Consider the following 253,476-nt stretch of genomic DNA (forward strand, 5'->3'; position numbering starts at 1 on the left):
AAGCTGACAATGGAAGTACCGAAGGGTAATCAGAAGAGTAGTAAGGGGCAGGGTCAGGGTCGCCAAGAGGATGTTGGGGCCCCGATACAGAAACTTTTTGCCCCCCCTCCTCAACTTGCAAATAGTAAGAGAATTGCGATAGTGGCATCGCCACCAAAGGGGCATGGCCACATAATGTAGGGGGCGTGGTCAACATGGGTCACGGCTGAACTTATTTAAACATGACATATTGCGGGGAGATTCAATTGCCAGCGATGTGGCACGCAGACATCATGCAGCATGCATTGATGACAATTATGGTAGAAATCTCTGCTCATTTTCCGGGGTTCAAGGAAATTTGGGAGGAGATTTCTGTCAAATCTGAAAATCTCTGCCACAAAGTCAAAATGAATTCTCCCATTATGTATCAAAATGGTGTTACTCTCACCTAATTGTAATTACAGCTTTCACAACCTGGTACTGGATTCTTGCATGGATCCTGGAATGTTGTGACCTGTTGGAAAATGTAAATATGGCATACTGAGAAATAAGTGAACAGTGTACATAACACAAATCACACAGTATATATTACATAATTATAATAAAATATTATATTTATCACACCCTCCTCTACTGCATCACACCACCCCCTGCGGCATCACACCCCCCTGCCACATCACAACATGCCTCGCCTCAGACATATCACACCACCCCCTAGTTACATCATGCCACCCCGCAAGGCACATTATGACCCCCCCAGACAGATTATGAACCCCCAGACACGTTATGACACCCTCCAGCCCACCTGTACTTACCTACATGCTGCTGACATCAAAGTAGAAAACATCCTACAGAGTGAGCAGGGAAGTTTGCAGTCTCATGAGATTTCAGAATCTCACGAGATATGGAGTTCCTGGCTTGCTCGGCAGGCTGCTGGATAGTGTGTTCTGTCCCCGCACTTTCCCCGCTGTGCTTAGACAATCACAACTTCTACCCGCCCATCCCAGGAATTCTGCACATGCGCTTCCTGTTGCTGGGCAAGAGGACGCAATTCTGCTTTTCACGGCGGTGGACAGTGATGTGACTGACCGCTGGCTCCCTTATTGGTAGTCCTATGTAAATGTCAGGATGTGTGACTAAGGAGCTTATGGTGGGTCAGGCCGTGAATGGTTACATAAAGGGTAAGGTAACAAGTGACATGGGGGGATCAGTATCTTTTGAGAATCTAAAAGCAATAACAACGTTATTGGGACAGTAACCACTTTATTAGGTACACCTGTATACCTGTTTGATAATGCAAATATCTAATCAGCCAATCATGTGGCATTTACTCAATGCATATGTTAGGAACTCCCAAGTCAGTACAGTGAAACTCGGGAACTACTCAGAAGGCCAGGTGTTCGCTGGAGCCCCTAGTGGTGGGGACAGACTTGGCTGCGGGCCGACCGAGGGTCGAGAAACGTATACTGACTTAAAGGAGTTCCCAGGAGTGGAGTGATTGGTGGACAGTAGTATAAGAAGAATCCTAGGTCAAAAGGTCACAGGCACAGATGCAATATCCAAGGGCAAGCGAAGGGTCAAACTCACAGGCAGAGAAGCAAAATCCGAATTCCAGGCAAAAGGTCAAGGTCAGAAGAGAAGGGTCACAGGTCCAATAACAAGCAGGGCTCAAAACACGGGTAGTCATATCCAAGGTAGCAGGAACCAAAATGGATAGCACAAGCAGGCAGCAGAACTGAGGACAGAACGCTATAACCGGCAGTAAGGCTGCAGACCTCACTGCCCTAAATACCACAAGTCACCAATCAGAGCCTAGCTCTGAGTCTCACACAGCCCCCATGGTAATTGCATTAATCAGCCCACAGGCTGTGTTAAATTACGCGCATGCGCCCAGCCACTAGTACCGCCGGGACGCAGCGCTATATTATCAGTGTCGGACCGTTGCCTTGGCAACGGCCGACCAGGAAGCGGAAGTGACGTCCCGGTCAAGGTGACGGCCGGGACGCTAGCAGGACCAGGAGACGAGCCGCGGCGGCTCGTAACAGCATAAAAGAGAGCAGACATGGTCCATAGGTTTAGTTGTTGTTCAGACCAACTATTAGGATGGGGAAGAAATGTGAAACAGGAGACAGAGGAAGCTTTGCATCTGACACTAATAGCATCCAAAACATATTGCTTACAGAATGGCTTGTGGATTTGCCTATTTGTGATGCAGACTGTCAAAAGTGCCCCTTGAAGTCCTGGAGGTAATATGCATGTGTTTGACATGTGAGAGTAAATCCACATCTGCAGCATGAGGATGGGAATTTTCTCTCTTGTTTTCAATTAATATCCATTTCAGACAATGTATGGCTACGCTGGGTGTGTTTGGGACAGAATTTGGGTCACACACCTCAGGATTAGGTGAGCAAAGGAAGCTATCAAATAGTGGTTGTGTGATGAAATAACCATGCGGATTGGGAGACAGTAATAAAGTTGCTTTAGAATTTATGTCAGCCAGCAATTCTTATTATAATAAGATTTTTACTCACAGTAAAATCCATTTCTCTGACTCCATTGGGGGACACTGCGAGACATTGGGGTATAGTAGTGGGCTCAGGAGTCTTGTCACTTTAACTGCTAAGTCTTTGGACTCCTCCCCTGCTATGCCCCTCCTCTCCAGAGAGATCCTCAGTTTTGAATAACCAAGAGTGAACGTAAAGGAGGTAATAAAACCTGGAAAGGTCTTAAACTATAAAGAACCATAACCAAAGTTTTCATACACAGAACTATATACAGAGCAAGGAAGGGTGCTTGGTGTCCCCCAATGGAGTCAGAGAAATGGATTTTACGGTGAGTAAAAATCTTATTTTCTCTTCCCTGCCATTGGGGGACACTGCGAGACATTGGGGATATACCAAAGCTTCCTCAAGAGTGGGAATGCTCTGGACCAGCTGCACGCATAACCCTGCGACCAAAACTTGCATCAGTCGATGCAAAGCCTTGAAGTCTGTAAAAATTAGTGAAAGTGTGGACGGAAGACCAAGTCGCCCCACTCTACACAACTGCTCCGCCGACGCCCCGTGCCTAGCCGCCCAGGAGGCACCCACTGCCCTAATGTGCCTTCAAATTTTCCGGGACGGACAGAGAAGCTGCAATGTAAGCTTCTCGGATCATGGATGTGATCCACCGGGCAATCGACTGCTTTGAAGCAGGCCACCCTCTTTTATTGGCATCATATAAAACAAAAAGATCTATGGTCTTTCTGACCTGAGACATATGGTCAACATAACCCTGTAGAGCTCGTACCACATCCAAGAGCTGCATAGACCCTTCTAAGGAGTCCTTTTTTGCTCGGAACGCAGGGACAACAATTTCCTGATTTAGGTGGAACCTGGAAACCACCTTAGGAACGAAAGATGGCTTGGTGCAGAGGACCGCCCTATCAGCGTGAAAAATAAGAAAAGGGGGGTCACAGCGAAGAGCCCCAAGCTCAGACACTCTACGAGCTGAAGCTATAGCCAACAAAAATACCGTCTTCCACGGTAGATACCGTAAGTCAATGGACTCTAAAGGTTCAAACGGAGGCCTAGAAAGAGCACGAAGAACCAGATTGATGTCCCAGCGCTCGACAGGATGGCAAAAAGGAGGTTGTATGCGTAATACCCCCTGTAAAAATGTCTTAATGTCTGAATAATCAGCAATCTTTTTCTGAAAGTAGACAGAAAAGGTGGATATCTGACACTTAAGGGAGCCCAGACGTAAACCCTTCTGAACCCCATCCTGTAGAAAATCCAGTACACCGGAAAGCTTACATTTTGAAGAGTGGAATCCCTTAGACTCACACCACACAATATATGCCTTCCACACTCTGTAATATATGGAAGACGAAGAAGGCTTTCTGGCCCTAATCATGGTAGCTATAACATTCTGAGAGAAGCCCCTGGCTTTAAGTTTTAGGGTTTCAATAGCCAGGCCGTCAAAGCCAGCTGATCTAAACCTTGGTAAAGGAATTGACCCTGAACCAGAAGATCTGCCTGCATAGGAAGCCGGAAGGGAGGAGCCCCTGCTAACCATAGCAGATCTGAGAACCACGCTCTGCGTGGCCAAAATGGAGCTATTAGAATAGCGGGAACTGTCTCCCTCTTCAACTTCTTTAGAACCCGCGCAATCATTGGTATGGGAGGGAAAATGTACACCATCCGATATGGCCAAGGGGCCGACATGGCATCTACAATTTCCGCCCCTGGGTCGCTCTTGCGCCGTAACGCGGAACCTGATGGTTCAGTCTGGATGCCATCAGGTCTATGTCCGGACAGCCCCACCGCTCCACCAGAAGGGAGAATACCTGACTGTTTAGAGTCCATTCCCCGGGATGAAGGGTATTTCTGCTGAGGAAGTCTGCTGAGGAAGTCTGCTTCCCAATTCTTCACCCCCGGGATGTGAATGGCTGAAATCTTGGGATCCTGATGTTCTGCCCAAGATAATATGCGTCTGGTCTCTCGCATGGCAGCCGCACTTCGAGTGCCCCCCTGGTGATTTATGTACGCCACCGTGGTGGCATTGTCGGACTGAATTTGAATAGGTTTTCCTCTTAGAAATTCCTGGGCTCCTATCAGAGTATTGTACACTGCTCTGAGCTCTAGAATATTTATAGGAAGAGTGACTTCTTAAGGGGACAAGAGACCGTGAAGCCTCAGGGTTCCTGTTATCCCCCCCCACCCCAACAGACTCGCGTCTGTTGTGACTAGAGTCCAAGACCAGGTCTGTAAGGATTGGCCTTTCTCCAAGTTGGTTTGGGACGTCCACCAGACAAGGGACAGCCTTGTGGGCGTGGACAGACGAATAATCTGCTTGTCTAAATTCTTTTGAGACCCTGACCACTTGAGCAAGATCTCTGCCTGAAGTGGACGGGAATGAAACTGCGCAAAAGGAACTGCTTCGAATACCGAGACCATTGTCCCCAGAAGATTCATGCAACTGAGGACCGAGACTCTCTTTTTTATTAGCATAGCTCTGGATCTCTTCTGCAGAGCTAGGACTTTTTCCCTTGGAAGATAAACTCTCATGGACTGAGTATCGAAAAGCAGCCCCAAGAAACGAATTTGTTGAGTTGGCACCAGAGATGACTTGGGTAAATTCAACACCCAGCCGTGACTCTGTAGAAACTGCATAACTGTCTGAATATGTTGGGATAGAAGAACTGCAGACGGTGCTTTCAACAGAAGGTTGTCTAGAAAACGGATAATTGTTATACCCTCCTGGCACAAAAGACCTGCCATGACTGCTATAATCTTGGTAAAGACTCTGGGAGCGGTAGCCAGGCCGAAGGGGAGAGCCCTGAACTGGAACTGCGCCTCTCCTACTGCGAACCGAAGGAGACTCTGGTGTCCTTCTCATATCTGTATATGCAGGCAGGCATCCTTGATGTCTAAAGATGCCAAAAACTCCCCTTTCTCTATCCCTGCTATCACTGAGCTCAGGGATTCCATACAAAATTTCTGAATACTCAGCTGCTTATTTAAAGACTGAAGATTCAGGATGGGCTGGAAGGGTGCATCTGGCTTTGGTACCATGAAGAGGTTCGAATAAAATCCTAGACCCCTTTCTAGAGGAGGAACATGAACTATAACTTGCGCTGCCAGAAGCTTTAGAATAGCTTCCTGAAGTGCAACACGTCTGAGGGGAGAAGAGGGGAGAGGAGAGGAGTGATGAAGAATCTGTGAAGGGGGGAGTGGGCTAGATCTATAACATAGCCCCGGGACACAATCCCTTGAACCCAGAGATCCGTCGTGGACTTCCACCACTGATCTCTGAATTGAAGAAGACGTACCCCTACCTGATGCTCCCCCCGAGGAACTCTGTCAGGTGGAAGTCTTGTCTGCTGGGTGAGAAGTATCTCTCCTCGCCACACATCTACCTCCTCTGCTTCTATTAGCAGGTGCCCTTGACGCTGAGTACTGTCCTCTGTTAAGGGAACCTCCCCCTCGGGTAAAGCTCTGAAAGGAATGAAACCTACCCTGACGGAGCCTGTTGGAGACAGTAGGGAGAGAAGTGCTCTTTCCCCCCTAGTCTCTTGATTGACCCTTTCGAGCTCCGCCCCGAATAGGGTTAAGCCGTCAAAGGGTAAATTCTCTAATGCTCTCTTAGAGTCTGCATCAATCGACCATAGGTTACGACGAGCCGCTACAATAAGAGCGGAGGCCTTAGCATTCACTGACACCCCATCCATGGCTGCGTTTGCCACATACTCCGAGGTCTCTAGTACATGCTCTGCAAGATTTAAGAGTTCTGTACGGGGAGTATTATCTCTAAGACCTTTAATTAAAGCTTCCATCCATAATTGCACGGCCTTGTTAGCCCAGGCCACAGCCATATTTGGTCTAAACAAGCTTCCCACAGCAGTGTATGCTGAGCGAAGAGCTAAATCACACTTTTTATCCGTGTAATCTTTAAGGGCTATTCGTTCTTGGATGAAGATGAAGCTAAACGGGCTACCGGGGTGTCAACCTTAGGTAATGACTCCCATTTTACTGTGTCCTCAGGTGGCAGAGGATAAAGAGATTTAAATTTTCCCGGCATCATAAATTGTTTACTTGGCTTATGCCAAGCTTCTGAAATAATCTCCAACATCTCTGGAGAATGGGGGAATGTAGCTAACTGAGCCTTAGCTCTTTTAAATATTGAGACACCCTTGGGCACTGAGGGCTCAGGATCAGCAACCCCTAAGGTATGCCTGATTCCTAGAATTAGACTATCCACACTAGTGGAGACTAAGTCAGAGTCATAACGGCTCTCCCCTTCCGGGTCTAAATCTACCTCACCTGCCTCTGCCGAGGAGAGATCAGAGTACTGATCTAGGTCCAGACCTGTATCCGTATTAGCTCTCTTACCCCTCTGGGAAATAGTTAATAATCTATCTTCCCTGTGGGTAGACCCCGCCTGTGATGTGGAAGCGTTTTCGTCAGACTGACTGCCTGCAAGTGTAAGTGGAGTAGTGTTTTCACGTACCTTTGTTACCCACAGCATAACGGTCGTCAGTTTTTCCACAGCCGAAGAGAAGGATTGCAGCCAAGGTGGTTGCACCAGTGCTGAAGATACCTCCTGGACTGAGCTGTTTCGCCTCTGAGCGTCCACAGTACAAGCTGCGCAAAGGGCATTTCGGTCTGTGTGTCCAAAAGAAAGTTTTGTATTACATTTTGCACAGGTATAATACATTGCAGAAGGCACAGAGTGACCCTTGCTTTTAGCTGTCCCCTTCTCAGCCATTGTCCTGCTTCTTAAAATAATTATTAAAAGAAATGCAGACAAAAGGGAGACTGTTAGGTTCTGGAGTCTCGCAAACAATAAGCACTCCTCCTAATGCAAAAGACATGTAAAGTACTGTCTGTGAAAATTTACACATGAAATAACTCACAAAACAATCATAAACCTCCACAAATGACCATAGAATACAAGCCTGTACACAGCAGGTGTCAAGAGTCTACCAGCAGAGGAGAGGCAAAGCAGAGGATATGGGTAGCACTGACACGCTGTTCACTTCAGTGTCTCCACGAGCAGACTCGGTCCTACGCGCAGGAAGAACAGCCTGGGAGGAAGGAAGTTACTGCAAATCTCCTCCCCTTCCTGCTGCATCTGCCCGCCGTGCTTGCCTCTGCATCCTGGCCCCATTAAGCAAAATGACCACGAAAAGCTTGGTGCAGGCTATCTTAATGAAAAGTGCCAAGGAGCGCGCCCCATGTCAAGCGGACTAACTCACCTCCAAATGAGTGTGAGCGCCGCTATGTCCCAAATCTACCACTGCTCGTTGCCATAGGGGCGAACGGGGACCTGCCAGCATAGGACGCGGCAGGGGAGAAGAGACTGATACAGCCTCACTCCCTCTAAACCGCTACTGATGTAGGGAACTGTGGCCGCGAATTCCCTCCGCTAAAACAGGCTTCTTCACACAGCCCCCCTCCACTAACTATGGAAATGCCGGCAGTAGGTGCAAGGTAAAAGAGCACCAGGCTTCTAATACCTGCGCTGGGGTCCCCAGAGAGCAGAGCTAGGTCTTACTCACTGTTTTCTTGGGTCTTACAACGAACCCTGCGCTGCACCTATAGGGAAAGACAATAAAAACATGTAAACCTATAAAAATTACAGAGTATAGGCAGGAGCCTATACTCTAGTGACCTTAGCTCCAAGTCACTTCAAAAAAACTAAGGATCTCTCTGGAGAGGAGGGACATAGCAGTTAAAGTGACAAGACTCCTGAGCCCACTACTATACCCCAATGTCTCGCAGTGTCCCCCAATGGCAGGGAAGAGAAAAAAGAAAGTTTAAGTTTAAATGGAGGCAATTGAAGGTGGGTGACAAAGATGTCAATATGATGAGAGCGGTGGAAGCATACAGACATGGAGGAATATGTGTAGAGGTGTCCTGATGCATCTTTTTATAAAAAAGCAAAACAAATTGGGAAAGCCAATGGAGTAATTAGAGAAGTGGTGATTAAGTGAAAAAGTGTTGGTGGATGATATGTGCCCTGTGTGATAGAAATATGGGTCAAAATGATTCGGGTATGATTGTGACGAAAGTGGCTAAAGGAAAAAGGTTAAATGAACAGTGAAAGAGAAGCAAAATAGTGGTGCCAAGGGTTGCTGAGGTAATTATTATGGGTCATTATAACATGTTGTTATATGTGTGTTTATTTATTCTCTTTCAGATCAGATGGTATTTCCAGACGTGAGTTTAGGTGCCACGCATATGGGGCATGACGTAACAAAATGTAGTGCCCATATGTTGGAGATATGCAGAGGCTGATCAAGCACCCAATGTCCTTGTAAAGGTAGAGGGGTTTAAAGGAATATTTAATAAGGTTATGTGTGAAGTTCCTCAACACCATTGTGGTATGGTCTTAGATGATGGCAGGGAGATGCTGGAGACATGTCACTTGGGAGGCAGTTGGTCAAGTATATGAAGTTATACACATATATATATATATATATATATATCTATATATATATATATATATATATAGATAGATATATATATATATATATATATATATATATAGATATATATATATAAATATAGATATCTATCTATCTATCTATATATAATACATATATATATATATATATATATATATATATATATATATATAAAACGCAATTATTAATGGAGAAAATGCAGTTAGTGTCCTAACTATCATGATCATAACCTAAAAATTCCATTCCTTGTGCACTCCCATAACTTGCCCATAGTGTACAGGGAATGGAATTTTTAGGTTATGATCATGATAGTTAGGACACTAACTGCCTTTTCTTCATTAATAATTGCTGTGGCCCATTTGCATCCACTCAAGTGTTAGTTTCATTTCTTGGTGAGTTTACTGGTATGTCATTAGATAAATGGACAGGAGCATGTTTGGTTCTTAAACCCATTCCCATGTTTTTAATAAAAACAGTTCATTAGGTTTCTGGTCACCTGATTGTTGCATACAGATCTCAGAATGAACACTTTGTATTTCTGATGCCAGACCATATGCTTCAAAATAAACTCTGATACATAAGAAAGCTACATTTGTCTAAAATAATATGAAATTAAATCACTGATGATGAAAATGATGCAGAAAAAATAGTCTGTATGAAGACTTATGTGAAGATTCCGGGTCTTCTGGCCCAATTCTATCCACTACACTCTGGTTGGCCACCCACGGTGCCTTCCTATGCCAGGGAAGTCTACCCAGTACCTTCTAGGATTCGTATTAGTCACTCAGGCAAATGCAGTTAGAAAGTAAAGCAATACATTTATTGCAATAAAACAATCACTAACTTATTATGTACACACAGTAAAGAAATGCCAGGCAGGTTTACCACATCATCTGCCCCTTACCCCACTAGCTTAAGGAGCTACAGTCACCTGGATGTCCTGACTTAAAGACCCATAGAGTTCTTCTCTTAGCTGCTGCTGTAGTCCATTGGTAGAGAACAAAAACTCAAAATCAGCTACACTGCACCTTCCATGAATCAAATCTCAAAATGAATATCTCCTCCCCACCTGGAGTGGCTCCTTATATCTAGAGTCTAATTTCCACAGGGCTTTTTCCTCTCTTGGCAAACCCCTGGGATTCTTCTTGTTAAACATTGGTCAGTGCTGGACTGGGGGGGTTGGAGAGGGAAGTGGTGATGAGCTGTATTTCCACAGAAACTCCCCTGCTAGATGGCCTGTCTGGACTAGTATTGTGAGAACAATGGACACTAATTCGTTTTTCCCCTCACCAGTACCTTGCAAACTTATCCCTACCTATAACCCCACTGGCTTCACTTTAAGGACAATGAATAACAACATCTCTGCCACATCAACAATATACAATAAACAATATACAATGAGCTACAATGTACCCTTATACACATGTAATTAGGTACTGCAGTTGTACTCTTTTGAGCTTGGGAACAAAAGCAAGGTGTAACGATACTGGTGGTATTATCTGAAGCCCAATAGCCGAGTAGATATCCAGAGAGTAGTCAGACGTTTGCCGGGTCGGTACACAAGCAGGTAGTCAGACGTTTGCCGGGTCGATACACAAGCGGGTAGTCAGACGTTTGCCGGGTCCGTACACAAGCGGGTAGTCAGACGTTTGCTGGGTCGGTACACAAGCGGTAGTCACAGATGCCTTGTAGAGTAGCAGGTAGCAGGAGCTGAGCAAGCAGAATACTCAATCATATGTCTGAACCAGGAAGTGCCATTTATAGGCCCAAACAGGAAACAAGATCCAAGATGGTTTCTCTCTGATTCCAAGCGGGCCATCTTGGATAAGGGCAAATCTAAGGGCAAGTTTGCCAATACAGAGACCTCTGTTAGTAGGAGGTGCAAATGTCAAAGTAATTCCTTACACAAGGGCTATTAAAAGTATTTGCTATAATCCATATTATGCGAAAAACGAGGGACAGGCTGGTTAGGGCGATATTAATACCTCGTTTCACCACAACTTACATCTTACAAGACTTGCAAAACTAGAGGTGATTTGGAAATTGTAGTACATCAATCTATATGAAATGATAGTTACATGTTTTATATATTAAATACTGGACACACTACTGTAAATTATATGTATATTAGAAGTCACAGAGGACATCTGTGACAATTTAAAAGTACAAGGTTATAGGTAGTGAACTTTCATGCAGATTACAGAAATCCAAGGTGACTTCTAAGACTCATCATAATTTACATCAGGAGGTGCATTATTCCTTATAACACATTAATTACACCTACGAACAATAAAAGTGATGATAGCAGAACTTACTATTTATAAAGATATTATTTGCATATTATTAACTTTATATATACAGTATATTAAGATCACTAATTTATTTAACAGAAATAGGTAGTAACTTTCTAAGTCTTTTATTTTTTTTGCATTATGGTTCTGATTTAGAGGTGGGTGTAAGTCAAATGTTGTACACATTTCTGTACTGTGCACATGTACCAAAATGCATCTTTATCTAGATTTGTGTATCTTGGACTTGCAGCCCTTAAAATGCACAGTGTGGAAGTTCATAGTGTTTACCATAATACCTTCATAAAACCAATAACGACACGGACACCAGAATAACGTTGGAATTAAAATATATTTATTAAATGGTTAATATTAAACTAAAGGGGCTGAAAGGCGGACGAGAGCAGGGCAGTTAGCAAACACGAAACCAATAACGGTGGAAAGGTCAGACCATTGAACCACCAACCCAGGATTATACCTTATCTATTGGCCGGTGCGAAATATATGTCCAACAGCAAGACTACACCCCTTATTTAAACCGCCAGCAAGATATTCAACATACTGGCCCAGAGTCCCATTCACTGGACCCAACACATGTGGTGACAACACAATCCGAAAGGGGGAGTAGTGACCCATGACAATATAACCCAAGCACCATATGCAAACTTACCAACTGCACTGCTCTCCTACCCACGCTGCAGAGATGACTATAAATGCAGCCAGCCAACCACAGCCCTAAAAATAGGTCTAATTTTCCAAAATAACTGATATATAAAAAAGATAATGCCTACATCCGACAGATGAACTCCGTCTACTCTAAATAGATGAATATATATTCGGCTTTTAACAAAGGATGGGGAATGGAAAAACCTCCAGACTGCCGGAAAATCTTACTCGCCACCTGATTCACTTTTCTAACCACAGAAGAAATAGCCGTAGGGGGCAATTCAGACCTCCATGTCCTACGGGGAACAATGTAGGACCAACAAAACTTTATAGATGGCCAATTCTCTGAGGCCGAAAAAATGTCATCACGAATATTTATAATGAGGTCCAGGGATTTAACTTGCCCAATGTCATTACCACCCAGGTGGACCACGAGGATATCAGGAACTCCGCGAACAGCGATCTCGCAGGATAAAACCGACAAAAACTGCCTCCATCTCATACCTCGACGACCTATCCAAATGACTTCAGCATTCACAGGGAACCACGGGCATAAACGCACAAACTGGTGTCTACCGGCCCAGAAGATATAGGAGTGTCCAAAAAACCACACCGAGATTTTTCTGGTATCAACCCCTACAAGAATAACAACTCGTCACAAACGAATGGCAAATGAAACAACTTAAAATTGACCAAAAACTAAAATCTAATGAAACTACTAACCAAAACAAACAGGAAGGAAAAACCCAGAAACTAACGACAAGGGTGATTTTACTTCCAACATTAAATAGAACGGAAAGGAAAGGCAGCGACCCAGGTGAAGGTGAAAACCCGGAGGGAAAAAGCCCTTCACGCACCCGCAAATAGCGGCGAGCAGCTAGCCCCTGGGTCTACCACCTGAGGGAGAAAAGTGAAGAAAAAGAAGAACTGCGTAAAAGGGAAGCAAACAAATTGTTAAACATCAGGTCTAATGTATCTCTTATAGCAACTAGATTTCCATCTACCTAATGCCTGTGTAGCTAAATTAGAAGCCCCATCTGCTGCTGCCTCTGTCGCTGCGCCAATACGAAAGGAATGTGTTCCGAATTCAGAGGGGGGGAAGCCCAGGTCCTTTAGCGCCTTGCACATAATGGCGTGGAACTGAAACTTGGTAAGCGGGGAACTATCTTTGTGAACTAACCAAGCTTCCGCCTGTGGGCGTGCTTCTGATAACTGATGACATAGCCTGACCGGACAAATCCTATCATTGACCTGCTTTGAAAGGGTTAACCAATGACCGACTCCCAATTGATCTGTTTTAGACCGGGCGATCCTAATTTGAACGGAATCCGAATTCATGATGACATTTCTTGCTAAAATAGCTGACCCTAACTGGTTTTTTGACTTAGCAACCAACTCCCCTACTCTCAAAGTCCAGTGAAAAGCCATGGAAAAGGCAGTGCTAAAAAGGGAAGCTTCAAAGGCATCCATCATAATATCAGGTAGTACACCTATCAATCGGGACAACAAACAAGTGTCAATGGGACGTCTGTGATCTCTTGGAACAGGGTGTAACCTAGCCCACCCTTTCAGGGCTTTCTTAACCAGGAAGGATTTTGTAGGATTCGTTAACCCCCGAACTCTAGACATAAAAGCTATACCTGCTAAAGTAGAAGACATGGACGCCTTGCTAAACCCTTCCTGATAACACCTCAACATGAACTCCTCCATGTCTGAACCATTGGCCGTTAATCGCCTACCAGAAATGACCAAATAACTCTCCCAGTGTTGCCACGCCAACCGGTAAGTCTTCAGCGTAGAGGGAGCTAGGGCCGCTTCAGCCAAAAACCTTAGTCCGGACCGATCATCTGCCAAATATAAAATGGACAATCTATACCTACGGGATTAGCTCTCAGGGCCAGTAATCTAAACCGCCCCCAATCAAAGCGAGAAAGAGAGTCAGCAGTGCCATTTTCAATCCCGGGGACGTGTTTAGCACGAAAATTAATGTCGTAGTCCAAGCAACGAAGAACCAGAACCCGCAATAAATTCACTGCTGGCCTTGAGGATGCACTCTGGCGATTAATTGCCTGGACCACTCCCAAATTGTCGCACCAAAAGGAAACATTATGGCCCTTAAGCTGAGAAGCCCACAACTCCAGGGCCACTATAATGGGAAATAACTCTAATACCAGTAAGTTTTTAATCAAATCGCTGTCAACCCACTCCTAAGGCCAAGAAGCTGCGCACCACTCGCCCTGAAAGTATGCTCCAAAACCTTTAGACCCGGATGCGTCTGTGAACAACTCTAAATCCCTGGTGGAAATAGGAGGGGGAGGCCAGATTCTAATGCCATTAAATCTCCCCAGGAAAGATGTCCAAACCAACAAATCCTGCCTGATCTCCTCTTTAAGTTTGATCAACGCATGCGGCCTGTTCATACCCGCCGTAGAAAGCTGTAATTTTCTACAAAAAATCCTCCCCATTGGAATAACCCTACATGCAAAGTTGAAAAGCCCTAATAGGGACTGAACTTCTTTCAGTTTAAGGGAGGGGGAAGACACAGCATTATCTATCATCCCTTTTAGCTTCATGATTTTATCTGCCGGCAACCTACAGCAGCCCGCCATTGTGTTTATCTCGATACCCAAGAAAGCCAGACATGTAATTGGACCTTCCGTTTTGTCCTGTGCCACTGGCACCCCCATGACTGAGAACAGGGCATGTGCGGAGAACAATAGGTCTTTACATGTTGAGGACTTGGCCGGGCCAACAAACAAAAAATCATCAAGATAGTGAGCGATGCCCTCCTGCCCTGTCCCTGCTTGAACTGCCCAATGAAGGAAGGAACTAAAAGCTTCAAAATAGGCACATGACAAAGAACAACCCATGGGCAGACATCTATCCACATAAAACCCTCCCTTAATTTGGAACCCCATATATTTGAAGGAATCTGGGTGAAGGGGAAGTAATCTGAAAGCGGATTCAATATCTAGTTTTGCCATGAGAGCTCCCGCGCCAAAGTGTCTAACCATCAATAGGGCTTCCTCAAATGATTGATAAACTACCGAGCTTATATCCTGATCGATAGCGTCATTAACCGACTCGCCTACCAGGTGTGACAGATGTTGAATTAGACGAAATTTACCCGGAACCTTTTTTGGAACAATCCCCACCGGGGAAATGACTAAATCTGATAAGGGGGGTGAGCTAAAAGGGCCGATCATGCGTCCTAGGCTAATTTCTCTTTTCCTCCAGGACCTCCGGGAAAATATAAGCTGATTTTAAATTTCTCGCCACCCTGGCCTTGACTGTTGCCCCAATCGGCAACCGGGACCCGTAACGAAAACCCTCCCGGAGAAAAGAAGCCTGTTCTGCATCTGGATATAATCTAAGCCATCTTTCTAAATAATCAATACGAATAGGGAAGGGGCCCTTAACCCATATTTCCGATGCTGCCTTGACCTCTGCCGAGACCGGGGGCACTCCTCGGGCACTCCTTGGCAGAATGTGGTCCGCGGCAATACATACAGCTGTGTCGATACCTACACGTTTCCCCCCCGCCCACAGGACGTATTGTTAAAGGCGAAACATCTGTTCTTGGCAAACTGGGGAGCACTACGTCTCCCCCCTTGCGGAAACCGATTCCCTTGCGCCCCTGGACCGAAAGCTTAGCTTGCGCGGTTAAGTTGCATCCAAATCTCGACGTCTTTCACCCCCAGTGGCATGTCAACACGACCGTCCACCCTCTCTCGAAATAACTCATCATATTTAAGCCAGGTTCCTGGACGATCATTAATAAACTTCTCATTAATGAGGTGCAAATATTTCCAGACCTCCTCATGCGCCTCCGGCCTCGTCTCGATGTAGCATGCCGCAAAGGCACAATAACCGGTCACTCAATTGGGGAAGGTTTTATATGCCTCCTCGCCGATACCCCCTCTTTCGCAAGCTGTGTCTAAACCCTTTTTTGCCGCCTTCGTTATCTCGAACATGTTAACGAACCAACCCTTCCTGATCCTGTCTTTAATACTGGGCCGTAACCCTGCTAAAAGAGCCGTGTTCTCACATAGCACCATAGGGGCTTGAGGCGCTGCTGACTTAGCTGCCATGCCCCGTCTCCCACCCTGGGATCTAGACCTGCCAAAGTGTGTATTAAGCAACTTAATCAGCTTCCGAGGACCCTCACCCGATGAAGAGGGAGAATCCTCGTCAGTGGAGGACAATGGAGGACTATGTGTGAGTTCTTGCGAAATTACAACATCTGACAACTCACCGCCGACGACAGGCTCCGCTTGCGGCCCGGATCCTGACGGCCTGGAAGGACCCGATACTGCTCCGACCTCCGCGGCGTCCGCCTGCTGAGATTCCAGTCCCGCCAGATCGGCTGATGTCCTTGCTGCCGGTGACGGACTATCTGCTGCGACCAGAGCTCGCGCTTCCGCTCCTGGCCTGACACTGACCACCTGTAATGTCTGAGCTTTCGTCCCTCCAACCATAGCTTGCGAATCTGAAACAAGAGGCACGTTAACATCTGACAGTCTAGCTTGCAACCCTGTAGATGAGTCTACCACTGCCACTGAACCAGTGGCTCCTAAGAACTCCTTCTCTAACCCTAAGAACCCTGGTGGAGGGCTCTATTAAATGAAGCACCTGGGCCACACCCAAGTCGAGCAACTTCCCCCCTAATGGGTATATGGGGGATCGGGTAAGAATGCCTGTAAACCCCAGAGGGAATGGGGTAAGGGGGGCCCTCCCCAGCACCCGCCGGGACCAATGACGGCCCACACACCGGGGTACGGCAAATCCCACGCAACCCGAGAGGAATCCACCCTGTCTAACTGAAACTGAGGGGGAGGGGGACGGAGACTAGGATGGCTTAACGGAAAGGGGGGAACCCTAACCTGGAACCCGACCCGGCCAGACCCCGCGAGCCCGCTGAGGGACTGACTACCCCGGGAAAAGTGGCCCCTAGACCCGAAAGGTCCACCCCTCCCCCTCCCCCCACCGGAGGAACAGGAACCTCCACCTGCCAGGGCCTGTCAGAAACTAGCCCTGAAAACCCGCTGACCCCACTAAAGGAACCCGTCATGGAAGGCAGAGGAATGTGGCCCACCCCCCTAACGGACTCACCAACGGGAGGAGGAGGGGGAGGGGGAAGCACACGCGGGATCGGAGGATCCCAAATGACAGGCCCCAAGCCTCTGTAAGAGGACCCAGTTACATCAGACGACCTAGGATTAGAGCATCCCCGGGACACATGGGCTGGGGAAGACTCCCAGCTCCTGAACACCCCATTAGAACCCGCGGGCTGGGGGGCATCAACAGAGGGGCAGGAACTGACCAGGGACCCCCCCTGAAAAACTACCCCCTCAGGAACCACGGCCGACACCCCTGATACCGCCGGAGACCCCGCCTGAGCCGGCGGAATAAGCCCGACAGCGGGGACAGCCCGGGGACGCCTCCCCCTGCCGGCAGTAACGCTCCTGGAGGAGGAGGGGGGAGGCACTGCGGGACCCCCTGAAGGACACGCCGCCAGGGACAGCAGAGGAGACACCCGCTAACCGGGCTGACGGGGAAGCTGGCAGGGACACATGGCCAGGCCCCGCCTCCCGATATCTGGCTGGTGCACTACGCACCCGGCTAGGCCGCGACATGGCGGAAGAGGGAAAACCTGGAGGCTGGGGGATGCGCGCCACGGAGACCCGGAGCGCACGAAAGGAGGTAAATGGTAGAAGAAACGGGGGGGGGAGGAATAAGAAGAGGGGGGAGAAGGGAAAGAAAGGGGGAACAGGGAAAGGAGGAGGGGAAAAATGGAGGCAAAAAGAAATAAAAGGAAGGAGAAAATACACAGACAATTACACAGAGGACAGGGACAACACACAAGCTGCAATACGATACCACAAAGAACTCTCCACAGGCCTGAATCCACCGCACCGACTGCGCCGCCAGGAATCTAACTGCACAGCTAGGAATCCGGAAACAGAGAGGGGAAAATGGTGGAAAACATGACCTATATAAAACTAAAGCCACCCCCCCCCCTCTCTGCCTATTGGTTCACATGTAACATAAGCCCATAGGCTAAACACCTAATCACTCACCCACGTGATTTTAACTGCGTTCAGGCTGATGGCCACACTTCTCTTATACTTGGAGATTTGGAGCAAAGGCAGCAAGCGTAATTTGAATACAGTAAGGGTGTAAGGGGAACACACATAAGCAAAGCATGCTCCCTGGACACATCCCCAGATATGTTTTTGAGCAGGCATATCTTTTGCAAATGCAGGAGACATGGTATAAATATGCATGATGTTGACGATGACACCAGTAGCATTCTCTAGCTAGACACTTCTGATTGGCTGTTTGCATGTAGACACCTCTAGCTGATAATATTTCATCCATAAGTGTTGCACCTGTCTACTTGGAGGATATTTTTATTATTTTCATTTGGACTACTACTATATAGAGCAGAAAATGGATGTGAGTGTTTATATTCAATTACATTTTAGTATGTTGAAAAAGTGACTGATGTTTATTAATAACACTTTCAAGACACTATTCTCTTGTGTATCTGAAATGTCATTGCATTATTATATTGTGTTCAAATAGGGTACTTTGACTTTCACATTTATTACTAACACTGTTAAGCATGAGATGTTCCAATCGAAAAAAGGATATATATTATTTTTATAAAAATAAAAATGCAGACAGCTAATAATATAACTGTATTTCTGTTTACTAAATGCAATACATGAGGTAAATAAAATAAAATCAATCAATAGTCACATAAAACGATCCACAGGCTCATAGGGACCTATATATATGTATAATACAATAGAACAAATATCTCTAGAGAATAGCATGAATATTTGCATGCAACAGATTGTCTCTATGGCCAAAAACGTGTGATGGCTCTGTATAAAAAGTATATATAAATATATATATATATATATATATATATATATATATATATATATTTGGCCAAACGAGCCCTAATCCAGCTGATTCCGGTAACAGGTTTAGATGACAGATTCCCGCAGCCAAAGCGGTGTAGATAATATCAAATGTATAACTCCATTGAGACAGCTGTATAACGATGTATTAATAATGGAGCATACATACAAAGATATTTATCCGCTGTGTGAGTTATCAATTCAGCCGATATGATGTGTAAGGTTGGTAAGTAGATGAACCATATCAGGCTTACCCGTAGCGGGAGATGTGTGTCCGGATCACTATAACGCCGCAGAAGCGGCTCAATGGACTGAAGTTTCCAAGCAGACCTATAGCTTGAAAAAGTCTGCTTGGACAGACGAAACGCGTCGCTGCTTGTCATTTGTTCACCCTATGGAGCATCTACTGCTGATTATTGGCTCCATCAAGCCTCACTGATTAGGAAGAGTGTGTTACATTGTCTCCAGAGGCATCACATTCATTGTGTCCTCAAGAGGACCCTTTCCAGCACTACTTGTGTTTCAGTCCGGACATCATTTGGTGGTGCGCACCACAGAATATTTTCTTTGGAAACTTCAGTCCATCGAGCCGCTTGCACGTCTGAGACATAAATACTGCTGTGTTTTGAGATTGACATATTTTGAGATACCTCAACATACACATGTAAGTATGCATTTTTTGAGTGATAGGGGCATATTCAATTAAGTCAGGAGATCGCGGTTATTCTCCGAAATGGCCGGCGAAGGTACTATCTGGTACTGCAGCAACACCGATTTCCATTCACCCCACATAGCGCTGTGAAGGGAAATCCACCTTGTTGCGGAACCATGTTACTTTACATATCGTGCAGCCGCTGCGCAACCGTGATCTCCGGGCCTAATTGAATATGCCCAATAATATTTTACATGTATTTTCGGGGGGCCAAAAACCTTCAAAAACCAATACAGTTGAACAGTACACTTTTATTATTAACCTTTATTTATAGTGTGACTATATATTATGCAGAGCTTTAGAGAGAATGTGTACTCATTCATATCACTCCTGCCTCAATGAAGCTTAGATTCTCTAACACAGAAACACACCTGCTAGGGACAATTTTATTAATTTAGCTTTGCAGTGCATTTTGGAGAGTGGGGCAGAGCCAGGTCACCTGGAGGAAACCCATGCAAACATGGAGCACATGCTAACTTTACAACAGATAGTGCTCTGGTTGGAGTAAGTCCTAATGGTGTTAGGTAGCAATTCTAGCCAAAGTGTCACTGTGCTGCTCATGCAAAGATTTTGTTGTAACTGCTTTATTGCTTTGTGCATTACACAATCTTCTACTTCTCTTTCTCAGTGGTCTTTCCTAGAAATACACTTATGTTAAAATGTGCTTGTAAGTGTTTTGTATACTTTTATTTTATTTGAGGTCTTATTTATTTATATAACTAACTTTTAACAACAAAAATCATTTATAAGGGGCATATTCAATTGTTTACTTTTGCCGTTGCGGAAAAAGTAAACAGGTTATTACGGTAATTTTAGTCAGATTTCAGCTCGCAGCTCCCCCTCAACCTACCGCTTTCCCCAGCCTGACCCATTTGCGATGACCATAGCCTCTCCTGACATGCACCCCTCCCATTGCTCTTGGCTCTTTACTCCCTAATCGTCTTCTGAATATTCACACTGTTTAACTTCGTGGGCCTCCCCTCCCCCACAGTCCCTCTTGTTCCTATAACCTACTTTTAATACCGCTCTCTAAACCATAAAAACTGGTGACTTTTTGTCTAATGGTTCTTCACTTGAATACGATATATCACAATTGGTGTTTTGGTTTTGCTTTGTATGTAATGCAGTAGTATCGTTCTGCTTTCTGTATTTTCTTTACTGACCATTGAAAATAAAAAATTATATATATAAAAAAAAAAGTCTATTACTAATAGAGATGGTCATTGACCCCCGTGTTTTGGTTTTGGATTCGGTTTTGGTTTTGTTTGGTTTTGTTTTGCAATTTGTTAAAAAAATTACATTTATTGGTGCTAAAATAACATAATTTAGGTATTATTTTATAGCTACATTATTATTAACCTCAGTAACACTAATTACCAGTCATTTTTTATTCAATTTTGAACACCTCCTATGGCACAATATGATTTTCATACACTTGAAAAGAAAAATTGCTGCAGTTCTTGCCAGTGATAACAAAAAGGCCATTGTCATGCCTGGGCATAAGACCAAAAATTGTGTGGATTTATTTTTACACAAATCCTGGCAAGAGTTGTCTATCCATTTGTAGCGTTTTTAAAGCCATACTCAGTAGAGGTAGGGACCTTAACCATTTGGGATCCTCATCCATGTTTCGTCATTTTTCAGCGAGTTCTTGGAAAACTGTTGAGAAAATCAGAAACTTTGGTTAAAAAAAATAACAACAAGCATTCCAGCATAATCTACCTCCCTTCTCTCATCTACATCCCAGCACCTGCAATCTTCCCCCCAAACACCTTCATAATCAATATCCCCTGAACCAACAATTGGCAGTTAAACAATCCTCTGCAAGAGGAAGCAAGAATGAAACTTGTCACCCAGTTGCAAAGTGGATCACAGACGCCCTGGGTACTATGCTAGTGTTAGATCTGCGTCCAATGTCCACTATTAATACAGTTGGTTTAAGACATTTAATTGAGGTGTTCTGTCCTTGTTAGCAAATGTCATCACTATACCATTTTACTAGAAAAGCTAATTCTCTCCTGTACCAGAAAGTTCCTAAAAATGTAATTATTGGGCGACAAAATGGCATTCTACCCACTGTACACTTAACCACAGATATGTGGACAAGCAGAACTGGGCAAACTAAAGATTATATGACTGTGAAAGCCCACTCACTGGGTTGGTCATTCGCCTTCCCCAGTATGGACAGCAGCAGCATGTACCCAGGTACGTCACATTTTTGAGAAGTAGGCTACTCTGTGTATCAGCGGCTTCAGTAAGAGGCATACAGCTGACAAACTGTTCCAAAAACTAAGGGATGTCATTGAAAGATGGCTAATCCTGCTTGGACTCTCCTGAGGATATGTCATTTCTGATTACGACCCCAATATTGTTCAAGCATTACAGCGGGGTTGAATTCCATCACATTTCCTGTTTTGCACACACTATCAACTTGGTGTTACAGAGTTTTTTTAAATATGACATGCAGGAGATGCTGTTTGTGTCCAGAAACATTTAGGGTCAATTTCTTGTTTCTGCAACAGCATGTAGGAGAATGCAGCAGCTGCAAGAAGACTAGCATTTGAGGGGAATATACTTTAGTCCAGCGAAGTAGTTACCTGTGAAGAAAGTGCAGACACGATTAGCTTGAGTCAAGTGATTGCCTTAATAATACATTTTGAAAAGGTGCTACAGAAAATTATAGTGTGCAATAAAACAAATTAAATGTGCTAACTATATTTTAATTGTAGATTAAATACTTAATTTTCTTTGCAAGGATCACAGACTTATCAACATCTTGTTGGGATGTCTTCTCCTTCAGTTTCTCTGGCAACTGCTTGTTTTAAAAGAAATTGCTTTTCCAAGACACCCAGTGGTGATGCAGATGAGTCCGCTCAACATTTTGATATTTGCTGTGCTGTAAAAGAATTGCCCAAAAATCGTGACAGCTCTGCCCTAAAATCAACTAGTCATTCCCTTTGGAAGGCCATTATCGGCAATCACATCATACTACATAGATTTCTATGATGGTGGGATGAATTAGTATTGTTTGAGGAAGATTATCACTAAACCCTGCCACCTCTCCAGTTTCGCAGTGAGCTATGGTACAATAAAATGTAACTGCAGATTTAGACCAAGACTGTCAGCCCTATTATTTCTATTTCAGCAATTACAATTAGCAATGTAGCAATGGAGCTCTTCTCTTTGGGTGTTACCTATATAACACAGCACAATTTGCCTGCAAATTCTACAGACAAGCCTGCTTGTCTTCCTCTTCATCAATGACTCTTAGCAATTGAGCACTCGTCTTTGGGTGTATATTACACCCAAACATTAATAGTGAAAATTAGGAAAAATACAGTTTAATCCCTGATAGGCCCTCCACCATCTTTTGCGTGTTAATAGTAGGATTGGTTGGAGTTATGGTCAAGGTCACACATTTTTTTGACAAATCCTTCAAACCAGCCCAGATGTCAAACTGTTGTGGTCTGCCACCTGCGTCATCCCTGCTTGTGTTTGGAAAGTGCATACTGGTGCCAGAACCTCACGTGCCAGAACTGCTCCCACTGGTGCCACACTGCTGCAGGACTTACACAATCAACCGCATCCTCATCGTCGGATACCCAAATCTACCCCACATCCTCTTCTAAAGACAAAGTGTCATCCTCACTTGGTGTATCACTGGCTACACTCGGGCTGTTCAGGTACACATCAGCAGAACTACTGAAAGGGCCCTTCTTTATGGGTACACTAACAGAATGCTCACGATTAGACATCCCACTGTTGGATGGACTCTCCACAGGGATTGGTGTCATTTGTGAATCAGAACAAACATTATCCTTTAATGCCTTACTGTTACCTTGCAGCTCAGCTTTGACACATAACAGTAGTTGTGCACCAATTGTAGGCTCTGTAACTTTTTGGGAACTGCCACCAATAGCCAAAGGTGAAGACCTCATTCCCTCTTTGCCACTGCGTGTGTAGAATGGCATGTTGGCAATTTTTTTTTTATCGGCACTTAACTTTTGCTCAGTAACACTTCTTTTTCGCTTCAACACAATAATTTTTTTTTTGGATTTTGTTTTTTGGACTGATTTCGAAACACTCTGTAGTTTAACATCGCCTTGCCCAGATGACGTACTGGGAACACTAACATCAAGACTGGAGACAGAATTTGGTTGCTCATTCTGATCATGTGTGGACTGCTTTGAATCCCTTCTGAGTGCCAAGCACTTGTAGTGGTAAAAATTATTTGGTAAGATACTGCTGACAAATATTACTTTTGACAGCCAGAAATATTTATGCACAATTAGGGAGGACACCCCAAAAGCACTGTGGAGTGCTAAAAATTAGTTGGTAGATACTGCTGACAGATATGACTTTTGACAGCCAGAAATATTTATGCACAATTATGGGGGACACCCCAAAAGCACTGGGGAGTGCCAAATCTTAAAAAAATAATAATAAACCTTTATCCTCCTCTCTTCTCTAGCGATTTTTGTTAGAACAATTGCAAGAAGAATATTGGATTCTCTGTCCCTGCTCTGATCAGCCTGTGACTACACCCTGCTCTCTCCCTCTGTCAAATGGCGATGGATTGCTGTGGAGGCAGGTATTTATAATGTTGAAGTATCGCGAGAACCGAGCCCCGAGATCCGACGACGTCACAATGACGTTCGGCCTTGATTTGGATTCGGAGCGGGCGGGAAAGTACCGAGCTACTCAGCTCGGTACTCGGATAGGCAAAGTTCGGGTGGGTTCGGTTCTCGGGGAACCGGACGCGCCCATCTCTAATTACTAATCATAGGTGAGAAAAAAAAATCTTCTGGACCGTTTACCTATTTATATACAGTATGTCTTTTGCAAATCCTAACTTTATAACTGTTAAGTCATGCACATACCTGTTCAACTGATACTTATGTGTTGTCTATATCCGTTTCATCTATACGGGTGTAAATGAGTTAATGGGCAGGTGCTCCCATCTCAACACTTAGTAACATGACCCATTCATGTGAGACAGAGGAACAAAGTGTTATTGTTGTACAATCTCCCCTCCAAAATTGACAGGAGATTAATAGAAATGAGAAGCATGGTTTATTATATTCCTCTGTGATAAGTCACCCATTTCTCCAACTGTTTTCAAATCTGCTGCAGACACCATGCAGGATAAGACAATGCAGATAGGGGTCTCCAGATTAGCACCTGAAAAAACTAAACACCAAAGCTTTTTGGGGTGTTGTCTATGCTGTGCAGGGCAAGCTTGCCAAGAAGTGCTCAAAGAAACAGAGAAACTTCAGAACCTAAACTGGCCTAGGGAAGCTCATCTAGGCACAAGGTTGTCATTTCTCCTAAATTAGATAAGTGCTATTACCAGTTGAAAGTAAGGCATATTTTCCTCTATGTCTACTGTAAATTTCCCTTTTTGGATTGTTGTGCTGTTGGCAATTTCTCAATTTTCTTTTTGCTGAAAGCTAAAGATACGAGGTATGATTCAAGTCGCAATGAAACTTGCACATAAGTTGCATTTGAAAAAGACCTTGGAACTTGTGTGTAGTTACGGACGGATTCAAATACAAGTTTATCTCAAGATAAGTTTCTATTTTAATCAGGGTGTAAGTACATTCTGCTTACATAGTAGTTGCAGTATGTAGATACACAGAACAATCTGTAGTATACACACAAGCCTAAGTACAATAAAAGGTCAGAATGCATAAAAACACGCATCAGTCCCACAGTGTTACTGGTAAATATAACTTGGTTTTGATTTCTGTATGGGGGGATATTATTAAATGGAGTTTCACTTGTCCTAAAAGTTGAAATGTTCATCCATTAAGCATTTACTCCATGTAATTAGAATGGTTACTGTCACAAAACGGGTTTGACATCCCCTTAACCTGGCTGTCCCTTGTTTCTCACAAAATGTGGAGTATAACAACATGTATTTTTTATAGCTGTGTAAATGTTCCCCAGCTCACCAGAGTACAAATGCACTGTCTAATTAGCCATACCTATAGAGGAGACCTTTTCACTATATGTTACTTATTGTAAATATGTATATTGTTTATTGTATGATGTTGATATTGCAGTGAAGCTGTTATTCATTGTTCTTAAAGTGAAGCCAGGTGGGTTAGCGGTTAGGAACAGGTTCCAGGATACAGGTGAGGGGGATTGTAGCTACAGTCATTCTCCCCCTCCTTTCTCTACATTACGTCCTGAACAGCTGAAAGCTAGCTCTGTGTCACTTACCGGAGTGTGAGTGCCTCCACTCTGGTACGTGGTTCTCCATCTTTCCCGCTCACACCTGTGTGGAACCGCGGCCGTCCGCCATCCTGTCGCACTGGGCATGCGCAGGTCCCTTTAACAACTACACCTGATCACTAATGTGATTGATGGATCAATCACCCCTCCCTACTTAAGGCACCTGCAGCCTTAGGTAGTGGCTGATCTTGAAGTCTCACTCCCAGTGAACTTCTATAGGTGTGTGCAGTTTCCAAACTGCTTCCAGCTCTACTCCTGTGTGCAGTTTCCAAACTGCTTCCAGCTCTACTCCTGTGTGTAGTTTCCAAACTACTTCCAGCTCTACTCCTGTGTGCAGTTTCCAAACTGCTTCCAGCTCTACTCCTGTGTGCAGTTTCCAAACTGCTTCTAGCTCTACTCCAGTGTGCAGTTTCCAAACTGCTTCCAGCTCTACTCGTGTGTACAGTTTCCAAACTGCTTCCAGCTCTACTCGTGCTTCAGCTTCCACGCTGCTCCCTGCTCAACTCAGCGGCGGTTCCCATACCGCTACAACGCTTCACTTCTCAGCTTATTCCAGATCTACACAACTGGGTATGCTCTACTGACTATTGCCTATTGCTCGCATACCAGTTGTATCCATTGTTGTTTGCTGCACAGGGTACAAGTAACCATATAGACTGTGTTACTGCATTGCTTCATTTAGGACAAGCTTTCACTCAAGCTACGATATCTCCTCACGCTACTACTTAGCGTTATTGTGCATATCTGCTGTGACCAGCTTCTCCTCACTGCAAGGCATCTACTCCATACAGACTATTCATTGTGCCTTCCATCTCTTCCTCACAAGACATTGCTCTACTCGCGCTGTTTCCATACAGCCACAGTTTGCCTTTCAACTTCACTCTCCTGCACCTGGACAAGTCCTCATTCCTTCTCACAGCAGTGGTACAACTTGCTGCACGCAGACCACTGACTTCCCTGCTACCTACCCGCACCTGGACAATTCCTCCCATCACAGCGGTGGTACAACTTGCTATACGCAGACCACTGACTCTCCTATTACCTACCTACAACTGGATCAGACTCCTCACCATAGCGGTGGTAAAACTTGCTGAACGCAGACCACCAAATACCCTGCTTCCTACCTGCACCAGTACTATTCTTCCCATCACTGCAGTGGTACAACTTGCTCTACGCAGACCACTGACTCCTCCTCTACCTACCATCACCTATCCACGTCCACTCTTCGTGTCTACATTATCTTCAGCCTCCAGTTTACTGCTCCAAGTCGCTGACTTTCCTCTAACCATAGCTGCAAGTCGCTGACTTCCTCAGACTATCTCTACTCTCCTGCTGTTGTGTCGCTCCAATCATTCACCTGCCTGCTTTGAGGTGCGTGCCATAACCCCGCCTCTCTAGCAGAGTTCCATTTGGTGAAACTTGGGTAAGCAACTCCTGGTGCCCGTGACAGTAAGATCAGGCCATGACAGACCCAGGATTGGAACCAACAGCTAAGGAGATGCTGCAGCATCTGATCACTCGGGTAGAACAACAGGATGTTCGGCAGCAACATCTGTTCCAGTGTTTTCAGACTCTGGCCACCCGAGGAGTTCCTCTACAAACTGTTTCAGCGACTGTTGAACCTCAAGCACCTTCTCCTTCCCCAGTGCCATCCCAGGTGTCTACTGCTTCCATGCTACACCTGCCTACTCCCTCAAAATATGATGGAGATCCCAAGACGTGTAGAGGTTTTTTGAATCAGTGCTTTCTCCATTTCGAGCTTCAACCTCACCATTTTGCCACTCACCGTGCCAAGATTGCCTACCTCATTTCTCTGTTTTCCGGACAGGCTCTTGCGTGGGCCTTCCCTCTGTGGGAGAGAAATGACCCCCTATTGGAGGATAGTGCACTCTTCATTTCCACGTTCCGCAAAATTTCCGATGAACCTGGCCGCGTTGTCTCTGCGGCTTCCAGCATTCTCCGACTACGCCAAGGATCACACTCTGTGGCCCAGTACGTCATTCAGTTTTGGATACTCGCCTCTGAACTACAGTGGAACACCGAGGCCCTGATATCTGCCTTCTGGCAGGGTCTGACGGATAAGATCAAAGACGCACTGACCACACAAGAGTTACCCTCCTCCTTGGACGATCTAATTTCCCTATGTCATAGGGTAGACATGAGATTCCGTGAGAGGGAGTCTGAAAGAACAAGCACCTCTAAGAGGTTCACTCGCCCATCACCTCAAGTTCGTCATCTTCCCCCTCCAGTGGAACCCATGGAGGTAGGACGTTCTAAGTTAACATCTAGAGAGAGGGATCGACGAATACAAAATAGACTCTGCATCTATTGTGCTGACCCTACTCACAGCCTGAACTCATGTCCTAAGAAGTCGGGAAATGTCAGGCCCTAACCAGTTCTGGAGAGGTAAGGTTAGGGTCCCTGGACTCCTCTCCATCTTCTATGGATTCCAAAGTGTGTGCATTTGATGTTACCATCTTCTCAGCCACCAAATCTTTTATCTCTCAAGCACTTCTGGATTCCGGCGCTGCCGACAACTTTATCTCCAGTGCTCTTGTTAACCAGTGGTCCCTACCAGTGGTCCCGTTAAAAACCGCCATAGCGGTCACCGCTATAGACGGCTCTCTCATTAATGTACTTATCACCCACTGTACGACTCCTTTGACCCTTCAAATTGGAGCCTTACACCGAGAGGAAATCTCTTTGCTGGTCCTTCCTGCTGCTTCTAGTCCCATCGTTCTTGGCCTTCCATGGCTTCAGCTTCATTCACCACAAGTTGATTGGAGTACTCCCCAAGTCACATCCTGGGGCCTGGATTGTCATCATAGATGCCTAACCCGAGTGGTGCCACTCAAAATCAACAGATCATCTATAACAGCTGGTCCTCCGGGTCTTTCTCCACAGTATGCACCGTTCGCTGACGTGTTCGATAAGGCGCAATCTGAACGCCTGCCACCTCATCGGGCATGGGATTGTCCCATAGATTTACTACCTGGCAAAAACCCTCCTAGGGGCCGGGTATACCCTCTCTCGCTACCAGAGACACAGGCTATGTCAGAGTATATCAAGGACAACCTTCATCGCGGATTCATTCGACCTTCCAGCTCTCCCGCTGGAGCGGGCTTTTTTGTGTGAAAAAGAAAGATGGGACCTTAAGACCCTGCTGTCAGACGCCGTCCCCGCGCCTCCACGCTAAGCAGGGATGGACGTCTGACTCTCCCTGAGCGTACCATTGCTAGGCAACGGAGACGCATCTTCCGGCGGCGGTGTGCGCATGCGCGCCCGTCGCCATGACAACGGGACACGCTGCTGAGACTTTCTGTCGGCGGCCAGACAGCTGGCCGCCGAATCACTGCCCACCAATGAGGGTGAAGCTCTTACTATATATATCCTGCTCTGACATCACTAGGATGCCAGAGCAACTAGTTACCTAGCCTCCAGCGTTCCAGCCATCCTTAGTGTATTCATTCTATTGATTCCCGTTATTGACCTGGCTTCCTGACCTCGCCTTTTGGATCTTCCCTGTGTCCTGCATTGATATTCTTCGGTTTGACCTCGGCCTGTTGACTATCCTCTGTCTCCTGATTTTGTACCTTATCTGCCCGCTTGGTTCTGACTCGGCCTGTACCTCTACGGATTTGCCCTTACCTCGCAAGTAGCTACCTGGGAGGGCCGCGACCTGCACGTCGTTCGCCGCGATGTCCAAACTCCCTTGCGGGGGTCCCTGGTGAAAACCGGCGGCGTGTTAGACTCCGCGCCTCCTTGTGTAGCTGAGCCAATACTTGCAGGTAATAAAGTCACCTCCGTGACAGTTTGCTCTGGCCATGTCGACCGAGTCGTCTAATGAACCTTCAGCACGTGACCTACTACTCCATTTGGCGCATAGAGTGGAGAAACAAGAAGCTGAGCAAGCACAGTTGCTTCATTGTGTTCAAGGAGTCGCCTCACGTCTCGGGGCCCTCCAGGCCTCCATGACCGCAGCTCAGAATGTTCCCGTGACTACATCTGCGGCTGCAGCAACTTCCTCCTCTCCTGCCGTGGCATCCACTGCTGTTTTGAGACTTTCCCCGCCGGAGAAGTTTGAGAGCCTAAGAGATGCAGGGGATTCCTGAACCAGTGTCTTATTCACTTCGAGTGTAATCCAGCATCGTTCCCCTCAGAACGCATCAAAGTGGCTTTCATCATCTCTCTATTATCCGGACAGGCACTCGCTTGGGCTTCCCCCTTGTGGGAGCGAAATGACGCACTGCTTTCCAACTCTTCTACCTTTATTGAGACCTTCCGTAAGGTCTTCGATGAGCCAGGTCGCATATCCTCTGCTGCCTCTAGCCTCCTTAACCTCCGCCAAGGATCTATGACAGTCGGACAGTACGCCATTCAGTTCCGCACCTTGTCCTCTGAACTCAGCTGGAACAACGAAGCCCTAGTAGCGGCATTCTGGCAAGGCCTGTCTGATCGAGTTAAGGACGAGTTAACGTCTCGGGAGCTTCCTACTGATTTGGATTTATTAATCACCCTATGCAACCGCATTGATCTACGATTTCGAGAACGTACACAGGAACGTTCCGCCTCCAGACGGGTCTCTACTCGCCTAGCTCCCATGTTCCAAAATCCGATACTTCAGGAGGAACCGATGCAAATTGGCCGATCTCGGCTTTCCGCTGAAAAACGTCAGCGATGTTTTAAACAGAATCTGTGCTTATATTGCGGGGATCCTGGTCATACCATATCCTCTTGCACTAAAAGACCGGGAAACGCCCCCTCCTAGTCGGTGGCAGGGAGGCCGACTTAGGAGTTGGAGTTACCACTCCCTACACTACTGCTAGCACAGATTGCCTCATGCCCATCTCCTTGGACTCACCTGTCGGCCCCTTTGAGACCTTAGCCTTTGTGGGTTCCGGCTCTGCCGGAAATTTTATATCTGCCACTCTGGCATCGCAACTCCAATTAAATACATTAAAATTGCCTCAGCCATTATTTCTCACCGCAGTGGATGGGACTCGGATCACCAACGGGTCGGTGTCCCACATCTGTTCTCCTATTCGGCTGACGGTAGGGGTGCTACATTCTGAACTTATCGAGTTTTTGGTTCTTCCTCGTTCTGTCAACACTGTCATTTTAGGATTACCTTGGCTCAAACTTCACTCACCCCAATTTGATTGGAATCGTGCTATGGTTAACTCTTGGGGCCCACAATGTTTCAAGTCCTGCTTGTCTGGTCTAAAATCTGACCACTCTACTCTTCCTTGTCGTCGGACATCTCCTCAGACTGAATTACCATCTGCATATAACTCCTACCGAGATGTGTTCTGCAAAACTGCGGCCGAGGCCCTATCTCCTCATCGGGCCTGGGATTGCTCCATTGAACTGCTTCCTGATAAACCGCTTCCCAAGGGCAGAATTTACCCATTATCTCTTCCCGAGACTGCTGCCATGTCTACCTATATATCTGAAAATCTCCAGCGTGGATTTATCAGGAAGTCTACCTTTCCCGCTGGGGTGGGATTCTTCTTTGTCAAAAAGAAAGACGGGACTTTACGGCCATGCATTGATTACCGGCGATTGAATGCCATCACTGTGAAAAACAGATACCCGTTGCCACTCATCTCGGAACTATTTGATAGGATCTCTGGATCCAAGATCTTTACTAAATTAGATTTGAGAGGAGCATACAACCTCATCCGGATACGCTCTGGTGACGAGTGGAAGACTGCCTTTTGCACTAAAGAGGGTCACTTTGAATATCTTGTGATGCCCTTTGGATTGTGCAACGCCACTGCTGTGTTTCAGTCGTTTATTAACGAGATTTTTCAAGACCTTCTCTACGTTTCTGTAGTAGCCTATCTTGACGATATTTTAATATTCTCTCCAGATTTGGCCTCCCATCGTGCTCATGTAGGAGAGGTTCTTTCTCGGTTAAGAACAAATAAGTTATACTCAACAAGTTTTCCCATGTCTCCCCTGTTCCGCATGCTATTCCAACCACTATGGGGGACGAATATGAGGTTAGTCAAATCCTGGAGGAACGTAAATTTCGAGGACGTTTACAGTACCTGGTACATTGGAAAGGCTTCGGTCCAGAGGAGAGGTCTTGGGTTTTTAAAGAAGATTTGCATGCCCCAGGATTACTATCCGCCTTTCTTAAACGGCGTTCCTTACCAGATAGGTCTTCCGATTGTGAGGAGGGGGGTACTGTCAGACGCCGTCCCCGCGCCTCCATGCTAAGCAGGGACGGACGTCTGACTCTCCCTAAGCGTCCCGTTGCTAGGCAACGGAGACGCATCTTCTGGCGGCGGTGTGCGCAAGGCGCGCCCGTCGCCATGACAACGGGACGCGCTGCTGAGACTTCCTGTCGGCGGCTAGCTGTCTGGCCGCCGAATCACTGCCAACCAATGAGGGTGAAGCTCTTACTATATATATCCTGCTCTGACATCACTAGGATGCCAGAGCAACTAGTTACCTAGCCTCCAGCGTTCCAGCCATCCTTAGTGTATTCATTCTATTGATTCCCGTTATTGACCCGTCTTCCTGACCTCGCCTTTTGGATCCTCCCTGTGTCCTGCATTGATATTCTTCGGTTTGACCTCGGCCTGCTGACTATCCTCTGTCTCCTGATTTTGTACCTTATCTGCCCGCTTGGTTCTGACTCGGCCTGTACCTCTACGGATTTGCCCTTACCTCGCAAGTAGCTACCTGGGAGGGCCGTGACCTGCACGTCGTTCGCCGCGAAGTCCAAACTCCCTTGCGGGGGTCCCTGGTGAAAACCGGCGGCGTGTTAGACTCCGCGCCTCCTTGTGTAGCTGAGCCAATACTTGCAGGTACTAAAGTCACCTCCGTGACACCTGCATTGATTATCGGGGGCTCAATGCCATAACCGTAAAAAATCGGTACCCGATTCCTCTTATCACCGAACTCTTTGATCGTATAAAAGGTGCTCGGATTTTTACCAAACTTGATCTCCGTGGCGCTTACAACCTAATCCGGATCAAGTCAGGCGATGAATGGAAGACAGCATTCAACACCAGGGATGGGCATTACGAATACCTAGTTATGCCCTTTGGACTGTGTAATGCCCCAGCTGTCTTCCAAGGATTCGTGAACGAGATCTTCCGGGACCTATTATACGTGTGCGTTGTAGTCTATCTGGACGACATTTTAATCTTCTCTCAAGATCTTGTCTCCCACCATCAACATGTGGCAGAAGTTCTCTCCAGACTGCGGAAGAACCTCCTATTCTGCAAATTATAAAAATGCTCCTTCGAATTATCCCAAATTCCATTCTTGCGATACATCGTGTCCGGAGTAGGTCTGGAGATGGACCCAGACAAAGTTAATGCCGTTCTACTTTGGCCCCAGCCAACTACCCTCAGGGCTATACAACGCTTCCTGGGGTTTGCGAATTATTACAGACGTTTTATCCTGAACTTCTCATCTATTGCTTCTCCTATTGTGGCCCTGACCAATAAGGGCGCCAATACTAAACACTGGTCCTCCGAGGCCCTTCACGCTTTCCAAAGCCTTAAAGAAGCATTTTCTACCGCCCCTGTTCTTTGGCAGCCTGACGTAAACCTTCCCTTCTTTCTCGAGGTGGACTCCTCCAATGTCGGACTAGGAGCTATTCTCTCCCAAAGATCTGAGCAACAGAAGTTCCATCCTTGTGCCTTCTACTCCTGGGGTCTTCTACCCGCGGAGAAGAACTACACCATCGGTGACAAAGAACTGTTGGCAATAAAAGTCGCATTGGAGGAGTGAAGATATCTACTGCAGGGGGCTCATTATCCTGTAACCATCTTCACCGACCACAAAAATCTCCTCTATTTACAAACAGCCCAATGTCTAAACCCTCGACAGGCGAGGTGGTCACTTTTCTTTTCTCGCTTCGAACTCATTATAACGTTCAAACCTGCTGCAAAAAACAGGAAAGCAGATGCCTTATCCCGGGCATTTGCCCCTCCTTCTGACATCCTGGATTCTTCCGATCATCCTATACTGGATCCCAAATGTGTGACTTTGGCTCACTTTGTCCACCAATGTGCTACCGTTTGGGAGAACTCTTGTTCCGCCATCTCTACGCAAGAGAATATTGTCATGGTACCATTCTTCACGCTTCTCTGGACATTCTGGTGACCGAAAGACTTTTGAGATGCTTTCCCGGAGTTAATGGTGGCCTTCTATCAGAAAGGATGTCAGAGAATTTGTGGCCGCTTGTGAGATCTGCTCTCAATTTAAGTCTTCCTGCAGAACACCAGCGGGATTGCTCCAACCACTACCTATCCCTACCAAACCTTGGACCCACATAAGTATGAACTTTGTCACCGAACTTCCTCTTAGCAAGAGATGTAATACCATCTGGGTAGCGGTGGATAGATTCTCCAAGATGGTTCACTTCGTCCCTCTCACCGGATTACCATCTTCTTCTACCTTGGCTGACCATTTTATTATAGAGATTTTTCGAATTCACGGCTGTCCGTCCGAGATTGTGTCCGATAGAGGAGTGCAGTTCGTCTCCAGATTCTGGCGAGCCCTTTGTAAGAACTTGGGTATCCGACTGTCTCTATCATCGTCTTAACATCCCCAATCAAACGGCCAGACCGAAAAGGGTCAATCAAGATCTCGAGACCTTCATAAGAATCTTTTCCTCAGCCAATCAAGATAATTGGGTAGATTTACTCCCGTGGGCTGAGTTTACCCACAATAACATGTACCATGAGTCTTCAACAAAAACTCCTTTTTTCGTGGTTTACGGTCACCATCCGTCTCTCCCAGAGTTTCTTGCCCTCCCTCCCACCCAAGTCCCTGCGGTGGAGAGACTTTGTCAAAACTTTAAAACCATCTGGACTCAGGTGAGATCATCCCTGAGGAAAGCATCAGCCAGATACAAATTCTTCGCAGATAAAAAGAGGCGAGCCATTCCACCACTCAAGCTTGGAGACCGTGTATGGCTTTCTACAAAAAACATCCGCTTGAAGGTTCCGTCCATGAAGTTTGCGCCACGCTTCATCGGACCATACAAGATCACTCAAGTCATAAATCCAGTATGCTTCAAGCTACTATTACCAAAGAACCTCCGGATCTCCAATGCCTTCCATGTCTCTCTGCTCAAACCTCTTGTTATCAATCGTTTTTCTGCTCCTCCTTCTGTACCTAAACCAGTACAGATTCATCAAGAAGAGGAGTTTGAGATCTCTCAGATCCTAGATGGTAAAATTTCGCAAGGAACTCTCCGATTCCTCGTTCATTGGAAGGGCTTCGGTCCAGAGGAATGCTCCTGGATTCGCGCTGAGGACCTCAGCGCTCCAGCCCTGCTTAAAAAATTCTACCAAAAATTTCCGGGCAAACCCGGTTCCAAGTGTTCTGTGCCCACCTTTAAAAGGGGGTGTACTGTCACTCACCGGAGTGTGAGTGCCTCCACTCTGGTACGTGGTTCTCCATCTTTCCTGCTCACACTTGTGTGGAACCGCGGCCGTCCGCCATCCTGTCACACTGGGCATGCGCAGGTCCCTTTAACAACTACACCTGACCGCTAATGTGATTGATGGATCAATCACCCCTCCCTACTTAAGGCACCTGCAGCCTTAGGTAGTGGCCTGATCTTAAAGTCTCACTCCCAGTGAACTTCTATAGGTGTGTGCAGTTTCCAAACTGCTTCCAGCTCTACTCCTGTGTGCAGTTTCCAAACTGCTTCCAGCTCTAATCCTGTGTGTAGTTTCCAAACTACTTCCAGCTCTACTCCTGTGTGCAGTTTCCAAACTGCTTCCAGCTCTACTCCTGTGTGCAGTTTCCAAACTGCTTCCAGCTCTACTCGTGTGTACAGTTTCCAAACTGCTTCCAGCTCTACTCGTGCTTCAGCTTCCACGCTGCTCCCTGCTCAACTCAGCTGCAGTTCCCATACCGCTACAACGCTTCACTTCTCAGCTTATTCCGGATCTACACAACTGGGTATGCTCTACTGACTATTGACTATTGCCTATTGCTCACATACCAGTTGTATCCATTGTTTGCTGCACAGGGTACAAGTACCCATATAGACTGTGTTACTGCATTGCTTCATTTAGGACAAGCTTTCACTCAAGCTACGATATCTCCTCACGCTACTACTTAGCGTTATTGTGCATATCTGCTGTGACCAGCTTCTCCTCACTGCAAGGCATCTACTCCATAAGACTATTCATTGTGCCTTCCATCTCTTCCTCACAAGACATTGCTCTACACGCGCTGTTTCCATACAGCCACAGTTTGCCTTTTAACTTCACTCTCCTGCACCTGGACAAGTCCTCATTCCTTCTCAAAGCAGTGGTACAACTTGCTGCACGCAGACCACTGACTACCCTGCTACCTACCTGCACCTGGACAAGTCCTCCTATCACAGCGGTGGTACAACTTGCTATACGCAGACCACTGACTCTCCTATTACCTACCTACACCTGGACCAGACTCCTCACCATAGCGGTGGTACAACTTTCTGAACGCAGACCACCGACTACCCTGCTTCCTACCTGCACCAGTACTATTCTTCCCATCACTGCAGTGGTACAACTTGCTGTACGCAGACCACTGACTCCTCCTCTACCTACCATCACCTATCCACGTCCACTCCTCGTATCTACATTATCTTCAGCCTCCAGTTTACTGCTCCAAGTCGCTGACTTTCCTCTAACCATAGCTGCAAGTCGCTGACTTCGTCAGACTATCTCTACTCTCCTGCTGTTGTGTCGCTCCAATCATTCACCTGCCTGCTTTGAGGTGCGTGCCATAACCCCGCCTCTCTAGCAGAGTTCCATCTGGTGAAAGTCGGGTAAGCAACTCCTACTGCCCGTGACACTCTGGTTAAAAAAAGCTTGAAATGTGTTCATTTCAGGAGGGGTTGACTGTTATCCCATATCTCGAGCTGGGGCAGGCCAAATAGAATCCATTGTCCTCCAAACAACTGGGTTAGACATTCTGGCAGGGACACAGCAGGGGAGCCACTGTGAAAGGACAGCTGATCCCCACTCCCTCTACATTTCCCTGATATAGCACCAACCAATGTCTAAAAAGGAGAGAGCAAGGGGCTTGCTTAGGGAGTGGAAAGCACTGTTCAAATTTGACACTGGATATAAGCAACCACTCGAGGGGAGGAGGGGTGGTCATTCTGAGGATTGATTCCTGGAAGGTGCAGGGTGGCTGGTGCTGTTTCATTTCTCTATCCATGGGTTTTTGGGTTCTGCAAGTCAGGACAGCCAGGTGACTGTAACTCCTTAAGTTAGTGGGGTAAGGGACAGATAATGTGGTAAACCTGCTGTGACGAGCCACAGCGATTCCCCTAGCCACTGTGACTCACTCCCCCAGGCTGTCCGTGTCCCGGCTGTCTCCGTGACGACCGCAACGTCACATCCAGTTTTGGCCTGGCCGTTGCCAGTTCAACGGGCGTGACACTGAACTGTCAAAATCACAGTGTCCCAGCAGTAGGGACATCTGAGCGTGTGCGCAAGGACAGGGAAGTTAGTTAGCAGCCGCCTGAGGTTGATTTCCCAAGCTATGTTTCCTGACTCCTTATAGGTCCACCAATGTATTGAAGTTGGGGAGGGCTTAGGCTCCCTGCCGGTCATAGCATTCAGTTCCTGGTTGCTGACCTGCTCCTGTGCTGTTGTGCTTATCTCTGGATTGTTTTCTATGTTTGACCTTTGGCTTGTTTCCTGGACTTCGAATATCTGCTCGTGGCCCTGCTTGTAACTAGGATACTCTTGTTTGCTGCCGCCCCTGATCTCTATCTGAACCTGACCTTGCTTACTTCTCTTGACCTTGCACCCTTGCATGTTCCTGACCATCGTTACCTTTTGTCATCACCTCCTTTTTCCGTGCTGCAGCGTTACTCATAAACTTGCACTATGTTGAGTTTAAGACCTGGGGGCATCTGTGTAACTGTGAGCATATCAAGCTCTACAGGAAAGGAGACTGCTATAGATGAAGACCTCTGCTATAAGTTATGTAGGCTTTTGATAATTGCTGATAGCCGTAACACCTGCCTGGCATTTTTTGCTGTATGTATGTAATATTCTAGTTATTGTTTTTATTACAATAAATGTATTGTTGTACTCTCTAACTGCAGTTGCCTGATTGCCTATAAGAACCATTGAAGGTACTGGGTTGGCTTCCCTGTCACAGTAAGATACCCCTGGGTGGACAGCCAGTGTGAAGTGGTTAGAATTGTGCCAGGTAAACCAGTATCCTCACAGTTGCCTATCCATTAAGAGAAAATTCTTTGAGGTTTTTTTGGAAGTGCTCTGCAGTGATAGTATCTTCCTCTTCCTTTAATACCCAAGTCAAGGATCATTGCTGCCTTAACCATGACATCTCTCCATATCGAAAATCAGTACCAACCTCCAGTAAAACACTCTACAAGTTTCATTACATTCCACAAAATCTCCATCTTTAGGGATGTCATTTCCAAATATTCAGGTCAATCTCCAAAATATCTGATAACTTTGCAGTTTTGGTGGCCTTCTCTTCAAAAAGAAAAAAAGATATCCAAAGTATGTTAATTCATGTTAAATCTGTCTACACATTAAAGATCCAAGAACTGTCTCAGTTGCTTTCTGTGAATGATTTTGTTTTCCAAATTCATTTAACTCATATTCAAATATCAATGAATACCTTTAAACTTTGTTTCCAAAAGAGGAATTCAATTTATATAAAAAATCTGGAAGGTCGTTTGTCAAATTTTAAATGTTGAATTATAGTTTACCTCTTCTTTCCATCCAGTAGGATGGAACATACCAACCATTCATTGGAGCAATATTTAACATTTTCTTTGTTAGATCATTGGTTTGATTATTTATTTTGAGCACAATTTACTCATAACAAATCTCACACACATCCATGGGAACATTTTTTTGTTTACAGCAGTCACCCCAAATCCTTTTTACTTCACATAGCTTTAGATACTGCATTGTAGGACCAAAGTCTTCAGTTTCTATCCAACAAATTTGCGAAGAAGTGTATTTTCATTAAATCATGCAGTTTACAAACAAAAATACTTTGAAATCAAGAGACTATAGCAATGTTTATCTGTAAAGTACTAAATATAATACTAATCTGGTTATCAATCAGGAATATCAAACTCCATCTACCTTCAGCTAAGGGGGATCCCAAATACATAGGTCTCTATGAAATTGCTAAAGTTATTAACTTAGAATCATTACTCAAGATTCCTAATGTTTTTGCTGTTTTGTTATTGAAACCAGTTCTTTCCCCTAGACCACCAGCTTCTCTTTATTGTTCTCGCCCAATCATTATTAAATTTAAGTATACTTCATTTTATTTCAGTTTATTTATTTTTCACGTTATGATGTTATATATTCTTATTTGAATAGTTATATATTCTTTCTATCAGAGACATCAATAGTGCTTAGACATTCTTAATCACTCTTCTTTTGCTATAATTTTGAAACCAGTGTATCGTTTCAATGAGAAATACCTGAGTATCAGTTGGTTGAGGAGTGTTGTTAGAATTCACTTATACCACTTTCATACTGCCGCCCCTGCAATATCCCGGGTTTTTGAAGCCGGGTTTTTGCAGGGGCTCGGAGCGTCCCAGCTCAGAAACACCATTCATACTGCACCTCGGACCCGGGAATTTCCCGGGCTGACCCCATTCATACTGCACATGTCTGTGCCCTGGCAATTTGTGGGAGTCATCACCAGAGCAGTTTTCATTGGCTGAAAAATGAAGACTGGATGCTGCTCCAGTGTTTAAATCCTCCTTTCACACAACTAGCATTTCCCAGATATCTCTCTCTCTCTCTCTCTCTCTCTCTCTCGATTTTGGTGCAGTATGAATGGGGTATAACTTATTTCCTTATATTGTCTGACCTTTCCTTCCTCTTCCATTTGTCAATACTTTTATTTTTAGTAATAAACACCAATAACTGCGAGCAGAAGTTTTGGGTGCAAATTTAGTGCAAACGGAAAAGCATTTGCTGTGGATGAAAAGCATATGTTACATGGTTATTTTTGTTCACAGAAATGTTTCTGTGTAGGCTGATATCACACATCTCGAATTGTGGCTTTACATCATCCATAACCTTATACCTTATAATTCATGAAATGCTTTAAAATAAATTTATGATCATTCCGTAAAAAAAAGATTTGGAGAGTAAAACAGATTGTTACATAGAGGTAACCCACATTTGTCATTTCGCAGAATGCCATTCTGCAATGTATTGTAAATTTGTATTTTGCAGAATAAATAGAGCTGTGACAAAAGTGGTCAATTATTTGGGTAGGACTGTGAACACCTAATTTCAGTTTTCATTTGTTTATTTTTACTATTTTTTGGAGTGTAGCATAATAATTCAACCTTGGTCTATGCTAAGATCAACATGTATGATAGTTTTCTATTACTGATATTAAAAATCACTCTTAAATTGAAAGTATTCTTTAATGCTATCCAACAAATCAACCTGACATTCCATGCTTACATTTATCTATAATTTATAAAGTATTAACATAAAGCCATATCTGCTAACAAATTTCCAGGGACAGGTCTGTCATTTTACATCTATCTCAGGAGTCCTGAATAATGCCTTATGCTTTATATTGTTTTTTTTTTTATAATTTTACCCTTCTCCAACCCACTGAAATAATTTCCAGGGGTGAAAAGAGCAAGGGGAACAGTGCCCAGAGCACAGTATCATAATCATTTGATAGGATGGTGTTCTTGTTACCTTTAAATTGCCTATTGAAGACTGATTAGAATATTTAAATGTCAATGAACCTTACACAACCAGAAGAGCAGAATAGTAAAGTATTACTGCAAAGTTTTTACTGCCCGCAATCCTTACTGGTGGACATTACCATGGCTGCCAAGAGGAATTCAGGGCCCCGGTACAACAACTTCATGAGGCCCCCCTTATAGTCGAGCATGCTAAAAATTTTGCGCCTCCACTACGCGGAAGCACAAAATTGGGTGTGTTCATACAATTTGGGCGTGGCTATGCATCATTGGGGCATGGCTAGCAGCTCAAAATCACTAGGCCCTGAATTTGCAGAAGCGTGACATATGTCCATATGTCCATATGTCCAAGCACTCCTGACTTTCAGGACATCTAGTACCACAATGCTAGAAAAAATGCAGTGTGCACAGAAAGAGTTCACAGTCTTGGCCTGCACCTTACATTGGGCAGAACACTCACCAAAAATTGGCATTGTCCCACTAGAATCACAACATTTCACACTCTAACTTGCCTGTTTTTGTCACTTTCATCACCTGTGGGTGCAGGTTTCTTTAGTTGCGACTTGTCTGGATTCTGGAATGCTGGGGGCCCTTGTTGGAAAAAAAATGGGTACATTTAGAGAATTCCAAAAAGCCCCAGCGTTAAATCAATATCACCCACGATTAATTAGGCCTTCCTCCAGCTCCAACATTAAAATAATAGTATTCCCATTTAAGAAATAAACCTATTTCTCACCCTACAACCAGCCCCAGCAATAAACTAATAGTATTTACATTTCAGACATAAACCTATTTCCTGCAACCATCACTGCCATTAAAAAATGAATCGTCACATTTGATAAAGAGACCTCATTCTCCCCAAACTTAGCCCCCACATTCAATAGCCCCCAAACCACCCCATTTTAAAGTAATATTCCTCACTATTACATTGCCCCACCATCACCTAACAAGCAAAATAGCACCCATATATTAGCCACCACCTACCTCACACACACTACATTGCCAAAAGCTCCCTGTGCCATCACAAACACATTATTGTGCCCCTTCATCATCACCACACTGTGCCTCCTTATGATCACACTGCACCCTCCATGCTGCTTTTCCCCCTTCACCTGGCCCCCTTTCATCACACTGTGACATGCTGCTTTTGCACCCATTCACACTCTGCCATGCTGCTTTTGCCCCCTTCACACTCTGTCATGCTGCTTTTGACCCTCTTCACACTCTGCGATGCTGTGCCCCCTTCATCACTCTGTGAAATGCTGCTCCTCCCCTCTTCTTCATCACCACACTGTGCCTTTCTCTCTCTCCCCCCCTCTTCTTCATCACCAAACTGTGTATTTCTCTCCCCCCCTCTTCTTCATCACCAAACCAAACTGTGCCTTTCTCTCCCCCCCCTCTTCTTCATCATCAAACAGTGACTTTTCTCCTCCCCATCTTCATCACAAAACAGTGCCTTTTTCTCCTTCCCCTCTTTTTCATCACCAAACTTTGCCTTTTTCTTCTCCCCTCTTCTTAATCACCAAACTGTGCCTTTCTCTCTCTAACCACCTCTTCTTCATCATCAAAGCAAACTGTGCCTATCTGTCTGTACCCTTTTTTCTTCATCACCAAACTGTGCCTTTTTCTCTTTCACTCCCTCATCTTCATCACAAAACTGTGCCTTTTTCTCTCTCACTCCCTGCTCTTCATCAACAAACTGTGCCTTTTGTCTCTCCCCCCCTCTTCTTCACCAAGCTGTGCCTTTCTCTCTCTTCCCCCTTTTTTCTTCATCACCAAACTGTGCTTTTTTTCTCTCTCCCCCCTCTTCTTCATCAACAAACTGTGCCCTTTGTCTCTCCCCCCTCCTCTTCTTCACCAAGCTGTGCCTTTCTCTCTCTCCCCCCCTCTTCTTCATCACCAAGCCGTGCCTTTCTCTCTCTCCCCCCTCTTCTTCATCATAAAAATGTGCCTTTTTCTCTCCCCCTCTTCTTCATCAGAAAAGAGTGCCTTTTTCTCTCCTCCCCTCTTCTTCATCACCAAACTGTGCCTTTTTCTCTTCCCCTTCTTCATCACAAAACTGTGCCTTTTTCTCTCTCCTCCTTGCTTCTTCATCACCAAACTGTGCCTTTTTCTCTTTCATCCCTCTTCTTCATCACAAAACTGTGCCTTTTTCTCTCCACCCTTCTTCATCATCAAACTGTGCTTTTTTCTTCCCCCTTCTTCTTAATCACCAAACTGTGCCTTTCTCTCTCTCCCCCCTCTTCTTCATCACCAAACCAAACTGTGCCTTTCTGTCTCCCCCCCCTTGATCATCACCCAATTGTGCCTTTTTTTTCTCCCTCCCCTCTTCTTAATCACCAAACTGTGCCATTTTCTCTCTCACCCCCTCTTCTTCATCACTGAAACTATGCCTTTTTCTCTCTCACCCCCTCTTCTTCATCACCAAACCGTGCCTTTTTCTCTCTCCCCCTTGATTCCTCATCCCCAAACTGTGCCTTTTTCTCTTTCATCCCTCTTCTTCATCACCAACCTGTGCCTTTCTGTCTCTCCCCCTCTTCTTCATCACCAAACTGTGCCTTCCCCCCCTCTTCTTCATCATCACAAAACAGTGCCTTTTTCTCCTCCCCCTCTTTTTCATCACCAAACTTTGCCTTTTTCTTCTCCCCTCTTCTTAATCACCAAACTGTACCTTTCTCTCTCTACCCACCTCTTCTTCATCATCAAAGCAAACTGTGCCTTTCTGTCTGCCCCCTTTTTTCTTCATCACCAAACTGTGCCTTTTTCTCTTTCACTCCCACATCTTCATCACAAAACTGTGCCTTTTTCTCTCTCACTCCCTGCTCTTCATCAACAAACTGTGCCTTTTGTCTCCCCCCCCCTCTTCTTCACCAAGCTGTGCCGTTCTCTCTCTTCCCCCTTTTTTCTTCATCACCAAACTGTGCTTTTTTTCTCTCTCCCCCCTCTTCTTCATCAACAAACTGTGCCCTTTGTCTCTCCCCCCTCCTCTTCTTCACCAAGCTGTGCCTTTCTCTCTCTCCCCCCCTCTTCTTCATCACCAAGCCGTGCCTTTCTCTCTCTCCCCCCTCTTCTTCATCATAAAAATGTGCCTTTTCTCTCCCCCTCTTCTTCATCACCAAACTGTGCCTTTTTCTCTTCCCCTTCTTCATCACAAAACTGTGCCTCTCTCTCTCTCCCCCCCTTATTCATCACAAAACTGTGCCTTTTTCTCTCTCCCCCTTGCTTCTTCATCTCCAAACTGTGCCATTTTCTCTCTCACCCCCTCTTTTTCATCACTGAAACTATGCCTTTTTCTCTCTCACCCCCTCTTCTTCATCACCAAACTGTGCCTTTTTCTCTCTCCCCCTTGATTCCTCATCTCCAAACTGTGCCTTTTTCTCTTTCATCCCTCTTCTTCATCACCAACCTGTGCCTTTCTGTCTCTCCCCCTCTTCTTTATCACCAAACTGTGCCTTCCCCCCCTCTTCTTCATCATCATCAAACTGTGCCTTTTTCTTTCCCACTCTTCTTCATCACCAAACCAAACTGTGCCTTTCTCTCTCCCCCTCTCTTCTTCATCACAAAACAGTGCCTTTCCCCCCTTCTTCATCACCTACCTGTGTCTTTTTCACTCTCCCTCCACTTCTTCATCACCAAACTATGCCTTTTTCTCTCTCCCCCCTCTTCTTCATCACCAAACTGTGCCTCTCTCTCTCCCCGCCCCCCTCTTCTTCATCATAAAACTGTGCCTTTTCCCCCCACTTCTGTCTCTCTCTCCCCCAGCTTCTTCATCACAAAACTGTTCCTCCCCCTCTTCTTCATCACCAAACTCTGCCTCTCTCTCTCTCCCCCTCTCTTCTTCATCACCAAACTGTGCCTTTCTTTCTTTCTCTCTACCCCATCCCCTCCCCTCTCATCACGCTGTGCCTTTACTTGCCTCTGTGCCTTTATTACCTTTGTATTGACTTCTTTCACCTTTCTTTTCTTCTCTTCTGTCTTCTGTTCTCTGTTCTCTTCTCTCTTCTTTCTCCTGTGCAGTGCTCCTCAGTGCAAACGGAGGAGTGAAGACGCCAGAGCCGTGGTCATGTGAGTATTTATATACTCACATGATCACAGCGCCGGCGTCTAAGAACCCCTCCCCCATACAAAAAAAAAAAAAAGACAAACAGATTTAAAAAATAAAGCGGAAAAAAAAATGAGAGAAACCATCCTTTCCAGCATCTCAGCCCAGCTGTTCAGTGTGACAAATCTACAAGATCTCTGCTCACTGAGTCACCCTACCTGTACCTGTATTTTTGCATGAAAAACCCAGGAACCATATTACCTGCTGTGAATTGTGACAGATATATTAATACAGATTAGCGGTTCGAATTTGGAGAAATCCGACAGATCAAAGTTGTGGTTTCCGAGTAAATCCGAGTCATCACCTGGTTTATTGCGCCAGAATCGGATCTTAAATTGAGGCAAAATGTGATTTCTGGGAAAATATCGGATCTCTAGAGCTTTGGATCATTATATTTTATATATAGCACTAGTTCATGTTCTCATCTGCCAACTTTAGAACAGAGAGTGTGGGGAGCAGTGTAGCTGCAAGGCTATGCTCATAAAATCGTATTTAGACTAGAGGCTATAGCGTTAGATAGGGTAAATGAGGGAATTTACATAGAAAACAATAAAGTTGCTGTAATTATTTTAATGCAGTTTATGTATGTAGAGATCAGTCAGCTAGAAAAGTTTTCTGATCAATTGGGTATCTGTCAGTCAGAGAGTTTAGAGTAGTGGCTACTAGTTGCTATTAGTTATAGTATATACACATGATACTATTAACATCATTCTGAACTAGTATTAAGTGGAGGAAAATGGGGTCCTGTTGCTGTATGACTCTGAGAAGCACACCCCCCCAAATACAAATATATTTCATGTGTTTTAAAATGTAAACTGTCTCTAGTTAAAGCAATCTTGTGAGAGGCAGTCTCAGTGGCATCTTTATTAAGCAGGCAAAACACAGTGCGATGTTTGACTGTGAACAGCACCCCCAAAAAACAAATATATATTTTTTAAAATCTAAAGTTTTTCTAGTGTAAGCAATCTTGAGGGGCAGTTTCAATGACATCTTCATTAAGCAAGCAAGCCTCCCCTCCAAAAAAAAAAAATATTCCTTGCTTCTAAAATCCAGTGTTTCTTGTGAGGGGCAGTCTCAGTAACCTCTTTGTTAAGGAGGCCAAAAGGGTGTTCTTTGACTCTGGGCAGCCCCACCCCCCAGAAAATTAAAAAGATATATATTTTTTAAGAACAAATTGGCTAAATTTGAACTATTTTGTGGAGCAGTTTCAGAAGATTTGTTAAATAAAATCTGCTCCTTTCCCTCTCTCATTGGGTATTAACCTGGTAACCTGGTGCGGTGGCAGGCAGCTACAAGTAGCTTCAACTTGTTCAAGTAGCATTACTCCTCTTGGCAACCATGGATTACTCTAAGATCAGGAGCATCCCAGTACCAGTATTGGCAGTAGTTTTACCATTAAAACCTCTACTAGTAAATAAGGTAATGCGGGAAGAAAGCATCCCCAAAATTCAGTCTAATAGAAAACATCAGCTTTTGATTTAAAGAGGATTAAGAGAGAGTTTTCTGATAAATGTGGTGATGTGTCCAAAAAAAGGAAAATAGCTAACATACTATACACCACCCACTGGTGCAAAGAGAAGGCTCAGATCATGGCCTTTTTTTGCTAGTAGGGGTCCTGTTACTGCTTGTACTTGTACTAGAATGCCCATTGCAAAAATGAAAGCCCAACCTGGCCATGCATCTTCTTTAACTTTCCATGCACCACCTTCTCACTCAGGGTGTAGGTTTCTTACCGCTAAAACGGTCAAATTAGTGCATGAGGCTGAAGAACAACTTGGGCAATCACAGAATCCTAAGGAGAGTCTGAAGATATCCATGAGTGCTACATGAGAGTCTCATGTTTCAGACTCTGACACTGTAATTATAGAGCAGCCTCCTACACAGATATCTCAACCATTTGGAAATGGTAGTAATGATGATGATTTAAACATAGAAATTGAGGATCATACTTTGGAAGTTGCAAATGTGCAAGAGGATGAGGGGGGGGGGGATAATTGCGGTTCTGAAAATGAATGTGTTGAAAAAAAAAATAATGAGTAGGATGATGACGATTGTGTTGAACTAAGACAACCACCAGCGGTACCACCTCATGCCCATGATAAGCATATTGTAATGCCAGGGTATAAAATTTAAAAAAGCACCTCTGCTGTTTGGAAATAATTTTATCCAAACCCAGACAACATTTATCAAGGCTTCTTGAACCTTTGTGATGCCAAAAAAAGTAGAGGTATGGATGTAGATGGTTAAGGCACCTGCACCCTGTTACGCCATTTTCAGCGAGTTCATACAAGTTGTTTTTCAAAAGGTGGAAAATTGTGTTTAGCAGCAAGCAGCCAGGCATCTGCTAGCAGCCGAATTGATAGAAACCACATGCATTCCTCACTTAATCATCAACCTCCTCTTTATTATAATGTACAGCATCCAATTTTCCAATTTCAACTGACTGCCCTATTGCAGTCCCTGATTCTCAAGAGACAACCTTGCACTCTACAACTGCTGCTGCCAGAGTTGATATATCTGTACAGAAGGCGACCAAGAAGAGTAAGCAGCATAGTTTTACACAATTGTCTGTGAAGAAAGTGTTTGCAAGAGGTATGTAAGTAAGTATGACAGCCAGCATCCTGTTACACAGAAGATCACTAAGGCCATGACAGCTATGTTAGTATTGGATGTGCAGCCAATTTCTACCATCAATACATCAGATTCTAGGCGATTAGTTGAGGTCATGTGTCCAAGCAGCCAAATTCCATCTCAATTCCATTTCTCCTGAAGAGCAATTCCTCAGTTGTATGAGGAGTTTTTAAACAAAAAGTCACTCAGTCCTATTGTACCAACTATTCCCTTAACTATGGATATTGAAAAGCGGTACTGATCATCTGTGATAAGAAGGATGATGATGCGGGTTATTGTCATAATTGAGGAATATGACCAAAGATGCCCATTAGTAAATTGTTAAAATACCCATCTATTCTCCAGTTCAACATCCAACAACCAAAATGTTTGCTTGTGTGGGGGACCGAACAAATTAAGCGCTACAGCCAGAGAAGTGTCAGTCCCTGTTGTTGAGATGCTTGTTTTGTTAAACTTTGTGCATATCCTTTTTAACAGCTGGTGGGTAGGTGGTCCCAAGGAGCATTCCATCATGCACTTATTTATATTATGGCCTTTGTCTATCATTTTGCTTTGGATAAAGAGACTCCTACAAGCATCTTGTGTGGACTGACCTCTGTTGCGGACATGGTCTCCCTCTATGTGAGCGCTAAATCAGATATGAAAAATGTAGCAATAATCAAGTACAGCTGCCATATCCAAAAAATCCTTCTGGAAGGATCACAGCTGCTGTTTGGCTGTCCATTAAGTGAGGAGTGGCCACAGCCCACAATGAAACAGATAGAACAGTCTGGAACATTTCCACAGCACCCCCTGCCCCGATACCCACCCCCCCCACACTAAAAAATTCAGCAGTAAGAACAAACAGAGTAAGTTTTCTCTGAGTGGCAAACTCATCAGCTCCTCTGTGACCTAATGAAACTGAGACAGCCGGTTTAACAAATGAAGTTCCTCGTGGGGATACCAAAGTCGTGTTTTCTGTTCACTGACTACTTGGGGACAACCTCATACTCACGGGCTCAAGCCAAGGAGATGAGGGCTTTGTAGCTGTTGAAGGAATAGGAGTTCATCTTTACTGGACAGGAGCTGTCTGTACTGTGGGCCAGGGGGACAAACAAATCATTATGAGGAGGAACCAGCTGCTATGAAGTGTGGAGTAGCCTGGACACAGCCCACAATAAAACAGTAAGAGCAGTCTGGAACACTTCCGCAGCCTACTTCCCATTCATTCTTACCTCAAATTATCAGTAATCCCAATTCCTAGAGGTTTTTCTATTGGAACACAAAGCAGGAATTTAACATTTACAAAAGAAGTGCACGATCTAAGCAGCAGAACACAGCACCTTTAACTCTAACAAGTAAAACAATATCATAACATATTGCTCAATACCCTGAGAAAACCTCTAGTATAACATTTTTTAAAAACATATAAAAATAAGTATATTTTGCTTCTGAAAAATGAAATACTGGAGTGATTTTCCAACTTTTAAATATTATAATGCAAACACATACAATAATAATCATAAAAATTACTAAATAGTTAGAAAGCAAACTATATTTTGAATAGTTTTAAAGAACATGGATGCATCTAAAGCTTCTAATGTATTTGATATAAGGAAACATAGTTAAGGCAGACTTTCAAAACTACTGCATGTAGCCATCTGCACTAGTTTTTCAATTAAAAATACACACATTATCAGAAAGGGTTATTACTTGACATTTTCTTTTTTTTATTTCCTTAGTAAATTACTGCCAAGAATTCCATGGCCAACCCAAAATGGCTGTGGAACTGTAATTGTATGAACTTGGCACAGGATTCTGTTTTAAAGCAGAGAGATAGTCAATGTAATTGTATGGCATAGGAGCTCCAAAAGGAGCAGATGTCGGATACACCTGTGTCTCAATCTGATTGGCGAAGTTGGCACATGGCTGGTTTGTAGCATAGAAGTTCTGGAGCCCAGGAAATGTAGTAAGGACTGGCCTGCTGTGTACTGTAAGCCATTACACTAGTATTAATACCATAAGTATAACGAATAGTGCCAAGGATTAAAAGATTGTCTGTACTGGGGAAACGGACTGCTCATCGGTGGCATAGCTGGCTATTCCAGTTGGGAGGTTTAGGTTGCCACAGCACAATTTGAGTAGAACTGTTTCCTGGTTTTCCTTCTTGTTTGTGCATGTTTTTTTTAACATACAGGGTGAGTGGGTGGATGGATGAGTCCAAAGACAATTCCATCTTGCACTATTTAACAATATGGCCTTGGTCTTTCATCATCTGTTAAATGTCTACTGATACCGCTGTTGATATAATGACCTTTTATTCTTGCTGCCTCTTCATTTTCCATGAGGCATTCTGTCTAACTTCAACAATTTTATTATGAGTATAGCCCACCTTCATCTATCTACTTGTTGAAATGTCTACTGATGCCGCTCTCTGTCTTATGATCTCTCATTGTTTTTTTAATCCATTGAGTTTTTATTGATTTTCAAAAAAACATACACACAAAAATGTAAGCAGACATAACAGCAACAGCCAACAAACAAACAAGCATAGCATTATATATGAAAAACATAACAGTCTAGCCATACTGCATAACAACAATGGTGCATCTGAAGCTCGGATGTCCAGGATTTAGACAATAGCCTGACTGAAGTAAAGATGCAAGTGACATATAATAAAACAATAATATATGCATGAAAAATATAGAAATGTGTCTAATGACCTCTTATTCCTACTGCATCTTCGCTTTCCATGAGGCATGCTAAAAGCCATCGGAGATTGAAATTTCCCCTGCAAAGTTGCCGGCTTCCAGCGACTTGCAGAAACCGATGTTTCATAGATTAACCCCCATGTCTGTTTTAGTGGCATGAAGAGACCTACACAATATTAGGCAGGTGGTTTTAAGGTTGTGGCTGATTATATATATATATATATATATATATATATATATATAAAATTACCGGAATATGCAGTATATCTGTTCAACTAATTGATTTAATCTTTACAAGAGAAATGTAATAACACCATTCTTTTTATTTAGCCCCCTTGTGTTACTACTGTGACAATTTGTGCATGTCATGACAGAAAAATCCATTCCCCTCCAAGGGACATTGTGGAATATGTGAGGAACCCACAAACAGGTCTCACAAGTGAAAATTTACAGGTAACCATTGAGAGAATTGGCAGTTGGGCTGAGACAGTAGAAGGCAGTTGAAGACAGTTGAAACACTTGCAGGCACTGGTGATAAAGAGGTGCCTGAGAGGTATAAAAAGGAGGAGATTGATCAGTGTTGGGAAATGAGAGAGGACAAGGATCTACGGGCATTCTTCATACCAGGGGGCATGGGAAACCCCTATAAAGAGAAACGGAGGTATTTTCAAAGTAGCAGAGAATACTGAACCATTCCTTTGAATGTCAGTAAGTGTGGAGTCATAAATCCTGTGACACGTGAGCAAGAGCCTTGTTGTCAGAGGACATTGAGGTTCCCGCAAAAGGAATCAGCAGAGGCCTACCAGGAAGGAGGCTTAGGTTACAGACGCCCCATGTAGAAGTTTTATTTAGCCAAGTTTAGTAGTGGAAGACTATTTACAGTGCCCTGTACCCCTTTAGATTTTATTAGTAACGGCAATATTTCAAACCTGAAGAGGGAGCTATTAGAGAGGTTTTTCAAACAGCATACACTAACAAACACCCTTAGGGATATATGATAAACCTGTAAAAAAAAAAAGTAGCCTATGTTACCAGCTAAAACAGATGTGCACCAACGAGTATTATAACAATTGAGTAGCAGTAGACTTTTATCTGGTAGACAAGTTTATTTTTTTCAACCTACTGTTACACTTGCACATCACCTTATACATTTGAGCTATTCTTTACTGTATTGCCAATATATATATATTTATTTATATATTTATTCTATTGCATTTAAAGTTAAATAATTGTTGTTGTCATCTTGGTGCTAATGTATTATCAACTTTAAACTGCTGCTAAAACTTATGATCAGATTCTCTGTAAAGGTCTCTGTAGGTACAAATTATTTCTGGTGGACACCCTCCACATCCCCAGAGAACTAGCAAAGAAGACTTCGAGTGGTGGAGGTAATGGGGCCTAGAGGACAAGGTCACACAAACCGCAATCCCCTTCCTGACTCTCCAGGTACTCACCTGATCCTGAGGGACCATTATGAGACACATCGTGTCCTTCTCTACAGTAATTCGGGAACCACACTTCATGTCTGATCGCCCTAAAGCGTCCGCCATTGCTGAAGCCTCGCCTTTGGTTCCTACAGGGGAAGATACTGAAAAGATAGACAATTTATATACAAAATAACAAACAGTTTGGTGTATTACATGCCAGTGAACACCTCACTAATGATCACCAGTATCCGTCAACACTGAGCCACATTGCAGGCCTCCGCCTGCCGCCTGGAACCCCGGGGTCTAAGCCTGTACTTTAGGAACTCAGGACTTTTTGGTACCCTTCTGGACCAGGTTGAGGTGCTATGTATGCCACTCTCAACCTAATAATCTACTCACTCACCAGGGACCAAAGGTCCGACTACATAAATGGCTAAGTGCCCTCCTAAACTATCAAGACCTAGTGTCCTCTGAACTACAAAGAGCCTAGCACCCATTCCACAGCTATCAAGGACCTAATGCTCACTAATCCAAGGGCCTAGTGCCCTGCTACAATAAGGGACTGGCACCCTGCTACCAATGAGGGCCTAGCGCCCTGCTACCAGTAAGGGACTAGTGCCCTCTTCTACTACCAGAGCCTAAGGCCCAACTACCCTATTGGGCCTTACACCCTGCAAGTTAACTATGGGCCTTGTGCCCAGCTACTGTAGGGCCATGTGACCAGCCTAACTAACTAGGCGCTTTGTTCCCAGCCTAACTAGCTATGGGCCTTGTGTCCAGCTACTATAGAACCTGGTGCCCAGCCTAAATGCCTATTGGGCCTTGCGCCCACACTAATTGCCTGTTGGGCATTTTGCCCTAACTACTGATGGACTTGTGCCCTATAAACTGAAGGGGCCTTGTGCCCCAGCTAAACTGAAGGGGCCTGGTGCCCACCTAAGGGCCTAGTGCTCACTGATGGTCTGGTGCCCACTTAAGGGCCTTAAGTGCCTACTCAACCTTACTAGTGCCAAGACTTATGCCCACTGAGGTTCCAGGGGCCTAGTGCCCGAATTATGCCTACCGGCCTTATGCCCAACCTACCTATAGAGTTTTTGCTTTCCATGCTTGGCGCAGGAAGCTCAACTTGCCCTGGCGTTTTCGGGTCTTACAGACCCTCTAGCCAATGGTGCTTCTTCAGCATGTTGGTGTTCTTGGTGGGAACTCTCTTAGCCCAAACAAGGGCTCACCACTGTCGATATTTTCTTATCCGCCGCTGTCTTCTTTTCTTGATGGGGCAGATCTCTTGACTTCTTCTCCTGACAGGGTAGCTCCTAGCCCTTACAAGGGCTCGCTGCCACTTCCGCCGTCATCTTCTATTCTTCTGGACGTCCCACAATGTCCTCTCCTCAGGGCTCTGCCGTCGTCCTGATCTCAAGATGGCGGCGCCCAGAGGTGAGCAAGGATTAGCTCACCTGTCCAGTGCTGCTGGGACCTGTCAAGAAGAAGAAAATGGATTTACCTACATGGGATCACCGGATCAGTAAGTGTTTTTCTCTCTTCTTATTTTCTGTGCTGTCTTCCATCGTCGCCCCTTCATCATCATCAACTATATAACATTATTGATAAGCGATCCATCTTCAAGCCAATTTTCCTTGGCACAGAATATACCACTTGTAAGTTATACTCTGAATTGAATCCCTTTATTTTTCAACTGTTTTGCTTGTTATGTATGTCATGTCATCGAAGTTGTTCTTAATAGCCTGTAACCACTGTACTTTTTGTATATTAGATCTAAAAATGTAATAGTTTAGGTCCTTATTGCTCTAAACAAATTCATTGCCTGTTTAAAAGAGAGAGATTGCTTGGCTGGATTAATTCTTTAGAAACCAGTGGGTGAAGGGTTAACTGTTTAGCAACCAGAGAACAGAGTGCGCGCAATTGGATAATTAAGCCATAGGTTTGCTACAGAGCTTATGCGTATCTGGTGGCAGTTGCTGAGAGATGTAAAGAGTGTGTCTGTGTTGGGAAAGGGACCAGCTAAATCTGTAGCCTGAAAGAGATAGGTGATAGTGAAGTTTAGGCTGAAATCATGTGTGTTCCCTTACAGTAAGCTTCCAAGTCACAAGTGCGGTTTGTGACTGATAAAAGGGGTCAGGAGAGGTTTCCTGAAAAAAAATTAGAGGTGATATTTTGTTTGACTGTGTGAATATATGATAAGATATTAAATCAGGGAGTAGCTGGAGGGTGGCTTAGCCCATCACGGGTTCCTTGTTGTCCAGGAACCCTCTCACATGAGAAATACACAGCAGCATATTCATCTCCTGGGATGAGGAGAAGGTAGTGTTACATTTAATTTACACAACTTAGTGCAATAACCCTAATTTAGCTGTGAAGCAAAATGAAAGCTTCTTATATTGACTGTTGTTATCCCATACACAAATGCAGCTCCAGAGAACTGAATTTTTTTTTTCTAGTTTTGTACTCTGTTCTTATTGTTCAACATGATTGGTTTTTGAGAACTTGCCATCATAAACCCACTATAATGCCTCCATATAGCCCAAACATGAGTCCACAACCATCATGCTACCTATTTACAACTGGCATCATGCCTCCAAATAGATTAACGTTCAATTACGTGATAGTACCCATGATTCTGCAGCTAAGCTCTCACAGGCAGGCCCTGGAAACAAATGTTTGGTTGCTCAGTGCTAAGGTTGTACTTAACAAATGAAATGATTGGCTACTTAGTACAACTTTAGGAGTGTCTAAATAAGGAGAGTGCTTAAGTTACATTATGTTTAGTTCAATACTTGTCTATGTATTTTAGGATGAAATTAGTTTTGTACAGTGTACACCAAATGGATCCAATGTTTTGTGTAAATGAGATGAATTTCACCTCCGTCATCAACACTGCCACCCTCCCTCCCATCTGCAGTCTCCAGCTACAATAGAGCAAGCTACAAGGTATGAAGTGTAAAAGAAAACATGATGCCCATTTTAGTATTAATCAAATATATCCCCAAGGTCATAGTTACATTTCCAACCTTGAACATGATTTACAGTAGAAATTATACAAGCAATAATTTATATACGGTAATAAGAATAACATCACATTTCTAGAACACTATCAAAATTGCAATAAATGGAGGCATTTTACCATTTCCAATCTATGTTTGCATGCAATGAATATAATGTATCAAAACACAACAGTTATGCAGTATTATATCTATATTTGTTCAGCTACATGTTTATGCAAAATAAAAGGCTGCACATTTTTCACTTTGAATCTTTGATGCCACCTTTATTTCTAATTAGTTAATTGTGACAGCACACTAAGGGGTCTATTTACCAATGACCGCATAATATGAATGAAACTTTTTAATCCTCATCGCATAGATGCGGATTGAAAAGTTTCTCATATGTATTAAAAAATCAACACAGGAACAGCCGTTCCGAAAAACGGCTGCTCCTGTGAAGATTAACCCTTACCTGTTAACACTCACTCACTGAAGTCTTCTCTTCTCCTCCCTCTGCGGTGCTGCTCGCCCCTCTTTCAATCCCTGTGCGCATGCGCCGACCAGTAAACTCGGGCATGCGCACAGAGATCCCTGTCTGACGGAACCTGAGGCAAGTGTGGAGGGATCACATGATCCCTCCACACATGCGCTGTGCAGCCCTGCTCGTCAGAGCAGCGCTGTTTTCAGTGAAACTTTTCAATTATGGTAATGTACGCCAGCTTCAGATGGCGTACATTACCATGATTGAAAACTAAGTATCAGTCATTGATACATAGCGTTACTGAGCACTTCCCATACACTGTTATGGGGAGTGCTCAGTAAACCGATGAGAGAAGCAAAGCAGGAGATATCTGAGATATCTGCTGCGATGCTGCAATAATACATAGTAATTTAGTGGTAAGTCCCCGAAAACCGCTGTTTTCGGGGATTTACCTCTAAATTAGAGGGGAGAGATAACTAGGCCCCTAAAAGAGAGAGTCAGAGGGCCTGAGTCATTAAGGAAAGTAAGGCAAAAAAAAGGAGTGAATGTTCTCTGGGACAAACCATGTTACGGTGCAAATCAGTTTAATATCATGCACATAAGTTAAATACTGGCTGTTTTTTCATGTAGCACACAAATACTTAATAGCTTTATTTGTACACTGAAATTTAAAGTTGATCTCGGACATGCCCTACCCCAACTATAAATCTGTCCCCACATTTTACATTTACCTTCCCCTCCAATGCAACATGGTTTTGCCCGGATACAAAGTTACTCCTTTTTTTATGCTTTACTCTCCTTAATGACTCAGGCCCAGAGTGTCTTAGGTGCTGCTGCTGATTCTCATTAGTATGATTAGCTCTTTGATTATTTAACATGTCCAAGGCCTAATAATATATGTACCTCTAGAGGGCACCAGAGACTGTAATATTTTGTTACAATGCCAGGCACTGATGGGAGGAAATATGTGCTGCTTATCTATCAACAAAACAAGGTTAATTTTACCCTTGGTACAGCTCTCCCAGCTTTTTGTGGTGAGAGTCATGGCAGGATACAAAATATCTCACTAAGAGGAATTTAAACAGCCAATGATTATTCCGAACCTTGCAGTATTTTATCTCCTTACCTTCACTTTGCTGCTCCTAAGCAAGTATATTGAGTGCCCTTATTTGTGTATAAATGTCGCTGCTTGCTGTTTGTTTGTTTTTTGCATGTAAAACGTCTTCTGTCTGTGAAAGACGTGTTTAATGTCAAAGTCTGGGAATTGTACAAGTCTGACGAAGAGCTTACCAATCTTAAATAAGATTAAAAAAGAAGCATTGTGACACAGAGCAAGTGCTATATTTTTGCCACTCTCTATATTTTAAGAGCCTGGATGGAAACAGGGAAGCAGAAGAGATTTTCTGGTTATGGTTGATATCATGTGCAGATTAACCCCTTTAAAAACAGATGTGGTTACATGTCATGGTTTTGTGTTGCGTTCATTTCTCCGGGATTTGCTTCTACATTTATTTTTCTACCCACACATATTTCATATTGTTTTTATTTGAGAACACATAGGGGATTATCTCGTAACATACTGAAATAGTTAGCATTTTACTTTATGTCCACTACTTAGGGAAAACTAGACAAAGCTCTCCCAAAAAAATGTACCACTGCTACTATTACATTTTCTGAGTGATCCCAGAAAATTGCCTTGAAATGAAGTTGTCTAGTTCTCCTGAATATAGGGATTCAAAATGTGTGTATAGTGTATGGGGCCCAAAACAACAGTTATCAGTTATATTTATCACTAAAAATTAATGAGCAGGGTCCTCCATACCCTTTATTTTCATGTCTCCATTCATTTTGTCTGCTTTGTCTGTGCTTGTTTTACGTATGTCTTGTTTTATATATGTCCTTGTCTTCCCTACTGTACGGCGCTGTGGAGCAGTGTGATGCCTTACAAATCTACGATAATAATAATAATATGCCTCTTAGTGAAGCAGATGATACACAGAGTAGCCTGCCTCAGAAAAATGTGACGTACTTGGGTACATGCTGCTGCTGTTCCTGCTGGTGAAGGCGAATAACCAACCCAGTGGGCTGTCACAGTCATAAAATCTTTAGTTTGCCCAGTTCCTCTTGTCTACATATCTGTGGGTAGAATTGCATTTTGTAGCCCAATTATTACATTTTTATGAACCGTCTGGTAGAGGTGAGGAATAGCTTTTCTAGTAAAATGCTGTTGTGATATAATTTGGTAACGGGGACACAAGACCTCAAGTAATTGTCTAACACCAGCTGCATTAATAGTGGATGTTGGACGCAGATCTAATACTAGCATAGTCGCCATGGCGTCTGTGATTCGCTTTGCGACTGGGTGACAGCTTTCAATCTTGCTAAGGATTGTTTAACAGTCAATTGTTGTAAACTACTAGTAGTATTCTTCTTGGTCTGCTTCTGGGATGAAGATCCACCCCCAGCAGCAGGAACAGCAGCAGTGGGCCTAACGCACAAGGATACTTCTGAGGAGCCCTGGATAGGGGAGGAGTCATCTCGCCTTAGAAACTTGGATGCAGGACTAATTCCAAACACACAGGTGTTGGGGGTGTAGATTGCAGGTGCTGGGATCTAGATGAGAGAAGGGAGGTAGCTGACGCTGGACTGCTTGTTGTTATTTTTTTCACATAAGTTTCTGATTTTCCCAAGAGCTTTCCATGAACTCGCTTCAAATGGCGTAACATGGATGAGGATCCTAGATGGTAAAGGTCCCTACCTCTACTGACTGTGGCTTTACAAACGCTACAAATGGCTAGAAAACTGTTGTCAGGATTTGGGTAAAAATAATTCCACACATAAGAGGTGGATTTTTTGGTCTTCTGCCCAGGCATGACAATGGTCTTCTTCTTATCACTGGCAAGAACTGCTGCAGTCATTGTTTCAAAGTGTATGAAAATAATATTGTGATCTGTGAGGTGGTCAAAATTGACTGTAAATGACTTGAAATTAGTGTTATTGAGGTTAATAATAATGTGGAAACAAAAAAGAGCAAAATTATGGGATTTGAGCATATTTTAGCAATTTTTCTAAAAAATACAGATCCAAAACCAAAACACATGAGGGTGGTTTTGCCAAAACCAAACCCAAAACATGAAGCTAACCCAGATCTAAAACCAAAACCAGTTCATGGGGGTCAGTGAGTATCTCTACTTATAATAGCTCAGCTATTCCAAACTGGGACTCAGGTCTGCAAACCTCCTGCGAACCTTAGGTCTGCTAGTACCCTGTGCCTGGGCCTGATTTTGAGATAGGAGCTGTCACTCACCGGACTGTGAGTGCCATTTCCCGTGTGTTCAGGAACCGTGGCCGTCCACCATCCTGAGGGTCTGCGCATGTGCAGCCCTTATCAAGCCTTCAATACCTGTTGCTTTTAATTGATTGGATGATCAGGCAACCCTCCCTATTTAAACCACCTGTGATCATTACCTGGTTGCCTGATCTTGGAGTCTCATTCCCCATGAGTCTCTGAAGGTGTTCCTGTGTTCCTCGTGTATTCAGCTTCTGCTGATTCCTGTTTACTGCTATTGTGGTTGTCAGACCACTTCAACTCTCCTGTGTTCATCGTGCCTGCACTCAGCTGATTCCTATCCGCTGCCTCCGTTACTACTACAGAGTTCCTGCTCACTTCAACTCTCCCGTGTTCATCATGTTTCCAGTTTCACTTACTACTGCTTCCTGAGTATTGCTTCTTTGATTCTGGATTACCTGCCGTGCGCTGCACCAACCTGATTACCGCTTCCACCCTCCAGTGGTCTCTCCTCCTGCCGGCCTTCAGGTATCCCTGCACGTTGCTCTGACAGCCTGCTCTCCTGAACCGCGGTATGCATACTTTCCATTGACTTTGCTTTTGTATTGCATATCCATCTGGACTGAGTTGTGTTCTTCTCCGGAGCCTCCTATCCACTGGAGCTATTGTTACCATTGACTTTGTTTTCTATTGCCTGGATTGCTATTGTGACTTTGTATACTTCAAGCAGCGCTGGTCAGTTATTGTTGTATTGTGGATATCATCGTGGGATCAAGTTCTGTGTGCCCGTGTATACTCTGCTTTACATTCATCTCCTCGTGCCCCTCCTCACATATATATATATAGCAGTGGTACAACTTGCTGACGCAGACCACTGACTCCTGTTCCCTGTGACACCCGTTTCAAGTATCCTCTCACATAGCAGTGGTACAACTTGCTATACGCAGACCGCTGACTCTCACTACCTCCTCGCTACTCCTGGACATTCCTCCTCACATAGCAGTTTCCTTGTCCATCTGGTTCCTCATGTACATTCATCTACTCATTACCAGTTGCTGCTAGTCATAGACTTTCCTCGAGCATTCTCTCACCATCTGCTGTTTCTCCTGTTCCGTTGTCACCCTGCTACCAGAGAACCATAGTACCAGCTATATTACTCTGGTAAGTCCATCATCTGGTGATATCCTGGGCAAAGACTCCTAGTGTCCGTGACAGGAGCAAAGCAAAGAAAAGGAGCAACTTTGCACCTGGACAAACCATGTTCTATTCCAAGAGGTATTTTCCTGGCTGTGTTTTCATGTAGCACACAAATACTTGATAGGTGTATTTTTACACTGAAATTAAAGTTGATCCTTAACATGACCTACCCCAACTATAAACCTGTCTCCACATTTTAAATTTATCTCCCTCTCTAAAGCAACATAGTTTTGACAAGGTGCAAAGTTACTCTCTTTGCTTTGCTCATGACTCAAAATCAAGCCCACAATGTTCAGTTTAAGACCATGTTTGTACACATTGTTGTCAGGAACAGAACAAAATAGTTCCTGATCCTATCGATGCACCAGTCAACAGTGTTCAGGGATGCACAGTAGTGCGGCTCCCCGTGTCCATTTTAAAGTTTGTATGTTTAAATCTACAATATGGCACAGACCGATATGATGCTTGGAAAACTAATTTTGCATTAAGCAGCAAATATATAAAACTGCAAAATGGACATTTTGCTTTTAATGTACTAATTATAATAATTTAATTAAGCAATAAAAAGTAATTTTTGGAGTGTTTTAGGGTTTTTGTATCTTTTAGCTTATGCATCATAACTCAATTGCCACTAGGTAATGATCCTTAAAAGCAAACATTTGTGGAATAATAGTGTGGACATATGTCCAGATTTAGTTGAGTTTTGCACACATTTGACTAAGGTAAGAGTACCAATTCCATTCATTATTTATCTTCTGTGTGTCTGTGTTCACTTATTAAATGGGTAGTATTTGAAGAACCTGTAGCTAATCAGATTATCAGAATGCTCAGAGCAGCACAATAGATGATTGTGCTGATCTTGTGGAAGTAAATAAACTGTCCAATCGTATGCCTGAATAAGTAGGACAGGGTCAGTGTCATAATGTGGAAATAGAAATGAAGTTTAGCAGGAACCTACTGACATAAGCTTGGATAATGGAAGGACCAAGGTTTTACAACATTACAGTAGTAGTGATTTGAGACTTTTTTGATGTAAAACAAAACATCTTTACTAAAACATAGTTCATGCGTGCAACTTGTTAAATTGGTTGTCCAGAATCATCACTCCAGTCTGGTTTCTGATTTTCAAGTAACAGGCACAAGGTGAGACAGCAAAGAGCTGCTAGTGAACTGCATTATAATTGGTTACAACCACTATAGCTACCTCTCATTCAATGAGCTCCAGCAGGCAATTGGAGTTCTTGCAATGATATGGAACCCTAATAATCACTTATAGATCATGTTACTAGCAGCTTCTGGTAGCCAGCAGCAAGGCATGGGAAAAGAGTCATTTTAACATTGGAACTGTACTGTATAGTGTGGACATGGCACAAAATCTCTACTGTATAGTGCGAGCCTGGGAGCTGTGCTGTATGGTGTGAGGTCACGGGTGCTATACTGTATATTGTCTGAGGTGTGGGGATTGTAAAGACCCAATGTAGGCAGGTTTGTGGATTTTTTAAAAAAAAAATTGAATATTTACTTATTTCTAACCTTTATAGGATAAATAAATATTTCAATAAAATTAAATTTGTGTTGCATGTGATGCAATGGACAATTATTAATGGATCTTACAGGGAGGTCGCTCCATCATTAATAAGTGAATAAACTAGTAAGTAAAACTAGTGAATGTGTGCAGCTTACTTTCCGATATCCCTGGCTGTCAGTCTGGAAGAATTCATCATTAAAGGAATTGATGGGGTGAATACATGGGGAACCGTGTGGATCCTGAGCAATGAAAATCTTGTTCCTCGGTGGAATGCTGATTCAACAGTTTTGTACAAATCTGTATTATGCAGAGGAACTGTTAGTACAATATTTTTTCCTCACCAGACTGTGTTTTTTTTAGTTTACTTATTCATATTTAATATAGTTATGCAATTGAGTAGACATGATTATTTTACTGCAGCTATATAGTTTTTCAATTAGATCAAAATCATTCAAGGTCACAGTAGTAGTTAAGTATTGCTTTTATTTTCTACTGATATTTTCAATTGGTTCAGTCATGGAACTACTATCAGTGGCCTGGCCACTATCTGTCACTCTGAGTAACCATTCAATAATCTATATGGTGTAAGTTATTTCAAATATGAGAGACTGTGAATCTATTTGCAATACTAAGTAAAGGATACTCTTCTAAACATACCACTAGAATCATCTACACAATGTAACTACTTTGGACGAACAGTGCAAACAAGAGGTTTAATTTTGTGCAGCGAGAATACTAAAATAAGGGGGGGTGAAGAACGTACATTGTCAAGGGTGTTCCATGTTGTGCAGAGGGATGCATAGTCATGTCTACTCCAAAAAAAAAAAACTTGAGTTTTGCACCAGCTCTGAGACGGCGGAGATCAGATATTATCCTACCATTTTAATGAATGCATTTCGAGAATTAGTAGCACTTTAGTGGATAAGCACATTTCTAGGTGTTGTTTCCCAGTGTTAAACACATTTTCAAATACACAAGAGTGTAATAAAGACAGTCCTGGGGGTAAATGTATGAAAGTCTGTTTTTTTCAACTCGCCTTTACAAGCCAGCGCCGCTTTAAATTTTAGCTGCAAAGTCGCCGATTTCCGGCGAGTTGTAAAAAATGAACTTTTATACATTTACCCCCTGATGTCCCAGATGTCTGTCATAAATAAATTAAAACGAAACGCACCTCTAGTTTATTGAGAGGCATCTCCAGCGACTGTCTACGTGGTGCTTGTAGTAAAATAGGTCCTGCGTTCTTTAAGCCTAGTTGTTTCTTCGGGGTATGGTACTAGGGTAGATCAAACCATCCTGATATACCATTAAGAGTGACAGATGACTCAGTTAAGGGGAGGAGATTAATTTGATTGAGGGAAAAGTTGACAACACCATACAAAAATATCATCATCCTTGTAGACAGAAATACATGCCTGCGCTGTTTGCATATTGTGATATACTTACATTAAAGCAATCAAATAAAAGAAGAACATGCATCTGTATCAGAATTTTTCCAGAATCATTAGCACCATGATACTTGAACATTAACAATATCAACAATTATAGAAACAAAAAATGCTATATTTTAAAAGAGGCTGTTAAGTAAAAACATTGTTCCTTAAATGCTTGCAGTTCATAGAAGTGAATGGATTTCACTGCTCAGGTTTTTTACAGTTAAGTGAACTACAGTACACATATCATACTTAATGTACTAAACCTGATAAACATGTAATGTGCCTTGATCTTGTTTACAACATTAGACCATGGGTGTGCAATATAACCTATTAAAGCTTGCAGATGCCTTTTTTCCTTGCTTCTGTATAGTGTTTGAGCGCTTGTTTTGTGTATTTTCTTTGTGTACTATTGTAATTGTTCTTCATCTAGAGATGTGTTTTAAATTATATAAAAGCAGATTTCAAAATTTTACAACCGTTATCCAAAGGGCATGAACTTTGAAGCCTGTGATATTAGAGCAAGGTATCCTGATAACATTAAGTACTGCCACCTCGGCTTGGTTACAGCATGGTATGGGTAACTCCAGCCAAAACCTTCTTAACTGATTCCCCGGAAACTCCACCACCTGTCAGCATGGATGTAGCTACCTGCTTCCGTGGAGTATCAAATGGTGACTGACAACACTATAACCCACAATGATGGCTCCTTCAAAAAGATTAATGTGCAGTGTCTGATACTGAATTATCTCTCCACTGAGTCTTGTGTCATTGGCTCTACTTTCTCTACCTTTTAATGAACCTCAGATGGCTCTTTATAGCAGAGTTAATGTTACTGTGTTTGTGTGCTAAAGAATTTAAACTGTAAGCTCCACTGTGGCAGGGACAGATGTGAATAATTAAACATGCCCTGTAAAGGTTGCATAATATATGTTAATGCTATATAAACACCATATAAAGGTTAATGAGTTATAAAAATAATAAACAACATTGTTACTTATTGTATAACAATGTTATTGTTAGGCTGCTGGCCTGATCACCAACCCACAGAACTAGATGCCGGAGTTCTTCGCCTATAGCAGCCGCCTTCCCCTTAGAGCTTGACACGCTCAGTGGTACTCGGATGCCCCCAGGACTTAGCTTCAAGTGTAGTGTGGGTTGGTAATGCAGGACCACAGCGGGTCACAGGCAAGCAGGGTAATCGATAAACACGCCAGGGGTCAGGGTCACAAGCACGGTAGCAAAGTCCAAGGTACAGGCAAGAAGTGTCAGGGTCACGAGCAAAACAGGCAGAGTCCAAATAATCCAAGCAGGGGGTCATACATGGGAGGTCACACAGAGTATCCACAGGACAGGGCAATGAAACAGGAGCAGGTCAGCAGACTTGGTTAAACACGCTTTAACCGGCAGGAAGGCTAAGCCCTCCCTGCCTCATACACTTAGAGCAACCAATCAGGGCTTGTCCCTGAAATATACACACAGGCAGTTTAACGACAAATGATTCATCCCACAGGCTGTAACTAATTAATTGGAACATACTGCGCGCGCGCGCATCCGGCTTCCTACATTGTCGGGATGCAGCGCTGAACAAGAAGTTCCGCCACGGCTCATAACAGTACCCCCCCCTTTGAGGAGGGGTTAAGGAACCCCGACACCCAGGATTCCTAGGGAGTTTCTTGAAGAACTCTTTCAGATGTTTTGTAGCATGAAGTCGTCTTTGCGGAACCCAGGACCGCTCTTTCAAACCGCGATTCCTCAACTGTACTAAGAAGTGCAGCTGACAATGCACCTTCTTAGAATCGAGAATCTTCTGAATGGTATATTTTTGAGGTTTGTTCCAATTCTGTACATGCGAACTTGAAGGCTGGGATTGATCTGGGTATAGCACAGGCTTAAGCAGAGAGCCATGGAATGTGTTGGGGATCCTCAACGAACCAGGAATTTTTAATCTGAAAGCTACAGAATTAATCTGCTTGACAATGAGGAAAGGACCGATCAATTTAGGCCCCAGTTTCCTGCACAGCTGTCTGAGCCTAATATTGCGTGTAGAAAGCCACACTTTCTGGCCCACTTTGAGGGAGCAGGTGGTACGGTGGCGATCCGAAATTTTCTGCAAAAAATGAGGCTTGTCTCAACGATGACTGCACTTTTTTCCAGATGACCTTGAGATCACTGGCTGTGGAATACCAGCGGATTTGAGAGAATATAAGAAATTGGATCTGGGATGAAAACCAAAATTACAGTAGAATGGGGAGGTTTGAGTAGATGCATGACATGAATTATTGTAGGCAAACTCTGCCCAGGGTAACAAGGAGGACCAGTAGTCGTGAAATTCCAAAGTATAGCATCATAAGAATTGTTGTAAGGACTGGTTAACGCTTTCAGTTTGCCCATTAGACTGAGGGTGGTATGCAGACGAAAGACTAATCTTGATTCCAAGAAGGGTACAAAAGGATTTCCAAATTTGTGCTATGATTTGGAACCACGATCAGAAATGATATCAGTAGGACGTCCATGGAGACGGAATATATACTGGAACAGGATGGTCAAATCTCGAGCACTAGGAACCAGGTTAGCAGTATGAAGTGTGACATTTTGCTGAACTGATCTACCATGACCCATATGGTGTTGTGTCCTGCAGTGAGTGGCAGATCAACTATAAAGTCTATGGACAAGTGTGTCCAGGGTTTTGCAGGAATGGGCAATGGAACCAACTGGCCTACAGGACGATTCTTGGGGACTTTACTCCTGGTGCAACCCTCGCAAGAGAGGACATAACTTTTGATGTCAGCAGACAATGATGGCCACCATACCGTAAGGGAGAGAATTTCTGAAGTTTTATAAATTCCAGGGTGTCCAGCAGTCTTACTATCGTGTGCTTCTGCAAGGACCTCTTTCCTTAAATGAACTGGATCAAATAAACATCCTTCTGGAGTATTATCAGGAGCTAATCTTTAAAACCTGCGAAGCGTGATGCTCAGGTCTTGGGTTAACCCAGCATGGATTAAGGAGGAGGGAATGATAGGTACAGGATCTGAAACTGGAACATGATGTGCCAAGAAGCTTCTAGATAGAGCATCCGCTCGGACATTTTTAGATCCTAGTCGGTAGGTGATCTCAAAATTTAAGCGGGTGAAGAATAGCGACCAACGGGCCTTTCTGGAGTTCAGGCGTTTGGCCGACTGAATGCATTATAAATTCTTATGGTCCGTTATAACGGAGATTAGATGTGTAGCACCCTCCAGTCAATGTTGCCATTCCTCAAAGGCTCATTTAATTGCCATTAGTTCCCGATTGCCCACATCATAGTTGGCTTCTGCTGAGGAGAACTTACAGGAAAAATAAGCACATCTATGTAGGCGGTGAGTATGAGGGTCCTTTTGAGATAAGATGGCACCAGCACCGACGTCGGAAGCATCGACTTCTAGAACAAAAGGTACTTCGGAGTCTGGATGTCTAAGGACCTGAGCAGATACAAAGGCTTTTTTCAAGGTTTCATATGCGGTTACTGCTTGGGGTGACCAATTAGTTGGATCCATTCCTTTGCGGATCAGGGTGACAATAGGAGCCACAATCTCAGCAAAGCCACGAATGTGTCACTCACCAGACTGTAAGTGCTTCCTCACGTATGTTTAGGAACCGTGGCCGTCCACCATCCTGAGGGTCTGCGCATGTGCAGCCCTTTCAAACCTTCAGTATCTGTTCCTTTTAGTTAATTGGCTGATCAGGCAACACTCCCTATTTAAAGCATCTGCTGTCTATACCTCGTTGCCTGATCTTGGAGTCTCATTCCCCATAAGCCTCTGAAGGTGTTCCTGTGTTTTCTCGTGTATTCAGCCCAGCTGATTCTTGTGGTTTCCAGACCACTTCAACTCCCTTGTGGTTTCCAGACCACTTCAACTCTCCTGTGGTTTCCAGACCACTTCTACTCTCCTGTGTTTCATCGAGACTGCACCAGCTGATTCCTATCCACTGCCTCCGTGCACTACAGTTATCAGCTCACTTCAACTTTCCCGTGTTTCATCGTGACTGCTCTAGCTGATTCCTATCCGCTGCCTCCGTGCACTACAGTTACCAGCTCACTTCAACTCCCCCGTGTTTCATCGAGACTGCACCAGCTGATTCCTATCCGCTGTCTCCGTGTTCAACAGTTCCAGCTTACCTCAACTCTCTCGTGTTTCATCGTGACTGCACCTGCTGATTCCTATCCGCTACCTCCGTGTATCTGCAGTGTCCTGCTTATCGCTACTCTCCAGTACTCCTCGTGTCTGCAGCCAGCTGATCCGCTCTCCGTGCTTCTACAGTGTTCCTGCCTGTGTCAACTCGCCTGTCTGCATTGGATCAACGCTCCGCTGCTGTCTTCTCTGCCATACCACTTCTACTCTTCAGTGATCTCCAGGCAACCAGTCCTATATACTACTGCTTCCTGAGTATTGTTTCCATCGTTGCTGGTCTACCTACCTGTGCGCTGCACCTACTTGGATTCCGCTTCCATTTCCCTGGGACTTCGCATCCTGCCGGCCTCCTGCCGCTCAGGTATCCCTGCACTCCTTTCTGACAGCCTGCTCTTCTGAACCACGGTATGCATACTTATCATTGACTGTGCTCGTGTATTGCATACCTTGCTGGACTGAGTTGTTCTTCTCTGAAGTTACCTATCCACTGAGACTATTGCCATCATTTGACTGTGTTACCTTGTAGTCTGGATAGTTCCTGTGACTTTGTATATTTGTGCAGTGCTGCTCAGTTATTAATACTTTGTGCATATCATCGTGGGATCAAGTTCAGTGTGCCCGTGTATACTCTGCAATACATTTATCTCCCCGTGCTCCTCCTCACATATATATTTCAGTGGTACAACTTGCTAGAGGCAGACCACTGATTTCTGTTCCCTGTGTCACCTGTTTCCAGTATCCTTCCACATAGCAGTGGTACAACTTGCTAACGCAGACCACTGACTTCCCGGATACCTCCACCTGGATTCCGTTCCTTCACCTAGACAGCGGTACAACTTGCTTAACGCAGACCGCTGACTCTCATCACCTCCTCGTTACTTCTGGACATTCCTCCTCACTATAGCAGTGGTACAACTTGCTATTCGCAGACCACTGACTACCCTCACGTTTCCTTTGTCCATTCAGTTCCTCGTGTACTATTACCTCTATATTACCAGTGCTGCTAGTCATAGACTTTCCACGAGCATTCTCTACCATCTGCTGTCTCCTGTTCCGTGATCAACCCGCTACCAGAGTACCATATTACCACCTATATTGCTCTGGTAAGTCCATCACTTGGTGATCCCTGGGTAAAGACTCCTAGTGTCCGTGACAGTAAGATCAGGCCATGACAGACCCAGATTCGGAACCTACAGCTAAAGAGATGCTGCAGCATCTGGTCACCCGTATGGAGCAACAGGATGCTCGCCAACAGCTGTTATTACAATGTTACCAGGCGTTAGCCTCCCAAGGAACATCTGGACAGAATATCACAGCTAATGCTAATGCTCCTGTGCTTTCCTCCGTTTCCCCAGTGCCATCCCAGGTGTCTACGGCTTCCACGCTTCACCTGCCTACTCCGTCAAAGTATGATGGAGACCCCAAAACTTGTAGGGGTTTTCTCACCCAATGCTCAGTTCATTTTGAGCTCCAACCTCAAAATTTCTCTACTCATCGTTCCAGAGTGGCCTATCTTATTTCATTGTTTTCTGGACAAGCTCTGGCATTGGCTTCCCCTCTGTGGGAGAGGAATGATCCAGTATTACAGGATAGTGCCAAATTTATTTCTATGTTCCGAAGTGTATTCGATGAACCAGGTCGTGTAATCTCCACTGCTTCCAGCATTCTCCGTTTACGTCAGGGTTCTCGTACAGTAGGCCAGTACGTCATTCAATTTAGGATATTAGCCTCTGAACTTCAGTGGAACACTGAAGCCTTAATTGCCGCCTTTTGGCAGGGGCTCTCCGATAAAATTAAAGATGCACTGACTACCCAAGAGCTACCTACGTCATTAGAAGATTTGATTTCCCTCTGCCAGCGTGTAGACATGAGGTTTCGTGAAAGGGAATCTGAAAAAACAACTTCAGTTAAAGCACCTCTTCGCTCAACCCCTCAACTTCGTCCAGCTTTATCTCCTGTGATCCCCATGGAGATTGGACGTTCCAAATTAACTTCTGAGGAGAGGAATCGAAGAGTAAAGAATAGACTTTGTATCTATTGTGCTGATTCCACACATTTGCTCAAATCATGCCCTAAGAAATCGGGAAATGCCAGGCCCTAACTAGTTCTGGAGAGGTGAAGTTAGGGTCCCTGGAGTCCTCTCCATGTTCTACGAAATTAAAAGTCTGCGCTTTTGATGTTACGATTTCTTTTGCTACCAAGTCCTTTGAGTCCCAAGCACTTATTGATTCTGGAGCAGCGGGAAATTTCATTTCTAAATCCCTAGTGAATCAATGGTCCCTACCAGTGATTACTCTGAAGACACCGATTACTGTGACTGCTATCGACGGATCACGTCTTATCAATGGTCTCATCACCCAGAGCACGTCTCCAGTAACGCTTCAGATTGGTGTTCTACACCAAGAAGAAATTTTGTTTTTAATTCTTCCTGTGACTACAAGTCCGATTGTTTTAGGCCTTCCATGGCTTCAATGTCATTCTCCCCAGATTGACTGGCGCACTCCTCAAGTTACGTCTTGGGGAGCTGAATGTCATCATCATTGTCTCTCCCAAGTCATTCCTCTTAAAATACAGCAATCTTCCATTTCACCTTCCTCACCGGGACTTCCTCCTCAGTATGCTTCATTTGCCGATGTATTTGATAAAACTCAGTCTGAACGTCTCCCTCCTCATCGTTCTTAGGATTGTCCGATCGGTCTTCTACCTGGCAATACTCCTCCTAGGGGTCGTGTGTATCCACTTTCTTTACCTGAAACTCAAGCTACCTCTGAATACATCCAAGAGAATCTCCAGCGAGGATTCATTCGACCTACCCTTTCTTCCGCTGGAGCCGGGTTCTTCTTTGTAAAAAAGAAGGATGGATCACTACGCCCCTGCATAGATTTTCGTGGACTTAACGCCATTACTATTAAAAATCGGTATCCCATTCCTCTGATCACTGAGTTATTTGATCGCATTAAGGGAGCTCGGATCTTTACCAAGTTGGATCTTCGTGGTGCCTATAATTTAATTAGAATCCGGTCCGGTGACGAATGGAAGACAGCTTTCAACACCAGAGATGGGCATTATGAATATTTAGTAATGCCTTTCGGGTTATGTAATGCCCCCGCTGTTTTCCAGGGCTTCATTAATGAGATCTTTCGGGACTTGTTATATGTATGTGTCGTTGTCTACCTGGACGACATATTGATCTTTTCACAGGACCTGCCGTCTCATCACCAACATGTGGCAGAAGTTCTTTCCAGACTCCGGAGAACTTCATTATTCTGCAAACTAGAAAAATGTTCATTCGAGTTGTCCCATATTCCATTTTTGGGTTATATTGTCTCCGGAGTTGGCCTGCAAATGGATCCAGAAAAGGTGAATGCTGTGTTACATTGGCCTCAGCCAACTACTCTTCGTGCCATTCAGCGTTTTTTAGGTTTTGCCAATTACTATAGACGCTTCATTCAAGACTTCTCTTCAATTGCATCTCCTTTCGTGGCCCTGACTCGTAAAGGGGCCAATACTAAGCAATGGTCATCTGAGGCTCTCCAAGCCTTTAAATTTCTTAAAGAGTCCTTCTCCTCTGCTCCCATTCTTCGACAGCCTGATGTGACGCTTCCCTTCTTCCTAGAAGTAGATGCCTCTAATGTTGGCTTAGGAGCCATTCTCTCCCAAAGATCGGAGCAACAAAAATTCCATCCTTGTGCCTTTTACTCTCGGTGTCTCCTGCCTGCGGAGAAGAATTACACCATCGGGGACAAGGAGTTGCTGGCTATTAAAGTAGCATTAGAGGAGTGGAGATACTTATTGGAGGGAGCTCGTCATCCTGTGACAATTTTCACGGATCATAAGAACTTGTCATATCTACAGTCTGCCCAATGCTTGAATCCTCGTCAAGCAAGATGGTCTCTTTTCTTTTCTCGTTTTGAATTAATCATAACCTTCAAACCAGCTGCAAAGAACAAGAAAGCTGACGCTCTATCCCGAGCCTTTGTGACGTCCTCTGACGTTGAAGAGGTTTCCAACCACTCTATACTAGACCCCAAATGTATTTCGCTGGCTGCTTCTTCCACTAAAGTGCTACCATTTGGGAAGACCCTCGTGCCTCCTACTCTTAGGAGAAAAATCCTTTCGTGGTTCCACTCCTCGTTTTTCTGGACACTCTGGTGAACACAAGACTTTTGAGATTCTCTCTCGAAGTTACTGGTGGCCTTCTATGAGGAGAGATGTCAAAGAGTTTGTAGCCGCTTGTGAATTGTGTTCTCAGTTTAAGACCTCCCGCAGAACTCCAGCGGGTTTGCTTCAACCACTACCCATTCCGTCCAAGCCCTGGACCCATATTAGTATGGACTTTGTTACTGATCTTCCTCCTAGTAAAAACTGTAATACTATTTAGGTAGTGGTGGACAGATTTTCGAAGATGGCTCATTTCGTCCCTTTGTCTGGTTTGCCTTCCTCTTCTACTCTGGCTGAGCATTTTGTCAAAGAAATCTTTCGTATTCATGGATGTCCGTCTGAGATTGTGTCAGATAGAGGAGTACAATTCGTTTCCAGATTCTGGCAGGCCCTTTGTAAGACCTTGGGCATACGATTAGCACTCTCATCTTCCTACCATCCTCAATCAAACGGACAAACTGAAAGGGTCAATCAAGATCTTGAAACCTTTATAAGGATGTTCTCATCAGCCAATCAAGACAACTGGGTAGAATTGCTTCCTTGGGCTGAATTCGCTCATAACAACATGTACCATGAGTCATCCTCCAAAACTCCATTCTTTGTGGTTTACGGTCACCATCCGTCTTTTCCGGAATTTCCTGCCCTCCCTCCCACCCAAGTTCCTGCTGTAGAGACTGTTTGTCAGACCTTCAAAATATTTGGTCCCAGGTCAAAACCTGTTTAAAGAAGACATCTGCCAAATATAAGTCTTTTGCAGATAAAAAGAGGCGGGCTATTCCACCATTGAAAATTGGAGATCGTGTCTGGTTATCCACCAAAAATATTCGTTTGAAGGTCCCATCTATGAAATTCGCTCCTCGTTTTATTGGTCCGTATAGGATCATTCAAGTGATAAATCCAGTTTGTTTCAAACTTCTACTTCCTAAGAATCTTCGTATTTCCAACGCCTTCCAGCTCACTTCAACTCTCCCGTGTTTCATCGAGACTGCACCAGCTGATTCCTATCCGCTGTCTCCGTGTTCAACAGTTCCAGCTTACCTCAACTCTCTCGTGTTTCATCGTGACTGCACCTGCTGATTCCTATCCGCTACCTCCGTGTATCTGCAGTGTCCTGCTTATCGCTACTCTCCAGTACTCCTCGTGTCTGCAGCCAGCTGATCCGCTCTCCATGCTTCTATAGTGTTCCTGCCTTTGTCAACTTGCCTGTCTGCATTGGATCAACGCTCCGCTGCTGTCTTCTCTGCCATACCACTTCTACTCTTCAGTGATCTCCAGGCGAACAGTCCTATATACTACTGCTTCCTGAGTATTGTTTCCATCGTTGCTGGTCTACCTACCTGTGCGCTGCACCTACTTGGATTCCGCTTCCATTTCCCTGGGACTTCGCATCCTGCCGGCCTCCTGCCGCTCAGGTATCCCTGCACTCCTTTCTGACAGCCTGCTCTTCTGAACCACGGTATGCATACTTATCATTGACTGTGTTCGTGTATTGCATACCTTGCTGGACTAAGTTGTTCTTCTCTGGAGTTACCTATCCACTGAGACTATTGCCATCATTTGACTGTGTTACCTTGTAGTCTGGATAGTTCCTGTGACTTTGTATATTTGTGCAGTGCTGCTCAGTTATTAATACTTTGTGCATATCATCGTGGGATCAAGTTCAGTGTGCCCGTGTATACTCTGCATTACATTTATCTCCCCGTGCTCCTCCTCACATATATATTTCAGTGGTACAACTTGCTAGAGGCAGACCACTGATTTCTGTTCCCTGTGTCACCTGTTTCCAGTATCCTTCCACATAGCAGTGGTACAACTTGCTAACGCAGACCACTGACTTCCCGGATACCTACACCTGGATTCCGTTCCTTCACCTAGACAGCGGTACAACTTGCTTAATGCAGACCGCTGACTCTCATCACCTCCTCGTTACTTCTGGACATTCCTCCTCACTATAGCAGTGGTACAACTTGCTATTCGCAGACCACTGACTACCCTCACGTTTCCTTTGTCCATTCAGTTCCTCGTGTACTATTACCTCTATATTACCAGTGCTGCTAGTCATAGACTTTCCACGAGCATTCTCTACCATCTGCTGTCTCCTGTTCCGTGATCACCCCGCTACCAGAGTACCATATTACCACCTATATTGCTCTGGTAAGTCCATCACCTGGTGATCCCTGGGTAAAGACTTCTAGTGCCCGTGACAGAATGAATCTTCTATAATAATTGGCGAAGCCAAGGAACCTCTGCACCGTCTTGAGATTATTAGGTTGTACCCAATCCAGGATAGCTTGGACCTTGGTTGGATCCATGGAGAACCCCTCAGAAGAGATTACGTAACCCAGGATTGATACCTTCTGCACCTCAAACTCACACTTTTCTAGTTTGACGTAAAGTTGGTGTTCCCGTAGTTTCTGTAGAACCTGCCTGACGTGACCCCGATGTATAGATAATGACTTAGAATATATAAGGATATCGTCTAAATAGACAACCACAAAGTAATCAAGGAACTCACGAAGAACTTTGTTAATCAGATCTTGGAACACTGCAGGTGCGTTGCCAAGACCAAACGGCATGACCAGATATTCATAGTGGCCAGAATGTGTATTGAACGCCATCTTCCATTCATCTCCTTCTTTGATAAGGATGAGGTTATATGCTCCATGAAGGTCGATTTTAGTGAAGACTGTAGCGCCTCTTACTTGATCGAATAATACGGAGATGAGAGGAAGGGGATAGGTGTTTTTGACTGTAATGAGATTTAGTCCTCTATAGTCGATACAGTGTCTTAGTTTCCCATCTTTTTTGGATATGAAGAAGCATCCAGCTCCTACTGGAGATTTAGATGCATGATGAAACCCTTTTCTATGTTCTTGTCAATATAGGCCTGCATGGATTTGGTCTCTGGGCCAGAAAGAGAATACAAGCGTCCTTTGGGTAACTTGGAACCAGGAATAAGCTTGATGGCACAGTCAAAGAGCGCTCCTTTGTTTAATTGCAGTACCGGGGTCTTCCAGATAATCTTGTCACCAGGCAATGGACTCCCATCTAAGCCACAGACAGTAATAGCAGATTTGAGCTTCACAGTCGGAATTCCAGCAGAGCGGGCAAACCCGATGTCAAGGAAGTTGCCCGCAGCTCCACTATCAATGAAGGCCGACAGGGCCACGGAACTGGTACCGAGAGCGAGTTGTGTGGGAATCAGAACAGAATTCTTTGGGGAAACAATCTGCAGACCTAGGTAAACCTTCCCCTCGTTCTCCAGGCATGCTCTTTTCCCGGTTTGTTAGGACAAGAGCGGGAGAAGTGGCCTTTGGTACCACAATAGCGACAAAGACCTTGAGGCCTTCTGTCTCTTTTCTCAGGAGAGAGGCGGTATGCCCCTAACTGCATAGGTTCCTCAATATCCGTAGGAACAGGAATATATGCAGAAGAAAAGGAAGATGTCTCTTTCTCTGTCTTCCTCTCTTTAATTATCCTGTCAATTTTAATGGCGAGTTGCATAAGGGTCTCCAACGAGGTGGGAGAAGGATACTGCACCAATGAATCTTTGATCTGCTCTGATAGTCCTAGGCAAAACTGGCTGCGTAACACTGGATCATTCCATTCGCTGTCAGGCGACCATCTGCTGAACTCAGTGCAGTATTCCTCTGCAGAACACCGGCCTTGTTTTAAGGCCCGTAAATGAGCCTCAGTGGAGACAACTCGATCTGGGTCATCGTAGAGCAGACTCAATGCATTGAAGAAGGTTTCCACAGACTGCATGGCAGGACTTGTCTGAGGCAGGGTGAAGGCGCAAGTCTGGGTGTCACCCTGAAGGAGGGAGATGATAATCCCGACTCCCTGCTCTTCCGAACCAGAAGACCGAGGTCTCAGCCGAAAGTAGAGCTTGCAGCCCTCCTTAAAGTTCCGTAACAGGGCTCTATTTCCGGTGAACTGGTCTGGCAGATTTAACTTGGGTTCACAGGCAGGACCTGAAGTGGCTTGTGTGGTCCTGGAGGCCTCTTCTTGAGCGGACAAATGCTGGGACAATCCCTGAACCATCTGTGACAGCATCTGAATTTGACCAGCCAGAAATTAGGTTGGAGATAAGTTGGTTCCGCTTTCATCCATTCCGTTTCTTGCCTCTGGAAATCCAGTAGGGCCGGTTATAATGTTAGGCTGCTGGCCTGATCACCAACCCACATAACTAGATGATGGAGATCTTTGCCTATAACAGCCGCCTTTCCCTTAGAGCTTGACGACCTCACCAGTACTCGGATGCCCCCAGGACTTAGCTCCAAATGTAGTGTGGGTTGGTAATGCAGGACCACAATGGCGGGGCAGGAGACTGGTAGAAGGCAGCGGGTAGTCTAAATAATAGTCATGGTCAAGGGTCACAGGCAAGCAGGGTAATCGATAAACATGCCAGGGGTCAGGGTCACAAAGCACGGTAGCAAAGTCCAAGGTACAGGCAAGAAGTGTCAGGGTCTCGAGCAAAACAGGCAGAGTCCAAATAATCCAAGCAGGGTGTCATACACGGGAGGTTAAACAGAGTATCCACAGAACTGGGCAATGAAACAGGAGCAGGTCAGCAGACTTGGTTAAACACGCTATAACTGGCAGGGAGGCTAAGCCCTCCCTGCCTTATATACTTAGAGCAACCAATCAGGGCTTGTTCCTGAAATATGCACACAGGCAGTTTAATGACAAATGATTCAGCCCACAGGCTGGAACTAATTAATTGGAACATACTGCGCGCGCACGCCGGGCTTCCTACATTGCCGGGACGCAGCACTGAACAAAAAGCATCTGGCCGTTGACTTGGCAACTGTCGGGTCCTTCCAGTAAGTGATATCCCGGTCGTCAAGGTGACGGCCGGGACACCAGAGGGCACTAGAAGCGAGCCGCAGCGGCTGTGATTACCGCCGCGGCTCGTAACAGTTATACAATGAAATTCCCTTATTCTACGGCTTAGTTGAATAGATTATATTGCAAGATATTTTTAATTTAATATGACAACTAAATGCTATTAATCGTTAATGCAATATTCAGAAATAAAGTATGGATTTAAAATGTGATGATCAACATCGCAATAATAACACATCTTGGTTAACAAGTGTAAAAAAATAACCCCAGTCCATACCACAAACAGCTGTGGGATGTTTTTAAAAGTAAAGCGTTCATCTACTGCAAATGACATTTTGAATAACTGCTGTAAGACTGCAAGTCAGCAGACCTGATTATCAAATAGGCTTTCAAGGCTGCAGCTAGTTTTTGTGGTGCAAAATTGTGACAAGGAAAGGAATAAATTATTTTTAAAGAAGAAAAAAATAGTTGTTCTCCAAAGTGTAAGGAAAACATGAAAGAAAAATGTAGTAAGATTTTAATCTTGACCTGTTTCCATGGTAAAGACTGAAGACATTGGGCCAGCGTAATTAAGGAGAGCAAAGCAAAAACAAAAAGGAGTATGTTTGCTCCTGGACAAACCATGTTACAATGCAAGGGATTTTAATTAGTTTATTATTTTGCACATAAGTAAAATGCCGGCTGTTTTTTCATGTAGCACACTAATACTTGATAGCTTTATTTTTACACTGAAATTTAAAGTTGATCTAGGACATGTCCTGTTCCAACTATAAATTGTCCCCACATTTTAAAATTTCCTCTCCCTCCAATGCAACATTGTTTTGCCCAGGTGCAAAGTTACTCCTTTTTTATATTTTGCCCTCCTTAATGACTCATGCCCATTGAGTCATCCTTGGGTGGAAGCTTAAGGATCAGCATTTATTATTATTATTATTATTATTATTATTATTATTAATAATAATTTTTATTTATAAGGTGCCACAAGGTGTCTGCAGCGCCGTACAGAGACAAACAAATTACAATACAATGGGAGAGAGCACAGTACAGTAAACAGTAAGCACAGCAACTCAGTAAGCTCATGCACAGCTAGAGAGGGCAGGAAAGGGGGAGGGAGGATCCGCAAACGACGGGGCCCAAGAAGGAGGGCGCGGAAGACAGGGAGACCCCCATGGGGGAGGAGGGAGCGAGAGTGGACGTGGGGTGGAGGACCCTCGAGGAGGAGGGCTAAGTAGCTAGAGAGCAGAGTTAGAAGTGGTGGAAACAGGAGGAGAGATGGCCCTGCTCAGAGGAGCGTACAATCTAAGGGGAGGGGTGGACAGACAGAGAAACACAGGAGAGAGAGGGAGAGTAGGGGGACGGAGGCAGAAGATAAGGTAGGAAGTTTAGTGGAAGACAGAAAGGCTTTAAGAAAAAGGTAGGTTTTTAGGGCTGGTTTGAAACTAGACAGATTAGGGGAAGTTCTGATGGAGGGAGGGAGCTTGTTCCAATGGAGTGGGGCAGCGCGGGCGAAGTCATGGATACGCGTGTGGGAGGAGGTTATAAGGGGGGAAGAGAGGCGACGGTCAGAGGCAAAATGGAGAGGGCGAGATGGAGCATGAATAGAGAAGAGGGTGGAGATGTAGGGCGCAGTGGAGTTGGCGAGGGTGTTGTAGGTGAGTGTGAGGAGCTTAAAGAGGATTCTGAAGGGGAATGGGAGTCAGTGAAGGGGTAGGCAGAGGGGGGAGACAGAAGAGGAGCGGCGAGAAAGGAAAACAAGCCTAGCGGCAGTGTTAAGAACAGATCGAAGGGGATCGAGATGAGAGTGGGGGAGGCCAGTGAGGAGGAGGTTACAGTAGTCCAGGCGGGAGAAGATCAGAGAGTGGATAAAGCATTTAGTGGCATCTTGGGAGAGGAAGGGCCGGATGCGAGCGATGTTACGCAGCTGGAAGCGGCAGGATTTAGCAAGAGAGAGGATGTGGGGGCCAAAGGAGAGAGAGGAGTCGAGGATGACACCAAGGCAGCGAAGTTGGGGGACAGGGGAGATAGAGGTGTTGTCGACAGTGATGGAGAGGTCAGAAGGGGATGAGGTATGAGAGGGAGGAAAAAATATGAGCTCAGTTTTGGCAAGGTTAAGTTTGAGGAATCGAGAGGACATCCAGGAGGAGATGGCAGAGAGGCAGGCGGACACCCTAGAGAGGAGGGAGGGAGAGAGATCAGGAGAGGAGAGGTATAGTTGAGTGTCATCAGAGTAAAGGTGGTAGCTGAAGCCGAAGGAGCTGACGAGTTCACCCAGGGAGGACGTGTATAGAGAGAAGAGTAAGGGTCCCAGAACAGAGCCCTGAGGGACCCCGACTGGAAGGGTGGACGGGGGGGAGAGAGACCCAGAGGTAGTGACAGAGAAGGATCGATGAGTAAGAAGCTCTAGTATGAGTTATGAACAAATAGACAACAGAAAGGTTGTTCCTCTTATTGTATTTTAAATTGCCTCAGTAATGTCTTTTACGTAGCTCTAGTAGATCTGAGGGCATACGGTGCACCACCCTAGTAACCTGCCCACAAAACTGTGTTTATTTGCTGGGTTTGGTACGCTTTACCGATGTTCACTACTCTGACATGGGGTTAGGGGTGTTAGGGAAATTAGGGTTAATCATTAGGGTTAACCCTAATCCTAACCCTAATATCCCTTACACCCCTAACCCCGAAAATAGTAATTACATGTCATAAATGACAGGTGGCTCCGTCCATCGCCGCCTTAAAGGCAAGTCACGCTTGTGGATAACATAATTTGCGGGAGCCCGCGACACAGCTAGTCGTCATCTGAAGACATCTGCATTTCGGTAAGAACTTCATTTTGCAGGTCGGCCTACTCTTCAGTCTGACTCATGTCGTGCTGTCATCTGTCGGGGTAGTCCGTACCATGAAACGGACTACCAACGTGCTGCTCAGCTAGATCCTGGAATGCTTGGGCCTTGTTTGGAAAAAATATCGATACTAGAAAGCCAAACAGTAAGTGAACACTCTGGGCCTCCATCCCCAAACAACCCTGACATTAAATTAATAGCATTTATGTTTAAGAAATAAGCCTATTTCCCAAAAACCAAACCTGACCTTAAATTAAATAGCATTCACAATTAATCAATAGACATATTCCCCCCCAAAAAATCCCACACACTAAAAATACACTATGTGGACAAAATTATTTGACTACACTTGTTAATTATTGAATTGAGGTGTTTTAATCAGACCCGTTGCCAGAGGTGTATAAAATCAAGTACCTAGCCATGCAGTCTCCATTTGCAAGCATTTGTGATACAAAATGGGCCGTTCTGAAGAGCTCAGTGACTTCAAGCGTGGTACTGTGATAGGATTCCACTAGAGATGCTCAGGCTCGGTTTTCTGAAAGCCGAGCCCACCCGAACTTAGGGGATCCGAGTAGGCTCGTGAGCCGGCTCGTTACTTTTGTGCATCCTCGGATCTAAATCGAGGCAAAACATCATTGTTGCGTTGTCGGATCTCGCGGGTTGTGAATTCCATAAGTACCTCCATCCCCAGGAGATCCAGCGCCACTGCACACACAAAAACAGGGGTAGCAGTGTTCTTGTCACTCTCCAGTGTCCAGTGCCATTGCTCAGTGCCATTGCTCATACAGAAACAGGAGGGGTAGCAGAGTTCTTGTCACTTGACAAAAATTTACTTTAAATGATTGCAAATTAATGTTATTGGGGTTAATAGTAATGTAGGGATTAAAAAAGACCCAAATTATGTGATTTTAGCAAAAAAAAAATAGCATTTTAGAAAAAGATCGTAATCCAAAACCAAAACCAAAACACACGAGGGCGGTTTTGACAAAACCAAAACCAAAACACAAAGTTAATCCAGATCCAAAATCAAAACCAAAACTTGGGGGTCAGTGAAAATCTCTAGATTCCACCTTTGCAATAAGACGGTTTGTGAAATTTCATCCCTGCTGAATATACTACGATCAACTGTAAGTGATATTATTAGAAAGTGAAAGCGTTTAGGAACAACAGCATCTCAGCCATGAAGCAGAAGAAATTACAGAGCAGTGTCAATGACTGCTAAGGAGCATGCCAACGCTCTGCTGATACCATAGCTGAAGAGTTTCGAACTTCCACTGGAATTAATGTAAGCACAAAAACTGTGCAGTGGAAGCTTAATGGAATGGGTTTCCAAGGCCAAGCAGCTGCAAGCAAGCCTCACATCACCAAAACCAATGCCAAGTGTTGGATGGACTGGTGTAAAGCACACTGACACTGAAATGTGGAGTATTGGAAACGTGTTTTGTGGAGTGACGTATCACACTTCTCTGGCAGTCAGATGGGCAAGTCTGGATTTGGCGGATGCCGGGAGAATGTTACCTGCCTGACTGCATTATGCCAACTGTCAAGTTTGATGGAGGAGGAATAATGTCATGAGGCTGTTTTTCAGGGTTTGGGCTAGGCCCCTTATCTCCTCCAGTGAAGGGAATCTTAATGCTTCATCATACCAAGTAATTTTGGACAACTTATATGCTTACAACTTTGTGGCAACAGTTTGTGGTATGCCCTTTTCTGTTCCAACATGACTGTGCCCCAGCGCACATGGCAAGGACTACAAAGACATGGTTTGATGAGTTCGGTGTGGAAGAACTTAGCTGGTTCGCACAGATCCATGACCTCAACCCCACTGAACACCTTTGGGATGAACTGGAACGGAAATTGTGAGCCAGGCCTTGTCGTCCAATATCAGTGCCTGACCTCATAAATGCTCTACAGAATGAATGGGCACATATTCCCACAGAAACACTCCAACATCTTGTGGAAAGCATTCTAAGAAAAGTGGAAGCTGTTATCACTGCATAAGGCGGACCAACTTAACATTAAATTATATGTATTTGAATTCAATGTCATTACAGGCCCTGTTGGTGTAATGGTCAAGTGTCTGAATACTTGTGTCCATAGAGTGTAGCTTTCACATTTAATAAACAGTCCTTCTCCCCAAGTGCAGCCCCACATTAAATTAATAGGCACCACTATTATATTAAATAGCCCCACCAATAAATTAATAGTTCCCATCCACTTTTGAATTATTAACCCCCACCTTCAGACCACTATATTAAAATAATAGACCACCCACATTACATTAAGTTCACTTCACTCACACTTTTCCAACCAGCACAGCAGATGAAGACTCTTCTGTCTGCCTCTCTTGCTCACTGCACACGTGGGATGGTGCACATGTTAGCTGTGACCGCCACATGTATGACATGATATTAGCAGGGGAGGTGGGTGGAAGGGAGGATTAGGAACAGATCAGTATGATTCATGGCGCTTACTGTAAGGTGGCTGGTCCGAGAGATGGGCCAGTCACCAGCAAGCATACCCTGTCCTAGTCCAGGAATGCAATGGTGAGGAAGGGGGGGAGGGTTTCCAGAAAACTTGTAATTATTCTTTTTTGGAAACGTCTTTATTTACTGCTGCCTGCCACACCCCCGTGTCATATACTTTTTTTCAAGCTCCCATTCATGGCAAGATGACAAAAATAATTTATTTACACAGTATGCCCCAATCCTTGCCAGTAAGCCCAAATTCATGCCAGTATGCAGTATACAAAACAACAGAATACCCTAAGTTGTTTTATAAATGTAATTTGTCAAAGGAGCTGTGATAAAAGGTATGCTATGCCTCTGTACAAAACAAAAATACATAATGCTAAAATAAGATATTTAAAAATTCATATGAATCACTATTTAAATATGCAATATACTGCATATAAAATCAGTAATGTAATAAACTAATAAACTTGATATAGCAAAATACAGAATTGTCAAGAACATGTATTGTTGATATCTACCTGCTATTGATTAGGGGCCAGATAATGTCCAGCAAAAAACACAGGTGCCTTGCATGTGACAAGGGGCTCAGCCAGTAAGCAAACCATGGACAGTCTGTGCAAACTCAAAGAGCCAGTCAAGGAACTAGGGGAGGTTCTGTGTAAATACTGGGAGCAGAGGGTTGGTTTGTGTAAAGTCTAGGAGCCAGTCAGGGAGCCAGTTAGGGAGTTGGAGATGGGTCTGTATAAATTCTGAGAGCCAGTCAGCTAACTAGTGATGGTCTGTGTATAGTCAGGGATCCAGTCAGAGAGCAGCTATGTAAAGTCTGAGAGCCATTCAGGGAGCAGACCATGATTTTTGTATAGTCATAGAGCCACTTAGGGCATGTCTATGTAAAGTCTGGAAGCCAGTCAGCTAGCTGGTGATGATCTGTATATAGTCAAGAATCTAGACGGAGAGCAGGGGGCAGATCTATGTAAAGTCTGAGAGCCAGTCAGGGAGCTTGGCAAAATTTGTATTTAGTCAGGGAGCTAGTCGGGGAGCTAGCAGCCGACTGTGTAAAGTAGAATATGGTGGGTGTTTCAGACTCTAGACCAGCCACAGTGAAGTCTTCATAAGTTAGTACTTGCATCATAAATTGCGGTCAACACTTCTTAAGACAAAAAATCCCAGTTCTCACTATGGTGTCCCTCCCTGACCTTACATTCTGGGCGGTGGCACATGTCATTCAACTTTAGTTACAGCTCTGCATGTCATCCTGATTCTGTTTACCTTAGTTGAATAGCTAATAAAAGACAAAGCTCAATCTAATCAAGAGGCAAAACAGCAAAGACCACACCCATGCATAGAAATGGAGATGCTTCCCTGCTCAGTTTCCCTGCAGATGTCTCAAATGCTTGGTTGGATTTTTATATTTTTATATCTATAAGGAAATGTAAATCTGTTCCTCTCTTGAAAATCAACTATCAACCTAAAGACTCTAGGTCAAAAAATAGGAGAACACATTTTTCCCAACCATAACTACAGAATGGGTTCCCAGATGTATGTGTGTGTATACTATATATTTCAATTTTTTTTTTTTGAAAAATGTCATAAATGGAGACAGCGAAGAACCTGGTGGACTGAACTGTAAACTAGAGATCAACAAGTTTTTTGATGGAACAGGCTGTTTCACAGTTTCACAGAGATGGAAAGTTCTGGCAATGCAATCTTTCAGTCCCATTTCCTTTTCTGCAATTTGCAGTTCAGCACCATATTTGTAAATTCACAATTTGTGAAATTCAGGGTTTATGAATAGAGCTGTGTATATATATATATATATATATATATATATATATATATATATATATATATATATATATATATATATATATATTCCATAGACAAAAAACCTTACGGTTTAACAGGTCCAGTTAAGGTCTCTTACACACCATCTAAAATTTAAGAACACTTTTGAAACTCTTCCACTCAAACTGCAAAAAGCAATGAAATTACGACGATTAAGGCAGGAACCTTAATGGAGGTTTTACTTGCGCAATACAGACATGGTTTGCCATCACATCCTGTGGTTAGCTGCAGATTCAGCACTATCATGAAATGAGATTGCTGTCACTCACAAAATAGTGGAGCTGCTAATTCACAGATTTGTGTGTTTACTGGAATACACCATACTTACCAACTTTTTGGAGTTGGTGTCTGGGAGCCTCACTGGGGCAGGTGGTTGTGCATGGGGCGGGGATCTGAAATTGCGTCATTTTGACACCGCCTCTGTGACATAATAATGCCTCATTTTACAGCGGAGGCGGGTCCAAATTCTGCAATTCCCGGAGAATTTTGGCCCTAATTCGGGCAGATGCGGGAGATTGCCACACTCTCCCGGGAGTCTGGGAGACCCACCCGAAATGCAGGAGTCTCCCGGACATTCCAAGAGAGTTGGCAAGTATGGAAAACACATGCAGTACTATTACATTTATAAAATGTAGACCTTAATATAAGGGCACAACTGTGCCCTTAATCTATAATATAAATGCTTAGTGGCGTGTGTTAGTCTGTCTGTGTGTGTGTGGAAAAAATAAAACCAAGCTGCAGCGCCACCTGCTGGGTGGAGTTATACACTGACCTACTAAATTCTTAGTGTGTGTGGGAAAAAAAAATTCAGAAAGGGCTGAAATTTGGTATACTAAGATGTTTTTAATTTGTTAATTTAATTTGTTAATTGTTAAAAGTGTTTATAAAGATTTTAAAAAAATATATATGTATTTCTTGAAGGAGAAGTGACAGTTGGGAATGGTTGGTGGTTGCTGGGGGTGACAGTGGGGAGTGGTTGGTGGTTGAGGCCTGGGCTATGTCCCAAATGCATGACAAGAACCTTTTTAACACCTTAAGTAGCTTGATTTGACTAGAATGCATGAGTATCATGCACGGGTTAACTTGTATGTATGTATATATATATATATATATATATATATATAAAATATTATTGTTTAATACAGGCCATAGATTTCCAAGTTGACTTGTATTATTATAATTAGAAGTGGTGGTATTACTAATTACTACTATCTAATTTCAGGACAGTGAACTACTATATGAAATGTATTAAATTTCATTCTTCAAAAACACTTTGTTCTGCTTTTTGCATCATACGTGCCATTTTGAATAAATGTTTGTTTTCTCTATGCTATAGAGAACATTGACAATTAGAATTAGAGATGCTCACTGATCCTCGTGTTTTGGTTTTGGATCTGGATTACCGTTGTGTTTTGGTTTTGCCAAATCGCATTTGCGTGTTTTGGTTTTGTTTGGTTTTGTTTTGCAATTTTGTTTAAAAATCAATGTTTTTGGGCATAAAATAACCTAATTTAGTGCTCCACCTGTTTTTTGGATAAGTAAGGTAATTCTAAAGCTAATAAATTAGTAAGAAAACAGTTTAATTGGTAGGCCGTCCTTAATTCTGCACACAAACCTGATTGTCTTCCTCTCCATCTTAGCCTATTGGCAATGCAGCCATCGGCTTTGGGTATATATTACACCCTACACTTATAGTTAAATATATAAAGAAATGGACAAAGGCAGTTTGGTTTCTGTCTCTCTAGGCCCCCCTCCACTTGTAGAAAATGCAAAAAAGTTCAGCCGTTAAAGACTGTACAATATAAACTGAAATGGACAAAGGCAGTTTGGTTTCTGTCTCTATAGCCCCCCCCCCCCCTCCACTTGTAGTTAAGTAGAAAAAAAGCAGCCTGCATAAACTGTAGAATTAGAATATAAAAAATAAATGGACCAAGGTAGTTTGGTGGCTGTCTATGACCCCCACCCCGCCCTCCACTTGTAGTTGAATAGAAAAAAAACAGCCTGCATAGACTGTAGAATTAGAATATAAAAATAAATGGACCAAGGTAGTTTGGTGGCTGTCTATGACCCCCCCCCACCCTCCACTTGTAGTTGAATAGAAAAAAGCAGCCTGCATAGACTGTAGAATTAGAATATAAAAATAAATGGACAGAGGCAGTTGGGTATCTCTCTGCATCAGACAACCTCTCCACTAGGAGTAAAATAGAAAACTATTCAGCTATTACAGAGTCTAGAATATAAATGGAAATTGAGAAAGGCAATTTGGTATCTGTCTGCATCATAATCATCAACATCATCATTAGTGCCCTCATCGCCTGCACAAATCTCCCCCTTATCCTCTTCTATTTCCAAAGTTGCATCCTCAATTGGTGTATCACTGGCTATACTCGGGCTGTAAAGGCACACATCAGCAGAACTGCTGGAAGGACCCTTCTTTATGGGTACACTGTCACTAACAGAATGCTCACGATTAGACATACCATTGTTGGATGGACTCTCCACAGGGATTGGTGTCATTTCTGATTCAGAGCATACATTATCCTCCAATGCCTTACTGTTTTCTTGCAGCTTGGCTTTGATGCGTAACAGTAGTTGTGCACCACTTTTAGACTCCAAATTACTTGGTCACGAGTGACCGTATAAGAAGAAGGCTCAGTAACATTTGATCTGCCACTAATAGAGAAAGACGAAGGTCTCATTCTTTCTTTTCCATTGCATGTGTAGAATGGCATGTTGGCAAAAAAAAAAATTCTATCGGCAATTAACTTTTCCTCAGTTACACTTCTTTTTCGCTTCAACACGGTAAAAAAAAAATTGGTGTGTGTTTTTTTCCCCTGATTTAAAAAGACTATGTACTTTGACATCGCCTTTCCCAGATGACATACTGGGAACACTACCATCAGGACTGGTGAAAGAACCTGGTTGCTGATTCTGCTCATATGTGGACTGCTTTGAATCCATTTTAATGAGCCCAAAGCACTTGTAGTGCCAAAAATTGTATTAGATAAATACTGCTGACAAATATAACTTTTGACAGCCAGAAAAATTACTGTAAAACACTGGGGAATATGGGAGACCCCAAAGCACTTGTAGTGCGAAATATTGTCTTATATAGATACTGCTGACAAATATGACTTTTGACAGCCAGAAAAATTACTGTAAAACACTGGGGAATATGAGAGATCCCAAAAGCACTTGGAGTGCCAGAAATTGAAAAAATACCCTCCTCTATCCTCCTCTTACTTCTGTAACAATTGGTATGAATATTAGAATTGTATAGAATAGAAACAATAATGTGTTCAATTATTGCTCTCTCCCTGCGCTGATATAGCCTGTGACCTAACCCTGCTCTTTCCTTTGTGAAATGGCGATGGATTGCTGTGGATGCTGCTATTTATGCTTTAAAAATCTCGCGAGAACCAAGCTCAGAAATACGAATACGTGTATATATATATATATATATATATATATATATATATATATATATAATAAAAAGAAAGTTGTCAGCGCTTATCCTTTAAGCTGCATATCTGTGTGTCTAGCAAAATGAAAACATGAGGTATTAGTTCATATTTTGATCAAAAGACTTAAGCCTGCATCCCAAAGTCAAGGGTACCTCATTATATGCAGGTCCTACACTGACCTATGTGCTTTAAACACTATTAAAATGCAGTTAAAATCAGATGCACTCACCTCCCAGGTATAGGGGTTTACATCTAGCAAAGGCTGGCTTGTGAGCCACACCCAAATGTGCCTTAAATAGGCTTGATGGACAGCTGCTATGACAAAAAGGCAATATTTTGAAACAAAACCAGAGAAAAATAAGCCCGCGCTCGGTATATCCCACATTATATATGGTACCAGCTGCTTGGCAATAAGTCTGTGCTCGGTATATCCTATATTGTATGTGGTACCAGCTCCACTACGACAGTATATATATATATATATATATATATATATATATATATATATATATATATATATATATATATATACATATATGTATATTAATATTAGAATTTTATAAAATAGAAACAATAATGTGTCCAATTATTGCTCTGTCCCTGCGCTGATATAGCCTGTGACCTAAGCCTGCTCTTTACTTTGTCAAATGGCGATGGATTGCTGTGGAGGTGGGTATTTATGCTTTACAAATCTCGCGAGAACCGAGCTCAGAAATACGAATACGTCACAATGACGTTTTGCCTCGATTTCGATTCCGAATGGGCGGGAGAGTACCGAGCCTGCTGGGCTCGGTACTTGATAGGCGAAATTCGGATGGATTTGGATCTCGGGGAATCGAGCCCGTCCATCTCTAATTAGAATAGAGAATAGAACAAATGTTTTCATCTTTGATAATTAATTTCAGGGCTATTATTTGGGAGCGACAAGGAAGATCCCAGGGAAGGACAATAAGTTGAAGAGACACAAGAGATATGAGGGAAAATGTAAGTACACAAAGCAGGCCTGAAAAAACATAGGATGTGGGGGGACACAGGGTAGATAGCCGTGCAACAGTAAATGTGTTTCATATTGTACAATATAGTATTAAACTATATCTAAAATTAATCATTAATTTACACTATCAAAATCCCTAAAGTTTCTGGGGGTCTAGGCGGCCCACGGCACTTACTTAAAATATCCTTAAAATTTTCATACCAGCACCTCTAAACCTCTAATTCTCCTTTACGACAGTATATATATATATATATATATAAACTATGTGTGTGTGTGTATATATATATATATATATATATATATATATATATATATATATATATATATGAATATATGTATATATATGTGTGTTTACTAAATATATAATGGACAAGGTGTTTTAAATAAGAATCTTGTTTAACTTTTAATCTGTTTGTATTTTCTAATACTGACAACTTTAAACTTACCAATTTCACTTTTCACATCATAGTTGTAACATTGTTTATGGTGGATTGTTTTCACCACCAGATGACCTTTAACACCCTAAAAAAATGAATGGTGTGTATTTTAATGCACAGTTCTAAGTACACCTGTTTAATACAGTAATTATATATAGATACTAAAGTATACTGTTTTGTATGAAAATTAAATATTTGTGTTACAGGTTGCACAGCAGCAGAATAGTTAATCAAAAAGAGTGAAATCTCATCCCCTGCTGCCCTGTGCTGTAATCGGATGGCACTCAGAACAAAACCAAGCCTTCCTGTCTGTCACCAGAGATCAGTTCCCAAAGGCCGAACAGCCTTGACATGGATATTGCTGGTGTAGCTGTTACTTTTAACCATGACATCACTCAAAACATTGTTATCCTGAGCACACATTGCTTCAAAGCCAGAAACAAATCAACCATAGCAAGGGTGTGATACTCACTGTTTTACACTGCTGTCTCTTTACATTTGTTTTTCTGTCTCATCCATTGTATCTACTCAGCAGCTATTATTCGTAGGTACTACTAAAGATTATTGACTTGTATTCTAGCCCTTTTTGTGTAGTTAGAACCCTTTTAATATCTAGCTTAATTCCAGAGATAAACATCCTTAGCAAAGCATGCTAAAGAAAAAAAGGCAATGACAGGAATTTGGTGGGAATAAATTTGAGGATCCCCAATCATTATGCTGCAACAGATTCTAAGGGACATGTACATTGATCCTGACCTTCTAGCTGAGCTCAATGAGGAGCAGAAACAAATTCTCTTCTACAAGATGAGAGAAGAGCAGATCAGGCGCTGGACTGAGTGGGACAGGAACCTGGACAAGGAGCAGTGCAAGATGAAAATCAAAGCCAAGTTTCAACACAGTAAGTGCTATTGAAATTGAGGCAAAACAGTGATACAATACCAAAATAACTCAAAACTGCCAACTAAGGGGTATATTTACTAAACTGCTGGTTTGAAAAAGTGGAGATATTGCATATAGCAACCAATCAGATTCTAGTTAATAATTTAGTACATCCTACAAAATGACAGCTAGAATCTGATTGGTTGCTATAGGCAACAACTCCAAAGTTTCAAACCTGCAGTTTAGTAAATATACTGCTAAATGTTCACTAGAATTTGGATCCCAAGTTTGTGGTGCATGTTGTAATACTGGTACACGTAGCTTATAGATGATTCACTAGAAGCATGAAAGGGTAATTGGGGATCTATTGTATGAAGAGGTACTGGAATAAATATTAGCAGCCAATGTTATAGGATCATTTTTAAATTTTTAAATTGTCATTAAATTTGAACTAAACCATATATTTTGATATGTTGTAGAGAGTAGCTTACTATACTGTCATCTATCCACTTGAATGTCATTATGACTCTCTTTAATTAGAACGTCATTTAAAAGGATTTTTAGGAGGCTGCCTTGTTGTTACAGCAGGTTACCCACATCTCTGACTTCACTAAATTACAGCAAACCTTCTTTATCTTTTCTTGTCATGGATTCTAAATATTAAAAATCATGGCAAAGTATACCCATTAATATACAATTTAAATTTGACAAAATATTAAAAATTCCACCCAGTTTTGCTCCTTAGACATGTTTGGACTTACTAAAAAAAATAAGTTTGAAGAAACGCAATTAAGTTCATATTGCCCCTTTTATAGATGTGACAATAATAGACAAGTGAGCCACTAATTGCCACATATAAGGTTATATTTTTAAATGATACTGGTGATACTTTGGTTATTGCTCATTGGTATTTCACTTAAAAAAAATCATTAGTGCTTATGATTAGGCTGTAAAATGTACTCTATTGTAGTGTAAATTAGAATAAATTATATTGCTGCACAAGTTAAATGCTACATAATGTTAGTAGTGAATCTAGATAATATGCAAAGTAAAATGGATCTGTTGTTTTTTTAATATATTTCAAAGACCTTACCACAAAAGCGGATGCAGTGTTGCAGAAGATCACATCTAATAGCTTGAAGCTGTGAATTTTGGGTATTTAGATGCATGTCATGCAACCACTTCCTCTAAAAGTCTGACGTGCAGTCAATGCCGCCAGTACAAAATATATACATATGGTGAATTTATCATTAGCAAAAGTAATTCGCCAGATGTGCTCTAACCAGGACAACATGTTTTAGTCTTAATTATTCTAACATATAATGTACAACATGCATATAGAATTCTTAAAAGTAGTGCACCTTCATTTGGTAAATGAATGAATGAATTACTATTTAGCATCTGAGTCTAAACAGCTGATATTTTATTGAAAATTTAGTGTAAATAATGAATGTACAAAAATGCAGCAGTTAATGTTTGGCTATATAAATAACATATGTGTCTGTGACTAGAAAAGCTAGTAAGGGCCAAATGTAGGAAATGCCATTTTAGATATATGGCCATTATGTAGATGAGGTGCTTCATATTTAAATGACAAACTAAGGAAACAAATTAGTTCACTTACATGCTGCAAACCTTAAACATTCAGTAAGGTTGGAAATAGACAATATTTCATACATTTTACTTGTGTTGATCCAGAAGGCAAAAGAAAACTCCTGGTGGTATATTTACTAAACTACGGGTTGGAAAAAGTAGAGATGTTCCCTATAGCAACCAATCAGATTCTAGTTATCATTTATTTAGAGCAGGCCTGTCCAACCTGCAGCCCTCCAGGTGTTGTGATACTACAAGTCCCAGCATGCCCTTCCAGCTATCAACTGGTTGTCTACCGGCAAAGCGTGCTGGAGCTTGTAGTTTCACAACACCTGGAGGGACGAAGGTTGGACAGGCCTGATTTAGAGCATTCTACAAAATGACAACTATACTCTGATTGGTTGCTATAGCAACATCTCCACTTTTTCAAACCCGTAGTTTAGTAAATATACTTCCCGGTGTGACAATTGCAAATTTAGCTGTAGAAAAATAAAACCTTCCTGACCCCAACTATGGTTCAATTACTCCAATTTTTGTCTTCTATAAATATAAATAAATATATCTGCATACTAAGTTACGTTGAAGAAAGAAACACAATCCTTTCTTAAATTGAATTCAAGTCATGATCTGATACTTTATCAATCCCAGGTCAGTTTGTGCGTATATCAGACTCTACATTTCAGGAATATTCTCATAATTGTATTTCTTTTTTTATGAATATCTTTTTATTATTATTCTTATAGTTATCATTTTTAGGTCAGAGCAGTAATTTATTGAAAAGAAAGAAACGCTTAGTCACATGCACTGATGTAGGCAACCAGGTTCCTTGTGGTATTTTGGAGTATATAATTAATAAACAAACAGCAATTTGTAAAATCTCCCTTTATAATCTCCTGTTCCTTATTTATTCTTGTGATAATCCAATTTCCATTTTATCTACTGCATTGCTAATAAAAATAAAACATGTATATATTTGCTTGGAGTTTATGTCCATAATTGAACAACAGAACATTGTTTTAGAATGAGTATGTCCAGCAAGTGAGGGTGATTTCATTTATCTGTATAACTGAAAAGAATTTGCTTTTAGCGTTATATGAATGCATTTTTACTGTCATCTGTCTATTCCACAGAATTTTTCTTTGAACAATGTTAATCTTTGCTTTCTTGGGTTTAATATTCAAATTTTTGAGTGACAGCTGCATTCATGGAAACATTTTATGATTTGTTATACATTTATGTGTTTGTATTTCAGTCAGTAGGGAATTTGTGGTACTTTTAATAAGCTTTGAGCACACAGGTGTTTTGATATTCTGAAATAACTCTGATTGACTAAATATACTATATTGTCTCTTGCCTCTATGAATATATGCATATAATTCAGAACCATTGACAGCATCATATTTCCACAGACTGCATTACATAGCAGTAATCTTAAAAGAGTGTTATTTAAAAGCATGCACAAACATAATTTCATTTAGGAAAGGTATTTTTAATTACTTTAGCGGTCAAGAATAAAACACGTTTCATAAAAACAATGAGCCATTAATTTTAATTGTATTGAGTTACAATTTATTTCAAAAGCCGAAAATCAGCAATTAAGTGTTTGGAATGTGAGAAAAACAATCTTTTCCCGTTCTTTTACAGTCCTCATGGCACTTCTTTGTATTACTTTCTGATTGAATTCTTCACACATTTGGTTAGCTGAGTATTTCCTTTAACTTACCCATTATCTTGACAGCCAAACCACAGTTTAAAATCACCCCACCTTACCCTACAATTTTCTCTACAATGAGGTTTTGTCTTTAATAGCATTGATGAGCTTCAATTCTGAGAATGAAAATGCAGCAATCAAATCAATGGCTCACACTATCATTGTTTTCAGTAGCCAGCCTATCCTTACAATGACATGATTGGAAAATTGGCTACAGGCATGCCACAGGACATGTATGCAGACCAAGATTTGCATGAATAAAATGTTTTAATCAGATTAGCACATTAGATGCTAATGTTAGATTTAAATTATATTAGAATAAAAAAAGAACAATAGAAAGCAAACTCTAATCACCCCTCAGTTGGAGCAGATAAAGCAAAATAACACACTGTCACTGAGAAAAATACACAATAATAATCAGTTTAAGAATATTTTAAGAAATTTAATAATATAATATATTTAAACAATAATATGTAGACCATCTGATACAGATCAATCTGATACGCCTATTACAAATATTTGGTGGTCTCAGAATTTGTTTTGGAATTAACAGGGCAACAAGAAGATAGGAAAGCACTGCTCACAAGCTTACTATCTATAAGAAAATAAGAGATTGATACATAAATTTAAGTGTCACATGGTCTAGCCTGACTGCAATGGGAAAGTGCTTAGTGCGGTTATATGATCCATTCACACAGACACGATTGGTGGTAATCAGGTAGAACAGCCCAAGGGAAGTTGTGAATGTGATCTGAGAATTTACTTATCTTGCCTAAATAGGTGAGCTTGAAGGGGACAAGTTAATAAAGTATAATCAAGTTGTGCCCAGTTATTTATCTAAATCGCACAGCAGCAGGATGAGATCAGGATGTTTACTCTGGAGAGCTTGCAGAAGTTGACCATGGTTGTCAAGGTCATCCACCCTATGAAAGAATATACATTATTTACTGCAGTATTAAGTTCAAATGGGATGGGGGGGCTAAGGGGAATCTGCCCCCCCCCCCCCCCCCGGGCCAATCACATAATGTGCTACCTTGGGCTTGGTCACTGGGCCACCTGTGTTTTCTTTCCTTTAAAATGTTCCTAATAGGCTACTAAGTGGAGTCTTGCCCCCACAGCCTAAAATTTGCCAGTTATCCTGCAGTGCAGTGTTGTTCTTTGGTACGTTCTATCCACATTTGTGCACGAGAATTAGCTGTGCCAGACTGTGTTTGGGGCCATTTCAGATCTTGTATGCAGGCTTTTTAAGGATTGAATACATGTGGGACCTCCCCCTTCTGAAAGCCAGAGCAGAGGCGAACCACCAGTGGTGCGGCCAGTGCACAGCACCAGGGCCCATGCCGACAATGGTGTCACCGGTATCCATTTAAAAAAAGAAATATATATTTACAAATCGGGCAATGCCCGGGACCAGACATCCTCCTCCCTGCATGTCAGACGTGAAATCATCATGTTCAGCATTGTCATTGAGGAACGACGCAGAGAGGAGCCACAAGCATGAAGATTGAAGACAGATGAGAAAGAGAAGAAAGAAGGCCAAGTAAAAGGTAAGTAAAGGAACAGAGGCAGTGGGGAGCACAGTGTGATAGAGAAGGAGGGCCACAGAAGGGGCCAGCGAACAGCATGGTACAGTAGGGGGGCACAGTGTGATGGAGAAGGGTCACAGTGTGATACAGAAGTACGATATATATTTAGATTTCTTATACCTGTAATTTGAAATAAACAAAACAAAAAGATACCATACAGTTTTTATTGTGTATGTATGTGTGTGTGTGGATGTGACTCTGGGCTCAAAGCAAATTTTTGCACCTGGGCCCACAACTTGGTAGTTCCACCTCTTGGTCAGAGATGTGTATTGAGGAGTTACCCACATACCAGTGACCAACATAATATGGGCAGACATTATCGGCCGGATTCAATAAGGAAAGTTAAGCAAAAAATTGAGTATGTTTTCTGAACAAAACCATGTTGCAATTGAAGGGGTGCAAATTAGTTTATTATTTTGCACATAAGGAAAATATTGTCTGTTTTTTCATGTAGCACACAAATACTTCATAGCTTATTAGTACACTGAAATTTAAAGTCGATCTAGAACATGACCCACCCCAAATATAAATCTGCCATCACATTTTACATTTACACCCCACCTCCCTCCAATGCAACATGGTTTTGCCTTACTTACTTACTTTTGCTTAACTTTCCTTAATGAATCAGACCCAATAGGTCTTGGTGGCCTAACAGAGAAGTGAGAAGACTTTTGTGACCCTAGCTGCTCACTTGTTATTAAGGGATCAAGAGATCTGTTAATGTCCTTAATAGAAGCTAAGGCACAGACATGAAATGCATTAAAAAGCATATGTATATATTGAGTCACATGCATACATAGATATATGTGTCTGAATGATTAAAGCTTGTGATACTGTCACACGCTGCTCATTCGGCTTCCATAGACAAAGACTGAGACACTCTCATGTGTCTTATTAACAGACTTCAAACCCAGGGCCGCTGAGAGGGGGGGAACGGGTACTAATTACCCAGGCCCGGGCATGTCAGGGGGCCCTCACGCCGACCTTTTTTTTTTTTTTAAACTCATTTTATTTTTTTTCGGCGGGGGGAGGGGGGGGGGATCAGTCGTTGGTGGAGGCAGCAGGATAGTTAAAAAAAACCCCAAAACATACTCACATGATTGCGGCGCCGGCGTCCCTCCTCTATGCTGCTCTGTGCTCCATTGCTCCAGGCTGACTAAATGCCGGGTGCCGGGTGTGACGTCAGCATGTCACGCCCAGCATTCAGTCAGTCTGGAGCATAGGAGCACAAAGCAGCAGAGAAGACAAGAAAGAAGAGGGAAGTAAAGGTAAGTGAAGGGAGGAAAACGGGGGGGGGTAGGGTTGTTAAAAAAAACGGGGGGGGGGGGGCAACATGACACAGAGGGGTTAAAGAAAGGAGGGACAATAGCAGCATGACACAGAGGGGTTAAAAAATGAGGGACAAGCAACATGGCACAGAGGGATTACAGAGAAGAGAGACAAGACAAGCAGTATGGCACAGGGGGTTAAAGAAAGGAGGGACAATAGCAGCATGACACAGAGGGATTAAAGAAAGGATGGACAATAGCAGCATGACACAGGGGGTTAAAAACGAGGGACAAGCAACATGGCACAGAGGGGTAACAGAAAAGAGGGACAAGACAAGCAGTATGGCACAGGGGGTTAAAAAAAGGAAGGAGAAATGCAGAGAGGCACAGGTGGTTAAAGAAAGGAGGGACAATATCAGCATGGCACAGGGGGTTAAAGAAAAGAAGGACAAGCAGCATGGCACAGGGGGTTAAAGAAAAGAGGGACAATAGCAGCATGTCACAGGGGGTTAAAGAAAAAAGGGACAAGCAGCATGGCACAGGGGGTTAAAGAAAGGGGCAAAGGCAGCATGGAGGGCGCAGTGTGATCATAAGGGGGCATAGCGTGGTGATGATAAAGGGGCACAGTAATGTGTGTGTGATGGCACGGAGCTTTTGGCAATGTAGTGTGTGTGAGGTAGATGGTGGCTAATTAATGGCTGCTATTTTGTTTGCGGGGTAATGGGAATACTATTTTAATGTTGGGGCTGGAGGAAGACCTAATTATTAATCATGGATGTTATTGATTTAACGGTGGGGCTGGCTGTAATTTTCTAAATGTAGCCATTTTTTTCCAAATAGGTCCTCCAACATTCCAGAATCCAGACAAGCCGCAACTAAAGAAACCAGCAGCCACATGTGGTAAAAGTGAGAAGAACAGGTAGGACAGAGCAGCATAGTGTGTGAAATGTTGTGATTCTAGTAGGGACAATGCCAATGTTTGGTGAGCCCAGTGGACGCAGGCCAAGACTGAACTCTTTCTGTACACACTGCATTCTTCCTATACTACACAAGGGTGCTAGATGTCCTGAAAGTCAGGAGTGCTTGGACAAATGTCACGCTCTGAGGAATTCAGGACCTAGTGATTTTAATGTGCTAGCCACACCCCAATGGTGCATTGCCACGCCCCCAATTGAGTGACAATACTTCTTTAAAAATTTGCGGCGCCAAATTTTTTTTGCTTACTCAACTATAGGGGGGGGGATCATGAATTTGTTGTACCGGGGACCTGAATCCCTTTTGGCAGCCCTGTTCAAACCTCTAAGTTCTGATCTGAGCATGTGCAGACTGATTACCTATCTACTTCTAATTAAGATTCCTATTGGTTCCTGTTTTGGCTCCAGACTTGAAAAGGCACTTCCTCCCTTTCCTCTGGGCCTGTTGATCAAGTTACCTGTCTGATTAGGATCCTACCTATTCTGTGTGCTCTCACCTGGATCGTCAGTGCCTCTGCTGTGTTGCTGTTTTAAAGGCTATACTGCTCAAGCTGCAACTGTCTCCGCTGTGTTTGCTGTTCCACTGGCTATACAGCTCAAGCTGCACCTGTCTCTGCTGTGTGATGCTCCACGGGCTATACAGCTCAATCTGCACCTGTCTCTGCTGTGGGATACTCCACGGGCTATACAGCTCAATCTGCACCTGTCTCTGCTGTGGGATACTCCACGGGCTATACAGCTCTAGCTGCACCTTACTTTACTGTGTTACCCCTCCACGGACTGCACCACTCAAGATCATCTACTCCACATTTGTCTCGGTGGCTCAGTGGCACTACAGGTCGTATCATCAAGCTACTTGTTGTTCTCCTCTCTGGCTGAACTGTTCATGTATGAATGAAAGTATTAAGGCATTGTATGGTTTCGGATCCCTGCCGCATCTATTGTAATTATATTGCAACCTGGACTGTTACTCTTTCCTCTGATGTGTGCTGCTCTATTTTGATACCATATACCTGCTGCCTTATTCTTTCCACCTTATTGCTGGACTGTTCATTCTATGCCATATCTAATAACATGCTGATTGTTCTCATTGCATATGATATTGCCGCCCACCTTGTACTATGCCCCTAGTGTCTATCTATATATAGATATATATATATATATATATATATATATATATATATATCAAGACTTTCCTGTGAATTCATCCAGTCATCATTAAACAACTGATTGTACTTTTATACTGCATCTGTCATCTATTTACCCTCGGGTACTGCTATCACTTGCCAGTGTGTTATCACTTGCCAGTGTGTTACCTTACTTTCGCTCCCCGATGATCCATTCCTACAACAGCTATTGAACGGATCCAGAGTCCAGAATTCCAAACCATGACAGTATCAACAGGCCACAATAGACTCCCCTGGGGAAACGTCGGCTAAACAGACTCTGCGGCTGTTACTCCATAGGGTAGAACAACATGATGAAATTCAACACCAACTCCTTCAATGTTTCCAGACATTGGCCTCTAGAGTTGATTCTATTCAATCCGCCTTATCCTCACTTCTTCCGCTCGTTCCTCCATCGGAACCTCCTGTACCAGAGCTACCCAGTAATTATCATTCTACTCTCCGGATTCCGTCACCTGCTAAGTTTGATGGCGACCCTAAAGCCTGTAGAGGTTTCCTCAATCAGTCTTCGATTCAATTCGAATTACAACCTCAGAACTTTTCTACTCAAAGAACAAGAGTTGCTTACTTAATATCATATTGTCTGGCCTGGGCCTCCCCCTCTGGGAGCATGATGATCCTCTCCTTTCAGACAGCTCTGCCTTTATAACCACATTCCGTAAAATTTTTGATGAACCTCTGCAGCTTCAAGTATTCTCAGGCTTCGTCAAGGGTCACGATCAGTGGCGCAATATGTGATCTCCTTCCACACTTTATCATCATAACTACGTTGGAATAATGATGTTCTAGTGGCTACTTTCTGGCATGGCTTATCTGATAAGATCAAGGATGCTCTTGCCTCCCAGGAACTACCTGCTACTTTGGATGCTCTAATTTCTTTGTGTAATCGTCTGGACTTACATTTCAGAGAAAGATCTGCTGAAAAGTATAACTCCTGTCGTTCTGTATCCAGAACATTAACTCGCTATCTCTCTCCTGCTTCTGAAGAGGAATCAATGCAACTAGGACGATCGCGTTTGACTCCGGAGGAGCGCGATCGAAGATTTAAAAATAAATTGTGTATTTACTGTGCCGATCCAGGGCATATCCTCAATAAGTGTCCCAAGAAAATCGGGAAATGCCAAAGTCTAATTTTTTCTATGGAAGTCAAATTAGGCAATGTCAAATCTTCTCCTCAATCATCATTACCCACTATGTGCTCATTTCCAATTATATTATATGGCCCTTCTGGCCCTGTTTACTCCTATGCTTTGCTGGATTCAGGAGCTGCTGGGAACTTTATTTCTTCTTTCCTCGTGTCCCAAGGGTCCTTACCCGCATCCTCCCTAGAGCATACTGTATCTATTTCTGCAATTGATGGATCTCGCATCTCCAATGGTCTCATTAAGAAATGCACTCATCCTATTCTATTACAAATAGGAGAATTACATAAAGAGATGATATCCTTCCATGTTTTGCCATTTTCTACTAGTCCTGTCATTCTGGGATTACCCTGGCTCCAACAACATTGTCCTCAGATTGATTGGACCACTTCACAAGTTTTATTCTGGAGTTCTAATTGCTTTAAAAATTGTCTTTCACGTGTTCATCCCCTGGCCTCTACTAGCATCTCATCTGAATCTCAATCCAGCTGCCTTCCAAGTCAGTATCTGTCATTTTGGGATGTGAACATCTTCCTCCTCACCGAACATGGAATTTTCCTATCGATCTGTTACCTGATCAAATCCCTCCACGAGGTCGTGTGTATCCTTTATCCTTGCCAGAGACTCAAGCAATGTCCAAATACGTCCAAGAGAATCTTCTTCGTGAATTCATTAGACCTTCATCCTCTCCTGCTGGGGCTGGTTTCTTTTTTGTTTAAAAGAAGGATGGGTCCCTTCGCCGATGTATTGACTACAGAGGTCTTAATGCCATCACCATTAAGAACCGGTACCCCATTCCTCTCATCACTGAATTATTCGACCGTCTAAAGGGGGTGAAGATTTTTACAAAACTAGGGGAGCTTATAATCTCATCCGAATTAAAGCCGGTGATGAATGGAAAACAGCTTTCAACACTCGCGATGGCCACTACGAATACCTAGTGATGCCTTTCGGTTTGTGTAATGGCCCTTACGATGTTTCAAGGTTTTGTTAATGAAATCTTCAGAGACCTCCTCTATGATTGTGTCATTGTATATTTAGATGACATTTTGATCTTCTCCCAGGACATTCATTCACATCGCCTTCATGTGGCAGAAGTTCTCTCATGTCTTCGCAAGAATCAACTTTTTTGCAAATTAGAAAAATGCTTATTTGAAAAGTCCCAAATGTCATTCCTTGGCTACATTGTCTCAGGCTCAAAATTGGAGATGGACCCCGAGAAGGTTCAAGCTAAAAGCGCCTTGGCGTGGTGGATGGCTTAAACATACATTTGCAAATGTGTGCAACAAAGACTTTTGCATTTTTATCTACAGTAGAAATGGCAGATCTGTTGCTGGCTATAGCAGTGTGCTGGGGGAAAAAATGTTGTGTGTATGTTCCTTGCAGGATAACCCCACCCTGTCAAGCACCTGTTACGGCCTATAAATTGATTTGAGCAGCTTCCACTTTTGTATTTGTCTGAGAGGCATGTTGGTGTCAGTAGCTGAGAGGGGGTACTGGCACTGAATTGCTGTTTGGAGGCTTCTGGGGTACCTCTTTGGTAAGTTGGCTCTCAATTTAAAAACACATATGTATGGCCCAAATATATGGGACTCTCATTGTTTAGAGTAGGTTTTTTTTGTTTGTTTTTTTCCATCCTATTAGCAAAAGCGCCTTGGCGTGGCGGATGGCTTAAACATACATTTGCAAATGTGTGCAACAAAGACTTTTGCATTTTTATCTACAGTAGAAATGGCAGATCTGTTGCTGGCTATAGCAGTGTGCTGGGGGAAAAAAATGTTGTGTGTATGTTCCTTGCAGGATAACCCCACCCTTTCAAGCACCTGTTACGGCCTATAAATTGATTTGAGCAGCTTCCACTTTTGTGTAAGGTTCGAGCTATACTTGAGTGGCCTCTTCCCTTAGTATTGAAGCCTGTGCAACGCTTTCTAGGATACTCTAATTATTATAGACGTTTCATCAAAGGATAATCCACTATCATGGCACCCATTGTGTCTCTCACCCGGAAGGGTGCCAATCCCAAATCCTGGCCGCCAGAGGCCTTAAAGGCTTTCGAATTTCTTAAAAAAGCATTCTCCTCGGCACCTATTCTTCAACAACCTAACATGTCTTTGCCATTCTTCCTCGAGATTGATGCTTCAAGTGTGGGAGTAGGGGCTGTGTTATCTCAGAAGTCTCACCTTAACTAGTTCCATCCCTGTGCATTCTTCTCCAGAAGATTTTACCTGCAGAGAAGAATTACATCATTGGCGATAAAGAATAACTTGCCATTAAAATAGCATTGGAGGAATGGCGTTATCTTCTAGAGGGAGACAAATTCCCAGTTACCATCTTTACGGATCATTAAAATCTATTATACATACAATCCACTCAATGCTTAAATCCTAGACAAGCTAGGTGGTCTCTCTTTTTCTCTCGCTTCAATATTCAAATTACATTCAAACCTGGTGAGAAGAATAAACATGCAAATGCTCTTTCCCAAGCCTTTTCCATTGATTCCAAGACAGAAGAGGTGACACCTCATCCTATACTAGATCCCAAGTGTATATTTACTTCTACTTTGTCTCCTGCCTGTACACCACCCCCTGGGAAGACTTTTGTACCACCGGATTTACGAAAGAAACTTTTGACTTGGTTCCATTCTACTCGTTTTGCTGGCCATACTGGTATGCGTAAAACCATTGAGGTGGTCTCCCGCAATTATTGGTGGCCAAAATTACATTGTGATGTTAAGCACTTTGTTGCTTCCTGTGAAATCTGTAGTCAACACAAGTCATCTTGTCAATCTCCTGCTGGACAATTGATCCCACTTCCTATTCCGGACAGACCATGGACGGACCCATTTGAGCATGGACTTTATCACCGACCTACCCCCTATCAAAAAATATAATACAATCTGGGTAGTGGTAGATCGGTTCTCAAAAATGGCTAATTTTATTCCACTTATTGGCCTACCATCTTCATCTGTCCTTGCCACATATTTCGTTAAGCAGATATTCCGGTTGCATGGCTGTCTTGCAGAAATTGTGTCAGACCGTGGAGTTCAGTTTGTGTCTAAATTCTGGCGAGCCTTGTGTAAAATTCTTGGTATCCAATTAAACTTCTCATCATCCTACCATCCCCAGTCTAATGGACAGACTGAACGTGTAAACCAAGATTTAGGGCTAGATTTACTAAGCTGCGGGTTTGAAAAAGCGGGGATGTTGCCTAAAGCAACCAATCAGATTCTAGCTTTCATTTATTTAGTACCTTCTACAAAATGACAGCTAGAATCTGATTGGTTGCTATAGGCAACATCCCCACTTTTTCAAACCCGCTGCTTAGTAAATCTAGCCCTTAGAGACTTTTATTAGAATGTTCTCTACTGCCAATCAGGACGATTGGGTGGATCTTCTACCTTGGGCAGAGTTTGTGCATAATAATGCCCTTCATGAGTCAACTTCTGCATCACCATTTTCTATCGCGTATGGGATTCATCCATCCTTTCCCAGGTTTACTTCCCTCCCGCCCACCCAGGTTCCGGCTGCTAATCTCATCCAACTGAGATTTGTTTCTATCTGGAATCAAGTCAGGAGCTGTCTTGAGAAATCTTCCAAACGTTACAAGTTTGCGGCGGATAGAAAACGTCGGGCCACAGCTGCCTTCAAGATAGGTGATAGAGTATGGCTCTCTACAAAGAATATCCGTCTCAAGACTCCTTGTACCAAGTTTGCTCCTTGCTTTATTGGTCCTTTTACTATTTCTAAAATTATTAATCCAGCTTCTGTGAAATTATCTTTACCAGCTGCTCTTCAGATCTCCAATTCGTTCCATGTCTACTTGTTGAAACCATTGATCATACTTCTTCTACAGCACCTAAAGTTCACTTAGATCAAGAATTCAAGGTCAAACAAATATTGGATTAAAAAATCTCTAAAGAAAGCTTGAAGTATTTAGTAGACTGGAAAAGGTTTGGTCCTGAGGAACGTTCCTGGATCCGCGCTGCGGATGTTTATGCTCCAGTTCTGGTTAGGAACTTTCACACAAACTTTCCTTCTAAGCCGAATCCTAGGTGTGTGGTGCCCACCTTTAAAAGGGGGGGTACTGTCACACGCTGCTCATTCGGCTTCCATAGACGAAGACTGAGACACTCTCATGTGTCTCATCAATAGACTTCAAACCTCTAAGTTCTGACCTGCGCATGTGCAGACTGCTTACCTGTCTACTTCTAATTAAGATTCCTATTGGTTCCTGTTTTGGCTCCAGACTTGAAAGGGCACTTCCTCCCTCTCTTCTGGGCCTGTTGATCAAGTTACCTGTCTGATTAGAATCCTACCTATTCTGTGTGCTCTTACCTGGATCGTTAGTGCCCCTGCTGTGTTGCTGTTTTAAAGGCTATACTGCTCAATCTGCAACTGTCTCCGCTGTTTTTGCTGTTCCACTGGCTATACAGCTCAAGCTGCACCTGTCTCTGCTGTGTGATACTCCACGGGCTATTCAGCTCAATCTGCACCTATCTCTGCTGTGGGATATGCCACGGGCTATATAGCTCAAGCTGCACCTATCTCTACTGTGTTACCCCTCCACGGACTGAACCACTCAAGATCATCTAGTCCATATTTGTCTAGTTGGATCAGTGGCACTACAGGTCGTATCATCAAGCTGCTTGTTGTTCTCTTCTCTGGCTGAACTGTTCATGAATGAATGAAAGTATTAAGGCATTGTATGGTTCCGGATCCCTGCCGCATCTATTGTGATTATATTGCTGCCTGGACTGTTACTCTTTCCTCTGATGTGTGCTGCTGTATTGTGATACCATAAACCTGCTGCCTTATTTTTTCCACCTTATTGCTGGAATGTTCATTCTACGCCATATCTAATTACATGCTGATTGTTCTCATTGCATATGATATTGCCGGTGGCTCCACCCACCTTGTACTACGCTCCTAGTGTCTATCTATATATATATATATATATATATATATATATATATATATATCAAGACTTTCCTGTGAATTCATCCAGTCATCATTAAACCGCTGATTGTACTTTTATCCTGCATCTGTCATCTATTTACCCTTTGGTACTGCTACCACTTGCCAGTGTGTTACCTTACTCTTGCTCCCCGAGGATCCAATCCTACAACACCTATTGAACGGATCCAGAGTCCAGAATACCAAACCGTGACAGATACATTTTAAGCATTTGATGAGGCTTTTGAGATGCCTCATCAAATGCTGATTCTCTTCAACTTGATGATGGGACTGCCATTTAATGTAGAATTTAAAATATATACAGTATATTTTTTTATTGTTCAAAAAACTGTAGCCCCCAAACAAAGTGATCTAAGCACCAGTACTTATAGCATGGGCTGGTTTCAGCAACCAGGTGAAACTATAACAGGGCAACCTACAGCGCGGGTTCCCCCTATGATAAGAGATTGACTATCTCCGATAAAGTTGTTTGCTACAACGAAACACGTAAGGTAGGGTCTCTTGTCTTACTGTGACTGATACTCATATGCTGTTTATATGATCGGAGAGTTCACAAGTTTATTAGAGCCGGAATTGCCTGCCTGAGTATTTTTAATAGGTCTCGGATTGGGGGCCAGCGAATACTATTACTGCCACAGGAGGTTTCAATCATCTACCGTAAGGCTATAGTACTGGCGGATAAGAATCCATGAGGAAGACTCTTGGTACAATTATATGTATAGGAACGTGGATCCAGGCTACTCAATTTTGAAGGAGGACATTCGCTGTAACAACAACTGTCAGCACGTATACAACGAATAAAGCAGCATTGATCGGGTGACACACTGTATATTCCAGTATCTGGTAAGCAAGTGCTTTTTATCGTGGACTGCCTATACCTCCATAATAATTGTCTACGAATACACTCTGTGTTGAGTAAGATTATATTAACAACAGATAATGAAGTGTAGCAAAAATAAAAATACTGGGCGAAAGACTGTCTAGCCCAGGCGTTGGGGATTTAAAGTTATTGCTATACTGACACTTTGTGGACTGTCCATATCTCTGCTAACAAATACCCCGTTGAGTCGGAATCCTTTACGATAATATATGGATCTATTGATGTGTGCTTTGCTTTGAGTCCTTTTCTGACCAGGAATACTTGAATTTGACACAATTTTACCATCAATATCTTTGGAGGAGTTGATTCAATTGGATTTGTCTTTTATTATAGGTGCACCTATTTAATATTGTTTCTTCTCTTATAGATGGCAATTTATGTGCATGCATATTGAGTATAATGTATATTTTATGATATTTCTTTTTAATAAAAAGTTTTTAATATATCCACACTGCAATATCAGTTTTTTTGGATAACCTGAAGAACCACTGTGATTTGGTTGTTATTTATTGTTTAGTTCACTGGGACGCAGAACTCGTGCAGTGGTTTTCTTGTTCATCCCCATAATCTTGCACCAAAAGATATTTTGTTGTTTTTTGATTTTTTTCTTCATCACATTGTGTCTCCCTCTTCTTCATTACACTGTGCCTCTCTCTCCCCCCATTCTTCATCACACTGTGCCTCTCTCTCACCCCTTCTTTATCGCTTTCTGTGTCAGAATCACTAGGTGGAGTTGATGATACCTGCCAGCAGTTGAAGCTACTGAGTACTGAGGCACTGAGTCTAACACGCCCCTGGTTTTCACCAGGAACCCCCGCAAGGAGGTATGGACTTTGCTGCAAGGAACGCGCAGGTCGTGGTCCTCAGTATCAGTCAGCTGGCGAGGTAACAATTGAGGCAACGGTGACAGCCCACCAGGATGCAGGATCGAAGAGAAGTCAGCAAGCCGGGTCAAAACCAGAGGAACGGATATAGCCAAATCAGAAGCAGGAGAATGGTCAGGAAGCTGGGTCAATACCAAATATCACTCTAAGCCAGAATCAGGAACTAAAGGAAAAGTCAGGAACAAGCCGGGGTCGGAATTCAATAAACAGTAACACAGGAACAAACGCTGGAGCAAGGCTGAAGACCAAATACTCTGGCATGCAAATGGCCTCAGTGAGTTCCTTAAATAGAGGGGAGAGATCCCTGATAGGTGCTTGAGAATCAGCGGGGAAACTGCAACCAATCACTGACAAGTAGCTTGGCGATGGAGCGTGGAATCTTGCGCATGCGTACCGATGGCAAACGTAAACGGCGTCATGTTGCTAAGTAACAGTTGCCAAGCTCGGCGTATGCATGCAAATACAACAGCCAGCATCTCTAAGCAGCGGGGCGCCGATTCACCAAGGAGACAGGCGTCCGTTTAGGAGTAGAAACAGGATGGCGGCTGACACTGTGCTTCTCTCACCCCTACTTTATCACTCTGTGCCTCTCTGCCTCCTTCTTTATCACTCTGTGCCTCTCTCTCACCCCTTTTTTATCACTCTGTGCCTCTCTCTCACCCCTTCTTTATCACTCTGTTCCTCTCTCTCACCCCATTCTTTGTCACTCTATGCCTTTCTCTCCTCTCTTTCTTTATCACCATGTGCCTCTCTCCCTCCCCTTCTTTATTAATCTGTGCCCCTCTCTCACCCCTTCTTTATCACTCTGTGCCTCTCTCTCTCACCCATTCTTCATCACACTGTGCCTCTCTCTCCCCCCCTTTCTTTATCACTCTGTGTCTCTCTCTCACCCCTTCTTTATAGCTCTGTGCCTCTCTCTCACCCCTTCTTTATCACTCTGTGCCTCTCTCACCCCTTCTTTATCACTCTGTGCCTCTCTCTCACCCCTTCTTTATCACTCTGTGATTCTCTCTAACCCCTTCATTATTACTCTGTACCTCTCTCTCTCACCCCTTCTTTATCGCTCTGTGCCTCTCTCTCACCCATTGTTTATCACTCTGTGCTTCTCTCAGCGAAGGATGTTCAGCTCTCTTCAAGTGGGTCTCTTGAAAGAGGACAATATCGGCATTGTGCTTTAAAATATAGGTGTGGAGAAGAAGAACTTTTACAGAGCGTTCAGGCCCGTAGGATTGATGGACAAGACTTTTAGAGGCATGACTCAACGTGGGAGAGTGTGACCCTTTTGGGGTATGTCCTGACTCAGGTAGCCAGATGTTGGGGCTAGACAATGGGTTGCAACGGGAGCAGGATTATGGGGGATTGAAAAGATTAGGAATGGGAAGAAGGGGGAAAGTGAGAAGAAAAGGAAATAGAGTCAGGAAAATGAGTGGGTGGCAGTGCCTCCAAGACCGGGGGACCACCCACTCAGTGGGAGCCCAAACAGGAGGACGGGATTGGTAACTACCCGAAGGGTCTTAAGAGTACGTTGTAAAGAAATAATGTGCAAGTAATCCCTGGTTGAGGGGGGGGGAGGCGAGTGCCATCCAGAGCCTAAAAGCTTGAGAGGGAGAGTCACCTATGAGACAAGTACAAGAATATGCAGAGAACAATTTAAACACAAATGAACCACTTTGAGCAATTGTAGTAGAACAAGTGCTCCGTGAGGTTAACAGCAAAGATGCATTGAAAAGGAATTAGATGATCTATAGGTATAGGAGACCATGGTGGGGCAACAAAGTGAGTTCGAAAAAAGCTCCAGAATGGTCCCCATGGCGGTGACCAATTTGCTGGGAGCCTGCAATGTCTGTAACAGCTGGGCTTTACCCCTTGTGGGTTAAAGCAATGCCACCATGGAGCCCCACCCTCAAATTCCCAACCAAACAGCAAACCGTAACAGATAAAATGTCATAAGTGTCAGGAGCGGCGGCGGCCACGGGCATTGCCGCGACTCTCCTCCTCCCTGTACTGACATCCCTGGCCATCGCCATGACGGCCGGGGGCGTCACTTCCTGTTGCTCGGGCCCGAATGTTGCCACGGCAACGGCCGGACGCCAAGTGTGTTAAGCGCTGTGCTCTGGCAAGTGCTGCAGCCAAGCGCATGCGCTAAATACAGCCTGCGGGCTGATTAATGAAGCCAATTAATTTAGCAGCCAGGTCCTGAGGATTGTTACAGGGCTAAGCCCTGATTGGATAGTTTTAGTATATAAGGGCTTAACCTCCCTGCCGGTTATAGCATTCTGGTTTGTTACCTGTGCTGACCTGCTTGATATACTGCTGGACTTCTGTTTTGACCCTTCTGCCTGTTTACTGGATTTTACCTTATTGCCTGTGACCCTGACCTTTTGGCCTGAACCTTGAATTTTGCTGATTTGCTGTTGACCTCGACCCTTGGCGTGTTTTCTGACTATTCTACTCTGCAAGTTACCCCTGACCTTGGCTTTCGTCTGACCATCCATTACCATCTCTACTGTCTCCAGGCCTGCGCTGCGGTTAGTATAACGAACCTACACTAATTTGGAGTTAAGTCCTGGGGCATCCGAGTGCCTGTGAGCGCGTCTAGCTCTACGGGAAAGGCGGCTGCTATAGGCGAAGACCTCCACCAGTCTGCTCCGCAGGTTCGCTATCTGACCACTAGCAGCCTAACAATAAGAGAATGTATAGTGTTGGACGCCAAAGCATGGTCCGGCAATTCAATGCAATTGATCACTGCAGTAAAGAGCCATTATGGAAAGTGTTGATAGCGTATCAGTTTCAGTACAGACTAAGGACTAATTGGTAGATTTAAAAGCTTATAGTCCAATATCTGTAACAATAAATACATTTAACAAATACTGCAAATACCTTTCTCAACGACACTAATGTTTCTAATCATTGATAACATAGCTGCTTTCTCTGGCAAATATACTGTAGGGTATTTTTAGGCTCTCATGTACGCAAAAGGTATAGTCATGGCCAAAAGTTTTGAGAATGACACAAGTATTGGTTTTCACAAAGTTTGCTGCTTTTTGTCAGATGTTGCTATAGTATACTGAAGTAAAATTACAAGCATTTCATAAGTGTCAAAGTGTTTTATTGACAATTACATTAAGTTTATGCAAAAATTCAGTATTTGCAGTGTTGACCCTTCTTTTTGAAGACCTCTGTAATACGCCCTGGCATGCTGTCAATCAACTTCTGGGCCACAGACTGACCGATGACCCTCCATTCTTGCCTAATCATTACTTGGAGTTTGTCAGAATTTGTGGGTTTTTGTTTGTCCACCTACCTCTTGAGGATTGACCACAAGTTCTCAATGGGATTAAGGTCTGGGCAGTTTCCTGGCCATGGACCCAAAATTTTGATGTTTTGATTCACGAGCCACTTAGTTATCACTTTTGCCTTAGGTGCTCTATCATGCTGGAAAAGGCATTGTTCGTTACCAAACTGTTCTTGGAAGGTTGGGAGAAGTTGCTATTGGATTTCTTGTTACCGTTCTTTATTCATGGTTGTGTTCTTTCGCAAAATTGTGAGTGAGCCCACTCCCTTGGCTGAGAAGCAACCCCACAGATGAATGCTTTCAGTATACTTTATTGGGATAAAAGGTAATGAACTACTAAAAGACAGCAGGTTTGAACATTACTTGTATATAAACAATGCTATTAAAATCAACAATATTTACTTCATACAGCTCATTGATATAAAAAAAAATAATAATGGTTGCAAATCAAAACAAAATGCAGAAGTATGGAAGCTTTTGTTTACTGTGTATACCCTGCTCTCAGAGTATGGGAAATCCTCTGTTTATATAAATGCATAGCCACTAAGGGCTAGATTTACTAAGCTGTGGGTTTGAAAAAGTGGGGATGTTGCCTATAGCAACCAATCAGATTCTAGCTTTCATTTATTTAGTACCTTCTACAAAATGACAGCTAGAATCTAATTGGTTGCCATAGGCAAAATCCCCACTTTCTCAAACCCGCAGCTTAGTAAATCTAGCAATAAGAGTTCATTTGCAATTGAAGCTCCTAATGGAGCTAGTGTAGTAGCGGCTTTGAGGGTTTTTTTATTATATAAAGACCAGGATTATTTACTGATGAATATGCCACTGGTTCCAATTTTAGCATTAGTTGATGAAATAAAGAAGGTGAATGACAGTTTTAGTTCAATTAAAAAATAAATAAAAAAATATATCTTTTGTTTACATTTTTCTTTAGTCACAAGGGTATGCTGGCACTTGAAATACTACAGATGCCAGCATGCTTAACCACTTAATGGTGGGATGGACATGATGGGCCCTATAGTGCAACATGGAAAATTATTATTTTTATCGATATTTTTACTTATTACCCCTCACTCACCGCACAAGGGTTTAAGAAGACGCCTAATGGTAAATGTATTAAACTGTGGTTTTGTAAAATCAATGATTTAGATGGCCATGCTTAAAATGGCGATTTTACTAAAGGTAAAACGTGCCGATATTTGCAGCTCTGAATACATAGTAAACTATATATTTTACAGGACACAATTTACGTTTATGTTTCTACATAGGAAAAGGAGGAAAGATGGTTAGATCCAAATCAAAGAAGAACATTATATGTTACAACTGTGTTGTTTAACTGTGATTTTTCCCACATTTTGTGACATGGGAAGGCAAAGACATGCAAATCCAGACTAAGTGCTTTAATAAAACCAGAGAAAAAATAAACCCGTGCTCATTGCATCCCATCAGCTGCGTGGCAATAAGCCTGCGCTCATTATATCCCATATAATATATGCTACTAGCTGCATGGAAATATAAATGCCCATATATGTATACAAAACAAAAAGACAGTTGTTGTCAGCGCTTATATATGCAGGGTTAAGGATAAGGGCTGACAATAACTATCTTCTTGTTAAGTACTGTAATAGCATGTTTATGTAATTGCGAACTGAGGTACACCCATGCATATATACACTATACTGTCAGCTACCTTATCAAATGTGAGTGCCTGAGGACTGGTGCATATACACTCTCCTGATAATGACTGTCAAATTTTCTTTTTTTTACTGTTTTAATTCCTATGCAAGAAGTAATATTATGTCTGCTGAACTTTATAGTGTTTTTATTATTTAAATCTAATAGCAAATGTGTTATGCTATAAATAAAATGTTAACAACATACCGTATATATTCGTGTATAAGCCGAGTTTTTCAGCACATTTTTGTATGCTGAAAAAGGCCACTCGGCTTATACACGGGTGAACTTACCTGGTGTCCGGTCCCTCGGCTGTTAACTTCTGCATTGGAACGCATATGCGTTCCAACAACAGGAAGTTCGGCATTTGGAACGCAAACTTGCGTTCCAAATGCCGAACTTCCTGTTGTTGGAACGCATATGCGTTCCACTGCGGGGGTAAGTAAAAAATCTCTCTCGTACGAACTAATGCACAGCCTAACCCGATACCTGTAGAACATCGCCCACAATGTGTTTGCTTAAGCTTCTGATTGCCTAGCATCTCTCAATCTATTTCCTGATTGGCTCTATACCTCCTTTGTCCACTGCATATTACTCGGTTTGGCTGAGCTTATAATCAGAAAGGACGGCTGGCTGAAGCAATCAAATGGCTTAGGTTTGAAATATATCCCAGCCTGTGAATACAGGGCAGTTGTGTGTATGTTCAACAGTGTGCCTAGCTGCCTAACTCCAGGTCCTTCATTAATACACAGCCCTTGTTTTTAGGATTGTATCCCATGTAAAAGCAAACTATTTAAATGTTGCAGTATTTACTTTCACTGTTATGGAAGCTAATGGACTTGAAAGAAAATATTGTATTGCTGCTCAAAAAGATCAAGGGAGAGATGTGTATTTACTTGTCTATAATATCACAATACTTCATATGCTTTACTCCTATCTGGCTGACTTTTACAGCAGCTTTGCCCATTGAAAACTACTTTTCTCCCTTGTATTCCAGAAAGTGGGAACTTTGTGCCTAAATCCCTTTTTATTCCCACTTGTGACAAAATATTACACACAGGGGTCAAAGAGCAAGTGCTTGTCAATTACAATTTTTCTTTTCCCTCAGTCTATTTCCTGCTTTTAAAAATGGAGCTAGTGACTGAAGGAGGTGTCATGACAGGTGATCAAATTGTAAATCAATAAGTGTTAGAAATATCCTTGATCTCATGAAACGTGTTGAATAAAAATATTTTACACATACAAAAAAAAATAGAAATATATCTAAGTTTGTGACAGTTAATTTGATATGTCTCTGCAGCATGTGTGTAATGCAGCTGAATCCCTCTCCCTCAGAGCACCCTAGGGTGTTTCTTACATTATCTTTAATTTATTTCGGTTAGGTGCTACCCATGATTTTATAATCATTTATGAATGTTCCTTGTCATGTACTGTTATTTATATGGTTTAGCTAAAAATGATTTCATAGATTGAACCTATCATTTTTATTTAGGTTTTTGTGGTTAAATTAGCGCTGTGTTCCACCCTAGGCTTATACTCGAGTCAATAACTTTTCCCAGTTTTATGTGCTAAAATTAGGTGCCTCAGCTTATATTCGGGTCGACTTATACTCGAGTATATATACGGTAATAATGGGTTTAAGTATATCTGGGTGTAAGTACACCTGACATAAACCTGGTACATATTTACAGTTGCAGAATTTGATGCATCTTGAGGCTTGAATGAGACCTATTGGGGAAGGTAGCTAGAATGAGACCTATGGGTGGCAAGGGAGGCAAGTTACAATGAGACCTATGGTGGGGGGGAGCAGGGGTGGGCTGGGCCATGGGGCAGGGGGGCATATTGCCCCGGACCAGAAAAAAAAAAGACTGTATTGGCTAGAGATGAGCGGGCTCGGTTTCCTTGAAACCGAACCCACCCGAACTTCAGGGTTCCGAGTACCAAGCCGAGTGGCTCGGTACTCTCCCGCCTATTCGGATTCCAAAACGAGGCAAAACGTCATTATGACATTGTTGGATCTCGGATCTTGCGGATTTTGGAATCTATAAATACCGCCCTCCACCACGACAGAGAGACACTGAAGGGGTAGCAGGGTTCTTAGCAGTCTCCAGTGCAGTTAGGCAGCTTTATTAATGCATGTGAAAGAGAAGTGTTGGCAGTGTTCTTCCAAGTCTTCAGTCACATTGTACTGTGCCAGAGCTAAGCCAGAAATAGGAGAATGAGATTGTAATAGGCTGGCATTGTTGTTCACAAAGCTCACAGAGAAACAAAAGGGTTAACAACAGTGTTCTTGTCACTGTTCAGTCTCAGTGTCATTGCCTACACAGAAACAAAAGGGAAAGGAAAGACATAATAGAAACTTAGAAATATATAATTATGAAGGGTTTTTCAACAAGGTAACAAGGAGGGTAACATTCTTCAAAGGAAGTAAAGTACTAGAACACAATGATATGTACTGAGGGAAGTAGATTCAGAGGAAATTGGAGAAAAAAACTAGCTAGCTTACTTCTCTCAGCTACATCCCAGCACCTGCAATCTACAGTCACCATTCTCATCCTCATCAGTTTATACATCATTGTTGCTCACACAATATTAATTATTCCATGCTGTAAGACTATATTACAGAAGTCTCTGTACGTTGATGTAATTGCCAGCAAAGGACTTTCTCATGGAATTTGTAGTACATATTAAGCCAAAGCTGTCACGGTTTTGGGGCAATTCTTTTAGACCAGAGCAGATGTTGAAATGTTGTGCAGACTCAGGCATCACCACCACTGGGTCTCTTGGTAAAGCAAATTTTTCCTAGCTGCAGTCACAGTAGAAACTGAAGGAGTATACCTTGTGGCATCATGTACCACTTGACCTGTCAACTGGCTGACCAGCAACTCATTGCATCTCTTGAGATATGTGTCATTTGGAAATAAATATAACACATAACTCTTAAACCTAGGGTCAAGTACAGTCACCAAAATATAGTGATCACATTTAAAAATGTTGGTAACTCTTAGTTCCTGGCGAAGCGAATAAAGTAATTGATCTACCAGTCTGATAGTCACAATTTTTTTCTCAAAGTCTAATTAAGGGACTCAAGGTTGCTGTACTGAACTCACTTTACAGTAGACTTTTATATTACTTTCAGGACCATAAATAACAGAGAAATTATTATCCACTGTGCTGGACTTAAATACATTCCCTCTTTTTTCCCATGGGAGTAAGCGTGGATGGCCTTTCGCTATTCCCTCATCCACTTAAGCATACAAATGGTGGAATTCCACGTTGTTACCACCTCTTGCTTCAGTTTGTGAGATGGCAAATTGTATTACTGTGGTAGCAGCTGCAATCTCCTACATGCTGTTGGAGAATGGCAGTAAAGTCCAGAAATTTTTCCAACCACAGACAGCATTTCCTGCACGTCCCTGTCATCATCCTCATTAGCAGCAGCTAATTATATAGCACCAGTAATTGCGCTGCGCTGTACAGAGCAGATGAGAACTAAGCAGAAACCATTATAGGTTATGTTAGTTATGTAGATAGTTACAAGATATAGTTATAAGTTATGCTAGTTATGTAAATAGTTATAAGATATAGTTATAAGTTATGTTAGCTCATATCAGTCCCTACCACATTTAAGTTTACCTTGATTACAAGGGTTTTTTAATTTACCAAGGAAAATTGTGTTTTTTTACATTTTGGTTTGCCTCTGACTTTAAAAACACTATGCACCTCAGTCTTTAACATAGGCTTTAGCTTAAGACGTACAGGCATTACTATCATTGGGACTGGTGCCAGCAGCTGCTTGGTGCTCCTGATCTGTTCTCGACTGATGTGAATCCATATCGATGGCACAGTACAATGTCACTACACTTTAAAGAACACCGCCAGGCCTATTCATAATGCTGTGGCACAATACAATGTGAGTGGAGACTTTGAAAAATAAATTCAAGGCCAATTACTTCTGTTGAAGCACTGAACACTGGCAACTGGCATTTGGGGGTTAGCTATGGCACAGTCTTTTGGGCAAAAGTATATGAAAATCATATTGTGACCTGTGAGGTGGTCAAAATTGACTGGAAATGACTGGAAATTAGTGTTATTGAGCTTAATAATAATGTAGGTACAAAATAATAGCTAAATTATGTGATTTTAGCCCAAAAAGTGGCATTTTGACAAAAATAGCAAAACAAAACCAAAACCAAAACATGCGAGGGCAGTTTTGGCAAAACCAAAACCCGACGGTAATCCAGATCCAAAACCAAAACCAAAACATGCGAGGGCAGTTTTGGCAAAACCAAAACCCGACGGTAATCCAGATCCAAAACCAAAACCAAAACATGGAGTCAGTGAGCCTCTCTAGTATTGGCCCGGTCCCTAGATTCTATTGCTAGGTGGCTGGTCCCTCCTCTGAGACCAGCCTCCTCCTCTCATTTGCAGTGGAATCTTATGATCTGTCCCCTCCTCCCTAACTCCCCTATGTGTGGCCTGCTTAGTGTCATCTTGGACACGCACCACGTGACAGGTGCTGTCCCATGTGTGAGTAGAAAGTAGACTGCACATAGTGCGGATGGAGCAAGGTAAGTTGAGGGGGGGGGCAGTAATATATTAATACAATGTGTGAGTGTGAGGGACCAGTGTATTTGTATTATGTGTGTGTGTGGCCAGTGTATTTATATTATGTGGGTGTGGGTGTGTGTGTGTGTGTGTGGCCAATGTATTTATATTATGTGGGTGAGTGTAAGAGGCCATTGTTATTATTTTATGTGTGTGAGAGGCCAGTGTATTTATATTATGTGGGTGAGTGTGAAGCACCAGTGTATTTTAGAGATGTTAACAGACCCCCGTGTTTTGGTTTTGACTTTGGATCTGAATCAAGTTCGTGTTTTGGTTTGGAAAACCCGCCCTCGCGTGTTTTGGTTTTGCCTTTAGATCTGTATTTTATAAATTGTTAAAATATGCTAAAATCACATAATTTTGCTTTTTTTTTTGTTCCTACATTATTATTTACCTCAATAACACTAATTTCCACTCATTTCCAGTCAATTTTGACCACCTCACATGTCAATATTATTTTCATCCACTTTTGGACAAAGACTGCAGCAAGCTGGCTGGATGTTAAGTGACAGAGCAATGACACAAATACATGGCAGTTCATAGCACATCTAGGAAACATTGCCACACAGCAGTGGCGGAAAAGAAATGTGGTGCAAGATGGAATTTAATTGGGCCCTCCCACCGACACTTATGTAATATATTGAAAAGGATATGTACAGCTTAACAAAGCAAGCACTCCAGCGACAAAGAGTGCTACTTTTGTGACTGAAGTGCTTGGTTTGTTTGGGCCCACACAAAACAAGCTACCAATAGCTTAGCTGCCTTAAGCCCAACAGTGCTGTCAAGGAACTCTACATTATTAAACCATGTCTGCTCATGCGGCATCTTTAATCTCCTTTACCTCACTCTCATCTCTGAAGAACTGCCAAGCTTATGTAGACACAGGAATGGATATTACAACTGGAGTGGCATTACATCTGCTGCAGACAGACTGCGACATGGAACATGTGGGCAGCATGGAATCCGTCATGTTGAAATACGCTGCATTGAACAGAGATCTAAACCAATATATAGACACAGTTGAGGAGACCATACATAAAGTAAAATGTAACTCACCAGATGAGTTCTCGGATTTAAGAGAGCTTGTACACGAGAGATACACTGGGCTTCAAAAGAATAATACAGAGGAGGTTCTGTGGCAGGATGATAAATATGTCCAGTTTAAAGAACAGCTAAGAGACCTGAGAAAACAAATGGGTGTGTCACCGGCCCCTGCAGACGAAGATTTGGAAGATGAAGATGAAATCGCCATAACCCATAGAACTCCTATAACAGTTGGAGACAGTTAAAAACAAAGTATGTAGTCAAACGTACGAAAGAGAAGCAATTAAAAGGATGATTGAAAACAAGCTTCAGAAGAGTAAATCAGCAAAGAGTATCCAAAAATTGGCTGTGATCACTCTGACAAGAGTATATCGGATCTTGTTCCAGAAAGTGCAGTAAAAAAGAGCCATTGACATTCACAGCAAAAGCAAGGTCATCACTAAGCTTCGAATCGGACCTGATCCCCAGAAAATAAAATATAGCTAGGTACCTTTTGAAGTAAAGGGCAGATTACAAACACTTTGGGGTATATTTACTAAAAAGTAAAGATGTTGCCTATAGCAACCAATCAGATTCTAGTAAGCATTTATTTAGTACATTCTACATAATGACAGCTAGAATCTAATTGGTTGCTATAGGCAGCATCTCCAGTTTTTCGAAAACACGCAGTATAGTAAATATAGCCCTTTTTGCAATACTGATGTAAAGTGTAAGGTTTGAGTAATACTTATACACGTCTATTTAGACATCCATGCTAACATTACTTCTGCAAGCAATGTTGTTCCTTGTTAATAAAACTGTTGATTTTATATTGATAAAAAAATTTTTTTAGAATAATCCTCTACCATTCTTTGGATGTTAATAGTTGATAGTAGGATCAGGTGTAGTTACGGCAGAGGGGTCACAGTTTTTTGTAAATTCTCTTACAGTAGACCAGACTAGGGGGTAAATGTAACAAGCTGAGTGTTTTCCATCAGGTTTGAAATACCATTCAGATTCTAGCTATCATTTATTTGGTACATTCTACAAAATGACAGCTAGAATCTGATTGGTTGCTATAGGAAACATCTCCACTTTTCAAACCCGCTGGAAAACTCTCAGCTTGATACATTTACCCCTAGATGTCAAAATGTTGTGCTGAGTCATCTGCATCATCAAGGGGTGTCTGAGTTTTGAAAAGCACACAACAGTATATAACACATGTAGGTAACATTGGCACACAGCGGTAGCAGAAAGGAAAAGTGGTGCAAGATAGAATTGTCCTTCGGCCCTCCCACCCACCCTTATGTTGGATATTAAAAAGAACATGAACAGTTTAACAAAGCAAGCACTTCAGTGACAACGAGTGCCACTTTTGAGGCTGATGTGTTTGGGCCCCCACAATACAAGCTAACAGTGGGCTTAAGATACCTAAGCTAACAGTGCTGTTAATGAACTCTACTGTGGCAAGATGTTGCTTTCATCATCCTCAGCCTCATCCTCACCCTCACCAGTGTGTACACCATCTATCACCGCTGCAATCCACCATTACAGAAGTCTTACTTTGATGCAAGGTCTTCCTCCTGGAAATTGTAGTTCATTTTGATGAACATCATCTTTTCAACATTTTGAGGAAGTAGCCTCCTACGCTGATCGCTGACAAGATTCCCGGCTGTGCTGAAGACTCTTTCCGAATACACACTAGAGGGTGGGCAGCTTAGGTAGTGCAAATCGAGTTGGTACATGGTTTACAAATTGTCTTTTTTTTCTTCCCAGTATGTAAAGGGACAGTCTAACATGTCTATTTCTATGATGTTGTTAAAATGATCCTCCACCATCCTTTGGATGCTGATAGTAGGATCAGGTGGAGTTATGGCAGAGGTGTCATGGTGTTAGGTCAATTCTTTTAGACCAGAACAGATGTCAAAATGTTGTGCAGAGTCATGTGCATCATCCCTGGGACTCTTGAGAAAGCTTAGTTTTATTCCTAGCAGCAGTTGAGTGAGAAACTGAAGAAGGAGACATCATCGTGTGATGTAACACTTAAGCTGTCATCTTGCTCACTAAGAGCTCATTGCATCTCTTGAGATCTGGATCAGTTGGAAACAAAGAGAAGACATAGCTCTTAAACCTAGGATCAAGCACAGTCGCCAAAATGTAGTGATCCAATTTCAAGATTTTAATAACTCTTTGATCCTGGCAAAGCGGATAAAGTAATTGATCAACAAGTTTGCCTTTACAAGATATCGCCCCTTTAAATTTTAGCTGCAAAGTCGCCGATTTCCGGCGACTTGCAGTAATCGGACTTTCATACATTTACCCCCAAGTGTGGGACCTGGTGGACACATATACACTTTCTACTAACTACCCAGCCTTCTTCTCTCAACATTAATATCATTGAACACAATAACTAATGCCCAGTAGGCAAATCAATGATAATGAATAATTTATCTACAACATGCATTCCTAATTATTGACATGTAATTTTTAATGTATTTCTATCAAGTACTGTTTGTTCTGTAACAGTAAATATATACACTATTCTGAAATTGAATGTTTTTGCCATATATACTTTAATGGGTATTTTGTTTTTGGGGGGATTTCATGAATAGATTTATAAAAAAAGCCATAATACATTAACTTGGAAAGACAGTTGATTGCAACTACAAAATATTGAAAATGCCAAAATAAAATTGAAGCATAAATGACAGCAACAATCCCATTAAAAAAGCAGGTATATTTTTTTAAAATATAAATCTCTATGGCAGCCTCTAAGGAGAATATTGGTATTTACCATTGTCCCTTGTTTTTTGTTCTTCAGGTTACTATTATTAATAATTTTGGTCTCCCATGACAACCACAGTCACATGGTTCATGAAGTAGTAAGCAGAGAGGCTTTGGAATGTCCCTATGAGGTCTTTCTGCACTATGACATTCTTCTTCCCACCCTGTCTACCATTACATGACATGCAGAGAGCTGTGTGCCTGTGTCTGTGTAGCAAATTGACTGTGTTTGTGTCTTGTTGTTTGACAAAAAAAGAGAGTTTTTGTAAAGGACATAATGATTTATAGGAGCATAGATAAGAAAAATGTCAGACACAAGCTAAAAAGGTACTTGACTTGCAATTTATAGAAAAAAAATATTTTATGTGGGATTGCTGCTTTAAGGTAGTACACAATTATCACTTGACACTGCTTAACTAGAGGCTGTGCTTTATAGGCTTTTGGTCGGACCTACTGAACGGAAAAAAAACTGAGTGATATGGCAGAGTCCACCCCCACCTTCTAGTGTGACTGATCCTGCCATAATATAACTTGATTTGGACTAGAGGATCACAAGAGTATGTTATCTGACTTATCACAATTAGAAGTCTCCGGCACTGTTACATCCATCCTTCTGGGTGTTGAAGGATGGACAACTCGACACAGGTCACCAGGAGGTGGAGAGGTCCATTAGCTTTCCAGTTAGCACTACAAAACGCAACTGGGGAGTCCTGGGAAATATCCCAACTGTTACTGGTAATACTTCAGAACTATGTACCAGGCCCTACTAAGTGGGAAAAAGGGCGAAGTTTTTCCCACCATTACAAATAAAGGGCTCCATGTGGGACTTGAGACTTCCCATCGACAAGTACCCTTGCTCATCCACATCAGGGTGTATGGACATACAGCACCACTGACATCCACCTGCCCTAAAAATTCTGAAGTGGCACCACTTCAAAGAGTCAGTTCATAACCATTGCTCATACAAATCGCTGCTGGGTGACACTGGAAATTTAACTCTGTCAGGGTGGAAAATTAAAGAGGCTTTGTGTAAGCAAAAGGTACAATATCATGAGGAAGGCTCCCCACTGGCACAAATTACAGCTTTCTTTCATTGAAGTGTATGGGTGGTCTACTCCACACCTACCTGCTTTACATGGCTTGGAGCAGCACTGCTTCAAATTTATCCTTTGGTAAAGACCAGTGATTCATTATTTAATTTGCAAATCAGTCCAGATGCATCCAAATTACCCCCACTATAGATTCAGGACAGTCACAGTGAATGGTCAGGGCCAATGCAAGCATTCTTCCAGTATAACACGGAAATGGAGGAGCATCAGCCAGAAGCCTTTTACATGTGAAGCTGCTGCTCTCCTTTATGATAGTTGCTGGCGTTCTGTGTGGGGTGCCCCGGGGCATTAAACACACTGGAAGAGAGACATTATATCATTATATCATTCAGTGTTTTGGGTGCCCCCTATTAGCTTATCAAAGATTTGCCTAAAGGCAGCGCTGGCCCTGTACATGGCACATAAAGTAACCAATCAGAAATCATCAACAAATTTCATGTGTCTATAGTTTAATAAAAGAGGTTACAGTCCTGCTTCCTAGATTTTTTGCTAAGGAAAAATGGGAAAACTGTGACAGTCAGTGGCCTGGCCAATGACTATTCCTTACTATTGTGCACACTGAGGAGATCATCAGTGCTCCTACTATTGTAGAGCAATACAGAAATGAGTGTTCCTTTTGTTAAATTTGCAGATGGCCACACAAACATTTCCACTATCAATAGGAATTACATTTCACACCATCAGAGGAGGCAGCATCCTAAACTTTTAAATGGACCCACTTTACAACTTCATGTTATACTTTTGCTGAGAAGTGCATTGCTAGGTGCACTCTGAGGAATGCAATGAATGTCTCCACACACAAAATAGCCACATGTAATAAAGACAGTTTCTCTCTTTGTCACAAGGGAGAATACATCTTGGAGACGAGGCCTTATCCCTGTGACCAACACTTACTCTCAATTGCTGTGACTTACTGCTACCTACTGCTCAACTCTATTGTAAAATGATTAATATGAAGTCCTGGAATGACAACTAAGCAGTGCTAATCAGTGAATCGTAATTTGCCACAATTTGTGAATATTGAATTCACATTATACTGAATAGCAGCAGAATTTCAAGTGTCATATCTATTATTTGGTATGTTCAAGATGATTACTTTAAAATCAAAATATTATTGTGATCATAATTTGCCTGATATATTAATCTGTAACTTAATACATTGCAGAATATAACACCTGTAATGATCAGTTTAGTGGCTGAGCCAATCATTTCCATCAATTATCACTGAGTGGTAATACTTTCTTTCCTGATTAAACACAGCAGAAAAAGTTTAGCTTTTCACTGATCTCTTATTTTTATCTTTTAAATATTATCCAATTCAATAGCAAAGTAGACAACCATGCACACAGCAAAAATGCCCACAGCAACAATTATATTTGGTTGTATAACTTAATCACATTTTTGTAGAATAAAGTTGAACTGAACAAGACTTCTGACCTTCTGAATTGTTTCTATGTATTTGAATGTTAATCCCACAGAATAATGTACATTTGCTGCAGCTGAGTGTCCTTACATTTTCCATTGGTTTCAGTAGGAGTTGCTGTTTGTTACGTTATTACAAAGACAAATAGTTGTATCTATGTATCACAATTTTAATATTACTTTATATCTGTTTGTTAGTAATTTTTTTCTGTGAAACATATTAGAATTATTGTCATTGAATTGTAAGTCACCACAGTGCATTGCAACACCGGACAGTGGGGAAAACAGCACATACTGGTTGAGTACAGTATATGTACGGTGAATATGCCAACACTTATGCTGTTGGCACGAAAAATGTCAACAGGCTAAATGCCGACATATTCATTTTGTCGATAAGTTTCAAATGTAGACAGTGTGACTGTCAACAGTTAGTAATGTCGACAGTCCCAATGTCGACATTAAGCCAGCAATGTCAGTGGCTATACAGCCGCCAGACCAGCCGGCACAAAACAGTTCTTAAAAAAATGACAGATCATTAAAAACGCTCTTCCCTTCCCCTTCTCTCCCAAAACACATTCAAACCTTTGCTAGCAGCCGGTGGGTGACTTCCAGAACACAAAGAGTGTTAACACAATTGCTGTGTCACGATCTGCCTGCAGCATACTGCTTTGCCTGGCAGCTCCTAACCTGGACTATCAGGCTTTACAATTTGTGTTTATTTTATGTGTTATCAGCAGTACCTCTGATCACCAGAGGTGCTGCTATTGTGGCTGTTCCTAGTTCCTTAGAAGTTAACACTCCTCACTCATTTTCCATGCACTGGGTGTGTTCCTTATATACCTGTCACTCCCAGCACACATTGCTGGTTATTGTTGTCATATCCTGATGTCACATCCTGTTATTACTTGTTCCTGCCTTCTGATATGCTTTTGGTTACTTGCTGCTTGGGATTTGTTCATATTACCTCCTGCTTCCTGCATCAGCTTTGCACATGGTACTTACTACAAACTTGATTACCTGCTATTTGTACATTTCTGCAAATAAACACAGAGTGTTTTCACCATATTCGTGGCTCCTAGCTGTATTCCTGTATGTAACCGTGACAGTATAACCAGTCACAAAACATCTTAGGAGTCAGGTGAAAGTTTTATTTTATTTCTGGGACCTTTTTTTCTGCAATCAATTTTTCATTTATTTTTTTTCAATATGTCTGTTTCACCAATCTTGGAATTGCCACTGCTACAAACTTTACAGAAGGACATTATCTTGCTACGTTCTCAGCTTGCTAGATTTTCCGCTTTACTTGTGGACCCTCTCAGGAGACTGTCTGATAATACAGAAGCTGCTGGTCTGTCTCAATCCACCTTTACTGCTGCTGAACCTGTGCAAACAGCACCTCTTAATTGTGCTTCTACAAATTTGCTGTTTAGTAAGAACTATGGGGTAACTAATTCCCAGTTCACAGGTAGTCCACGCCCCCATCTGACTGAAGAGGAGTGACAGCGCAGAATAACTAACAAGTTGTGTCTGTACTGTGCCAGCAGTGAGCACTTCTTACTGGACTGTCCTATCCGTAGACCACATCAGCCTACTGATCCATCCCCTGATGCTTCCTCTCTGCATTCCAAAATTGTTTATGCTCCACCATTTCTGTTCTCTGGGAAGAGACCCAATCTGACAGCTCCAGCCGCCTGTCCTGAGGCGCCAGATCCAGCCGCCTGTCCTGAGGCGCCAGATCCAGCCGCCTGTCCTGAGGCGCCAGCTCCAGCCGCCTGTCCTGAGGCGCCAGCTCCATTCGCCTGTCCTGAGGCGCCAGCTCCAGCTGCCTGTTCTGAGGTCCCAGCCTCTGTCTCCTGCTGCGAGGTCCCAGCCTCTGTCTCCTGTTCCGAGGTCCCAGCCTCTGCCTCTTGCTCCGAGGAGTCATAATCTGCCTCCAGCTCTGAGTCTGCTGCCATGGTGTCCGGGCCGGAGTCTCCTGCCACCGTGCTACCCAATTCCGAGTCTTCAGCCGCTGTCTCCAGTTCCGAGTCTTCAGCCGCTGCCTCCAGTGCCGAGTCTCCAACCACTGCCTCCAGTGCCGAGTCTCCAGCCGCTGCCTCCAGTGCCGAGTCTCCAGCCGCTGCCTCCAATGCCGAGTCTCCAGCCCCTGTCTCTATTCCAGAACTACAGCCCGTTCCAGAAACCTTGCCAGTCCATGCGGTCCAGCCCGAGTTGCCAGTCCATGCCGTCCAGCCCGAGTTGCCAGTCCATGCAGTCTAGCCCGAGTTACCATGTCCATGCGGTCCAGCCCGAGTTGCCAGTCCATGCAGTCCAGCCCGAGTTACCACTTGGTGCTGCCTGCTCCGAGGCTTCTCAAAGGGCTGTCTGCCCTCAGGCTTCTCAAAGTGCTGTCTGCCCTCAGGCTTCTCACAGTGCTGTTCCTGCCAAGCCTGCCGCCCAGTCTGGGCCTGCTGCCAAGCCTGCCGCCCAGTCCGGGCCTGCTGTCAAGCCTGCTGTCAAACCTGCCGCCCAGTCCGGGTCTCCTGTCAAACCTGCTGCCAAGTCGGCCGCCCAGTCCGGGCCTGCTGTCAAGCCTGCTTCCAAGTCTGCTGCCCAGTCCGGGTCTGCTGCCAAGTCTGCCACCCAGTCCGGGCCTGCTGCCAAGTCCGAACCATCCGTTGCCGAGGGTGCCAAGTCTGAGCTGTCATCCACCTTTGAGGGGCACCTTTCTCAATTTAGTGCTCTACTGAGGTTTTGTGCTTCTCATTTCCCCTCAGTACCTAGCCTTGTCAGTGACCCAAAGAGGCAAGTTTTGTTTTTGTTAACACATTTTAGAGGAGAGGCTATGGAATGGGCAAACCCTTTGATTGAGTCTGATCACCCCATCCTGTCTGACTTACAACTATTTGTTGAGGCTGTGATCAACAAGTTTTCACCACCACCTCCCGCTATGCCATCTTGCAGGGCCTCAGCAGTATCATCAGTACCACCCACCTCACCTGGTCAAGAGATACCTTTGTGCTCCACCCAGTTGGCGCAGGTCCCAACTCTAAGGAAGTCCTGAAAAAGGGGAGGACGTAAAAAGAAAGGAGGTTCTGCAGTGTTTGAACTTCCATCTGGCATGGTCTCCTTTGCCTCTCTGCCCATAGAAGAGGACTTTTCTGTCGGGTCCCCCATTCTGGACTATGATTCCGATGAATTCAGACATTTTTGGTAATTGGGCGTCTGGAATCTGCCCTTAAGAGAGGGGGTACTGTCACGATCTGCCTGCAGCATACTGCTTTGCCTGGCAGCTCCTAACCTGGACTATCAGGCTTTACTATTTGTGTTTATTTTATGTGTTAGCAGCAGTACCTCTGATCACCAGAGGTGCTGCTATTGTGCCTGTTCCTAGTTCCTTAGGAGTTAACACTCCTCACTCATTATCCCATGCACCTGGGTGTGTTCCTTATATACCTGTCACTCCCAGCACACATTGCTGGTTATTGTTGTCATATCCTGATGTCACATCCTGTTATTACTTGTTCCTACCTTCTGATTACTTGTTGCTTGGGATTTGTTCATATTACTTCCTGCTTCCTGCATCAACTTTGCACATGGTACTTACTACAAACTTGATTACCTGCTATTTGTAAATTTCTGCAAATAAACACAGAGTGTTTTCACCATATTCGTGGCTCCTAGCTGTATTCCTGTATGTAACCGTGACATGCTGTCAGTCTAGTGCTGGTACTAGCAAATCTCTGGACAAAAAGCATGGGTACTAGGCTTAGCCAGATGGTGCTGGTGGCACTATAGCACGGGGCTGGACTTCCTAGAGAGTTGGGGTCCGAATAAAGAAGTACATGTCCCTTCCCTATAGGTACCCAAATGCAAACTTGCTTCTGTATGCAGAAGCAGTGGCCGCATAACAAAAATATGAAAGATGCAAGGTTTATTTGCAACCTGGGACTTTCCAAAAGTACATTTTTAATTAGTGAAACCAGCCCAGTGCTCACCAGCCTAGTGCTTGCTACTACCAGCACTAGGCTGGCAACACAAGGGTTAATCTATTTGAGGAGGGCAGGGTGCAATAAAAAAAAATCTTTTATGCCTTTGTGTGCCAGTGGTTCTGGTGGCTGTATTGCTGACTTAATATCAACAGTCACACTGTCTACATTTTCCTGTCAACAGTATAAGTGTTGGCATATTCACCATAGACAATATGACCACCACTGGCACATACATAAAGCAGAGACATACAAGGTAGACAGAAAAAATATATAAGTGACAACAAAGGTTCGGGGTGCTTTACTAGTAAGAGGGTTTACGATCTAGTGGGAAAATGGCAAAACTGACGTGTAACTAGTTTAGATTAAGATTGTGAGAGTATATTTTATGTGAAGTAGGTTTTCAGGAAGAATTTATAGATCTGAATGGTAGGGGAGAGTCTAATCTGGCATGGTAGGGAATTCCATAGCAGTACAGGAGAAGTCTTGTAGATGGGAGAAAGAGGTATTTATCAGAGATGTAGTGAGACGCAGGTCAGAGATTAAGACATGAAAGGATGTGAAAGAGAGCAAGGTGGCCTGGTCTGTTACATCATGTTTTCTTTTACATCACGTGGACGACCAGGTGTGTGTGTGCTTCATTTACCTGGGGAAGAGATGACAATAGGATGCACTATGGGAAGAAGACAAGCCAGGACAGGCAGTGTAATGCTCTGGGCAATGATCTGCTGGAGAACCTTGGGTCCTGGCATTCATGTAGTTGTTACTATTACATGTACTACCTACCTAAACTTTGTTGTATATCAAGTACACCCATGGCAAAGGTATTCCCTGATGGCAGTGGCCATTTTCAGCAGGATAGTTCATCCTACCACACTGCTAAAATTGTTCAGGAATGGTTTGAGGAACATGATAAAGAGTTCAAGGTGTCAATTTGGCCTCCAAATTCCCCAGATCTTATTCTGATTGAGCATCTGTAGGATATGTGCCTAATATTGTTTAGGTCCCCCTTGTGCCATCAAAACAGCTCTGGCTCAAATAGACATGGACTACACAAGACCTCTGAAGGTGTCCTGTGGTATTTGGTACCAATATATTATATACCAATATATTATCAGCAGATCCTTTAAGCTTTCTAAGTTGCGAGATGGGGCCTCCATTGCTTGAACTTGTTTTTTCAGCGCATTCCCACAGATGCTCAATTGGATATTATTGTGTATGGTTATTATCCCAATATTTTTGCACATGATTCTTGTAATTTTAGGACAACTTCTTTCTGAATAAGTTTCAGGTTTAGGCATGGTGTAGGTGGTCATATCATATAGCAATGATGCAGAGATCCAAATCCCATTCATTCATATTGTGCATATGTAAAATCCAAAGACAATGGGCCTGATTCATTAAGAAAAGTAAGGCAAAAAAAGGAGTAAGTTTTCTCCTGTATTTTCAAAAGTGCTTCTGTGTCCTTGACTGTAGGAAGCCAATGCTGTTAGCCAACACATTTTCTTTTCGTGTAGATTATAGAAACATAATGCCACAACTAGTGGCCACGGAATTACAGCATCCTCCATTTACTCAGATGAAATATCACAAGGAGACAGACACAAGCTTCTAATAGCACAATAGCAGGAACAGGTGTCCAGCAGGGATGAAGGTATATCCTAACAATTCTATTAGTACTTGTTGTATTAGCATCAAATTTCAATCATTTGAGAATTAACTGGCTGCTCAGTAATTAGGCAGCTATCGTTTAAACTGTAGCCAAGTTTAGAGTGCTGTACACTGACATTCTACATTGCTGTAAATTAATTTTATTATGGTATTTGTAAAGGACATAAGCACACCAATTATATTAGACAAGTTAACCCGTGCATGATACTCATGCATTCTAGTCAAATCAAGCTACTTATGGTGTTAAAAAGGTTCTTGTCATGCATTTGGGCCTAGCCCAGGCCTCCTCAGGGGAAGAGCATTACTTCCCGACGCAAGCGCCCTTCTTTAACGTGGTTTTGTCCACATGTCACCACCTCATCATTTTTCTCCATCACCTCATCCTTCATCTTCATCGTCACATCCTTCATCAAGCTACTTAAGGTGTTAAAAACTCCCCACTGTCACCCCCGGCAACCACCAACCACTCCCAACTGTCACTTCTCCTTCAAGAAATATATAGGTCAGTGTATAACTCTGCCCAGCAGGTGGCGCTGCAGCTTGTTTGTTTTTTTCACACACGCCACTAGGCATTTATATAGTAGATTAGAAAATGTTTGACTCACATTAACAGATGAGTGCTGTTTGTAGATTTACAAACCATATCATGCCCTATCAGCCTAAGGCTTGCCAGACATGCTGTGACTTGTTGGTTGCTTACCTCTAGTCTATAAAAAAGAGGCTCCAGGGTCAGGCACTGACAAAGAAACATTGATAGAATGCACATATGTTGCATTTAAAGTGTGGAATAGAGTGGCTGTTTCAGAATTGGTTCTGAAACATGATATATACACATCAAGGGCTAGAATTACTAAACTGCGGGTTTGAAAAAGTGGAGATGTTGCCTATAGCAGCCAATCAGATTCTATCTGTCATTTTGTAGTATGTGCCAAATAAATGATAACTAGGGGCCTGATTTATTAAGGATCTTAACTTGAGAAACTTCTTATTTCAGTCTCCTGGACAAAACCATGTTACAATGCAAGGGGTGCAAATTAGTGTTCTGTTTTGCACACAAGTTAAATACTGACTGCTTTTTCATGTAGCACACAAATACTTGATAGCTTATTTGTACACTGACATTTAAAGTTGATATTTGTGTGCTACATGTGAAATGTAAGCCTGTCGATTTTTCCCTTTTGGTGGATAGTAAAATATCTGCCATTTTTTGCCACATTGTGGGAAGAGATTGCATGCTATCTGCATTTTTGGTTTTTAAATATACTGGAGTTGCCATATTAAAGTACAAATTAATGAAATACAAATTCTTCAGTAAACTACAGAATAAATAAGACAGACATCTGCTATATTATGACAAAAATCTTTTCAAGAAACTTGGAGTTAATCAATAAAGATGCTTTACAATGCAGTGCATTTGACTAAAAAATTCATGGTACATTAAATCATTAATTATATTGTATTATTTTATAATTCTGTGAATAAGATGGGCTATGTTCGTGCAATAACACAATCATGACCAACCAAAACCTCTAAAAATAAATTCAGCAACACTTAAGGGTTGATTTAATTTTGTTGGAACTTTACAGTATAGAAAACGTTGCTCATTTTTGCTTGTGTCTGATTGAATTGGCTCCTTGGAGGCCGATATATAATGCTTTTTACAGCAATAAAAAAATCACTCATCACTGACATTTATTTTAAAAAAAATATTGCACAGATATACGCAACTGTCCCACCATATATAATAATATATTTTGTGATAAGCTTAATGAAAGCAGTTTCCTTGGGTGTACAGTGGCACATTTTTAACAATAAGTCCAGCAAGTAGTGAAACTTTTAGTTATTGTGCTGAATACACATAAGCAAAATTAAATATCAACAAATGTAAATCATAGGCTTGTCCAACTGAAACTATACATGAGTTTAGATTTACTTTGGGGATATGGTGCTCATCCCAAAAAGAAATAACAATCACAATAAATTAGCATTCCCAGCTTACAAATTAGATTTCTCTCAGGTTTACCTTCCCTTAAGGCTATCTTTTTATCTCTGCACCACCTGTAGATTGTTAATCAGATTGTATGACTGGGTGGCCAGAAACCTAGAACTGGCCTAGTGGAATGAAGACCCACCCACTTTCCTCTATTCACTCCAGGAACCAGAAAAAACAGCTCTTACTTGAGCTGCATAAAGTAGAAAAAAAGTTTCAAATGCCATAGTAATATTCATTGGAGTTAACAGAATTGTATGCTGAACATACATAACATATGCATACACTCATATATACACACACATGTATACATTGTATTAATACAAGATTGCTATAATTATATTATATTATAGACACATAAAACTTATAAATGACAAATACACTATTCCATTATGTTTATGAAGTTTTCTCTAAATTAATTTCACAAACTTTCATTTTTTGTATTAATAAACTGTGGCAGCAGCTTCTGTTTCAAACACTAGTTATTCTTATATAGACATTACATTAAATATAATATGAGTTACAGTCTCCTGTTATAATTACACATTGATATTTGCAGCCTAGACAGTAAGATCTTTCTTCTAGTGTTATATTTGGTATCTCATGTTCTGAATGGTTTTCTGGCTTTGTCGTTAAGTACAATACAAAAATCCGGAAGCAATCAACATTTTCACCACCACAGGACTATCCTTTTTCCAGTTTACAATGGCATTCAGGGAAAATTAACAGGAGCTGCTGTAAAATAACCATTGCAGTGGGAACAAAATATGAATATTTAATGCTTGCACTAAGAAGTTAGTTCAAAGAGTCATGCCCTGGAGCAATAGTTATCAGAAGGTGAATAGGAGAGGACATGGAAAACTTTATGCAACTAGTGTATGTGTGGATCCTTTGTGAACAATTAAGTTGTTTAGCACGCAGCACAAAAATTACTGGCAGCAGATGGGAAGCTATAAATAAACATATATTTTCTTTTAGACTATGAAGCATTCATTTTTGTCATGAAATGAGGACTGTCTGAGACACTGGATAAGTAAGAAGTGCATTCAATTGTTTAAGATAGTCTATTTAATTATTTTAAAATAGTTAGTAAATTATATTAGACAAGTGTGCAACACCTGCGGACTTTTAAGAAACATTATACCACAATATGCCTGCAGAAGTCAGGGCATGTAGCACTGGTCTTTAACTAGATATCCCTCCATTCGGGCATGTTGTACAAACACCTGTTTTATAAAGTACTATAATCTCTAAATTTCAGAGGCTGTCCACCTCTGAAGTCACTTTTGGCAAATAAAATTAACCAGGGACAACATGTAATTTTTTTGTAAAAATGGCAAGTGTCAAATTTTTCACTATGACTGCAGTGATTGTTTTCGAGAATGCTTGGACACTCAGTTTTCACTTTCACTATTGATATCTTATGGTTTTGTCAGTATTTAAATATTTGAAAATATAAATGACTACTGCAGGAATTTGATACTGGCAAGGGTAAACTTTAGTACCTGAAGGTTGAGTCTGTTTTTCAAGCACACATTTTTGTGACAATCACACAAGTCTGCCAGAACCATAGGCAGGCTGGGACAGGATGGTATATGATCCTTTCCTCTCCCCCTGCTCCCTCTCTCCAGCCCTTCTCCTTTCTCCAATGTCGGGCATCATCCCACATTCTCCCTGCTGTGCAAGGGCAGTCGCCTTCTTTTCCCATCCCAGGAAATTCTCCACATGCGTGCTTTATTGCTGGGCAATGGGATGCGATTCCCATGTTCACGGCCTTAGTCAGTGATGTCACTGACCTCCATGTCTCTAATTGGAAGCCTAATATTAGAAGAAGTATTAGGTCTACCCTAGCTCCAGCATTTCTACCAGTTCCAGCATCTTAGTTTGCTCCTGTTCCAGTTGGCTTGACTTCCATGTTGTGACCATGGTTTGGCTCCTGACTTCTTACTTGACAGATCCTGATTTTGTAAGTGCTTCTTGACCACTTCTGACCTTTGGCTTCCCAGAACACCCTCTGCATTCTGATTTTACACTGCATACCATTCCGGCTGGACCTAGGATTGTCTGACCATGTTTCTTTCGCCCACCTATTCCTCCAGTGACTGATTTAGAGGACCACGACCTGCATGTACAAAGCAGCGAAGCCAATAACTCCTTTCAAGGGTCCCTGGCAAAGATTATGGCCATGTTAGACTCTGCCCACCTCTATATCTTGCTTATTCATCTTTTGGCAGTGGCACACTGGACCAGTAGGCAATCCTCCCAGGCTAAAAATTGTCAGCTAGTCTTTGTAAATCCCACATGCAATTGGGCAGTAACTGAAAATCCTTAAGCTGGGTACACACTACACAGTTTTCATCCAATAATCGGCTAAATCAGCCGACATACGACCGCTCCTTCAAAAGTCGGGTCAGTGTGTGCAGTGACACAATGGTCGAAAGTCTGCCCAAATGGATGATTGTCGCCTCATTTGGTTGGTCGTACCATTTAATATTTTTCGTTCCAATCTCGTTTCCGTTGTGTAGTGTGTATAAACTTCCGACTGATCCACAACAGTGAGTACGAAATTACAGTCATTGCTCACGACAACTTGGCTGTAAAAAGTCGCTAAAGGGACGTCCGCTCTTCCCTTTATCATCCTAAACAAGGCTAGTGTGTATGCAGTCCATGGACCGAGCGATCGTAACATCGATCGCATGTAAAATCGCTCGGCATAAAAAGTTGGTTGAAATTTCTGTAGTGTGTACCCAGCTTTAGTCAGTTGTGTTCCTGCATTTATCTTATACAAAAATGTATTCTTATAATTTGCAACTCATATTTGCTCAAACTAGATTAGAGTTGGGTTCTTCATCTATTTGGTTATAACATGTCCTTGCAAACATAGCTTCACATCGCATGTGGAAACTTATTCCTCCACAACAGCTTAAGTTTCCCTACCTCTGATTTATCTGGTCATTATTCATATGATAGGTGCTCTGTAAGTCATGCACTAGGATACACATTTAATATAACCTGAAACAGTTGCCATGAAATCTATAGCGATGCCAGATAGCCCACAAATGGGAATTGTCAGCATTGCCATGATTGTGGGAAGTATGATAAATGAGGCTGCTGTGCAGTCTGCAAGCCCCAGCAATTAACTGCTGCAGGTTGTAGCTTTTTAAATAACCTTTCCTTAATTAACAGAAGATATGCAGATGTGAACAAAATGGTTAAAGAGAAATGAATACTCAGATGCCCCACTTTTATTCTGACATGTAGATAACATATTACTTCTTGTACATGTTTTTTACTAATGAGGAACAGAAAATGTTTCAAACTAAATAGATAATCCAAGGTCACATTGTGCAATGTATAAAAATAATACAAAATAATACAGGCATCACAATGCAAATCTATAACACATATAATTACTGTCTATTTATTGGGATGAAAGCTTAAGGTTATAATATAACCTAAGCCACTCAATTACTTATATTCTAGGAACACTCCATTGATGACTTCGTAAACTATAGAATAACTTTATGTTTATTCCCAGTTTTATATTTTTCATCACTAAACACTGCTAATTCTCAATTACTTTAGTTACAGGCATTCACTACTTTTTTTTTTTATTAAAATGTGATTGAATTGCTCAACAAGCTATGACTACTTTTCAGGGTAAGTAGCTTTTTGTAAAACTTTGTCACTGACAGTTTTTTTCTGACTGTGTTTCTGATTTCAGAATTTATCAACTACACATTGCAACATCTTTTGGCTCTGTACTGAACACAAATGCAAGCTTCTGATCTTATTTCAAATGCTATGGAGCAGGGTGTTGAAAACGTATGTTGACATTGAGTATGGTCATCTAAGGAGGGGTTTAGTAGTAACTTATGGGTGTGACCCTTAAACACAAAAACCTTGTTTGTTTTGCTGGACATGCAAGTGCCAGGATACTGCCGAGCATGCCGAAAGTTGCAGAAATATAAGTGCCAGCTTGTTATGGCCCCATGGCCCATTGGGAACTGTAGTGCCACATAGTAAAGACACACAAATGATCTGATAAAAATAGTTTATTGTAAGGACTAACCAATTGCACACCTAAATACTTAGGGATATGCTCTTTTTCTGTCTCCACTAATCCATGGGTTAAAAAACCAAATCCTATGGTACGTCGAATTTAAGATATGTACAGCTCAAAACACACGTAAGAGCACTTTTTTGCGTGGCACAATTTTGGTGTCAATTGGGCTGCAAAGTTCATTTAGGAGGCACCATGACTTTCTAAAGCAGAGTAAGGCAACCTAAGGCTCTCCAGCTGTTGGAGAGAGATTTTACAACATGCCCTGCCAGCTTGTGGTTCTTGTAGCATCACAACACATTAACCATTTATTGCTCAACCTATTCTATACTTTTTAGCCCGAAAGCATTGATATGCTTTATGTTGAAATACATTTGTTTAATATAAATATTGATATATGCCTGATACATTTATTGAAATTTAATGTCACTTTAAATTAGCACATACTTGTAATGTGTCTTAGTGAAATTATTAAATTAAATTAATTGTCTTTGGTGTTAAAAGGAAAACAAATGCATTTTAGAGCCTGGAATAAGAAAAATGTTGAAGGGAAAGTGAGCCACAGTTTTTATTAAGTGTTTTCTTCTCAATGCATTATTGAATCATGACATGAAATAATAATGTTGCATAGATTGCTGATTTATTACTGACCTCTGCCCTGCATTACCTTATTGACCTTTTGGTCACTGCCAGAGCAAACTAGTTTTAATAGTGGTTTTATTAGACTGGGAGTAATAGCTTGTTTATTTCCTATATTTGCTAAACTTGTTTGTCTAAACCGGATGTATTCATTGAATAAATAAGGGGGATAAGAAAGGATAAAATTAATCTGGGGATAATTGGTTAATACATAACATATAAGCAGGGGCTTATGACCCAGGTTTGGTGGAAGGCTGCTAAAAAGCCCCTCCCACATTGATGCTGCATCAACTCTCAATTGCCTCTTATCTTGTGGAGCAAATGGCTAATGCCAGCCCTGCTAGGACCTTAAAACATTTGAAGATCCTTGATATAGGTTACAGGAGTGAATAATGTGTTGAAGTTCCTTTGTGGTACCTAGCAAATTCTCTTAATAGTCATCCAAGGTGAACATAAAATAGATATTGAAGGTAAATGATATTGGAACAGTTATTGTCCATATCCCATGGCCCTGTGGCATTAGTAGAAATAGGGCTAGCCCCAGGGCCAGTTCAAGGTTGTTCAGCGTTCAAGTCAAAGCTTCAGCCTACTGCCCCACTTTCAACCCCTCACACACTCGACATTTGTAGATTAAAAATAATAACTCTTATCTCCTCCTGGCTGGCTGGCACAGAAGGTGCAGTACAGAAGCACTGATACAGAATTATGTCCATGTTCCACTGATGCCCAGGTGCCAGCACAGGATTTGTAGAGCGCAGGCTACAAATGTTAGATTTCAGAACAAAGCACAAAAAAACTTGACATCACACAACTGTTACATACTCACATGTCCCCGCTGAATACTAGCTGTTATCACACATGCCCAACTGTCCACCGGCTATTCTCACATATGCCACCCCTGCCCATCAGCTTTTGTCAAACATGTCGCCCCCTGCCCACCAGCTTTTCCCTCACATGCACCCCTGCCATAGGGGCCATAGCCAGCTTTTATCACACACATGTCCCTCTGCCAAACCACTATCCTCTCATGTGCCCCTTTGAAACTAGCTTTTTTTCTAACATACCATCTTGCCCACAAACTTTTTATAAATAAACAGCTGAATGCTATAACTATATCATATATGATTTTTATATCACTATGTGTAGTGTTGAGGTGTACAGTTTAGGCAGTGCACCTCCTTCTCAGCCCTGACTAGCTCCTTGCATGGAGGTAGATGATCAGAGGGTCTCCGCACATGCCGGTTACTATTACAGAGTCTCTGTGAAGATGTTGGGACACAGGCAATGTAATTGGGTGGTGCAGTGCAATGAGATGTCTAAATAATTTGGGCGCTAGACCATCTCTATAATGCAAAATAAACTCTTTATTTACACACTTTCTTAACTCCTGCACATTCTTAAACTGTTGCAGTGATAAAATAAATATGTACAGTTCCTATATAAATATCCTGTCTCCTCCTGCACAGTTCTTAAGGGCTACATGGACAGAATATCAATGTGGGGGTAATATCTCTCACCCTTCCTCTGCGGGGGTGATATCTCTCTCCCATTCTCTGCGGAGGTAATATCTCTAATTTGGATGCTGATAGACACTCCCTGTATGCTGCTCCTTTCTATCATCCTGACACCTTCTGAGGTAATTTATCTCTGAAATCTGTCCCATGTCACTAGTATTCTGTCTGTGATGTTGTACTATGGCCCTTAGTGGCAGTAGGCGATAGACCAGCTTACCAGATTACAAGGGGGGTCCCAGAACATCCTCCCCTCTCTCCTGGTTACCTGGCTCACACTATTTCCACACAGGTTCTCTCAGCTCATATCAGCCTGATGTTGCTAAGTAACTCTCCTGGTGTGTCTCCTCTGAGTCCCAGTGGTGAGCCACACACTCAGCCACTGGGAGACATCAATAATAACACCAGACGGGGTGTTGCATATAGATTAACTTTCGCTATTTATTTTCATGTGTTAATGTTTTATGCATCCCTGTGACAAATATTTATATACATTGAAGTTTTACTGATCAATGTCTAATGGTGATTGCTAAAATTCCAGCTCCTTGCTAGAGGTCACTTTATTATCAGGGGACTGTCTGTTCAGTTTCTTCAGCTTCCTCTGTAAATTCTAGATTCACTCCACATAATCTGACTAGAGGCAGAGTCACTCCCACTAAGAAAAGAGACACAAAAATACATGATTTAAATGCATTGTTCCATATTGGTTCTGTAATTTAATAACATTTAAGCTACAGCATTGATGAACAAATGCCATACAATCATTGTTGTTTAGTTGTGTTAGTCTTTTATAGTTCAAATTTTACAACCTTCTAATGCACTAAATGGCAGCTTAATTGAAATATAAAGATGCATGTTGTTATATAAGAAAATAAGTACAATTACTTTTACTTGCCAATATCCCTAAATGACGAGCACATTTTTGAAGATTTGGCCCTGGAAGTTATGTCGTTGACGCAGTCACTATTATTTATGCATTCCATTTGCGTGACATAACATGTTAATGATGCAATTCTCAATTTCTTCTTCAATTTAGCACTCATGAGTTATTATATGAATTGCGGGGGCATTGCATTACCATAATGTCCATTTGCAAGGCTATGTTGCAAAGTGCAATGTCCTGTGATTCCACAGTGCTACTGCCCAGCGGAAGGAGTATACGGAAATGGTATTTGAATGTTGACAACCATGTAACATGATTTTTAGAGCATTTTGGTATTATATTACTGGCAAGTGGTATTCATTACAGCAGAGGGAGCTATTGGAAGAGAGGGGATGTAGAGGTGAATAAACATGGCAGCAGTGTTCATAATGGACCTCAGTAGTAATACAATGGATGGTGAGTTTGCAACTTGTAGTGTAGTATTATGAGTAGCTTTTGAAGTTTAGTAATAAATACATCCTACATTTATGTGGTGCATATACTGCAATGTCTAGCTTATAATAGCCAGACAAGAGAAAGTTTAGACTTTTTATTATGAAAGTTGGCCCAGAGTGGGATTACTAATATGTTTTTTTTAAAAAAGCATATTGGGCGACGCTATATTTTTCTTTATATATCCAGACTGCTGCTTAATGTGCCAAATGTCACATACAGTCCTTTTCTAAAAGCTCAGTCTTCTGAAAAAAGACAAGGTATAATTTGTATGGGTACTGCATGAACAAATTACTGATATTGATGTTGGAATGTGATTAGCCCATAAAGTCCCAAAATAGGCTCTGTACTAAGTGACAAAGGGGTTAAAATTTTGTATTCACTGTTCGTAAGGAAAACCATTAAATATATTATACAATGTAGCCACTTAAGATGGAACAAACTCGAACATGGTCGACCCTATCCAGTGGCGCACGCAGGGGGGGTTTCTGGTTCTCCAGAAACCCCTCCCCTCCGCGAACCAACGGTACTGTACAGCAGCCGCGGTGCTGTCAAAGAAGCGTCCGCGGCAGTGCTGTATTGTAGTATAATATGGCACTGCCGCGGATGGTGCTTGACAGCTCCGCGGCTGCTGTAGAATTCAGACTCACCGAAATGGAGCTGCTGCGCATGCGCAGCAGCTCCCTCTCGCAATATTTTTTTTTTTCCCGGGGGGCGAAAACCCCCCCTTCTAAATCCTGCGTTCGCCCCTGCTATCTGCCTTTCTTAAATTTAGGTGTAAAGTGTGGCGTAAATTTAAAATGTCTACAAAGGTTATTGAGATGCTAAACACATTAGTAGTCAGAGGTTTAATAGTTTTTGGAATGGATAACTAGCTATCGGGCAACTGGCATGTGTGAAAACAGTGCTTAATGATGACTACAATGGACCTACGCACAACAACAAAAATATCAGTTTGTTTGTTAAAAATACTTACACTTCACAAAAGCCTCCACATGGGCCGCCTCCTACTCCCTTGCCGTTGCACTCGCCTCCTCCACCTCCTTCTCCTCCTCAGGCTCAAACAAGTGGAGCTCCGACTACCGGACCAGGACCACCCTAGGTATTCACTCTGGAATTAGGTTAGTTACTCCAAGTCTCCCTGTCTATCTTTCATCGTTAAACACTGCCATTGGTACCCCGTGTATGAAGTCAGTTCACCCTGACCACACCAAGCGGTACTTACACATACTTTATATGAGACAACTTTAACAGTATCTGTCACAGTGCCTTATCTTGTGGATGCATTACATTATCAAGTGTTTATCCGCCTACGCACTTGTTGTTTAGAACTTTGAATCCATCTGGACTTTTGGTGCTTATTGTTTCATTGCACTAACCTATGGGACTCTGCTCACATTGGATTATTGAGCAGTTATTGCCTTTATGTGCCATATTATTTGCTGTGTACATGTCCATAATATTCTGCCTACAGAATCGTTATTTTCATTCATACTGTATTTTTTTATCTTATTGCAACCCCATTTGCAACAGTCATTTTGCACTTGTTTATCATGTTCGTTTCATGTCATTTACATTATCATCCTCTATTGTTTATATAACCTGTGGTATCAACAAATTTTTGGCCACCAGCCTTTTTACACTACACCAGCTACTATCTCAATACATACATCTATATTAGCGCCTGGGAACCAATTCACTTTATGCCTAATTACTAACTATTTTTCAGGTGAGGCAGACATTACCAGATAAGGCCTGGTAGTACATCAATGAAAGCCTTTAGTTTGGTCTAGTATAACCTAAACTCTAACAATCAAGCTTCATCATTATTACACATCGTGGAAAATAACAGATGAACCTTTTGGTAACCCTTTCACTCCAGGAGTGAAAGAGTTACCAAATTTGAAGACCTTTAGGATCCCATGTACACAATCTGAAGTTCCAGTGGAGTGGTGATTGTGCTAATACCCCGGGGATTTACAACAACTAAGCCCATATTCAATTCCAAATGGTAGGGATAAACTGCATACTGCTGATTCCCTCAGCATTAAACTATACCTTAACAACGTTAATCTTAACACTTTACATTCTTAACTACAAATAAAGACACAGACAACTTTGTAGTGGCAAATAAAGTAAACTTTTTATTTATTTATTATTAATATTAACCTATGAAAGGGTGGCGGCGAGAGCGATACAATTAGCTAACAACTAATAGCGACACCGAACAGTGTATGGCCCATAGGCACTAACCACTGGTCCCAGGCACCACAGTCCTTTACGATCGGCCGGTGCTAAATCTGGCGTCATCGTGACCACTCTCCTCTGGGCTCCCCAAGACGTACACGCACAGTGCAGGTCAAGGGGTCCTCGCACAGAGGTACCAAGAGCCAGGGTGCTTCGAAAGAAGCAGTGACGTGCGGCCAATCAGCGGTAGCACTGTATGAATTAGTCGCTGATTGTAAAAGCTCTCCTGCCACACTGGAGTCCTTTAATGGACACCCAGCCCGCCACCCATAGACCTCACTAACCTACCTACTCTCCAAAAAAGTTGCTCTACAAAAATCCAATTACCCTCCTCAGAAAGGTGAACCCAATAATTCCTATAGAGATGCCCGAACTCTGATCTTATCAAGGGGTGATCTACCACTATTCCCCATAGCTCCAAAATTATTTTCTTTGTTGCTCTATTCAACTCAGATACTATGACTTTTACTTTGCGGAAAGCGCTCTCTGAACGCCAGTTAATTCGGTGTATTATATTGGACCAGCACACCGCTATTGAAGGCCATCGATTTTTAATGCTCCTCAGATCTTCCCTAAGGGCAATAATTAAGTCCAATGACTTACCTATGCCCAATTCATTACCCCCCAAATGTATAACCAACACATCTGGTGGGCCTGCTTTAGCCATTTCAGCAACAATAAGTGGCATGAACTTTGCCATCTCAAACCTCGTATACCAATCCACCGAATATCCACTGGCCTTCCAAAGGCTTCTCTATTGTTGGCAAATTTATATCTGGCCGCCCAGAACACGAATGAATGCCCAACAAACCATATTTTTATTCTCCGAGTTGAACCACCTGCAACACAGATAAAAGGATCCATCACCAACAGGTTGGTCTCATCCACCTTATACAGATAAACCTTGCTCCATCATTGATATTTCCATCACAGCTCCATGTAACATAGAACAGTTAGTTGACTTCTAAGTCACTTCTAAGTGACTATTAAGTGACTTTTAATTGACTTTACGTAATATTAAAAAGGGGGAGTGTTAACCCAAATGAAGGTAAAAACCATAACCCAGGAGGCACACCACTAATCAGGCCTTTTTCAGAGTAAAAAATGGCAAAATCCCTTCATGCACCTGTATAAAAACAACGGCGAGCGGAGGAGCCCAAGGTTAACACGGGAGGGGAGTGTTCTACTGCGTACCGACTATTTGTTTGGCCTGATATACGTCTTATACGCATTTGATTTCCAACGACCTAAAGCTTTAATGGCGCTGACTAAAGGGCCCTCCTCAGCAGCAACTGTAGCCGCCCCAATCCTGAAGGAGTGCGTGCCAAAGAGTGATGGGTCTAACCCTCGTGCACTAACGCACGCTTAAAAATGGTTGTGAACTGAAACTTGGACAGTGGGGACCTGTCAGCATGAATCAATCAGGGCTCAGCATCACATGGTCTAATTCTCTTAAACTTATTGTACAAAGCCATGGGACAGATATTACTATCCTCTTGAGCAGAGATGGAAATCCAATGACCACGAGCCGATTGATCTGTTTTTGATGTAAGAATTTGACAAGAAAGCATGTTAACATCCAAAAGCATGTGCCTGGCCGACAATGCGTTCCCCAAATCCTGCTTAGATTGCGCCACTAACTCACGCACCCTGAATGCGCCAAAGAAAGCAAGCGAAAAAGCTGAGCGAAAAAGCAGCACCTCGTAAGCATTATCAGCGATATAAGCCAGCGAAGACATAAGTTTCCTTAAAATACTCTTATCAACAGGCCTTATAGCATCTTCCTTCCCTGGTTGAATTCGTGACCAACCCTTTAGGGCTTTAGATACTAAAAACCCTTTTGTGAAATCAGTCCACCCGTGGAGTTTGGCCATAAATGAAAAGCCCACCAGCATGGCCGCCATTAAAGTTTTAGAAATTCCCTCTTGATATTTGGCCCAAATAAAATCCAGCATGTCAGAGCTCTGACCTGAATCGCACCGACCGCGCGTCTGTATTGTCGCCACTGCAGCCAAGAAGCCCGATATGCTCTTCTGGTGGAAGGAGCCAGCGACGTTTCCGCCAGTCTTACAATACCTGTTTGAATACTTGCCAAACAAAAGGGGACATGGCGTGCCCTTAATGTCAGCCTGTGGAGCCAATTCCCTAAAACGTCCAGACCGCCCATGAGATAAAGCATCAGCCACCTCGTTCTCCGCACCAGGGACATGTCTCGTCCTGAATGTAATGTCATGTTCCAAACAGCGCAACACTAGGTGCCTCAACAATTCGATAGCTGGAATAGAGGATGCACTCTGTTTGTTAATACACTGCACTACACCCAGGTTGTCACACCAGAATATCACTTGCTGCCCTTTTAACAGCGACGCACAGAGTTCCACTGCCACTACAATGGGGAAAAATTCCAGCACCAGCAGTTTGCCTAGCACCCCCTTGGTACGCCATGACTCGATCCGGGCACCACCTACCCTGAAAGTAGGCTCCAAAACCCCCGGACCACGAGGCATCCGTTACTAACTCCAGCTGGCTACTGGCGACTGGTGGAGCCGGCCAAATACGAATTCCATTAAAGTTCTCCAAGAACCCCAACCACATTCGCAAATCTCCTTTCACCTACTTAGACAATGTAACCCAAGCGTGCGGTCGCGACATTCCCGCTGTAGCCAACTGCATCTTTCTACAGAACACTTTTCCCATTGGAATAATTCTGCACGAAAAATTAAAGGAGCCTAACAATGACTGGGCCTGATGCAGCGAAATAGACCTTGAAGCCAAGGTGAGTTCTATTGATCTTACCAGCTTCTTAACCTTCTCCTGGGGCAATCTACAGCACCATTCCAATGTGTCAATCTTGATTCCCAAGAATAACAGACAAGGTAAGGGACCCTCCGTTTTGTCATGTGCTACTGGCACTCCCAACACCGAAAATAAAGCCTTAGCCGAAAAGAGTATGTCTGCCCACTCTGATGAATCTGCATTTCCTATAATCAAGAAGTCGTCCAAATAGTGAGCTATTCCCACGTGACCCGTTCCTGCCTGTATACACCAGTGCAGGAAGGAACTGAACGCTTCAAAATATTCACAGGACACTGCGCAAACACTTGTCTACATAGTAACCATCTGGCAGACGGAAACCCATGAACCTAAATGACTCCGGATGCAGGGGAAGCAAGCGAAATGCAGATTCAATATCCAGCTTTGCCAACAAGGCCCCTGACCCAAAGGATCTGACTAAGTCTAAGGCTTCCTCAAATGACTGGTAACTCACGGAACTGTCCTCCATGGCTATGGCATCGTTAACTGATTGCCCGTGGGGATGTGACAGGTGCTGTATAAGCCTAAATTTCCCCACTGCTTTTATAGGCACTACTCCCATTGGGGATATCACCAACTCTTGTATTGGCAGGGATCAAAAGGGGCCTGCCATACGACCCAAATCCACCTCCTTCTGTACCTTCTCCGCTTAAGATCTCAGGGAAAACATAGGCTAACCGCAAATTCTTTTTTGCATCAGCCTTCACCGTACCAACTATGGGGAGGGGAAAACCGTAATTAAAACCTGAACTCAAAAATTCTGCAAGTTTCCTGTCTGGAAACAAGCAAAGCCACCTGTCCAGCTGCTGCGTCTGGTCCGGCGATACTGCCTTACTGAGTGGGCAGTTGCTCCCCCTGCCTCTACCTGCCCCCGGGACAACTCTCGCACAATCTCTGGCTGGATGAGGTCCCCTGCATTTGGCACAGACATGCCTATACCTACAGGCATTCCCACGAGCGCATGTGCAGCTGTTAAAGGCAAAGCACCTGTTTCTATTCTGCACTGGGGGAGAGCTACGTCTCCCCTGCAACCGAAACCTCTGCACCCTGAATTCTTGTCCCTCACTTTCTTTTGGGCGCATCACTTCCATCCACGTCTCAACGTCCTTACAGTCAAACGGAATGATGTGTCTCCCTTTGACCTTCTCGCGGGAAACTCTCGTCATACCTGTGCCAAATAGTGCCCCCATCCTTTTTATAAATCACCGTAATTAGGTGCAGGTATCGCCATACGTCCACCGACGCCTCAGGCCTAGTTTTCAGGTACACTGAAGCAAAGACACTAAAAGCCATTACCCAATTAGGAAATGACCTATAAGCTTCTTCACCTATCCCCTCTTTTTCCTTCGCCTTTGCCAATTCTTTCTTCCCCACTTTTGTAATGATAAAAATGTCCACATACGCTCCTTTCTTGATCCTGTCCCTTGAACTACTCCTAATGCCTGCCGTCAGTGCTGTATATGCACAATGCAGTACTGGGCCTTTGCCCGTGCTATCACTGTCAGCTGCACGCGCTAGCCTCTTCAGACCCTTACCCCCACTAAAGTGTGCGCTCAAAATCCTCAATAATTTACGGGAACTGCTTTCACGGTCTGATGAGGATCCACTACTCATAGAGGACCTTAGCGGACTATGTGATCATGTGTAAGACATAACTTGATCACACTCACCTTGAGAAGCGCTTCCTGAGCTTGCCGTTCCTCCCAGCTAAGGTGCATCTTGCACCGATGCGACACTCTGTGTGTGGGATATGCAGTGTCTTCCTGATGCCGTCGCCACAGCTGCTGATCCCCCCAGCTCCACTCTGCCGCTACTCCGTGTTTCTGGGACACAAAATACGTTAGCATGTGCCTCCCTCGACCAATGCGCTTGTTCCGGTGCACTGGACCGAGGCGTCAGCCCCGACTTAATCCTTTGATCATAATGACCACAATGTCGGCCCGCTTGCTGGTGCCCTACCCTTATTGACTGAGGTGGCAGATATTGCGAGTCCTCCTCCACCAGAGGCCTATCCTGCTTATACGGAGAACCACTGTAACCCTCATGAAAGCCACGTGCTGTCTCATCCCCGTATCTACAACACCCACTCTGGGGATGACTCCATAAACCTATATCTCTACCCTGCCCCCCGAAAGCCTCCGGCGGGAAAGGAAAAGATGCATCCACATATGATGCCTGTCTAAAATGAGGATGAAATGCCGGCAATCTTCTGACATGTCCATGTCCTAATGCAATGGGAGGGCAACCCTACTGGTATGGCCGTGCTGTGCCTGGTGCGTCTACATCCTCCCCCTCATACCCGTATAACCTGTCACCACTTCGCCCCCCCATAATTTTGAGTATTTAAAAAATCACACAACCTTTGGCTATCATCCACCAGATGGCGCTCCTCGCCCTCATGATAATACCTTTCTTGTCTTTCTGCATGATGCCTATTATCAAAAGCAAACTGATGCCTAATATCTTCTTGCAAAATATCTGTCCTGACCCGTGGGCTGGGAGGTGAGGGTGGACCACCACCTCTTATAACTTGTGCAACCTGCCTATTGGGAGCTAACTGCCGGGAACCACGAACCCTCCTGCACCCCCTCCCCCCCGCTGCCATTACCCCCAGGTGCAAACCCGCACTCCTGCGACATATCACTGTGGGACCTAGACCCAGCGAAACGTTGCTGTTTAGCCTGAAGAACTGCAGGAGAAGGCGATTCCCCCCTATAACGAGTGGCCTTGGTTTTACCTTTCTTAGTTAGTTTTAAGTCCCGCTGTCTGCCAGCCCTCCCCGGTGCCCGACCGCGCATGCGCACTGAATGCGCAGCAGGGCCCGAGGAAATCGCCCCTGCCCGTCCCAAGCCTCCGCGTCCTGCTTCCCCCGCCGACCCTCCAGATTGTCAGTCGCGGAAGCCAGAAGGGGAGCAAACGTCTAAATCACTGACTCCTCTGGCGTGCTTGCGGCCGCCATCGCTAGGGACAGTGTGATAAGTTCAATCCCGGGGTTAGTAACCTCTGCTTCATTAAAATGAGCAGGGGGGTTAATGCTGTGCTTGGGGCGAGACATGATGACTCTAGCAGGGCAAGCAAAGGCTGAAAACTGACCAAGGCAATTACACCAACTACCACAATTAAAATACTACGAGAAGGGAAAAAACCCACAGAAGTATATATAGTAAGTAAAGAGAAAGGATAAGCAATAAAGTATTAAGAGCAGACAAAAAAGGGGACAGTAAATTCAGATAACTAAATAAACTTTCTCCACTCAGCCTGCCAGTGATCCAATCAGCCGAAATCCCGTTGACTAGAGGAAGTTGAACTGTCTGGTCAGTGGTATATATCAAAAACTCCTCCTACTCCTCCCCCTAACATCCGGGAACATCAATCCTCCCACAGTTAACCCTGTAATGTCCGTGCCTGCTTCGTGACAAGCAGCTGCTTTTATCTGCATTCAGCTTAAGGGCTTCATTTTTAATTCTCACACTATTATGTTCCAGTATTTTTTTATATGATATTTTAGCATTTTTATTCATTTTTTCGATCTGTTATTTACCACGATGTGTAATAAAAGTTTATTTTAGTCAAAAAAAGTAATACACTAGATCCGTTTTTTCTCTTCCTTTTATAACTCCTATTGAGGAACTACTTGTGGGAGGAGCTTTCAGTATATCTATGGATAGAAGATTAAAAGAAATTTGATACTAGGCCCTGTATCATTTTATTAGTTAACATAAAAAGAAAAAGAAAAGAATGATCTCATGGGGCACTCATAATGGATATAAAAACATATGTGTAAATTATCTTTATCTGATCAGGACTTTTCCTGAGTAAATCTTTATTACTGTTCGTAAACTAGGTTTAGTAGCGAAATATTAAAATTTGTAATTAAATAACACACTGAATGAAGATAACAGTTAAAAAGACAAATGTTCTTTGTCTGGCCACGTCGCTGCTCTTTATTTTGTGCCAACTTTTAAGTATCTTGTCCCATGACTCTTATAATAAATATTATCTATACCACATCCCTTGATGGAACTTAGCGTGTCTTAATTTGCCACTTTTTTAATACATCTCCTTAATGGATGCAAAATAAAATAGATAGCTGAAAAAGGCGCCTATATAATATATATATTTGATATTTTTTTCACTTTTAGATTTTTACTTACTAATTCACCTTCAATATATTTTAATTTATATTTAATTATTAAGCCAGCCGGACATACCTTTTTAAGCTAGCTTTTGAATCACCTTGTATATAAGGTGTCATCTTTCGAGTTTTTCACTAAACTCTATATCACTGATCATTTATTCTTGATCAAGTATAGTAAGTACATCATAGTTGTACCCCAGTCATATTATCCCTCATAGTTTTGCCCCCAGCTAATGTTATTCCTTATAGTTTTGCTCCTACTAATGCTATCTCTCACAGTTATGCCCCCAGATAATGTTATCCCTCATAGTTGTGCCCCTTGATGTTATGCCTCATAGTTGTCAATAGGAGAGGGGGAGTTACGGCAGGGGTGGTCATTGAGAGGAGGGGGGCCCTACTTGTTTCATTTGTACTGGGCTCCACTATTTCTGATGGCAGTCCTGATCTCTACAGAACTGCCACCCCAGAACTGAAATGGGCATAAAGAGTGTGGAGTTCCACCACATTACTACCTCTTGCTGGATGTGATACATATGGTAGTGATACATAGTTACCTGATTGACATTTATATGGACAACACCATAATATAGACAGGATAGGAAAGTCAACAATTATGACATTGACAGTATATTTAGGTTGACAATCGAAATGTAGCAATATTATTAGATTGAGAATTAAAATGTAGACAGTATCAGATTGACAATAATATCCCTAACTCTATCCCTCTCCCTAACCTTATCCATAACATTATCCTAACCCTATCCTTATCCTATTAAGTTGACCTTAGTCTATTTCAGTCTATTTGCGTCTATGTTAGGAAATTTAGACTGTAGGCTCCAATGGGGCAGGGACTAATGTGAGTGAGTTCTCTGTACAGCGCTGCGGAATTAGTGACGCTATATAAATAGTTACTGCTGATGATGATCCCTATCCCTAACCTATCCCTAATCTTAATTATAACCATATATTACTGTATTCATTTGAATTGAAGACCTACTGCATTTGAATTATCGACCTTCTGAATGTCGACCAATGAATGTCTAGCTGTCGACTGCATACCTTTTGAAATGTGAGGGAATGAGTGGGAATGACAATGATTTAAACTTTAAATTTGAGGATACTAGTTTGGAACTTGCTAATGTGCAACAGAGTGAGGGCGATAATTGTGGATCTGAAAATGTTGTACTTGATCAAGAGGAGAGGAGAATGATGTATGTGTCAAAGTAAGTCAATAGGCACCTCTTGCCTTCATCATCATCAACATCAGGTTAAAGGAAGGGTTGTGGTGAGCGCTCCCTGATGAAGCATTGAGCGAATCGCGTTGGTTGGAGACTGGACCTCAGCCCACTACTTGTTCTAGCCATAGAACTAACTGAGGACTGCTTCGCTACACTACCGCCGCATGCGCACAACTGACCCAGCCGCGGCCGCGACTGTGGCACACATCAAGGATCTTAGCTGCAGCTACATGCAATAAGACAGCTTTCGGGAGGAGCACACCAGCCCCGGACAGGGTAAGTGAGAGTTCACAACGTCCTGACCTACTGGCTGGACCTTTGGACTTATCTTCCTACCACGATCTCAGTGGATCTTAACGGCAACCCGCAGCAAGTATCGGGACCATGCACACTGCTCATTTGAGCCTATAGTCTCTGGACTACCAATATCGATATTTGGGACTATAACACACCACTGAGATCCTCTGGAACTGTTTATGTACTCTCTAGCACCCATTTAACCCTGGACTCCGTTTGGAGCTGCATTTATTAACTGGCATTCTACCATTGGGACATTGATATATGGTGATCAAGAGTTTATATTCTCATCAGTAGGACTTTTACTGGACTCTGATTTACTATGCAGTTATGTATTTGTGTGTTAAGACTACAAGCCTAGCTCACTGTGACTTGCTTTCGCAATTTACTCATCCATGTACACTTCTTTGCAATTGTATACATGTAATCAGTGATACTTTTGTCTACAAGATTGCAACCTTATTTGAAACTTGTTTCAACTGTATATTTCAAACGTTTGATATATTGAGCAATAAAAGGCATTTATTTAGAAGCAAGTTTATATACTGCGCGCCAAGGGGACATTGCTTTTTTCTATAGTTTTAAACAACAATTATCTGTGAAGCAAGCATTTGATTTGTGCAGTAAAATTACAGCTATTTCAATATACATAGCCTCTTTTACCCTGTCCAACGCTTTACAAGCAAATATTTGAGCACAGAATAGCAGAAAATGCCCTACCCACATGCAATCACTTCTAAAAGGTCAGCTGAAACCAGGAGGGAGGGCTATATATAGAAGATATTGATCCAAAACACACGAGATCCAACATTTTACCAAAAATTATGTTTTGAATCGATTTCAGCAACAAATTTGCTATGAGAAACATGACTCTATTTGACTCAGTACACCAAAATTCAGATGTCAGATTTCTACGAATTCAAACTGCTCATGTGTAATATATTGTATTACGTTTTAAACATACAATGCTAAGCAATATAGGTAATATTTCAGGGGCTGAGACATATATCCCAAAAAGTCACTTCATATTTTTTCTGTCGAGAAAGCATTTTATAATGGCTAGTTTGAGCTTGGACCTCTATAAATTGCTTTTATTTTTGGGAATATTCATTTCACTTCATATCTGGCTACAGAATTTTGTACATTTCTAGGGTGGAATTTTTCCTAAAGTGTTCAAGGATAATTATTATTATTATTATTATTATTATTATTATTATTATTATTATTATTCCCCCTGTCATCTTTGTTCCATGTTGACATTTCCCTTAATGTGTAATGATGTATCAAGATGTGTTTGTGCAACCTGTGAAAAGGAAAGAGAAAAAGCATGAAAAGGAGAGAGAACAATGTATTGAAGACTGAGAGTGAGATAGAGAGTAAAAGAGAGAAATAGAAAAAAGAAGAATGAGAGATTTAGTCCGATAGAAGCCCGAAACAAATAAAATAAACAGTAAAAATATAGAAAACATGTTTAACAAACAAAATATTTTTTTACATTTTTTTTATCCCTAATGGTTGAGAAAAATGGTGGAACAGCCAGTCCTAGTTGTAACTCAGAGCCAAATGAGTGGTCCATCGCTAAAGTACAAAATCGTGCTAGGGTAATAGTAGAGATCAGTGTCTTATGTACTTGGAAGAAATTAAGTTTTGTGAAATTTCTTGATGGTACAAATAATGCAGGGTGCCTATAGGTCTTTCATGGAAACATTTACAATTCTATATATTTTTCAAACATAATATACAGTTGGACCAAATGATATGTAAAAATACAAGGTGAAATGTCAAATGCCTTCTGCCCAATGTGTGCGAGTCTCACCATTATTAACATGCCTGGTACCTGACTTTCATCACAGGTGATAGGATCTGAATGTGCACCATTTGTACCAGCATTTATATATGTAACACCTTGCTAAATTCACCCAAAGGCCTCTAAAGACACCTGAGAAGCTTTTGTATGCACCTCCTGAAAATCAAAATTTTTCATCTAATTGAGAATCACCATGGATGAAATTCAAACTCTGCCTCCAGTTAAATTCTGTGTCCTACAATCCATCTTTTCCCTCCCTAATCCTGCTGACGCTGGTGGACTATGTCATTGGTATTAAGATTTAATTTTCTCAGTGGGGATTGTGGTGTGATTCTCATCATTATGCTATAATGTTGTTTTCTTTATATCTGTTAATTAATTTATAACATTTCTTTGTGACAGCTTTCATTACTTTTCCATAGTTTGCTATTTTGTTTTGTTTGGGGTTCTAAAATATAACACACAGGGAACAACTTTAAAAACACACTTTGTTTTGCATTAAAAAGGGAGTTTCCATGCAAAATACTGATTCATCATGCTACAAAAAAACTTTAGTAAAAAAAATTGATGGAGACATATCTTTGGTCCATAAAGATAAAGTTATATGCAAAATAAAAATTTCTAATGTCCATTCTCAACGGCTTTCAACACATTGCTGCCACGTTTGCTCTTCTCTTCTCCCCCTGTTACACTATTTGGCGTAAAGTCAAAGTTCTGTCTCAATCTTAATTTAACCTACTAGTTTGACAATTGCCATAGTCTTGTCATTTTTAGTGTATTAGTTTTTTAAAAAATGTATCATATGCAAATGGATAGAGCAATATCTTAAGGATGCATTCTCTTTAATTAGTGTGGAAATGGAACTGGTGTCTACCTGTTCTCTAATAATTTCCCAATAGTCCTCCTAAGGGAGGGGAATCAGGTCCCTCTTCCACTCCCTCTCATGTCTGCTTTCAGGGATCAATATAGCATTAAGGACAATACTGCATATAGATGAGATCATGCCTTTTTGGAAAGGTGAGGAGATACATAACTTTTCTCATGATAGGGAGAGTCTGAAATAAGTAGAAGAGTTTGTGGATGGTATTCAACCTTATGGTAATGATCCTACCCTGCCATGAAATATTTAGGGGGTGTCAGGGAAACAGCTCTGGCTTGACTTTAGTGAATAGTCCCAATTAATTTTCCTTGCGTAAGGACTCATATAAGTTGGTAATAGGTTTAGGTATTTTGTTTCTTTTTTTTGCCATCTGAAATTAAATAGAGAGGTGATGCTTTTATCTCCTGGCTAAGTAAGCTAAGTAACATATTAACATAGCTTCTGACTTTGTAATACTGATTCTGTAGCCTGAGAGACCACCATAGTGTTCCAGAATTCTGAACTAGTGGGGGGAGAGATATTATGGGCTGTTGGGGAGTTAAGAGGACATCATCTGCAATTTATCATTCACCCCTAATATCAGTGCAGACTCTAGTGGTTTCCGTAAGGTGTTCCATAACAAGGGCAAAAATTAGAGGGGAGATATATTATTACGGGTGCAAATAAGATTAGAAGGACAACCATGGATCATGACTCTTGCTGAGGAATGGAAAATTAGGGCTTTGACACCTGTAAAAAGGCTTGCAGAGATGCCAAAATTTGTTAGAATTTGAGACTTAAAATAAGATATTCTATCTAAAGCCTTCTCTGCATCTAAGGAATGTTGAGGATGTGAATCAGGCTAATGACCCTCCATGTGTTATGCCTTGCCTGTCGACCCATAACAAATCTTAACTGGTCATAATGGGCTAGGGATAGGAATACCAAATTAAGGCTATTTGCAAGAATTTTAGCATATAATTTCACATCATTATTGAGCAGGGAGATTGGGCGGTAATTAATGCAGTGTAAAAGGGTGTCTATTTCTCACCCCTAAAGCGGGTGCTATTTCCCTCTGTTATCAGGAGGGTTAGTAATGAGGCAATATACTATTAATGCTAATATCGTAATAACCATGTAATGACTACCTTTGTTATCACTCACACAGGGTAGTTTCTAGTTTAAACCCAGTTCTTAGAACGATAATTCTATTTCAATGTCTGCTTTATTTACTCTGATTACCACAGTTTATTACAGGAAATAGTGCATATCATATCAAGAAAGGTTTACCATAAAGCCTCATTAATAATAATATGTAATTTTGTTAACAACGGGTATTTTCAGTAAAAGTATTAATACATATAATAACAGTGTAGCGAGCATAATATATTTTACATGAAATACAATGCATTGCCTTCTTCCACTGCTTAATATATGTGTAAATGTGCCCTTCTTATTTATGTTACTAAGTTAACATGGTAGTACTATGTCTGTATATGTATGTATATCAGATTTCAATGTGTGTGTGTTAATCAGATTTTAGTGTGTGTGTGTGTGTGTATATTAGTGGGAATCAACATGGATTTGTGAGGGATAGGTCATGTCAAACTAATCTAATTAGTTTCTACGAGGAAGTTAGTAGAAACTTAGACCAGGGCAGCACAATTGATGTGGTCTACTTAGATTTTGCAAAGGCCTTTGATACAGTGCCACACAAGAGGTTGGTTTACAAAATTAGGGAACTGGGTCTAGGAATCAACATTTGTACTTGGACCGAAAACTGGTTAGAGAATAGGGAACAGAGAGTTGTGATAAATGGAACATTTTCTAATTGGTCAAAAGTCTTAAGTGGAGTACCTCAAGGTTCCGTTCTGGGGCCACTCCTTTTTAATATATTCATTAATGACCTTGGTGATGGTTTAGAGCAGGGGTGTCCAACCTTTTAGCTTCCCTGGGCCACATTGGAAGACGACGAGTTGGTTTGGGCCGCACATAAGATACACTAACAATAACGATAGCTGATCATCCAAAAAACCATTGAAAACATAGTTAACATATATATATGAGAAAAAAAGTGATATATATACATATATATATATATATATATATATATATATATATCACTTTTTTTTTCAAATCCCCCTATACTTACCTTTCAATCGCCCTGTTCAAAAAATCCTCTCTAGTTATTATATTATAATCACTTTTTGTATTGTTTCGATACAATATCAATAAAGTGCATTTAAGCCAGGCATTGTATATCAGGGTACCCTGACCAGACCTGCGGTACCTGACATATACATCACTGTGACCCCAAATTGTGACCTGTTTTGCTAATTACACCACTATGTTAGTTAAGGGATAACAACTTATAATGGGCCAAAGAGAATAATATATAATGCCCCATTAGTATTACAAGTAGAAGTATGTAGCAGGGAGATAAGGTCCATGATGCTCCAGGACCAGGTGACTTTTATTCACTGGTCAGCGTCCCTTGAAATAATAAAAAAAATCCACCTTAACTTACCTTTTAATCGGCTTTTTCTCCTGTCCTCTTCTCTTCTTTTCTCCAATTCTGTGCTGCTGATTGTTCTTCTCGCGTGGGTGACTCCTCTGTGCTGCGCTCTGCAATAGATTTTGGGCGTGATGAGATCACGCCCGACATTCACTGCGAGCACCACACGGAGGAGGATACAAGGGAGGGAGCCAGAGTACCAGCTGACGTGACCGCGTGACCGCAAGGTAAGTATTTTCTTTTCTTTTTTTTGCAGGATTTTTTTTTCCCATTAACAGTGCTGCCCCCTTGCCACAACCAAAACTCCTTCTGGGCCACATTTACAGGCGTGCTGGGCCGCCCTGGTTTAGAGAGTAAAGTTTCTATTTTTGCAGATGACACTAAACTCTATAAGGTAATAAAATCAGAGCAAGATGTAGCTTCTCTACAGAGGGACTTAAATAAACTGGAGGATTGGGCGGCCAAATGGAATATGAGGTTTAACACAGATAAATGTAAGGTTATGCATTCAGGGATCAAAAACAAGAACGCAATCTATAAATTAAATGGAAAAAATTTAGGAGAATCTATAATGGAAAAGGATTTGGGAGTGCTCGTAGACAGTAGACATAGCAATAGTGCTGAATGTCAAGCAGCAGCTGCAAGGGCAAACAAAGTATTGGCATGCATAAAAAGGGGCATAGATGCAAGGGAAGACAGTGTAATTTTGCCACTGTATAAATCGTTGGTAAGACCTCATCTTGAATATGCAGTACAGTTCTGGGCACCACTCTATAAAAAAGATAATTTGGAACTAGAAAGGGCTCAGAGAAGGGCGACAAAATTGATAAAGGGTATGGAGTCATTAAGTTATGAGGAAAGGTTAGCCAGTTTAGGCATGTTTACTTTAGAAAAGAGGCGTCTAAGGGGAGATATGATTACTGTGTACAAATACATTAGGGGTCAATACAGAGAACTTTCATGGGAACTTTTTACCCCAAGGACTATACACAGGACACGTGGTCACCACCTAAGGTTAGAGGAGAGAAAATTTCACAACCAACAAAGGAAGGGGTTCTTTACAGTAAGGGCAGTCAAGATATGGAATTCATTGCCAGGGAAGGTTGTGATGGCAGATTCAATAGATATGTTTAAGAAAGGGTTAGACAAATTTTTAGCGGAAAGGTGTATCCAGGGATACGACCGTTAATTAAAATGTAGAATAGTAGTGGATATAGGGTAAAAATAGGACTGCAATATTGAGTCTGGGGGGATTTTCACAATTGAAACAGATTGGCGGTTGCTTACTCTGGATCAATTTCAAATATAAGTGCAGGATCGCAGGAGATCCAAAATAGGTTGAACTTGATGGACTGGTGTCTTTTTTTAACCTCATCAACTATGTTACTATGTTAATGGTCAGACAGTATATGCATACTAGAGCGTGCACAAGAAGAGAGGCATGCACGGGGAGAGCACGAGAGGAATGCATGAGGAGAGAGGTGTTAATGAGAGGAGAAAAAGGCGTGCATGAGAGGAGAGAGGCATGCACTAGGAGTGTGAGGCGTACATGAGAGGAAAGAGAGACATGCACGAGACAAGATGGAGGATAGACAACATGGTAGTTAGACTAAGACATTGCAATCCAAAATGGAGTCCAGACGACCTGACTCTGGCTCTAGAACAAAGCATTACTCACATGGCTCACACAGGAGTAATTTTTATTCTTCCCAAAACCATACACTAATTTTCTATGTAATCAGTCTCTATGCACTGTCTGTAAAACTTTTTCTGATTCCATGTGGTATAGCAAGAAAAGACAGAAGTCCCTAGATGTTCCCATCTCAGCAGTCAGAAAGGTGTGTGTCTGCCTCTTATACCGCTTTCATACTGCCGCCCTGGCAATATCCCGGGTATATGAACCCGGTATATTGCCGGAGGACAGAGGCTCCCATGGAGAGAAATTCTCAGGTAGATCTTGTTCATACTGAAAACGGGTCTGCCTGGGTCTCCATGGAAACATCACAAGAGGAGTTCTGATTGGCTCCTCTTGCAAAGTGTGGTTTTTTTTTTACTTTATAATTGTGTTTGGTGAGACCCAGGTTGAAAAACCCCGGGTTTCACTATTCACAGTACAGGCCACCCGGGTCGGACCTGGGAATTACCCCACAAAAAGTCTAATTCCCGGATCATCAGACCCAGAAATTAGACCTGACACCATTCATACTGCGCCTCAATCTGGGTTGTCTGGGCTTGCCCTGGCAAACACCCGGGTTTTTTGGCACAGTATGAATGGGATATAAGTGAAGAGTTCATAGTCCCCCCGAAAAGGTAGACAGTCACAGTACAGGATGTGATTGTAAATAAGATATGTGGCCACTGTACCGGGAGGTCCGTGCAGGTCATATTTCAAAGCTAGACAAACTGCTTTTGCTAAACAGAATTCTAATGAAGAGGGGGTATTCTCTTCATCATGCAGCTATAAATATCTTTGCCATCTTTGTGAATTACTATGATCCTAGCCTTTAGACCAAGATTTTTTTATTGAGGATGGACTTATTATGGACTTTTATTTTTTTTAGTAAAAAGCTGTACTGTGGCCTTCTCTGATTTCTGGCTATTCACAACCTGTTCAATTTCCCTTGGTATAATCTTAGCCCTGAGTTGACTCAAGAAGATAGTTTGGGGAGGTTAGGTCTGGCCAGAAATCCGCCTATAATGTGAGTTTTCCTTTTTTTTGGCAGATGTACCAGAGGGCTGAGGTAGGTAATAAAATTTTCAATAATTATTTTGAATTCAGAGCAGGGGGTAAATGTATTAATGTCCGGATTTTTCAACTCCGGCGTGTTCAGCGTCTTCGGTGATTAAATTTAAAGCGGCGCTGCATTGTAAAGGGAAGTTTCCCTTTACAATGCAGCGGCGCTTTAAATTTAATCGCCGAAGACGATGAACACCCCGGAGTTGAAGAATCCGGACATTAATACTTTTACCCCCAAATCTGTTGGGAATCATACTGACACTCACGTCCCTGACAGCCAGGAGGTTTATGTCATAAAGCAGTGACTCATTAATCCTCCAAGTTGTTTTTTTTTGGGGGGTCTCAGGGCTAAGGAAGAGGAGATTGCTGTAATAAGGACATGATCTGGGCAGGTTATAGGATAGATTTGAGAATGATCAAGTTTTAATTTGGGATCATGGCTGAGCTGGATCATGTTAATTCAAGAGTATTTATTGTGGACTGGGGAGACTATGATGTAATCCCTAGCAGACTGTCAGAGACTCTCCATGAATCATACAGATTATTGATTTTCATAAATGCTTGCAGGGCCTTAAATCTCTAGGTGTCTCTCCAAATGTACAGGACATCAGGGAGGGCAGATCTGTCTGGGATAGGAGCAAAGACAGCATTAAAGCTACTCCTACGTTTAGTTCCCTTTGTTTAATCTAATTTTATCATTAATTTGTGCTGGCCTAATTTTGGAGTGTAAAATTTTAAAAGGGTGCAAGTGTCTACCATGATCAGGAATCTACCGTCCTTTTACTTGTGAGAATCTAGGAAGTCAAAGGTGAGATGGTGGGCACAGAGAATTGCTACCCCACATTTTTTCTGTTTAAAATTACATTCTTGGTATGTCAGGGGGAATTTATTAGATCTAAATTCCAGGGGAAGGTGTTTAATAAAGTGTGTTTCCAGAAGAAATACCAGATCACCCTTCAGAGATTGGAGGCAGGAGTTGAAGGTCATATAGCACAAGAGAATGGAAGCTAGGTGATTACTAGGGGAGAGGAAGGAAATGAGAAAGGGTCACGAAGAAAGAGGGAAGGTGACAGATTGTAACAATGGTCACCTGTCTATAGTACTGTTTGGGGACAGATTCACTCGTATAATGACAATATGTCAATATAGGGATAGAGAGAGCCAAGTTACATGTGTATGAAACTTGTACATAACACAACCGAATGACAAGAAAAATAAATAACATTGCCACTAGATGTATTTAAGCCCTTGTGCACTAGTAGCTGCAATGTATGCGTTTCAGATCTCTTCAACTTCATTCTAGATATCCCAAAGATAGCTATAAAAACAGTAAAACAAGCAAATGGAAAAATAATACGCTAAACAACAAACTGGAATGTGGCAAAGACAATGTATTCATATTTCCTATCCCTACTTATAGCTAGTCCATGATTCTAAGGGGTCTTTTTATAACCATTTACATTTTCTGCATGTTAATTATAACTTCTTATCTCAATGATAAGAAATAATTTAATGATGATTTTTTTTTAACTATTCAGCCCAGACAGCTGGTGTTATAGGAGCCTGTCCCAGTGCATAGTCTTTAGTAATGTGAAAAATCTGCAAAATGTTCATTTAAAAAGCCAGTGCATAATGGCTTTCCAGGGAATGTTGAAGGAAAATTAGCAGAGATTGCATTGCTGAAACATGTTTGTCCCACTGTGAAACTAGATTTGCATAAAATTTGGAACAACTGTGTCAGTAGAAGCCAGTATTATACTCTAAAAACAAAGTGGGTGAGAAATTGACTCATAAGGATGCCATGTAAAGTAAATTTTCCAGACGTCCCTTCTCCTTTTTGACCAACATAATAGAAAATTAGCCTAGCTGTATGTAAATAACGGAAGATATTTGAGTTCATTACGGGATAATCACTTTGTTCCAATGTGTGACTTTCAGTACACATAGAGATGCCCAGGCTCGGTTCCCTGAGAACCGAACTCACCCGAACTTAGCAGTTCCGAGTACCGAACCGGCTCGGTACTTTTGCGCGCCCTCGGAAGTGAAAACCGGGCAAAAAATCATTGTTACGTTGTTTAATCTCGCAAGTTTTGGATTCTATAAGTACCACTCTCCACAGCGATCCAGCGACATTTCACAGAGGGAAACAGAAGCGGTAGCAAAGTCTGTAGAGCAGTTTGGCAGCGTCATAGGTAGAATAGAAAGAGGAGGGGTAGCAGTGTTCTTCAAAGTCTCCAGTAACATTCAGGAGAGCTCCATTGCTCCATTGCTAATTGTCATTGCTGAAATAGAAATACTAGGGCTGGCAGGCTTAGTGTAAGTCTGCAGTCACATTATATGGCGTAATATAGGTAACACACAAAGAGAAGAGCTCCATTACTTTATTGCCAATTGTCATTGCTGAAATACAAATACTAGGGCTGGCAGGATTGGTCTTCTGAATCTGCAATCACATTGTACTGTGTTATATAGGTAAAACACAAAGAGGAGAGCTCCATTACTCCATTGTTAATTGTCATTGCTAAAATACAAATACTAGGGCTGGCAGGCTTGGTGTAAATCTGCAGTCACATTGTACTGTGTTATCAAAATGGATTCACAGCAGTACACAGAAGACCAGGAGCACCAAGCAGCTGCTGGCACCAGTCATGATGATAGTAATCCACGTCATCTGATAAAGCCTATGTTAAAGTGCATAGTGTTTTTAAGTCAGGGAAATTTTTTTTTTTTTAAAAAAACCTTTTACCTTGGTCAAGAAAAAAAGACCTGTAATCCAGGCAAAGTTATCTGCCGGAAATTTTTTTTGCCATCATGTCATTCCACACAGTGGCAAGGAAAGAATGAGGTCTTCGCCTTTCTCTATGAGTGCTAGTTCTGCAACTGTCACTTCTTGTAAGGTCAGTCATGACCAAGCAAGACCTTGTCATTCGGACTCCAAAAGTGGTGTCCAAATACTGTTACGTGTGTTAGAGGAAAATGTATGCTCAGATTCAGAAATTGCACAAATCCCTGAGGAGAATCTATCGTCGAGTGCTATGTGTAATCCTGACCTGTCTGATAGTGTACCCATAAAGAAGGCCCCTTTCAGCATTTCTGCAGATGTGTGCATGAACAGCCCAAGTTAGCCGATGATACACAAATTGAGGATGCCACTTTGGAATTGCAACAGGATGAGGGTGATATTTGTGTAGCTGACGAGGGCGCTAATGAGGATGTTGATGAGGATGATATTGTTTGTGTAGGTCCTGCCCCAGTGGAAGCAGTTCTTGCACGTGATAAGAAGGCCATTGTCATGCTTGGGCATAAGATCAAAAAATCCACCTCTTATGTGTGGAATTATTTCTACCCAAATCCTGACAACAGTTGTCTAGCCATTTGTAGCATTTGTAAAGCCACAGTAATGTAAGCATGGATGTCTAAATAGACGTGTATATGTATTACCTTCCACTTTGCTGCTGTTTCATCAGTATTGCATAAAGTGTTTGTAATCTGCACTTTACGTCAAAGGTGCCTAACTATATTAGCATTTTTTGGTAATTTGGGCCTGATTCGAAGCTCGGTGTTGAACTTGCTTTTTGCTGTAAATTACAATAGTTCATTTTAGTGCATTGTCTGGCACCCTGGATGGTCTGGGTCTGATAAAAGCACGCATTCCGGGGGGTCAGCGCTCGTCGCCATGTATTAGCTGTAGAATTACCACAGTTAACGGGTGGAGCGATAAAATGGACCATAACTGATTTCATGATCCAAGGATAATTCCATCTTGCACCACTTTTCTTTTCTGCCACTGCTGTGTGGAAATGTTTCCTAGATGTGCTATGAACTGCCGTGTGTTTAAGTCATTACTCTGTCGGTTGTCATCCAGCCAGGTCACTGTACTCTTTGCTTGAAAGTGTATGAAAACAATATTGTGACCTGTGAGATGGTCACATTGACTGGAAATAACTTGAAATTAGTGTTATTGAGGATAATAATAATATAGGGGAAAAAAAGCAAAATTACGTGAATTTAACAATAAATTAGGTTTTTTAGAAAAAAAACAAAACCGAAACACACAAGGGCAGTTTTGCCAAAACCAAAACCAAAACATGAAGTTAATCCAGATCTAAAACCAAAACCAAAATCAGAACACGGGGTCAGTGAACATCTCTATCTATAACAGAGTATTTCATAGCTTTAGTCAAAGTGATTGGGTAAGGGGCACACAAGGACAACTTTAATTTGTGCTTCAAGATTGTCATGATATTGCTTTTCTACTATGTGACCTAAGTGTGTAAGTAGACATTTGTTAGAATCTGTATCAGCAAGTCAGTTTAAAATGGTCACGAAGATGAAGCACCCAGTGGGGCATCTAATCCCACTTATTCCCTCACAATATAGAGATGTTGCTCCTGCTAAGGGAAGAGTGGCATTGCTTTTCTATCCTAATGTCACAGAAGCCGCTTGTTCTATGGAACATTTTTGGCTCATTTCAACATGACTATTTTCCTACTCCTACCCTCCTCATAAATCTCTTGAAGGCTAAATGGATATCTGCTGCAACTTCTCCAGTTCAGCCGCTTCAACCCTTTCAGTATCATTGCTTAAATTTCAATTGATGTCTTCTCTTAACAGCCATGTTTTGGGATTGCTTTTGGGACACTTGGAGATGGTAGAAGCTGCAATTACTTTTATGAAACAACTACAAGTGATAAATTAATAACATTTTCATAGATCTGCCTAATGGACTTGCAATTTCTAGGTAAATAGAGAAACAAATTCACACATTATTGATATTGCCAATATCTCTGCATATATATGCCAGTAGGGAATACTCTTCTTTTATGCTTTTTGACCCATCTCAACATAGAACACAGGATGTGTGGTGCATTTTTTTGTGGTTCGTAATGAATGAGAGGAAGATACTCCATCATACTTCTAGCAAATCTACAGAGGAAAAAATAAATAAACACTGCATTTTAACTCATTGATGAACATTTTTGGGTTTGTTTATCAATATATTTACAATTTGTCTTGAAATGGTTACCATACATGAATGACATATTATAGTATTTTGGTTACTTTTTGTTTCTGTGAATTTATGTATGTATGATTGTACTATTCCCAGATAACTCCAAACACATACAGTGGCTAAGGGGTGCCGACGGAGAAGTGTGGATCTGGATCATGGGAGAAGCCCAGGGCGACAAACCTTATGAGCAAATATCTGAGGAGATCATGGCAGAGAGTGCCAGGCAGCAAGCACAGAAGGAAGCAGATGAACAATGGTGAGCTAATACCTACTGTGGGTTATTTTCAATATAACCTAACTAGATGTGCTCATAAAGTCATTTGTTTGTACAGGTACAGTACACAGAACATACACACAACAACTGATCTCTTGAGATCTATCAAGGGATCTTATTGGAAGGTCAAGTTTATTTCAGCACAGCACTATTATTATTTTTATTATTATTATTAATATTATTATTATTGTAGATTGCAAGGCTCCACATTGCTCGGCAGCACCGTACAGTAGGGAAAACAGTGCATACATAAAACAAGGACATACAAGGTAGACATAATAAATGCAGACATGAAAGCAAAGGATATGAAGGACCCTGTTCATTAGAGAGCTTACATTCTAAGTGAAAGGGGGCACAGCTGAAATAAGAGGAGCGGCTCAGAATGGAGATTTGAGTTAAACATATTTAAAAATTATATAAAAATATACCATTTAAAAATACAACTGAAAACTTGATTAAAAATATCTCTAATTATAAAAATTACACGATGCATCCAGTGTAAACTATACATTTGATCACCTGCATTTGAGATAGTGTCTTCCATGCCACAACACTTAAATGTATGTTTGTGTGTGTGATAATAATACTATCTGATGTCATTACTAATAATGCTCCTTCTGTAAGTTTCCTGTTAGCTATATAAAAGCATTTGACCTACAGCCTTGTGTTTCTGTATGGTCATATAACTCTTATCTGAACTTACAGTAGTGAGAAACCATATATATTATTTTTATAAATATAGTAGATTGTACTATAGGAGGGATATTTCCCAGAGTAAATTGGGGATCAAGCTATCTTCCAGTTTCTTAAACTATAGCAGTGCAACATCCAAGATTAGAGCTCTCTATTACATGACTTTGCCCTCTGCAAAATACACTGGGCCTTATTTAACAATATTGTTATGTAATTTGACAAAGGAAGCAGAAAGAGGCAGAAATTGAGAAGAAGTTTCGAGATGCTATGGCCAAAGAGAAGGCACGGATAGTGGCAGAAAAATGGAAGGTAGAGATTGAGGATCGGAAAGCAGCAAAACTTCTAGAAAATAAGTTCCAAGAAGAATTAAAGGTAGGAAATATGAATTTATTATGTGATCTCACATATAATGTATTATTGCAATAGTATGGTTATCAAAGCTAGATGGTAAATCTTCTTTAGCAGAGAATTAAAACAAAAAAGAATATATTTATTAAATCCCACATCATTTCTGCAAAATTAAGAATATTGCTACATAGCTGAAATACAAATATAAGGCTGTACAATTCTCAATTTACATAGTAATTTGTTAAATGTCAAAGCTCTGTAGTCTAATACATTTCCATCAAATGCTGTCTATGACGACTGCACCATTTGCTCTAAGGCAGTATAAATTGACAGTGGTAACATATTGTATTTGAGCTGTCCCTTGACCTTTGGTAAATCACACATTTAAAGGATATTGTCCCAGCTCAAGAACACTGACCAATCGATGCTCCACACTGTGACCTGCTGTGATGTAAGTAGAATTCTGGATTTAACACTCTCTAAAATAAGAACTAATTTGCTCCCTGTGTATAGCTTTTCATAACCAATGGAAGGGAACGCACATTCTTAATTAAAATGATAGATGTCAACATATTTCAGTAATTATTTCTGCAAATCCAACAGAAAAAAAGTTACAACCCACTTAAAATACTATAATTTCTTCTTCTATATTTTCTTGTTGTAAGACTTGTAACCCTTTCAACAGATTGTAGAATGCTATATTGGTTTATTCCATATTAAAAAGTTTTTATAATTTTTAAACCGCCATACATCGAAGTATGTAAAGAACTATTGATTGCGTGCTATTCCGTGTGATGTGTAATAATCTAAAAATCCGAAACCGCAGATTTTTAAGTTGGTCAGCTATTACTGTATGTGAATTAAACATCCGTTGTTAGTGTACAGTTTGTGCTGCTTGGCGATATGGAATCTGCCCAGCACAGCAGCCTGGACAAGTACAGTCCCACCAAGCCAACTATTTGTAATTATAATTTAAATCATTTTAAAAATCGGTCAACATGCACCCCAAAAAAATACTTTACCAGCGCTAAAGAGCTTAGGATGGTTTCCATAATAACAGGGAGACCAGGAGCATGGGAATTCCCTATCATAGTGGATATCAGCCCTAGGTTGGTGAGCGGAGGGCAGAAGCCCATATAGGAAAGAAGACATAAAAAAACATGCTGAAAAAGCTGGCACTGGTTGAGGATTTTTTCCCCATTCTTTTAAAAATAAATTTTTTCAATTTACCTATATTTAAAAAATAAATATATATATATATATATATATATATATATATATATATATATATATATATATATTCCATAGGCGAGAACCTTACGGTTTAACATGTCCAATTAAGGTTCCTTACACACCATCTAAAATGTAAAAAACTATTGAAACTCTTCCACTCAAACTCCATAAAGCAATGAAATTATGACGATTAAGGCAGAAACCTTAATGGACGTGTTCCTTGAGCAATACAGACATGGTTTGCCATCACATCCTGCTGTTAGCTGCAGATTCAGCACTATCATGTAGTAAGCTTGCTGTCACTCACAAAATGGTGGAGCTGCTAATTCACAGATTTGTGTGTTTACTGGAATACACACATGCAGTATTATTACATTTTCTTAGTTTAGCTTTATCGTAGTTTAGGGCCTGCGTGTCTTAGAAAGAGACATTAGAGCAACTTCATAAAAAAGTAGAACTACAAAATTACATTAGAGTTAAATTACATTAAAATAGTGTATAAGCCAGGTTCTGTCACCAATCCTGATGGTAGTGTTCCCAGTACGTCATCTGGGAAAGAAGATGTCAAACTACACAGTCTTTTGAAATCGGTCAAAAAAACACACACCAAAATTTTTTTTACCGCGTTGAAGCAAAAAAGAAGTGTAACTGAGGAAGAGTTAAGTGCCGATAAAAAAAAAAATTGCCAACATGCCATCCTACACATGCAGTGGCAAAGAGAGAATGAGGCCTTCACCTTTTTCTATTAGTGGCAGATCAAAAAATGTTACTGAGCCTACAAGTGGTGCACAACTACTGTTAGGCGTCAAAGCCGAGCTGCAAGATAACAGTAAGGCATTAGAGGATAATGTTTGCTCTGAATCACAAATGACACCAATCCCTGTGGAGAGTCCATCCAACAGTGGGATGTCTAATCATGGGCATTCTGTTAGTGTACCCATAAAGAGAGACCCTTTCAGCAGTTCTGCTGATGTGTGCCTGAACTGCCCGAGTGTAACACAAATTGAGGATGCCACTTTGGAAATAGAAGAGGATGAGGGGGAGATTTGTGTAGGCGACGAGGGCACTAATGATAATGTTGATGATTATGATGCAGACAGATACCAAATTGCCTTTCTCAATTTATATTTATATTCTAGACTCTATAACGGCTGAATAGTTTTCTATTTTACTCCTAGTGGAGAGGGGGTCTGATGCAGACAGATAGCAAACTACCTTGGTCCATTTATTTTTACTTTCCAATTCTACAGTCTATGCAGGCTGCTTTTTTTCTATTCAACTACAAGTGGAGGGCGGGGGGGGGCATAGATAGCCACCAAACTACTTTGGTCCATTTATTTTTACTTTCTAATTCTACAGTCTATGCAGGCTGCTTTTTTCTATTCAACTACAAGTGAAGGGCGGGGCTGGGGGGGCATAGATAGCCACCAAACTACCTTGGTCCATTTTTTTTTACTTTCTAATTCTACAGTCTATGCAGGCTGCTTCTTTTCTATTCAGCTACAAGTGGAGGGCGGGGGGGGGGGTCATAGATAGCCACCAAACTACCTTGGTCCATTTATTTTTACTTTCTAATTCTACAGTCTATGCAGGCTGCTTTTTTCTATTCAACTACAAGTAGAGGGCTGGGGGACATAGATAGCTACCAAACTACCTTGGTCCATTTATTTTTACTTTCTAATTCTACGGTCTATGCAGGCTGCTTCTTTTCTATTCAACTACAAGTGGAGGGCGGGGTGGGGCATAGATAGCCACCAAACTACCTTGGTCCATTTATTTTTACTTTCTAATTCTACAGTCTATGCAGGCTGCTTCTTTTCTATTCAGCTACAAGTGGAGGACGGGGGGGGGGTCAAAGATAGCCACCAAACTACCTTGGTCCATTTATTTTTACTTTCTAATTCTACAGTCTATGCAGGCTGTTTTTTTTTCTATTCAACTACAAGTGGAGGGTGTAATATACACCCAAAGATGATGGCTACATTGCCAATCATCAAAGGGGGAAGACAACCAGGTTTATCTGTATAATTTGCAGGCAAGTGTTAGAATTAAGGGCGGTCTACCATGGATTAAACTGGTTTTTCATAATTTATTAGCTTTAGTATTACCTCACTTATCCAAGAAACTGGTGGAGCACTAAATTAGGTTATTTTAGACCAAAATAATTGTATTTTTTCAAAAATAGCAAAAACAAAACCAAACAAAACCAAAAACAAAACCAAAACACGCAAGGGCGGTTTAGCAAAACCAAAACCAAAACCAAAACACAACGGTAATCCAGATCCAAAACCAAAACACGGGGGTCAGTGAGCATCTCTAATAAACACATAACTGTTACACTGTTCTGCAATAGAGCTGGAGCTCATACAGCTGTCAAAAGTGTTAAAAATAGATCAAAGTAAAAAAAAAAAAGCGTGGGGTCCCCCTTCTATTTAGTCTCAACCCTAGTGCTACCAGCCTACTGCTGGTTCCGTGAAAATCGGGGGAAAAAATTGCGTGGAGTCCCATAGCAGTCTAGACAAGTACATTCCCACCAAGCCAACTATTTGTAATTATAGTTTAAATCATTTTAAAAATCGGTCAGCATGCACCTCCAAAAAATCCTTCACCAGCGCTAAACAGCTTGGGATGATTTCCATAATAGCAGGGAGAGCAGGAGCATGGGAACTCCCTATCATAGTGGATATCAGCCCTAGGTTTGGTGAACGCAGGGCAGAAGCCCATATAGGAAAGGAGACACTTTAAAAAAGATGCTGAAAAGCACTGGCACTGGTTGAGGATTTTTTCCCCATTCTTTTAAAAACTATTTTTTTCAATTTACATATATTTAAAAAAAAAAATATATATATATATATATATATATATATCTATATATATCTAAATATATCTACATATACAGACACGATAAGCCATCACATCCTGTGGTTAGCTGCAGATTCAGCACTATCATGGAGTGAGATTGCTGTCACTCACAAAATGGTGGAGCTGCTAATTCACAGATTTGTGTGTTCACTGGAATACACACATGCAGTACTATTACATTTTCTTAGTTTAGCTTTATCATAGTTTAGGGTCTGCGTGTCTTAGAAAGAGACATTAGAGCAATAAAAAAGTAGAACTACAAAAACCCTGCAGAGCATTCCTCCCTCCAAGACTGTGCCTGTTCATAAAAGATACCTGCAGAACATAGCTCATCACCAAACAGTATTTGTTCCTGAATGGTGTGCTGAGTGCATTCCCTATTCATTCCGGCTTCTGGAATGGATGGCTTAGTGCATACCACTCCCGGAATGGCTTTCTCAGTGCATTCCCCATCCATTCCGGCTGCTGGAATGGATGGCTGAGTGCATACCCCATCCATTTTGGCTTCCGGAATGGTGTGCTGAGTGCATTCCCCATCCATTCTGGCTGCCGGAATGGATGGCTTAGTGCATTCCCCATCCATTCCGGCAGCCGGAATGGATGGCTGAGTGAATTCCACTCGCGGAATGGAGTGCTGAGTGCATTCCCCATCCATTTCGGCTGCTGGAATGGATGGCTGAGTGCATACCCCATCCATTTTGGCTCCCGGAATGGTGTGCTGAGTGCATTCCCCATCCATTCTGGCTGCTGGAATTAATGGCTGAGTGCATTCCCCATCCATTTCGGCAGCCGGAATGGAGTGCTGAGTGCATTCCCCATCCATTCTGGCTCCCGGAATGGTGTGCTGAGTGCATTCCCCATCCATTCTGGCTGCCGGAATGGTGTGCTGAGTGCATTCCCCATCCATTCTGGCTCCCGGAATGGTGTGCTGAGTGCATTCCCCATCCATTCTGGCTGCCGGAATTAATGGCTGAGTGCATTTCCCATCCATTCTGGCTGCCGGAATGGATGGCTTAGTGCATTCCCCATCTATTCCGGCAGCCGGAATGGATGGCTGAGTGCATTCCACTCGCGGAATGGAGTGCTGAGTGCATTCCCCATCCATGTCGGCTGCTGGAATGGAGTGCTGAGTGCATACCCCATCCATTTTGGCTCCCGGAATGGTGTGCTGAGTGCATTCCCCATCCATTCTGGCTGCTGGAATTAATGGCTGAGTGCATTCCCCATCCATTCTGGCTCCTGGAATGGTGTGCTGAGTGCATTCCCCATCCATTCTTAACATGACGAAGGTTTGTGCATAGATGGTTCCAATGGTTCTCACACCAGAGCAAAAAGAACGTCGCAAGGCATGTTGTGTTGTCATTCTGCAGCAACTTGACACAGATCCAAACCTGTTTCATAAAGTAATCACTTGCGATGAGACCTGGATCTTCCAGTACGATCCTGAAACCAAAAGACAGTCAATGCACTGGAAAACACTGTCATCACCAAGAATGAAAAAGCTTGTCAAAGCAAGTCAAAATTCAAAGCAATGCTCAATGTTTTTTTCGATATCAAGAGTGTAATTTTGGAAGAATGGGTTCCAGAAGGCACAACAGTTAATCAGCATTATTAAAAGGAAGTTTTGCAAAAGCTGAGTGTATAAATGACAGAGGAACCTGTTTGGCGCCGGATTCCGCACCACGTGGGGTTAGGATTGACATAAAAAAATTAACATACACACGCCCCCCAGGTAGAGGAAGTATCAGGGGATTGTTGTGGATCTGTCGGAAGTTTATACACACTACACAGCGGAAACGAGATTGGAACGAAAATATTAAACGGTACGACCAACCAAATGAGGCGAGAATCGTCCAGACTTTCGACCATCGTGTAACTGTACACACTGACCCGACTTTTGAACGAGCGGTCGTATGTCGGCTGTTTGAGCCAATTATTGGACGAAAACAGTGTAGTGTGTACCCAGCTTTAGCCTGCTGTGCAAGTCTCATATGCCCTGAAAGCCTCACCTGAGCCTTTTTATCACAATTTCAGGCATATAGAAGTTACTTTCTGTGAACAGCATATTGCCAGTTGAGCTTGTCTCTGTGAACCAGCACTCTATAGCCTGTAACCTGTATCTTCCTGGCTGCCTTTCTGTATTTTACTCCTGGCTTTCAGATGACTACCTCTCTGGCTTTTGACCCTTTGCTTTCAGACTACTACCTCTCTGGCTCTAGACTTTTGGTCTTGGGTGACTACCCTCTCTGGCTCTGCAACCCTGGGTATTCTCTGGACCTGCTATTACTTGAGTCCCAGACTCACTTTATGTGCTGGAAGTTATAGTACACCTTTTGTCACTAACATTGTTTCTGTCATTGGAATATACCAATCAGTGTGTGCTATACAAATACCTTAATTCCTAAATCAGGTAGTTAGTAAACTCAGACAAAGCACTAGTTGTTGATCACAGATACAGTGCTATTTTCTGGCTGCAGACAGATGGTAATTGCTGGTACAGTCTAGTTCAGTGGTCAGGGAACAGAGGTAAATTACCCCAAATGGGGTAAAAATTAAATTCCTGGGGGTAATGCTGCTGATTCACATGCTGTTGGTTGGATTGTAGACCACTTTAAATGGGAGATTGCTGTTGTACCAGAAGGAAGTGCCTCAAGGGTTGGCAGAGGCACTTCTTGAGCTTCGATGCAATAATGAAGCACGTATTGCATTTGAAAACAAAGCAGATCTGTCATATTTTTGGATGTCAACAGCTGCAAAGGCATTCAAAATGACACATGAGGAGACAGTCAAAAAGTTGCTGCCTTTTCCAACAACCTACCTTTGCAAACAAGGATTTTCCACTCTAACGAACATAAAAACAAAGCAGAGAAATTGATTGGATGCTGAAGACTGTATCCAAATTGCTCTGACATCAAAATGCCCCAATATTGATGCTCTCGTATCAAAAATACAGTAATATCATTTCTTCAAAACCTGAAGTTTTGAAGTTGAAGCTTTCAAAGAAATTTTGAATAGATTCAATAAAATTTTGAATTCCAATAATTAATAATATATGATTTCCTTCCTTTCAATCAAGGGGGTAATGTCGGCGTATCTAAATATATTTGGGGGTAAAAGGTAAAAAAGTTCCCTGAACCCTGGCCTAGTTACTGGCTCCAGGCAGATAGTTTCCATGCACTGTGCTAGTTCCTGGCTTTGGACAGTTGATATATACATGCTCTATGGTAGTTTATGGCTTTAGGTAGATGGTAATTGCAGGTACAGCTCTAATTCCTGGCACTGGACACTTGTTTACAGGCACAGTACTAGTATATTCTTATCTTTAATTTTTTTAGGAATCAAATAGAAAAGTATGTGACAATGAAGTATAATTATCTAGATTTAGAAATTATACATAACATTTTAAAGATAATGATTATTCATTGTCCAATCATTTTCCCTATTAAATCATTCTTCTCGCTATAATAAAATGTACATCAGTATCTCTTATATAATCTTTCAAACAAATATTGTTTTCATAATTCAGCTTTGTTTATGAACAAGGCACTCTTTTAGATTTACATTTTTTAACTGTTTTGTCTGGCAATAATTGATAATAATATACTTTTTCTTTACTGGTTATCATTAGATCTGGTAATTTTTTTCACTAAATGATAGCAATATTTCTTTGTATTTTACATTTTTGCCTGCTAAAATCTGTAATGCACTGGAAACAATTCCCAAAGCAATGTGCCTTCATTAACGATTCAAAGACCTGAATTATATGCAGAACACTTAACAAGCCTGCTTTAACCGTGCTAAAATATTTAACACTCCACAAACTCCCCCCCCCCCCTCCAATGATGAGTGGACCATATTTAAAGTTGAGAAAGTGTAGTTAAAAAAATGTCAAGTCCATTAAAGAGCTTTTACTTTTACAGACTTATGCAAATAACTTCCTCACTATCAACCAAATGAAAACTATTTGATTCACTTTAGTAGTTCTAATGACATAATATTTGACAATTTGATCTCAAAATCATTTTACTTTAAATAAGAAAATTATGCAACCATTGTATTTACTGCTAGTAAACTCTCTTCATACTCTTCAAACTCTCTCCATAGCCAAATTATTCTCCAACTTTTTGGGTTTGTTAAACTGAGATGTTAGTGCCTAATTTAATAGTTTTTAGGTCAGTAAAAGCATGCACAAGGAAGTATATTATTTATGCATGAATTTAATGAAGTGCATCAAAGTGGACAAGCTTCTGGATGCACTCTTTAGGTGTCATTCATCAACTAATGCAAAGCAAACGTAATGTGCGTTTTTTAAAATGAACATACATCCAGGATCGGACTGATCGCTCCCCTCTTCGTTGGTGGGGGTGAGTGGAAAATTTTATTAAATAAAAAAATACTCACGTGACCGCGGCTCTCCCCGACTCCTCTCTGCTCTGTTCGCACTGAATGTCGGGCGTGATAACGTCACGTTCAGTGAGGAACGCTCCAGAGAGGAGTCAGGAAGAAGAAAAGAAAGAAGCTGATAGAAAAGGTAAGTGAAGGAATGGAAAAAAGGGGAGCAGAGTGAAGGGAAGCATGGTGCAGAGTGAAGGGGGTGTATGGCACAGAGTGATGGGGGAGCATGATGCAGAGTGAAGGGGGTGCATGGCGCAGAGTGAAGGGGGAGCATGGCGCAGAGTTAAGGGGGAGCATGGCGCAGAGTTAAGGGGGAGCATGGCAGAGAGTGAAGGGGGAGCATGGCAGAGAGTGAAGGGGGAGCATGGCAGAGAGTGAAAAGGGGCAAAGACAGCATGGCAGAGTGTGAAGCGGGGCCAGAGCAGCATGGTAGAGTGTGAAGGGCGGCCAAAGCAGCATGGCACAGGGAGAAGGGGAGCCAAAGCAGCATGGCACAGGGTGATGGGGAGAAAAAGCAGTAGGGCACAGGGTGATGAAGAGGGGCCAGGATAAGGGGGGTGCAAAAGCATCATGGAGGGTACAGTGTCATAAGGAGGCACAGCATGGTGCATGGTGATGAAGGGGCACAGTAATGTGTGTGTGATGGCACAGTGGGCTTGTGGCAATGTAATGTGTGTGTGGTAGGTGGTGGCTAAATAATGGGTGCTATTTTGTTTGTTGGGTGAAGGTGGGGCAATTTCATTTTATAGTGGGGACTATAAATTTAAGATGGGGTGGTCTGGGGGCTATTAATTGCATGCTGGGTTCAGTTTGAGGAGCATGAGGTCTATTTATTAAATGTGAATATGAATTATTTAATGGTAGTGACGGTTGTGGGAAATAGGTATATTTTTTTTAGACGTAAATGCAATTAATTTATTGCAGAGGCTGTCTGGAGGGAGGGAAATAGGTTAATTAAATGGGAATACTATTACTTTGGGGTTGGAGGAAGGCCTAAGTATTAATTGTGGGTCCTTTTGATTTAATGCCGGGACTGGTTCGAATTTTCTAAATGTACCCATTATTTTTCCAAATAGGGCCCCCAACATTCCAGGATCCAGACAAGCTGCAACTAAAGAAACCAGCAGCCACAGGTGGTAAAAGTGACAAGAACAGGTAGGACAGTCTGTCAAACGTTCTGAGTCTAGTGCAGGCTTGGCTAACCTGTGGCACTCCAGGTGTTGTGAAACTACAAGTCCCAGCATACCCTTAGCAATAAGCTGCTATATATTGACCAAGCATGCTGGGACTTGTAGTTTCACAACACCTGGGGTGCCACAGGTTAGTCAAGCCTGGTTTAGAGGGACAATTCCGATTTTTGGTGACTGTTTTGCCCTGGGGGCAGGTCAAGACTGTGTACTCTTTATATACACACTGCATTCCTTATATACTACACTATGGTGCTAGCTGTCCTTCGTGGGCTGACCCCTCCCCCTCTAGTGTCTGGTCTCATGTCCTAGCTGTACATTGTCAATCTGTATACGCCCATTCCCTTCTCTGTTCCCTTCTCTGATCCACCCATGAAATCGTAGGCTGTGATAAGAGTCCTTTGTGCTTGAAGATGAAGTGGATGTTGTTGCGTTCACTGGGGTATGGTCCGATCCTGGAGATGTGCAGTGAGATTTTACACAAAATACAGCATGTATCGGCATTTACGTTCATTGATGATACAGGCCCTTTATGTTTTTAGCTGGACTTCATTAATTGCATTAATATGGAGTCCAGTAAATACCTGTATCCACGTCCCTTTATCCAGATTATGTGTTGAATACACCAATATATGCCATAGTTACCTACTCTCCCGGAATGTCTGGGAGACTCCCAAATTTCTGTGAGTCCTCCAGGACTCCCAGAAAAGCTTGGCAGCCACCTGGATTCTGGCCCTTCACTAGTAAAGTGGCAGAGCGGGGCTTATGGTGCGATTCATGCGTCATCATGGCCCCGCCCCCTGCCATAATAGGGGCTAAATGTCACGATTCACCAAGTCCCACCCCCACACGCCCACCTCCCCCCGGATACAATCTTGCCGAAGTTGGCATATATGATATATATTCATATATGCAACTTGTTCATACATCCACTAATCTGCTCACTTCATCCTACACATTCATTTGATCTCAGTCATTCCCTATCAGAATTCATCTCACTCGGCCTTCATTCCTTTTTTAGCCCTCTGTTTGCCTCATTATTTAACTATTGGTCGATCATATAATATTTTTTCACCTGTAGTTCTTCGTCCAATAAAGGTTTGCACTCAACATATGTCATTAAAGATGTATTGTGTTGGTAATGATCCATTGCAACTACACATCAAGTTAACACAGCTGTTAGCCAGCATCTTTGATTTGTGTGTGGCTGAAATGTAATTTCTCCCCTCTAGGAGATCGCAAGATCGCAAAGAGGGGAGGTCAGGTGGCAGAACTGCATTATCTGCTTGATTAAGGCTCACCTTCCCTGGGACGCGGGAGGGTGTCTGCTCTACTGGGAGCCTCCCGCGGACATTCCTGGGGAGCAGGAAAGTATGACTTATTACACCCTCTTCTGATGCCAAAAGAACCAAATATTATACACTATACAATCCCTCACTTCAACTTCTTCCATTCACTACCCTTTTCCTTTACCCTTCCTAATCTTCCCCTACTATAGCAAAATACTTGAGGTTAGACAGAGTGATATAGTTCCTTTAACAACAATATAACTCACACAATCTCTTTAAGTAACTAATATACTTTTTTGCTTTATAAATATAGTTATTTTGCTTTGTAATTGAGCCATTAAGAAAAGTAACAAGGAAATATGACTATTATAAATATGACATATGAAATATGATTATTGAAATATGACTGTCCTGTTTGGTTTTCTTACATTTAAAAACACATTAGTGATTTTCTTTGTTTATATACTTTTAAGTTACGTTTTATCAGCTTAAATGTATTGTGGACTATTTTCTACTTTTAACATCTCACAGCCATTCTTAACTGTGTCAAATAGGGGGGTACGCCATCAGTGGGGTACGGGGGGTACTGTTGTACCGGGCCTGGGCTCACCAAGGGGCCCGGCAGCGGTGCAACACATACTTACCAGGGGGCCCGCTGTCTTCCAGTCTATGCTGGTCTCCACTGCGTCTCCGCTGGTCTGCTCTGCTGTCTGTTGCTGTCTTCAGCCTGGCTGTCAGTCAGGCAGCAGAATGCGATCTCAGGGGTGGAGGAATCATTCCCCTACGATCATGTGATCTGCCTGTGACAGCTAGGCAGCTGCCAATCATGATCGCAGGGGAATCATTGCTCCGCCCCTGAGATCATGTGATGTTCCCTTCTCACTGATTGTGTGGTGTGACCTGACATCTGTTATGTGCGTATTGTCGCTAACCAATAACGATTGTCGAACCTCGAGTTGTGTTTCCAAAGCACAGAGATGTATTTGAAAATAATAGAATATATATATGCTCAAGCGAAGTAATAGTAAATACAGCCGTTACTTATCGCAGGCGCTCTGGATCCAGTGCAGTCATTCAATCCTGAAGTCTGGGGACAAGATGTCTGCCCTCTGGATCACAAGCTGCTGCTTATATACACAATTACATACAGTAATGCAATGAAGATGGAATAGCTTGCATCCATTGGTCCAGGTCTCAGGAAGGTCCAAGGGGTCGTCATCATTGGCCAGTTCATACAAAGGAATCCAAAGGAGGGGGTCATCTCAGCAGGGGGTATGCTCTGCTCTTCCCGCCAAGATTCCTTAGTCTTAAGTAGTTCATAATTCCCTATCATTCATAACTTGTGTATGCACTCTGCGATTCCCTCGCAGAGTGAACCAAACAGTAGGATATGTAACGAGGTTCATTATGATACCACTCATGATGTGATTCCTTCAACCTGTTCAGTGTATTTCATTAATATACATGTAACTCTGATATAACATATAAATACTACTATATTTCGACATAACTGACTATGTGTTGCAACTACCATTAATGTGTGCTATTTTATAAGTATGTGTGTTTGTGCAAATGTATGGTAAAAGACCGATTACTGTTGCTGCCACGTGCAGTGGATGCGTACGCCCTTTCACGCCGTAGCTTGCCCTTGTACGTCGTAGCGTACCGTACGCATCTTTTCAGACAAAGACAACCAAGTTTGCTAGACTTTAATTGAAATGACTTTTATCCAATTTACTGACTTCGACACATCACACCACTGTTCCCGCCGCCACAGAAGAAGAGGGAGCAGCAAACAGCAGCTGCAACATCTCAAACTGTAAGTATATTTTAAAGTTTTCTTTCTTCAGGTTTTTCTGTTTGGGGGGGCGCTCATCGGGGGCTGGGGGGGTCATCGGGGGAGGGGGCCCAGCCCCCGTCATTTGTACTGGGCCCCATGATATCTGATGGCAGCCCTGGGAACAGTTATAGCCGGTGCTAAAGCCGAGTTACCCACTTGTGTTAAAAAATTATATGTTTATAAACGCTAGTTAAATGCATGTAAACGGGTACTGGGTTTTAACCTGTTGGCTTCATTGATCCCATAGCCACTTCCTCTTTCACTTGTGGCATGAGTGTCCTCCATTATCTCCCCCTGCGACCACATGTGCAACAGCTGGTTATATATCACTTGTCACGCTATCACATTTGACATGCATTAACACTGACATTTTGTTATCGTCAATGGCTAACCACCCTAAAATCTCAACATTACATTTTCTATGAAATTAAACTAAATAGCTATTACATTATATAATAATTGTGAAATACATTTACATGTTTCTATTTGGCTAAATCAGGGCCGTCTTTCCCATTGGGCACAATGGGCAGGTGCCCGGGGGCCCTGCAGCCCAGGGGGGCCCGTCGGAGGCAGCAAAAAAAAAAAAGACAATACTTACCTTGCGGTCAGCTGGTGATCCGGCTCCCTCCATGGTCTCCTCCTCCGTCGCGCTCGCAGTGCATGTTGGGCATGACATCATTACGCCCGCCCGACATCCATTGCGGAGCGCGACGGAGGAGGAGACCATGGAGGGAGCCGGATCGCAGCTGATCGCAAGGTAAGAATTGTCTTCTTTTTTTTTTTTCAGGCTTTTTTTTTTTTTTTTAGCTGCCTCCGACGGGCCCCCCTGGGCTTCAGGGCCCATATATATAATATATATATATTTTTTATATATATATATATGTGTATATAGGGGCCCCGGTGCACTGCTGTGCCCGGGGGCCCAAGAAGTTGTTAAGGGGGCCCTGGGCTAAATGCAGAACAAAGAAACAAATTTGTGATAGACTAAGGTAGTAAAGGAAAATAAATGGCTTAATGGGACATAAAGTAAAAACATAGCACATATCAGCAATGATAATACATGATTTAAAGGAGACAGTGATGATAATTTATGTATTAACAATAGATTTATTTACTGATACTTGCCTGTTTCTTCTTATCTGACTGAGCAAAGATGCATCTACCTTTCGAACTTCATTGCTTACATTATGGTTTTCATAATTAAGTATTTTGCTGAGTTGTTTTATTCTGAGCCAAGCTGCAGTCTGCCCAGCCCTGCTTTAGCAGCTGCTGCACGTCCCATCTTGTACAGTTGCTCGGGAATTGAAAGCTTGCTGCAGCAGATCAATTAGATTTGCAATTCTCAAAGTGAAGCATGGTCAATTTTTCTCTATGCCAATATTAACCCCAACATCAATACTACTATTCCAACTTGCACATTTATAAAGCCCGGAGACACAAATATTCTCTTGTCATTGTCTCATAAAAAAGGGTTCTTTATGTTTTAGTCCAAAACCCAGTTTTATGGCCATTGCATTCGAGATCAATTTGATTTAAGCTCGATACATTCACCAGTAGGCATCTTTAATGAATGCTTTAAGTTACAAAACTAAAACAAAATCATGCCACAAAACAATACTGTATTGATTTGTAAAAATAAATAAAAAAGGTATACATAGGACCTCATGTATTTAGCATACTTGTAGGTAATATGATGTAAATAGGAGTGCTGTTATTTATTGACTGTTGCTAAAAGGAAGTAATTTTCAAGCACCCACAGTGTCATTTTATCTTATGTATAAAATGAACCATCCCAAGGACCTACTCTGGTAAAGTGAATATTTATTATGCACCCAATGTCTTAGTCCTCAAACTTGCATTAAATAACAGTGAAAGTCTGAAAGACTCTTTCATAGCTAGAAACATTCAGAGGATTACCTATAAAAGATCAATGGTACAATGATGACCATGTTCAATGCCTTCAAATACACCCTCACTTTTTTTCCAAAATCCACTCTGAGCCACACTCCTTCCTCTAGTCTCAGCTCTACTGTCTTCCCATTAATTAGAAGATTGTTAGCTTTCACCAGCAGGAGCCTCCCTATCCTTAGTTTTCATGTTTGCATTTATTTTGTCTACCTTGTATTATGTATGTTTTACATATATTGTTTTTTACACGTTATACTTATACTAAAGGTCAGTTATACAGTGTCCTTTTTTTTTTTCCGTTTCTCTAGTGATTTGCACATGATTAGCCATATACCAGGTTATGTCCTCCACTGTGGTCATTGCAGAACTATTTGTCCTTAAAGACTATTGCTATTGCTATTCTAATTTCCCATTAAAAATATAAATATTAGTATATTTTGCTGTGCATCTCATGCTTAAAAATATAAAACATATTTTAAAGACATCATAAAATAGTCCTAATTAATATGCATAAAGTAACTATCTATTTTTGGTGCATAATCTATTATTTTAATAGACCATGGATATGCAAATTGTGCTTCAGCTTAGGAGTCAATTATACCATTCCAAACACTACTAGCACTAGTAATCAGCATTTAACCCAAACATGGACATCTGTGTCCTCCATAAGAACAGATGTCTGTGATGAATTTACTTTATAACATTTAATAATATTTCCAGACATGGGTGGATTGGGATCTTACAGTACCCCTGGAAAAATTCTGTAGGTGAGGCCAACTGAAAAGTAGGCGGGATTTGCACACCATTAACCATATCCATATTAGTGGGCGGTGAAGCCAATGCAATATGCAATGGTACATGGAGACACAGCAACAGCAGGTTGAGCCTGTCACAGTAGGCAGAGATAACAAACAAGTAGGCAAAGCATTGAGCTTCTAGGTAGAGCAAATACAAGTAGGCAGAGTGGGTGGAGAACACGCATCGGGTACATGAGTGGTGCAGCTTAATCCAGCAGCAAGGAGATCCCAAGGTTAGCATTTATATGGGTCTGGGAAGTCCTTAGTATTCAAGGCTGAGTAAAGACAGAATTTATATAACAATAATAATAACCAAAAAAAATCATAATACTGGGATATGTAGATTAGTGGTAATAGAGGGAGATCCATTTCCTGTGCAGATAAATTTGAAAAAGTCCTTAGTTTTGCATGAAGCCTGGCCGCCATCAGATAGATCATTGTAAATGGAGTCTTATTCACTGTCAGTCTCCTACTGGTTCTAAAGTCTCCTAAGCAGTATATATAAAAAAAATTGCATTGCCTATTCCTAACTGTACCCAACATTTTAGGTTGTCCCAACCATGATGGTGGCCATGCCCTTATACCCAAGAAAAGTTTTCACATTAAAGAGACCATCCTAGTGACCTCTATATAATGCAGAGAGCATCATAGTGTTCATCATACTAAATAGAGAGCATTATAGTGAGTGACATTCAATAGAGAGAATTCTAGTGGCTGCCATACAATACAGAGAGCATTCTAATGACTGCCATACAATTCAGATAGCATTCTAGTAACTTATATACAATGCACAGAGCATTAAAAGACCATATATAGAGTACAGAAATCATCATAGAGACCACAATACTGTACAGAAAGCATTTTTGTGACCGACACACAATACAGAAAGCATTCTAATGGTCACCATACAACAAAGAGCATAAATACAATACAGAGAGCATTCTTGTGGTGGCCATAGAATACAAAGAACATTTACCACCATTCAAAACAGAGAGCATTCTCGTGACTTTCATACAGTACAGAGAGCATCATAATGGCCATAAAAGGCAGACATTTTTTTAGTGACCCTCCATAAAATACAGAGCGCATTGAGGGGGGTGATATTGTATGGCAGACACAAAAATTCTGACATTATTGTTGTTTATTCTAACACTGCACACTATGATATGCCTTACATCATTTACCCAGGCAAAATCAAGACAAAAGGCCAGTACCTGATCCATTCAAACTATGGCCACAATTTCCAGAATCCTTCCAAACATGACTACTTTCTGACAAAGCCACCCACTGTCTTGTTAACCCATCCCTTTGGAGAACGTGAATCGTGACTGTACTTTTTAGTAGGGAATGTTAAGAGGTATGCTATAAAGATGAATGTTTGCATAATATACCCACAAACGTGGATAAACATTAGTCATAGATCACATACACAGTACAAATTATACATGTTAATAATAATAATAATAATAATAATAATAATGATATAAAAAAAATTATATAGCACCAACATATCCTGTAGCCCTTTACAATTGGAAAAAAACCCAGTAATAAAACAAGGCTAGGCTATTACAGACAAACAGAGAGGTAAGAGGGCCAAGATTGCAAGCTTAAACTCTATAGGACAATAGAAGTTTGAAAAATGAGGTTAAGTGCTACATTTTTCACAGCACGATATTAAACTGATATTATATTAATAGAACAGAATAACACAGCGCTCAGACACAATTCCGTTAAAACACTCAACTGGTGTATAAAACAAACAATATATATTAAAAATTGTCCGTGTTTGATAGTCTCTCATCAATGATGTTCACACGAACGTTATCCGCACTAGCAGTCACTTGTCTGTGCGTCTTCCCCTTTAATAGCACAGTCTCCACGGGTCAAATAGTATCCTTAAATGTCAAAAAAAATGGGGGCGCTTCCATAGTGCATTAACCAGGTAGAAAGATCTATTTAAAAACAGAATATACACGTACCAGAAGTAAAATTTGATCAGGTATTAGACGGACAATCAAATGGCTCCTACATCAACACAGCTCCGTAAGCAGCCTGGATCTAAACCGCCTCTACGCGTTTCATCTATGCAGACTTTGTCAGGAGGGGTAGATCCACACCCAAATACAAAGCCTTTTATAGGCTAATAACAAATTAGTCACAGCTGGGTATCCGAAAAAATGCTGTGAAGCATGTTAATACATAATATGAGCATTTAAAAGATCAAATTTTACTTCTGGTACGTGTATATTTTCTGTTTTTAAATAAATCTTTCTACCTGGTTAATGCACTATGGAAGCGCCCCCATTTTGTTTGATATTATATTAAAGCTGAATTACAAGATACAATTTACTACCCTTCTCCTTACCCTAGGGCACAAACCCATGGATTGAGTCCTTCTCACAGCCCCAGCCAAAAACTGAGGGTTGTGTGACGCTACAAAGTGGGAAAGGTGGTGTGAGCAGGAGGTGCAATCAAGAGATTATGGCTTATGATTTATCCTCATACTCACCCACATCCTTCTATCACTATTTTTAAATTGATTTGCCAGTAATAAAATACAGAATTGGTGAATCCTCAGAAAAACAGTTGCACAAATCCCCAATGGCTCTGGTTCAGGGAAGAAGACTCTTTCCCCTTGCATTCTAATATCTAAACTTGCTGCTGCTCCAAGTTTGTTTGTCATGTGTACTGTAAGATATTGCATATATTGTATGGCATCATATAAATAAAGTTTTACATACTGTATAAAATTGTATATGTACATTATTGAATCTTCTTGTCAAATATCATAATTTATTTCATACTTGCCAACTCTCCCGGAATGTCCGGGAGACTCCCGCATTTTGCCAGAATCTCCCGGACTCCCGGATGAGTGTGGCAATTTCCCGAATTCTGCCCACTTCCTAGTGAAGTGGGCAGAATTAGGTCCCAAACGCCGCGATTCCCGATGAATCGCGGCGTCTGGCCCCACCCCCGCTGTCAAATGACGCTTTTGCGGCATGACATCACAGGGGGCATGACCAAAATTCCGTGATATTGGTCGCCCCGCCCCCTTCACGCCCACCTCCACTGCAAGGCTCCCGGAAGCGAGCTGAAGAAGGTTGGCAAGTATGATTTATTTGAATGAGTATTTGTTGTTATGCTTAGAATTGTTTATTCATATCCATTCCCTCCAGCATTGAAGATGTTAACCTTGTGACTACCTGGCCGTGTCTTGTAATTTAATGGGTTAAATTAACAGAGAGCAAGCATCTGGTAGCACATTAATGCAGGTCATGTTATCTCTTTTTATTACTTCAACAGTGAAGTCCACATTCTACTGCTCACATGAACTGTTCTTGTAAAACTGCCAACCCACCCTCTCCTTTCCTTTCTCAGTGACTCCTTACTCCTTCACATCATTACAATCTCATTCAGTGTTCATTATAACCATGTTAATCATGTTGAACTAATGTGCTGCTAAAGTAGCATTTTCCCCAGAATCCTGTTATAATTTACCTATTCATTAATGTGCCTTTCATTATTTTAAAGTGTTACCATAAAATGCAGGAGTGCTCCAAGCCACTATATGCTAAATCTGCAAATAGTGGGAGGATGAAATAAAAAGAAGCAGCTAAAAGACTGTATGAGGAAAACAGATGAGGTGCTCATAACATTGTGGCATTTACCTATCATATACGATAAATCACAATCTCTTCCTAGTGGCTTCTGTTTTACCAGTATGCTTTACTTGCACGATATACCCAATGACTTAGCAGTGCCAGACATTGGATGAATAGGGAGTGAAAGCTGAAAAGAAATTGCTCCTTCAGCTGATGTAAAGGATGTCACTGAGAGAAAATAGTTTGTTTTGTTTCCCCTTGCATGTGTATCATACAGTAGTTTTGGCAAGGCTAGAAGCAATGTGTAAATATCAGAATATTAGAACTGTCAATTAGAGATGGGCGGGCTTGATTTCCCAAAAACTGAACCCACCTGAACTTAGGGGATCCGAGTACCGAGCCGAGTCGAATCGGAACTTTCGCGCTATTTCGGATTCCAAAATGAGCCAAAACGTCATTGGGACGTCGTCGAATCTCGGATCTCGGGAGTTTTGGAATCTATAAATACAGCCCTACACGGCCATCTAGTGCCATTTGAGAGAGGGATATAGATGGGGTAGGATAGAGTGACAAAGCACAGAGCTCCATTGCTGAATTTGTAATTGTTGAAATACAAAAATACAAGTCCTTGCAGGCTTTTTTTCTGAATTTGCACCAAAAAGTGTAAGGTGTTATCCAAATGGATTCACAGCAGTACACAGAAGAGCAGCAGCAGCAAGCAACTGCAGCCACCAGTCCTGATGATGAGTTATCCCTGTACATCATCTGGTAAAACCTATGTAAAATTACATCGTTTTTGAAGTCAAGGAAAAAAACAAACAAAAAAACACCCTTTAACGTGTTGAAGAAAAAAATAGCTGTAATCCAGGAAAAGTTAACTGCCGAAAAAAACAAATTGACAACATGCCATTCTACAAACGCAGTGGCAAAGAAAGAATGCGGCCTTCGCCTTTCTCTATGAGTGCGAGATCTAAAATTGTTACTGAGGCATCTTCTTGCTCATCACCAAGCAAGACCAAGTAATTCGGAGTCCAAAAGTGGTGCACAAATACTGTGACGTGTAAAAGCCGAGCTGGAAGAAAACAGTAAGACATTAGAGGAAAATGTATGCTCAGATTCAGAAATGACACCAATCCCTGAGGAGAGTCCATCCACGAGTGGTATGTGTAATCGTGAGCACGGTGGCATAGTGGTTAGCACCTCTGCCTCACAGCACTGGGGTCATGAGTTCAATTCCCGACCATGCCATGGCCTTATCTGTGAGGAGTTTGTATGTTCTCCCCGTGTTTGTGTGGGTTTCCTATGGGTGCTCTGGTTTCCTCCCACACTCCAAAAACATACTGGTAGGTTAATTGGCTGCTAACAAATTTACCCTAATCTCTCTGTCTGTGTCTGTGTATGTGTGTGCATGTGTGTGTTAGGGAATTTAGACTGTAAGCCCCAATGGAGCAGGGACTGATGTGAGTGAGTTCTCTGTACAACGCTGCGGAATTAGTGGGGGGACCGCTTTTTCGTTATAGTGACAGTCTGCCATGTTGTCGGGAACATATTCATTCTTATGAGTTTCACTACAGCAGTGAGTCACAAAGATTGCCATGACCCTTTAAAAAAGCGAAGTGAAGCTGAGTTTTCAAAACATGGGAACATAAACATTGGTGGAGGGAGGGGTGAATCAAGCATGATTTTAAATTAAGGACAACTTAGGACAACTTCATTTTTACCTACTAATGTGTTAGTCTGGAGTGAAAGATGAGGAGGCACTACAAACATATCAGCCTAGAGTGGTCTGAACCCTTAATCAGGCCTTGTCTTCCAAGTAGGCTTTTGTAATCCAAGGAATGTCAAAGATGAGGGAACTGCGGAGAGGAGATCAGAGAAAAACAAATGGTTTTGCAGTGACAAGGGACTGTATTTCAGCGACTCTGCCTCATGAGTAACAGGTTCATAGTTGGCAGCACAGTGGCCTAGTGGTTAGCACTTCTGCCTCACAGCACTGGAGTCATGAGTTCGATTCCCGACCATGGCTTTATCTGTGTGGAGTTTGTATGTTCTCACTGTGTTTGCGGGGGTTTCCTCCAGGTGCTCCGGTTTCCTCCCACACTCCAAAAACATACTGGTAGGTTAATTGGCTGCTAACAAATTGACCCTAATCTGTCTGTCTGTGTCTGTGTATGTGTGTGCATGTGTGTGTGTTAGGGAATTTAGACTGTAAGCCCCAATGGGGCAGGGACTGATGTGAGTGAGTTCTCTGTACAACGCTGCGGAATTAGTGGCACTATATAAATAAATGATGATGATGACGATAGTGTACCCATAAAGAAGGCCCCTTTCAGCTTTTCTGCTGATGTGTGCCTGAACAGCCCGAGTGTAGCCGGTGATACACCAATTGAGTATGCCACTTTGGAATTGGAACAGGATGAGGGGGATATTTGTGTAGCCGGCGAGGCCACTAATGAGGATATTGATGAGGATTATGTTGTTTGTGCAAGCCCCTACAATATGTCAATAGCCACCATCATCCCCACATATAGTATAATATTAATAAATCAATAACCCCACCTGCAGCTACATTTAATATATAGCTTTCACATTATATGAAAATCCCCACAAAGCAGCCAAATTATATTGATACCACTCTATATTACTTAATTAATTGCCTCCACCAACTGACACATTTCATTGATAGCCCCTACTAGCACAACTACATAACCTTAGTAGCCTTAACTACTTACTCCCACATTTAGCTGCTAGTTGTTTTGCAGATAATTGTTGTGGGAGGCAGGCTCTGCACATGTGGGTAGCAGATGTCAGTCCCTTGTGTGCTAAACAATGAAGTTGGGCAGGTCTACATTGAGGGGAGAGGAGGAGTAAAAGGTGAGGAGAAGGGAGATTGATAAATAGGGTGATGAAGAGTGGTCTGTATTTTAATGTGCTTGAACTGCAATTATACTGGAGTGGTTTAAAAATGTAATTTCTTTGCAAAACAACTGTTGTTTTTACAGGTCACTGAACTAGTCTGTGACTCCTCATATCTTACATTTTATATTAGGATGTGCATTATTCCTTATAATACCGCTTTAATACACACATACATATATACATACTTACATAAAAACACTAATACATAAAAAAAGTACGTACATACATACATTTTTACAGTTCATGGCCCTCTCATTGAATAAATTGTAGCATTTACTGTAATTTTGGTTCCAGACAAGTCACTAAATGAATGTGGTGTTGCAGTGTTGGTAATATAGAGTGCAAGAAGTCAATAACAACTTCCTGTTTCTCTAGTATACTTCATTGTTGTGTTTATATACCACAATTGAAACAAATGCTCCCATAACTGAAGCGATTCATCTAGTAATAGAACCAGCGATCAGCGTGGCATTGAGCTAGTGGTAGCTTTGAAATATATTCTCTTTCCCACATTCTCACTTTAGAACATGCCAAAGGTGAGGATACTATTCACAGAAGATTACATACCTTTTCTTTCGATAGGTGTTTTAAATTGCTTTATAAAAACTCTGTAGTGTTGCCTGAAATGCTTTTATTTTTTTATATATATTCAGTGCACTATCTTGGCTTACTTACAATAATGTCACCATTTAATTTATACAAATTTTATAGACATTGGCAATAAACGCAGACTCATAAAAGTAACAAATAAGGAATATTATTTATCAAATCATCTGGGGCAAAAAAAGATATTAATTAAAGCACAGTAAATAGACCACTGGTTGGTAAATTGTTATTGCTTATTTTGTGTGTTTGGTGTACAGTCATGGCCAAAAGTTTTGAGAATGACACAAACATAATTTTTTTCAAAGTCTGCTGCCTCAGTTTTTATGATAACAATTTGCATATACTCCAGAATGTCATGAAGAGTGATCAGATGAATTGCAATTAATTTCAAAGTTCCTCTTTGCCATGACAATGAACTGTATCCCAAAAACAACTTTTCCACTGCATTTCAGTTCTGCCAGAAAAGGACCAGCTGACATCAGGTCAGTGATTCTCTCGTAAACATAGGTGAGAGTGTTGATGAGGACAGGGCTGCAAATCACTCTGTCATGCTGATTGAATTATAATAAATGACTGGAAGCTTTAAAAGGGTGGTGGTTCTTGAAATCATTGTTCATCCTCTGTTACCCATGGTTACCTGCACAGTCATCATTGCTTTGCACAAAAAGGGCTTCACATGCAAGGATATTGCTGCTAGCAAAATTGCACCTAACTCAACTATTTATCAGATATATCAAGAACTTCAAGGAGAGAGGTTCAATAGTTGTGAAGAAGGCTTCAGGGCACCCAAGAACGTAGTGCAAGCGCCAGGACCATTTCCTAAAGTAGATTCAGCTGTGGGTCCGAGGCTCCACCAGTGCAGAGCTTGCTCAAGAATGGCAGCAGGCAGGTGTGAGAGCATCTGCACGCACAGTGAGTCGAACACTTTTGGAGGATGACCTAGTGTCAAGAAGGCCAGTAAAGAAGCCACTTCTCTCCAGGAAAAACATCAGGGACAGACTGATATTCAGCAAAAGGTACAGGGATTGGACTGCTAAGGACTGGGGTTAAGTCATTTTCTCTGATGAATCCCCTTTCAGATAGTTTGGGCATCTGGAAGGAAGAGAAGGAAAGGTGAGCACTACCATCAGTCCTGTGTCATGCCAACAGTAAAGTATCCTAATGTGTGCGGTGCTTCTCAGCCAAGGGAGTGGGCTCAGCACAATGTTGCCTATGAACACAGCCATGAATAAAGAATGGTACCAAAACATCCTCCAAGAACAACTTCTCCCAACTATCCAAGAACAGTTTGGAGACAAACAATGCCTTTTCCAGCATGATGGAGCATCTTGTCATAAGGCAAAATTAATAACTAAGTGGCTGTTAGGAACCCCTCCAGTCCGCACAATACAACTATCTACTCTGCCAGTCAGGTGTTCACTGGAGCCCCTGATGGTGGGGACAGACTGGGCCGCAGACTGATGGCGAGGTGCATCAGATCCTCCAATGAGGTAGGAGTCGGGTATTGCACCAAAGAGTCTTTAATCTGTTCCGACAGACCTAGGCGGAACTGACTACGTAAGGCAGGGTTATTCCATCCACTATCAGGTGACCATCTACGAAATTCAGCACAGTATTCCTCTGCCGAGCACCGGCCTTGTTTCAAGGCCCGTAGATGAGCTTCAGCGGAGGCCATACGGTCTGGGTCATCATATAGTAGAACTAATGCCTCGAAGAAAGCGTCTACTGACTGCATGGCAGGACTGGTCTGCGGCAAGGAAAACGCCCAGGACTGGGGGTCACCATGTAGAAGGGAAATGATAATGCCGACTCTTTGCTGCTCTGAACCGGAGGAGCGGGGTCTCAACGAAAATAGAGCTTGCAGCTCTATCTGAAATTCCGGAACAGGGATCTATTTCCGGAGAACCGGTCCGGTAAATTCATTTTGGGTTCACAGATGGGATCTGGAGTGGGTGGTGAGGTCTTTGCAAGTTCCTTCTGGATAGACATACGCTCAGCCAATCCCTGCATCATCTGGTACAAGGACTCAACATGGCCTGCTAAGGCTTGCGCCGTAGACGGTGTGGATCCGCTTCCATCCATCACAACCTCGTCTCACTGGGTGGGCCGGTTATAATGTTAGGAACCCCTCCAATGCACAACACAACCCGGAATCTACTCTGCCAGTCAGATGTTCACTGGAGCCCCTGATGGTGGGGACAGACTGGGCCGCAGACTGACAGAGGGTCGTGAAGTGTGTACCGGCTGGGGAGAACCCAGGCAAGCGGAGTGAGGTCCACGCAGAGGTCAAGGGCCGGCAGCAGACAACAGTATCAGTAAACAAGCTGAGGTCAGGGGTCACAGGCGGATAGCAGAAACGGTAAACAGGCCAGAGATCAGGGCTAGTCCCTGATAGGTGCACACAGATGCATGCTAATGCCTGTAACTAGTCCCCTTTAATTAGTCCACAGGCTTTGTCATCTTTTGCGCATGCGCCCGGCTTCCAACAGCGCCGGGACGCAGCGCTATGTGACAGGTGTCCAGCCGTTGCTTTGGCTCGTGACAGTACCCCCCCTTGAGGAGGGGTTAAGGAACCCCGACATCCAGGTTTACTTGGAAATTTTTCGAAGAACTCCTTCAACTGTTTAGGAGCACGGAGTTGTCTTCGCGGAATCCAAGACCGTTCTTCTAACCCACGATTCCTCCACTGTACTAAGAAGTGCACCTGTCCTTGCACTTTTTTCGAATCCAGGATTTTCTGAACAATGTATCTCTGTGGCTTGCTTGAATCTCCCCCAGGTACACTTGAAGACTGAATTTGGCTAGGATATAGTACCGGTTTCAACAGCGAACAATGAAATGTGTTGGGGATTTTTAAGGATCTCTGAATTTTTAGCCTAAACGCCACAGAATTAACCTGCTTGATGATAGAAAATGGCCCGATGAACTTAGGGCCCAACTTCTTGCAGGGCTGTCTAAGCCTGATATTTTTTGTAGACAACCAAACTTTCTGGCCTACCTTGAGGGAGCAGATGGTGCGATGGCGGTCCGATTTTTTTTTGCCACAAATGAGGCTTGTCTTAATGACGACTGGACCTTTTTCCAGATAACTCTGAGATGCCTGGCAGTGGAGCGGATTTCCTGGGTACCAACGGACTTAAGTGAAAATAAAGAGTTGGACCTGGGGTGAAAACCATAATTGCAAAAAAACGGAGAGGTTTTGGTGGATGAGTGACAGGAATTATTGTAGGCAAATTCCGCCCAGGGTAACAAGGAGGACCGGTTGTCATGGAACTCTGATGTGTAGCAACGTAAAAACTTCTCCAAGGACTGGTTAACCCTCTCGGTTTGCCCATTTGATTGAGGGTGATATGCGGATGACAAACTGACCTTAATTCCGAGAAGGGTACAGAAGGATTTCCAAAACAGTGCTATGAACTGAGACCCCCGATCAGAGACGATGTCAGTAGGAAGTCCATGGAGCCGGAAAATGTGCTGAATAAATAAGACGGCCAAATCTCGAGCAGAAGGAAGTCTGGGTAACGGAATAAAATGAGACATCTTACTAAACCGGTCTACCACGACCCAAATGGTATTGTGTCCTGAAGAAAATGGCAGATCCACTATAAAGTCCATGGACAAGTGCGTCCATGGTTTTGCAGGAATGGCCAAAGGAACCAACTGGCCTACCGGACGAGTCCTGGGAATTTTGTTTCTGGCACAAACATCACAAGACAGGACGTGATCCTTGACGTCAGCAGACAAAGATGGCCACCATACCGTACGTGAAAGAATTTCCAACGTTTTGAAGACTCCAGGATGTCCAGCGGTCTGATTATTGTGTGCTGCCGCAAGGACTGCCTTCCTAAGATGCACTGGAACAAACAAGCATTCTACTGGAGTATTATCAGGAGCCAATTTCTGAAATCTTTGTAGGGTGCAGCTTAGGTCTTGGGTTAACCCAGCATGAATCATGGACATGGGAACAATAGGTTCTGGACTAGTAATCGGAGTATGATGTGCCGGGAAACTTCTGGACGGGGCGTCTGCTTGGACATTTTTAGAACCAGGACGGTAGGTGATAATAAAGTTGAACCAAGTGAAGAACAGTGACCACGAGCCTGTCGGGGGTTCAGTCGTTTGGCTGACTGTATATACTGTACCTTCTTATGATCCGTTATAATGGAGATCTGGTGTGCAGCATCCTCCAACCAATGTCGCCATTCCTCAAAGGCCCATTTAATTGCCAACAGTTCTCGGTTTTCCACATCATAATTGGTTTCTGCTGAAGAGAACTGACGGGAAAAAAAGGCACACGGATGTAAGCGGCGGGTCCGGGTATCCTTTTGGGACAGGATGGCCCCAGCACCGACGTCCGAGCCATCTACCTCAAGAATGAATGGTACCTTAGGATCTGGGTGTCTGAGGACTTGAGCAGACAAAAAAGCTTTCTTCAGGGTTTCGAAAGCAGTTATTGCCTGAGGTGACCAAGCAGCTGGATCACTTCCCTTGCGGGTCAAGGTGACGATAGGAGCCACGATATCAGCAAAGCCTCCAATAAACCTCCTGTAATAATTGGCGAATCCCAGGAATCTCTGGACCGCCTTGAGGTTATTTGGTTGTACCCAATCAAGGATTGCTTGGACCTTGGTTGGATCCATGGAGAAACCTTCTGAAGAGATTATGTAACCTAGAAAGGATACCTTCTGGACCTCGAACTCGCATTTCTCGAGTTTAGCATAGAGATGATGTTCCCGAAATTTCTGTAGGACTTTTCTGACATGACCCTGGTGCACTGACAACGATTCTGAATAAATGAGGATGTCGTCCAAGTAGACAACAACAAAGAGTCCCAGAAACTCACGTAACACATCATTAATCAAATCCTGGAATACTGCAGGGGCATTACTAAGGCCAAACGACATGACCAGATATTCGTAGTGGCCCGAGAGCGTGTTGAATGCCGTCTTCCACTCATCACCTGCTCTAATATGTATGAGGTTATAGGCACCTCGAAGATCAATCTTTGTGAAGATAGTTGCCCCTCTTAATTGATCAAAAAGTACGGAGATGAGAGGAAGAGGATAGGTGTTTTTAACCGTAATAAGATTCAGGCCCCGGTAATCGATACAGGGTCTGAGTTCACCGTCCTTCTTGGATACAAAGAAGCACCCTGCTCCTACTGGGGACTTGGATGGCCTGATGAAGCCTTTCTCCAGGTTTTCGTCAATATATTCTTGCATGGATTTGGTTTCTGGACCGGAGAGAGAGTACAAGCGTCCCTTGGGTAATTTAGAACCCGGAATGAGCTCAATGGCACAGTCAAAATCCTGGTGTGGTGGTAGAGTGTCAGCAGCCTTTTTGGAGAAAACATCCCAGAAGTCATGATACTGTGAAGGGAGCTGCTCCGGAATAGGCTGAATCACACGCAGAGGTAGTGTCAAGCAAGACTGTGTACAACGAGAGCTCCACTGGACAATTTCTCTTTTTACCCAATCCATGACAGGGTTATGGCGGGATAGCCAGGGGTGGCCCAGAATCAAAGGAACTGACGGACATTCGATAAGGAGGAAGACTATGGTTTCCGAATGGAGAGCGCCAATGTTCAACTGTAGTGGTGGGGTCTCCCAGGTAATCTTGCCGCCTGGCAATGGACTACCGTCTAAGCCACATACCGTAATTGCCGATTGGAGTTTAATTCGCGGAATCCTAGCAGAGTGAGCAAACTCGATGTCAAGGAAGTTGCTTGCAGCTCCACTATCAATGAAGGCCGATAGGTTCACCGAGCCGGCACTAAACATGAGTTGTGCAGGGATTAACACAGCATTTTTTGAGGAAACGATTTGCAGACCTAGGTGAACCTTCCTCTCGTTCCCTAGGCATGTCCTTTTCCCGGCTTATTAGGGCAGGAATGGGAGAAGTGGCCCTTAGTGCCACAATAAAGACATAAGCCTTGTGATCGCCTCCTGTCTCTCTCTTCAGGGGAGAGACGATATGCTCCAAGTTGCATAGGCTCCTCGTCATCCGTGACAACAGGAATCAAGGCAGATGGAGGAGAAGATGCCTCCTTCTCAGATTTGCGTTCCTTAATCCTTCTGTCAAGTTTGATGGAGAGGTGCATCAGATCCTCCAATGAGGTAGGAGTCGGGTATTGCACCAAAGAGTCTTCAATCTGTTCCGACAGACCTAGGCGGAACTGACTACGTAAGGCAGGGTTATTCCATCCACTATCAGGTGACCATCTACAAAATTCATCACAGTATTCCTCTGCCGAGCACCGGCCTTGTTTCAAGGCCCGTAGATGAGCTTCAGCGGAGGCCATACGGTCTGGGTCAACATATAGTAGAACTAATGCCTCAAAGAAAGCGTCTACTGACTGCATGGCAGGACTGGTCTGCGGCAAGGAAAACGCCCAGGACTGGGGGTCACCATGTAGAAGGGAAATGATAATGCCGACTCTTTGCTGCTCTGAACCGGAGGAGCGGGGTCTCAACGAAAATAGAGCACCAGACCAATCAGGGCTAGTCCCTGATAGGTGCACACAGATGCAGGCTAATGCCTGTAACTAGTCCCCTTTAATTAGCCCACAGGCTGTGTCATCTTTTGCGCATGCGCCTGGCTTCCAACAGCGCCGGGACGCAGCGCTATGTGACAGGTGTCCGGCCGTTGCCTTGGCGACAGCCAGGTAGGAAGGGGAAGTGACGTCCCGGTCATCATGGTGACGGCCGGGACGCTAGGGCAGGCAGGAAGCGAGCCGCGGCGGCTGTGAGTACCGCTGCGGCTCGTGACAGTGGCTCGAAATTTTGGGTCCATAGGCAGGAAACTCCCCAGACCTTAATCTCATTGAGAACTTGTGGTCAATCATCAAGTTCTCAAAGGTGGACAAACAAAAACCCACAAATTCTAACAAACTCCAAGCATTGATTAGCCAAGAATGGGTTGCCATCAATCAGTATGTGGGCCAGAAGTTGGTTGACAGCATGCCAGGGCAAATTGCAGAGGTCTTTAAAAAAAAGGGTCAACATTGTACAAATTGACTCTTTGCATAAATGTAATGTAATTGTCACTAAAAGCCTTTCACACTTATAGAATGCTTGTAATTTTACTTTAGTATACCATAGCAACATCTGACAAAAAAGTCTAAAAACACTGAAGCAGCAAACTTGAAAACCAATACTTGTGTTATTCTCAAAACTTTTGGCCATGACTATATACAGACTTTAATGCAAAGAAGATAGTCCTACGAATTCCTAGATGACCAGCAGTGCGGTTATTGTGACCTTCTATGAGAACCGATTTCCTAAGGTGCACCGGAACAAATAATTTGTTGGCAGGTGTCTGCAGCGGAGCGATTTTCTGGAAATGACGCATAGTGGCTCCTAAATCCTGGGTCCGAGATGAATCGTGGTTGAAGGAACAATAGGGAACGGGTCAGGTGACTGAGGATGATGGGCCAAAAAACTTCGGGACAACGAATCGGCTTTAGAATTTTTGGAACCTGGACGAAATGTGATGATGAACCTAAATCTGGTGAAGAATAGGGCCCAGCGAGCCTGCCTGGGATTCAGAGTTTTTGCGGTCTGAATATATTGGAGGTTTTTATGGTCTGTGAAGATGGTAATGGTATGTGCAGCTCCCTCCAACCAATGTCGCCATTCCTCCAATGCCAACTTAATGGCCAATAATTCACGGTTTCCAACGTCATAATTACATTCCGCAGCCAAAAACTTTCTCGAGAAAAATGCACAAGGATGCAACTTTTTACTCCGTGGGTCTTTCTGAGAGAGAATGGCACCAGCACCGACATCCGAAGCGTCCACCTCCACAATAAACGGAAGTCCTGGATCAGGGTGACTAAGGACTGGAGCGGAAATGAAGGCAGCTTTGAGAGCTGAGAAACTTGCCAGTGCTTCTGCGGACCACTAAGCTGGGTTAGCTCCTTTACGAGTGAGGGCAGTGATAGGAGCCACTAACGAGGAGAATGAGCCAATAAACCTCTGGTAATAATTGGCGAAGCCAAGGAATCTTTGGATCGCCTTCAAGTTAGTAGGTAGAACCCAATCTTGAATTGCCTGCACCTTGGCGGGATCCATAGCGAATCCTGATGAGGAGATGATATAACCCAGGAATGCCACTGTGGACACCTCAAATTCGCATTTCTCCCGTTTTGCATACAGATGATGCTCTCGTAATCTAAATAAAACCTGGCGGACGTGTTGACGTTGCTGGGATAAGGATTCGGAATAGATTAAGATGTCATCCAAATAAACAACTGTTTTTCCCAAGAACTCACGTAATACATCGTTAATCAGGTCCTGAAAGACTGCCCGGAGCGTTGCACAAACCGAATGGCATTACGAGATATTCGTAATGTCCCGAGTGGTTATTAAAGGCAGTCTTCCACTCATCCCCTTTCTTGATTCAGATAAGATTAAGGCCCCTCGGAGGTAATTCTTAGAGAATACAGTAGCTGTGTTTTAATTGATCGAACAGAACAGAGATCAAGGGTAACGGATACATGTTCTTAATCGTGATGCTATTTAGTCCACGGAAATCGATGCAAGGCCTCAAGCTGCCACCTTTTTAGAAACGAAAAAACAACCTGCGCCTACCGGAGACTTAGAAGGGCGGATGAACCCTTTCTCCAGGTTTTCTTTTACGTATAATTCCATGGCCTGTGTTTCAGGAAGGGATAGAGAATATAAACGCCCTTTGGGCAACTTAGAACCGGGTACCAATTCAATTGCGCAATCGTATTCCCGGTGTGGTGGAAGTGAATCAGCTTTCTTCTTGCAAAATACATCACTGAAGTCCTGGTAGGGTACCGGCAACAATTCTGGACTAGGCTGTATAATTCTAAGAGGCAAGGTCAAGCAGGACGTAGAGCACCCGGGACTTCAACGGACAATCTCCCCTGTTTTCCAATCAATAAGGGGGTTATGACTGCGAAGTCAGGGATACCCCAATATCAAAGGAGCAGAGGGACAAGAGATAAGATAGAAGGAGAGCTCCTCCGTATGGAGGACTCCTACAGACTACCGAACCATTGGAGTCCTGGCGAGAATCCTTCCCCCAGGCAAGGGGTTACCATCCAAACCACATGTGGTGATGCTTGATCCTAACCTGATATGTGGAATATCAAGTGTCTGAGCCAAATGTATATCCAGAAAATTACCAGCCGCACCACTGTCAAGAAAAGCTTTCAGGTCCATGGATCTCTCACGGAAGGTTATACGTCCAGGGACTAATAAAGAATTGTCTGAAGAGGTAATCTGAAGACCCAAGCGCACCTCTTCACCTGCACTTAGGCTTTGGAGTTTCCCGGCTTGCTGGGACATGAACGGACTAAGTGGCCTGGTTGACCACAATACATACACAAGCCTAGTGAGCGTCTTCTGGAGCGTTCCTCCGGAGGCAAACGATAAGCGCCCAACTGCATGGGTTCAGAGGAATTAGGCAAAGTATTATCAAGTTTAGCAAAAACGTCCATAGGAGCAGAGGACTCCCGTTCGGCCGTCCTCTCTCTGATCCGTCGATCAATTTTTATAACGAGTTGCATCAAATTCTCCAACGTGTCGGATATCCGATACTGGACCAAAGAATCCTTTATCTGCTCAGTGAGTCCTAAGCGAAATTGACTTCGCAATGCTGGATCGTTCCAGGCGCTATCAGTGGACCATCGTCGAAATTCCGCACAGTACTCTTCCGCTGAGCGACGTCCTTGCCTCAGCGTACGGAGATGAGCCTCAGCTGAGGCTACCCTGTCCGGGTCATCGTACAATAACCCCAGAGCTTGAAAGAAGGCATCCACAGACTGTAAGGCTGGACTTGTGGAAGGCAAGGAAAAGGCCCAAGACTGCGGGTCGCCCTGGAGTAATGAGATGATGATCCCTACCCTCTGCTGTTCGGAACCAGAGGAACGTGGTTTCAGATGGAAGTACAATTTGCAGCTCTCTTTGAAATTACGGAAGGCTGGCCTGCTTCCAGAGAACCGGTCAGGCAAATTCATCTTAGGCTCCGGTGTGTCACCAGCGGGAACTTGCTGGAGCTGCCGGTCTCTGGAAACCCCTTCTTGGACTGCCAGACGCTGGGATAAAGTCTGCACCACTTGGGAAACCGCCTGTATCTGGTTGGCCAGAATCTGGGCTGGGGACAGATTTGATTCTTCTCCGTCCATGGCCGTATGATACCAATCTTCCTTGGCGGGTTATATTGTTAGGAACTCCCAAGTCAGTACAGTGAAACTCTGGAACTACTCAGAAGGTCAGGTGTTCGCTGGAGCCCCTAGTGGTGGGGACAGACTGGGCTGCGGGCCGACCGAGGGTCGAGTAACGTATACTGACTTAAAGGAGTTCCCAGGAGTGGAGTGATTGGTGGACTGTAGTATAAGAAGAATCCTAGGTCAAAAGGTCACAGGCACAGATGCAATATCCAAGGGCAAGCGAAGGGTCAAACTCACAGGCAGAGAAGCAAAATCCGAATTCCAGGCAAAAGGTCAAGGTCAGAAGAGAAGGGTCACAGGTCCAATAACAAGCAGGGGTCAAAACACGGGTAGTCAAATCCAAGGTAGCAGGAACCAAAATGGATAGCACAAGCAGGCAGCAGAACTGAGGACAGAACGCTATAACCGGCAGTGAGGCTGCAAACCTCACTGCCTTAAATACCAGTAGTGGCCAATCAGAGCCTAGCTCTGACATCACATGGGCAGGCTCAATCCTGCCATATTAATCAGCCCACAGGCTTGTGGGCGCTTCTGCGCATGCGCCCGGCTGTTCCCAGCTGCGGGGACGCAGCGCCCCTGTAAATAGCGTCCGACTGTTGCCCTGGCAACGGTCGGGTCAAAGCAGGAAGTGACGTCCCGGTTGCCATAGCGACGACCGGGACGCCTGCAGGAAATAGGTGAGAGTCGCGGCGGTGCCCGCGGCCGCCGTGACTGCTAACATGTACTAGGTACATGATAGCTAGAATGTGGTTGCTATGTGCAACACCTCCACTTCTCCTTCTTAGAAGTTTTGACAAATCAACCCCCAAGTGCATCCCTAACCATTACATATATATATATAATAGTTAGTATTATAGCAGGAATATTATATTAGAAAATGAAAATTATTTAGCAGCAGGGGCTGGTGCTACAGACTTGCAGTTGGTGTGTCCTACCAAACCCAATGTGTATATGTGTTTTGTTACCCTTGGAAGTGATGGGCATGTTCCCTTTGACATACATGGCATAATGGATGCATTCTAACATAATACAAATCAGTTAGTCTCTACTTTATCAATTTAAATACAATCCAGGTTATTTAGCAAAATGTAATTTATTTCTATGGGTTGTACTAACATGGAGACAGTTCACTCATATGTTACACGTTTGCGCTTGTGATTTTGTGTAGAAAACTCAAGGAGAAAGATGAAATATATTTTACCCAAGCCAGAATTAGTGCACAGCTACATCATGGTGGACAATCTAGACCAGTGCAAAACCAAAATGTTGTGCATATCCTGCACATCATAAATGAGGTCTAGTGGAGGCAGCTGTTTTGGAGACTGAATCAGTAATATTTCTGGCTGTCAAAAGTCCTGTTTGACAGCAATATTCCAAATAATTTTTAGCACTCCAAAGTGCTTTTGGGTATCATTTGAATTAATATTTCTGGCTGTCAAAAATACTATCTGTCAGCAGACTTCAAATATAATTTTTAGCACTCCAACGTGCTTTTGGGGTGTCCCCCATTCTTTTGCATTAATATTTCTGGCTGTCAAAAGTACTATCTGTCAGCAGACTTCAAATATAATATTTAGCACAACAAAGTGCTTTTGGGGTGTCCCCCATTCTTTTGCAATAATATTTCTGGCTGTCAAAAGTCCTGTTTGACAGCAATATTCCAAATATTTTTTAGCACTCCAAAGTGCTTTTGGTGTGTCCCCCATTCTTTTGCAATAATATTTCTGGCTGTCAAAATTACTATCTGTCAGCAGACTTCAAATATAATATTTAGCACAACAAAGTGCTTTTGGGGTGTCCTCCATTCATTTGCATAAATATTTCTGGCTGTCAAAAGTACTATCTGTCAGCAATATTCCAAATAATTTTTAGCACTCCAAAGTGCTTTTGGAGTGTCCCCCATTATTTTGCATTAATATTTCTGGCTGTCAAAAGTACTATCTGTCAGCAATATTCCAAATAATTTTTAGCACTCCAAAGTGCTTTTGGTGTCCCCCCCATTATTTTGCATTAATATTTCTGGCTGTCAAAAGTACTATCTGTCAGCAGACTTCAAATATAATATTTAGCACAACAAAGTGCTTTTGGGGTGTCCCCCATTCTTTTGCAATAATATTTCTGGCTGTCAAAAGTCCTGTTTGTCAGCAATATTCCAAATAATTTTTAGCACTCCAAAGTGCTTTTGGTATGTCCCCCATTCTTTTGCATTAATATTTCTGGCTGTCAAAAGTCATATTTGTCAGCAGTATCTAAAACATTTTGTAGCATTACAAGTGCTTTGGTATCATAATGGATTCTAAGCAGTCCACATATGAGCAGCATCAGCAACCAGGTTCTGTCACCAGTCCTGATGCTAGTGTTCCCAGTACGTCATCTGGGAAAGGCGATGTCATACTACACAGTCTTTTGAAATCAGTCAAAAAAACACACACCCAAAATTTTTTTACCATGTTGAAGCGCAAAAGAAGTGTAACTGAGGAAAACTTAAGTGCCGATAAAAGAAAAAATGAGAGAATGAGGCCTTCACCTTTGTCTATTAGTGGCAGATCAAAAAATGTTACAGAGCCTACAAGTGGTGCAAAACTACTGTTACGGGTTAACAGTAAGGCATTAGAGAATAATGTTTGCTCTGAATCACAAATGACAGCAATCCCTGTGGAGAGTCCATCCAACAGTGGGATGTCTAATCGTGAGCATTCTGTTAGTGTACCCATAAAGAGGGACCCTTTTAGCAGTTCTGCTGATGTGTGCCTGAACAGCCCGAGTGTAGCCGGTGATACACAAATTGAGGATGCCACTTTGGAAATAGAAGAGTATGAGGGGGAGATTTGTGGAGGTGACGAGGGCGCTAATGAGGATGTTGATGAGGATGAGGTTGTTTGTGTCAGTCCTGCACCATTGGCAGCAGTTCTGGCACGTGACAAGAAAAAGGCCATTGTCATGCCAGACCATAAAACAAAAAAGCTACTTCTTATGTGTGGAATTATTTCTACCACAATCCAGACAACAACTGTATAGCCATTTGTAGTGTATGTCAAGCCACAGTCAGTCGAGGGAGGGACCTTAACCATCTTGGAACCTCATCTATGTTACGCCATTTGACGAGAGTTCATGGCAAAGTGTTGGGATAAGCTGAAAGTTCTTCTAAAAAAATTACAAGCACTCCATCATCAGCTAGGACCCTCCGCTCACCGACATCCCAATGGCTACAAAATACACCCACCACACCATCCTCATCAATATCCTCAGTAGCGCTTGGAGTTAGCCCTGCATCCCAATTATTAAGGCTGGATGACTCCTGCACTATTATTGATTCCTCTGAAGAAAGCGTTAGTCCCACTGCTGCTGATGTTGCTGATGCTGGGGGTGAATCGTCAGCCCAGAGGAAGGGCAAGAAAAAGAGCAGTCCTACATATCAACAGGGGAAGCAAATATGATAGCAGTCACCCAGTCGCCAAGCGAATCACAGACGCCATGGCTGCCATGTTAGTGTTAGATCTGCGTCCGAGTTCCACAATAAACGCAGCTGGTTTTTCACAGTTAATTGAGGTTTTGTGTCAGCGTTACAGAATTCCATCGCAACACCATTTTTCCCGCAAAGCTATTCCACAACTATACCAAAAAGAGTGTACAAATCTAGAGATTGCACTGAAAAATGTTATTCTGCCTACTGTCCACTTAACCACAGATATGTGGACAAGTGGAAGTGGTCAAAACAAAGACTATATGACTGTGACAGCCCACTGGGTTGGTCATTCACCTTCACCAGCAGGAACAGCAGCAGCATGTACACCACTACGTAACATTTGTCACAGGCAGGCCATTCTTTGTATCACCGGCTTCACTAACAGGCATACAGCTGACAATTTGTTACGCAAACTAAGAGATGTGATTGATACATGGCTAATTCCACTTGGACTCTCCCCAGGATATGTCATTTCTGATAACGCCAACAATATAGTGCTATTATTACAGCTGGGTGATTTCCAGCACATTCCCTGTTTTGCTCACAGCATCAACTTGGTGGTGCAGAGCTTCCTACAAAATAAACATGAGGTGCAGGAGATGCTTTCGGTGGCCTGTAAGATTTCAGGCCATTTCATGCATTCGGCCACAGCATGTAGGAGATTGCAGCAGTTCCAAAGCAGTTTAACTTGCCCTGTCACCAATTTAGGCAGGAGGTGGTAACTAGGTGGAATTCCACCCTGTACATGCTGCAGAGGATGGAGGAACAGCGCAAAGCCATCCAAGCGTATTGCACAAGCCATGACATTGGGAAAGGAGGGGGGATGTATTTCAGTCTTGCGCAGTGGGGAATCCTTTCAGTGCTGTGCAAGGTGCTGAAACCATTTGAAGTTGTGACGTGTGAAGTGAGTGCAGATTCTGCTAGTTTGAGCCAAGTCATTCCTTTAATTAGACTATTGGAAAAGCAGCTTGAGAAACTGAGGGAGGAGATGAAAGCAAGCAATTCCGCAAAGTATGTTGGTCTTTGTGACGAAATTAGTGTGATAACCCTGTGAGCATTCGGTGTCTCATTTCTCACATAATGTGGATTATAGTACTTTTTATAGCCCATGCCTTTTGTTCCCCAGCTCACCAGACTACAACTGCATTGTCCAATTACATGTGGCTAAGGGGACATTGTAGTTCAGTGTACATATGTATATTGTGTATTGTATATTGATGACTTGCAGTAAGGTTGCTATTCATTGTCTTTAAAGTGAAGCCAGGGGGATTATGGGTAGGGATCAGGTTACCATGTGCTGGAGTAGGAAAATGAATTAGTGTCCATTGTTCACATCAGGCTAGTACAGGTCTTCTAACAGGGGAGGTTCTCTGGAAGGACAGCTCATCTTCACTGCCCTCTCCAACCCCCCCTAGTTCAGCTCTGACAATGGTTTAGAAGAATAGACCCAGGGGGTTGCATAGGGAGGAGAAAGACTGTGGAAATTAGACCTGAGATATAAGGAGCGACTCCAGGGGGGAAGGGTGTTCATTCTGGGATTTCATTCATGAAGGTGCATCTAGTTTTGAATTGTCGTTTTCTAACTAGTCTCTATATATGCAGCTAAGAGGGATCCATGGGTTTTGAAGTCTGAACAGCAGGTGACTATATCTCCCTAAGTTATTGGGGTAAGGGACAGATAATGTGGTAAATCTGCCTGGCATTTATTTACTGTGTGTACATAATATTCTAGTGTGTTTGTATGACAATAAATATACTTTTGTATTTTTATAACTGCATTTTGCCTGAGTGACCATACGAATCCTAAAAGGTATTGGGTTGACTTCCCTGGCATAGGAAGGCACCCGTGGGTGGCCAGCCAGCGTGAAGTGGGTAGCATTGGGCCAGATAAACCCGGTATCTTCACAGCCTTGTCGATCAAGTACTTAATTCGCTTCACAATGATCCTCGAGTTATTAAGATCTTGAGCTCGGATCAGTACGTTTTGGCCACTGTGCTTAATCCAAGGTTTAAGACCTACATTGAGTCTTTGCTTCAAAATGAACGAGATGTGAACTTTTGCAAGGAGCTATTGCTCAGCAAGTTGTCTGCTGAACTAGGCCTTGCCTTGACAACATGTCCTCCTTCAGTTTCTCAAGCAGCTGCTGCTCGTAAAAAATTTAATTTTCACAAAAAAAGCAGGGAGTACTCAGAGGGCAGACCAGAACAGTTTAACATCTGAGCTGGTTTGAAGGATTTTTCAAAAAAATGTGTGACCTTGCCCATAACTCCATCCAATATGAGTATTAACATGCAAAGGATGGTGGAGGATTACTTTCAAGAGGTAATTGATATGGAAATGTCAAACAGTGCCTTTCCTTACTGGGAGGAAAGCAGGCCATTTGGAAACCCATGTACAAACTTGCTTTGCAATACTTAAGCTGCCCACCCTCCAGTGTGTACTCTGAACAAGTGTTCAGCACAGCAGGGAACTTAGTCAGTGATCGCCGTAGAAGGTTACTTCCGAAAAATGCGGAGAAAATGATGCTTATAAAAATGAACTACTTCCACGAGGAAGGCCTTCACCATCCAAGACATCCAAGCACTGACTGTTCTCTAATGGCGGATTCACGCGACGATGAATTGATAGTCTGTGATGATGACGTACACACTAATGAGGGTGAGGATGAAGCTGAAGATGATGACGATAACATCTTTTTATAACTTTCTATGTGAGTGTAGGGTGCAATCTACCCCCAAAGAGGAAAGGGACTTGTGGCATTTCCATATCACATACCGTCTTGAAAGGCTGCTGTTTGGGAAATTTCTCCTTAAGGGTAGGGTGTCATAGACAGAGTGACCCCAAACTGGCTTTGTCCATTTCTCTTAATATTGTACAGTCTGTAACGGCTGAATTTTTTTCTATTTTATACAAGTGGAGGGGGGCCTAGAGAGACCGAAAACACACTGGCTTTCTCCATTTCAATTAATATTGTACAGTCTATAACGGCTGAATTTTTTTGTATTTTATACAAGTGGAGGGGGGCCTAGAGAGACCGAAACCAAACTGGCTTTCTCCATTTCAATTAATATTGTACAGTCTATAACGGCTGAATTTTTTTGTATTTTCGACAAGTGGTGGGGGGCCTAGAGAGACAGAAACCAAACTGGCTTTCTTCATTTCAATTAATATTGTACAGTCTATAACGGCTGAATTTTTTTGTATTTTCTGCAAGTGGAGGGGAGCCTAGAGAGACAGAAATCAAACTGCCTTTGTCCATTTCTTTACATATTTAAGTATAAGTGTAGGGTATAATATACATCCAAAGACGATGGCTGCATTGCCAATATGCATAGATGGAGAGGAAGACAATCTGGTTTGTGTGTAGAATTAATGAAGGCCTACCTAAGGAATTAAACTGTTTTTTGGACAATTTATTAGCTATACAATTATATTACTTATCCTAGAAACTGGTGGAGTGCTAAATTTGGTTATTTTAGGGCCAAAAACATTGATTTTTAATAAAAAATAGCAAAACAAAACCAAACAAAACCAAAACAAAAACCAAAACACGCAAGGGCGGTTTTGCAAAACCAAAACCAAAACCAAAACACAAAGGTAATCCAGATCCAAAACCAAAAACAAAACCAAAACACGGGTGAGCATCTCTAATTTAAATACAACAATGGGGCATAAGGGAGAGTTAATTGCAAGGTGTGTTTTTAACATTAGGATTGTGTATGGGGCATATTTGCAGTATGGAGCTTGTGAGGGTATATGGAAGCATATTGGGATCTACAAATGTCTAGTTACACCCCTGTAGATAATGTTTTTGAGAAACTCCGTTATGTGACGCACTGATAGGATACAAGTGGGTGCAGGCTGCATGCACACTTATAAGTTTAAAGGTTAAGTGTGATCTTGCATGATAAAATTATGTTGTACATTTAGGTCATAGTAGATCTAATCACATTTCAGACTGTATATGCAAAAAAATTCAAGTAAAGTAATATCATGACCATTATGCTCTCCACGTTCAAATATCCAGCATCTTATATAGCCTAAAACTGCACAATTATCACAATGCTGAGATACTGCTTATGACATTTTATCTAATGTTATGTAATGTTGTGAATGGTTACTAGCACTAAAGATGCTTTTCCTACTGTGTGTCCTCTGATTGACAAATCATTATCTCCTTCTCATGACTTGGTCGCTAAAATGCATTCTCTGAAAATATGGCCTACATCAGATCTAGTGGAACTGACTGCAGAAGTGGTATACTGGTGTATGGTTCGAGTAACAACATCTCTTAGGGCAGTGGTTCCCAAACTTTTGCAGTTCGCGGCACCCTTAGAGTCTCCAAATTTTTTCAAGACACCCCTCCAAAATAATTATTGAGCAGTCCTGTTTTAGCAGTAGATGGGTCAAAAAATTGTAATAAGTATTTAGGTCAGGATAGAAATACTTATTTAGTTGTATGCAAAAATGCCCCCTCTGCATCCAGACACGCTGCCCTCAGGCACTCTGCCCCCTCTGCATCCAGACACACTACCCTCTCTCACACTGCCCCCTCTGCCCTCTGTCACGCTATCCCACCTCCTCTGCTCTGTCACTCTGTCCCCCATCCTCTGCCCTCTGTCTCCCTCTTCTGCTCCGCTGTCACCATCCTCTGCTCTCTGTCCCCCTCCTCTGCCCTCTGTCCCCCTCCTCCGCTCTCTGTCCCCCTCCTCTGCTCTCTGTCCCCCTCCTCTGCTCCGCTGTCACCATCCTCTGCTCCGCTGTCCCCATCCTCTGCTCTCTGTCCCCCTCCTCTGCCCTCTGTCCCCCTCCTCTGCTCCGCTATCACCATCCTCTGCTCTCTGTCCCCCTCCTCTGCTCCGCTGTCACCATTCTCTGCTTTCTGTCCCCCTCCTCTGCCCTCTGTCCCCCTCCTCTGCTCCGCTGTCACCATCCTCTGCTCTCTGTCCCCCTCCTCTGCTCCGCTGTCACCATCCTCTGCTCCGCTGTCACCATCCTCTGCTCTCTGTCCCCCTCCTCTGCTCTCTGTCCCCCTCCTCTGCTCCTCTGTCACCATCCTCTGCTCTCTTTCCCCCTCCTCTGCTCCGCTGTCACCATCCTCTGCTCTCTGTCCCTCTCACTCTGCCCCGCGCCAGGCGCCAGCCATAAAAAAAAAAAAAGAACACAGAAAATTACCAATCCGTCGGGCGCCGGGACCCAGCAGCCTCCTCTCTCCCGCAGCAGCTTGTTACTGACGTCAATATTCAGTGACAGCTGTGGGAGAAAGGAGGCTGCTGGGTCCCGGCGCCCTACGGATTGTTAAGTTTCTGTGTTCTTTTTTTTTTTATGGCTGGCTGGCGGCACCCCAGTGACATCGCCGCGGCACCCCTGAGAGCTGCGGCACACACTTTGGGAACCGCCGTCTTAGGGTGTGTTTGCCCGCTTTAGCTTCTTCAGTAAATGAGCTTTCAAACCTGAGTTTAATATATAAGAATGTAAAGAAATACTTTGTACTGAAATTAAAAGGATTTTGAGATATATAACCTCTAAAATGTTTTTTCTGTAAAGTTCAACTATAACTTTTTTCCCTCCTTCAATTACAAAGGTAATTTTTTTTGTATATAGTGTCTCAACCCTGGCTTCATTAGATTAGTTCACAAATTGATATAGACACTTTGGGCCTGAATCATTAAGGAGAGGAAGGCAAATAAAAGGATGTAATTTGATCCTGGACAAAACAATGTTACAATGCAAGGGGTACAAGTTAGTTTATTATTTAGCACATAAAGAAAATACTGGCTTGTTTGTTATGTAGCAGACAAATACTTGATAAATATATTTTTACACTTAAATTTAATGTTGATCTACATGCCCCACCTCAACTATAAATCTGTCCACACATTTTAAATTTAGCTCCCTCTCCAATGCAACATGGTTTTGCCAAGGTGCAGTTATTCCTTTTTACTTTCCTTTCCTCAATGAATCAGGCTCGGGTAAAAATGTTAACTACGTTGTGTGATTTTTAAAGGGTAATAACCCATGTTTGAATATATCCATATTTGGGCCTTGCTGTACTGCCTGCTGTTTTATCAGCCACCATACAGTTTTTATTACTAAAATTCCTTTATCTTGCCACAATTATGTCTGGTGTCAATTATTCTAAGGTAAATGTTAAGAGGGTAAGAGTGCTAATTAAGCATTTTAAAACTGTATAAATGAGATATATTATCTGGAATGCTTAAAACGTAGTGTTTACCAGATGAGGTTAAGGTTTTCCCTATAATTTGTAGCACCATGCCTAATAAAGAAAATATAAATTACATTTAAAATAATCTGTCTTTCCCACACTGCCATTTATATTCCCTGGCCCATTAAGATGTTTAGCAATACTCCTCACAGTGATTAGATTGAGAAATTTAGCAATCGTGTCTCTGTGCATGAAATTATCACAGGAAAATATTTCTTTTTTTTATTTCTGGTACTTTTCATTCCATTGTAAATGTTTGGTTTCCATATAATAAATCACATACCTTTAATTTTTCACATTATAATGTACATTTTGGCAAAATGTACATTTGACTAAATCCAGATTTTTAGTACAGAAGACATACGTGATCCAAGCATTTTTTTTAAGGCTTCAAAACACAACCCATAACAAATAAGCGTTGGCAAATAGAGCTCCTCCAAACACAATTGTTTATTTTCAAAATCCCAAGTGGATAGCATTTCTATGAATCTTTAGGTGCTCATTTAATGATTTTTTTAAGTAATAGATAATACATTTTAAAGCAGTATCATATGGTTGTAGGACTGCAGGAGGTCCACTGACCTTTCACCAGCTACCCCAGATCCTTCTAGCTTTATGCCCTGTTGTTATTTTTTTTGCTTTATGCCCTATCAGCCTCATATCTTATTCTCTGCTTTACACTTCATGGTCTTAACTCTTGGTCCCAACTCTTATTTAATAAAAGCTAAGGTATAGGGTGAATCTCGACAGATCGTAAATATGAGAATAATAACGTAATTGTGATTCCTGCTTACTTCATTAAAACAAGATTAGGAATGTTTAGGTAAGCTTTATTAGTAATCAGTGTGCTTCAAAGTCTATTTTTGGTTTCAATTACCTGCGTGAACAAACATTTACTGCCATGGGGCCCTTCTAAAACAACAAGTGCAACAGGTTGATGGATAGAAACTACTCTGTAGAATAAAGGTTGAGCCTAATTTTTAAAACCTGGTAGAAAATCTGTTCACCTAGAAGTCACACTGAATTATCAGATTTGTTTATTATATTGGTCAGTATGATGGTAGCGATAGCTTGTGATTTTTATTCTTTTAATTGCCAATACCCATAGTATTTTCGGAGAGACTATCTCTTTCAGTCACGCCTCAGTGCTTTTCAGTTTGTTTTTTAATTTTTAGAACAATTACTCAACTTACAATAAAATGATTGTCGATGTGCCTACAATAGGCAGTTTCCAGTAAATCATCGCTGTTCAAAAAGACTTCTCTGTGCAAAGTCACTACTTAAAATTAGCTAACCTCATATCATGCTTTGTTGAGAGCATTTGCTATCAGAGCATGTGACTCTCTGGTGGCTATTTTTCTAATTCTCTGTTTTATATAACTCAAGATATGTGGCTATTATAAAAGTACATTGTACTTCTTATTAACTTTAAAACCATGTCATAATACAGTCTGTATCTTTATCTATCAACCATTACACATTGTCCACTAATCTTACACATTGTCTAGCAATCTCCCTTTGGTCTCACCGGAAGGGAGGTGATGTCTATATCATAGGCACAGTCAAATACAATGTAACTACCATTCCCAAGTAAGACTTTTCAAACAAACTTATTTAATTTATCTTATTTAACTTACATCTTCCTAAAAAACAATATCTAAAAATATCTCTTACTTTTCAATCACTTACAAACAAGCACTTCTTAAAAGCTAGACCAAGGTGACCTATGGCTCGGTCAGCCATTTTTAAGAAATAAACCTTTTTGTAATCTTGTTACAAAACAGATATCTCACACATTGGGAATGGAAATGTCTACATACAATGTCTTCCTACAACACAGCTATTCTCTCCCACAACAACCTTTTTGCTAACTTCCATCCTATATCACTTAACAATCTTCACTAAATTACAAACAATGTGAAGGCATCTATTTCAAATCTTTTCACACAATGTAATTAACAGCTAAGAATCGGTGCACGTTAAAATTTACTACAATGTATTTACAATGTTACAATATCACAGCCACATACATTTCTACAAGCCAAAATCAATTCAATGTAAACACCACATCACTACTGACCAAATTATGTGATCTTTCCAAGATTCCAACTCTCCATGTTGTCCCAATGTAGCTCCTATTGTTTATAGTATTACCATTAAAACACTCACTATAAACACTGAAAATATTACTCATATTTAAGTCTATTCCCTAATGTTCAAAGTATTACCAGAACCTCAAAGGGCCTATGCTATACTTCTCTGTTCCTGTGTCTTGAGAGTGGAAAAATCTGTGTCTGTCTCTGTGAGCAGTCTTTTCCCAAAAAGGCCTTTGTCTTAAGAAAAGCTAATTAGAAACTTTTGGGAGAAGTTGAGGTACATCATTGGAAGTCAGGTTCATTCAAATGTAAATGTGTTTTGCCTCACAGCTCTCTTTAGAGAAACGCTACCTGCCATATAAAGTAGAAGAGGGGATTGTCTATGGAAAACAGTTTATTTTTGATGATGGCTAAAGCTTTGCATGGAAAGTGATTGGTTATATATAATCTTTTACATTAATAATGCAATGTTCATTTCATGTGCAGTTTTCATCCAATATTTTTTTAATCATAGAAAAGGGAAGATGAAGAGAGAAGAAAAGGCGAGGAACAAATTCGCCAGCGGGAAGAGTTACGTGCGAAGGAGTTGTACTTGAGTCTAAAGAGAGCGCAGCAGCAAAGTCAACGCAGTGAAAATGAGGAGGAGGAGTGGCAAAAGCAGTGTAAGTAGAAATGAAAAAGGGTATATGCTTCCATATTGTACATCTTTTTACCTGATAATTAGAACTTCTTACTTTTAGAGAATATGCAGGGCTTTTCACATGGAAGTCATATATAAAACATATAGTCAAATACATAAAAAATAATATTCATAAGAGGTATGCATTTGTATTGTGTATAATCAGTGAAGGAATATATTACTAAGCTAATTAAAATCTATTATGGAAACACTTATTAAGTTACAAATCATTCACTTATTCCTCATAAATAATTCATGGACTACTTCACTTGTACTAAAAGAAATAGAAAACAGCTAATTAAAATCAATGGTTGATGTGCAACCAGACAAAGATGTACCCATTGTCAACACATTTTCACTGTTGCAAAATAAACCAACAGTCCCTGACATAGCTAAAAGCCCCTACAGAATCTAAGTGGGGGCAATAATTTTGGCAGCTTATAGCTGCTGAAGAGGCTGTGTTGGTGCTTCAGCAGTTGCAAAAAGTGGGAAAGAACCAAGCATCTCTGAGGCCAGGTACACACTGAAGAACTTTCCGACCGACATGTTATCTCAAACAATTGTACCTACGATTTAAGGTCTGATCAGTCTGGTGATTGATCCATACACACTGACACGATTTACCTTCAGATCTGTGCTCTTCATCTGGTCCTTTATCTGGTCCTCTAGTCCTTGGAGAATGACAACGCAATATTCATTCATTCATTCTTGTCACATTTTCACACTGATTAAAACCGTCTTTTTATAGTTATCCACATGTCCTAATGAATATCGTTACCTTCTATGACTCTGAAACAAAACATTTTGTCTCAGAACGAGCTAATTAATTATTCCTTCTACAGCACTCTCTACATTTATTTACAGGGACATTCATTGCTATCATCAGCTGAAATGCATACACACTACATGATCGGTCGGTAATTGGTCGGAAAATATTAAACAGTACGACCAACCAAATGAGCTGACACTCAACACTTTGGAATGACTTTCTACCATTGTGTCACTATACACACTAACCCGACTTTCGACCAAACGGTCGGTCGTATGTCAGCTGATTTGCCCGATTATTGGACAAAAATGCTCCAGTGTGTACACAGACTAAGTTCTCATATCATCATTTCATCATTAATTTATTTATATAGCGCCACTAATTTCACAGCGCTGTACAGAGAACTCACTCACATAAGTCCCTGTCCCATTGGGGCTTACATTCTAAATTCCCTAACACACACAGACAGACAGAGACAGACAAGACAAACACACAGACTAGGGTCAATTTTGTTAGCAGCCAATTTACCAATCAGTATGATTTTTTGGAGTGTGGGAGGAAACCGAGGCACCCGGAGGAAACCCACACAAACACGAGGAGAACATATAAACTCCTCACAGATAAGGCCATGGTTGGGAATCAAACTCATGACACCAGTGCTGTGAGGCATAAGTGCTAACCACTAGGCCACTGTGCTGCCCTATATATCAAAAACCTGAGCCCTGGTAAGGTTGCTACCAGTATTGTAACATCACTGGCAATAGACATGTACCAGTCTTGCAAAAATGATCTGTTGTATGTTAAAGTAAATATATTAACAATTTGTTGCAGTCAACAAAATGTTACTATAGACATTTTGGGGCATATTCAATTGTTGGCTTTACAGCCAAAAGTAACGCGCCCTGCGCACTATAACCGTCATTACGGTAATAGTGCATGTAAATACTGTTATTACGGTACTTTTCACGCTGGATTTCAGCTCACGGCTCAGGGAGTTGCGAGCTGAAATCCATCTAGTATTACCGTAATAACGGTAATAGTTTTTCCACGGCGGAAACCACCAACAATAGAATATGCCCCTTTGTGTATACATTTTGGCAAGGGGACAAAATGACGTTGTGCTTTGTTTTAAAACCTCATGTGTTGTTTCTACTTTTGTTTGTTTTATTTCACTTTTTCTTATTTAATTCTCCAATGCAATATTGTTACAATATGAAATGCTAAATATCAAAGCTATTCCAGACAAAATAGCATATACTTAATAACCCAACAAAAGTTTCTGTTAAAGCATGGACTACTAGTTTTCCTTAAATTAGCTCTTGTGTGCAGTATACATTTTTTTTAACATTTGTGATTTCTTAATATATTTGTTTTCTTATTTGCTTAAAATATAGCAAATTATTTTTGACTAATTTGCTATAGCAAATTAGTCTTGTAAATAAAGTATTTTACTTCATGGCTACTTGTAGACAAAACTTATACTTTGTGTTTTTTTCCCTTCAAAATACCCTCTAATTAGCACCATGCCAGGTGTGCAGTTGTCTCTCTTAGCATTATCGTAGCCTTGAGCATGGAAACCAGACCCTGCACAGACAATGAAATTAAACAGTAAATTACCAATCTCTGGAGAAGTCATTTGCTAATGGTGTTCAAAATGTTATTTGGTCAGTCTTCAATGATAGAAACACCTAAGCAAGTAACAGTTATAGCAAACAGTTGTTAAAAAATAACACATGAAAAAAGTGACACATTTTTAGGTCATTGCTCTCTTAATGCTGTGGGCAATATTTGCTAACATTTATTTGACACTACACCTACCCAGCATGTCATGTCCACTGGGCATATTTATAGTACAACAATATAAATTATAGGGGCATAGGATACTAAACCTAAACAACATGACATGAACACTGCAAATGATCATAATTACACTCTATACAGACATATGACTACAATTCCTACTTAACATAACCCCTTAATATGATTAGAAAAATTACATTGTATTTTAAATATTCAACTTTTCAACTGAAAATTAACTTTAATAATATATAAAATACTAATATACAGATAAAGAGCCTGAGTCATTAAGGAATGTAGGGCAAAAAAAGGAGTAAATGTTCTCCGGGATAAACCATGTTACAATGCAAGGGGTGCAAGTTAGTTTATTATTTTGCACATAAGTTAAATATTGGCTATGTCAAAGTCAGCAAATTGGATAAAGTCATTTCAATTAAAGTAGAGCAAACTTGGTTGTCTTTGTCTGAAAAGATGCATACGGTACGCTACGGCGTACAAGGGCACGCTACGGCGTGAAAGGGCGTACGCATCCACTACACGTGGCAGCAACAGTAACTGGTCTTTTACCATACATTCGCACAAACACGCATACTTATAAAATAGTACACATTAATGGTAGTTGCAACACATAGTCAGTTATGTCGAAATATAGTAGTATTTATATGTTATATTAGAGTTACATGCATATTAGTGAAATACACGGAACAGGTTGAAGGAATCATATCATGAGTGGTATCATAATAAACCTCTTTACATATCCTACTGGTTGGTTCTCTCTGCGAAGGAATTGCAGAGAGCATACGCAAGTTATGAATGATAGGGAATTATGAACTACTTAAGACTAAGGAATCTTGGCGTGAAGAACCGAGCATACCCCCTGGAGAGGTGACCCCCTCCTTTGGATTCCTTAGGATGAACTAGCCAAAGATTGACAACCTCTTGGACCTTCCTGAGACCTGGACCAATAGATGCAAGCTATACCATCTTCATTGTATTACTGTATTTCATTGTGTATATAAGCAGCAGCTTCACATCCAGTGTTCAGACATCTTGTCCCCAGACTTCAGGATTGAATGACTGCACTGGATCCAGAGCGCCTGCGATAAGTAACGGCTGTATTTATTATTACTTCGCTTGAGCATATTATTCTACTATTTGCGAATAAATCTTTGTGCATTGGAAACACAACTCGAGGTTCGACAATCGTTATTGGTTAGCGACAATATGCACATAACAGCTGTTTTTAATATGTAGCACACAAATACTTGATAGCTTTCTTTTTGCACTGAAATTTAAAGCTGATCTTGGACATTCCCCATCTCAACTATAAATATGTCCATACATTTTAAATTTACCTTCCCCTCCAATGCAACATGGTTTTGTCAAGGTACAAAGTTACTATTTTTTTTTGTTTTCCTTTTCTTAATGAATCAGGCCAAAAAAGTTGTACCCAACAGCCAATAATAGTACTAGGTACTAATTAATCTCCAAAATCTGTAACTGTACCTGAAAACACATGGGTGCTGAAAATTACACTGATATTTATTCCATGTACGACAGTACTTGTTTTCATCACTCAATATGTTTCATTTTCTTCGTTAAGTAGAATGAGCAGGATATAAGTTACTACATATGGTACAGGGAGGCTCTTTTGGAGTAATAAAACTTGATATCATAAATGTGTCTCAGTTGTCTTAATTGGACTCCACTCTTATTTGACATGCCTTATGGCGTCTGCTATTTAGCAGTCATGATACAGTATCACATTAATACGAACAAGGTTTATGAAGTGAAGTTCCATATCTATTGACCACATAAATGGTTATACCTAATTCACTTTTTTACTGTTTTCAAATACATTCAAGGCCGGTACAAGCGCACCTGGTTACATAAACATGGACCATGCAGGATATGGTGCTGCATATTTAGGCCTTTATTGTGACTGCTTGTTTGCTGACAAGAGACAGGTTTTAGATTGGGAATATACTTTTCATCCAATCGTTTTATTTATACACTGCTTCACAATGTTACTTTAGTTTTAAATATTTACTTTTTTATTTTTGTATAGTGTGCAAGTCGAAAGCAGCAGATGAAGAGCGCAAACACAAAGCTCGCAGAGCACGGGCTGAATATCACCGTCAGTCTCTACGGGCCATCCAGAAAGGAAAAGTAGCTGGGCTAAGCAACCTATTCCAAAGCACCAGCCTAAACAATGGCCTGGAATCTAGTCAAGAGAACAGCAGTGTATCACCATTGAAAGTTAAAATGCCAGTTGAGTAAGTTCTGTATGCAACATTTTGTACATTGTGCTTTTATATTTAGTGTGTTATTATGAACGATATAGATGACTCTCCATAAGCTGGCAAATATTTTATAGTACTGCAGAAGTAGTACTATATGTACTAACTATACTATAAGTGCTATATGGCCATTATGACTTTCCAGCTTGGTGGAGACCAAAGTAGTAAAAGGAAGAAAAAAAAATTGTAATATGACTTGAAGAATAGAGCAATTTTCAACACAAAATATAAATGAATGCATTGTATTTTGCAATGCTATAGTGTGACACGTTATTATAGAACAAGTCAATGTTGAATTTCAACAAATATCTTACCAATCTTGAATTATTTAATTTGCATACTGTACATGTGAGGATTGGCTGTAGTTTTAATGGACTTGTCCTCTATGTTACCACAACCCTGTTTAGCATCTGCCAGCCTCCCCCTTCTATGTAGCAATTCAGTGGGAGTTCATCCACCAACTCCACTTGCACTGTGTTTACTGGATCAAGTTGTTTCTCACTAGGAAGAGCAGAGAACTGTTAGACAATCCAGTTAGGATGGGAAGTGTGTACTTTATGCAGAACCTGATTGGATGGTCTTGCCACAGGCTAATCATTATTCACATTCACTTTCTGATTCTTGCAGATATTAATGTCTCTACCCACTCTCTTCTCTAGCAATAATAGAGAGAAATAGACTGATTTGGTAGCAGTTATTAAATAATGAGAGGCGGTAAGAGGATAGATAGATGGGGCATGTATATGTGTATGTGTAAGCCTAAAAAACATAAAACAGCAAGCAGAAATAACAGAATTAAAATTTTAATAAAACTGCAGTACAGGTCACTTATTCAATAACATAAGGAGACACTGCTGTCATTATGGCACAGATTGAAGTCTTGGATAGATTTTGGCTTATTGTAAACCAGTCCTCATGGATAAGGGTGACCCCCATCTCCTGTTCCCACTTAACCTCAAAGGAGAATTTCTCCAGGGGAGATGGTGAGCTCATAATTTTGTACAAAGTAAAGACTAATAACAGGTGAAACAGATACAGGTAGAGTTGTAGCAGCGGGGAAGTGTGAGATGGTCAAACACTGTCTGCGTACAGTAGGGATGTGTTTGCATAATTGCAGAGGCAGAAACACACGGTGACACAGATACACCTGTCAGTAGCCGTATTAGCAGTGGGTGCCTCAGGGCTGGTGTAAATACACAATGATAATGATGACTGTTGCCAGTACTAGCTAGTCACTTCAGATGGGCTGATTGAGGATTTAACCCTTGATAGTGCTTTTTTAATTGATTGTTCCTATATTATATGATTTTGTGGGTGTTTTTAAGAATTCATTTTTTGTTGCTTTCAATCGTACACAAGAAGGAAGATTATACTTGCTGTATAATCTTCAATCTGTGTCATTTCACAGGAACTCACTTTTTTAACTAATATAATGTAATAATATAATAGAAATTCTCTCCTGCATGGGCAGTTGTGTGGGACGGCTGAAATTGAAGCCTTCATTTTGAGAAATATGCTCTTGTTGTGTTTTTTATTGCGGAATTATTACTGATTTTTCTCCCTTCATTAGAAAAGTATGGGCACGACCAGCTCGACCAATATCAAGAGATGTCATTATTCGATGGTTTAAAGAAGAACAGATCCCCCAGCGTGCTGGTATGAAAAAGAATAGCACACAGATCGCAACATGGTTCCATGGTAATATTCTTCTACATGATCTTCTGTGCCTTGCAGATTAAGTTAGGTGTTTCTGTCTATGGAGGTAAATTTATCAAGCTGGGGGTTTGAAAAAGTGGAAAAGTTGCGTAGTAGAATGTACTAAATAAATAACTACAATCTGATTGGTTGCTATAGGCAACATCTCCACTTTTTCAAACCCGCAGCTGGATAAATTTACCCCTAGGAGTCTATTTTACATCCTTCAATAGTGAAAGGCAAATAAACAATGTTACAATTAAAATAAACGATGGTAGAGCTATATCCATTTACAAATTTATGTAAAATGACCATGTAAATAGATCCTAGTCACAGTGAGGCGCAGACACAACACGCGTCAAAACAGGGCTAAAGCTGTGCACCAGGAATTAGGTGGCACAAGAGTTAGCTAGCTGCAGGAACTGCTCGCAACTGGAGTTGCTTGCCACTCGTAATACCTTACCAAGCTGCGGCACACTCCCACTCCTACACTTCTTAAACAGACTTTGCGTCCGACTCTAAATGAGGTCCAAAGTGAGATAACTGAATCAGAATGGAAGTGTTTACATTCATCCAATGTTCTCAATATTAATGTTCTGGCAATTTGATCGGTCTGGAGGTGGAAACAAAATAAAATATTTGTGAGGTCAGTTAAGTAATAAATAATAGGTTCACTGTTAGAACTGAACTCTCTTTTTATGAAATAAGCAGATTTTATGTAGCGTAATTGCATTAGACTTAACTGACCTTGTTTCCAGGCAGTAAAATTTACAAAAGGCGCTGTTGTAAGAGGCACCATGAGAGGTATATTTTCAGAGGCAGTTCCAATTCTCTGTGATCTGCTGTAATTTTTTTTTAAACAGAAATTTTAATAAAGGCAAACCCCAGTGGGCTTTGTCTTTAATAAAATTGCAGTTTTAATAAAGTGTTGAAACCGAGGCTGAATAAATATACCCCTCATGTCTTTTTCCCTTAAATTGTAGTTAGCCTTCTCTTTCATATTATGGCCAGAACTCATCTTTCTGACCTTTAAGTTTGTGTTACTGTGTAGAAAGCTGTATGTGCCAATACAAACTATGTGATAATTCTGCTGAGTAAAGCTGTGACTGTTTGTTTTCATTGTATTCCTAAACTGTGTCCTTTTATTATATTGTATTTATATTTTATTATATTGTGTAAGCAACACTGCTTACTGTTATACTACATATCCCTGTTGTCACATTGTTGCAATGAACATGTCAGCAGAAGTGGAGAGATTTTCTTTTTCTTTATGCATAAATCAGGTTTGAGGCATATTAGTACATATATATTTATGCTACTGTTTAATTATTCATAACCAGGATAATGCATGTCAATGTATATTAGCCGCTTATTATCAAGAACATTTAGATTGTTTCAAATTTATTAAAAGCAAACACAATTTATTTTACTGATAACAGTGAGCCAAAATGTATTTATAGGCTTCTAACATTTTCAATAGCTAGTTGCAAAAGTGTTATGAAAAACATGGACATCACTTTGAAATGTATACATAGTAACTGTTGAACAATTTTTTTTTGCTTCTCATGCAGCTGTTATTTAACAAAATTAGTATAGTTAATGTTGCTTCATTGGTCAGAGAATACACAGAAAAGCAACATAGGTGTGAAATCTGAGCATATAAAGTAGAATAATTTAACCCACTGAAGGTCCACTCTGGTCAATGATTCAGCAGTCTGACTGATTTAACTTACTAACGTACTGTGACACAATTTTAAGGGACTGTAAACAAAACTAAAATAGAGAATGATCGAAAGTATGTGCTATTGCGGAGTGTAATGATCATTGTAACTGATGCAAATGCATTATTGTCCATTTTTATATGTATTCTTTGGCCTAATTGCAGTGTTCGGGATTCTTCTCTAGTATTTGAGGATGGCCTTTTGAGCAGGCCAAAACATGCTGCATCTTTTTGGGATTTGAGGACTGTCGTGTTTGAGGATTGTATGTTTGTTTTTACAATAATTGCAAACTTTTTGCTAATGTATCAGTGCATCATTCAGGTCAAATTGTATATTTGCAGTCTATGTGATCAATATTTTAACAAAGCATGCACTTGCTTTCTTCCTACAGTAGTAAATACAATTTGATTTTGTACAGTGCAGTGATGATTTACAGCTTCGAATCGGACCCGATCACCAAAAAATAAAATATAGCTAGGTACCTTTGAAGTAAAGTATTATCCATGGGATAATGTTAGCTGCTATGGGTTATATCAGACAATCATGTCAATTTTGTATATCTGTGAACTTTGACACTAGCAAACCTGTAAGCCTATGTGTGTGAAGAAAGTTTGTTTGTAGTCTACTTATTTATCTTGTTAATATATATTTTCTATCATCATTTTATCTATAATCATGTATGACTAGAACCGTGTGTGACATCCTAGCCACCCCTACAAATTAATACTTTATCTCCTGCTGCTATTACATGTCACTATACACGATGTCAAGGGCAGGTCAGTTTCCCAGTACAGGATGTAGGAGACATGGTGAGGTGTGAGAAGCCGGTCCTCCAGAGGTCAATTACAGATCCCCAAGATGACACTAAATTCCTTTGTGAACTGACAGGGAAACATCAGCAGGTCCTTGATGTCATACATGCACTGTAACTGAAATAAACCACTGAAGTATTCACTAAGTAGCAGACTTTACAGACCGAAGATGTGCAGAAAAACATGTATTGCAATGGCAGAAAAACAAACAGAAAACAAACACACTACTCATCAGAAAATGTACTCACTGAATCAACCTCCTAACTTAGCTGGACAGATATAAACCAATTGCATGTAGATGGCTGTGCAGCAATTTCCCTTCAACCTATGAGTGTCAGACTTCCAAGTTTCTAAAATTCTATTTTTTTTTATTAGCAATTGGATACAAACGATAGTAACAAAAAAAGTAAAAATAAACAATAAAAAGGATCATACATTTTACATTATTAACAGTGAATAAAAAAAGAAAGAAAAGATTTTGATTGAGGATAGGAAAGGAAAGGCGGGAAAGGATGTTTAAGTAAATTGTGGGAGAGAAGTATATTCATGTTCAAGACCTAGTAAGTTTTTCAGTTGAGGAGGGCTTATAAGGGGTCAGCACAGAGGGTCCCAGAAGTAGGGGTCCAGATTACATTAACATGTGAGCTCAAGTGAGTTGAGCTCTTAGAAAAGCCAAAACCTGGGTAAAAGAGATTTCTTTGTTGTGAAAATAGTATATGATATTTTCCCTTGTGCTATGAACCAAATGTAGAACTTAAAGGAAAAATTGTGGGGAGGTCACACTGTATCCAGGACTTGGCGATGAGGTATTTGGCTGCTGCCAGGATGTGGGAGGCAAAGTGTTTATCTGTGTCTTGGAGTGAAAGCAAAAGGGTCATTGGGTCTTTAGTAATCTGCCACGGTAACAGCTGGGCTAGAAGTTCCCAGTAGGCAGAAACTTGTGTGTCTAACAAATATTGCGTGTGTCTCTGACCGCATTCCTTCAAGCAGTTCAAGATGGTGGAGGGAAACATGACTGAAAGTTAATTGGGTGTACAATATCACTTATTATAGACTTTGTAGTCATTTTCTTTAATCAAGGTTGAAATTGAGCTAGCCACTACCGCTTCCATAACTGTTTCCCGACAGTCTTTGTCAGGAAAGCCATGACCCTCTCCCACTCCCTCTCTGTCTGAAATGAGACCCCAGAACCTTGTCCAACAGTTCTAATTTTTTAACGTGAAAATCCAAAATAAATTACCTTTATTGTTATCTTTGTCCAATAACATTAGTTAATTATAGCAGAGGTGAAACCCTATCCTCTTACACTTTTTGTCACCCTTTTTGTTACCCTAGTCGGTAAGTCATGGCATTCATTTTATGTACTTAAGTATAAATAAACACCATCATTAAACTGATTCTCCTGGCTCTAAAGTCATTTAATAAAAGTTTTCTAAACCTATAATAAATGTACCTCAGATTGTACTTCAAAGATTCAAATAAGTGTTTTGTAAAAATGTATTCAAGACATAAGATGATGCTTTATGTAAAATTGCAGAAATCAGGGATGCTTGGAATAAATGTACACACATTATGGGTACATTGTAAAACATAGCCACAACAGAATGTACATAGTAAACATTTAGGACCTCATTTAGAGTCAGACGAGAAGTCCGTTTTAGGCGCATCCAACAAAAAAACACTATCATGCATGTGCAGAAAGCACCAAATCTGCCTGCATCTTGGACACTTGAGCCTAAATCAGACTTTGCGTCCGACTCTAAATTAGGTCCTTACTGATTATTGGTGGTACAGCATAAACAAAGACATTGAATACCTGATGGAATAACTATATGTTTAGGTGCTAGAATTTAAGCTTGTCTTACTCCTTGTTTCTTTGTGATATCACAGAGACACTCAGTATTGGATCTGGAACACATACATATAAACATTTGTGTTGTGATATTAAGCCATGCAAAAATCATAAATGATAATTGTTGTTCTAGACCATTTGCTAACAAATTGACACATGTTGATATAGTGCTTAATTGCACAATATTCAATTCTAAAATATTTTAATTTATGATAGTGTTTCTTCATTTGTATTAGAATATGTATTTTAATTTAAAAAATCTACTGTACTGTGTATGTAGTCTGAGTTTGCTTTAAACCAAAAATACCACTCAGAGTGAGGATGCTCATATACATGAATAGCAAACAAAGCAACAAGCTGTCCCGGAAACTGTTGAAGCAATTTAAGAACTACCACAGCTTAATAGTAACTGTCTTCCAAGATGAACAAAGACAAAAAGGTGACATACAGACATTTCTGTCTAATCTGGAAATGTACATATTGAAGACAGTTGCCCCAAATGGACTAATTACAGTTATACACCTGTGTAACTTTTATTAGGATATAAGGTATTAGAAAAAGAATGACAATTTAATGGGGGAAATTCAATGTGCTCATTATCTGCAATACCCAGTGCGCTCACTACGATACCCAAACAACATGGAGGATAAATCTGTGATGCTACATCGCTGCGGAATGTGTTTGCATCTGTTCTGAAGGCACATCATGGGGAATTGATTTTCCCTCAATGACATCATCACATTATCTCTGGGACACCAGAGAATTATTGAAACCAATTTGATGTTAACACCACCCACAGAAACTAGCCCGAGGAGCACAAAGGAGGGTGCACCTTTTTCCAGGTAGGGTGTAAACAAACTTACATCAAACTGGAAACGATGCCAAAATGTAAGATACAGATGAGATGACAACACCAGGAAGTATCCCCAGAAATGAATAAGTACTGAAGAAAGTTACAGAGAGCTGATAGTCTGTCTTCATGGGACTTGCAACAATAATGTATGCACATGGTTCCAAAAGCAATACCACGATGTTTCAAACCAATTCATACAGCTATTGACACCCAAATTGATTCTTTGAACTGGTCCAAAGGTGTTTTAAGCTGTTTAAATATCTTTGAAAAAATAGGAGAATCCACCCAAGCCAGGCAAAATCAGATTAGGGCATAGAAGAGTATGTAAAGGAAACACAGACCCTAAAATACAACCCTTTACTCACTAAGGAAGCTGCATTGTAGCAGTGAAACACAGGATTACTTTTGAGTAATGCATTTGAGACAGGAACCACATTTAGCCCATTGGGCAAATATCTACAAAGAGGAGAGCATAGCACACTAAAGGAAACCACGTCCACTGAGCCTAAGTGTAACTTTCGAACAAAAACAACAGGATCTAAGTAGCACTGAGCTTTAATCAGGACCACAAGCCCTTTCCTATCAAGACTAGGGAAGAGGTTAAGCGTCAACTAGCACATGGATCAGTACCCACTACACATCCGAGATATTTTCTTTCATATAATTTTTTTAAAACATTTTTTATCTTGAATTTGTAGTTTAATTTTTTTCTCAAATTCTATTTTTAGTTTAATCACTCTTATTTTAGTTTGATTGCTTCATTTTGTTTTGCACCACCCTTTTATTGAGAGAAAAGCAATAATAACATATATTATGATCCAATAAAGAGGTTGATTTAGTATAGCAATGACAAGCATTAGCCCTTAAACTTCTGCTGAACTGCTTGGCCAGTATAGCAAATAGTGTTCTCAAGGTTGCCCAGCCATGTTCTAGAATAAAGGAGTTTGTAACAAGGAAAATAAAACGTTGCATGCATTCATCCAAAAGTTGCAGAAATAAGGATTTAAGTAGTGTAAATATTTCTGCGACCAATAAAAAAGTTTAGTTCCTTCCTAGGGTATTCATTTAATATATGTTATCTGTATATATTATAATTTTACTGCATGTTTCACTAAAGGGAAAAAGCTGCCAAATGTCCATCACTGAATGAATGCTGCAACGATGCTGCAACAAAATGGAAACAAATTCCCAAAGGAATTTGCAATCTAACCCATAAGTATTTAATGGCTGCTCTAATAGTGAACACTGGGACTAGGCAACCTCAATATCATGCCAATTAGTTATTAGTTTGCAGGACAGCACAACAAATTATACTCTTTAATATAGAGAAAAATTCTAGAAATATAAATGTATTAAAATATATATCATGAAATGTTTGTTATTAATATATTACATGTGACTCACGATACATGGTGTCATTTGCCGTTTTGCAGCTGATTAGAATAGCAGAACCGGCCAATAAATGAATGGGTTGTGAATAAGAGAAGGTCTGCTGCAGGATGTATCTTCAGACACAGTAGCTCTTAGTAATTGCTACAGTTCATCAGCTTTTATTAGCAACGAGACTGTTTTCCCATTACCTGCCGCTTCCGAAGTGACTGTGAGGATAAGTTTATTACCAAACAAATTAAATGTTTTAGAACCTTATCTCCATGCTGAGCAGAGTGGAATATCGAAGTGTAGTAATGTGACCTAGTATATAGAGAGGGGAACAAAAATGTCAGGTGCCCCTGGCATCCTGGCCTTGTAACCAGAGATCACATTGGCCTGAATAATTCATGCAAATGGGCTAATTACCAATGTGGAAATAGCCTCCTTTTTAATGCTTTATATAACGTCATATGCTCTGGCTTTTGTCTAACTGACAATAGCTGTCATGTAGAATGCTCATATCAGCTGCATTCAAAGACAGATCCCTTTGTTAATCATAACTTTGGAGAAGAACTTAGATGTGCTGGAAACCTGGCAGCACTGATGTAATAACACTTAGCAGGTCTCTGACATTCCTAATTAGTCACTCAACACCATTAACTATGCATTCATCTGTTGTATCTTATGTAAACTATGCGTTTATTATGTATCCTTGGTACAGTATTAATAAAAGGAAAACTTTTTCTCATTCATTCTTAAATAATAATAGGCAAAAAATCAAAGCTGGCATTTGGAAAGATTACAGCAAATTTATAAAAATCTTCACACCCTTATTTAAATTGCAGGTGTTTGCAGTATGTGAAGTTAATAAAAAGTATTAGTTTAGCGATGTGCACACTTATGCAACAGGGGTATTGTAGGTGTAGGTTGGCACAATATGATAAGACCAAACATAATAAACAGATTCCCAATAGAGGGGAAGGAACAGGGTAGATGCAGTAACCAAGTTCAACCAGTACTACTATTTCTTACTGTGCAGAGTAATGTGGTGCAGAATACGGAGTGCACAGATAAAAGTTTAATAGACAAAATCCGGTCCAGGCAGCAAACAGGCTAATTGGGATCAATGACTAAGCTTCGGTCCAGGCAGCAACTGAATAATTGGCTTCACAAGACAGGATTCAGAACAGCATGAAAATGCTAGTGTGTGAATGCTATAACCGACAAGGTTTGTCTAACCCAGGTAACTATTTAAGCATCAGGCACCAAAGAGAATCAGGTCAGGATCGGCCTCCAGCTGACATATAATCATTTGATTGCAATCACTGCAAGAAAATACAGCAGACTTGCCTGCACTTCAGCACAAGTGAAATCCCCCAAAATCACTGCTTAGAAAAGCAGTTACCTGCTGTTCCTAACAGAGAAAAAGCAGCCAGTATTTAAGTTATGTGCAAAATAATAAACTAATTTACACCCCTTGCATTGCAATATGTTTTTTTCCAGAAAACTTAAGTAAGAAAACTTATTCAAATTCTTGCCTAAGTTCCTTAATGAATGAGGCCCAGAGGGTCTATGTTACAACATTTTAACGCTAGAGATGTACGAACCATTTAAAATTAGATGTCACCTTTTGACCATGGACGTTTGTTAATAGAGATAAGATCATACATGCCAACTCTCCCGGAATGTCTGGGAGACTCCCGAATTCCGGGTAGGTCTCCCGGAAGAGCTGGCATTTCTTCTGCATCTGCCAGCTTTGAGGGGTGTATGGGCAGAAGGGGGGCGGACAGTCGCGATTCGCATCATTTTGGCCCCGACCCCAGAGACGTAATGCCTGCTTTGGGTCTTTTTACCACTGTAAAAAGACTCCAAACAGGCATACATTACTGGGGACGAGACCAAAATGATGCAAATCGTGAATCCACGCCCCCTTTCGCCCTCCCTTCACATCCTTCTTCAGTGATCTCCTGGAGAGAGCCTGTCAAAAGTAGGTAAGTAAGGATAAGATAATGATGTACATCTACTTACAGGCATTAGAACAATATGAAATTGTTATAGAAAACCACGTGAACCACTTATGAAAACAATGGGACTAATTCATTAAGGAAACTTAAGCAAAAAAAATGAGTAACTTTTCATCTGGGCAAAACCACGTTGCATTGGCGGGGGATATGAATTTAAAATGTGATGGCGGATTTATAGTTGGGGTAGGACATGTTCTAGATCAACTTTAAATTTCAGTGTACAAATAAAGCTATCAAGTATTTGTGTGCTATATGAAAAGGAGGAGATACTATTTTTTTTGCCTTACTCCTTAATGAATCAGGCCCAATATATTGAGCATTTGTAATACAACATACACCGGGGTCAATGTATCAAGCTGAGATTTTTCAGGCGGGATTGAAAAGTTGATGTTGCCTATAGCAACCAATCAGATTCTAGCTGTCATTTTGTAGCATGTACTAAATAAATGATAACTAGAATCTGATTGGTTGCTATAGGCAACATCTCCACTTTTCAAACCTGCTGGAAAACTCTTAGCTTGATACATTTACCCCCAGATGTCTCTTCTATTCTAAATGGTATGAAATTTGAATTATTTGTTACTATATTAACACCTTGTTAAGTTTACCATTGAAACAATGTGAATAACACATAATTTGCAAAATCACGAAGACTTTCACTGATACTTTTACTAAAGCACGCCACCAAATTGCGGGCATGAGGAACTGTTACAACCGTTTGAACGGCATATATACATAAATTATAAAATTAAAAAAATAACTATAAATTGGACTTATCAGAGACACAATGCACTATTACAACATAATAATTAGCAGACATGTTTTATTAGCAACAAATAAATAAACATAAGTTAAAAAACAGTTCATGGATAGTTCATAATCGATTGCAATACAGATGTAACCATGAAAGGGAATGTATGGTACAAACAAAGCCATAACAGCGAATACAGGAGCACCTATTTTCTATAAGTAAAGGTCCACAACTTTACAATCAATGTTGGGAGGAAGAACCAAGCACTTAAACCCATTACACAACCTATGGGTCAGGTGTGGGTTACCTAAGGACTACTGAAACAATCAATTGGTCATGAAAAATATTTTTCACCTGCCAGAATATATTTAAGATTTGGACACATATAGCCTTATACACACTCCCTGAAGAACTTGCAACGTTTGCGGCAAAACACATTGGATATGTACACCATAAAGATACTGGTGCTATTGCAAATCATTATAAGCAGCACAAAAAATGTCCAGGTACAACATCCTCCAATTCTGAACTAAGGTAGGAAACAGCACAGTGTAATCACTCAGTGCTACAGACCTCAAATCACATGACCCTCTCTCCCTTCTGGCTAAAGGAGCCAGGTCAGGAAGAAATTCTATCTCGGGAGAGGGCTTGACAGTCAGAGAGGAAGGAAGAGGTAAAAGGGATGCCAATTTGGCCCCTCTCTTACTAGATGGCAGCTATGCCACTTTCCCCTTTTCTCTTTAGGGATGGAACAAGAGCTCATTTTCAAGGTGCTCTCAGCAGCTGGTGCTGAGTCGTCTATGAATGTTTTTTTTTTTTTACCAAGCCCAGGATCCATTGATATAGATTTCTTTCAATGACTTTTAATTTTAAGTTTTATTTACACTTTTCCCTGGTACACTGCAGGTCCCACTGTGATGAAACGCTTAAATCTATCAGATGCCAGTAACGTAGTATGCACTTTAAACATATCTTACGAAATGTGTGCAATTTACATACTATTCAGATAAGTGTGACTTCGAATCCTAAGTAAATTAATGGATTCCATTTTCTGCTTACGGTGTAAACCTAAATTACGTCCAACTCAACTTAAGGACCAGTATGTTTATATTGCTAGGCTGACCATCAATCTTTTTGTCTATCACTTTTGAATCTGTGTTTTTTTATATACCTAACAACTTTCTTCTAAATTTTAATTTCGCAAACTCTTGGTTAGCATCAGTTCTCATCTTTGAATGGGCACACTGTTTTAAACGTTACACTAGGATACTTCTTATAAGTCATGTTCTATTCCACATGCCAGTAAGAAAAAATCTCTCAAAACTTTTAGCCAACTGGCAAATGGAAAAAACACTGCCAGAAATGAGTCAGAACATGAAGTTTGCCAGACCAACTGTCTATTGAATACAGCTTGCATTATCATATCAAAATAGCTGACATATTGTGTATTTTTATAAAGAAATTTTGAATATTATCAGCTTTATTTTCCAATTTTCTTTTTCAATATACATGTCAAACAATAGTGAGATATTAATGCATTTAATAAAACTTAAGTATTTTGTTTATTAAGAGGAATTATGAAGCATGAGGTGCAGAAAATGTTTAATTGACTTTAAAAGGTCGAATGAGATTATTATTTTTATTATTATTATTATTATTATTATTATTATTATTATTATTATTACTATTATTATTATTATTATTATTATTAATAATCTGACAAACTAATATACCACCTTCCACTGCCTCTTCTAATGCCAGCCACTCCCCACCAGCAACTACAGTTGTCAATCTGCTCCCTTATGTATCAATTGCTCCCCCATACCTCTTATATTGTAAGTTCATTTGGACATTGACAGCTTTACCTTATGTATGTATGTGTATTTATATAAATATATATATATAAATATCTAATATATAAAAGCCTAGCGGCGTGTTTTAGTGTGTGTGTGTGTGTGTGTGTGTGTGTGGAAAAAACTACCGGGTGACAGAGTGCTCAAGCTGCAGCACCACCTGCTGGGCGGAGTTATATACTACACTGACCTAGTAAATTCTTAGCATTATCTGATATATAAAAGCCTAGCGGTGTGTGTGTGTGTGTGTGTGTGTGTGTAAAAAACTATTTTCTCAGAAAGGGCTCATCCAATTGACCTGAAATTTGGTATACTGACATTATTTGACAAAAAAATTATAATAGTGAAGTCAGTTAACTTCCATCATCCCCTCTTCCCCCCGTGGGAGGGGTAGTAAAGGCTAAATTTACGAGTTGAGGGCTCAAACTCATTTTCGTGAGGTAATTTTACCTCATGAACACACATGCTGTGTTAGTGTGTGTGTGTGTGTGTGGAAAAAACTACCGGGGGACAGAGTGCTCAAGCTGCAGCGCCACCTGCTGGGCGGAGTTATATACTACACTGACCTACTAAATTCTTAGCATTATCTAATATATAAAAGCCTAGCGGCGTGTGTGTGTGTGTGTGGCGATGAAGATGACAAGAACCTTTTTAACACCTTAAGTAGCTTGATTTGACTAGAATGCATGAGTATCATGCATGGGTTAACTTGTATATATATATATATATATATATATATATATACATACATACACGCATACATACATACATACATACATACATACATACATACATACATACATACATACAGGCATGGAAAATATATCAGACGGCACTCAAGCTATGCAAATTATCACAGATTTTTATTCCTATATTGCAGCAACGTTTGGAAGTATTTGTGGTCCCTTTTTCAAAATCCACTCTTATGTAGATTAATAGCAATTGATGTTGGTGGAAATGCAGTAAAATACATTTTATTTTTATATTTTTTTGTGTTCTTGTATATTGTCAAAAAGTATCTGCACATTGTCAAGATAGGCCATCAGAAACTGGTCCAAGAAATTATTTAGGATATCATCAATAAAATGCTGGAATATTGATGTGGTATTACAGAGACAAAAGGTCAAACTAGATATACAAATTGTCCATGACGGGCACATTAAGCAATCTTTAATTTATCACCTTGCCAGTTTTGTAAAGATCTTTCCAGATTGCAATGTTTCAAGTAACCCAGGGGTTCTTGATATCTTCCTTATCAGTTAAATTTTTCCTGTAATCAATGTATCTTCTTTCCTTTTTCACAAAAAGGCTGCTCCTGCTGTAGAGGATGAAGGTCAGACAAACCCATTGTCTGTATTCTCATTCAGGAATTAGAACATTTGAATTCTGATTTAGAGAGAGAACAAATATGACTGAAAGGTTTTGTAGTTCTAGATAGAATTTCAATCGGACAATCATAAAGTCAATAAGTCAGCAGTTTAAATTAATTCTAAAATATAAGAGAATATTTGATCTCCAAAATTAAAAAACATGAAAAAAATATGTAGTAAGGTTTTAATAGACAATTTCCAATAGTCCTGGGGTCACCTATAGTATTTCAAGAAATCCACTGATGTGTAAATTAAGGCTAAATGAATCTCAACTTTTATTAACACTTGTATTGTAAACACTCACTGCACAAAACAGTATCATATATTGTTCCTGCTAGAATAACATCTGGGGGTAAATGTATCAAGCTGAGAGTTTTCCGGCGGGTTTGAAAAGTGGAGATGTTGCCTATAGCAACCAATCAGAATCTAGCTTTCATTTTGCAGAATGTACTTAATAAATGATCCCTAGAAACTGATTGGTTTTTCAAGCCCGCTGGAAAACTCTCAGCTTGATACATTTACTCCAGGTCTTATTCAAGGAGCTGTAACCCAAAATGATATATAAAAATCTAATCAGTCCTCGGTCCTTTATATTCAGGCGTCAGTAATGTGTAATATTGTGCATGTTCAAAAAGTGATGTGCACACATTTTGTTCAGATATCCATAGATAATTGTTATGCAAGTACTTACATTTATGGTTCTGTCCTTTTTTGACTTTTTTATAGTCCAAAGGGTTTCCTTCAGGGTAGTGCTCCCTCCCTTGGTTTGGAGGCCTTTGCGGTACACTTCCTTAGTTTATTAGGCGTGTGGGGACCGCTTTTTCGTTATAGTGACAGTCTGCCATGTTCTCGGGAACGTATTCAGTCTTATGAGTTTCACTACAGCAATGAGTCACAAAGATTGCCATGACCCTTTAAAAAAGCGAAGTGAAGCTGAGTTTTCAAAACATGGGAACATAAACATTGGTGGAGGGGGGGTGAATCAAGCGTGATTTTAAATTAAGGACAACTTAGGACAACTTCATTTTTACCTACTAATGTGTAAGTCTGGAGTGAAAGATGAGGAGGCACTACAAACATATCAGCCTAGAGTGGTCTGAACCCTTAATCAGGCCTTGTCTTCCAAGTAGGCTTTTGTAATCCAAGGAATGTCAAAGATGAGGGAACTGCGGAGAGGAGATCAGAGAAAAACAGATGGTTTTGCAGTGACAAAGGACTGTATTTCAGCGACTCTGCCTCATGAGTAACAGGTTCATAGTTGGCAGCACAGTGGCCTAGTGGTTAGCACTTCTGCCTCACAGCACTGGGGTCATGAGTTCGATTCCCGACCATGGCCTTATCTGTGTGGAGTTTCTATGTTCTCACTGTGTTTGCATGGGTTTCCTCCAGGTGCTCCGGTTTCCTCCCACACTCCAAAAACATACTGGTAGGTTAATTGGCTGCTGTCTAAATTGACCCTAGTCTCTCCCTCTCTGTCTGTTTGTCTCTCTGTGTATGAATGTATGTCTATTTTAGGGAATTTAGACTGTAAGCTCCAATGGGGCAGGGACTGATGTGAATGAGTTCTCTGTACAGCGCTGCGGAATTAGTGGCGCTTTATAAATAAATGATGATGATGATGATAGTTCAGAGGAGAACCAGAGTTTTCATTATTGTATGTGATGATTCATACCCGGACACAATGGGAATTGTGTATAAAAAGTACTTTATGCTTACATCCATAGCAGTTTCACATCTTAAAGTGACAACTCCTTACACCTAGAGAGAAGGACCAAGTGGGAGGGAGGGTTGTGCATATAGCCACGTTTTACCTGATATCTGCTTTCTTTTCCCGGGTATTGTGATTGGCACCAGCTGGAGCTCCAGCAGCTTTGGAGCATATTTACAGATCAAATGTAAGCCTCTTTGTAAGCTGGCTCCGACTACCACATTAGGTCTTCCTGGAAACTATGTCCATTGTGCAGAGTGATCTCGAGCCTATAATAGGCATCCACACAGCAATACCACCTCTTGCTAAACTCTTGGCTGTGTTACATTTCTTTGTGTTATGCTCATTCCAGACCATAGTAGCTATGGTGGCAGGAATGTCAGAGACTTTTAGTCATCTACTAAAGCAGGTCATATGGGCATTCCTGTTGCATATCAGTCAATTTATTACATTGTCAATTGTCATACTTCCTTACGCGGATAAAAGATTGATTTCATGCTATATGAAAAAACAGCAGTATTTAACTTGTGTGCAAAATAATAAACTAATTTACACCCCTTGCATTGCAACATGATTTGGTCCAGAAAATATAAGTAAGAAAATGTGCTCAAATTCTTGCCTAAATTCCTTAATGAATAAGGCTCATAGTCCTTTAAAAAGAGTCCATCTCTCGTAACTGTAAAAATTATTATTCCTTCAATGTACAGGCTATATATGATATGTCTCTCCTAATCAATAGCCTTTTTGCCTATTATCCAGTACCCATTACTATTTTATATTGATGCAATCAGAACTATGCCAAAGATTATTTGAGAAGCAAAGAGAAGATGCGTGGATATTAGGTAAGTATGTAATGTCATTCACACAGTCTATGTTGTCTGTATTGTGTTTTTTGACAACAAATAGAACCTGTATGTATTAAACTACATAAAGGCCCATTGCTGCAACTTTGCTGCATGTATAGAATCAAAGTTTTATCATATGACAATTGGGCTGCATTAGGAGTGCTGCTAATATTCACAAAGAAAACAAAACAAAAATGATTTCATCAGTAGTCACAGTACACGGAAGCACAGAGAGCATTAAAGTGTACCAAGCAAGGACTGTACACTTTTACATGCTGCATACATATACACTGGCAATATTTGGCTTTTAAAAAAATGTTGCTTTACATTGCAAACCACTTCACCAATTAATTTAATTTAATTAATTAGTTAAGTAAGTGTAAACATTTTACCATCTTGGTAATAACATGTTAGTGACCAAATATTCCGCAGGAACTGTTTTTATTTGAATTAAATAACAGCATATTGTGCATTGTTTTACAAACATGCAGATTCAATAGACTGACAATTTTCAAAGTTAGAATAGGATGTAACAACACATTGCTCCTTTATCTCAAAATGTTCTTATTCTAATTGCAGGAGACATCACTTACTCTTTGCAACCTTGGCTTCTCACTCCTCTATTATACACAGCTACAGAGCACAAATTGGTACACAATTTGGCACATGCCTCCACTAGATTGGTCATAGAAAGAGTGTTTGGCTTGCTCAAATGAAGTTTTCATAGTTTTGACCTCTTTAGTATGGCCCTTATGTATGCGTCAAAAATTGTGTGTGATATGACTGCTCTGCTTACTATATTTCAAAACATTGCCATTATGCCTATAGAGGAGGTGGATGCTTTAGTAGAGGAACACATAGCAGAAAAACAGATTGACACTGATCCTTGGAATATGGAAGATGGTCAGAGGGTGAGGGATTCCTACAGTACTTCAGCTGTAAGGACATCCTAAAATTGCCTAAAAGAAAATGTGTATCCAATATTTATACCAAATATGTCTTTCTGCTAACCTCAGAGATCATGGTGGAAAATGTAGCAATGCAAGGTTTCCTAATGATAAAATTTAATGGACAACGCACAGCCTAAACATCCTGTTCATCTGTTAATTCCTAGTAAATAGCTTAATAGGCTTACAAGACAGCACCCTCAAAAAGTTGTTAGGACACCCCACACCATTTTGTGTAAAATCCTACTTACTTGATGTTATAAATGTACCTCATGTACTTATCAGATAATCACACAGGCATCTTCCCGATGAGACCATGGGGAAACAAGTAGCAATGCAAAGATTACCAATGTAAAGATCTAATGCACGCACATGCCATGCAATGAATGCAGCCCACAAATCCTGTCATTTTGTTATTGCTTAGTAGGATTACAATATACCTCACATTTGCTACCCTGTAGCATAACATAATTGTTTACCATCAAACCTCTAAAATATATTTGAAAGGTCTTATATGTACAGAATACCATATGCTTTATAAACTGTTAAATATATGGCTATGTAAATAATTTGAACACTTTTGTGTAAAAATTTTAAAATTTTAATCAGATTATTTTCTTTTTTGAGGCATTTTCAGTTTGGCACTTGAGTTGTTTCTTGGGGCCACACCTGGTTATGGGTGATCCGAGCAGTGGAGAGTGCTTGCCCTGAAGTAGCAGATGACTGCTGTGGCAGTGGCTAGCTAACCTTTGCCACTAATTCTTTCTAAAATAGACACTTTTACCTCCATTATTATATTTTGGCTTTCCTGTGCAGAAGACAACTCCTCTTGGGAAGAAGACAACCTCTCCTATGCAGATATCAATTTCTAATGTATAGTCACCAATATATACAGAGTACCACCAGCACCTACAAATCTGGAAAAACCCCAATATAAATTTACTAATTAAATTAAACTTAAAAAGGTATCTATAGACCAGTACTTACCTGTCAGAGCTTCTGCTTTTCTCTTTTGCACTACCAGTCATTGGTATTGAATTTCATTGAGACAATCATTGTATTATATTGCTATAACTATGTCTGACTGTAGCTCCTGGAGCATTTGGGTCACTGACGTCTGGGGCAGGTGTTGGGGCTGGTGCATCTGGTGTCTCTTTGGTGAAGAGGTTTCAAAGTCCTGCCTTGCGGATCATGGTGAAGCTATTCTTCCTCCTGCTCTATGAAAATGAGAGGAAAAAAGTGGAACCTTATTAAAGTTACTGTTTACAGCAGTAACATTTACTACATAGTGCTAGATTTGTGGCTTTCAAGAGTCAAGAATATATTTTGATTCTAAAATAAACCAACAGGATGCAACCTACATTGTCTAAATAAAGTATACTGCATAAAAGAGAGAGATGAAACTTATAACATCTATAACAGATGTGTTAGGAACAGCAGGCAGCTGGTCTCTGAGCTTTTAATTGCCTTGCTAGTGCTGTTAACAAGCATTGAGGTCTTTACCTGTGTAGTGCGATCACACAATCTACTAGATCACCGGGAGCCTGATCAAATGGCTTTTAGTAATTGTTTCTTGCTACCTTAAATAGCTACATGTGTTAGTGAGCAGATGCTGATAATAATGTCCACATGCTAGCATTTCCGTGTTCCTGTTCTAAATCCTGTCTGCCTCCAGATATTTAAATCTGGAACTGAACTGGATTTTGCCTATTACACTTTTATCTCTGCTCTGCTGTTTGTTCTGTTCTCCGTATTCAGCACAACATTACTCTACACATTGGGCCTGATTCATATGGGTACGTATCTGCCGATTTTGAGCGTATCATAGCTAAATCAATCTGTGCATGCCCAGAACTGGCAAATACAGCACGCTCTTGTTCCGTGCAAAGGACACATACTACATCCTACGACATCGGGAAGTGAATTGTGCAGGGAAGGGGTGTTTTGCTGCAGTCAATTCACAATAGTGGTGTGTCAAACTGGAGTGCATGCAGCCTCATCCGAATCAATCCCTACACCCATCAAAGTTACTTGTTTTTCTGCCGAATCTCTTGCACTGACTGAAGGGTATTACAGCCACCAGACCCACAGGCTCTATACAGTGTTAAAAGATTAAAATAAAAAATTCATGAGGACACCCCCCACAAAAATATTAACCCTTGTGCCAACAGCCTAGTGCTGGTAGTCGCAAAATCACAAGAAAATAACATGGGGTCCCCCTGATTTGATGACAACTATCACTAGGCAAGCCAGCTGGGGCTGGTGGCACTTTAGCAGGGGAACCCGCAGTGTGTGATTCCCCTGCCATAATGACAAACCAGCCCTAGGCTGTTCAGCACAGGGCTGGTTTCCCAATGGATACAGAGTCCCATGCTGAAAGCACTTGTGCTCTTCCCACAACCCTGAGTGGTAGGTGTGGGGTAATAAAGTTATTGATAATAAAGTGATTAATAATAGAGTAAATCCTATTTTACTTTGAGGAACTACATATCCTAGCCAGCCCAGGATGCCATTAACAGTCTGGGCAGGCTGGTGCATGTAGAACTACAAGCACCATACCCATGTCAGCCAATGCCAGCATGCCCTGACACTTAGGGTGCACTGAGCTATGTAGTACTACAAACTAAAATTTTAAATAAAACACACACCTCATTCATTCCATATAGTTTTATTAAAAATATAAATAAAAGATAACCTACATCTGTATTCTTCTTATGTAATGGATCCAGCTTTGCAAGCTTTTAATCCATTAGCCTTGTGTCCATAAAAAAACCCAAAACATTCCAGGTCCTGTAGCTCTCCCAAAAATATAGCATCCTTGGTCCTGCAGTTGTCCTTTAAAAAAAAAACATTTCAACAAGTATTTGAAACAAAATCTTCATATCTCCAATCTTGATGAGCCCAAAATAATCCTCTGGATCCAGCTTGGCGAAAAAATAAATAAAACATTAACAACACAACGTGAACTTTGTTCCTCTAGGGAACATGCGTAGCATAATGAATTATGAAAGACACAAGGTCTATTTATAAGCTAGGGGAATTTCCCATGCTTCTCACTGACATCTTAGCAGCATCGGCATGTCAACATTATTAAAGATGGCAACTGTTGGTTCTTCTGTGTCTGAATTGTGTAATGACATCATCCTGTGCATCTACTCATATTGCATCTCAACTAGTCAGTGTCTTGAGGAGTTTGATTTACAAAGAATATTCATTTACATCATTCCCTGTTCCAGTGGTGCTTACAATCTATATTCCATACCACACAAGCACACACCATGCCACGATACTGCTTATTATTTATTGCTATTTGCTACCATAAATAATGTCACTTTTGCAGGCCGTGCCCAATTTTGAGTGCCAGCGAGTGCGTCTTAAATGTACCTGTCGCCTCGTCATAGCCAACTACCAGCTTCACAGTGTCTACTATGTGCAAAAAGTTTGAGGGGGTGGTAAAGTCTTCCATCATCTCCAAAGGCATAGCTCTTCTGGCCTGTAGTAGTAGCCTGCCCATTTCTCTAAGTTTATCACTGATGTACTCGTGCCTGCCAATATCTGATCTGACCCAGTAGAACAGATGCTGTCCCATCTGCATGATGCATTGATCATTTTTGACTGCGAGTAAGACTTCATCCTGGGTCATGTCACTCAAGAGCTTCCAAAAGCCATCACTGATGTCAAGTGGAACAGGCTGAGCAAAGGTGCACAGTGACTGGACTCTGTTTTTGCCAGGTGTGAGCTCGTTGCCCCTCCGGTTTAGCTTACATCTCTTCATGTGTCGCCACAGATATTTCCTTGCAAACAAGCCCTGTGTCATGATTCAAAAAAAAAACCACAGAGCGTAGTGAAATTAAGTGGTTCTTATTAACACTGGTTACACAGGTTTCAGATTGCAGTACGGTATGGTATGGCAAAAGTAGCTAAAGAACACAGTGGCTAACATATGCAGAATGCGATGGTCCGCAGGACTTTACCACAAAGTAGTTGAGATGGCACACAAGGTGAGACGATATGTGGAGCAAGGCACTGAAGATTGAGAGAACAGGTAGCAATTATATGCAGAGCGTTACCACAGGATAGTGGAGTAGTCACAGAGGCTGTGATGACCTGCGGATAGATTTGCTAAAAACTTCAGAGAGCAGGTAGCAATAATATGCCAAGCGTTACCACAGGATAGTGGAGTAGACACAGTGGCAGTGATGATCTGCGGATAGATGTGCTGGGATCTTCAGAGAACAGGTAGCAATAATATGCAGAGCGTTACCACAGGATAGTGGAGTAGTCACAGTGGCTGTGATGAACTGCGGATAGACGTGCTTAAGATTCAGAGAACAGGTAGCAATAATGTGCCAAGCGTTACCACTGGATAGTGGAGTAGGCACAGTGGCAGTGATGATCTGCGGATAGATGTGGTGGGAACTTCAGAGAACAGGTAGCAATAATATGCAGAGCGTTACCACAGGATAGTGGAGTAGTCACAGTGGCTGTGATGACCTGCGGATAGATGTGCTGGAGATTCAGAGAACAGGTAACAATAATAGGCAGAGCGTTACCACAGGATAGTGGAGTAGTCACAGTGGCTGTGATGATCTGTGGATAGATGTGCTGGAGACTCAGAGAACAGGTAGCAATAATCTGCAGAGCGTTAGCACAGGATACTGGAGTAGAAACAGTGACTGAGATGATCTGCAGATAGATGTGCTGGAAACTCAGAGAACAGGATGCAAACAGGAGCCAGGGAACAGGCACAGCAACACAGGTAATTGCAAAAGATGATCTGCCAAAAGTTGCTTGGGACAGGCAGGCTTATATAGGCCAGATGCAGGTGTTTAAGCTTCCAGCAATAACGAGGCAGGTAAGAGCAGTCTAAGTACCACAGTGGCCCCTTTGGTGGACAGTGGTACTACAGGCAGGATACAAATATATACAAAGGTCCAACATGGTTCCTGGCAGACAGGAGTTGCAGGATGCAGATCGTGACACCCTGGCAGGCTACACAGTGCATGAAGCCTTCAGAATCCATCTCTTTGTCTGGAAGTTTGCACGGGACTAGAACACCATGGCCTGCCCTCATTGCCTCAGCTTTGTGTGTAAAGTTGCCCCTATTGCGAAGAAGTTCCAATTGCATGCTCCTTTCTTTCGAGTGTTTTGGGAATTTCATGGAAAAGGCTACTTCAGTCTCATTACGGTGAACATGCTCCATGTGCCGGGCAATTTTTAAGAAGGGCTTTTCACAGTACAGACAGTACTGCTTTTTGTTATACACCTTGGAGCCATCACTGTTTTTGGCTAGCATTTGGATAGACATCGCGTCATCTCTCGAACTCTCTGTGTTTAAAATACAGCTGCCAGAAGGTCGAGAATGGTTGTACATAGAACTCATCTTCGGTACCTGCACTCTGCTGCGCTGGTGAGAAACAGGGCATCACCGCTGGTGTCTGGATCCGCTCTCCTCCGAGTTTCAGGGGCATACTTATCTTCACTGCTCTCCGGGCTATAGTCGGAGCTACCGGTGGGCTCTGTCATGTTTCACTGTCCCTGCTTTACCTTCAGCAGCAGACTGATTCGACTGTGTCTTTACCCGCTTGGTGTTTAAAGTGTCGGCAAGCTGCAGTCACTGCCTCTTCCTGCTCCTGCTATACATTTGGATGATCTACTGACATTTGGCAGTGGGATGCACACACACTCTCCCCTCTTCAAAGGACACATGCACACTTTTGTTCTGACAAATTTGACTTGCGGGGACATGCCAGATTATCAGCAAGGTCCCCTGCATTGATTAGACTTTGGAAGCTTTGTGGGGACCTTCATTTTTGTCCCCACTACGACTCAGGTCCCCACAATGTTGTTGTGCAAACAGGTCAATGTCCCCACAATGTCCCCACAAGCATATGAATGCAAGTACACATACACACACACACATACACACACATATATTTATTTTTTTCCTTGACATGTCTTGCCTGCTTCTCAATACTTAATTTTAGTAAACATTATCATGACAAATGCGGAAATGTTTTATTATATAACAAAAGGACACTTTTGCTAAATTTGTTTAAGAAGTGTGTTACAGTATGCAATGTTATAGTAAGAAAAAAGCAAGACATGTTACACGACCTATATTGTGACAATATTGATCCTCTCATACACAGGTTTGCCCCCATGGAGTGCAAGACCACGTGCAGTCTTAAGGTTGGTAATTCAGCACCTTAAGACTGCATAAGAAGTCTGGAGCTACACTCTCAATAACCTTCGAAGGCTGATGGAGGAATATGTTTTATTATTTTATTGTGTTTTATGCTGTTTGTTGTGCGCTTGACAAAGTTCTTGAAAATAAAAAAACCTTCTTTTACATATATTACATGATCTTTTAGTGATATTTTAACATTAGGAAAAAAGTGTAAATGTGGAAATCTGATATATAGTACACAAGAAAGCTCCTCAAAATTTGCTTGTAGTGTATGCTGTAAAGTAATTAATTATAATTGCATCATACAAAGTACAAAAATCTATAGTACACTAGAAAGGTTAGCACAATTGATTGTTTGATTGAAGTGTGTGTTTGGCCATAAATTAATCCTGGACCAGTGAAAAGCGGTACTGTAAGAAACAGAACCCAAATCATACACACTGCTAATGTATTAGTACTCTAGTTGCACACAACATCTTGTATGAAGTCATTAAATATACAAGAGACAATAGTATATGAACTGTGAGCTAGCTTCTATGAGCTATTTTCATTGAGAAATGCCCTCTGTAGAATATTCCTTGCTCTGAATCTCCACACAGCCGTTCTTTTCTATGGTGCACCTGCAAAGATGGGCGCAAGTATGTTTATTGTATGCCTGACATCAACCTGGAGTATATTCGACTGTTGCAGACCTTGATGCATCTTGAGATACGTCTGAGTCAGCATGTACATATAATTATTTTTTGGACATATATATGAGCACTTTTCATGTAAAATGCATCCAACTCTCTTTTATGTCCATAAAATTGGACCAAAATCAATCATTACTGTAGTCCACATCCTATGTTTACTGTCCTTAATTATTATTGGGATGAGGAGGAATCATTTTTTGCTTACTTTTAGCTTCCTGAAATGTTGCAAACAAACGTTGCTTGATAGGATGAATTATATTGGTATTTCATTGGAAGAAAGTTGTCAAGTGTGGCCCAATGATATAGATAGTGGAAAAGTAAAGTAATTTCGACAACAAAGTTATTCCCTAATTTAGGACTGTTTTGTTTAATAAAAGGAGATGCCCATGCCATAGTCATCTGTGAACAGCGAAATTATAAAGCCCACTATATTTCTGTTGATGTGGAACCAGGAAGATTGAAGATTTAATGTGGATTCATTTAGAAATCCCTGTTAAGGATGTTGGTCTCCTTGGATGTTTATGGGCCTGCTGTGCAGGTTTTGAGCCAAATCACAAACGTCAGAACAGAATCTGCTTTGATGGGCTCCATGGTTAGGGTCCACAGCGAAAGGATCCAATTGCTAAAGTGAAGTAAGTCAGAAGTGGGACAAACAGATTTGTTACACAAGTAATAGTTATTGGGGTAGCAAGGGTAAAAAGCACAATACATGGGAAAAGAAAACAGGAAGATACTGTTTTAAAATAGCCAAGTGCTTCCTCTGTTTGACCACTGATTAGTGATATTTAAAACTAGAGATGCTCACTGACCACCGTGTTTTGGTTTTGGTTGTGGTATTGGATCTGGATTACCGTCGTGTTTTGGTTTTGGTTTTGGTTTTGCGAAACCGTCATTGCATGTTTTTATTTTGGTTTTGGTTTTGTTTGGTCTTGTTTTGCTATTTTGATTAAAAATCATTGTTTTTGGGCCTAAAATAACCAAATTTAGTGCTCCACCTGTTTCTTGGATAAGTAATGTAATTGTATAGCTAATAAATATCCAAAAAACCGTTTAATTCCTGTTAGGCCTTCATTATTTCAACACACAAACCAGATTGTCTTCCTCTCCATCTATGAATATTGGCAAAGCAGCCATCGTCTTTGGATGTATATTACACCCTACACTTATACTTAAATATGTAAAGAAATGGAAAAAGGCAGTTTGGTTTCTGTCTCTCTAGGTCCCCCTCCACTTGTATAAAATACCCAAAAATTCAAACCAGCCCAGATGTCAAACTCTTGTGGTCTGCTACCTGCGTCATCTCTGCTTATGTTTGGAAAGTGCAAATTGGTGCCAGAACCTCACGTGCCCGAACTGCTGCCACTGGTGCCACCCTGCTGCCACTGGCGCAGGACTTACACAATCAACCGCATCCTCATCAGCGCCCTCGTCAGCTACCCAAATCTCCCCCTCATCCTCTTCTAATTCATAAGTGTCATCCTCACTTGGTGTATCACCGGCTACACTCGGGCTGTTCAGGAACACATCAGCAGAACTGCTGAAAGGGTCCCTCTTTATGGGTACACTAACAGAATGCTCACAATTAGACATCCCACTGTTGGATGGACTCTCCACAGGGATTGGTGTCATTTCTGATTCAGAGCAAACATTATCCTCTAATGCCTTACTGTTATCTTGCAGGTCGGCTTTGACGCGTAACAGTAGTTGTGCACCACTTGTAGGCTCGGTAACATTTTTTGATCTGCCACTAATAGACAAAGGTGAAGGCCTCATTCTTTCTTTGCCACTGTGTGTGTAGAATGGCATGTTGGCAATTTTTTTTTTATCGGCACTTAACTTCTCCTCAGTTACACTTCTTTTTTGCTTCAACGCGGTAAAAAAAAATTTGGTGTGTGTTTTTTTGACCGATTTCAAAAGACTGTGTAGTTTGACATCGTCTTTCCCAGATGACGTACTGGGAAAACTACCATCAGGACTGGTGACAGAACCTGGTTGCTGATTCTGCTCATATGTGGACTGCTTTGAATCCATTATGAACCCAAAGCACTTGTAGTGCTACAAATTGTTTAAATACTGCTGACAAATATGACTTTGACAGACAGAAAAATGTATGCAAAATAATGGGGGACACCCCAAAAGCACTTGGAGGGCAAAAAATTTACCAGATAGTGCTGTTAGATAAGACTTTTAGCACCAGAAAAATTGTTGTTTTACACTGGGGGATATGGGACACCCCAAAGCACTTGTAGTGCCAAATATTGAAAAAAAGACTCCTCTATCCTCCTCTCTTCTCTTCTCTATCAATTGTAATCAGAATTGTAATCAATCAGAATTGTAATCAGAATTGTAATCAGAATTGTTATCAGAACTGTTATCAGAATTGGCTGAAGAATAAGGTATATTCTCTGTCCCTGCTCTAATCAGCCTCTGACTACACCCTGCTCTGTCCTTCTGTCAAATGGCGATGAATTGCTGTGGAGGCAGGTATTTAAAATTCTCAATTATCGCGAGAACCGAGCCCCGAGATCTGACGATGTCACAATGACGTTTGGCCTCGATTTGGAATCCGAGCGGGCAGGAGAGTACCGAGCCTGCTGGTCTCGGTATTTGGATAGGCAAAGTTTGGGCGGGTTCGGTTCTCGGGGAACCGAGCCCGCCCATCTCTTTTTAAAACACATTGATTGATCAAGTGATAAAACAATATGCACCCTATATAATTAAAAATCTTAACATTGTCTATATATAATGTGGAATAAAGACAGAAACATTCACAGAATAATAGTTAGTGTTAATATTGTTCCAGTGAATGATTGTTATCCACTTGCCTATTCCTAATGTGGTAGGTTTGAGAGATTCCGTTTAATTAAACTTTAGGTGCCACATATAAAAGGAGTTACTACAGGACCATAATAAGGATGATGTGGCTGCCCAGAGGGCAAGGCCAAGGGAGGCACAAAATTTGCCTGCCCATTACATGCCAAAACCCCACCAAACAATGATGTGGTGCTTCCACAGCGCAGCACTGCAGGTCTGTATTTGCCCATTGACATACAGCCGGCACAACGAGGAAGGTATCGGCTCCCTGCTCACTGCAGCACCCTGACATGAAGTGGACACAGAAAGAAGAGCAAAGAGTAGAAGAAGAGGAGCTCAGGAGCACTTGGGTAATTAAATCACTGCAAGGGCTGGTGAGAAGAGGGAGCTGGAGAGATGAGGAGGGGGCCTAGTGAGAACAGGAGGGAGGGCTGGAGAGAATGGGGGGGGAGGTCTGGAAAGTGTAGAGGGAAATTATTATTATCATTATTATTATTATCATTTATTTGTTAGGCGCCACAAGGTATCCGCAGCGCCACACACAGTACTAACAGTAGACTATACAGGGTGAAACCATACAGAACAATGAACAAAAAGTACCAATACTTCAGAAACTCCAGTCAGTCATATGCAGTAAAGACAGAGCGGAAGAACAGGTATGGAGACAGGAGGGGAGGGGGCCCTGCTCATACGAGCTTACATCCTAAGGGAGGGTAAACAGACCAGGCACAAGTGGAGCCAGTTGAGGCAAGAGGAGAGAAGGGAGGACGAGCAAAGGGAGGAGATGGGGGTTAAGTAGATGGTTGGTAGGCTTTGAGGAAGAGGTGAGTTTTGAGTGCACGTTTGAAGGAGCACAGAGTAGGAATGAGACGGATGGAACGAGGGAGGTCGTTCCAGAGAAGGGGGGCTGCACGGGAAAAGTCTTGGATTCTGGATTGGGAAGAGGTGATAAGGGTGGAGGAGAGGCGGCGGTGGTTGGCCAAGCGCAGGGAGCGGGCAGGAGTGTGAATGGAGAGGAGGTTAGAGATATAAGGGGCAGTAGAGTTGGAGAGAGCCTTGTAAGTGGTGGTGAGGAGCAGAGCCGGATTTAGACCTCATAGGGCCCTAGGCAGCATACTGGTTTGGTGCCCCCCTCCGTGAAACAATATTAACTTTTAATACGTTCTAGAAAAGATAGTGCAGACAATGTTATACCAATAAATATTAACTTTTAATAAAATCCTTACATAAAACAGAGTGCAAATAATGTTGTATATAGCTATAAATGCTAAGAATTCTTACCCCAAACTTTTTTTTGTAACTATACACTTGATATAAAACATACTGCAAACAATCTTCTATTCAAATTTTTGTTGTTAAATAGAATATATTAACTTTAAACGTCTGATATCAGTGAAAATGTCAACTATGTCCTAAGAAAAAATCCCTAATCACTAGACAAAGTTTTATTCAATAACTTTTAACAAATATAACACTTTACAATTCTACAGTGCTATTCTGCGTGTTTTTTTTTTGGCCAAAATCATCCACTAGGTCATTGAAGTCCAGTTGTTTAACAAGACCTGATTCCACAAATAGCAAAGATAGTGCTGATAGACGATCTTGGCCCATGGTGGTTCTTCTTTCATTTTTAATTCTTTTTAGAAAGGAAAATGACCTCTCTCCACTGGCATTGGCAATAGGCATACATAAAAAAATTTGTAGCATGGTTTCTGTATTGGCGAATGTATCCATAAGATCATGGTCAATTATATACTGCCTGTCACTCACCGGAGTGTGAGTGCCTCCACTCTGGTACGTGGTTCTCCATCTTTCCCGCTCACACCTGTGTGGAACCGCGGCCGTCCGCCATCCTGTCGCACTGGGCATGCGCAGGTCCCTTTAACAACTACACCTGACCACTAATGTGATTGATGGATCAATCACCCCTCCCTACTTAAGGCACCTGCAGCCTTAGGTAGGGGCCTGATCTTGAAGTCTCACTCCCAGTGAACTTCTATAGGTGTGTGCAGTTTCCAAACTGCTTCCAGCTCTACTCCTGTGTGCAGTTTCCAAACTGCTTCCAGCTCTACTCCTGTGTGCAGTTTCCAAACTGCTTCCAGCTCTACTCCTGTGTGCAGTTTCCAAACTGCTTCCAGCTCTACTCCTGTGTGCAGTTTCCAAACTGCTTCCAGCTCTACTCGTGCTTCAGCTTCCACGCTACAATCCCTGCTCAACTCAGCGGCGGTTCCCATACCGCTACAACGCTTCACTTCTCAGCTGATTCCGGATCTACACAACTGGGTATGCTCTACTGACTATTGCCTATTGCCTATTGCTCGCATACCAGTTGTATCCATTGTTGTTTGCTGCACAGGGTACAAGTAACCATATAGACTGTGTTACTGCATTGCTTCATTTAGGACAAGCTTTCACTCAAGCTACGATATCTCCTCACGCTACTACTTAGCGTTATAGTGCATATCTGCTGTGACCAGCTTCTCCTCCCTGCAAGGCACCTACTCCATACAGACTATTCATTGTGCCTTCCATCTCTGCCTCACAAGACATTGCTCTACTCGCGCTGTTTCCATACAGCCACAGTTTGCCTTTCAACTTCACTCTCCTGCACCTGGACAAGTCCTCATTCCTTCTCACAGCAGTGGTACAACTTGCTGCACGCAGACCACTGACTTCCCTGCTACCTACCCGCACCTGGACAAGTCCTCCCATCACAGCGGTGGTACAACTTGCTATACGCAGACCACTGACTCTCCTATTACCTACCTACACCTGGACCAGACTCCTCACCATAGCGGTGGTACAACTTGCTGAACGCAGACCACCGACTACCCTGCTTCCTACCTGCACCAGTACTATTCTTCCCATCACTGCAGTGGTACAACTTGCTGTACGCAGACCACTGACTCCTCCTCTACCTACCATCACCTATCCACGTCCACTCCTACATTATCTCCAGCCTCCAGTTTACTGCTCCAAGTCGCTGACTTTCCTCTAACCATAGCTGCAAGTCGCTGACTTCCTCAGACTATCTCTACTCTCCTGCTGTTGTGTCGCTCCAATCATTCACCTGCCTGCTTTGAGGTGCGTGCCATAACCCCGCCTCTCTAGCAGAGTTCCATCTGGAGAAACTCGGGTAAGCAACTCCTAGTGCCCGTGACACTGCCTCATTGCCAATGGGTTACTCTCCTCAGACATTGAAGAAAATTGGATAAATTCTTCAGTAAAAGAATCTTCTATGTCATCATAATTGTTCTGCAGATTATGTGCCAAACTTCACAGCTCATTTATCGGTATTCCAGATGAATTTAGAATTGCAAATCACCTATTGATGTTTTCATAGGACTTATTTCAATTACTACATTGATGGTATTGAAAATTAATTTTTCTCTTGCTGTAAAAGGTGGTTCAGTGCTGCTCTCTCCCTCATCATGAAAACGTTTCCGTTTCTTTGTGCGCTTTCCTTCACCTCGATAAAAATGGTTGGATGTCATTTGTTTAGCTTCAGTTTCAAAAGTGTCAAACAAATCTCTAATTTTTTGCACATAATTCTAGTGAACTGTAAAGTTTCACTACTTCATCAATACAGACATTTGTTTTTTGCAAAGTCTTACTTGTTGCATCCAACCTTTCAAGAATGTTTCCCCATAAAACAAGCAAGATGGCAGTTTCAAATATGTTAAGTTGCTCTTCCAGAGCTTTTGCTTCTGCTCGAGCATTCGCAGGTTGTTTTTCTGAATTCTTCAATTCATTGAGTGCATCACCAACATGCTTGTAGCCTCGTCTTAATGCTTTTGTAGCATCAGCACGAGCTGACCATCTTGTGCTTGACAATCTCTTTATGGAAAGATGTCCAGATGCTTTGCTGAGATGAATAGTGAGTATTTCCCATCGATGAGTTGATGAAGAAAAAAAGGTGTAAAGGCACTCTAAGAAATTAAAGAACGACACAGCTGTTAGACAAGAATCAGCAGCACATGCTCCAACTAGATTGAGTGAGTGAGCAGAACAAGGTACATACAGTGCTAAAGGATTTATTGCACAAATTCTTGCTTGCAAGCCATTGTATTTGCCAGACATATTGCTGGCATTGTCATAGCTTTGACCTCGACAGTTGCAAATGTCAATATCTTTATCAGAAAGCACTGATAGTAATGTGCTTTCAAGGTGCTCTCCAGTATGGGAATGTATTGGCACAAATCCTAGAAATCGCTCCAATGGTCCATTCTTGTCCACATATCTCACAACTATTGCTAGTTGATCAACATGACTTAGATCTGGAGTGGAGTCCACAATAACCGAAAAATATTTAGCCTTTTTGAGTTCATGGACTATTGTATGTAAAACTTTAGCTCCCATAAGCTCAATAAATTCTTCAACTGTGGTGGAGGACATGTAATTGCTTACTCCACTTCATGCTCCTCCATATTGCTTGATATGATATTCAAGAAATGTTTAAATTGTGCGATCAGTTCTAGACATCCAAGGAAACATCCATTCTGTTGAGATCCAAATAACTCATTAGTCCCACAAAAGGGTAAACCGCGTCCCCCTAGGAACTTGATAACGGCAACAACTCTCTTTAAAACTTCTCTCCAGTAATTTTGTTCTTTACCCATTTGTAAAGCAAGGGTGTTGTCTATCCGACAACCAAATTTGGCTCGTTGTGTAAATTTCATTACACAGCTGCGATGATCACTTGAGATTTCATGGTCCTTAAACCTTGCTCCAGCATTTTTCCAATCATTAAACCCGGATGTTACAAGGGCATGTGATATACTGCTGTATAGTTTACAAGGGATGCAAAATACAGTGCCTTTTGATTTAGAGTATATAAGCCAATCCCGATAAACAATTTCGCCATTAATTTTTTTTCTCCAAAAGAGATCTGGGGGTAAATGCATTAACATGTGGGTTCTTCAACACCCGCGAGTTCAGCGTCTTCGGCGATTAAATTTAAAGCGGCGCTGCCTTGTAAAGGGAAACTTCCCTTTACAAGGCAGCGCCGCTTTAAATTTAATCGCCGAAGAAGCTGAACTCGCGGGTGTTGAAGAACCCGCATGTTAATACATTTACCCCCTGGAGTCAGAAGTCTTGCGCAGTCAGAATAGATTCTCCTGGATGCTGAAAAATCTGTCAAAGTATTTTTTAATGGATTGCGTAAAAAATACTCTCCAATGGATTCGGTTGTGTTATTACCCAGTACCCAGTCAGCGGGATCATGAGAATAACTTACAACGATTTTATCCTCCATCGTTTTTATGGATGTATTTTCTGATATTGACAAGAGAGTAGACAATTTCTAAATGCTCTCAGTCTGAAGATCTGCAATTTCTTCACAGAAAGCACAAGAGGTCTGTTGTACATTTGCTTCTTCTATGTCATGGGATGGTCCAGACATCAGGCTTGTGGTATTAGAGGTTTCCTCCAAGCTGGCAGGGAAAGTATCCTGCTGTTCACCTGTATCCATGTGTGCAGTCATACTGCCCTGCAAAGTTCCTGGTCTATCAAAATCTGGTTCAGGATCCTCAGAAGACACTGTAGGAATCTTCGGGGTTAAGAAAAGCTGCATCAATTTTTGTTGTTTCAGTGCTTCCTTTTCCATCTCTCTCTTCTTCTTTCGTTTGGCAGACCCAAATGGTTGCTTATGCATGTTATCTTGTAGTTTTTCTACAGAATAAGAAAAGTTAATAGCAATTGTATTACCTATACTATACCTTACATTCTATTTTCCTGCTGAAAATGTCATCATTATGTATTCAGCTACATCCAAACAAAACAGCAAAGTCAATAATCCTACACAATTGACCCCAAATAAAATTGCCATTGCAACAGTCATGCCTAAATATACAATAAATTACATAGTTGATTAGTATTGTCCCAAAACCTTCAATATGTTAAACATATTTTAATTTCCAAAATCAGTTTTGCACTTTCTCTACCATCTGACTGCAGCTGTTGTCTAACTACAAGCCCCTAAAAAAGACCAATCACCCCCTTTAAACATAAAGACATTATTTGTTCTTTTTCGCATACAGATTTCTCTACCGATACAGAAATACATATAATCGTAAAAAAGGACTATGAACCATATCCAGATTGAAGGAAGCTCCGCCACATAGGTCTATTTATAACCTACTGCCTTTCCTATGCAGAAAAAGCAATAAGCATGTGGACATGTTTGAACCTTCCATTTGTGTTTGCATATTCTTGTAGTATCCATCATGTCACATGTCAATACTTTAATGTATTGACATGTGAATTTGATCACTTTATTTGCATGTGATATTTATACAAGATTTAACCCAGTAGGTGTAAAGTCTGTGATCATATAACAATCAGAGGTCAGCAGCCTTATACACACTTAACCAATTAATTTTCATGTGCATGTAAATATAATTTACTACTGTGTGTAACACACACTCCCAGAGAAGACATGCTCCCCCAATGATTTCGTACTATATAAAGACTTTTAGTGTAATCAGTGGAATAGATACTATCTCCTGGGTGAGCAGCAGCAGTAAACCACACAAGTCCAGACGTTTCACCATAGCAACCACAGACAGTTTATTCACCAGCTTGTAAGCAAAACAAAATATAATCAAAATCCTAGCCGTCTGGCTACTAGATAATACATTTAGCAAGACCCTTTTTCAGAACTACAACTTATTATTGCTCACTGCAGCAGAGTGTCTGAGGAGGCAGCTCATCTCCTCCCCAGGTCTAAGACACTGGATGCATATCCCAGCTGCCTTTTCACAGACACCTCCCATCTCTTGATCAGTCTGTTTTAAAGTACAACCGACAGGAACCTGGGACTTATGTACCTGCTATTTACCACTTGCCCAGAGCTTCTGTCACAGACTGAAGAGTGCACATTTTTACAATAGAGATAATTACATTTTAATATTAGGATTTTTACAATAATCGTTTAGAATGATAACTTTTCATTACTCACATTTGCTGAGGAAAAGAAAGGTTATATCATTCCCTGCAGGTTGATATTATTGGTCCAACTCTGCGCACTGTACCTTGATCCTCTGTATGATGTCACTTCAGTCCCTGCACGCCCAGTCCAAGCACACTGGGCCTGTGTAAGCTCTCACGGCTCCCTCCTACAAAAAATGTATTTGGGCAAATAAATTGAAGTACAGAAGAGAAAAAAATGTCCCCATCTTCATCACTTTTGCTCCTCCTTCACACTGTTTCCCCTTTAGTACACTGTACTCCCTTCATCATCACACTGTGCCCTCCATCATGCTTTTGCCCTTTAATCATCACAATGTGCACCCTTCACCATCACACTGTGCCCTCCATATTTTTGCTCCCCTTGTTTATTTACCCTCACATGGCCTGTTCCACATTTCTGTCATCATGCCCCTCTGCTACTTATTATTGCCATCATCATGCCCCTCATGCCCCTCTGCTACTAATTATTGCCATCATGCCCCTCATATATTTAATATTGCCATCATGCCCCCTCATATATTTAATATTGCCATCATGCCCCCTCATATATTTAATATTGCCATCATGCCCCCTCATATACTTAATATTGCCATCATGCCCCCTCATATATTTAATAATGCCATCATGCCCCCTCATATACTTAATATTGCCATCATGCCCCCTCATATATTTAATATTGCCATCATGCCCCCTCCCTTAATACCTGTTTCAAACTTCTCTGACATGGCCCCTCCATTAGTTAACTTACCTTCTATTGTTTACTTCTTTGTCCGATGTTGCGCTGCCGCTGCTCCTCCTCTCTGCTCAGCAAGTGCTCCTCGCCGACTTCTTGCTGAAAATCACGTCGGGAGTGACGTCATCACGCCCAACATCATTTTCAGTAGGAGAGGAGACTGCCGGGTCCCGCCGGTCAGCTGACTTCTTTTTTTTTTTTTACATCTTTATTTTCACCGTTATGCCGGCGGACAGAGGGGGATGGCAGGTGGAGGGGAGCACCTCTCTGCCTTGCCTACCCCGCTCACCATCGGCTCTGACAGGGCCCTCTAGGTACCGCTGGGACCTAGGCAGTTGCCTAGGGTGCCTAGCGGGAAACCGGCCCTGGTGAGGAGTTTGAAAAGGATTCTGTAGGGGAAGGGGAGCCAGTGTAAGGCAAGGCAGAGAGGGGAGGCAGAGGAGGAGCAGCGTGAGAGGAAGATGAGTCTTGCGGCTGCATTGAGTATAGAGCAGAGGGGGGAGAGACGGGAGTGGGGGAGGCCATTGAGGAGGAGGTTACAAAAAATTCAGAGGGCTTGGGGTTGGACAGGAGTGGGGTTCTTTGAAGCACATAAATATATGATACATACTATAAAAACATAAGAAATATAAAAAATAAATCAGTGAAATATTCATTAGCAATAATAATTTCTATTAAATGTGAGGAACGTTGTATGCCATAATTTGATTGTGTGGCTGGTGGGGAAATAGGTCTTTGTATTAAATGGAATGTTAAAAATTTAATGTCAGACTTGGTGAGAGGTGAGATTGGTCTATTTTTAAATGTGTAGCTCATTAATTTAATGTCGGGTTTTGTGAAATGGAATATGTCTGTACAGTATATTGAATGGGTATGCTATTAATGTAATGGTGAGAGCTGGTTAGGGGTGAAATGGGTATTTTAATTAAATTGGAATGTTATTAATTTAATTTTGGGGATGGTGAATGTGGAATATATTTATTAAATGGTAATGCTATTAATTTAATTTTTGGGTGTCAGGCACCAAACCCACTAACCTTGCTGTCGTCGTCCAGTCGCTCCTGCCTGTCCCATCTGTAGCCATTATCCTGTCCGTGGCAGTGCTGCACATGCACAAACTCGGCTTTTATAACTTTTCTCCTCTTTACTCATTGGGTAATTTGTTTGCCAAGTTCCCTCTATATAAACCTCCTCCTACAGCTCCTAAATGCCGGATCTTCAGGTCTCATTACCTGTTAGGACACTCCTTTGTTTGGTTCCAGTTGCTTATTTCAATGTGCTCCACGTACTGCAGATCCTTGCACCTCCTACAAAATCTTGCTCCAGGGCTTCTCAGCTCTTCAAGTTCTTCAGGACCTCAGTACAACAACTCCCCTGCAGACCATCACTCTCCTATGTTCTCCTATTTGACCCCATCTGGTGCCAGTACTTCATAGTACTCCAGCAGACCATCACACCTCCTACAAGATCCTGCTCCAGGGCTTCTCAGCTCATCAGGATCTCAGCACCACATCTCTCTGCAGCTCCCTTTATTTATATGTACACTACCGCCCTCTTCGTTAGACTCCGCGCCTCTTTTGTCAGTCAAGCAGATCCCGAGGTTCCCCATGATTCAGAATTTGTGAAAGTAAAATCTGGCTATAAGGCATGAACCCCAACCGAGAACCCTCTGCTAAGGATATATTGCAGCACCTGGTTGAAAGGGTAGAGTAACAAGATACTGCACAAATCCAACTCCTCTAGTGTCTCCAAGCTCTAGCCACCTGTTTGAATTCCATTCAGTCTGCCCTGTCTTCTTCTTTGTCTGCTGCCCCTGAACCGCCTGTTTCTGCTTTGCTTCTACTTCATTATGCCTGCCTTCTCCTCAAAAATTTGATGATGATTATAAATCCTGTCGAGCTTCCTCAATCGCTGTTCCATGTAATTCGAGTTGCTTCCGTTGAATGTCCCCATGGACCATGGGGAAATGTTGCATACATTATTTCCTTGTTTTCTGGTCAGGCTTTTGTCTGGGTTTTTCCACTCTGGGAGTGAGATGCTCCCATTCTTCATGACAGTGCAGCCTTCTTCTCGACATTCTGGAAAATCTTTGATGAGTCTGGGCGTGTCGCCTCCCCCGTGTCAAGTGTTCTCAGGCTCTGTCAGTGTACTGGTACACTAACCCAGTATGTCATCCAGTTCCGCACAATTTTCTCTGAGTTACAGTGGAACAATGAGGCCCTAGTGGAAGCCTTTTGGCAGGGGCTTGCGAGCAAATAAAGGATGATCTCGCCTCTCAAGCGTGCCGACAACCTTGGATGCCTTGTCTTTCCTCTGTCATCGGGTAGACATCCACTTTCAAGAGAGATCTTGTGAGGAAGAGTCCCCTCGACGTGCCTCCTTCAAGCTGGTCCCACGTTTCTAAGCTCCTAGTTCTTCTGATGAGCCCATGCAACTAGGGCGCTCCATAAGAGAGACAGAGGAGAATCACTTATAATCTCTGTATCTATTGCGCAGAACCAGGTCATCTTCTGGCCACATGCACTAAGCGCCTCCCAGGCTCTAATCCGCTCCAGGTAGGTGAGGATGGGAACATCTAAATATTCTCCAATTCTGTGTAAATCTTTAATTTATACCATTCCTGTCACTATTCATGGGTCCTATGGACCGCACATGTAGATTCCTGCGCACCTGGAAACTTCCTCCTCTGCGGTGGAACAGCTGCCCTTACCGACTGTCCCCCTGCCCACTCCTGTCATCAACACTTCCATTGATGGTGGTCGGATTGCTAATGGAAACATCCTAAGACGATCCAACCTGCTCTCCCTCCAGGTAGGGTCCATGCTTTTTGAGAGGATCTTGTTCCATGTTCTGGCTCAGACCACTAGCCCTATCATCCTGGGCCTTCTCTGGCTCCTACTGCATTCTCCACAAATCGATTGCACTAATTCCCAAGCTCTGGCCTGGGGATCTTTCTGCCATTCACCTTGTCTAGATCAGTTCAAACCTCTGCTTACCTCTGCCTCTTCTTCTGAGAAAGGTGGAACATCACTCCCTTCTAAGTACTCTTCTTTTTCCGATGTTTTTGACAAGGGTCGCTCAGAAATGTCTCTTTTCTCTTCTTTACTCATTGGTTGATTACTTGCTAGGTTCACTCTTTATAAACCTCCTTCTACAGCTCCTAAGTGCCAGATCTTCAGGTCTCCTTACCTGTTAGGATACTCCCTCGCCTGGCTCCAGGTGTTTACTTCAGTGTACTCCTACAGATACTCATGTCTCATAAAAGATCCTGCTCCAGGGCTTCTCAGCTCTTTAGAACCTCAGCGCAACAACTTCCCTGCAGACCATTACGCCACTGTATACTCCTGTTTCATCCTGTCTGGTGCCAGTGCTTCAGTGTATTCCTGCAGATCGTTGCGCCTCCTAAAAGATCCTGCTCCTGGGCTTCTCAGCTCTTTAGGACCTCAGCGCAACAACTGTAAGACCATTACACTCTTGTGTATACTCCCTCCATTTACCTGGATACTGCTCCAGGGTTTCCCAGCTCTTCAGAACCACAGTGCTACACTTCTCTGCAGACTACCACACCTCAGTGCGCTTCAAGCCTCCTAAACCACGTATCTGGTTATCCTCACTCCTCTCTCCTGCTGCATAGCTCTGCTGCCTAAAACTCCTATCTTGCTGGCCTTAGCTTTGGTGCTCTCCGTCCAGGCTTACTTGTCACCCACTAGAGAGCCGCAACCTGCCATCATGGAGCTGTGAAGTCCATGTTCACCTGCCTCTTCGTTAGACTCCGCGCATCTTTGTGGGTAGTGTCCAGCCAAGCAGGTTCCATCTGATTCAGAATTTGTGACACTGGGCAACTGAGGGGGGCATGTCTGTTTTTTAAATGGGAATGTTATTAATTTAACATTTGTGGTTGGTTGGGGGGAATGGGGCTAATTTATTAAAAGTAAACACAATTAATTTAATGTCGGGCTGGTTGTTGGGAAGGAGGCCTAATTATTAAACAGGGCTGCTGTTAACTTAATGTCTGGGCTATATGGAGTGAAATAAGCATATCTATTAAATGTAGAGGCTATTAATTAAATTCTGGAGATGATTGGGTGGATGGAGACCTCTTTATGAAAAGAAAAAGCTACTGGTTTAATGTTCATCTGGTTGTGGGGAGGGAGGCCTAGATTGTTCACTCACTGCTCAACTTTCTAGAAGGTAAATTGTAACAATCTCTTTTCCAAACAGGGACCCAACATTCCAGGAAACAGCCAAGCAGCAACTGAGCATAAGACACCAGCAACAGCACCAGGTAGTCAAAGCTGCAAGAACAGGTAGAAAGGTAAAGATTCAGGCACATTCCCTCAGACAATGCGCAACTGCTGAGAGGCAGTATCTACTCCCAGTAAGGTACGTTTCAGGGGGAGTAGTTCTGTTTTTTCCAGGGCACTGAAATGTCTAGTTATAGCTCTGAGTTGATATTTCAGTATCAGTATAGGGACGCTTGTCATGTTTAAATGAATTAGCCGAAGCTTTGGTCCATGTAAAAGTAATATTTTGTACACTTCCAGTCAGTGGTCTAGCAAATGACAAAAGGTATGGCATGCTGTATGTTCAAAAATAAAATAAAAAGATAATAAGGCACTTACAGTCACCGTTGTCCACCGGGGAGATCTGCACTCCAGATTCTCCTGGATGACCGAGTTGGTACCTGTCCAGAGCGTTCCCTTGTATGATGAAGTCACTAGGTAAAAGATGGAATAGTGGGAGTGAGAGCCCACCCAGTGTTATTCACAAGGCGCTTCCTTTTTGCACCACATTACTGGTACTCTGTTACCTCCGCATTTGGAAATGCTGGTCTTCCAGGTAAAGGTTCCTGTCAGGAAGGTGAGGGTTGGGCCTTTTAGTCACAATTAATGTCCTTATAAATAGAGCAGGTGTGTAAATCTTGTTGCTTAGCCAAGCCCACTTGTTCAATTATACTAATTAGTTACTTAAGTGAGCCAGATAGTGCTAGTCAATCCTAGTGTGCTTGCTTAAAATCTCCATGTGATCCCTTTAATTTTTTGTCTGTACTTATAAGCTGTAGAATGCAAGTTTCTTTGGGGACTAATCCATAGTTGCATAGTAGGGACACATACTAGTATATACAGGTCATGGTATGAAGAAGTTCATATGTATTGCTACTTGACAATATTAATTTTGCAGATGGTATGTACCAGATCTATGCATTAACACATTAGCATACATCTAATAGCCTTCTATCTTGGGAGTATGACGTCAGTACATGTTATTAGATATCCAGTTTTGCAGAAAATAAAAATGATATCACCATAGTATATGTCAGTGTTGGCTAACCTGTGACACTCCAGGTGTTTTTGAAACTACAAGTCCCAGCATGCTTTGCCAATATATAGCAGCTTATTGCTGGAAGAGTATGCTGGGACTTGTAGTTTCACAACACCTGGAGTGTCACAGGTTAGCCAATACTGGTATATGTGGTCTTTCTGTAGAGTGAAATCAGTGACTAATTTCCAATTCACAGACAAGCAACAACACAAAATGTGTCTGTCACCTTTTTCTTTTACTTTGCTCTAAAATTTTGTATATCCTAGATCAAAGAGGTACTTGTGCTCACTCAATGTTACTGATAACAATGCACATGCTTGACATTTTGATGATGCTAATGTTGGGCAAGGAATGCACTCAGCAGTTGCATAATCAATATGAAGCAGTTTGCTGAGGGCAGGGGTGGGGGGAGTGGCTGAGAAAAGTGTTAGGTAAGTGGCAAGTCCCCACTAAAACGTTATCATTTATAGGCACAATTCATACATTTGTTGCTGCACTTGTTATACTGTTTGCTAGTAGACTATGTGCTTTATATCATTCCTTTTCAAGATTATTTATTTACACTTAGTAATTTATTACTCTTGTTTTCAAATTAAAGATCATGCTAAGTCATGATGATAGTGATATTTATGTGCTGAGATACTGTTTTAAATAAAATAAGAAGACAAGGCCTTGTTTAATGGTTCAGCAACCTTTTTATACCTCCATGACCCCCTCATCTCCCAGACAGGATAAAAATTAGTTTAAGAGGCCAACATAGCACAAAAAAGGGTCAAAAAAAAAAAGCACAAAACACTTTCTGTGACAAGAGGTAAAAGTACTGTTTATGTTCTTTAATGTGAATCACATCAATTAAGAAAACTAAAAAGGTCTAATGATTTAGCAACATTAACTAATTAAGTTGATTAAATAGTTCTGAAAAATGAAGGCATTCACTTGAGATAATATATATTGTTAGTCGAAAGAATGATAAGAAGTAGAGAAGAATGAATTCACATGGGCTGGTAGTCCCTAGAGCATGGGTAGGCAACCTGCGGCTCTCCAGGTGTTGTGAAACTACAAATCCCAGCATGCCTTGCCACCTATCTGCTGGTTATCTACTGGCAAAGCATGCTGGGACTTGTAGTTTCACAACACCTGGAGAGCCGCAGGTTGCCTACCCCTGCCCTAGAGTGTACATTTTCAACACAGACAATGGACATCATTTAGAGCTGGACACATGCAGGTGCAGTAAAGCAACGTGGTGTTTAGATGTCCACATAAATTGCCTCTGTGTCTGGAGAGGTGGATGGGAAAAATGCAAATACAACTAAAGAAACACTTTGGGCATGCACAAGAAAGTCAATTTTGAATAGTCCACATCTCCTGTAATGTCTGTTAACAGTGCTTATAGCCCGGTCTGTTTACAACTAATGTGGCAGAACAAGCAGCATGGGCCTCAACCAGAACCAGACTTTGACAGGATGGGGTGGTCACACTTTACAGGAAAACATACAGAGTATGTGTATGTGTAAAGCTGCCGAGCAGAGGGGGCATGTGTATGTGTAAAGCTGCCGGGCAGAGGGGGCATGTGTATTGTGTAAAGCTCCCGGGCAGATGGGGCATGTGTATCTGTAAAGCTGCCGGGCAGAGGGGGCATGTGTATTGTGTAAAGCTGCCGGGCAGAGGGGGCATGTGTATTGTGTAAAGCTGCCGAGCAGAGGGGGCATGTGTATTGTGTAAAACTGCTGAACAGAGGAGGCATGTGTGTGTGTGTGTGTGTGTGTGTGTGTGTGTGTGTGTGTAAAGCTGCTGGGCAGAGGGGCCATGTGTATGTGTAAAGCTGTTGGGCAGATGGGCCATGTATGTGTGAGTAAAGCTGCTGGACAGAGGGGCCATGTGTATGTGTAAAGCTGCTGGACAGAGGGGGCATGTATGTGTGTAAAGATCCTGGGATGTGTGTGTGTGTGTGTGTGTAAAGCTGCTGGGCAGAGGGGCCATGTGTATGTGTAAAGCTGTTGGGCAGATGGGCCATGTATGTGTGAGTAAAGCTGCTGGACAGAGGGGGCATGTATGTGTGTAAAGATCCTGGGATGTGTGTGTGTGTGTGTGTGTGTGTGTGT

General features: G+C 41.9%; 1 protein-coding gene across 1 annotated transcript; it reads left to right on the forward strand.

Annotated features, from left to right (window-relative positions):
* Nucleotides 1-88,050: 88,050 nt before the first annotated feature.
* On the forward strand, nt 88,051-212,799 carry SH2D4B (SH2 domain containing 4B). The gene is made up of 6 exons (XM_075217159.1): nt 88,051-88,387; nt 159,461-159,620; nt 160,556-160,703; nt 205,822-205,969; nt 210,621-210,828; nt 212,423-212,799. The coding sequence occupies exons 1-6, from the start codon at nt 88,204-88,206 to the stop codon at nt 212,589-212,591; spliced, it is 1,017 nt and encodes a 338-aa protein (XP_075073260.1). The 5' UTR covers nt 88,051-88,203; the 3' UTR covers nt 212,592-212,799.
* Nucleotides 212,800-253,476: the final 40,677 nt, after the last annotated feature.

The sequence above is a fragment of the Mixophyes fleayi genome, chromosome 6 (assembly GCF_038048845.1).
Source record: "Mixophyes fleayi isolate aMixFle1 chromosome 6, aMixFle1.hap1, whole genome shotgun sequence".
Lineage (NCBI taxonomy): Eukaryota > Metazoa > Chordata > Amphibia > Anura > Limnodynastidae > Mixophyes > Mixophyes fleayi.

Excerpts from the sequence above, each read along its gene's own strand:
- SH2D4B (XM_075217159.1), top strand. The coding sequence starts at position 88,204 with ATGCTGCAACAGATTCTAAGGGACATGTACATTGATCCTGACCTTCTA. Across the intron at positions 159,621-160,555 it reads AAGGAAGCAGATGAACAATG|GAAGCAGAAAGAGGCAGAAA; the intron begins GTGAGCTAATAC and ends AATTTGACAAAG. Across the intron at positions 205,970-210,620 it reads GGAGGAGTGGCAAAAGCAGT|TGTGCAAGTCGAAAGCAGCA; the intron begins GTAAGTAGAAAT and ends ATTTTTGTATAG.